At 45.0% G+C, this 284617-nt stretch overlaps 17 protein-coding genes and 2 long non-coding RNA genes across 38 annotated transcripts in view; 8 read left to right on the forward strand and 11 right to left on the reverse strand.

Moving 5' to 3' along the window:
* Positions 1-20277: 20277 nt before the first annotated feature.
* srsf7b (serine and arginine rich splicing factor 7b) lies at positions 20278-26895 on the reverse strand. Of its 2 annotated transcripts, XM_077023478.1 has the most exons (9): positions 26755-26892; positions 24310-24490; positions 23700-23876; positions 22381-22461; positions 21895-21972; positions 21662-21703; positions 21522-21566; positions 20821-20856; positions 20278-20655 (listed from the first exon to the last, which is right to left on the reverse strand). In XM_077023478.1, exons 1-9 carry the CDS (start codon positions 26780-26782, stop codon positions 20601-20603), a joined length of 723 nt encoding a protein of 240 aa, XP_076879593.1. In that variant the 5' UTR covers positions 26783-26892; the 3' UTR covers positions 20278-20600. The 2 variants fall into 2 exon arrangements, with proteins under 2 accessions (XP_076879593.1, XP_076879594.1); XM_077023479.1 differs by lacking the exon at positions 20821-20856 and having other exon boundaries at positions 26755-26895.
* A 16-nt stretch (positions 26896-26911) lies between these two features.
* gemin6 (gem (nuclear organelle) associated protein 6) lies at positions 26912-28571 on the forward strand. The gene is made up of 2 exons (XM_077023480.1): positions 26912-27292; positions 27917-28571. Exons 1-2 carry the CDS (start codon positions 27165-27167, stop codon positions 28287-28289), a joined length of 501 nt encoding a protein of 166 aa, XP_076879595.1. The 5' UTR covers positions 26912-27164; the 3' UTR covers positions 28290-28571.
* Positions 28572-30610: 2039 nt separating this feature from the next.
* On the reverse strand, positions 30611-54851 carry sos1 (son of sevenless homolog 1 (Drosophila)). Of its 2 annotated transcripts, XM_077023473.1 has the most exons (24): positions 54687-54851; positions 49568-49693; positions 48790-48921; positions 47949-48113; positions 47596-47805; positions 46951-47094; positions 46691-46801; positions 46208-46306; positions 45357-45484; positions 43053-43341; positions 42370-42736; positions 38294-38375; positions 37838-37960; positions 37191-37294; positions 36794-37016; positions 35691-35810; positions 35413-35575; positions 34793-34910; positions 34485-34657; positions 34153-34269; positions 33800-34073; positions 32500-32544; positions 31753-31874; positions 30611-31624 (listed from the first exon to the last, which is right to left on the reverse strand). In XM_077023473.1, exons 1-24 carry the CDS (start codon positions 54771-54773, stop codon positions 31148-31150), a joined length of 3999 nt encoding a protein of 1332 aa, XP_076879588.1. In that variant the 5' UTR covers positions 54774-54851; the 3' UTR covers positions 30611-31147. The 2 variants fall into 2 exon arrangements, with proteins under 2 accessions (XP_076879588.1, XP_076879589.1); XM_077023474.1 differs by lacking the exon at positions 32500-32544.
* A 59-nt stretch (positions 54852-54910) lies between these two features.
* Positions 54911-60373, forward strand: rfc4 (replication factor C (activator 1) 4). 2 transcript variants are annotated; one of them, XM_077023476.1, is made up of 11 exons: positions 54911-56483; positions 56562-56697; positions 57195-57273; positions 58320-58399; positions 58626-58745; positions 58859-59002; positions 59105-59225; positions 59315-59440; positions 59530-59610; positions 59862-59975; positions 60191-60373. In XM_077023476.1, the coding sequence occupies exons 2-11, from the start codon at positions 56585-56587 to the stop codon at positions 60284-60286; spliced, it is 1074 nt and encodes a 357-aa protein (XP_076879591.1). In that variant the 5' UTR covers positions 54911-56483; positions 56562-56584; the 3' UTR covers positions 60287-60373. The 2 variants fall into 2 exon arrangements, with proteins under 2 accessions (XP_076879591.1, XP_076879592.1); XM_077023477.1 differs by lacking the exons at positions 54911-56483; positions 56562-56697; positions 57195-57273 and adding an exon at positions 57318-58153.
* Positions 60374-60796: 423 nt separating this feature from the next.
* Positions 60797-65174, reverse strand: LOC143528016 (eukaryotic initiation factor 4A-II-like). Its single transcript, XM_077023475.1, has 11 exons — positions 65066-65174; positions 64477-64534; positions 64229-64361; positions 63893-64032; positions 63571-63739; positions 63252-63361; positions 62413-62556; positions 62104-62241; positions 61927-62016; positions 61619-61698; positions 60797-61528 (listed from the first exon to the last, which is right to left on the reverse strand). The coding sequence occupies exons 1-11, from the start codon at positions 65092-65094 to the stop codon at positions 61384-61386; spliced, it is 1236 nt and encodes a 411-aa protein (XP_076879590.1). The 5' UTR covers positions 65095-65174; the 3' UTR covers positions 60797-61383.
* Positions 65175-65603: 429 nt separating this feature from the next.
* On the reverse strand, positions 65604-67257 carry plaat1 (phospholipase A and acyltransferase 1). The gene is made up of 4 exons (XM_077023481.1): positions 67141-67257; positions 66572-66701; positions 66213-66481; positions 65604-66040 (listed from the first exon to the last, which is right to left on the reverse strand). Exons 1-4 carry the CDS (start codon positions 67171-67173, stop codon positions 65939-65941), a joined length of 534 nt encoding a protein of 177 aa, XP_076879596.1. The 5' UTR covers positions 67174-67257; the 3' UTR covers positions 65604-65938.
* Positions 67258-69259: 2002 nt separating this feature from the next.
* On the forward strand, positions 69260-88314 carry ankrd13c (ankyrin repeat domain 13C). The gene is made up of 13 exons (XM_077023482.1): positions 69260-69941; positions 70902-70943; positions 74070-74174; positions 79777-79862; positions 80997-81042; positions 81715-81781; positions 83411-83555; positions 83680-83811; positions 83969-84130; positions 86398-86477; positions 86873-86971; positions 87259-87359; positions 87477-88314. The coding sequence occupies exons 1-13, from the start codon at positions 69560-69562 to the stop codon at positions 87605-87607; spliced, it is 1578 nt and encodes a 525-aa protein (XP_076879597.1). The 5' UTR covers positions 69260-69559; the 3' UTR covers positions 87608-88314.
* A 1543-nt stretch (positions 88315-89857) lies between these two features.
* Positions 89858-96662, reverse strand: srsf11 (serine and arginine rich splicing factor 11). Of its 3 annotated transcripts, none has more exons than XM_077023484.1 (12): positions 96257-96662; positions 94506-94639; positions 92452-92561; positions 92230-92319; positions 92087-92136; positions 91799-91932; positions 91571-91652; positions 91340-91453; positions 91153-91242; positions 90975-91064; positions 90751-90904; positions 89858-90675 (listed from the first exon to the last, which is right to left on the reverse strand). In XM_077023484.1, exons 1-12 carry the CDS (start codon positions 96376-96378, stop codon positions 90490-90492), a joined length of 1356 nt encoding a protein of 451 aa, XP_076879599.1. In that variant the 5' UTR covers positions 96379-96662; the 3' UTR covers positions 89858-90489. The 3 variants fall into 3 exon arrangements, with proteins under 3 accessions (XP_076879599.1, XP_076879598.1, XP_076879600.1); XM_077023483.1 differs by having other exon boundaries at positions 90975-91067; positions 96257-96661; XM_077023485.1 differs by lacking the exons at positions 94506-94639; positions 96257-96662 and adding an exon at positions 92834-94449 and having other exon boundaries at positions 90975-91067.
* Positions 96663-96861: 199 nt separating this feature from the next.
* Positions 96862-101585, forward strand: sirt7 (sirtuin 7). Its single transcript, XM_077023486.1, has 10 exons — positions 96862-97018; positions 97844-97981; positions 98266-98370; positions 98454-98524; positions 98615-98687; positions 98875-98973; positions 99153-99389; positions 99476-99556; positions 99683-99789; positions 99895-101585. Exons 1-10 carry the CDS (start codon positions 96905-96907, stop codon positions 100094-100096), a joined length of 1227 nt encoding a protein of 408 aa, XP_076879601.1. The 5' UTR covers positions 96862-96904; the 3' UTR covers positions 100097-101585.
* Positions 101586-101664: 79 nt separating this feature from the next.
* rbbp9 (retinoblastoma binding protein 9) lies at positions 101665-103606 on the reverse strand. Its single transcript, XM_077023487.1, has 5 exons — positions 103364-103606; positions 103122-103164; positions 102915-103020; positions 102485-102570; positions 101665-102306 (listed from the first exon to the last, which is right to left on the reverse strand). The coding sequence occupies exons 1-5, from the start codon at positions 103457-103459 to the stop codon at positions 102086-102088; spliced, it is 552 nt and encodes a 183-aa protein (XP_076879602.1). The 5' UTR covers positions 103460-103606; the 3' UTR covers positions 101665-102085.
* Positions 103607-107058: 3452 nt separating this feature from the next.
* tdrd3 (tudor domain containing 3) lies at positions 107059-120972 on the forward strand. 2 transcript variants are annotated; one of them, XM_077023488.1, is made up of 14 exons: positions 107059-107267; positions 108871-108961; positions 109280-109345; positions 109974-110134; positions 112666-112807; positions 113413-113484; positions 113884-114033; positions 114876-115025; positions 115630-115801; positions 117326-117448; positions 118261-119225; positions 119678-119803; positions 120100-120222; positions 120657-120972. In XM_077023488.1, the coding sequence occupies exons 1-13, from the start codon at positions 107230-107232 to the stop codon at positions 120214-120216; spliced, it is 2373 nt and encodes a 790-aa protein (XP_076879603.1). In that variant the 5' UTR covers positions 107059-107229; the 3' UTR covers positions 120217-120222; positions 120657-120972. The 2 variants fall into 2 exon arrangements, with proteins under 2 accessions (XP_076879603.1, XP_076879604.1); XM_077023489.1 differs by lacking the exon at positions 120100-120222.
* A 21114-nt stretch (positions 120973-142086) lies between these two features.
* On the reverse strand, positions 142087-146561 carry pcdh20 (protocadherin 20). Its single transcript, XM_077023490.1, has 2 exons — positions 145802-146561; positions 142087-145389 (listed from the first exon to the last, which is right to left on the reverse strand). Exons 1-2 carry the CDS (start codon positions 145856-145858, stop codon positions 142783-142785), a joined length of 2664 nt encoding a protein of 887 aa, XP_076879605.1. The 5' UTR covers positions 145859-146561; the 3' UTR covers positions 142087-142782.
* A 4027-nt stretch (positions 146562-150588) lies between these two features.
* On the reverse strand, positions 150589-177417 carry eml6 (EMAP like 6). 4 transcript variants are annotated; one of them, XM_077023491.1, is made up of 42 exons: positions 176295-177417; positions 171883-172042; positions 171691-171789; positions 170451-170519; positions 169822-170007; positions 169187-169322; positions 168467-168668; positions 168223-168360; positions 167872-168128; positions 167494-167703; positions 167185-167352; positions 166917-167023; positions 166532-166632; positions 165973-166159; positions 165625-165730; positions 165416-165509; positions 165236-165336; positions 164448-164650; positions 164148-164259; positions 163917-164044; positions 163639-163780; positions 163179-163340; positions 162823-162954; positions 162547-162635; positions 162187-162354; positions 161800-162001; positions 160928-161054; positions 159451-159529; positions 159209-159338; positions 158665-158763; positions 158364-158384; positions 157559-157732; positions 156260-156468; positions 155911-156068; positions 155477-155591; positions 155131-155319; positions 154418-154590; positions 153090-153252; positions 152590-152693; positions 152345-152498; positions 152086-152186; positions 150589-151935 (listed from the first exon to the last, which is right to left on the reverse strand). In XM_077023491.1, exons 1-42 carry the CDS (start codon positions 176495-176497, stop codon positions 151911-151913), a joined length of 5883 nt encoding a protein of 1960 aa, XP_076879606.1. In that variant the 5' UTR covers positions 176498-177417; the 3' UTR covers positions 150589-151910. The 4 variants fall into 4 exon arrangements, with proteins under 4 accessions (XP_076879606.1, XP_076879607.1, XP_076879608.1 ...); XM_077023492.1 differs by having other exon boundaries at positions 150590-151935; positions 163188-163340; XM_077023493.1 differs by lacking the exon at positions 158364-158384 and having other exon boundaries at positions 150590-151935.
* Positions 177418-179640: 2223 nt separating this feature from the next.
* Positions 179641-233284, reverse strand: sptbn1 (spectrin, beta, non-erythrocytic 1). 4 transcript variants are annotated; one of them, XM_077023501.1, is made up of 36 exons: positions 233121-233281; positions 216807-217013; positions 204567-204718; positions 199918-200091; positions 199715-199806; positions 199539-199619; positions 199306-199421; positions 199118-199230; positions 198779-198966; positions 198190-198307; positions 197768-197926; positions 195667-195969; positions 195198-195351; positions 194081-194951; positions 193362-193499; positions 192293-193049; positions 191967-192169; positions 191659-191749; positions 191311-191457; positions 190850-191113; positions 190413-190637; positions 190229-190318; positions 189820-190098; positions 189494-189624; positions 189074-189278; positions 188083-188457; positions 187708-187952; positions 187485-187623; positions 187132-187216; positions 185278-185474; positions 184778-184875; positions 184427-184481; positions 182540-182751; positions 181882-182055; positions 181712-181754; positions 179641-181133 (listed from the first exon to the last, which is right to left on the reverse strand). In XM_077023501.1, the coding sequence occupies exons 2-36, from the start codon at positions 216946-216948 to the stop codon at positions 180906-180908; spliced, it is 7044 nt and encodes a 2347-aa protein (XP_076879616.1). In that variant the 5' UTR covers positions 216949-217013; positions 233121-233281; the 3' UTR covers positions 179641-180905. The 4 variants fall into 4 exon arrangements, with proteins under 4 accessions (XP_076879616.1, XP_076879614.1, XP_076879617.1 ...); XM_077023499.1 differs by having other exon boundaries at positions 187485-187952; positions 233121-233284; XM_077023502.1 differs by lacking the exons at positions 216807-217013; positions 233121-233281 and adding an exon at positions 211268-211744.
* Positions 207112-235929, forward strand: LOC143528039 (uncharacterized). Of its 2 annotated transcripts, none has more exons than XR_013134345.1 (4): positions 207112-207289; positions 213016-213093; positions 216210-216276; positions 235207-235929. It is a non-coding gene; the product is annotated as an uncharacterized LOC143528039 (long non-coding RNA). The 2 variants fall into 2 exon arrangements; XR_013134344.1 differs by lacking the exon at positions 235207-235929 and adding an exon at positions 219531-225278.
* LOC143528037 (ciliary microtubule inner protein 6-like) lies at positions 234160-243934 on the reverse strand. Of its 3 annotated transcripts, XR_013134342.1 has the most exons (9): positions 243796-243934; positions 243511-243527; positions 243148-243257; positions 237439-239354; positions 237026-237178; positions 236689-236911; positions 236409-236562; positions 236092-236198; positions 234160-234635 (listed from the first exon to the last, which is right to left on the reverse strand). XR_013134342.1 is itself a non-coding variant. In XM_077023513.1 (6 exons), exons 2-6 carry the CDS (start codon positions 237082-237084, stop codon positions 234315-234317), a joined length of 864 nt encoding a protein of 287 aa, XP_076879628.1. In that variant the 5' UTR covers positions 237085-237178; positions 237439-239244; the 3' UTR covers positions 234160-234314. The 3 variants fall into 3 exon arrangements, 2 of the variants coding, with proteins under 2 accessions (XP_076879628.1, XP_076879629.1); XM_077023513.1 differs by lacking the exons at positions 243148-243257; positions 243511-243527; positions 243796-243934 and having other exon boundaries at positions 237439-239244; XM_077023514.1 differs by lacking the exons at positions 243148-243257; positions 243511-243527; positions 243796-243934 and having other exon boundaries at positions 236078-236198; positions 237439-239244.
* A 3378-nt stretch (positions 243935-247312) lies between these two features.
* foxg1b (forkhead box G1b) lies at positions 247313-248688 on the forward strand. The gene has a single exon (XM_077024153.1). It carries the CDS (start codon positions 247470-247472, stop codon positions 248526-248528), a length of 1059 nt encoding a protein of 352 aa, XP_076880268.1. The 5' UTR covers positions 247313-247469; the 3' UTR covers positions 248529-248688.
* Positions 248689-253234: 4546 nt separating this feature from the next.
* Positions 253235-284617, reverse strand: part of LOC143528040 (uncharacterized) — an 80697-nt gene continuing 49314 nt past the window's right edge. The window contains exons 3-4 of one of the 2 annotated variants that reach the window (XR_013134346.1): positions 262157-262265; positions 253235-253797 (exon numbers count right to left, since the gene is read on the reverse strand). This is a non-coding gene — a long non-coding RNA (uncharacterized LOC143528040). The remainder of the gene's footprint in view (positions 253798-262156; positions 262266-284617) is intronic. The other variant, XR_013134347.1, reaches the window with a different exon arrangement.
* Positions 279816-284617, forward strand: part of sult6b1 (sulfotransferase family, cytosolic, 6b, member 1) — a 5679-nt gene continuing 877 nt past the window's right edge. The window contains exons 1-5 of one of the 4 annotated variants that reach the window (XM_077023497.1): positions 279816-279963; positions 282634-282874; positions 283375-283484; positions 283677-283766; positions 284440-284566. In XM_077023497.1, the coding sequence (XP_076879612.1) occupies positions 282676-282874; positions 283375-283484; positions 283677-283766; positions 284440-284566 (526 nt within the window). In that variant the 5' untranslated portion in view covers positions 279816-279963; positions 282634-282675. Of the gene's footprint in view, positions 279964-281070; positions 281263-282630; positions 282875-283374; positions 283485-283676; positions 283767-284439; positions 284567-284617 lie in introns of those variants that run through there. The other 3 variants (XM_077023498.1, XM_077023495.1, XM_077023496.1) reach the window with 3 other exon arrangements.

Here is a 284617-nt window from a genome sequence, read left to right on the forward strand (position 1 = left end):
ACCAGCTGCAGAGATTTATTTGCTACAGATGAAGCACACCTTTTTACTTTTTGAAAGGAACATGGTGAACACTGATCCTCTTTGTTGAAACACATAGTGGCAGACATCTGTGAAGGCCACTGCATTAAACTTGTTTTCACGTTAGTATATTTAGAATTCTGTCTTCAATACGCTTAAGATGGTCCATCACATCTACCAAATTCACTTGGAATTTCCCTCTGGGATCAATAAAGTATATATCTATCAATCATCTGTACCACTTAATCCCACTGGTTGGGGTCACATGGGCTGGAGCCAATCCCAGCATCATTGGGCAAAGGCAAGGCGGACAGGTCGCCAGTTTGCCACATGGCCAACACACACAAGCAATTTAGAGAGACCAATCAACCTAACATGCATGTATTTGGACTATGGGAGAAAACCCAGCGAAAACCCACACAGCCTCCACACAGAATGGCCTGGAGAATCAAACCCAGACCGCTTTGATGTGAGGCGACAGCGCTAACCACCACACCACACCATCATGTCACCCTATGGCAGTACCATAGATAGGAATATCAAGCTGATAGAGGTTTATCTCACTAACACCCACTAATGTTGTCATGGTTTCACATGTCAGAGTCGTCGCCTGATTAAGAGTGATCTGCCAATCCAAATATCCAACAATGGCCATGTAGTCCACATCACTAATGAAGGGTTAGAGTGTTGCTAATATAGACTGTGTGTGGCACCACACAGACTGTAAACTCACAGTTTGATCTCATACCAGAGGACAGGAGGTTCAAAGGTGTGGTGCAGTAGTATTTTTACAATTATTAAGGCTCCAGTCCTCCAGTGTAGAGATCACAGCTCTAAGTGCCTCTGTCACCACTGACACCACTTTATCTGAGACTTCCATATTCTCCCTGTTTTTTCTCTCAGTTCCTGGTATGGCCACATCAATGACCATTATTCTGTTCTGCATCTCACATGCTACCACTGGTTGGTTCACCATTACTTGCTTGTTTGATGGATCTGAAGGATTTCGGCTTTGCTGGGGTTCTTTATGCCTCCTGCCATTTGGACTTTGCCTGTGTTCCTTGAATGATCTCATGGGCTTCTTTGCAAAATCGGCACTGTGGGTCTTCTGTGGCATGATACACTCTTGCTCCACTTGACCGGGTCCCCTGTTCATGTTTTTCCATGATTAGTGCCACTTTGCTGTCTTTCAGCCCTGCCATTTCAAATCATTTAGAGGACGGTCATATGTCAGCCACCTCTATCTGTGGCACATTCCACACAGGGCACTATGTTTCCATGACACCTGATCTGTTTCCATGGTATCTATGGCATTTTCTCAATAGCTCATCCTTGTGGACTTGAGCTTGGATGTATTTGTGGATGTTTCGGGTCTCAACCTGGACTGCGTAATTCATACCATTAGGGCTCTTCCCATCTCCTTCTGGCTGGCGTTCACGCTTTGGATGTTGGACTTTAGGTGAGACCCTTAAAGACGTCTCAGCAGATATACTGTGGTATGGCATGACAAGATCTTATATGTAATTCAGGAAGTCCTTCTTGACTGATGAGATGTGACCAGACAAGGTCCTCCCAAGGGAACCCAGCTGGTGGGAGGTGTAGAGATGATGCCTCCAGACCCTTTCCTCATCCTTTATCTAGGAGGAAGGAGATCTTCTAAGCTTTAGCTGCAGCAAATCCCCGTTCTGTGTTGTATGTTCACACTTGCATCATAAAATTCTTGCAGGGGGTTAAATCTCGGTCACTGAATGTCATGAATATTACTAACTGTTAACATAGCTAAAAAAATATATGTTTGTCTGATGTGTCAGACGGTTCAGGTACCTATCAGGTAGTTCATATACCTGTTCACTTATGTAGTGATTAGTAATTATCTACAGGTGAGATTCTACACTTCCTGGTGCATTATTTATTGTTTTTGGTCTGCCACTTATATGTTTTAGGATATATATATACACATTGTAATAAATCACTGCAGATCTTATGTGTGATAAATATCAGGTGTACTATATTGGGTAGAAGCATAAAAAATGGACATTTATGATAAGGTATCTAATATGAATTCTCATGGCACACAAAAAGTCCATGTAGTAGCAGAATTATTTATTTATTTTTCACCTGAGTGGAATGTCAGGAGTGTTTAAAATTCAGCAACCTGATGTGCTAATGCCTCTAAAGTTGCACAGTGCTGACATCCCGGCAGGGCACGCTGGCAAAGTGTCAGTCAAACTCGCACGGGGGTTAGACAGCGTTCGACACGGCAGCTGCGCTTCAGAAACAATTCATTATAAATGGCCGCCGTTGACCCAGTTTCTATAGGAACACATTTGCTCTTGCAGCCCTGGAGAGGTTTCTCCCCGTCCCACGACTCCCGCCATCCCACACGCTGCTCTGAATTCTAAATCTCTGGAAAAGAAAAAGGGGAGGGACACGGGCCCACTAAGATGTGCCTCTGTCTGCAGCCATTTTGAATCTCTCACCTCAGTTGCCAAGGTTACGCAAAGATTTAGGGCAATTGCACTGCCGAATAGTCCTTAACTTGTTTGTGTGTCTTTGTGAATGAACAGAATCGTGAGTCATTAAAGTTCTTCTAAGCTATTTTGTCTGGTTGTGTATTTGTTGGTATGGACGCAGTGTTTGTATTATCTGATCTATTAGGTATTGTTCATATATACGGCTGAAGGCCTAGCAGGAAGTGAAACCGTGTGCTTTGTCATAGCTGGCTGCTGTATTAGATTAAAGATCATAGCTGAGACGTTTACACTTCTGTTTTCTGTAGCAATGCCAAAACTCCCTCAGGTTTCAAGTGTAAAGTAACTATTGGTTTAAGAGTCCAGAGTCAAGAGACTTTATTGTCCAACTGCAGTTGGAAACAGGTTTTCATGTACAATGAAATTCTTTCTTTGTTCCTTCCCAGGAATGCCAGACAGAGGAGAATACGGTAAGCAAAGAATAATTAACTAAATAAATTTTAAAGTTACTGAAGTAAAATGCTCTTAAGGTTTCCAGTGTAATTTACAATAATACATGCAAAAAAAAAAAACAAATATACAGTAGTGAAAATTATGGGTAAGGGTATAATTTACAGGGGGGGGGAGATGTGCCATTGTGCAACAGTGCTGCAGTAAAGTGACATGGTACAGTTTGGTCACAGTGGCATATAGTTATAAATAAGATACTTATTTATGCTGTAGGTTCAAGAGTCTAATGTGGTGGAGATGAAACAGTTCTTTGCCTGAAGGAAGAAGTGTGGTCAGTTGGTGTTGAGGGTGGATGTGATCTTTGGATGTGAACAGAGACAGCTCTCCTGTGGTCTCTGTGGTGGTAGATGTTCTACTGAGAGGGCAGTGGAGTCCTGCTGCTCTTCGCAGCAGTATTCACCACTTTCTGCAGGTGTTTGAGGTCCATCACAGTCATGCTGCCATACCACACGGTGATGCAACTGGTCAGGAGGACCACGCGGTGACGCAACTTTCGAAGTTCATGAGGATTTTGGGAAACGTCCAAAACTTCCTCAGTTTCTTCATGATGTACGGCCACCGTTGAGCCTTTTTGACCAGCTGCGTGGAGTTCAATATCCATGTAAAGTCCTTTCCACCCTGGATGAACAGTGGCTGGTCAGATCTCCCATCCTTCCTCAGACTGCTACATCACCTATCACTGCGGTGTCATCGGCAAACTTCACAATGATGTTGTCCTTGCGAGAGGCGACAAGGGTGGGTGAAAAAGGTGTAGAGGCCACAAACAAACAAACAAACAAACAGGTTGTAATAAGTCTTTTCTTCATGTAGCCTTGACATCTAGTCCAGCCTCTTCCTCCTTATCTCTTATCGTATAACTAAGATAGGACAGCTCATATTTTTTTCTTTTTCTTTTGATAAAATAGAGTTTATAACTTTTGATGGATTTAAAAGGCTATTAAAGCATATGAAGGGATGGTGTATGTAGGATGGGCAATGAGAACAAGTGATTCACAGTTGGTCAAGGAAGGAGACAAGGTGTTCTCTCACATGCAAAACCAACTAGTTTCCTGTAAGGCAGGGAAACGCCTATGGATATACTCAAGCTCTTTTTCAGTTTACCTTTACAATTTAGTTTCCCGTGGATGAGGAATAAAAAATATTCATGACCAATTTTAATGCATCTCTGGTTAAGCCTTTTCTTTCTTCAGGATGGAGAGAGTATTTAACCCTACAGCCACTGTAATGTGGACAGTGAGTATGTAGATTTGTTGGTAGGGTTTATTGGAAAACAACTCTCACAACAGGATTATACCCTGCAAAGCACCTCCGGCGAGGAACAAGCTCGAGACCAAACTACACCCAGTGGGCATCATCCAATCGGTTGGCTCCTAGAGGGTGTAGTGTGGATGAGAGCTTGTTCCATCCACTGATCAGCTCCAGTGCTGTCAGGAGCAATGCAGCAATTTCCTGGATGAATGCAAACAGGGACGTTCTTAATTGGATGCTACCTGCAAGTCCTGCAGCCATGCAAGTCCTGCAGCTCTGCAAATACACCTATTCCAATTTAGAAATTTTACTCCAGACATAACTCATGTTGTACCAACACAGACCTCTGTTATCTCTACAGTGTTCAGATTAGGTTTTGAAATTTGCATTTAGTCAGAATGTTTTCATTACAGTAAACACCATTCAATAGCATTCGTATCACTTGCATCATGGATCTTCCATCTGGAGGCAGCGACTGAGTGAGATTTGCCTTTCCCTGAATGTATTCCTGTGATTCACCTAATTTCACACATTAAAACCTGAGTGTTCCCCTGGTCAAGTCCACTCAAGCAGGTTCTTTATCGAGAACGCATCATTGAGAAGCTCATGATGGCTGAATTTAAGGCGACGATCATCGCTACTGCAACTTAAACATCAGCTGTACAGTTTATCTGAGAAGTGCTGTGCATTATGAAGAGATTTATCTTCTTTTATTGAGACCTGAAGAGCTGCCGTGCAGCCTAACCCACCTCAACAAGGTTAATTGATCGATTTATGTCTTAAGAATCTAGCATAGCTCCAGGATGAAAAGGTTGATCCCCCACAAATCGAGCATCCTGTTCGCTATGACCGAATATTTATTCGGCCACAGGCCTGTGCATTTGTTGCCATTTCTCGCATACATTTGAATATTTATGAACCAACTTCAGATTCTTTTGTCCTTCCCAGCTGCACAGCCACTGATGTTTAATTGGAGTCGTTTGGAAGACATTTAGCTGCATTGCTGGGAGGAGACGGATAAATGAGTACCGGCCTTGGCTTGCAACAGACAGCAGAGATGCATGGATGCCTCGTAGCAAGAGCATAATGGGAGTGTCAGGGAGCAGTGGGGGAGAGGGGGAGGGGGAGCATGGGGGGAGTGGGGGAGGGGGAGTTTAGGGCGTCTCTCTGTCATTTAATGGCCCCCAGCTCTCCTTTCGCTTCTCCCTCTGGCAGTTGCACACACACACACACACACACACACACACACACACACACACACACACACACACACACACACACAATGTATGTGGATTAGCTGTCTGTGCACTATCTGGAGCTGTGGAGGTGCACCCACACCTACCCTCGGGCTGAAACAGATCAGTGGGTTTATCTGAGGTCCCTGAATGGAGTCTCCCACCATCATAAAGAGCACTGGACAGTGTTCAGGCAGCAGTGAGTGCTGTTTAAAAATCTCCCAGCATCCTCCCGGAGTGCAGGTGGGCTCCCTAATAACCCTCCTCTTCCTCGCTCTCCCAGACACAGGCACCATGCACTTCAAACCTTGACATATGTACAGGGACATAAAAGCCCTTTACCAGGACTCAGAAACATACACACACATCCCCATTGTTTACATGTCAGATCACACTGTGCATACACACACACACACACACACACACACACACACACACACACTCCTTTCTTTCTCTCTTGCTCCTCTTCCCACCGTGCAGTGGATGGCATACATAACACACAAATGAGCTTGCTCATTACCACACACGTGAGCTTGGAGAATCAGACCCGGACATTACCATGTAGAGCCAGGGAAAGAGATCAGACTCTCCCCACACGTTTCACTGCGAACACGTCTGATCACCCTCTAAATCTGACGCTTCGTCCTCTGTCGGCCCCCTTGTTCTTTGTCCCCTTCTCAGACGCCACCCCCCACCATCACTCGCTAGGACACCGCACACGCCAGCACACCTCACACACCAGGACACCACACACGCCAGCACACCGCACACACCAGGACACCACACACGCCAGCACACCGCACACACCAGGACACCACACACGCCAGCACACCGCACACACCAGGACACCGCACACGCCAGCACACCTCACACACCAGGACACCACACACGCCAGCACACCGCACACGCCAGGACACCACACACGCCAGCACACCTCACACACCAGGACACCACACACGCCAGCACACCGCACACACCATGACACTGCACACACCAGCACACCGCACACACCAGGACACCACACACGCCAGCACACCGCACACACCAGCACACCTCACACACCAGGACACCACACACGCCAGCACACCGCACACACCATGACACTGCACACACCAGGACACCGCACACGCCAGGACACCGCACACGCCAGCACACCGCACACACCAGGACACTGCACACACCAGCACACCTCACACACCAGGACAGCACACACGCCAGCACACCGCACACACCATGACACTGCACACACCAGGACACCGCACACGCCAGGACACCGCACACGCCAGCACACCGCACACGCCAGCACACCGCATACACCAGGACACCACACACACCAGCACACCGCACACACCATGACACTGCACACACCAGCACACCTCACACACCAGGACACCACACACGCCAGCACACCGCACACACCATGACACTGCACACACCAGGACACCGCACACACCAGGACACCACACACGCCAGCACACCGCACACACCAGGACACCACACACGCCAGCACACCGCACATGCCATGACACTGCACACACCAGCACACCGCACACACCAGGACACCACACACGCCAGCACACCGCAAACACCATGACACTGCACACACCAGCACACCTCACACACCAGGACACCGCACACGCCAGCACACCGCACACACCAGGACACCGCACACGACACCACACACGCCAGCACACTGCACACACCAGGACACCGCACACACCAGGACACCACACACACCAGCACACCTCACACACCAGGACACCACACACGCCAGCACACCGCACACACCATGACACTGCACACACCAGCACACCTCACACACCAGGACACCACACACGCCAGCACACCGCACACACCATGACACTGCACACACCAGGACACCGCACACGCCAGCACACCGCACACACCAGCACACCGCATACACCAGGACACCACACACACCAGCACACTGCACACACCATGACACTGCACACACCAGCACACCGCACACACCAGGACACCACACACGCCAGCACACCGCACACACCATGACACCACACACGCCAGCACACTGCACATGCCATGACACTGCACACACCAGCACACCGCACACACCAGGACACCGCACACGCCAGCACACCGCACACGCCAGCACACCGCACACACCAGGACACCGCACACGACACCACACACGCCAGCACACCGCACACGCCAGGACACCGCACACGACACCACACACGCCAGCACACCGCACACGCCAGGACACCACACAAGCCAGCACACCGCACACGCCATGACACTGCACACACGCCAGCACACCGCACACACCAGGACACTGCACACACGCCAGCACACCGCACACGCCAACACACCACACTCGCCAGGACAGCGCCACACTGCAGCCTGTTTGGACCTTTTCACTCATCCTTTGTCTGCTACTGCATAATCGGGCAAGAGAGTGAGAAAAGTAGGAAGGAGGGGTGAAAGAGGTAGACTGAGGGGCAGAAGCAGAGAGAGAGAGAGAGAGAGAGATGTAGAGGAAGAAAATCAGCTGTGTGCATCGATCTACTGTCTTGGGCATAATGGCTGTTAACGTGAGTGTGTGTGACGGGGCATAGGGCACAGTGTGTGTGTGTGTGTGTGTGTGTGTGTGTGTGTGTTACAGTAACACACTAAGTGCATGCGCTAAATGATACCATGTGTTCCATGTGTCCCTATCAGGGCCAGTGAAGCTCTCACACACTTTACTTTCGACAAAACTCTATGGCCTTTTTAACCAGTGGTGTGTTTACAGTAGCGTGTGTTAAGTTAAACTGCAGTTATGTGCAGGTAGCCAGTAATAATGTTGTGGTTTTTCAACCAAGCACCAATTTTCCCTCTGGTAAAATAACTAAATAAATCTACACAAACTTAAGTTTATTTTTTTTATTTTTAGTGAGTTTTCATGTTGAAGAAAGCAGGCAAAGAAATGTGAAAAAAGACAAAAAGGTATTGAAAGAATGAAAAGGTGTTCAGTATGCGCTGGTGATGCTGGTGCCTCTGAGGTGACAATAACAGCCCTCAAGCTTTCATTCAGCTCATTTCTTTTTTTCATTCATCCCATGAGCTCTCTGAGTGGCTGAGCAAATGTACCAGTGGCACTTCAGAGAAGTCGCAACAAAGAAGGTGATTAAAATGGGACACTGAGGCCGAACGGGGACAGGACGCGGCCACAGGGGCGTGGATGCTTCTGCAGAGGGTGTCATCTCACCGGTCCTGTCAGCTGCCCACTGCCCTGAGCTGAGGCTATGGCTGGCTGAGAGCGTGGCACAGTGGTGAAGCACTGAAATCCAGAAGAGCAGGAAGAGCTGGAACTGACAATACCTGCTCTCTGTCAGCTCGGGGAAGAGGACAGTGACCCTGTGTTTGAGAAGGTGTGTTGGAGGAAGTGTTAGACAAACAAAAAACAAAAAACGGAAATGAATGACATTACAAATGAGCCTTTATTGCCACATGCCGCTCACGTGGTGGGTTTGTACTGCCGTCAGTGTTGGTGTTTTCATTGGTTTAGCTTCCTGCCTGACAAACCAACCCTGAGACCCCCCTTCCTCTCTCTGACCATACAGACATAACACTTAATGTCAAAGGGCTTGTTTGCTAAGAGGTGATATGACGTGTCCGCCTCATATGAAACTGCCTATAGGAATTACACCTATATAATTTTAAAGGTATATAAATATATTATAAATATAATAAAAACATTTATATGTTGATTTTTTCTCCCATGCTCTGTTCATGAATGCATGTATAATGTGTGTGTGTTTGTGCGTTTGTACTCGAAATATCAGTAAGCAAAATGTGTCAGAGGCAGATCAAAAAGGATGCACTGGTATGTGGTGCCTTCTAAAATTAACTTGACATAACCAAACATAAGCTATAGACTTCCTATTCACTACTTGCAGCTCTGAAAGGTTTCCAGCCGACCTAATGCAGCTATAGGTACTGCTGTGTCAAATAGCTTCTGAGTCAAGGACGTTTAGCAGCAGGCGTTGCAAGACCATTTCGTTTCGGCGGGACCCTTGTTACACACAAGAAAACGTTTCCAACACAGCGAGCCGCTTCGCACCGAAGTCGCCGTGCGGCTTGCGGAGAACGGGGCAGTTTTTCATTGTGCGTGTTGGTGCTTGTTAGTGTAATTTTAGTGGGTTGAGCTGGCACGATGCCAGAGCGGGTGAGTGCAGGAGGGTTGGTGGGGGGGACCCGTGCTGGAGGGCATAGACGCCAGTGTGAATAAGGTCCTTTTACTGCTTGACCATCTCTCTGAGCCAGCTCTTGGAGACTGTTGCCCTCAAATGCCCGACAGTGCACTCTGTGATGGCAACACACTGATCTGGCACCAGCCTTTTCCACCCCAAATCTCAGCTGCTGCTATTGCTACAGAAAGGCACAGCTGAGCTCAGATCAGCCCAAAGGGCATAACCTTCCCACATGCCGAACAAACAGCAGGACCTTCCTCTGGCTAAAAGGAAACGACTATGAGGCACGTCAGGAGGCAAGATCTTTCCGGAAAAGCTCTTCAACTTTCCACCATGCATCGTTGATGAACATTGTAATGAAATTGATAGGATGACAAGTGAGATATAAACTAGCATTTACAGCATATTTCAGATTTGGAGAGTTCACTTTTCTCCTCTTTTTTAACATCAATAGGCCCTTTCAGTATTTTTTCTTAGATATGAACAAAGATAAATTGGCATACTGTAGTTTTTATAAAGTCTTGGTTTGATGTGCCATCGTAGTTCTAAAGAGGCTAATTTCCATCATCCTGCCGGAAGAGAAACTAAGTTGTTACAAGTTTGTGTGAAATCAAAAGGCAGAATGCACCTGAGATTTCCGGTAGAAAAATGACTGTGCAAGAAATGACTGGAGCAGTGACGGATGAGGAAATGCAGTCATCTGTCCGCTCAGAGTTTAATTGCCGTGCCATGGCTTCCATATATCCACGAAGAGGTGAAGAGCCTTTGCTCCGGACAACATCAGACGGAAAACAAACGAGTTCCCTGCCTTGCACCCGAGAGGCATCATTACTGAACCATTTAGACAAATGAACTCACCATCATTTCCTGTTTGGGAACTTTATAATTCAATTAGACTCATTTATCGATCACAGACAATCATTTAATGCCTCTCAGAGAGAGCATAGAGAAATATTTATATACAGGCGTTAAGGAGGGGCATTAATCTTAGAGGAAAATAGTTGATGATGTGCGCTGAGGTAAATGATTGGGAAGAAGAACATAGGAACCTCCTGGAGTAGTGCAGAGCCGATGGGCAAACGGATAAATGCCATTAGCTGATGAGGCCCATTTAAGGCCCCAGACCTTTTGATGGAAACGTGAGCGCTGGGGCCATTATTTTGGGCAGAAATCACAGTTCTGTTGTCTGCTAGAGCAGTAGTGGGTGTCTAGAGCAGAAAAATAAATCAATCCCTTTCTGGTCCCTATAGAAAGTGCTCTAAAGAAAGTAGTCTCTCTCTCTCTCTCATGCAGAGGAGACAGCAGGAGATAGAGGGAGGAGAGTTTGGTTCACTGTATGTGGAGGGCACATTGTTTCATTATTTCATTTTCAAGACATTTCAAGCACATTTTATTCCAGTGAATGGGAATGACAAACAGGATGCAATGTGTTGTTCAACTTCTGAGCAATTACAGCTTAGCCCATGAAAAAAAGGTTGTTTGCATAATGGGAGGCAGGACAACCAACCAGGGCACCATTTTAAAGGTCATCTCTTGTTATGAACCGTTCTGAGTCAGTGAAGCTATTAATAGTGCATCTTGCTAAATGAGGGCTGGACTGACACAAAATAATGTAATTCACCTCAAATACACAGATGTAATAAAATCAGCCTAAAATGACAAACGCTTCTGGCAATCTGTATTTTGTGTTTGTAAGTATATTGGAAACATACAGGGATTCTATACTGGCACATTTCAATTGAGTTGCATTACAGTAATAACCTGTAGATCTTTCACATGAAATACAGCTTGAACTGTTGTTTATGTACTCCTCACTTGTATCATGAGAACAGAAAAGGAATAGAATGTTTTATTAATCTATTCCAGGATAAAACCTAGTTAATATTGCTCAGTTTGAGTCAATTCTCTAAAAGCCATCATCAGATATGAAATCGGTGGTACGGTGGACAACTGGTAATAATTCTGATTCTCTCTCTCTCTCTCTCTCTCTCACACACACACACACACACGCACTTGTTCTTGTCCCTTTTCCCCCCTCAAACTCACTCTTTTTTAAGACATCACACACATGGGAAGCCACACACATCACAACATTCCCCTGATATGAAACACAACTAGATCAATTCTAGGCTCCTGACAGAGTCTGGCACTCCTTTTCATTTGTCAGGATTTAAAATGCCGTCGCTGCATACATTTGAATAATACATTCATCATTACCAAGGCACCTTGGACCTGTGCTATTTTCTCTGCGATGTAGGTCTGGGTGATAGCCCGGACAGACCCTCCACGCCATTAGGCACTGTGAAAGGGTGAATCCAGTCCACACAAATCCCAAGATGTCTGTTCAAGGTTAGAGTGAACAAAATAAGCCAAAAATGAATGAAAGAAAGAATTAATTAATTAAAAACCCAAACACACCAAGGCCTGCTTTGCTGGTTAAATAAATGAAAACAGAGGTTTGGGCAAATTATCAGAACTAGGAGGATTAATTTGAAAATCCACTACTCACAAAAAGTTTGGGATATTTGGCTTTCGGGTGAAATTGAAAGAAAAATGTAAAAGTTCACGCTACAGTGATATTATATCATGAAAGTGGGACATGCAAGTAGAAGCATGCAATGGTGATTTCCTCATCTCAAATAATTTATTGAGACAATGGCCAACAACAGTGGTGGGTGTACCCCAAGAAAACATGTCAATGTCTCAGTAACTTCTCTTGAGCATCAATTACTGCTTGAGAATGACGTTTCATATTGTTCAAAAGTCAAATTCTTCTTCTTGAAGGGCCTCAGGTCTTTGAGGTTCTGGGGTACAGAGTCTACTGCTATTCATGCAGAGGCTCAATGACTGGATTAATGATGTTATTCAATATGGGCATGTCACAAAGTGTAGGGCATTTGTGTATTGACTTGACACACCTGCCCACACTGTAACACCACCACCACCACCCCCAACCCCACCACCAATGGCTCGTCTGGTGACAACCAGTCTGATGCATTTCCTTGACATCTCCGACAACATTGGAGTTGAGAGGCATTCATCCAGAGATCAAAAGTTACAAAATACAAGTACAAATCAAGTCTCAAGTCAATACTACAATAAGCTTAGGGACGATAAGTTTTTGTATATTAGGTGTAGTGTCTAGCACTAACTAAACAAACCTATTCAAGTGTGTTTTTAAGTGCCTTATGAAGTTTAATATGGTTATTTCAGTCTCTTTAATTTGATTCCCACAAGCTGTACATGTTTCCTGTCCTTTCTTTATGTCCAAGCATTTTAAACTCCTTGTAGCCAAAGGCTCCACGCACGGTACTCCAGCCAAAGCCATGGCAACCTCGTTTGTTTACATTTGACAGTTCCTGCTCGTTTGATTTCCCGCTCGTGCCAAGTGGATGTTGTGATATGGCGCAAGAAAAGGGGCTACATCTCACATCACCGAAACAAAAGTAAGGAATAATGACAACATAAACAAACAAAGAAAATGGTTTTTTTTGTATAACTTTCGCACGCAGCGCCTGGATAACGGACTGACACTTATTGTTCCCGAGTTAACTTGGACGAGTCCGAGTTGAGTCGAGTTATTAGGGACGAGTTTCAAGTCAAGTCTTTAACTCTAGGTGACTTAAGTGCAACTTGAGTGTCCATCAAGTGCCTGTCTCTGCATTCTTCATTCGGTTTCACAGGGTACTTGTTCACAACAAAGCAATCATCATTGTGGGGTGTGGCCAAAGGATGTCCACTTCTGTTTTTGTGTGTCTCTTCCAGTTTTTCTGTATCTCTGTTGCAACCTGCTGATGAAACTCAGAAGCCATTTCCATCTGAGAACATCCTATTATTAGACTAAAGCATTTTTTAAGAGAGCCAAATACTGTGGGATAAAAACAGCAAGTGGTTAAATTAAGTGAAACTTAAGTTACCAGTTTATACTTCAAAGAATAAATTTATTTCAATTTAATCATATTAAATCATATATGAAGTATATCATATTTTTATTTTGTGTTCCGAGTTAATTTGTCAGAGACATTGTCTGAATACACTAAATCCAGACGAGAACCACCATGGCCAGAAACTACAAAAGGAAAACTGACTGGCTGGAAATCCATAAGACCTGTGGCAAAAGATCGAAAAACCAACAGGTCAAACCTTCTGAGGTACATAAAAAAGAGGCAGGTAAAGACAGTAAAAACAGTGGAACAGCTGAAGCAAAGATGGTTTTCACAGAGGTGATGGAGAAGGAGCTTACATCACATCATTAGGGCAAGATTGCCTGAAGCAACAAAAGATGTTGAGATGAAAATCTTTCAATAAATCTAAAGTCTGGGATTTCTTTGACAATCTAGCTAAAACAATGCACAGGTAACATAATTAACATACTTTTAAACTTTAAGTATTATGACAACTAGTTACAGATTTGTACAAACACCTATCAGCTTTAACAGGATAGCTATATAAAATGTGTTGTTTTTTCTATAAACTGAAAGTTTGCACTATTCAGATTATTGTCACAACTCTTTGATGTATTTTGTATAAGCTTAAATTCCCTGTAAACATGATCTAGTGTTGAAGAAACAGGTGTCACATCAGTGCAGACAACAAAGCAGATACTGGCAGAAAAAGAACAGAAGTAGATGGGCTATCACATCTGCTGAAAGAAGAGAGCTTGTGACTGTGATCTCTTCCCAAGAGTTAATAGGACCATTTCATTACAGGAGCACCACCAAGGTCAACTGGTACTGGATCATTGAAGACACCTTCAAGGAGTTACTTGAACATCTGGTTCAGCACACCAACTGCTCCTCTGACCATCACATTCTGCTAATCGTGGACAATCACAAAGCTTACATTTCCTGGAATCATCAAAAACATACAGAATTATCATGCTCACAATTCCGCCCCATGCCCCCCTTTCGCCTGCAGCCTATAGATAAGAGCATTTTGGTCCTTTTAAGACCTTTTACAACTGAGCTCTTGGTAGCTGAATGAGATCTAACCCAGGAAAAAGTCCCAGCATGTACCAAATCCCTGGATTTGTGAATTAGGCTTTCATGTGATAATTGGCACCATGCAATATCTCATCTGGATCCATCTGTTATGGACCCATCTCTTCTGCATACATCTGTTCTGGTCCACAACGATTTCCCCTTAGAACAGCAAGGTTTTCTCTAATGATGAGTTTGAGCCATCCATGGTGTCTGACAGGCCAAACCCCGAGCTGCAGTCTGCTGTTGCAAATGATCCCCATGCCTTCAACCTCTATGTAGGGACTTGGATATTTCCGCTTGACAATGATTGAGCCGCAGCCATTTTTCTCCAGTCGCGATGTCTAAGTGAAATCAGTCATCGCAAGCGCGTGGTAAAAAAAAATCGCTGTTTTCATTGGTTTGTAGGAGGTTCTTCCCAGAGTTTTCGTAATATGACATAACTGAATGTTCACTTTCTCTCATCCCGTTAGAAGAATTTGCCAAAAAAACCGCACCCCGCCACCCACGGATGTAGTTGGGGGGGGACATGTCCCCCCCCCCCACTTATTCAAAAGCCGGTTTTGGTCCCCCCCAGTTTTTACAGTTAAAACCAAATATTTAAATAGCGACGAAGTCATGTCCCCCCTACTTTTTAACGGTTGAAAAACAAATATCTAAATAGCGACGAATCTAGCACTAGGACCATGCAGAAAACGACCGCTCCGAGCTCCGCTCCGGTAACACCCCCCCCCCCCCCCCCCCCCCCCCGCTTTGTGTCCCCCCACTTATTTTTTTTAGTTATATTGTGCTGCCACTAATAAAACTATTTTAAATGTGATTAAATAATTTTGAAAAAAAATGTCCAAGTCCCTACTCTATGTCTGCTGAGCTGCCTTCCCATACATGTACATCAACAAGTGGTAAGGAGTTACACCCCAGGACACATGGACATGTGTCTCCAACTGAAATCCTATCCAAAAGTCAGCAAAGGTACAAACAAACTGAAAAGCTTGAGGACATGAACCCTTTCAGATACACCTGAAATGGAATGGAATGGAAATGGCACATGGAAACAGAAAAAAAATAAATTGGGGAAATGGAAATTTACATCAAAGAGCAAAGAAAGCTGAAAAAGAAACAACCCAAGAGGAAACTCACAGTGTACAGCACCTCTGAACCAGAATAAGTTCCTCTGAACTTGAGAATGAGATAAGTGAACCAGATGTGTCAAGCTACAAAAAACAAGCGTTACCATTACATTGGCATGGTTGAGATCCTTGAGGACAACGACATGAGTGCGAAGTTCCTCAGGAGAATCCTGGGGATCACTGGAATCTCACTTTTGAATTCAAGGCAAATTATCAGGGCTTTGTTCCTATGGAGTAATGTGCAAAAGATGCTACCTCGACCTCCAAAGCATATTTTAGCTTTTAGTCTGTCTTTGATGTCACAACTTTGGTGTTCAACAAATTATTTCAGAAATGCATATATTTAAAATGAAACTTCATTTGGTTGATTTTATGTTAAGTTAGCTTTGAGAAAATAAACACGCTCACCGGCCACGTTATTAGGTTCACCTTGCTAATACCGGGCTGGACCCCCTTTTGCCATCAGAACTGCCTTAATCTTTTGTGGCATAGATTCAATAAGGTACTGAAAACATTTCTCAGAGAGTCTGGTCCATATTGACGTGATAGCATCGCGCAGTTGCTGCAGATTTGTCCGCTGCACATCCATGATGCAAATCTCCCTTTCCACCACATCCCAAAGGTGCGTATTTCCAATCTTCTATTGTCCAATTTTGGTGAGCCTGTGTGAACTGTATAGCCTCAGTTTCCTGATCTTAGCTGACAGGAGTGGCAACCGGTGTGGTGTTCTGCTGCTGTAGCCCATCCACATCAATGTTCGATGTGTTGTGCGTTCAGAGATGCTCTTCTGCATGCCTCGTTTGTAACGACTGTTTATTTGAGTTATTGTTGCTGTTCTATCAGCTCGAACCAATCTCGCCATTCTCCTCTGACCTCTGGCATCAACAAGGCATTTGCGCCCACAGAATTGCCGCTGACTGGATATTTTCTCTTTTTTGGACCATTCTCTGTAAACCCTAGAGATGGTTTTACATGAAAATCCCAGATGATCAGCAGTTTCTGAAATACTCAGACGAGCCCGGTTGGCACCAATAACCATGCCACATTCAAAGTCACTTAAATCACCTTTCTTCCGCATTCTGATGCTCGGTTTGAACTGCAGCAGATAATCTGGGCCGTGTCTACATACCTAAATGCATTGAGTTGTTGCCATGTAATTGGCAGATTCGACATTTGCGTTAATGAGCAGCTGGACAGGTGTACCTAATAAAGTGGCCAGTGAGTGTATTTACAGAAGAGAAATTGATTGAAGTTTTTTTTAAAGAGGTAATTTATCACATTGGTTTAAGATTCATTTAGATGGTCAGTTTACCCTCAGGAAGGTTCAACTTACCCAGTGACTTGGATCAACTTGCACTGTACCTGGAGCAAAATGAGCCACAGGAACACATTTTAAGAAGGTATATTTTTAGAACCCTTGGTCAGACGTGTTCTGATTATTTTAATAGGCAGGAAACATCCTGAAATTGGGCTAGATACTTTCATCGAACTTCTGTCTCATATTCCCTTATCCTGAGGAACAGTAAAAACTGCCTCATTGTACTTCACTCTCCCCTATAGACCCATGAACAATTTAGCTGATGTGTAAAGGTTAATCCATAAACATCCCGATTTCCTCAGTAATCCATCTTGGAAAATCGAATCCTAATCCTGTTTTTTTCACTACCACTCATTATAACTAGAGTGTAAACAGGAGATTCAAGTCGTAATTCGGATTACATAACATAACAAGAAAACATGAATCAATGAATAGACGGAACTCTAGAATAAATACCATTATTGAATATGAAACAAACGGGGCCTACCGTATCTATAAAATATAAATAAATAAATAAACTCGCGTTAGCACAGAAAATTGCCTAGACGATAAACAAATCTCGCACCCACATGAAACAAATCCCCTCTTCACTCCTTATACTGTTTTGAAATTGTGTTGTGTGAATTAATGAAATAAAATGGAAGTATGAAGAACACTACAGCAATTCACTCAAAAACACGTCTGATTCTAGCCTCAAGCAAGGTAATGATGTAAAAGCCCAAAACGTACCTAGAGTAGGAACACAAAACATGGCACATTTTAAACCTTAACACCTGTTCACACGAACCGGTTTTTAAGTATAATACTTACCCATTACACCAACGCGGTCAGTAACTTGTGTAAACAAAATGGAGAAATAGGATTAGATAAGAGCTATGTAACACTTCATGGTCTTTTCCCCACCATGAAAGATTAGTGATCTTGCGGGAGCGAGTAAGCCCACCGACACAAACGGGTCTGTGTTGGGTCAGTGCCTGGCGTCCCGCGCGCTTTGGGGAAGACGCTATAAATAGATGCAGCCCGGTCCAGCTTTCCACATTAATGGCAATAATATACATTTTAAACACTTTAGGTGCAGAAAAGCAAGATCACACGTTAATGTACATCGGACAAAACGAGTTTACTGAAAAGCGTTGCTTGCTTTCGCTTATATTTACTTGAACAGAATGAATGTTGCTTGCATGATTATTTCTCTACAAAAAAGGCATACCTTGTCGACATGAACATGCTTTAGAACGCACAGGACGCATTAGCCTTACCAAGATAATCTTTTTGCGTGACCTTGTAATCTCTACAGCCTCACATAAAACATCTGCTCCGACATATTCACCTCCCTGCTGACCTCCGGTATTCATCATTAGGAGCTGTAGCTCTGAGTTATAGCACCTCTGTAAGAGCTCTCACTCTGGGCTCTAGTTCACGGCCCTCCTCGCTCCTGACCTACACACTCCACCGTCCCAAAGAACCGTGCTTTGTTGCTGACCCGTCATGTCTCAGAGGCTGTGTTCGAAATAGTCTACTACATACTACTGGCATACTGATCGAGCCCCAAATCAGTATGTCGTATGCAGTATGTGACCAAAATGAAATTATCCAGTACGCGAAACATACCCGGATGACCTACTACTTCCGCAAAATATTCCAGTACACGAACAGAGGCTGTGTTCGAAATAGACTACTACATACTGGATACTGCATACTGGACTCAGTATATACTGGATACTGCATACTGGTCCTCGTAGTAGTATGCAGTACAGTTTCCAGTATGCGACAAAAGCAAAGCACACTACGGGGTCACGTGAACGTAGCGTTGCATGATGGGATGCAGTACACCACGAAGATAGCTCTGTTCGCGTACTGGAATATTTTGCGGAAGTAGTAAGTCATCCGGGTATGTTTCGCGCACTGGAAATTTTCATTTTGGTCACATACTGCATACGACATACTGATTTGGGGCTCGATCAGTACGCCAGTAGTATGTAGTAGACTATTTCGAACACAGCCAGAGCTATCTTCGTGGTGTACTGCATCATGCAACGCTATGTTCACGTGACCCCGTAGTGTGCTTTGCTTTTGTCGCATACTGGAAACTGTACTGCATATTACTACGAGGACCAGTATGCAGTATCTAGTATGTAGTAATCTTTTTCGAACACAGCCAGTCTAAAGTTTTATCTCGGCAGGTGAAAGGTCAAACGTTCTACGCCCCTGTACCCGCTTTTGTTCATGCAAAACCAAAAGCGCCGCGCGCGCGCTTCGGGTCACCACATCGAACGGCGAGGTCCCGTCACGAGCGACCCGATATTGACCACACTCCCGTTAGCTCCGTGAACGGACCGTGCCAAAGACCCGCCCCATCGGTTTGATACCCAGGGGTGGAGAAAAAAAAACCCAGTTGGTGGAATTAGTGAAGCGACTGAATGAACGAATGGTCCCTGCGATGCGTTTACAGGCCACCAGATACACATCATTCACGGCACAACCATCTCCAAGCTTCACAAGACCATTTCCGCTTTGCTGCTGCTCAGTTCCTCACAGACCACAGCGAAGGTTGATCACATTAGGTGGCTGACATTTTGCCTTGAGCTAATGCGGCTATTAAAAGAACACAGACAGTCTCCCCGGCTTACTATCAAACCGCAAAACGAGGACAACCGACACACAGGGGCATAAACCGCTGCACCGACACCCCCCACCTCCACCCGAGATGAGGCGGTTTCTCCACCTCTGAGCAGATGTTTTGAAACAGTCTGTCAGGTTCCTCTACTGCAGTTCATACCGCAACCAGTAACTCAGATCTACATCCACATCTACATGTTCTTCGCTTGCACGTTGCAGCACCTTCTGCTGAATTTTAGGAGAAAGAAATTCACCTTTTCTACCCATTGCTCAGTTTGTACCGATTTTAACCCGTCGTTCTCAAAATTGTGGAAAACGATCAAGGACATCGACAAAACGTATCGATTTTAAAGGAGCATGAAAATGTTTATTTATCCATGTTAAACGATCACCGCCGTCAACCCCTGTCTCCTAAAAGCAATCGTAGAACATTTTATACTTTTTAGTGTAATTTTACACCACAGCTCCACCTTTGGGCAGGATTTCAGATTGATCAAAGATGAAAGATCAAGACGAGACAATCAAAAGTGCAACGTTTCGTTTTGTTTAAACTTAATTTAATTTGCACATTTAAAAAAAGTCAAAATAAATCCCAGAATAATCGTACTGTACACAGCATCTACCATATTCAGTGAGAAAATGATAAAACTATCTCTGAAGCTCACATACAAGGCTGTTTCTGAAAATCCTTTTTTTGAAAGTCAACCAATTTCTAAAAATCTTTATCCTCTTCTTTGCTGAAGTAAACATTGTAGGTATGTAAACAAGAAAAAAAAATCACAAAAAAAAAGAAACCTTCATTTTCAAACTGAAGTGTGAAAAAAAAGACAGGAGAAATATTTAAAAGAAATCGGAGGCTCAGTCATCTTTTTCTGGGCTCTTGCTTCTGCCAGGACTTCGAGAGTAGGAGCGACTAAAACAAAATCCATAGAACAAATATAACTACTTTCCTGTCAGTTTTGCTCTGAACAGTCCTCAGCATTTACAATTAAACAATCATACGAATGAATTTCCATTTCAAAAGGAACACAATCTGTCCCAGTCTCAATGCAACCTGCGGAGCGGTGCAGAAGCCTACCTTTGTTTCTGAGGAGAAGCTCTAGATTTGGAACGGCTAAGATTAAAACAAAAACCTTCAGTTTACTGAGAAATTACTCAAGTAGCTTGCAGTGTTTTTCTGTGCTCACAGAACAAAATCTCTTCACAACACAGGCTCATGCTAAAATGCAAACTGTGGCATGCATTACTGACCAACTTTGGCTTAGCTTACAATTTGATGTTTCTAGGATGGTGATCACTAGGATGGTGATACTGCCTTTAATTAGCATCATTTTGATCAAATCTCGTCAATGTAAGACATTCAAATGCCATAGGGACATTGAATACATTAGATCAGTTTATTCAATTTTTTTTTTTGCATATTCCGGAGGCAGAACTAACCGCTTTCCTTAATGCACTGGTGTAAACACCTTCACACTTTTTATACTGTATGGGATTTGAGAATTTTTTTTTTTGCCAAAGAGGGAAAAGCTTTCAGCAGCTCCACTTAGTCAACAAATCATCCCTGGAGTGTAATTATATACAAGTATGCATTTTTTATTTTTTCCCCTGTCACTCCCAAAGTGAAGGACAGCTGTACTTTGTGAGCGTGGTAGTTTACAGTGGTGGAAGCTGTGTTGTTTCAGATTCACACCATGATTACGAGCCCAGCTAGAGAAGAGCGTATCTGCATGCACACAAAATTAATGGTATGGAGAGAAAGCGTCTGTGTATATTTACCTTCTGGCTGCGGAAGCAGACCTAGATCTCCCAACTGAGCCCGATCTGCATTAAACAAACAAAATAAACTAAGTACACCATGCAAATAAAATGTAAGCTGCAGGATTTAATGTATGATATAAAACAACAGCCCATTGTACCTGCTCCTGGCACGAGACGCAGAGCGGGACCTTGAGCGGGACCTGAATGTTCACAGAAACAAAATGGAGTCATTTTGAAATGCAGCAGGTTGCTTCAGAGACCCTGAAACGTCCAGCCCAGATTCTCCTGTTACTGCTACGCTTTGGGCTGGAGGTTTGAGATGCGCTTGGGTTCCTTCATACAGCGAAAGGAGAGAGAGACATTGGCTTGTGCTGAAAGCTCCGAGACCCACCTGGACCTCCGGGGCGTGCCGGTCCTAGACCGACGGGCTGAACCAGAGTGTGAACGGCGAGGGGAGAAGGATCTAGACCTGCAAGAGTACCATTAACCGCTGGATGAAAATGCACAAACACAACTACAAAAACACAAGAGACACGCATCTTTACATAAAGGAGGATATCTAAACTGACTAACAACAGAAACCAACAAAGGTAACCAGTGATTCATTTACTAAACAAATATTGCCAAGACATGACAATGTAACGTCTGTGTAGCAGCTTTTACATTATTCAAAGACACCAGCGACACTGATGATGATCGTGCGTGCCACAGACAGAAAGAAGTACAGTACACAAGTTCAAAGAGAAATGTTCAGTATATCCTGTGAAGAAGGCCCACTGCTGGAGCAAAGTGGATTTGCCTAAGGACAGAGCTGTCAAGAGAACAAATCTTTTTTGGAAAAAAACACTTAAACGCACAAACGCTCGCGCTCACTCACCTCCTGCCCCTGCTCCGGCTGCGAGAGTGGGAACGCGAATACCTCCTCCCGCGAGAACGCGAGCGAGAGCGTGAACGAGACCTGCCCCGGTCCGGATGGAAGTGTGGAGGCATAGAAGCGTGAATGGGGGGGAGGAAAGAAAAAAAGCCCTTAAGATTCTTTTGGCAGAGAGCCGCAGACCAAGATAAAGCCATCTATTACTTCTGATTCTGAACCTGTCCCTCTTACTATATCAGCTACAATATAGCATTTCTGCACCTGTGACACTGGCCTCACCTAACATGAACAAAACAAAAGAAACCAAAACAAAAACAGCATTTCACTTTAGCATTACTTTAGTTACAGCAGTCAATTCTATAGGATCTCTGCATAAAGCAGATCTTTCTCAAGCTTAACAAAAACAAAAAGAAACAAAAAAAAAAAACCAAAGAAAAGAAAAAAGAAAAAGAGGAAAGGTTACATTACTTATTTACATTTGACTGCGATTTCAGGCAAAGGAAAATAAATTAAGAGAGACACATTAATTTGTACTTAAAATAAACCTTGCAAGTTTGCAGGTCGACCCTCTTTGGAACCGAGGTCTAGCAGATCTAGGCGATCTAGAAGTATCTATCATCGGCCGACCTCTGCATCTAGTCGGGTTCTTCGCTTTCTAACGTTGATCGCACTGACAGCCAAATCGCTTGATTGAGACTTGATAGAAGTGTGCAAGGTGCTTTTTCTAGACGGGACCGTGGTTCAGGCGAGGTCTCGATGCTCTCGTTAGCAAAAGCGTGGGCTCAAATTGATAGCCAAATTAACTGAGATTGGCGATCACCTGGGGTTTGGGGTGGGGGAGGTGGGCCCATGCTTATATGCCCTGTATGAAACGATAAGTTGCTGGTAGAAGTGACAGGAGCCTTAGAGGGGTCTGGCTGTTCCCGCCCTGGTCAAAGCAGGTGACCGTTAGGGTGGAATTTGCTAGATGCTTCATGAAATCGTAAAGGGTCGTGACACTCTGAATCAAACGATGAAACCTGAAAGGTTTTGACCAGGTGAATCGTTAAATAAAATCGCAAACAACATTTTTAGCAATATAGAAATATTGAAAATAAAATAAAAGTATATGTGAGTCAAACAGGGAGAGAGAAAGAGAGAGCAGTAGAATTTGCAGCAATATACATGTAGACTCTCCAGTGTCAATGTTCTTTTAACAGAAATACAGTACTGACAGGTTTTTGAACAATACGAGTTTAGTGTTTGAGGCCACAGAAGTGTCTATCAGTAACGGCATACTGGTACAATAAGATACTGGTGTCTCCTGGTCTGGCTGTTCTTACCTGCTTCGCCGGCGACGACTGTAGCGGTGACAGTCGTAGGCATAGTGCCCCTTCTCACCGCATTCGTAGCAGCGGTCGTTGGGGTCAAAGGGGCGACGGGTGGGCGGGCGGTCGTAACGTGAGCGGCGCGGCATTCCGGTCGATAACTCCACTCGCACACGAGTACCACAGATCACTCTGGGGAGCAGGGGACAAGAAAACACAACAGGGGGGGATCATGCAAACTGATCACGTCAAAAGCTGTAATTGGATCAGCGTGTGCTCAGGAGAGAGAGAAGCCTTTCATCAGCCCCAATCTAGTACCTCTTCAAGCAAGCGCGATGGTGAACCCTTGGTTTGGATGTGCACCGGGCTACCAGTTCGTTAATTTAGGGAAATGGCTTCAGTCTAATTAGCATCGAGTCTCTGCGCCATAGTCAGCCAACGTTCGCACGGTTTTTTTTCTTTTCTTTTCTTTTATATTTCCAAAGAGCAAATTACCAACACCGATCACTTAAGCGACCGCTGGATGAGCCTTCTAACAACTTAAGGCTTGATGTGCCGAAGAGTCCTCTGCTGTCCTGATGAAATGGGGGGTGGGGGCTGGGTGGTGGCGTCTCCGCCCACTTACTTGCCATCGAGGCCACGGACGGCGTCCTCTGCATCTCTGGGATCTTCAAACTCCACAAAGGCAAACCCAGGCGGGTTCCTAGCGATCCACACAGTTCTCAACGGCCCGTAATACCCGAACGCTCTCTCAAGCTCTCCCTTCCCTGCACCAGTGCCCAGGTTACCCACGTAAACTTTAGTCTCTGCAAAAACGAGAGGAACAAATAGGACACTGTGGTTCAGCTGCTTCTGGCCTCTAGACCTGATGTCCTGGACAGAGATTAGGGCCAAATCGTCTATTAAACCCTCACTTACAAACATCTCATTTCTATCATCACCAGCAGTGCAGGCTAAATTCAGTCTGGTCCAGGACCTTAAACCACCACAGCAAATGTCCTCTTGTGTGTCCTGAACTCCTGACCTGGAAATCTCGTGCGCTCTCTAGCTGCAAAGACTGCAAGACCAGATAGCTGTATTGAAAGGTCAAGCTGTGCCTACCGCGAGTGTACTACTGAATGCCACTGATTATTCGGGGGGATTCGTTGCGGTCGCTATAGTCACGGCCTAATGAGAGTCACGTGTTATAGTTGCTGAATACCCATCCAGGGATTCTTCCGGGGCAGATAAAGCTGGCCACAGCTGTTCTCAACGACTACAAGCCACGTGGTTTCAAGTCACTATATACTGAAAGTACTGACACAGTAAATAAAAAAATAATAATTTTTAAGTTCCATAAAAAAAATAAATAAATAACAATGCTCCTCAAACACAAAAAGGTAAAATGTTCTAAATAATCGTCAATAATGGCAGACTTCATTATTTTAAGACACACTGAAACAATTATGTTCAAGAATTGAGTGTCACAAAATATTTCACAAATCAAATTACATCAAACGAACCATGATTACCCTAATACAGTTTAATTCAGCTGCCAATAGACACCAATCAATCATATGTGCCAACTGAGAATCGAAATGTCAAAAACAATAATTCAGTAGGCTATCTATTTTAGTACTTTGAACAAAATTGAGCTTTTTCATAAGATGTACATAATCAAATCATTATCAAGCATAATCACAAATCGGTGGTTCAGTGCAAATAACAAGAAAACGTTACCTTTGTGTATTAACTATGCTATTAATTCTCAAAGTAAAAATAGCTAATTTTCATATGTAACCTATATAAAGTAGGCTAGTTCATGTTGTACTGGGCAGATTCATTAAATATTACAAGCATTAAATTTAATTTATAGTTTAATTTTCCTACAAAGTGAAACTCCCCAGCAAATATTTTGTTCAAGGTCTGTTCTACCTTGTGATCTAAGGAATATAGAAATCATTTTCTTTTTTAAACTTCGTTCTTTTAGAAATACTCGAAATTATTTCAGTTCCCTTTGAAGAGCCTACTTTCTTTTTACTGTTACAATGTGCAATTTCATCTTGCGCCTCTGTGATGATTAATGATCATTAAAGAAAAACAACGGGGTCATTAATTTTTGCAAAATTATTTAAGTGTATTTAATAAAATATACAGAACATCACAATGCGCAGTACACTTAAGAACAATATTCAGTGGTCATAATTACAAGTTAATTGAATATGTCAGTTGTGCACTCAAAAATATAAACAAATATGAATGTTATCTTATCAAAGAAAATATCAACAGGACTTTTAATCAGCATTAATTTAACGTAGAGGCTGCCGCTATTGTAACACCCAGTGCAATTTTTAAGTCTGACTAAAGTCACACACACACACACACACACACACACACACACACACACACACACACACAGTCCAGGGTCTGTATGACCTTTGGCAAAGGAGCTTTAACGTGAAGCACAACGTAGAATACATAAAAAGTTACACACGATGGTTAACTGTGGGTCTTTCAGTTCCACCACCATTCTGAACACAGACATTGACAGGGGCGTGTTCATTCATAGCAGGTGTAATGTTAATGCAATCACACCAGTAATTTGCTCTTTGAATCATCCACCAAAACGAGTATCCACCCAAACTCAGCAGCTGGCCAGCAGGTTTAGCGGACTCGCAGACGAGTCCTACCACTTCGGCTGGTTAGCTAGCGAACGTTAGCCAGCCGACTAGCTGCCTGACGGGACGGTGTTTACAGAGAAACACGGTGCGGGATTCGCCGCTTTTAGAGTAACGGAGCTGTTCACCGTTACCATTAACGTAATGTAAAGGTTTAAATAAATAACGGGCTCTCCATCAAAGAATAATCGGCGTGTTTTTTTCCCTGACGTTGTCCAATACAAATACATGAAGCTAAACAGCTAGCTTCGCGCTCAAATTGACCCGTGCGCGTGCGCGCGCAACAGCCGCCGCCATTACACGCGCTTGAGCCGCACAGCGCGCGCGGCACGACCGCGCCGTTCGAACGCGATTATTCGCGCCCGCGTACACAATCGATCCGAACGTCCTTTGCTCGTTTACAACTGACTTACCTCCTCCGTGCCGACTGTATCTTGACATCGCACGACCAACTTTAACCGACAGACGCGTTGGCTACGCGAAAAAGAAACGTCGCAGACGTCGCCTCGTCCAGCGGAAGCGCGACGATGTGTGTCCGGTTTAAAAGTCCGGAAGTGTCCGCTCGTGGTTCCTGTGCGAGGCCACGTGCCGAAACAAAACAGCGGCGCGTCGCAGCGTTTACCAACATGCTTTTCATAAGCGTGTTACATATCCTGGATAAGTAGAGCGTGGAAAAGCAGTGTTAACTTTGGTGTCTAGCTAACGTGATTTGAAATGCAATATTCTTGGCATTCTCAATAGCCGTTTACAGTACAGTTTATGTACTTGCCTGTAAGATCTGTCTCTACGTGTGTTGCTAACTTCGATCTCAAAAATCAAAACAATGAGTGAATGGTGTGATATGATACCGCAGGAATGGCACAAGTATGTAAATCAAGAGGTAAAGATTACAGCGCGTGATAAACAGCAGCATGAAGGGTGGGTCTTCACCGTGGACCCCGTCTCTGCAAGGTATGAACACTGAAATGCAGTAACATTAAACAGAGGTGTCAATTCCAGGTTCAGAAATTCAATGTCCTCACCAGGATTTTGCTCGGGCTTCCTGGATTGTGTTGATTCCACTAATTTTAACCTGGATTGCACTAATTAGAAAATCTAGCAAGCTTGAGCAAAATCCTGGTGAGGACTTTTACTTTCTGAACCTGGAATTGACACCTCTGACAAACAGTAAAAACATTAAGCAGCATCCAATTGCTATGCATTTTGTGTTAGCATAGGGGAAAAAAACTCCACACATTACCAACTGGTTGCAAGTTTAAAGCTTTATTTTGTTCTTGGGGCTGTGCTTCCATCGATGTTGCTAGCCTCAAAGCCCGTTCCACATTACTTTCCTATTTTTCATGGAAGCAGTAAAAATTAATCTGTGAGAAGCATAGGGGGGGGATTATAGCTTGCAAAATTAACTAAGTAACTTTGTTCTGTGAATTGTGGGATTACATTGACGAACCCTGTTGAAAGTCCACAGAATGACTTCTGCAGTTTTTCATCTTTGGCCATGTTTGCTTTTTCCACTTTGTGCGTTTATATCTCTGTGTTTAATAACTCGCCCGTTCCCACGGCTGTCTTTTCTGCAAGTGTGGTCCTTGTGACCTTTCCGGAGGCGGGGGGTGCGTGTGTGACGGTGGTGCTGGGCCACGCCGTGAAAGAGGTGCAGGTCATCAGGGGCGGAGACGATGAGATCGCCAGGCGTCTGACGTCTCTCTTCATGCCTTCTGGGTGCCAGACCTTCACCTCACAGAAGCTCAAGGAGCGTAAGGACAACCTGCGTGCGTGGCTGGAGAAGAACCTTGTTCCCGTTACAGACGATGGAGAAGTTCTGCGAGTGGCCAACGTTCTCACCATCAGCGCCCCCTATGGTGTGGAACAGTGCATTAGCAGCAATGAAATAATCCTGGCGAGAGTGCAGAGTCTTGTTCAGAGCAACCCAGAAGCGGAGAGCGTGCAGTGAGATGTGCGTGCTGAGCTTGAAGTCCAGACGTTTCAAGTTGTGCCCTCTCTGTGAGAGCAGCTCATATGTAATCCTCTCTTGAGGGAATCCATCAGACTGTTTAGCAAAGTTCCGGGCGCTTACTGCAGTCAGACACGTACATTTTACACATTGCCTTTGGTGTAAGCCTCAGAGTACCAGCAAAAATACTGTCTAACTACACTTAATTTAAAACATTGATGAGGTTAAAACAGTGTGTTTATGTACATTTGTTTTGCAATCTAATAAATATGTAGAACAGTTCTGGGGTTCTGAGTTTAGTAGTTGAACACTACCTGTTCCTCCTCTGTGGTACGTATTGGGTGACTGGTTTCTGCATAAGTAGGTCTGTAGGCCATGTTGCTGTAATAGAAACCTTTCTTCTCGCCATGTGCTCTTTCAGGTTGTATCCACTGACTCATCTGCATTCTGTGTGTAGCTGTTACAGTTGGCACAAAAAGGAAAGCAGGATGAGGGAATATGTGCAGTCTGCCTCTCAAAAACATTTTTGAAAGAATGGGTTGTTCTATACCACCTGAACCATTGCAACGTCATTGTGACATTTCTTCCCTCCTCGATATTCCATGATGAATTGTGTGTGGGATTATTGAAAAGTGGAAGCGTTTAGGAACCACAGCCACTCAGCCACTCGGCAAGAACCTGAGGCGAATAGTACATCAAAGTTGGCAGTAGTTTGCTGACTAAATTATTGCAGAGTTGCAAACGTCCTCTGGCATTAACGTCAGCACAAAAACCGGGAGCTGTGTGCAGGGATCTTCATGATATGACTCTCCATGGCCGAGCAGCTGACTGCAAGCTTCGCATCTTCAAGCTCAATGGAAAGGGTTACGTGGAGTGGTACAATGCAATCGGGTTGGCCTACAGTTTAGTTCCACTGAAGGAACATCTCAATGCTCCAGCATACCAGACATTTTGGACGATTTTACCCTTTCAACTTTGTGGGGACAGATTGGAGAATGCTCTTTTCTGCTCCAGCATAACTGCACCAGTATAGAAAGCAAAGCCCATCAAGGCATGGTGGGGTGAGGTTTGTGTGGAAGAATGTTGACTGGCCCATAAAGAGCTCCACTCCACTGAACACCTTTAGAATGAATTAGAATGGAGATGAAGAGCCAGACTGCAGTGGCGCAAAAAGGGGGTATGCAGCGTATGCAACGCATAGGGGCGCTGCACTAGAGGGGGCGCCAAATCGATGCCAGAAAATTATTTGCCGAGTTGATCGGGGGTGGGGGGTGAAGTGCGGGGGGTGCCGATAGTATGTTTGCATACACCTCAGAAAGTATGTAGTTGCAACCCTGCCAGACTGTCTCATCCAACATCAATGTCTGACCGATAAGTGCCCTTCTAGATTAATGGGCAAAGAATTCCCACTAGAATGAGACATCATGAGACCCCTTGTAAAAATAAAAACCAATGTGTAGTTGTCTCAATACGTTTGTCCACACAGTGTACATTACTCATTCATAAATAACACTATTACACTTAAAATATATATAACAACTTACTTTTAAAATGTAGTGTAAGATTCTTGCCTATATGAAGCTTCCGGAACATCCCTCTTCAAAATGGACAAAATAAATTTTTAGTGCGTCTGGAGCTACCAGATGTTTGTGTTCACGTATTTCTGCATTTTTATATTCTCACACCAGTTTTTAATAAACATCCATTTTTCTTCTACAAACTTTTGGTCGTATATGAGACATTATATTTAGACACTACGCTATATTTGACTGAAACTTTGGTAAACAATGCATTTTCATGACTTACAGAGCATAAGGTGGTAGAAACACTTTTATTCCCTTGTTTTAAGAAGACCATTATTTTTTTTTTTTACATACTTATTGGCAAAACAGAAATGATTCAGAAAATAAAAGTTCTAACACAATGGACAACGATCACTTTTTTGTGTTTCTTGAATGCTTGGAAGTACCTCTTTGGTGTGGGAGGGTACCTGTTTACGTATTTATATATTTATTAATTTTTTACTTGTGGTACTCGATACTACTGGCACACAAACCACTCCCCTTCGGTTTAGCAGGTGTATCAGAGCCTAGAACACAGCTTTCGTCTGCAGGACTCCCCGCCCTCTTTTCTTGAGAGGATGACGTAGGAGGGAAAAAAAAAAAAGGTCCCCCCGATTGGTCGAGCAGCACTGCGCTGGCCTCCAAAGTCCCCTCCCATTGGCAGACATTGGCATCCAGTCTTTACACAGTCGATTTTAGGGCCAAATCCCCTCTCCTTTAAGAGAACTGATCAGAAAGTCATTTCAGAGCTGGTTCTAACTGGTCAACAGTCTTTTGTGATCCAGCATTTATTTTTTGTGTTTTACATGATTTGTGTACGTGTTTTTTTCTTTTTTTTTTATTAGGTCCTGGCTTTATCTGTGCAGGGAGAGGGAATCTCATCTCATGGACAAGTACTGCTGAAGATAAGCAACATACAAAAATAAACAAACAACAAAATCAAAATAAACAAACAGTGGACAGTGACAACACATCAACAGCTACATGAAAGACGCACACACAAAGAAAAATGTATACACTGTGACAACCCTCAAGAGGGCCTGGTAATCCCAACAGTTTGCACTTTATGGGGGAAAAAAAAAACAATAAAAAAAAAAACAATTTCTGAATGGTTTAAGGGCACATTTTTTCCCCTTCAACTTCTTTTTTTGTCACTTTCTCCCCCTCCCCCCAAAAATAGTCCAACACTGGCATTTATTTCCAACAGTTTTTGTGTTTGTTTGTATTTTTTTTGCTATCCGTCACCTCGCCACTCTCCGCCTCAAGTCTGTAGTGTCGGCCGAGCCACGCGGCGTTTTACGACGGGTTGGCGTTCTCCAGGAGCGGCGGGCCGTCTCGGTGCACAGACGCCGGCTCTCGTTTGTAGGTCTTGGGGGGCAGTTTGGGGATGGTGGCCTGCGAGGCGCTGAGACGGGGGGGCAACGGGGGGCCGGCCGAGCTCTGCGGCGTCTCGCCGTCCGGGGGCGGGGACGGCAGGTGCTTGCGCGGCCCCAGGGGCGAAGGCGTCTGCGGGGGCAGGGGGGGGAAGGTGGACGCCGGGAAGAAATGGCTCTGTTCGCTGCGCCGGCCCTGTGGCGGTGGCTGCAGGAGCAGCGGCGAGCTGGAGAACACGTCTGGCGTGCGCACGGGCTCCCGGGGCGGCAGCGTGGGCGGGCTGTCGGGCGGCTCCGACACGGAGGTGCGCTCTGTGACGGAGTAGCGGGGCGAGTAGACCTTCCCGGTTGGCTGTCTCGGGGGGATGGCCGGAGGACTGTCCAAGTGCTTCGACACCATCTGGAAGAAGAGCGAGAGGAACGGTGAGGCGGGGAACATGAAAGGAGCCCAGGAGGGAGACCGACCACGGACAAACGTACGTACGGTACCGGCTACAGTCAACGCAGCGATTGTGCAGCTGGTTTTACCTTCGAGGGTGAGGACTCGGCAGGGGCGGAGTCAGGGCGGCGTCGGGGCGGGACGGGGGGAGGGATGGGGGTGTCGTCTGTGCTCCTGTGGAAACTCACCATGGAGGACACTGATGACGACCCTGCGTGTGTGCGTGAGAGAGAGAGAGAGAGAGAGAGAGAAAAGGAACGCTATGAGTTACACCAGCAAACCTGACTCATGTTCTGTTATGGCTGGTTAGACACCAGAGCATGGAATAGATGGTAGGTCCCCAACGCCCTCTGCCATTTCTTACAGAGTGGCACGATGGCTCAGCCTGGCAAATGTGCTCACAATCCAGATGGCTCTGGGACCAGGACTGTGGAGAGGGTGTCGGAATGGCATGAGTGGGGGACGTGAACACACACGCAGACACTGACTTGAGCATGCATTATAGACAGAAGTCAAGGTCATGGACCTCCAGAAGTAAGCAGCTGGCAAACCAAAGCGAGCCCAGAGTGACTACATTTCCTGCGGGCTCTTCACTGCGTGCGCCAAGGCGTTTGCTGCGTTCAGAAGACGAGAAGGGAGGTGAAGTTCCCAAACGTCGGGGCTCCGCTCTGCTGTTTAAATGCACAGGAACGCAGCGGGCCGCAGAGGGGAGCCGGGCCGACGCCCCCAGTGCATGAGGACTGGACGGGACACAAGCATGACGACGGCGTGTGAGAACCAACAGGACAGAGTGGGACAGCGATGGGACAGGCAAGAGAAAGAGGACTTATACTAACGTGGACCATGAGGCAGAGAAACAGGGGCAAAAATGCTGTCGCTGTCTGGGAGCAGAAAGACAAGGAGAGAGAGAGAGAGAGAGACACTGAGTGTGGGCTGAGGGGAAACGGGCCTCAGACACAGCAGGGGGCGTACACACACACACACACACACACACACACACACACACACACACACACACACACACACACACACACACACACACACACACACACACACACACACACACACACACACACACACACACACACAGCACTGGTAGTATTGTGCAGGTTAAATGTTGGATTAAATGCTAAATGGGTTAGTTGGTGTTAGTATAATCCAGCTATCAGGCGCTGGGTGTGTGTCACAGGTGCAGCAGATCACGCACACACCACAGACACGCTTCATATCTCCACATCACAACAGACAGCATCAAACGCCCTGCAGGTGTTGTGTGTGTGTGTGTGTGTGTGTGTGTGTGTGTGTGTGTGTGTGTGTGTGTGTGTGTGTGTGTGTGTGTGTGTGTTTCACTGTGTACGCCTCTGGTTCCCCTCGGCCCACACTCAGCTCACATGAGAACAGTTTTTTATTACGTAATTTCCTGCATTTGACACTGCATGAAAGCCTAAATTTAAAACTCTTTGAAAACCCAGTGGACAAGAAAAAAAACCCTTGACTCAGGAACTGGTTCCACCTTCTAAAGCCATTACTGATTGGACCAGAACATCCGAGACCTGCAGTCCGGCTGTTCTAGACCAGTCCCACGTGATCCAATTCAGATAGCAGTTCAAAAGTAAAGTTTTGACTCACCTATCTGTGGTGTAATTAGCAACCACATTCTCCTCAGCAACTTTGCCATGAAATCTACACAGCAGTAGCACTTTCTGAGAGTGGACTACAGAGCTGTAGAGAGCTGCCAACACCCAGAGTACAGTGACGTTAGCTGAGATGAGTGAGCCTCTCTTTTTGTTACTCTACAGATCACTGTGATTTCTTGTAGACTCTGTATCAGTCACTTCTGCAAAGTTTCTTCTAAAAAATTCTTCTATTATATTTACAAAAGGTAAAAAAACATGCATAAGGACATCTTCAGACCAACAGGGAGAGCCAGAAATCAAGGCGATTTGCTACTTGTTTGAATTTTTTTTTGAAACATTCCAGCATTTCCCACTTGTTCACATGAGCATCTGAACTTCATCCCTTCAAAGGTGCTTTTTAAAAGCGACCTCTGTTTCACAGCTGAAACTCCCCCGCGCGCCACCCAGCAGCCCCAGACCCGGGGCGCCCGAGAGGACCCGTGGACGGCGGGGAACGTACTGGAGTGGAAGGGGCTGGACGGGCAGTGTGGCGAGTCGAAGACGTTGCAGTTGTCCGTGGAGCTGGAGGCGGCGGAGGCGGGGGGGGGCGTGAGGGGCGTGCGGGGGGAGTTGGGCGCCGACGCCGCGCTGCTCTCCGTCTCGCTGTCGGGGATGCGGCTGTAGCTGATCTTGCGCGGCTCGTTCTGCAGGGGCGTCGGGTGGCGCATGGGACCCGGGCGGCTGGACGACGGCCTCACGCCCGGCGACTTCAGCGGGCAGCTGTACTTCTTGTGCTGCAGAGGGGACAGGAGGGGATGAGAGGGGGGCGTCGGCTTCAGCGGGGAGCCAGAATCGATCGGGCGCGACACTTACGAATCGCGGCAGGGAGCGCGCGTTGCGGGGCTCGATCTCCAGCGACTTGTTGAAGAGATGGTCGGCAAACTCCTTCTCCATCATGTCCTCCATGGGGTTCAGGTTCTCGAAGAACTTCTGCATTGGCACAGACGCGGCGATGCAGGGGGGGGGACAAGAACAAAAGCACCAGCAGGAGCGGCTAATCAATCGCAGATAATCGATAACAATGGGAGGAACAGCAGTCGCAGTGGGACAGGCCCGGGGACCAGTGTGTGTGTAGTGATGGGACAAGCCCGGGACCCAGTGTGTGTGTGTGTGTGTGTGTGTGCAGCGTGGCCCCCACGTCTCACCCGAATGTCTCCCTCCACTCGCAGACAGTACGGCTGGTTCTGGTACTGCTGGATCTCGCCGGTGATCTCCGCCACTTTCCGCCTCTTGCTGAAGTTGATGAGCTCTTTGCCATGGCGCTTCAGGAAGTCGGGGTTGCCCTCTTCCGTTTTCAGAATATTCGTCAAGTAGATCCCTGAAGACACGCAGATCACGGAAAGGAAATTCAAGCAAAATTGCAAATTCGTACATACATATATTGTTTTGTTACACCAATATGACACATTTATAAGCTCAAAGATTAGTGAATGTATGGACATGTGATACATACCAAAGAAGGGCACACATGGGGGGTTAATAGACCTGAGTTTGGCCAGATACTTCTTATAATGGTCCTCACTGAGTTCATGGGCCTCTTCTAAGATCTTTCGCTGTCTGCTTGGTATTTGCTGGAATAGGATTTAAAAAACCATTTAAACATCTGGATTCACTACGGGTCTGAACAATGATTGGGTCTAATCTGAAAAAGGCTGCAATTGCAGTTGTGATTGTGATTTTGATTACGATTATGATGAACTCCAGGTCCACATAGTATCAAACGTTTATCAAGTCGAATTACAAGCGACTCTTAAGACATGAAAAGAATAAATCACTCTATTAAAAATAAATTATAGCGCATCTTAAAAATGTTACCCAAGACGCTTCAATCAGTCAGAACAACAAAAACCAACTCTAAGAAATAAGGAATCTTGCAAATATTAAAAACCTTAAGAATCTTCACCATATTGTTAATACTATAAAATTTAAGTCACAGCTTTTATGATTTGAAAGGTTTCTTCCTCTGTCATTTTGATATAAAATCACTTCACACATTGCTGAAGTTGATTTATTAACGCACACCAAGCACAGTTGAAGACACATGATTCCCAGCCATCTGGCGTGTAAATTCACCTCAAACGTGTGGTCAAGACGGTAGACCGGGGACGAGTTCATGGCACTGACCACCTCCAGCACACCGTTGAAGTTGTTGAGTTCCTGAAAGACCTGCAGGATCTCGATAACGCGGGACACCACGGCTACGCGCTCCTCCAGGTTCTCCGTCTCCACAATGCACCTGGGGACGGGGGACGGCTCGCCGTTACAGCTTTCACACAGCCTCAGATAATAAGGTAAATAACCTTGGCTAAGGTCCACAGTTAGCAGTGCACGGTGAGCAGCGAGAGTCTTACTTCTCGAACCAAAGCGTGAGGTTGGTGGTGTGTCGGATCATGCGCAGCAGGTTGGGCGAGTTCAGCTCCTTGTCCTCCTTCGTCCAAACACTGCCCACCAGCTCCGATGGCTGCACAGCCCTGGGGAGCAAAGGTCAAAAGGTCAAAGTCCACGTCAGCATTTCCACTTCGGGAGCGGGTAAAGGGGCCCGTGCGTCACGACGGCGAGGTCCTGCACTAACCGTTCTGGACCCTGCCAGTATGAAACAGGTTCCAAAGATAGATGAGGATCACATTATGCCAATAAAGTGTGTGTTAAAATTTACATTTTGCAACAAATTAATTATATAAGAAACATGACTAAGGAAAACAAATCAAATCATGAAACAATAAATAGTCAAATACAGGCAGACAGCTTAATGCCAAAACCCATGGCACATTAAATAGAGGCAGCTATCAGAAGTTAAGACACAATCCATTCTCAACTTAATACCGAAACCCACTGTAAATTACATGTAGACATCAAAGGTTTCAGTACAATAACAGCTTAATAGTGAAGCCCATGTCATATTGTGTCATTCCTAGTCTAAACACCATGGCTTTGACCCAGACAACCTTTGAAGACCTGGACCCCGAACGACCCTCGGTCGCCGACCCCTGCAAACCCACGGCAGCACCCGCCCAAATCCCTGGAGGTGATATGATAGGAGGGGGCTCCTGTGGGGGGGAGGAGCTTCAGCCGGCAGAGAAAGGGAGCAGGAGCTTGGGTACGAGGACCATCCACTGTTCCCACAGGCCACCCAGAGGTGAAGGAAGTGTGTCCCCACATTCCCTTTTGTTGAGTGTGTGAGCGTGTGTGTGTGTGTGTGCAAGGGGGGGTACACAATGTGGATACAATAAGCTGGACTCCCATATTCTCTATTGTGTTAAAGTGCCCCATTTTCTTGGCTCGTGGTTGGCAGGTGATCAGAAAACAAAACTGGGAAACAAACAGGAAGCCATTCCCTCTTGTTTAGCGCAGCAGACAAAACTTTACGTACGAAATTGCGCCACCGTAGCCAAACCTAAAATAAACTTTGGCTTTTTTTCGAAGGATCCATTTGTGTTGTGCAATGCGCGTCTACCTGTAGAAGTCCGACTCCAGGAGCGTGAGCTGGCGTGCGATTTCGATGGGGTGCAGGGTCATGAGGTCAAACTGGTCAGTCTGGCCTGGTTTGCTGAGGTGCCACTCGATGGGGGGCGGCGAACTCTCGAAGGTGATGTTGTGGCTCGGACCGTTGGCTTGCGCCTGCTTCTTCCGCTGGATGATCTTGGTGATGGACTCCACCCACTTTCTCATGGCCTTGCCTGGGTGTCGGTGGAGTCAGGGGTGGGCGGGATCGGGGACAGAGATAGGCGGGGCAAGCAGTTGGTCAAAGCCGGTCTGATACTTGCTCTGCTAAGCTTCTCAATTCAAGGGAATGGCACAGGACACCGAGCGGACCTAGCAGGAATCTCTTCTGGACAGACGGGGGAGCCTACCTCGGACCATGCTGATGAACTCCTCCAGCCGACGGAGCAGCTGGGCGTCCCTCTCAAAGTCGTAGAAGTGGTGCTCCACCCAGTGGCGACAGACGTTTAACACCCTGCAGGGCGACAGGGGGGCGACGTTAGTCCTGCGTGTAATGTTTGGGGCGGTTGTGAACTCCTTCAGCATCAACCCAACTCGGAACGTTTATGTGCTTCTTTAAATCTGCCTTTTTATATGCAGACATTTGTATGGACTAACACTCTATTAACACTCCTCTATCCAGTAACGTCTTTAGCAATATTGGGAAGGTTACTTTAAAAATACATTCTGTTGATGCATTCTATTTTCAGATACTGCTTACCTTTTAAAAACGTTTCTGTAACCTAATCCAAAAGAGTACTACAGTAAAAATAATCTGATTACACTCTAATATTATGGATTACCTTTAAAAACCTTTAACTGCCAAAGAGATTCACAATACTGACCCCCTATAGTCCCTACGCCCCCCCTCAGATCGGCCCCTACGCCCCCCCTCAGATCGGTCCCTATACTCCTGTCCTAATGGCCTGGATGGGAAGAGAACAGGAAGTGCACCAGACGGGCCTGCCAAACACTGCAAGGTGATGGTGTGTGTGTGTGTGTGTGTGTGTGTGTGTACCTGAGTTGCACGGGCTGGACAAACTCTTTGCGGAAGCGTTTGAGCTCTGCACTGAGGGGCTGGTCTCCATTCTCCATGGCCATCTGATCAGCCTCTGTGGGTTTGGGCTCTGGAATTTCAAATCTGCACAACACACACACACACACACACACACACACACACACAGTTCCAAGTTGGCTACAATTAATCAGAACTGCACAACGGGTTCCACAGACAGATGCACAAGATACATAAATACTAATACATTTGAATCTATGAATGATTTGTTCCGTTCAAACAGCTGAAATTTGCACGTGTGTAAATTTGTGGCAAAAACATAGTACTGAAATTCTTTAGGATGCTTGTGGTGTTTATTCGATATTAAATTCCTGTATCCATCCACTTCAGATCAGAAGCTTTCACCCAGGGTGTTTATGTAAAAAATAACCCCCCCCCCCAAAACACACACACCCTCACCTCTCCATGAGCAGATCCAGGAGCTCCTGGGGTTTGCAGAACGACCTGTAGGTGGTGAGGAATGTTCGCACAAAATTGGGATCTGCAAGGAGGAACCATAAGAGCATTAAGGTTGGTTTCTCTCCGTATTTCCCTTCTATTATTCTCATTTGAATGTGGAGACCGTGCTCCTTTATTTTCTCCCATTTGGTTTCACATTGTTTGGGTTTGTGGCTCGTGTGGTGACCTTGAGCTGCACCTGTTAACCCATGAATAAACTAATTAACAAGTTACTCTTCAACTTCCGTCCATTTCTTCTACTTATCCAAACTGTCAAAATGACGAGCTGAATCGAAGGAAGAGAAAGATCGCCTGTTTGCGGTGGTTTTCTAGACAGCCAAAGTCATTCGACTTCCCCTATTTGCAAGATAACGGTTCAAATGTTTTGAAGCCATTGCACAGAAGGGCCCAGCTGCAGGGAGACAGCGGACCACCGAGCCAAACGGTGGCCAGAACCTGCAGCACCAGCAAACACCTGCAGCAGGACCAGCCAGGATCATCTCAGCACCCGTCTGTGCTGTCCCGCATCAAACACCTGAAGATCTGTTCCATGGACCAGATGTTTGTCCCGGCTGGAAAAATTTGTGTGCACAAGGTTGTGTATAAAGGACACAAGGGATACAGGAGGGCCCCTACAATATAAGTACACTACACACTCTCCAGGGGCCTCTAGGCGCCCGACACACTCCGAACTGTGTGTGTTAAGCTGGCTTTTACATTCTTCGATTACGGCGTGCGTGTTGGCGACATGTCAGACTGCACGAGATGCCCCAGAAAATTCACGACACACTCACATTTGTTTCGAGTCACAGAATATGATGAATGTTTTTCTGGTGATAATCCCACAATGGCAGAAAATTATAATCTTCTGCTTCTGCTTGTCATCCATATGCAACATTTTTGCCAAAAGGAAATCGTCTCTAGGGTTAGGGTGCCACAAAGCATTCTTTGAGTTTTTTGTTTAGTTATAGCTCTATAACATTTTACTTGTAGCTGTAGTTTACGTGTGTGATCCCGCGCCACTACCCATCAGTTGTTTTTAAACAGCGTGCATTATAGCAGCCGTCAGCTCGTAAGAGAGCACCGACGTTTCTGGCCCTGCTAGAAGAGAACCTTCTGATCTTCTCACCGTCTTTGGTCACAGAGACGCCAAATCAGATGCATTACAGGCTGAAAGACCTCAGATTTAACGGGTGATCAAAGACAGGATCTACGTGATCTGCATTTGTCGTCGGTGCCGGGATAATTGTCACGATAATCGCAGTCAGGGTATCTGCACATTTTTAAATCTCAAATTCAATGACTTTTAAGACCTTTTTAATACCTCTCACAAGAAAAAATAATACTATTACCGGGGATGCAGGTGTGTTCCACATCGTTGACGGGGGGGGGGGGGGGGGGGGGGGGGGGGGGGGGGGGTGGCGAACGAGAATTGTTGGGGGGGGGGGGGGGGTTGTTGGCGAACGAAAATTGTTGACGTTGTTGAGGCTGTATACTCCAACGCTAGGAATCTAGCACTAGGACCCTGGAGCGGTTATTTTCTGCATTAGCGCTAGATTCGGCAAAGTTCACATCGCGCCAGAACAACACACACTTATAATAATTTAATGCCTCCCCTCATAAAATTCCAGACATTTTAAGACATTTTTAGGCCTTGAATATGGAAAACTAAATTTAAGACATTTTAAGACTTTTTAAGGACCCGCGGGTACCCTGGCAGTGTAAACGCAGCTTTCTAAATATTAAAGGTTTAAATGGACAAGTCGTGATGCACATTTATGAAAGCTGAATAAACGGTTCTGAAGGCTGAAGGAATCGTGGTTTATCGACGTTTACACAGTGTCAATTATCACAATTGGTGGGCTAAACAGGAAAAAAAAATTTGCGACATAATCAGGTCAAATGTAAACAGGCAACTGTTGAGGTAAACCATAACATTTCTGAAGAGACTACAACCTGAGCACATGCAGCTCACGACGCCTCCATGAGCGGGAACTCCTACTCACACTGTCCTCACGACGTAGGAAACCCCAGTCCTAGAGAAGGACTAGAGACTCCACTACTGTCCCAGTTAAATATTTACACTCGGGAGTTTACATTTACCATGGGAGTTTTTAACCACTTCCATTGTGTGTGCGTGTGTGTGTGTGTACACATATATGCAGGCAGTATGGGGAGCTGTTTGTTCATGTGATGGATCTACAGAATGCCGGGCTGCTTGTTGAGGGCAGGCGGGAACAATGGCCGCCTCGGTGAACGTTTACAAACAATCGGCCTGGAGCGATCCTGGCCAGGAAACAGACGTTGCTCTGACGCACACGGCCGCACAGCCGCACTGACCAACACACACACACACACGCGCGCGCGCGCACTCTCACACACTGGTAAACAAACATGGTGCGCAGGCGCACACACACACACACACACACACACACACACTTAAAATAGATATGCTCTCCACACAAAGGCATGTCCAATCAGATCATAGTCACATGCTGATTGTAGAAACAATCCCAGAAATACACACACACACACACACACACACACACACACACACAAGTAACAATGTTTGAGAAAATGTATATGGGTGGGGGGAGAATAGGTGGGTGTTAATGTGTGTGTGTGTGTGTGTGTGTGAATACATGTGTATATGTGGGGTGTGTGCGCACAGTTATATCTGCTGGAGGGGTCTGGGTGGAGATGTACAGTAGCTGATGGGTGTCAGGCAAATAGCATCCATCAAGCCTCCACCCAACTATGTGCTAGAGTGGGGTCTAGGCATGAGGTGAGTTTCACAGGAAGCACCTTTTTCCCCTAGTTAATGCTGAAAGACAGAGCACATGCACCCCCACCTACTCTCACACACCCCCACCAACACACACACACACACACACACACACTACTTTCCTCAAAAGGCTTGTTTCCCTTGGCTTATTAGAAATCAGTGAGGTGCCGACCGCTGGGATCTCTAGAGGAAAACGGAGACCTACACTCACCACACGCACTTTCAGAGAGGAAGTTTACTTAGGGGTGTGAACAGCCCGGACCACCCATGATAGGCATTCTCACTTCAACAGACCGCAGCTCCCAGAGTCACGAGGGTCCCGAAGCAACTGCCACAGCACAGCTGACCCCTGATCAGACCAAACACACCACAGCAGGGCAGCCGCACACTGTGGAGGTTTTACTTATTTTACCAGAGCGGTTTTACCCTTAAAACTTCTCGCAAGAAGGCTGCGTTTGGGTGTTTCGTGATGTGTGCCAGATGGGGGCGAGCTGTGCTCTGTCCCTCCGAGTCCTTGAAGCGCGGGGACTATTTTCTGGGGCGTAATGGCGTGGCTGTGATTAGGGGAGACCACCTGCACCAGCTTGCTTTGCTCAGGGGACTGGGCCAGACTGTGTGGAGCTCAGCTTAGACTGTTGATTCTCAGCCACACACACACACACACACACACACACACACACACACACACACACTTTTCATGGTTTCAAAAAGCTATTTACGCAAAGGAAAGGCCTATTAACCTACGATTTGAACCTACAGTAAAAAAACGTCCATCAATCTCATGTTCTCTTTCCCCTTCTCATCTGTTATCAGAAACTCGTTTCTTATCGGAGGGCAGCGGGGAAGTGCTATCTTATCAAAACACCATCGTCGCCCGTGGCAGCTCTAGAACAAAGCGGGTCGTCACGCGGCGCTCCGTGTCATACAGTGTGTGCAAATATTTAGCAAGCGTGAGAAAACTGTCTGCAGGGGACAAGAGGAGAACAGGAGGACGTCTTTTGGTCACCCGTGTCTCCACGTGCTTCTCATTGGGAGTCGACAGGCCTTGAGGCTGTGAGTTGAGGGGGAGGGGCAGTGGAGGGGGGGCGGGGCTTTAGTGCAGGACTAAACTGGGGTTGTTGCACAACAGGCACATAATGGCAGAGGGGAGGTCTAGCCACCACAGGTTAGAACATCTTAGCAGTACGTCACACACAACCCCCCCCCCCCCCCCCCCCCAGTCCCGTTGATTCAGCATGGCGTCTGCTCTCACCTGCATACATGTGGAAGGTGAGCCTCTCGATCAGCTTCAGGACCGTGCCGGCCTTGATGACGGGGATGCCCGACCTGGACTGCACGTTCTCCTCAAACACCACGTTCTCCTCCGAGTCGGGCTGGGCAAAGCGGTAGGTCTCGGCGCCGGGCAAGCGCATCTGCTCCTCCTTCTCCTCCTGGAACATGGCGGTGTCCAGCATGCGCTCCAGCGTGGAGCGGTACTGCAGCGAGATGAGCGCCGCCATCCAGCCATTCTTCTCCTCCGCCGACTTGGCGGAGAACACCACGCTGTTGCCGTCCTTCAGGATGATCTCGAAGGCGTGCCGGTACTCGCCCTCCTTATCGTCCTTGTCGTTGATCTGGACCTGGTGATCGGGGGGGAGTCGACGGACGCCGGTGAGGGTCTGGGTCCGACTGGAATAAGCACTTACCAGAATATCAAACTTCGCTTACAACGGCTTAGCTTCACTACAACAGAACTTGGTATGTTGGTCCTTAAAGCAGTCAACAACTTATTCACCTCCGTCTCTCAAACCTCTGATCTGTCATTGACCTTCTAACCATCCATCTCTGCCCATCCAGATAATTCCACACTCATCCACCTCTCGCTCTCATAGCTCACGCGTTCATCCACTGAACCATCATCAAACCCCCCCCCCCCCCCCCCCCAGGGCAGCACACCTTGCGCATGAAGAACTTCTCCTTCAGCCTGTACTCCGCTGCGCTGGCTCCGGGCAGGCGCGGCTGGCCGTGGTTGGACTTGCAGCAGATCATGAGGCCGTCGAAGAGGAAGATGTGGCGCTCGTGCTTGGCCCCCACGCGCGTGAGCGTGCCCTCCATGATGAACTCGTTGCAGCACTGCCCGATGTCCTTGCCCTCCCAGCCATCGATGTTCCTCTGGATCTCGTTCATCTTCTTGATGGCCAGGTGCTTGCCCTTCTGCTGACTGTAGAATCGGCAGGCTGACTCGCTGTGGGGGGGGTGGGGGGGGGGGGGGGGGTGTTGGAGAGCCAAGAGCACAGAGGGCAGGAGGAGGGGGGAGGAGGGGGGAGAGCGTGGGTCCGCGGTTCACACAATACTGCCACACACTACCATTGTTTTCGAAACACTGAAAATAGCAGCCTTCTGAGATTGAGAGGAAGACTGCCTTTGTCTACAGTCCCAGTGATTAAGCCCAAGTCCTGGCCGTTTCTCAGCGAGCCCAGACTGAGCCGCGGTGACCAATCCGGACCGGAGCTGAAACCAGAGAGCCGCGGCACCTGAGCGAGGCCCCCCGGGTCAGCGAGGCCCCCGGGTCAGCGCCACACCCGATCCAGCGGGCCCATTCGGATTAACGAATGGGGACAGGGAGATCACAGATTCGTCGCCCAGACCTTCTCGTTCCTTTCACCTTCTGGCGGTTAACATTTCTCTGATTTGATTAAATCAGAATCACGGCTAGACAGTCGGGGGACGGGGTGGATTACAGTAGTGAGAAAGGCGGTGCTTAGCCACAGCCAATCAGGGGGAGAGGAGCGTACTGTGGGGCGATGTGGGGCGGGCGAGCGTGGGCGTCAGTGGTGCAGTGGGGTGACTGCCACTTCCCTCCTGATACCAGCACCTCACAGTGGAGCACACTGGGCTTACTGGACCTGCCAGCTGCATACTGCACTATACATACTACACACTACACATACTACACACTACACTACAACCTGCCTGAATACAAAAGCAAGCCACACACACGCACGCACCTGTTCACCAATGCCTACGTGTTTCTACTGATCAACTACTGGTTTACATCTACTGATCACTTCTGGGTTGCTTTGACAGCATTTAACATGATATTTCATAAAAATATCAAAATCTAAAAACGTAAACTTGAAAAAGACTCCAGTTTCACAAGCTTACAATTCTTCTGTAGTTGAACATCATCATAGACACCATTAATGAATTCTTTCATCTTCAACATTAATTACGTTACGTCTTGAATGCTACGGTGGTGTCACGGTCGGCAAGAGAGAAGGGGAGAAGTTTGCTTCTTTGTTTTACGTCACACAAAGCAGCCATGGGAAAACTACTGACCAAGACGCAAACTAACGACTGCAGACAGAACGAGGTTCAGCAAAACTCCACATACCGTAGAGGTAGCCATCCTTTCCCCATAAAAGACACTAGAAGCAGGCGATAATTCAGTTCACCAGAAACAAGAAGAAAATCGGTTTCAGCTTTAAGTCCTCATGGTTACCGCCATTCATTTGCATCGCAGACGTAAGGAAAAATGCCGAGGAATTTGGAAAAGAAAAAGAAAAAAATTAAGTAATTCTGGCAATATCAAGTCAAACGAGTCTCCAGAGTTGCTGAACACCACTTCACAAAGGTAGTGTGAATAGCACTCTCACTCTCACACTCTCTCGCTCTCTCTCTCTCTTTTCCCCTAACCCGAGAACAATAATAACCAGGCTGGACAACCCAAACCCTGACGCAACATCCCTGGGACAACACGGAGCAGGCCAACCCCCCCCACCCTCCTCCAGTACACGGAGGCTATTTCAGGGGCAGGGGGGAAACTCGGGACTGAGTCTGGGTGGAGTGGCGAGGATGGGAGGGGTGCAGGAAAAGCCGTGTGTGTGTGTGTGTGTGTGTGTGTGTGTGTGATTAGGAGTGTATGTTAGATATGTAAATACTTAAATACTTCACGGATTTAACTTGAGGATGGAAATAAGATAAAGGCAAGTTTGGGCACATGTGAATCTAAAAGAAAAAAAAGTGATATTATTCCTATAGAAAATACATTAATAAGAGATCGTTAAGTGTCAGGTTGCTTGAATGGAAAATTTTGTGTCATCTAATCAGGCTATCAATCCAGTACTGAGCGTCACTACTCCCTAGATATTGTGTGTTTGTGTTGGCCTGGGAAAGGATATTGGAATAGAATCTCTCCACGTGTGTATATACAGGACGAGTCAAAGCAGGTGAGCTCCACGCGGAGGTGCGTGCGTGTACCTGAGCCGCCTCTTCGCCAGGCTTTTGGAACAGATCCTCTCCATGCTGCTCTGCAGGTTAAGCAGGGCAGTGATGGCCTGTTTCAAACACTCTTTATCCTCCTCATCCTCACTCTTCTCCTCCAGTTGCTGGACGTCACCAAGCAGGAGCGGAAGAAAGAAGATGCAGAATGTAGTGAGTGAAGAGGTAAAAAGGGATGAGGACAGAGAGCATGTGAAGGCCTTCCTCACGACGACTCACTCCTCACACACACACACACACACACACGAGACAAAACTAGTCTTTTATTAGAGGGTCTCAAGAAAATCCATGAATAATGACGTCCAAATGAAACAAAGCCCAAACGTTGATAAATTGTAGTACGTAATGACGTGCGGTGACCGGACCGTCCTGTTCAGAGAGCAGTTTGGCCTTTTGGCTGCAGTGGTCACACATTAACTGTGAGCAAAGGGGGGGAAAAGTGATCACACATCAGCAGAGAAAAGACTCAGTTCAGCGGCAAAAGGCTTCAAGGTCTTTCGGAGAGGAATGCGGGAAAGAGGCTTAGGGCCACGGGACTCCAGCGGGACGCGCCACCAGATTAAGGCTCTTTAGGCCACGTGGTTTGGCCCTCGTGACTACTGACCCCCCACAGGAAAAATGGCACCAGACGGCAGGAAGTGGGCGTGGCTTAAGCCAAGCCCCGCTCACTGCAACAACCACGTTCGGCTGGGACGCCAAAGACCAGCAGCAACTCTGAGTGTAGGCACTCTGTTTTGTTTTTGTTTCAGGTTGCCATGGGGCGGCTAAAATCCGGTGCAAGGCACGAGCTGAGCCTGCAGGTGGCGCCATTGATGAGAGGAGATGCTCACCTTGAGGATCTCAAAGTGGTGGAGACAGTGGTAGACCGGGGTGAGGATCAGGCGTGGTAGAACATACTGCACAGCCTCTTTGAAGCCTTCACATATCGACTAGAGGTGTGAGAGAGAGGGAAGAGAGAGAGAGAGGGGGAGAGAGAGGGGGGGGGAGAGGGAGGGAGAGGGAGGGAGAAGGAGAGAGAAAGAGGAGGAGAAAGAGGGAGAGGTACTGTGAGACAGAGAACACCCTACTTATGATAAGATACTTTAGTCACTTTCAGTTTGAACCATTTTTCCAATATATTCATCTATTTGCTTCACTCCTGTCCTGTCCTGGATCATTTATTGTTAAACACGAGTCTAACGCACCGTCTCTGCTTTGAAAGGGACAAACATGTCAGCAAGGACCTTATTAAAGTCACTTCTGTACAGTCCAGCAGGTGCACGTGTGCATACATGACCGCGTCTACATGTCCAAGGTGAACTGCGACCTCTGACCTGGAGGTAGAAAGCTGCACCGGGCTTGGACAGCTGACTGAGGAAGTGGTCATGGAAGCCGGGCCGCAGGATGTCCTGAGCGTACGTCTCGTAAGGGTCAAAGGCCAGCTCCTGAAAAGAGACCACGCCCCCACCCAGGCTGAGAGTTAACAATGCACCTGCATCACACCCCAGGCCCCGCCAATAGCAGAGCCCTGAAAGAAAAGCAGCGATTGGCTGAAAACACAGCGTGTGGTCTTAAGACGGAACGGGAGTCAGACCTCCGCCAGGTCCTCGAAGCAGCTGCCGACCAGCGGGTGAGGGCTCCCCTCGTCCGTCATCTCCACCGTGTCCTCGATCAGGCCCAGCAACTTCAGGGTCACCTCGTGGATGTCCACTATACGGCTGAAGATGCTCTCCACATCCTGCAGGGGGCAGCAGACCCACGCGAAAGAGAAATATTTCATTACGGAACTCTGTATTTTCAGTGTTCTCGTATCTCGTAAACCATTCACTTTAACTTCATGGCTGATGCTGAGCTGAGCAGTAGCAGAGGACAACAGCGCCACGCTGGGGCGCTTTGCCGAGTGTGTGGTGAAGCGCGGGGGGCGGAGGTGAAGCGCGGGGGGGCGGAGGTGAAGCGCGGGGGGGCGGAGGTGAAGCGCGGGGGGTCGGAGGTGAAGCGCGGGGGGGCGGAGGTGAAGCGCGGGGGGGCGGAGGTGAAGCGCGGGGGGGCGGAGGTGAAGCGCGGGGGGTCGGAGGTGAAGCGCGGGGGGTCGGAGGTGAAGCGCGGGGGGGGCGGAGGTGAAGCGCGGGGGGTCGGAGGTGAAGCGCGGGGGGTCGGAGGTGAAGCGCGGGGGGTCGGAGGTGAAGCGCGGGGGGTCGGAGGTGAAGCGCGGGGGGGCGGAGGTGACGTGGCGACTCACGTGGTGAGAGAAGAGCATGACGTTGGTGGCAAAAGGCTCCCGGAACACCTTGATGATGAGGTTGAGGTCCCTCAGGTACTGGCGCACCTCGGCCATGAAGGCCTTCACCAGGTCGTAGTAGGTCTGCTCCTCGGACGCACAGGGCTCCTCGTCCATTAGGGGAAATCTGCTAATGTCCTCCTCGTCCTGATGGAACATGTCCATCAGCACCTACAACCAGGGCACAGGGGGCGGGGCATAGATGAAAAAAAGGCGGGGCAATTGTGGCATTAACTGCACGGCGGTTATACAACAGCAAACGCAGTGCGAGTAAGATGTTTATTTCTATTTAAACATTTTTTATAACTCATTACCTTATCGGCGCACATGGCCACACTGATGTCCTGCTGCGAGATCTCATAGTGCCGTATGTTTCGTACGTAGTTTCCAGCTAGCTTTAAGATGTCTGCGGAGATGTACTCCAACACCGCCACAATGTACACAGAGACCTGGTGATCAATCTTATAGCCTAGTACCTCCTGCCATACAGAGAGAGGAAAGTGGGACACAGTGTGTGAGTGGGGGAAGGTACAGGGGCAAAGGGGGCGGGGCACCGTCCTACCTGAACAGGTGACGGCATGACCGCGCACAAAACTTTGCACGCAGTGTTATCAATGTTGTATTGTGCGAAAACAGCATGATCCCAAACAACCCCTCCCCCTCCACCCAACCCCCTCCACCCAGCCCTATTCTTTGTCTGACGTGTACTTGGCAGCAGTTGGAGAGAAATGTTTCAAAATAACGGCTTGGCGGATTTATGCTTAGTCACCAGCGCGAATAACAGCTCAGCCAGGGCTCCCTCTAGTGGCCGACTTTGGCAGTGTTGGGAAATTCCCAAAGCAACAGTGAAAGGTCAGTATTGTGAATGGAGCTGGAACGAGGAGCATGACGACATATCTGCCGTTCAGATGATAAAGTTAAATGGTTAAAAAAAAACGAATGAAAAATGATATATGCTTCTATAATAAAGCATCAGAGAATTTTCTGCAAAATACTGGCTTAGCAGCCCTGCATCATACAATGTTTTACAGGATGACCCACAGGCAGAAAACGTGCAAGGTCTCCACTCGGCTGGTTACTGACTGACTGCAGTAGATGGTGAATGTCTAATGTCCTCAGACAGCACTGAACAGAAAGCCATGGGAGGTTTGGCACCTTCAGAAGTGGATGGATCTTATCCACAGGCAAAGCTAAAGGGTTCCTCCTCTTCCTCTTCTCAATGGCTGCCTGGGCATCGGCGATGGCCCACTTATCGATGGGGTGAGGGAAACTCTTCTGGACTCGCTCCTGGGAAGACCAGAGAGAGACAGAGGCAGAGAAGAGGGAGAGACAGAAGGGCTGAAATTATTCATTTCTTCTTGCATCCTCCAGCTGAAGAATCATGTGGTGTAACTGCACTCTCAGCCAGAGATTCACCTGGACCATCACACACACACACACACACACACACACACACAATTCCCTGAGTTCGAACGATTGGGTTGTGCATTCAAGGTACAGGCCATGGCCAAAGATGCACGATAATATGCACTCCAACTCAGGAGTGCAAAAAATGGTTGTGGAAGACTTGTGGGTAAATGTTGTGCGGGGTAAACGGTTTCGTGATGGACCACCACACAGACCAGTCAGAGAGCTGCAGGTTTGGTCTGGATTTCATGCTCATATTTAACAAAGTCCTACAAAAGTTAACAAGTCACAGAATAACTCATTTTACAAGGGATTCTAAAAAATGACTTAAAAAACACAGAAAGGAAAAGCAGGCGGTCCGATTGAGCAGAACTGCAATGCCATCAGCTTTTAGCCCGACGGCGGCCAAGCTGAAGGTCTGCACGTGCGCTGGCTGGGAGTGTACGGTTGCCATAGTTACTGCGTGCACAGCTGCGAAAACGTTATGGAAACGGAGCCATGCAGCCTCGACGACGGCGGCGCTTACCGCCACGTCCTGGACGGTGCGAGGCTGGGCCTGACAGAGCATGCTCAGTAGCAGCAGAATCAGCTCCTCAATGTACTGCAGAGCCTCCTCCTGAGACGACAGCTTAGGGTGTACCTGGTTTAGCACCTGCAACACACACACACACACACACACACACACACACACACACACACACACACACACACACACACACACACACACATTACATTTACATTTATGGCATTTGGCAGACGCCCTTATCCAGAGCGACTTACATTTTTATACAAGTGAGCAATTGAGGGTTAAGGGCCTTGCTCAGGGGCACCTCAGTCATGACCTCAGGTCTGGGGATCGAACCCACGACCCTCCGGTCACAAGACCAGTTCCCTAACCAGTTCCCTAACCACCAGGCCATGACTGTTAACATCTTTCTTTTTTTAAGTGAACTCCATCATCACTGACGTTCTGAAACTCTCGTCCTCACTGATATGCACAAGCGGAGGAGCACAGATGCCCTCCACTCTGGGTTCTCACGCTGCTGGGGAGTACGGTCAGCCCAGCCCACCCTCCACAGCTAACCAAGCCTTTCATCACTCCCAGCGGCCCCTCCCCTCGCGAGGCCTCCTGCCCCACCATGACTCAGCTCCCTCTCAACGTCACTCTCTCCTCCTCCTCTCGGCTCACTGCTCTATTCCTGCTGACCTCAGCATGGCTGCAGGCGGCATTCAGACGCGGTGTGCACAAAAGGCAGAGGACGCCACACGCAAGAAACACACACACATGAGATAAAAGGGACCCACCCCTGGTCTCGGGTCGTCAACGCACTTTCTGCCCGACACAAATAATGCGTGTCTGTTAATAGGCCTGGAGCCAATAAAAACATATGATCTCACTTCTGCTTTAACCCACATGTCACCAAAATGTTCAGTCTCAGTTATTTTGAAGGCAATCGCTTCCTCTTCAGGTCCCAGTGCTGCAGGCCTCGTCAGCATGTTCACCTCGCCGTCTGCGCCGGTGCGGTTTATGGAGCACGTTCCGCTAAGGGCTGCGTCTCTAGCGGCTCTTACGCACAATTCCCGCTCAGCAGACCTGGTCGTTGGGCGACCCCCATTGGGAAAGTCCCTCAAGCAGGACCGGCTGACCAAAAGGAAATCAGGACCGTTTAAACCGACCGTTCGTGCACGTCCATCAAACCACCTCTGCCGGCGAAACCGATTAGACGGTCAAACAGCTTGACTTCTGCGATCCGTTAACCGCCAAAGAATCCGCAGCTGAGCAGGCAGCGCGCATGACCACTGGAAACGCAGCACGGGCCTGTAGCGCTCGCGTGCGTGCGGTCCGACGAAGGTCCGGTCTTCCTCGCACCGGCCGTGGTTCAACAGCAGTACGGAGCCCCGTCACACTTTCCTGCCGTGTTGTGCGAACTCCGGCTGCACGTTTCAGTTCCCGAGGCCATCAGGCACTACGGTTTGGCCTTCACACAAAACACAGCAGACCAGCGGTCACATCAGACCAAAAAAACCAAACATCCCCATCACAAGTTATTAACACAAGCACGGCATGTAGCTTATGAACAGGAAATGGATGAAGAATTGTAAATCAGCAACTGTGCTTGGGCATGCATCTGAATGCTTCCAATCTGAAGATTTTTGAAAGCACTCCCAATATAAAAACCATGATTTTGACAGAACGGTCTATTCCCCCTCTACTATACACAAGAATAAATATGAGAAAAAAACTAAGCAAAATTTTAAAAAATAAAATTAAACACACATTAATGGCATTAATGGTGATGTACTTAGTTATCGTGCTAATTTCAGCTTATGCACAAATAAAAATGCTTATTATTACAGATGGGCTGACTATTAGACGTTCAGGGAAAAAGAATGTTGTTTTACAACGGGCACTGGTAAACAAAGACGTAAAAATGGCCGCTTTGCTTTTTACATAAACCATGACAGCTCCAATCTCGCATGCCTGTTCACTGAGGCAGTCTGTGAAGTTCTGCCCCTCCGTCTCTCGCGGCCGGACCCTTCTCCTGGGCCAGAGGCGTCAGCCTCAGTAACCGCTGCCAGGAGGCGTGGGAGTGAGGCACCGGGTCCCTGCATGCTAAGCCAACCTCAAAACTATGCCAAATATTCCACTCTCAGGCACCAGAGCCAGCGTGTAACCGCACGCTAACGCGGCATGGACGCTAGCTTGGCGTAGCGCCTCCGAGGCCACGCCCATCGGGGGGGTCATCTGTGGTGGAGTGAGCGAGCTCGGTCTGGGTTAGTGGGACAAACAGCGTTCAGAGCAGGAGAAGCGCTGGAGATTTTGTGGAGGACACACGAAGCCCGTTAGCGTACAACCGTCAAACGACCTGACGTCAAACCTCGGCCCCGTCGCGTACCCACAAACTTTTAAACACCGGGACGAAATTAAGAACATTCCTAGACATTCACCACAATGGTGACCTCACAGTTACTACGAGCTCATCAAGAATTTCAACAGAAAAACAACTTCCAAATAAACATCTTGCAGAAAAAAGAAGAAGAAAATACAATTAACCAATCACGGCCAAGTAAAACGGTGGCATTGTTCGCAGTGCCACTTTTAAAAAAAGGAGAACTGTGTAAAAAGTACAGTTGAAACCCTCCCGCGGTTGCACTGCACGGCGGGAGTGAAGGACGGCCTGCCAACGCGGGTGTTGCAATCCAGGAGGCGTGGAGCTCCTCGGGGCACGTGGCCCCGTTCAGTGGGGCCCCACGCAGCGCATGTACAGACGGAGGGGACATGCTACAAGAACACAAGAGAACGCCATCAGTAAGGGGTCGGGGTGTCTCCTGCATCCCAAATGGCCCACTTTAGAAGCATGAGCTCGTTTGGAAGAGGAGCTCGCTGTGGAACATTGAAAGTGGGAGGTGTACCACAAGCTCAGGAGTGAGAAAGAGAAAATCTTAATCATGACTTTAAAAAAACTATTATATTCAAAGCATGACAAAGCCTGACTTGCTCTTTCTACTGGGCCAAACATCTACCCACCTCCATGCCCCCCCAAATATGCCCCACCCCCCCATTTCCTCCACACACCACCATCTCTGGTCTGGTAGCCTTTATGCCCACCACTCCATTCCTGGAATTCCTGTGGGCCACGATGGCACCTCGGTACTTGCAGGACTCCACGCACTAACGTGGAGCAACACTCCTCCCAGAGCAGACGCCTGTCCGTGCCTGACTACACCCGTCTCCACCCGTCTCCACCACACTGCCCTTCCTCTTCCCCAAGAGACTCTCTGCTCCTACGAGTCTGCAACTAATGGATTAATGGAGCCGACTGAAGTGAAGCACTCTGGGATGGCACGTGCTAGCACTTCTGTGTGTCCTGTGCATAACGAGTCCATTTCTTGCACTAATAAAGGGGTTTTGTTGGGGGGGGGGGGGGGGGGGGGTGTTCCTGGACATTGAACAGGAATGCAGAGAAACTTCAGAAAGTGTCTAAGAGCCTTGTTACTGCTTATTAACCTCTAACATTCAGATTAACTCTAACAATCATTCAGAGCAATTCCGAGAGTGGAGTTTTTGTTTCAGCACAGAGCAGTAGACGGTATCGTTTTAAGGTTTCTCAGAATCGTGCCTGGTTTCTCTGGTGCCGCGCGCTCGCATTGTAGACAAGGGCTGCGACTTCCGAGCAGTTTGCTGCCTCTTGCCTGAAAGGGCCCGGACCGCACGCCAACATGCAGGCCTCTCGTGGCTAGCGGTGTGACCACAAGCAGCTAGAGCCTTGGAGGCTGCCGAAACAACGAGGGAGCCAGCGCCTTTCGGCTGGGCAGGACAGAGTGATGCCTGCACCCACTGCTGCAGTCGTCATGTCCTGCCTCCAGGATGACTGATCAGGGGAGGTAACCGCTGTCCCAACCCAGGGGGGAGGGGGGGGTGTTGGCGGTGATACTGTACACACCGGGAGGCAGGACACGATTCCGCTAACAGCGAGGTGTCTGCTCATCGCATGCAGACACAGCCATGCCCTGGCCATGGCAGAAACACATCCGTCTGCAGAGGGTTGTGGAGCTTGCTGGAGTGCCATCTCACTCTGCAGCATTCTCAGCACATCCATTACTCCTATGGTTAGGGCCGCGGGACGACGGCACAGTCACATATTCTAGCTTCTGACTCCTATATGGCAGCACAACTTCCAAAAGAAAAGAAAGGGGCATGAGTTTGCAATAGCGTCGAAGAGACTGCAGCATATCTGAACACTCACTGACTGGCTTGTTCTTCGCATCAGCTGACACGAGCGCTCTTTGCATAATACGATATCATACTGCAGAGACCAACAAAATGATATCAGTTCGAAGGCAGGAGGCTACGGACCCCTAGCTTCAATACCGCAGACCAAACCAGCACCAAAAACCTTAACTTGAGTCTTTACGTTACGGCCATCCCATATTATAAGAGGCCAGAGCCGTCAGCTGGGTTATTTACAGGGGCCTAATTTCATCATTGCAGCAACTACAGGGTTGAATCTGCAAAAGGCAGCCGAGGGCCAAGTTAATCATGCGATGGAAACCATTATTTGCAACCCGTTCAACACTATGACATTCGCCAATCCCAGCCTGTGTCCAACAACGGAGGAGGAAATCTTGATAGTCTACAACAAATAATTATGTAAGAAACAGCTCCTCAAGTTATAAATCCACGTACAAGAGAGGTATGAATATACCAGTCAAATCGAGCAGTTTAAAGTTGCTTCAAGCTAGCCCTTCTGAAGTGACTAGTCCTGCCAGTTGCTATGGATTCAAAGTGAGAAAAGATTGAGCAGAAAGAGCCCGAGTTTGGCCAAGAAAGTGTGACCGTGTCCTCCTCCACAGAGGAACAGAAGATAACACCACAACGTCCCATGGTGCAACTGCATCCACTGCCATTTTGGATGAACTAGAAGGAACAACAAAAACTACATAAAAAGAAACAACAACCACAGTAATAAAGCCAACGGGGCTTCTTGACCATGTTTTCAACAGGTAAACGTTTGTCTGAGTCACTGTGGCGAATTGTGCAAGGGCAAAGCCTTTTTTTCAACATTGCACATCATCATGTAACATTAAAGGTGAAAAGACGTTTGTGCATCAGTGTCTCCACAAACACGAGCAGGTTTTCTCACCTTGTTGAGCGACGGGACCAGCAGCCCCCTCCATTTCGGCGCGTTCTCCTCGCTGAAGAAATCGTACTGGAATTGTGCCGCTTGCATGACTCCGGCCGAGCTCGGGGGCAGCTTGCAGAACCGAACCGAACCGAGTGCTGTCTGTGACCCCCCTACCCACCCCACCCCACCCCCCTGGTCGGTGAGCGATGCCCTCCCCCGCCTCTCACATCAACGCAGGGGTCGGGCCGTGGGCCCCGGCCGTGTGAACCGGACGCGTGAGCTCAGAACCGCCTCCCGAACAGCCCCAAAAGCGCCGCTCTACTGGCACCATCGCATCGCCGGCACCGGGGCCGAGCGGGGCGGGTTACGCTCGCTGACCACGTCCGCCACGTTTGCTCCGGCTGCTTGAGGCTGTTGTTCCTATGGGTGGGGGAGAAATGTGACTTCTGTGGGGTCCGGTAATGTCAAAGTGTTCGCCAGGACGTGCGGGTCGAGACCTTTCGAAGTAATTACGGCAAAATAAACCCACAACAACAACAAAAACAACAACCACCCCCGGGCGACTCACGGTGACCGCGACCCGGGCTCGCTCGAGCATTCCCCGGCTAGCTAGCGAACAACAACCTAGCCGGGCTAGCGGGCTAGGATACCGATAAAGACGGTCGTTGAGGCCAAAACGGGACGGCGGGTGGCGCCGCTCCGGTTCCGCGGCCGAACCGTCCTCTCGTTCGGGACAAAAAAAGAGCCCGTCCGGCCGTGCGCCCCGTCCGTCTCAGCCGCGTCTCCGGGAGCGGGGAGGAGGGGGGGGAGCAGCCTGGTTGTCCTCCCGCGACTTTAACTAGCACTCGGAGCCTCTCACATCGTCCTGCTGGTGAGGAGAGAGTTACCGGACGGTCCGTTTAAACTCCCGAACCCCCCGGGTCCGTTTCTGAAGGGGGGGGGAGATTGTTGTGACTTGGGTGCAGTTGTGTTGGTGGAGAAGACCGGAGCATGCGCAGTGGAGACTCGGCGTTCCCCGGGACTTGCTTAGACGGCCGTAAAAAAAGAGAGAAGCGCTTTCCGCGTCCGCCGTTAGTCCTGATAAAGTGGAGGGGGGACCGCAAACACCAGAAGCGTTTCAGAACTCGCCCCAGACGTTAAAAAGGGGGGTCTGTGTGCTCTTCGCGCTGGCGAACGACGTTCACCAGCAATAAACCCGAAGCGTTTGCTACGCAAGGAGGTCGCAGACGTAACTAATGGATGACGGAAAAGGGAAGAGCGCTTCAGCGGCGATTGCCGAGTGACAATCGTCCCCGTCTTCCGCGAGCACAAGTGCCGGTGGGGAGGTTTATGGGTGGCTCGTTTCTTTTGGGTTATATATATCAGCTATACATAAAAAAAATGAAAGTTGTATTGATTGGGTATTGAGTCACGTGTAATTAGAACGTGTTTCTAAATGTTGACTTTGTTGTCAAAGTCGACATCACTAAACAACACATGAAAAACTTGATATCTGCATCTTGTAATAGGCGTGCGTCTTGAGTAACAGTTTAAAATGCATTTCGGGAGATTGTGTTTTAATTCCAATATCAGCGCATTTGTTAAGATCTTTGTAACCTGAGAAGGGGAAAATTGCACTAGAGGCCCTTGCGTAAAACATGCATTACACCAATGTATCCTAATCAATTGTAATAGATACGCGTCCTAGAGCAGCAGCCGCGTCACGTCCGGTGTGACGTGGCTCATGTCGTCATTTGTGCGCCTGGCGGGAATCCGGACCCGCCACCTGATTTACGAATAGTTGTTTTTTAACCTTTTGGAAATCTCGGTTTACAGGTAACGATGTTCTATCGCTTGTTTTCGCACATTTTCGCTACGTCTTGGTTGACTCGTGGTGTCCGTTGTTGTTTTAAGTTGTTCTGTCCAGGTCGACAGACATGCAGGCTTTTCTGAAAGGATCCACTCAAAGCGTCAAAGCCCAGAGGGACAAGGCAGCTGCTTCCACGAGTGGCGACAAGAGACCCAAACCGGTACCGTGGGTTGAGAAATAGTAAGTGAACGTTAGCTAAATGTATGATTTGTTTGGATGTGCGTGTGTGCTGTGGCATTTTAAACAGGTTCAGAGTCACTACTGTGTTAATGCCACCCAAATAATATCCGGTCAACCGTGAGGGAGGACAGACACATAATCTGGCTACTCTCAATTTGACCACATATAAAGAGCAATAAAGACTTATGTAGCCAATAAAAGTCTCCATTGACTAACTTTCTGATCGTGAAGACAATACGCTTCAAATGCAGAATTATTGTCCTAACAGACGTGAGCATGAAGGGGAATGAAAGGACATCACCTTTTGATAACAAGTTGGTATTTTGTTAGAGCAGTGGTGGCTGTGGTTTGGTCTAACCAAACCTTTTCAGGCCAAGACAAAGTTTATGGTCTTGGATATGGTCATTTAGGCATTTCATGTCAAGTATTTCAGAACTGTCAGAACTCTTGTATTTGCTGCATGAGGTGACTTGTGTTTCTTGTCCGTTTCATAACAGCAGACCTAAGTGTGTCAATGAAGTTGCGTTTCAAGAGGAGGTAGTTGCTGTATTGAAGAAGTCACTAGAGGGCGCTGATGTGAGTGTTTTTAAACGTAACGCCTGATTCCCAACATGTTCTGTTATGTTGACGTCCTCATGGCATGAAAGCTCATTACAGCTTTCTTCCTTTGTGTAGGCTGTACACCAGAAAACATTTTTGCATGAAAATGTACAGTGTACTAACATGTCCTGCCATGAAACATTGGTTCTCAAGTTGAAAATGGCTTCTCCTAGTGTCTGGCAGCAGGGCACAAGCTCAGCCTATATGTGATAGAGCAGTAATAATAACTAACGCCTAAGTAAGCACCTAGTGTGGGTGGCGCGGACTCCAGCTGTTCTGCTGGTTGTTCATGGTAATACTGCTGGATTGTGCTCACCTCTCTTTGCTATTGGGGTTCTGTTGGACCATAAATGGGGCTTGTTCACTGCTGTGCTACATACGCTTTGTGTTCTGTGCTTCTTGTGCAAATGTGAAAATATGTTCAGTTTTTTGGGGGTTAGATTTCAGAAAGGTTTGATAATAGAAATGCGTAAAGTTGGCACTGTACTGCGAGATGCTGGTTTATTGCATACACTTCGGGGCGTCCAATATTAATGGGCAAAGGTCTGGTGTGCTGGCTGTTAACTACAGGCAAGCAGGAGACAAGCTGATGAATCGTCTGAACACTCAGACCTGCTCGTTTGGTGCACAAACGCGTGGTCACGCCAGGCCTTCACAGATAAGACCAGACCCACCAGTCTGCAGCTCCGATAGCCCTTGTTTATATCCTCGTGTGAATTCTTGCTGTTCTACTTTCATCCGCAAGCTTTTTTTATTTGTCGGAGTTCTTTTCATATTACTATTCTATTTCACTCTATTCTTGTTAAAACTTTGAAACATTAGTACATGTACTTAATAAACGGAAACTCATCGTATGGTGAGGATCATTACAGCCTTCCGCACAAACCTACATTCTTAAACACGTAGGTTATAGGAAAGACAAATTGCCGAATTATTATAAATTATAAAAAAAACTTTTTTATGTTTTTAAAAGTAATTATTGATAATTGCATTTTATGTTTTTCCCTCTTCTCTGCTTATAGCTACCTAACTTGCTATTCTATGGCCCACCTGGAACAGGCAAGACCTCCACCATTCTTGCTGCAGCAAGAGAGCTTTATGGGTAATGTAGTCTGGATTAGTCTGGATTCTTTCAAGCATCGAGTTCTTTTTGTCGAAAGCGACGACAATGCCTTGAACAGCTTAACTGACAGTTTCTCACGTATAGTGAGTTCACCCATAAGCTTACTTTAAATTCAGCGGTGTCCACTTTAGGAAGGAGAAGGAATTATGAATTCTGGTAAGCGCGTGGTGGTGTTGGTAGTGAGTAGAGTCAACTTTGCTTGCAGGCCGCAGCTCTACAGGCAGAGGGTGTTGGAGCTGAATGCTTCTGATGAGAGAGGGATACAGGTGGTCCGGGAGAAGGTGAAGAATTTCGCTCAGCTGACAGTGGCCGGTACCCGACCAGAGTGAGTTAGATGTTTGAAGCACGATAAAAGATTACAGTATACAGATTACAGTGCAGGCTACTCTGGTTTGTACGGCGTGTCCGTGTGTGAGTGTTCTGCTGTACGTCCTACAGCGGCAAAGCTTGTCCTCCATTTAAAATTATAATACTGGATGAGGCGGATTCAATGACCGGCCCTGCCCAGGCAGCCCTGAGACGCACCATGGAGAAGGAATCGCGCACCACCCGCTTCTGCCTTATATGCAACTACGTCAGCAGGTCAGGCAGCACCCACACCTCAAACTGCAGATTAACTGTGGAATGCCCTTTTGGAAAAAAACAAAACACTGTTTTCTGTAATATGGGTGTTGCTCATTCCAGAATCATCGAGCCTCTGACATCCCGGTGCTCGAAGTTCCGCTTCAAACCTCTCGCCGATGAGGTCCAGCGGGAGCGGCTGCTGGAAATCTGTGAGAAGGAGAGCCTCAAATACACCAAAGAGGTAAATGGTGAATGCTCCTGGCATCATCGAGTAAACAAATAAACAAACATGCCAGCAAACAAACGCTTGCGCCATGTGCTCTGTGATAGGCAATAGAAGCGCTGGTGAGGGTGTCTGAGGGGGATCTCCGGAAAGCCATTACGCTTCTCCAGAGCGCGGCGAGACTGAGCGCAGAGAAGGAGATTACGGAGAGCGTAGTCACAGAAATGGCGGCGGTCAGTTTTCTCGCAGCGGCTCGGCTAGTTACGCTCGTCGCTGTGCCCTCCCGAGCTTGTCTGACAACAGCAATATGTTCCCGTTATAGGTGGTTCCACCGAAAGTGATTGAAAACCTGCTCCAAACCTGTTACAAAGGCACCTTTGAAAAGCTCGAGATAGCTGTGAAGGTAAATACGGGAGTCCTGTTAACCATGTGATAACCATATTAACCGTCTGGTCCAGGTTCTCTTGACCAGACATGGTAGTACTTGGGTCACAGTTAACTGCTGACTACTATGTCTTTACAGCTAGTTAGTCCCCTTGTGTTGGACTGAGATTTGATTGAGATCTCACTCCGTGTGCCATCGATTCACCTCAGCTCAGTTAACTTCAGTTACTGCCTGGAAAACGTGTGACTCACTGTTGCCTTCCCTCACAGGACATGATAGATGAAGGCTATGCTGCCACGCAAGTCCTCAACCAACTCCATGACATCATCATCGAGGAGAGCCTCGGTGACAAACAGAAGTCCGTCATCACGGAGAAGATGGCGGTAAGCGGCAACAAATTAAACGACTGAAAATCCAGGGCTTGTTTGAACTGCATATTCCATGTGCTACACCTTAAGGGACCATTAAAAAAGTATTGACTTGCGGCTCAGACGATTCTGGTCAAATTCTAGTGTCTCTTGTGAAACGGTTCCTGAGCTGTGGCTCGTCATCTGCGTTGTGGGGAAGCTGAGTGATGAGTTCTTTACCTTGTCTTCAGGTAGTTGATAAGTGCTTGGTGGACGGCGCTGATGAATACCTGCAGCTCCTGGGTCTCTGCTCCGTTATCATGCAGCAGGCTGCACAGAGCAGCTGAGCTCACCACATGCTCCTGGGGCCGTGCTAGAGTTCCCTAAATATTTTTGTACTTTAAAACGAGTTGTAATTAAAACTTTTTTTTCTACACAGCTTTAGTGTCTGGTCTGTGTCGGAGAACCTAAATGTTGGATGTATCGGTTACCGTCAGGAGAAAATGCACGTATCTTGATCTGAGCGGATCTTAAAATTATGCCTTTAAAGTAACAAGACGGCCAAGACTGAAATGCGTCACTGGAGAACAACATGATGTTGCAGACATGCACTTTGTCTCTTCTATTATGGGATGTACTGCCCCGATGTGAATCATCATCTGCACGGTTGCATACACAGTGCCTCACACCCTGCTAGTTCCACATTTGTGATGGATAGCAGTCTGCTTAGTGGGGGTAAAAGCCACGGTAAAATGTTTCCTAGCCAAAGAAAATGTCCATTAGCCAGTGGTGCTCTCCATTATCACAGACATAAAGATACAAGTACTGCCTCAGTTACTGTTTTCAGAGTCAGGGGGGAATCACAAAAAAATTATTTATTTTTTAAATCAGTCAAATACATTTTAATGTTCAAAGAATTGCTATATTTTTCAACTATAGTGTACAATGGACCAGAAAAACTTCTGTGTCATGTTAGTTATACATGATTAAAGAGCTTAAATACATTCATTATATCATATAATTTGGAACGCCCATTCAGTCTAACCTGTGATCTACAATAACTGTAGGTATGCAAGTTTCACATAGCTGGCAGACTTGATACAGCACTTATACCTTTTAGTCCACAAGTAAATTATCAAACGATAAAGAACATCTAATACACACACTTTTATTTGTCTAGGGAAAAAAAACCTATGAAAGAATAAATGAGAAGACTCCATGACAACAGCCTAATCCAGCAGTCCACGAGTAGAGGACTACACCTACAACAACCCTTGCAAGAGCTTGCGACCAAAATTGCTTCAGTTTGCAATAACTGGACTTTATGATCTGCTTTTAGCATTGAGGCCAGAAGATTCAAATATCGTTTCCAATACAATAATGACAATGCAGCAGTTTACGGAGCAACAGTGAGCCTCGCATTAAAAGCAAAGAGCCCAGGGATTTAAATCAGGTCAGCGACATTCATGGGCATCTCCTCAACGGTAGTGTTGTAAAAAGTCTCAATGTCTCGAAGGATCCTCTTGTCCTCCTCAGTGACAAAGTTAATAGCGACTCCCTTCCTGCCAAAACGGCCTCCTCGTCCAATTCTGTGCAGGTGGAAGGAGGAAAAGGTGCAGTTAAAAACCAACCAATTGACTACTTTGGAGATTAGGGCGGAGGATGTTTGCAGCACAAACCTGTGGATGTAGTTCTCCCGGTTGGTGGGCAAGTCATAGTTAATGACTAGAGACACTTGCTGCACGTCAATGCCACGAGCCTGCATTAGAAACGTTTCAGGGGACTCGAGTTACAAAGGTAATGACACAACACTAGGCTATGTTTGCAGATTAGCATTCAAACTGATCAGGGCCAAGTATCCCCAAAGCACAACAGTGACGCATCAAGAATCACTTCAGATATGGCGCCTGTAGCATTTATCTTAACGTGATGCTTTTGGGAAACGAAGCTTTGAATCACTAAGGGCAAAAGAACAAAGAAACTTTACCAGCAAATCTGTGGTGATGAGCACCCTGCTGGATCCAGATCTAAACTCCCTCATGATCACATCACGTTCCTTCTGGTCCATGTCTCCATGCTGGAAGAATCCGAGCGTTTCATCAGTACAACTGACCCAAACAGTGTTTTGCAGTTACAATGTCTCCAGCCCGTGCGTGTTTCTTACCAAGGCAGAGACGGTGAAGTCTCTACCATGCATCTTCTCTGTCAGCCAGTCCACCTTTCTCCTTGTATTCAGGAATATCACAGCCTGGGTGATTGTCAGTGTCTCATAAAGGTCACACAGTGTGTCCAACTTCCACTCCTGTTAAAACAAAACAAACAAAAAAAAGTTTTTGGACTGCACTGAGTCTTGCTCCTATTTATTATGATTTTTCCCTGATTCAAAAGATGTGGTCAGACATTCTTAACTTGGAATTTTTATGTATGTATGCGTGTGTGTGTGTGTGTGTGTGAGATTATACCCTAAACTCACCTCACGTTCCACGTTGATGTAGAACTGTTTTATCCCCTCCAGGGTAAGCTCTTCTTTTTTCACTAGGATCCGAATAGGTTCTCGCATAAATTTTTTGGTCACCTCCAAGACTTCACTGGGCATTGTAGCAGAGAGAAGCACAACCTGGAAGAAAATATATCGTGTTAGAGAAAATACCCCTCCCACCCCTCGGGGGAGGAAGAAAGGAAAAATATTCACATTATTAGGCTTTATCCTGTCATGCCTCACTTAATACCATTTTATAAAAATCAGGCCTATCCTAGCCTTAAAAGCCTTTATTGGGTATGGATAAATAAACGTGATGGAAAGTGGGAAAACCACTAGCACCCACATTCCTCCCATAGTGATCAATAAAGGATAAAATACATTATATTACATCATTTATTGTCAGCTGTTCACCTTACTGAAGTCATTACTGCTACATTGAATACTTAAAACTTGGAATGTTGACTATTACTATTACTACTGAAAGATAGACATAGCAGTTTGATAAGGTAAAATAATAAATTACTAATGTTAAGCATAGTAACTTTAATCATGACACAAAGTTCTTGGAACTCTGTAGAAAATAATAAAAATGTTAAAAGATGCAGAGAATTGGGACTGAAATGGTTTTGATGAGGTTAAAGATATTATAAGAATGAATATCGTGTCCAGGCCAGGTCTGTTGATTAAGCCAGTAGAACTGCTTAGTCATCCCAGATCTAATAATTATAATCTAAACAGAGAAGTGCATGCCAGTTTACAGCATGACCAGTGACCATGCTTTGAAACCACGTGGCAGGCTTCAAAAATCATTGAAAAATCACAACACTCACTTGAATGTTGGTGCTTAACTTTTGAAAAATCTCATAGATCTGATCCTTGAATCCTCTGCTCAGCATTTCATCAGCTTCATCCAAGACAAACATCTTGATCCACTTAGGAGCTGGGCAAAATGAGAGGAGATGGTTTACCTCCCATGCTACACTAGCATGCCGAACCATGTAAACCACTGCAAGTGGATCTCTTCAAAAACACTCTCTAACCATTGCAATGGTCCTTGCACTACATTCACTTTGTGTAGGGCAGTACATTATCATAGAACGGAAAAAAGTACCGTGCTTCGACGGGGTGGGGTGGGGGATTGCTACTTACACAGAAACCGCCTGTTCAGCATGTCGAAAACGCGTCCTGGGGTGCCGACCACTATGTGGTAGGCCTCCGCCTGGAGTTTTTGCATCTCGTTTCGCACGTTTGTTCCACCAATGCAAGCATGGCACGTGGCTCCCATGTAATCCCCAAGAGCCAAGATGACTTTCTGAATCTGATTAAAAGCACATGTGTAACTACAGTTTCTAGAACCTGATGGACGGTTAAAAAATAATAACAGACCAATTTCAGGTGTTAGAAAGTGCAAATATGGAGTGTGTAGTGTTCCGCATTAGCGTCTTACTGCATAGCCTCAGAGAGAGCGCACCTGTTGAGCCAACTCTCTGGTAGGAGCCAGCACCAGTGCCTGAGTTTCTTTCTGCTCAAGATCCAACTGCTGTAAGATGGAAATGGCAAATGTAGCTGTCTTTCCAGTGCCTGACTGGGCCTGAGCAATAACATCATAACCTTTTGAAAGAGCAAAAGAGACATAGGAGTGAGTTATCGTTTATTTAATTATTTTTTTAAATAGAAATTTAATAGAAATTGATTCTCAAAACATGCTCAAATCCTAAAGTAATGATTAGGGGGAAAAAACCCTCTTGTGGCAGCTTGATCTAAGTGGGCTCGTTAAAGAAAGGTGTTTGTGATGGATAGTGCCTACCTTTAATGCAGGGAATGATTGCCCTCTGTTGAATGGCTGATGGCTTTTCAAAACCATAAGCATAGATGCCTCGAAGGAGGGTTTCCTTTAAGTTCATGTCATCAAAATTGTCTGTAATCTCATTCCAATTGCTCTGCAGGTGGCAAATGTTATGTTAGCACAACACTATTATACATTTATTACTATATTATACATTTATTACTATATTATACATTTATTACTATACTATGATGCATCTACCAACTCACCTCAATGATGCCATCGGGCTCCATTCCTTCAGGGCCCCCATGGTCTCTGTCTCTAGAGCTGAAGTCAGTACAAACTAACAATCAATACAAACAACTACACAAAAACGTTAACCTTTAGTTGTATTAATAATGACGTTAGTTAACGTTACCACTTGTGAAATACACAACTTTAGTTGTAATGCGAGGGGTGTGGCATTGAAAGCACACTTGGCATTTGACAGGTGTTAAATGGCTGGCTATATCTGTGTATTAAGTTCCCCTAACTGGCTAGCTGTCCAACTGACAGCGACGAAATACAAAACAGCTGTGAAGTAACGTTATGTAACGTTATGTATGGCTGAAGGTAACACACGGTCTAGTTACCACAGATAACAAATTAGCCAGTTGACGTTAGCCTGTTAGCCAGCTTTAATGCTTCTAGCCCAGACATTGCTAGCACACTTGGATAACAGATTGGCGTTCACGGTTGAACCGATAATGGACATCACGGCTCCTGTTTCGGGATGATGATGTACATAATGACAAGCTCATCCGAGAGGCGACGTGTCCTTGCGCTAATGCCTGGATTATAATACCTGGATTATAATACCTGTTATAATCCGCAGAGCCGCTTGACATGATCCGACCGATACTTCCGAGCTCGATTGAAGAGGAAGTACACGGCACGCGCAGTACGTTTCAGTCAGCCCGTACTCTAGCTTCCGGCTAAATAATTAGGAAAAAATCCACCGTGTAAAACTTTTCATTAGCCTTTATTGACAAATTTTAAAAACCGTTTGAACACGACGTGGGGGAACTTTTTGAACCCTCTTTACGAGTGTTTAATGAGTAATACATTATTTTATGAACTATAGAAAGTGGCGGAGGGATATTGCAGTAAAACACATTAATGGTTCCAGCTACTACAGGGTCTCCCACGGATGATTGGGCGACCGGAAACTTCAATCTAATGCTTCCAGGGAATTGTAGTGTAAAGTGGTAGTCGGTATCGGCAATACAATAGATGATAGATTAGTTAAACCGTTCAAAGAATAACAAGCAACTTGAACTACGATGTATACTAGCTAATTATGCATTCTAAAACCCATAATTTATTTTTATTAGCCTACATATTCAACCTCATTAATAATAAGCCTTGCATGTTGAAAAACATGTTATGTAATTAGAAGAATAGAGAATGACCTTGGCTCATCTTAAACTATAGGCTTCATTAGCCTACATTTGAATCAAGTATGTATAAAATCAGCCTCTATTACTGTGTCAGAATAAACATTAAATTTCAGATTTGTGAGGTAGAAAAGTGGAATCTAAGCAACACGTAGCCTACTGCAAATGTACACAAATTGTGAAATATCCACTTAAAAAAATAAATGTGCTTTATGCACAGAGGATGTAAGAACTGATAATGCTTGCATCCTTTATGTTGTCATAGGTTTGAAATGTCAGGGCTTAATTGTTGACATCAAAAAGGCCTGTTCCTGGAGCGAGTGTTGATTAATCCGAGAAATGAGAAGGCACTTGCTGCTGCTGTCACCAAACTTATGGCCCCAATAGCACGTGTTGCCTGACAAAAACAACACAGTACATATAGTTTATAATAAACATGTTTTCATTTGTACATGTACAAAAGAATACAGTAGTGACACTTTCCTCTCTTGAAAAAGCATTTGTTACATAATATTCTAGACATCAAAGTTGTTCTCTAAGTGGTGAATAGGCAAAAGAAATAGACAGACCTGCTCAGATACGCCCTCGCCGTAACGCAGAAGGGTGACAAAGTGCTCGCAGTTACTACCCAGGAGGTCATACGACACCTCCTGACCAATCAGGACTTCAGCTTGCTGAATGATGTCACAGACAGGTAAGGGGGTATGACCATCATCATATTTATTGTTGACACGGAAAGAATCCGCCCCCACAACGTCCTTCAGGAGCTGCATACGGACTACCGCCTTTCGAGTGAACACTGATTTTACACTGGACATAGCAGCTGCTTGATTCTCATCTGTCAAAAATATGTATATCAGAAGATTGCATACACTACATTGTTTTTGATTTGCGAGAAAATATACACAAAAATGCTTTGAGCACTGACCCACTGGTGTAAGGTTGATGATGTATCCATTTCCCACATACAGTGCCCAGTGCTGATAAGCTGGTCGAAAGATCTCAATAAGATCACCAGGCTGCGGTTCATTGTAAGGGTCCGGTTCACTACTGGCCATCTGAAGCATAAATATACACATTAAAACACTAATAAATACTAAGGGTAATTATGAACACCTGGAGAAGAATACAAATATGAACAGTACAAGCCAGAATGATTTGCTGAACATTCTTCATGAAAAAGTCTGCACTGATTCCATGACGTAAAAGCTTGTTACTAATAAATATTAGATTCATTAGTAACAAACCCTCAATGAACACTGGGTGGGAGTGTGTGTCACTGGTTAGCAAAAATGGTATTTAAGTGCTATATGTGAATACCTCAGTCTGCTGAAGTTTATATTTAAGGAAATAACATTTATATTTAACATATTCTTAAAACACAAATCTGTTATCACTGATGAAAAAAATTCAAGAAATTGAAAGTCACTATTGTTGTGTACATTGGGTACATATACATTTATCTTTGCATTATTTCTTTTAAGCTTTATTTCTTACTGTATAGGTCGCTCTTAGTTGTTTATCCATCATCCCACTGCATAACTCTACACATTCTGTGAGGAAAAGCAGTCCATTATTTTAAATGACATATTGTACGTTATAACATACTTTGTGACACTGTATATCAAGCTTTTTAAAAACTGATTAGTTAACAATTATCTATTATAATTTTTGTAATAGTCATCTGTTTATATAACATTCATGCATTAAATAAAATGTGTTGGTTGATCTGTGTTGTGAATTTTATGTGAATTGATGAAAATGTGAACTGATACCCAGTGTGAAAAGGCCCAGAGAGTGCTGGAGTATTGCAAAACAATGAGAATAGACGATGTCACAAATACACATGCACAAACACAATATGCAATAGTCACAATAGAAAATCTAGTGTTTGTCTAGTTTAAACAAAATGACTATGGTCCTGCAAACAACCTAAAAAGTAGTATTGCCTGTGAAATATCCTACATGTTTAATTCATTTTCCTTGAATGTTATGGCTGTGATGACAAATTTCCCTTCCTATTTGGAACAAGAAACTAAACGATAAGCATCAAAATCATTCTACTGTACACATAACAGATTTTCCCACTTCAAACATGCATCTTTACACATATGTAACTTCTCTGTTTTTATTATGCTCTATTCTTTTCTCTGTACTTAGACCCTGGGTTTTTTTGTGCTCAGTAAATGAATTGTTGGAAACTTTGAGGTTTCTGAATTCTATCTGTAGCCGTAACAACAATTGTGCTGTAAGAAAAATCATTTAAAATAATATAACCTTATTTAAAGAGAATACCAGACAGAATTTTCCAGAGATTAATCAATACTCACTTGACAGGCAGGTTCATTTTCAACCAAAGCAGTATTAAACCTCCATTAGAGTCATGTTGGATTGCAGAGAAATAAGAGAATATTCGAAGAGTTCACAAAATTATTGATTATCAGACAGCATAAAATTCCACCAGCTGATTTCCACTCGCTGACATACAGAGGCACCATAAAGGTTCCAGTAGGGCTACTGATGCTCTGGTTGAGCTGTCTGTGATTTGACGTTTGCTCTGGTGGTCAACATAGTGGCACAACACTGTCATTCATAGGTCATTGCTTTCATTGTGCTGATAACACACCATCACCCTCTGCTTTGGGAGGGAGACAAACTGGATTCCTGGCTATAGTCTGACCAACAACGTATTTCACTTGTACATTGGACTCCAAGAGTCAACCAGAATAGATGGCAGTGTTTCATTTCTGTACGGCATATTAATTATTTGCACATATTTCTATAGTTCAATACAGAAATATGTTGCATAGAGGATAAACATACAGATAGGTAACATGGTATTAAAGTTAATTTTATTCGTTTATTTTTTTATTGCTTTATTAGGCTGTTAAGCTACAGACAGTGGTGCCCTAATAAATAGCAATGTGTTAGTCCAATAATATGATTGGCTTATTCATAACTCAGGCTACCGGTCGTCTAATGTTACGTCATCATTTGACGCTGACAACGTTAATGCGCGGGGTGTGCAGATGTGCCTGACTCACACAAAATCATATTTAAAAAGAGGGGCGATTATTTTTTTTATCACGACACCGACTGGCAACGCAGCATTTCTTTATTTATTCATTAACAAAGAATGCGTGAGAAAGCAGGTTTGGTTTGGGGTGAGGCAGTTCATTCTGTACTGTGCACTTGGGTGCCCGCCCCTAATTTACGCCTACAGTAAAATAGGAAGAATAACAAGCACATAGGCCTACTTCATATTTACCGCAGATCACACTGGGGGGCAGCAGTTCATGCCTTCTCAAAAGTTTAATACTGTTTGGCAAATTTACATTTGCACGTTTGGTTCTAGTTATAAACAAAATGCAGTTTATACCATTTCATTCTTTAATTGTATACCACTGAAATTAAGTTTTGTCCCTATTATTTAAATGTCTGGCTTACGAGGCCATATCTGTGACCGTTCTTAATTGACATCGCGACAAAATCCCAATATTCCACAGTAAATAAAGGCAGTGATTAAATAAAAAAACTAAATCCCACAGTAAACAAGTAGACAAACAGCGGGATTACATCCTCACGCGAAAGGCCGAAGCTCGTCGTGCTCTCGCGAGAGTACAGGCGGAAGAAGCAGATGGGGCTTCCTCGTTGGATGGTATGCACCGTTTTAGCTAGCATGACAGTATCGTGGGTGGAACATGAAAGTAATCGTTTGTTTATTTTTTAAGTATGTCGTGAAGGTCTGTATATGATGCCCGGCGTTACAGTTGATTAATTAGAAGTTTTCATGTGGTGCGACTTATTTTTATTAAGTGACCATCAACTGGCGTTGTTGCCAGCGACGACTTCTACTCATTTTTCCAGGGGTCATCGACAACTACACCCATTTCTCGTTTAGTGATAGTTTGAAAAAATGACAGGAGAAAAGATCCGCTCCCTCCGCAAGGACCATAAACCGGGCAAGGATGAGGATTTATTGGAGCCGGACGAAGAGGCTGCAACCGGGACGTTCACTTCGTCCACCAGGACTAATGGCAAAGGAAAAGCAACCAAGATCTTCAGCAACCATAAGATAATCAAGTCCACGTCCCAGCACAATAACCAACAGCATCAGTCCCAGATAAACGCCAACACTAACAGCATCAGCAATTCGGAAACTGTCGACGACAAAAATAAAAACCCGATTATTCGAACCGTCGACGATTTCCCGGTGCACGAGTGCGTGTTCGAAGGAGACGTGCGCCGACTATCATCCCTCATCCGCACTCAGAACATCGCCCAGAAAGATGTTCACGGTGAGTCGGCTGAGAGATGTGCATTAAACCCGCGATATCACCTCCCTTATGCTCTTATTTTCATCGGCTCTTATTTTACCCAACACTTGGGGGTCGGAAATCGTAGCCCAGCTGACCATTGAGTAACTTGACTTTGGCCTAGCCAGTTAAATGTTTCAGCGCCACTGTGCATCGAAACAGATCGATCATGTCTGTGAATGTTTGTGTATTTGCATTCATGTGTTCTTTACATGCATGAGTTGTTTTGTGAATAAGCACCCTAGAATGTCCCTACATGGGGAACCACACATGGACCTCGCCTTAGGGATTGGTGGGCAACAATGTTTACAATGCCTATAAAAAAGCTACTAAGGAGTGTGGGTGTGGGGGTGCGAGTGTGTGTGTGTGAGTGTGTGTGTGTTTGTGTGTGTATAAAAGCCAGATATTTACAGATAACGAGTGAAAAATGCACCTGTTCTTCAGTTTAAGAACTGTCAGTCATAATTGACATAAGCTCCTTAAATGTGTTGACATTCTCCAGGGATGGTACAGGTTCACTTTTTGACGTCTGCTCTGTTGTCATTTTGCTCTTTCCAAAGTGGCAGTGAACGAGGCTGCAGAGGCCATGCTAACACGCTCATGGCTTTTTGTGCTCTGTAGTCCTTAATTGTTTTCTTATATTTCTTTAATATTTAATGCAACAGTTCATTAGCTACCATGCTACTATACTAAATGTATCACGGTACATGAAGCAACGAGGCTTGTCTGATAGGCCAATTGGATACTCTAATTTTCTATTGTCCTCTTGACATTTTCAAAATTCATTGCCGTCTGTTTACGTGATAAAATGTTGATTGCTGAAACACAGCCTTCCTTTCCATGCTGGTGTTTGGCACTGTGTGATTAATGGTGTGGTTGTAAGTAGGAGATGGTGGTGTTCGGGTTCTTGGAGTAGTCATTCCTGCATCTTCTCTTCCTCAGGTAACACTCCTCTTCATCTGGCTGTCATGATGGGGCATAAAGGTAAGACTGAAGTTCCATGTGAATTTGGGACAGTTGACAGTTTCATGTGAATGTGGGACAGTTGACAGTTTCATGTGAATGTGGGACAGATGTTTGTACACTTTGCACTCTCTACTTTTGAGTAGCTAAAATAAATGCAAATAGACCAGCCGATCACTGTCAATGGGGCAAAATGAGTTTATCATGAAGATGTCCAACCCCGAATGAAATTAGTCAAGCTGTGGCGACATTGTGTTGAACTGGCACCTGAAGCTCAGAGGGCATTTTAAAGATGGAAATCAAACCAAGAAAATTAATGTCTAACTTTTCATGATTTTTCCATCTGTTGCTACTCTGGTTCATAAGTATGCAAACTGCTTTTGAAGCTCAAATGCAAAAGAAGTCATTGTTAAAACAGATGTTATAACTTCATTAGTTAAGAACAACTCTAATATCTATAAAGAATGTAGTGGCTTATTCCTGAAGCTTCCAAATAGTTTGGAAGTGGTGCACTTGTGTACTCTGAGAGCTCTTGCGTTTCCCTGAATGTATTATCCAGACAGGACTTCTGAATAAATAATGTACAGGTGCCTTATGAGTACATATCATCTTTTTAATTGAAGTAATAGATTGCAAGCTTTTAATGATTCATTAAAAAAACTTTTTAAATAATTGATTTGGTTAAAAAAGTGATGACAATAAAATAGATATTATTTAAATAACTCTAGTACATATTTAGCCATGAAAGATCTATTAAATTTCTTTTCAGTGACCTTCACATCAGATATATCCATTACTTAAAATATATGAGCGCCTTTTAATAATCCATTTCTCCAATTTACATATGTATGATTTACATTTTAGGCTAAAGGCAGACAGATAAGCAGTGCACTGCCGCCTCTGTTTGAATAGATTGAAAGTGTAATTCATCATTCTCACAAAAGGGGAGGAGGGCAGATGTTGCTGCTGAAACACACCCTCGTGCCCCATTCCACACACACACGCGGGGTTGGAGCTCCTGGTTGACTAGGCGAGACCTACCGTGACGCGGGTGGCCAGGTACTGGTCTGGTCATCCTGCTTGTGTCCTCTTTGCTGATGAGGCTTGAGCCGAGTGGGGCCCAGTTTCAGCCTGCGTGACCTGACGGGCAGGGCGAGCCTTTTGCTGAGGCAGTCTCTTTGTTACATAAAGTATTCCTGCTCATGTCATTAATACACAACTGAGGGTTAGGGGGGCGGGGTAACGGGTCAGGGTAGGGAAACGGGAGAGGACATGCTTACATCGCACTGCCGGATTGGCTGTCTCTGGTGGCTGTGTGGCAGTAGGATGCTTTGGCTTCAGTTGGTCAGTGGCCTTTCCAAATGCAGGATCTGATGTTTATACCCCACACTCACTTCACTGGGGCAAACGGGCATCTGTCGTACTACTGGGAAAATAAACTAATAATAATATAATAATAACAACAATAATATAATGTAATATAAATAATATTTCAGTTTTTAATCTTTACGAATCATTCTTAAGCAATTAATTAATCAGAAAACTAGAACTGAATTTAAAATAAACAAGGATCATTAAGGTTTTCTATGTGTGAAAGAAGCAAGTGTTTAATTTTCTTAGGATTGTAACCTGGTAACTTGTTAGTTACGATTTGGAAATGTAGTTATAGTTGACTTTTTTAAATACTAAGTAGTCACCTGAGGGATCTTTAGGAAGTTTTCACAGAAAGCTGTGGCATGAACATTGAATAATGGGGTTCATTTTCCATAAAAAATGTATATTGACATATCAGAAAGATACAATTCATGGACAAAAACAAACAAACCAAAGAACATTTTTGTATTGCATAGTTAACTACATAATATTACAGTTATCCTACCAAGCAGGTTTTTTTTATTACGCTATAGACATAAGTCTACATTAAAGACAACAGAAAGGGAACATACGTTTCAATATGTTTAATTAATTTATTTAATTCATTCTGTTCTTATTAAATACTAGTTCAGTTTGCTCACCAGTTATGCATAAAAATGGGGTAAACCATTATGTAGATAACCGAATGTAGATCAGGGTAAGTAGCAGTAGTTTCTTCGCACATGACGTCATTTCTCCTGGGAGAAGACTTTCTCCATCTGTAACGTAACAGACATTTCTAGGGTTCCACTCGGAGAGAGATAATATACATCAGGTCTCTATCAACTCATGAACTTTGGCTAAAATTAGAAGGGGCCTTTTCTGCATGTAATGTGTTGATTTTAAATAGGCCAAGCGTAGCCTGACAGACTTGAGTGGGAGTAATAAAGTCTGGATTGTTCAGAACCGCTAGAGTAATGATGTTCCTTTTGTTAAACAATTAACTAGTACAGCACAGTCAATTGTAGTGGGCTATGAGACATTCCTTGCTAACATCTACCCCTCCTTCTAATTTGTTACAGCCTGATCCCTCATGCTTGTCTTTCGAAGCAGTGTCTTAACTACCATTTTTTTGGGGTAGTTTAGTGTTTACTCTTTTGCTAATGAGCTGGGTTGATGGACCAGTGAAGAAGAAAGGAACCATCACTTCACCATTTTTTTTTCCAGAGGAAAGGACACAGTCTTGTGCAGGTTTAAAGAGGAACAAGTTTAAAAGATGACGAGGATATTTTTATTGCTTCCGAGGGAAGATTAAGCATTGTCATTGCCATAACCATCTCCCCTCCCCCGCTGAAATCACGGGTGTCGTGTTGTAGTTTGGTTACTGGGCGAGGGCTTCATTAGCTTCTTTGAGGCTGCGAAGTTGGACGTGTTCTCTGGGGAGGTGGAGACTTTAATACAAAATTAGAGCTGTTCCTTTGTGCCCATGGCATCAGAGTGATGTTAAATTAAGCTTCCTGGGCCTCTTTTTTTGTGTTTGAAACAGGGGAGTGTGCGTTCTGAACAAGACATTGATACCCTAGCAACGCGTGCAGTGGTTTAGAGTTTAAGGGTTGGTAAGGGCTTGGTGTGTGTAATAAAAGACTTTTGGAAATTTTTTCACAATTTTGGCATTGCGTGTGAATGGACTCACGTTGCCTAGCAGTTCAGGGGAGTTTAATCCTTTGATGAAGCACCACTTCCATCTTTCTGTGTTGTTTCCTAACGCAGCTTCTTTCTCCTTGTGACCCTCAGAATGCGCCCACCTTCTGCTAGCCCACAATGCACCAGTGAAAGTCAAAAACGCTCAGGGATGGAGTCCACTGGCAGAGGCCATCAGCTATGGAGACCGACAGATGAGTAAGTCAACCTCACTGTGCCGTGAGTGCAGAAGGACGGTTTTCTCAAACGTCCTCCATTTTGTTTAGAATCGTCTCTCCAGACGGCCACCAAGTGTTCGAACTCAATGAAGACGTGACCTTAACTCCGGTGACACTGCTGCAAATGATCTGTGTGTTCACTGATCTTAACATTTTGGCTAATTGCTTGTGGGGAGAGGAATTCCTTTTTGCCTTAAGATGAAAAGGAATTTTTTATTTTGTGTGTGTGTGTGTGTGTGTGTGTGTGTGTGTGTGTGTGTGTGTGTGTGTGTGTGTGTGTGTGTGTGTGTGTGTGTAAAATTACTTTGATCATACATCTTAGGCAAGCTTTATGGGCTTCTGTTTGCCACCCTGCGGTTTGCAGCAATAAAGGTTGAAGTGACACAATGATTTGAGCAGCCATCATTATTTTTTAGTCTCCAAAGTACTAAAAATGAGCGACTGGCATCCTGTCTGAATTGAAAGACTTTCAGCAGGTTTCCTTGTGCACAACGGCTGGACTGCTTTCCATATATACTGCCTGGTAAAACAATTTGTAACTGGCAGCTGAGTTGTTTTGTTTTCTAATGTATTGAGTTAAAACCAAAGCGCTAAAAACATGTAGCAGTACAAATAGCTTTTTCACTTTTTGTCACCAGTGGTCTGGATGCCAGATTCGGGAGACGGCCACTGGTTTCATGTCAGCATCCCCAGTGAAGTCACTGAACTGTGGTGGCTTTTCTTGGTAAAGTTCAGTGAAGGATCTGCCCTCCCTCGCCTCCAGCACGCTCCTGTAGTGCGCTGAGCTGCGAGAACATCGGGGGCCTTCACTTACATCTTGTGTGCATGGGCATGAATGAGTTCTTTCCTCCATGCTCCAGTGAAGATGGCAGTCTAGACCTGAGAGGTAGTGGGAGGACTTGTCACCTCTGTTTCTTTCTTTCTTGGCTCAGACTTGTGCGTCTTGGCCATGGTTTACCCGAAGCGAAAGCGTAAATGTGAATGCTAGCGTTAACGCCTCCCACGTTCCCTTCCAGCCAGGACCAGTGGAGATCACCCGCCTGTCCCCACCCCCATGCCCCTCTGTGACCCTCCTTTAATGTCTTGCTTGACTGCAGGTGTTTGGTTTTTTTCTCCTTCCCACGTGTCACCCCCAAAGCTGTCTGAGCTGTGGGTGGCGGCTATGCGGTCGGGGCGGACTTGGATTGGTTCGTGAGGTTTTCACCCAGCATCCCTGCACACTGCGGTTCAGGTTTTACTGCCTCTCCATTTTTTCTCTTTGCTTCTCTTATGCCATCCTTCTTTCTCCTCCATTCTCTACTCTGCCCATCCTAGCCGTTTCCCTTCACTTAAAGTCTTTGGAAACGCATTACAAAATTCCCCCCGATCAATAGAAGCACGTCTCAGACTACGGACTCTGATGGCAGTGCGGTTCTTTTAGGGTTCTTTACTTGTGGAATAGATTATTTCTTGTACCCCTGCACCTTAGTTTCTACAATGTCAACCTGTTCACACTGTCAGAGAAACAGCAGGGTGTGGGTATGGGATCATTTTAGGTGGTGAACTGCATTGGCATTAGAAATCTCAGCTTTACCGTTACTGTCTGTTAGTCATTATGATGGCATTAGAAGTGCAGGCCCATCTGAAGGGTCCACGCTGTTGTCTCCACACCGCTGCCTTCCCTTTATTTGCAGGGTGATTTTTGTGCTCAGTAATCCAAAGCATTAAGCAGCATTGCACCATGTATTCAAATAATCCTCGAGTTGACTGATTTAAGTGTTACAACCCGGTAAATGTTCAGTATCTCGCAAGAAAAGAGAGACACGAGGCATGGCAGCACACACACACACACACACACACACACACACACACACACACAAGCTCATTGTTACTGTGCTCTTTTAAATAAATGTAAATCTGTTTACATGCTTTCTGTAATTGTGTAAAATGTTTATAGATAGTTGGTCAGCGTTTGTCCAAAAGTTCAAATATGCCTGAGAACTTTATTGACCTTGTTTTTTGAACTAATAACAACATGTGGTCACACTGCTAATCCCTGTGCTCACTGGCTGCTTCTGCGTGGGTGTGAACATGCAGCTCTAGGGCCCTGAGACACGCGTAGTTGGACTGTGGTGATTCTCGTATGCAAGAGACACATCAGTGTGACGACCCACTGAAGACCCTAGTGCGTAAAGATAGTAAGTTCCCTGGGCAGGCCAGTTACAGTTTCCTGTTTCAGGTCCCTCTTGTGGGTAAGTGTAGAGACAGAGAGACAGCTGAGAGACAGGGGAGACAACACAGGTTCTAAAAAGGTTCACGATAAGAAATAACAACCCTTACGGTCAATATTGGCTGGGTAACGAGGAAACCGTGCATGCTGGGTAATCCCCATGTGCATCTTGCTTACCCCTGAGACAAATCTCTCCCTAGCTGCTGCGTTAAGCTTAATACAAATCTTGCTTTGAGCAAAAGGCAATTAGTGGTTTTCTGAGCTTTTCTTAACTCGCAGAGAAATCAACACGTGGCTCCGTTCTGGGACGGAAAGCCGGCTTTGATTGGACGCTGTTTGCTTGGCTGACCAGAAGTGTTTGTGGCAAACGCCGCTGAACTTTGGCTCGTCACCGGGCTTGAGTCATGTGAGGACACGCATGCCTGCAGTCATGCTTAGCTGCTCCACCAGCAGACGAGTGCGTGTCAGTGGTAGAAAGCTGGTCTGGAGGTGGAGTTTGTGTGAGACAATGAAGGCTGCCATTTCTGCAATGTCTGATTCCGCACAAGCCGCCGTCTTGGGCGGCTTTGCTATCATGATCTAGGCTGGTTCGTTGGAGGACGGCCCGTGTGGTCGTCTGACCTCCAAGCCAGGCTGAACCGGGCTGTCCCGTGAGCCCAGCTCGCATTCATACGGGGCCACCGTGCCATTTGCATCCCTGAGGTGGCGTTGGCTTCGGGCCTCTGGAAATGCAGGCCATGCAGAGTGATGGTTTTGATTGGCTAATCCTAATCACCAGGCAGAGTATTGCAGATGAGAATCAGCATGAAAACAGTTTTTTTCCCCTACCTCTTCTTTTGATTGCAACACAATGCAAGTAAGAGGAGCCCAAAACATGTTATGTAATATTGTTTGGGCTGACATGAAGACTCGTGTTGTAGTGTGCACCATTGGAGCGGACCGTGCCGCTGCATTCCCCAAGTTCCCAGCACAGCCTGCTGTTGCCTTGGTCCACGAGTTGTGATGCAATCAAAACGCCCGTCTTCCGCGTGAGCCACAGGGTGCAATTTCTCTGTCTACTGGTGCGGTGCACTGGCTGCAGCCAGTTTATTTATACACATATTTATTTAAAGACAGCATGCCGGCATTTCCGCTGGTCTCTCTCTCTCTCACTGGTCTCTCCCTCTCTTGCTGGTCTCTTTCTCGCTGGCTTCCCTCTCTTACGGGTCTCGCTCTCTTGCTAGTCTCTCGCTCGTATCTCTCTCTCTCTCTCTCGCTGGTCTTCCTCTTGCTGGTCTCCCTCTCTTGCTGGTGTCTCTCGCTGGTCTCCCTCTCTCTCTGGTCTCTTTCTCGCTGGTCTTTCTGTCTTGCTGGTCTCTCTCTCTTTCTGGTCTTCCTCTCTCGCTGGTCTCTCTCTCTCTCTTGCTGGTCTCCCTCACACTGCTCTCTGTCTCTCTCACTGCGGTGCTGAAAATGGCCAGTGCTTCCACAGCAGCTGCTGCTCTTCTGTCTCTCCATGGTCGTACGCTTTTTCAGACACCCACTCAAAATATCTGGACTTGCAGTAACGCACGCTATCTGCTGGATTTCCCTGAACACGCATGTGACTACAAACAAACGAGATAGGATTTTAGATAGGAATAATAATAAAAATAAAATCCTCAGCCACCAACTGTCAGCAGCAGTTATTAAATACACAATAATCTAAATGAGCTGTAGTGATTGCTATGTGCATCTTGCTTCTGGTACCATGTTTGGCATAGATGTCAACCGTCAAAACGAGTCTGACTGAAGTCTGACCAGAATCCATGCAACCACAGTCAGGAGATTTTAGCCAGAGTTCTGTTAAGGAAGTCCTGCAAATGTCATCATTATATTGTCATCATGTTGTTGCTGACAGGTAAAGGATTCGATAACTGGTAGAGATTCCTGTCCAGTGTCTGTAAAATTCAAGACTGAGAAACTTGTTCTGATCAGTCTGGACTCTCAGTGGGCTCATTCCCATCCTGGCACTGTTGATGAAGGGCAGAGCCTCTTTATGGGGATCGATGAAGCTCCTCACTGTACCAGCTTGCAAACAGATGCACAGGCATTGATCCACCTGTAGCTATAAACCACAGACCTTTGGCTTCCCAAGCTACTTTCCCTTGAAGTAAAATGTTTCTTCTTGGACGCACACATGGGCCCATATAGATTCAGCTGGTCGACTCCATGCTTTCTTCTGCCCTGCGTTTCAGTCCCACTTGCTTGCTTGTGGTGATGTTCCTGTCGATTCCTCCTCTACTGTTTGCCGCCTCTGTGTTGTGTGTATGATCTATATTTGTAATTTGAGCCGCACATTAATTTGCTGGTTAAGCCTGCATTATTTCCATTCCTGTAACATTAGCAGCCTTCGCCTAGTGCTAACTCTGGTTCATGTGTTCATTACCTCTAGATTAGATTACACTAATCCTCTGTTATTCGGTTTATCATATAAAACTTTCCTCTCCCTCCAGCGCTCGCTGCAGCTAGCCGTCCCTGCTAGGGAATCTGTACATGTCACTCCTCTCAACATCTGCACTGGTTGCCTGTAGTCAAATGTAACCAATTCAAAATCTTCTTAACTTTTACACCACTTCACGGCCTTGCGTCCTCATGTATTGCAGACCTCCTCCATCCATATCCTCCATCTCCACCCATATCCTCCATCTCGGCTCCATCTCCACCTTTACAGCTCAAAACATCTCTCTCTTCACAGCACCATCATTCCTGATTATCTTTACATATTTACCCTGTAAATCATCTTTAAGCTCTGTGAAAGGCACCATATACATCCAAAATAATATTATCATTATTACTATTGTTATTATTATTACTTGTATGCATACATCTTGGTCGTATCTTTCTTTAGTTCTGGATTATGATGTTTTAAACACTAGAATTCCACAGAATTAGGGCAGAATATATAACACTAAGAAACATAAAGGCTAATGAACGTCCATGTTGTCTAGCTTGCTGATGTAATTATCGTAACCGTTTGACTCTGGAGTATCTGGCCCGCACATAAATCACATTTGCTTGTAACTGTTGGCTCAGTTTTGAATATGTCAGCAGGAGCACTAAGTGACCAAAAACGAAAGTGCGACTGCCGGTTGCTTTCTGCTTTGGGTCAGATCAAGGGAGCTGAACTGGAGGGGAGACCTCACTCTTGAACTATAATCACCACTAACTCCCCAGCCTTGATGGGTATGTGGGAGGGCCTGCTGAGCTCGGTGCTAGGGTCCTGTCTCACTTGAGCACATGTGTCTCACTCGAGTCTTTTTTTCCTCTCACGTCAGGCCATTTCTTTCCCCCTCACTTGAGCCTGTCCCTTTGTCTCACGTGAACACGTGCCTTCGCCTTTGTGTGTCTACAGTCACAGCACTGCTACGGAAGCTGAAACAGCAGTCCAGAGAGAGCGTGGAGGACAAGAGGCCCCGTCTACTCAAAGCCCTTAAAGAGGTAACCACCCGTCACTCAAATCACTCAAACCACTCAAACCCAGTGTCTGCTCAAAGCCCTTAAAGAGGTAACCACCCATCACTCAAATCACTCAACCCCAGTGTCTGCTCAAGCCCTTAAAGAGGTAACCACCCATCACTCAAATCACTCAACCCCAGTGTCTGCTCAAAGCCCTTAAAGAGGTAACCACCAATCACTCAAATCACTCAACCCTGCAGGTTGACTCTAGGTGCTAGTCAGGTTGGCCACCCTTAAAGGGTGTGGGCTTGCTTGTCTACAGGCATGCAGCTTCAGCAGGTTTGTCTTGACCAACCTGTGATCGAAGATCATGCACACACACACACACACACACACACACACACACACACACACACACACACACACACACACACACACACACACACACATGCATACACTGTTTTTCTTTCTCTCTAGCACTGTCACCCTCTCTCAGCCCCTTTCTATCCTGCCCACTCACGGACACAAACACTCAAACACACACGGATGAGTCTGTGCTCCCTAGGCGCTCTTGGCCCAAAACCCACTCGGCATGCGGGCAGAAAGGCCACGCCCCCTGGGAGAGTCCTCGCAGAACGAACAGCCCAGAGGCAGGAAGTGACCAGTGTTTGTTAGGTGTGCGGGCTACGTTTAGTATGCTGGACGCCTGGTGTGCATTTGGCCCGATTTGAGCCGCAGGACAATGTTGACCTTCCCTGAGCCGGTCTGAGCACTAGCACACACAGGACAGACGGCAGCCTTGTCAGTTAGCATCTGCTGTCTGCATGCCATGGTGACTGGGACCTTGTGAAGGTCAACCATGTTTATTCCATCAGCAAGAGAAGCGGCTGGGGTTAATTTGATGACAAAATTGCGACTTCTCTCCCTTTCAGGATTATCCATATAGCATTTTAGCAATGCATTATATCTTCTAGGTTAAATCCTGGTTCTTTATTTCTACCTAATCACCAGGTCATTTGAACCAGGGTATAATCACCAGGGTTTTTTTGGGTTGGGGGTCCAAATATTAAATGAACAAAACAAAAACACACTGCCTATATGCAGGGCCGACACACTGTTTTTAAATGCGTTCATTTCGTGTAGCTCTTCACAGTAAAACCCTGTTTTACTTTTCAGCTTGGAGACTTCTACCTGGAACTTCACTGGGATTTTCAAAGCTGGGGTAAGTTCCTCTTTATTTATGGGCTCCCGCATCTTAGACGGTGTCCCTGTTTAAAGAAACCCACATAATAACAGCATTCCATATATAGCTGTGTGGCATCCTGGAGTATGAAGGGTGGCTATGGCCCAGAAGATGGTGGTCTGGTGGAACAGCAGCTAGCTGTTATTAGTTGATGAAAGTACAGTGTCACAGAGGGGGATTACATCTGCTGGAAAGAGGCAGAATAGATAGAAGGGTTTCTGGGAAAGAGAAGATGCACTGATGAGCCAGCTGCTATGGGGGAGTGGCCTCGCTCAGGGGGAGTGGTTAGCAGAGCCTCGTTCTGGGGGAGTGACCTCACCCAGGGGGAGTGGTTAGTAGAGCCTCACTGGGGGGAGTGGCCTCGCTCAGGAGTGTTTAGAGGGGTTAGCAGAGCCTCGCTCTAGGGGAGTGGCCTTGCTCAGAGGGAGTGGTTAGCAGAGCCTCACTCTAGTGGTCAACCACAGTTTTTCATATAGCCTACTCTCATATTTCTGTCATGTTTTTATACATTGCCTTTTTTTATCAATCTATGCATGTTCTGATGTGTAACAGTTGTAGTGAAACTAATCTTTCTGTCCTCCATGTATTATTGAAAGGAGAAATGGTGTCTGCTCTTTGACTAAAGGGGTTCTTTATCTCTCCTCCCATTAGTGCCTTTACTGTCTAGAATTTTGCCCTCCGATGCCTGCAAGATCTACAAGCAGGGGATAAATATCAGGTATGTTTCATTTGGCAGAAGAGTGGTGTTTGGCTCTGTGACTAAGAGGAACTGCTTTGCATGTAAGTGAAATGGTGTTTGGCTTTGCAAGAAAGAGATTGATGTTTTTGTTTCTTTGCTGATCGTTTTGAAGACATCGAAGCTCATTTCTTCCTTCTGCTGTCAGACTATACAACCAGCACTGCCCCAAATTATAAACAGAGGACTGTAATTTGTAAATAATGTACACAATTTTCTTTTTTCGTAACCCATTATAATTTATCGGAACTTGTGCAATATTCTTTAAACTGCGAAGTTTAACTCCTTTTTGCATGCTCTCTAAGCTGCTGTAACACCACAATTTCCCCATGTGGGATAATAAAAGGCTATCTTATCTTATCTTAAAAGTGGACCTTTTTGTGTATTATAAAATTCCTTCAGGGTATCTTAACGCTTATGAGGAGACATCTAGATTTGGATAGATCGGGAGGGCCTCTTTTGGCCTGTTATGGTCGACACAGTTAATGGGCATAGGCAGCTCTGCCAGTAGTGACCAGAGTTATGAGCTTCTCTACGGCAGGTGCTTCCTGAGTGAATCATGAGGGCAGTCTGATGTTATAAAAGCCTCAGTGATGGCATTCGTCAGCATTAGTGAAGATGGGACCAGGAGGATGCCAGCGGCTGGAGCCAGCGGCCTCACACACACACTCCAGCTGTCCGGGTCCCACCACCGTCTGACCAATCAGCAGCAGGGGTCGCTGGAGTGTCACGCCGCAGCATATGCGGGAGTGGGCAGGGCTAGGAAATTGCTGGTCCTGATGTTCCTCTTCAAATGGCGGCGTGGGCATGTGCCCTGCTTGGGTGGGATGGTTCTGTGGGCCTCGCCCCTCCTTGGCCTGCTAACGGCAGCAAGCAGTAAATGAAGCGCAAAGAGCGTCCCGTTCCATCCGATCCATCCGGATCGCTAGCAACACATTTTTGCAAGTCCCGCATGTCTGTACCTAGCAGAACAATCAAGCCTCAAAGTTTCCTTGACGCACTGACTGGCGTTTCCTCTGTGCCATTTTGTCTGCTTCTGAGAGTCTCAGAGGGAATGTGAGAGTTCTGTGCATAATGTGACACAAAATATATTCCAGGCTTCTAGGGTATCGGATGCACTCCTACCCACTCCACGTAGCCATCAGATCTCCCTGGAATGTATTCGTGCGCGGCGTTTTTGAGACGCAGAGAGAGCAGACGGGATGTTGGGGGAAGGTGTTTTGATTTTGTATGGGAGATTGGGCGACGCTTCTGAACACGTCGTGCTTTTTCTCGCCCAGTTTCTTTATTGTTGTTCAGTACGTTCTCTCTTTTGTCTCGATTTACGGCAGAGGTGGAGGTCACACAAAACATTCTGATTGTCTTTCCTTCCGTGTTCCTTTGTGAGACGCCATATTCCTAACTTATTCCCAACTAGCTGTTGTAATTTGGTGTTTAACAGGTTTTCTCACTTTCTTTCATGTCCTGCTTCTCCCTCTCCTGCTGTCTCCGTCTGTGTGTCTGTCTCTCTCTCCTGCTGTCTCCTGTGTGTCTGTCTCCCTCTCCTGCTGTATCCGTCTGTGTGTCTGTCTCCCTCTCCTGCTGTCTCCTTCTGTGTCGTGTCTGTATCAGGTTGGACACTACACTCATCGACTTCACCGATATGAAATGTCAGAGAGGAGACTTGAGCTTCATCTTCAACGGAGATGCCATCCCCTCCGAATCCTTCGTGGTGCTGGACAACGAACAGAAGGTGTACCAGCGAATACACCATGAGGTGATCACGGCGCCCCCTGTCCTCAGCACTGCGCCCTTTGACCCCAGCACAGTTCCTCCTGTCTCCAACCCTCCAGCGGACACTGGCACTATGGCCCTAACACCGATGCTTTTCGATGCTTTAGGAGTCGGAGATGGAGACAGAGGAGGAGGTGGACATCCTGATGAGCAGCGATATCTACTCGGCCACCCTCTCCACAAAGTCCATCACCTTCTCCCGAGCACAGACAGGGTGGCTCTTTCGTGAGGACAAAACCGTGAGTCTCCCTCAGGCTGGTTTAACACAGAGACAGACCTCTGTCTCGAGGCTTGATTTCGGGACGGTGGTTTTCGTGTTTGTTTTGGATGCGTTCGTAGTGTGTGACGAAGGAAGTCGACCACCGCAGCTCACCACTCACCACCGTTTCCCTACAGGAGCGTGTTGGCAATTTCCTGGCCGATTTCTACCTGGTCAACGGCCTGGTCCTGGAGTCCAGGAAGCGGAGGGAGCACCTGAGTGAGGAGGACATTCTGAGGAACAAGGCCATCATGGAGAGCCTCAGCAAAGGCGGGAACATCATCGAGCAGAACTTCGAAGTGAGTCAGCGCTCCTCCGTGCCGTTACCGTGGTTTCACAGCGTGAGCCGATGCCACGGAACCCGCACGTGGTTTCCGCCTCCTTGTCTTATGGCCCGATGGAGCCGACTCTTACGAAGTGTCAGGGTGAAAACGGTGGGGGGACAAACAATGGCCAGACTGCTTCTTGCCGAGTAATTTGAAGATCAGCGCGTCTGTGGAGACTTAGCTAGGCACCTCTTCAAAGTGAAATCTGAGGAGACGGGGAGGAGGTGGTGCTAGGAGACGGGGAGGGAGTGGTGCTAGGAGACGGGGAGGAGGTGGTGCTAGGAGACGGGGAGGAGGTGGTGCTAGGAGACGGGGAGGAGGTGGAGCTAGGAGACGGGGAGGAGGTGGAGCTAGGAGACGGGGAGAAGGTGGTGCTAGGAGACGGGGAGAAGGTGGTGCTAGGAGACGGAGAAGGTGGTGCTAGGAGACGGGGAGGAGGTGGAGCTAGGAGACGGGGAGGAGGTGGTGCTAGGAGACGGGGAGGAGGTGGTGCTAGGAGACTGGGAGGAGGTGGTGCTAGGAGACGGGGAGAAGGTGGTGCTAGGAGACGGGGAGGAGGTGGTGCTAGGAGACGGGGAGGAGGTGGTGCTAGGAGACGGGGAGGAGGTGGTGCTAGGAAGCTCGGCTGCTCTGTCAGGATCAGGAAGCCGTGGTCTTCATTCTCGAACCCTCGGGTTGCTGATAAAGGCTTCAACCAAGCCACGCTTTCTTCTGCACCTGTGGGTGTCGTCGTCCTAAGCATCACGCCTCCTTTGGGCAGAGGGTACCTGAAGGCACAATGTTGATTTCCTGTGGTTGGTATTGAAGCTTGTATAATACAATGGCATCAACTGACACGTTAATGAAGGGATGAATGGTGTGCAGTGTCTGAAGCTCCCGACTGTAAAGGTCGAACATGCGTGCGTGTCGAACACACCAGTGTCAAATACAAGAAGGGGAAAGAAAGGATGTAGACTGGTGACATAATTGTTGCATTTTTCCATGAGATTGGTGCTTTGTGTTTAAGAAGGGAAAGACGAGCTGAACGTTCAACACTGGGATCTGGGTTAATAGCGGCGGTGCAGATCAGAGCAGCCTCGTCACCGATCTTCAGACTGATCCCTATTTTTGGAGCTTGGAGTGACAGAGATGTGGAGGTGGTGGGATGGGCTCCCTGGTGATCCTGAGATCTTACACAGCTCTTGCTCATCATTAAAATAGAAGACCTGCGTCCACACTTGAATCAGGCCCCGCCTCTTCCTGCTCCGCCTGGGGGTTTATTGTGAATTGTACTGTAATACTGTAAGAGTCATGTTGTTGTTATTTAAATTAGATTTTATTGTAATGCTGTTACTTTTTAATGTTTTATCATACCACTTGAAATAAAGTTTTTAAAGTTTTTAAAGGTTTTTGGAAGCATTTTGGAATGGAATTCTAAAATCAGATAATCAGAAGTTTATGCTAGAAGATGTACTATTCAACATTAAATTTAAGTCAGCTTCCTAATCAATTTATAAAAAGCAATTCAGTCTCTGTTCATTTCCAGTATTATTCCAGTATATTGGCTTTCAAAATAACATTTGGGTAACTGACAGGAGTGGTAGTAGAGCACAGAACCTGATACAATCAGCTAAGAGCAACCAGCTACCACTTTAATTTAGACATTTCCATCTCGCTTTGCTAACATGAGCTAGCTAGGTTCAGCATCACAGAGTTACACTGTTTCTAATGCCTCCCTGGACACAATCTGCTTAAAGTGAATGTAAAAACCTGAATGAACTGAGAGATCAAGGCCTTTTTGCTTCATATAATGTATCCTCAATTATGAAATTCGTTTTTGTGTTTTGCACTGCTCCTTGACGACCCTTCAAGTGTATTTTTGTGTTTCATTTATTTTTATTCATGTTTATTAATGTGAAGGTCTGAGTTTTGATTTGACGTCTCGCATGGCACTGGAGTGGCGTGGGTCTAATTGATTTTAACTGATATTGTTTATATATGGTTTATATATGGTTTATATATGGTTTCGGCTAGTGATGGTGGTGTGAAGCTGAGAATGTGACTACTGTAACGTAAACACCTTTGGCAAATGTAAACACACCTTCTGAGTCATATACTCAACATATGATTTACTAACTTCAATAGTATTATTTTGTCTTGTGCGCGCACACACACACACACACACACACACACACACACACATACACACACCCTCTCCTTATCTTTGTCCCTCTCACTGTTTTTCTGTTCATCCACTGTAGCCGGCGAGACGACAGTCCTTGACCGCGCCCGTTCCCAGCTCCATTTCCTGGGAGGAGTACATCACAGCTGAGGCTGGGAAGTGAGTAGAGACACCCGTCCTTAAACTGGGAAGTGAGTAGAGACACCTGTCCTTAAACTGGGAAGTGAGTAGAGACACCTGTCCTTAAACTGGGAAGTGAGTAGAGACACCCGTCCTTATATGTTGGCGAAGCTGTTACTATCACGCCAACACACAGCTCAGCCATGAGATCGCGGTTCCTGGTTCGTGGACGTGAAGGAGCTGCTGGGTGTTCTGATGATCTCGAGAACTTTCCTAGGCACCACACTCTGCGTTTTCACTTCGTTTGTCGCTCCCCATTTGTTCCTTCGCATGTCAGAAACGAGAATTACTTTTTTTAACAGCCACCCATGACCTGTGGATCCAGTGGATATTTTTCTGTTGCTCACAGGTTTTTTGGTTTTTCTGTTGATCAGGGCACCCCACCTCGGAAGGGAGCTCGTTTGCAAAGAGAATAAGAAGAATTTCAAAGCGACTGTAGCCATGAGTCAAGACTTCCCTCTGGGCATTGAGTCGTAAGTAGCCCTGTCCTTTCAATTAAAAAAACAACTGATGAAAAGAAGCTCTCGAAAATAAATAAATAAATACACAAATAAACGATTATCCAGCAGTTCTAATAAGCGTTGGTGGTAGTCACACTCACCCTGTCCCACTGTAGCCACCAGCACGGCCCACATTTACCCAAATGTATCACATGTAAAGAAGTGGAGTTTTTTGATGTTTTGCTGTTTGCTGGTAAGGTTTCAGCAGATACACGAGTTCAACAGCAGACAATGTCAATCTCTGATCTCTCTGTTCCCAGATTATTAAATGTTCTGGAAGTGATTGCTCCCTTCAAGCACTTCAATAAACTCAGAGAATTCGTTCAGATGAAACTGCCGCCAGGCTTTCCAGTGAAATTGGGTAAGACGAGGCCGAGTTCCTGTACTCATACTTTTTGGTTTGGTTAAGGAGTTCTTTGTTTGCAGTTTTGTTGATTTCTAAACCACCTGAAAGGCCCTTTCTGCTGGACTTTTTCAGACATCCCTGTGTTTCCCACCATCACGGCAACTGTGACTTTTCAGGAGTTCCGCTATGATGAATTTGAGGAGTCCATTTTTACCATCCCCAACGACTACAAAGAGGATCCCAGCCGCTTCCCAGACCTCTGACCTCTCTCTCTCTCCCTCTCTACATCTCTCCCTCTTTCTCTCCCTGTCTGTCTCCTTACCAAACCCCCCCCCCCCCTCATTTCTGTGTCCTTTCCGTGTCGTCCTCTAACAAGCCAGATCAATATTCTCCAAGGGGAACAACGAATATCCAACTTAAATGAGCTCTGCTATGAGCCTCATCTCTATGGATCAAAGTGTCACGCTGGGCTTTATAAACGCAGACACAATGAATTTCCTGCCGAAAAAGACTGCGATTATTGGCCTAAAGGGATCGCGGCAGGCAGCCGTGTGGTACCACTCTGAGGGAACGCCGTGTCTGAAACTTACGTGTGTGTGGACGAGAGCCTACCACCGCTCCACCCGTGTAGCCAGGAGCGTGAACTGGCGGGTGGAGCCCCGTCATAATGCACTACACCGCAAAGCACTGGGTGGCGTTCCACACGCTCCGAACACCAGACACTCCAGTGTGGCTCAACACACACGATCCATAACGCATTGGAAACACAACAATCGTGAAGATGGGTATCAGCCCGGTCTGCTTTTTAACTCCTCACATGGCAGGAAACGTGGCATTATAAGTTGTGTATTTATGTAAGCCTTGTTTTCATATACCTTTGTAAAAAACAAAAAACACACACAAACAAAAAAAAAAAACCCTGTTACAAAATTGTACTCTTCACTAAATGAAAATAGGTGTGTCCTTACAAGGGTGGAGGATAAAATTACCTGTGTATGTTTTGCTTTGTATGAAAACTGTCAAACAATATAACCGGTCTGTTCTTTCTACAAATGTACATACCTCTGTTTGGAGTTTGTTAGTAAGAGCCCGGAAAAGCGTTCGTACGAGGGCTTCGGAGGCACTGACGGCTTCCCCGTTTACGCTAAGCTTCACACGGAATTATTCCATCATACCCTGTGGTCAATTCTTCTGTTTCATGCTTGACTGCATGGGACCACCCCATCTCCCAGACGGGCACACGCCTCTTTACGACCCCTACGCCCGGCTCGGGGATGTGGGGGTGCACGTGGGAGTGCCCTCTTGTTGCATTTGCTCCAGGAGCAGACCCTCATTTGTAAATGCAGTGTATGATTTCAGATCAACTTATATAGTTTTGTTTAGACCTCTTAGTAGCTGGACTTCAATCTCTGGGTGCAAGTGCATTGTTTATTTCGGACATAAACACTTTCAAGTTTAGAGTTTTGACGCCTGTACTGACAGATATTTGTTAAGGTCGTAGCTGTTTTTAAAAAAAGAAAAAGAAATGTTGGAGGACGTTTGGTTGGAAGACATGAACAGCCCCTGACGTGTGATTTCCTTAACTGGAGATTTTGGCTAGATGATTTTGCTGTTGCAGAAGAAAACAGGAGAATGGTCAAATTTGCACCAGCAAGCATAATGTTTGAATGGTTAATGAATAGAAATATTTTATTTATATAACCAGTGCATTTCTTTTTTTTAATGTACACTGGATTTTGGCCTTCAGGTGGCCACGTTTTCATATGCTTCCGAGTCTCACTGCTGGTTAGTGTGGCCAGTTACTGACGGCTTTTTTTTCTTCTACCAGCTTCAGGTCTTTGTTTTTGTGTATTTCTCTAGATTTTAGTTTGCACCTTGAATTCTGAACCTGGTTTTGACAAACTATGGATAAACCAGTTGTACAATGAAAACCTTGTATGCCACTTTTTCATAAAGGATTATACTTAATAAAATGTCTGCGTACCAAAACGCTTTTGAATAGACGTTTTTTAAACAAGGCATCATGTAAATACTTTTTTTTAATGAACTGGCATATATTGTAGTGAAGTACAGATTTCAGAGTGCAGATGTTTCTCTGCAAACTTTGTACCACACTACAAATGTTTAATATATATATATATATATATATATAATATGGATTTTGAGCTGATTAGGCCTTGGATCTTGGATACTGTGAATATTTAATGACTGTAGCTCCAGAAATGGCTTCAAAGAAAGCAGATGTCATAGAGCTGCCCTGCTGATGGAGAGTTCAGCTTTAAGAGGACCTGAATATTTAAAGCGGAGATCCGAGTTCTGGGTGAGATCTGCACCGTGCAGATGTGAACTCAGCCAGCAGGGTACAACCGGTGATAATTTTCTGAACATTTTAACAGGCCAGCGTAGCTTAGTGGCTGTTTACCAAATGTAAAACTCTTTCATTAAATTTCTAATCGTGGTATCTTGCATTAAACCTTATGTCATTATCATTGAATAAATTCATATGATACACACAGAGTTAAAGTTTTATTTTCAACTTTCATTTTTGCAAACAATACAAGTAACCATTCTCTTAAGTCATCTACAATATAACGACAGAAAATACATGAGTTAAGTGTATTAAACAATTTTGAACATTTTTGCAATGCTATTAGCAGTGATGACTTTAAAAATCACAAATAAAAAGCCACGTTAATGTCATGATGGCCCTCTACCTTCCACTACCCCAAGACTTAAAATGACAAAGTATCAGAGTAGGCATGACATTTATTTAAAAAATGGGATTTTAAATGCCACTTGATTGTGAGCATTTTTAAATGGAAACTAGGTCGATGTCTTCTGTGATGCAATATTTTACAAATGATCCAATCTCTTCAGTCTAGTAGTTTAATCTAACATTATTCCAAGTCTCAACAAGATATTTGGAAGAAGGCTCGAAAATGTTAACAAAGACTTAAGACGGAGTACAGTCATTTAGAGGACACGTGTTGGTAAAGAGAGGAATATTCCTCAGATTCTGGCTCAAGAGGCGCTTGGACTTCCCCACTGATCTAAGAACTGCCAGCCCAGCTCCAATTCTAACCAAAACCGCAGTGGGAGGAAAAGTGGGGCTGATTTCTGATCAGTGAACAGGACCACCACCGCGTCATTCGCTCATGTCCATGTCCTCATCCTGCGGCTCATCTGTGTGGCCGTCCGACTCGCCCCTGCCGGCGCTGTCGGCCCTCGTGCCGCCCGCCGTTGGGGACGGCGCTGCCTCCAAGCTCCTCTCCTGCCCTTCCTCTCTCTCGCTGTCATAGCCCTGTTCCTCTTCATCATAATCCCTGGTCACCTGTGGTGGGAGGGAGGTTGTGTCAGCAGAGTCCATGTTTGGGGCTCGGGAGCTGAGAGAGGACAGGCACGGTACCTTCACGTCGCCCTTCTCGCCGTCCGACTTCCTGTCTCGCTCCTTCTCCTTGTCTTTGCTCCGCTTGCTGGTGGAGCGCTCCCGCTTTTCTCGGTTGCGGTCGTCTTTCCGCTCGCGCTCCCTCTCACGCTCCTTCTTCTTTTCCTTCTTATGCCTAAAAGACAGTCCGGGTCAAAGGGGTCAAAGCGCTAGATTCTGCGTGGCTGATGGGACTTTTGCCATACCTCCTGGGAGAAGGAGATCTAGACAGCCTCCTTTTGGGAGATTTGGACTTCTTCGGTGAGCGGGAGGCGCTGCGGCTCCTCCTGTGGTGTCTGCTGAAGAAGGGGGATAAAAATCACAGCTAAAAGACCCTCGGCTGTTTCATGTCACCACGAGCTGGGGCAGCTTCTGGGTACCTACCGGTTGGCACTGCGCGAACGCCTGGCACTGCTGTAGCTCTTCGGGGGGGTTTTCGAGCGCTTCCTCGCCTTGTCCTCCTTCCTCCGGTCCCTACATGAGGAAAAATGTCAAAAGCAAACTTCTCATTCCGGAGACTGTCAAAACCATGCTTTTTTAGAACAACTAACACTCTTTTCGCTCTGCTCACCTTGATCTGGACCGTCTGGTCCTGTCTTTGGAGTGAGATCTCCTTCTCCTCGGACTCTTCGACCTCCTCCTGCTTCTGGAATGAGACCTCCTCCGTGAGCGGCTCTTCGAACGCCTGCAACGCAGCATGTTTGAACAAATCTAAATCTCCAGCTGTAAGCACAGTTCTGGGTCACACTTGCGTTGCAACCATCTATTTTTTTATTTTTATTTTTAAGGGTTTTCCCCCGACCTGTACTTGGAGCGGGACCTCGATCTCCTCCTCCGGGACCTCGACCTGGACCTCGAATGCTTCCTTTTGTCATCCTTCTTATCTGAAAGAGACAGAAATCATAAAACCCGAATGCAATACATCTATACAAAGTGCACCCGACCTGTAGAAAGACACGCTTGGCCACTCTGCAGTCACAGAGGCCATCCACGATGACGTCATCGTGGACGTAGTGAGGTCAGCACTCACTTCCTGGCTCGATGGCGGCGGAGATCAGAGATTGGGCTTCCCTCACACGCTTCATCGCCTCCTCAATCTCCTTGTTTGACGCGTCTGCCTTAAGTCCAGGGTTCAGGTTTAACCCAGCAGCCAGAGGGTTCAACCTGCAAGCAGAGTGAGCAATGAGCTGCCAAGCACCTGTGCCCTGAACGCACTGATCAGGGCTTAATGATAACCCATTACACGCATCAAATTACCCATTACACGCACATGAATTAATCACAAGTCTGCATTGCATGGAGAGCTTCTAAAACTTACTTGGGATCCATTGATGCCATAAGCTTCATTAGCTGCTCGGCTGACAAAGACTGAAGAGAAAATGCAGACAATCATTGAGTAAATAAGGTGACTATAAAGGGCAGTGTTGGTCAGCAGCTTTGAGGCAGATCTCTGTGTATAACCTGAGGGTTCATATTAGGTCCAGGCATGCCCAACGCTGCCATAGCGTCCATAGCAGGGCCTCCCAGACCACCCAGTGCCACGCCACCAATCTATAGGGAAAGGACATTGAAATGGTGAAGATAAACTAGTTACATGGTCTTTGTTTTCTATATTCATTTTTTGTATTTCTACAGTAGGTGGAAAGCAAAGATTGTGCTGAGCCAAGTAGGACCGGTACTTACAGATGGCATTGGATTGGGTGTGGGGAGAAGCCCGCCTCCTGGCAACAGTCCTGCAACGGCATTGGCTGGAGCTAGCAGTGAGAGAGCTTTAGATTCGTCTGGTATCACTCCTACAGTACGGCAGGCAAAGAAAAAGAAACAAATAAAAAAGGAAAAAAAAAAAAAACAACATGAGTTAGAGAGAGACTTTTATGCATCCACCACAAACAGAACCACAAACTCAAGACAAGACAGTATCTCCAAGTCTACAATTGACTGACATCAATACTCGATTTTCTGAGGTATGTAAGAGATGAGGTCCCTTTACGAAAGCATATTTGCATGATACTATAATAAGTAGGAAAAAAAAAAGTCACTAGACACACTGCCAAGATGGTATCACCTGAACTCGATTTTTTAAGTCATGAACCAAATGTAAGCAAGCACAGGCGGCTGTCCACTGGGGTGTGCTCTCAAGTTTCATTAGATGTTTTATGAACAAGCGACTCACGTCGACGGCTTCGCTATAAAGCACACAAAGACATCAAGATAGACAAAACAGAGTTTATGATTCGGGGGTCAACATCATATGACATTTCATTTCTAATGGGTTGACTTACCCTGAATACAGAAAATAAAAAGTAGCAAATTTTTTTTCATTGGAGTTTTGCTGGTGTCCAAAGTTGGACGATCTGAGCCTACGTATTTATAAAAACTTTGGAGTGTTGTGTTCTAACAGACACACATGTGCAAAAGGTCACGACACCAGGAAAGGTCAGGTGTGCCCTGCCAGCAAAAGCCCACTTAAACGGAAATACAGTTTCCCAAATGCTGGAGAAAAAGCGTGAAATAGCGCAGGTCTCGTGACAAGCACGGAATCCACGGCACGTTGCGGCAAAACTGTAATCAATATTTTACTCCACATAAATCATTTGTCTTCAACGAAGCACATGACAGACAGAGGGAGAGGGAGGGGGAGGGAGACAGAGAGAGAGAGCGAGAGAGAGAGAGACTTGAACAGGACAAGCTGCAGAGGACAAAACTGTTGAGTGGGTTTTTTCTGCTGGTCTGGTTTATAGGACTGGCAGAACCAGGGAAAAGAACTGGAAAACACAACAACAAAAGAACAGAAAACCACTGTTAAAAAAGGCTTTCAGGCTATATTTGAGTCAAGTGGAGAGGATCAACAGAACATTCTAGACTATCACAAACAGTACATTGACCAAGTTGTATCACATCTCATTTTGACGAGGCCACTAAGGGAAGAACTGTGAGGTATACAGATTTTTAAACATGAAAAAGCCCACGGTGACAGTAGATGGAAAGAGTGTCAAACTTAACTGAACAGCACAACTGACTGCGTGTTTGTACACACACATTGCACCCAGGGCTTACAACACTTGCAAGTACAAAATCCATTTATATTAAAATTATACTAAAAACACTGATCCTACCATGCCTTCCTGTTAGCATGCTTTTAAAACAGTAATTTTGTAAAAAAAATAATAAATTAATTAAAATACAAAAACAATTTGTAAAAATGTAAAATTAGTATTTTGAAACTTAAGCGTGCAGCATGTGTAGTATTAATTGATGCACCCAGAGGAGATAGAGTCTCTGGGAGGCATCAATGCACACAGCCACACAGAGGGAATCATTCACGCCAGTCAGCGCATGGGCCGAGTTCTTGGTGCCCTTTACTTTGTCTACAGTCCCCTGATGGTGGCAGAGGAGTACTGTCAGTCACCAGCCGGCTCTGTAATTGCCTTGTCCACTACAAAAGTGAGACACACACATATACACATATGACAAAAAACAAAACAAAAAACTGAACAAAAAAGCCATGAGTAAACCAGGTTTACAGGTACAAGCCCTGTTCATTTGATTGCAATCTTCAGGCCATTTCAGCTCAGGCCCAACCAAATATTTGGTTGTGTACTCACAGTATCAATTAATCCGTTCGGAGAATAGTGGCAATATCCTCACATCCAAGACTGCAAATAGGCTGGTTTGGACTGAATGTCAAAATACCACATACAAATGAATATCCTGTCGTTTTAAAGTTAGGCACAAACCTTCAGCAAAGGGGACGACAATCAAGGCTCTGTCCACGAAGACCGTATTCGTCAGATGCTGGGAAACTCCAACTGATTCAGATTCGAGGAACTTTACAAAACAGACACGTGAAGTCACAGGCAAGGGAGAATCACTGAAAGAAAATATAAAGGCTTTTGCAAGGTGTACATGTTACGTTCGGACACACCTTCTCCAATCAAGCAAGTTTAAATATAGCCTGGATGAAATGTTCCCATGTGTTTGCTTTCCCAAATCCCTGAGGCAGTGTTACAGATACTCTCTGTCTGAGCTCTCTAGATCTGCCGTCAAATGAACGTCAGGATACAAGCTCTGTACATCCTACCTTAACTTCAGTTATGACGTGAAGCCAGATGTTTTTGGACAGGTGAAAAACATCAAAAGAGCAAAACACAAGTTAGCTTTTTTTAGTGTATATAAAATAATTAATCTGTTATACCTCTTAGGTGTGCAGAGGTATACAGGAGTTAAAATATCCAATGTAGAAAAATTTGTAATGTGTATCTAAAAATTGGTGGCTGACAAAACGCTGCATACAGGATTCAGTCAGAAGAAGTTTTGTTAAAAGCCAACATAGAGGCATATACTTTATAACACTATGTAAATGTAAACAGAATTAAAGCTTAAAAAAAACCCTACAGGCCCTATGACTGGAAGGTAAGGAAATGGATGTGTTGTGCCGAATTCAGCAGCCACCCCGTCAGATGCATCCCCTTCAATATAGTTGGGATCAATTCATGTTGACTCCATGGGTTTCATGACCGTAACACCAGTGTTGCCAGAATTAAGAGGGGTGGGTTTTTTGGCAGGTGGTCTGCCAAAAAAAAACATCTCTGTGCAACTTTTTGTCCAAATTTTTGTTGATTGTACTTCATAATAACTTTAGCCATATATACACAAACAGCCGGTTTTACAGATGCAACACCATACAATTAAATATAAAATGTATATGCATGTCAGTTAGAAAATACTGAATTATAATACTCATAATATAACAGACTGAAACAGGTACAGCGTTCACATACAACACAGTATGTGTGGGACAGAACTCCATCCATACAGCCGTACAGCACACGTTCCCCAGATGGAGGTGCATCTCACGGGGGGGGGGGGGGGGTGATGAACTCGGCACAACACCCCGCACATGGACTAAAACAACAAACTCTATACCTCATTATACATGTTCCACTGGCTGAACACCAGTTATAACACTAGTGTGTCAGAGTAAAATCCACATCATTCGCATTGGTGGGTGTTAGTGGGGCATAATAAAAGGTTAAAGCGCCCACCAGGATTCACATTTTGGTGTTTTACCAATGTAATGCAGTAGTAATTGAGATAACCACATACACTCTCCTATGAGTAATGCATCTGATATCTATAATTAACAAATCTAAAGTCGCTTCAGAGTACCTACAGTAAAGACCCCTGCAATAGACAAAGATGATACGGCCGCAACCCCGTCGTCTAATGAACCATTTCGCTTCTTCTAATAAGATGTGAAACGCTATGAACACAAGTTTCCACAAGCTTATCTGTTCTTCTTGCAGTGCAGTAAATAAAAACTATAAAAACTATTTATATTATATAAAAAAACTAAACAAAACACGACGGTTAACGGCAGCTAGCTAGCTTAGCTGAGAGGCCGCTAGCCAGTTAGCTAGCCACAGACGTTAGGAGCACCGTGGGTCCGCTAGCCGGCCAGCTGCGGGTGCGCGCCGCGGTTACTCACTCGGGCGGGAACAGTTTCAGCTCCTCGATGTGGCCCAGGAAGCCGAAGAGCGTCCTCATCTGCTCCGACGTGGTGCCGGGGGACACGTTCGTCACCTGGACCACGTTCGTGCTCGAGTTCATTATCGGGCCCGCTCGTTAGCCAAACCTGCTAGCTAGCTAATTAGCGTTAGCTCGAGGGGGGGGCGGATTATTATTTTTTTCCAAGTAATAAATCGCGCTGCCGACAGGTCAGGTCGTACGCGTTTATTTAAAATGTGCGTCGTGCGCACATTTAGTTCGTTAAACTCAGATTCAGGCAGATTTATGGTCTTGTTTCGAGTACAGGCGATGGTTTAACTGGTTCGCAAATCTCCCCGTTTTCATTACGACCGTTGCAGAAGAACCCAGAGACTCTTAATAAATGTATTTCAAAATAAAATGCTCTTATTGTAAAATATTTAACGTAAAGAGCCGTTTTTGACTATTGGCTTAACGTGTCAATAATATTTGTTTTGTGTTATATTGTATATAACTACATTATGTAACTAGTAATAAACATTGTATATAATCATTAGCTTCAAGTGGACTTTTTTTTTACTTATGTCACTATTCGCTTAGGACTTTTCTTTTGAAATGTAAAAAGTATAACGATATTACCAGGAAGAACATGATAAGAATGGAGTCACAAACAGAGAAGAATGTCCTTTCTCGTGCAGAAAGAAAAGCGCTTGAAAAGGCTAAACTTATTCAAAAAGAGACTCAGAGGAATACGTTTAAACTCGTGAGTGCACGAATTGGTTTTCTTAGCGAAAAAGGGTAAAAAATCCATTGATTAAGGCCAATGTTATAGCCGGCAGAACCCCAGCTATTTATGCTATATACAAGTTGTGTGTTTATAGCACTGGTGTGAGAGCTGCTCACACATTTAAGTAGCTGCTTTAGTTTCTTACTCTATGTGGCTTTTACAATGTAGCTAGCTGTATTCATTCGCTATAGAATTTGACAGAGGTAAAGTGGGTTTTTGAGAGGATGCCTACAACCTTATTTTAAAGAGAGCTTGTCTTGTTTGAATTCATAGCACCGGAGACACGCTTTCAAACCAGATTAAGCATGAAATTAACTTTAAAAGGACACTTCTCAGTAATTACTTACCTCTACCATTGCAATCCAAATCTTGGTGCCGTCCTTGTCATGGGAAACTGGTCCTATTTGGTATTCACGTGCAGAGAAATGTTCATAAACCATTTACGTTACATTATCAACAGGGTTATGCATTCTATTAGATGATAGTTTGTAGCTGACGTGTAGATATAGACCACAGGTGACCACATAAGGTAAGCAGCCTCCCAGGTCTATTTGGTACAAGGCTAAATTAATGACTTAGCCCATACATTTAGACCCCATGGAAATTGTATACATGTCTCTAAATGTAAAAGATATTTTCACCCACTCCTGGGCTACCACTGTCATTGATTTAAGAAAATATATTTTAATAAAGAATGCAATACAACAGTCATCAGTTCACATTACATGCGGAGCTGGTTTAATTAAACCAGACTGTAATTCATTCTAGAACTAGACTTTAACTTTAATGTTTTTAATACAGGTGGACAGAGTCCTAAAAAAATCTGAGTGTGAACGAACGGAGGAGGACTTTGCTCTGCTTCAGAGTCATCAAGACACTGTCCAAGAACTAAATAAACGTGAAATCCGAAGAAATGTACTGAAAAGGAAGCAAGAAGAGGTGGGTCTGGCCACCAACTCTTTAAACCTCCACAGTAGGTGCACATTCAAGATAGCCGACAGGCAGGGTGGACCATCCCCTTCTAGACACATTTCCTGATTGGCTCATAGTGCTGGACTGCATTGAAATGTTTCGCTGTTGATTGTAAAAGCTCAGGGATGTCACCCAGACATTTTATTACAGGCACCATTTCAGTGAAAACCACTTTTGCATGTTCAGAAGGTTTTGTGCCAGCCCAGTCTTCCTAAGGCCCCTGCTTTGACTTCGTCCTGTGCTGCTTTCAGCTCTTCGACGATGCTGAGGATCTGAGGAGCAAAGTCAAACAGCTGGCCGACGCAATGGGCCGAGCACAGCATGCTATCATCTACACTGGGGCCGGCATCAGCACGGTATCGGTGACCTCCGACCTCTTGCGTCTGCTTTCCCATATTCCTACCAGTGAACGTTTGTAACACCTCTTTATGTCTGACAGGCTGCCTCCATCCCAGATTATCGTGGGCCAAACGGTGTGTGGACCCAGTTGCAGAAAGGACGGACTGTCAGGTGAGCCATCCAGCTTACAGTTGTCATCTTCCTATATTCTGTGGACTGAAGACCTTTAACATCACCCACTAATTGTTTCCTGTTTCCCAGGGCATCAGACCTCAGTGACGCAGAGCCAACTCTGACTCACATATGTGTCCGCATGTTGCACAAAATGAAAATGGTCTGTACCATCGTTAATGCTTGAAATGAGTCAAAATAGCCTCAATAGGCCTTGAGAATAAAAACCATAATTGTTCATTTTGCATAGTTATTCATTAGAACTTTCAGAGATTTTTCACTGATCTCTGTCTTGCCTCCATATGTTTCTCTGTAATGTGCATGTAACTCTGTGCCATTTTTATGGGTAGATTCAACATGTCGTGTCCCAGAACTGTGATGGTCTTCACCTGCGTAGTAACCTGCCAAGACACGCCCTCTCTGAGTTGCATGGGAATATGTTCATAGAGGTGATCCTCACTCCCTTACAGTTGTCTGTCACTGATGGAATCATTTGACATTGCACAAAAAACACTTCATGGTGTGTTGCATCCAACACGTCACCATTAAATAATGCGTGGGCGTGTGTAAAATGCCTCTTATCAGTCCGAGGATTTACAGCAACCTGTACCCCACACCATACACACAGGTGTGCACGTCATGCTCTCCAGCGCGGGAGGTTATCCGCCTGTTCGACGTGACGGAGCGCACGGCACTGCACCGGCACGGGACGGGCCGGCGGTGCGCGCACTGCGGGGCCGAGCTGCGGGACACCATCGTGCACTTCGGCGAGCGGGGCACCCTGGAACAGCCTCTCAACTGGAAAGGGGCGGCGGAGGCAGCCCAGAAGGCTGACCTCATCCTGTGCCTCGGATCCAGCCTGAAGGTGGGCAGGCCAGGGTCCACGCCTCCAGACGTTCCTGTTCTCACCTTTTTGCGGGTTTGCTGATTACACGTGTCCTGCTACTGCAGGTCCTGAAGAAGTATGCCTGTCTGTGGTGTATGAAGAAGCCTGTGGCAAAAAGGCCCAAGCTATATATTGTCAACCTACAGGTAAGGACAAACGATTTGCTTTTACAGTAATTGCTGTCTTCTGTAAATGTATGAGGACAAACTAACCTTAGTAGCTCCAAATGGGCACAAATAAAATGTTGATTAAGTTATTTCTTATTTTCCAAGTGGACACCAAAAGATGATTTAGCTACTCTTAAAATCCATGGAAAATGTGATGATGTAATGCGCCTACTGATGGAAGAGTTGGGTGTTGAAATACCAACCTATAACAGGCAAGAAATCAATTTAGATTAGCCTTAAATATTTTTAAATAATGTATATACATACACACACAGCATTTTAAAGTTTATTTACTAACCAATATGTTTTCTAAACAGAATGGATGACCCCATCTTTAGCTTGGCAACACCCCTGAAGCCAGATGAAGTGGACAGTCACAGCCGTAAAACACTAGTGCCCCCTGCTGGATTGGAGGGCTCTGCACCCAATTCTAGGGGTAAAGCTGAAGATAATATGATAGAGGGTGGGTGGTTTGGAAGAGGCTATTCCAAAGCAAAGAAAAAAAGGAAAGCAACATAGTTAATGGTTTCACCTCAGAAATGACCAGTGTTAGGGAGTATTAGAAAAGAGAAAAACAAAGGTTAGCACAAACAAACCTGAGTTTATGTTGCTTTACACCTGAAATTCACAGCTTGCAAATGAAGGTGACTGGACTTACTACTACAATGCAATGAAATGACCTAGATGACCCACAACTAGAAACATAACTTCTCTACGTTGTAAGTAAGCTTTCTGCAGCTGAAAAATAAGCTACTGATGGTTTGGTTAGGTGAATCTATGGTTTAGGATAGTCAAAGATGCACTGAAACTGAGCAAGCAAGACTAAACTTGGTCTTCACTGTAAGGAATCACATTCAGTCATGAATTATAAAGTGGAATAAGCCTTTAAGGGAACAATTGTGCATTAACAGTGGCAGTGGTGTCAGTATTAGCTGTTTGCACCTTATTCTTCTCTCAGGTATTCAACCCAAACAATATGTGCCATTTTTGCAAAGTTGTATAAAACGCATGTAGACTTGGTCATGCTGAAAATATATCTTAACAACAGAATTATAGAATAGATAACTACCAGTTTGTGGTAAACTGACTTATGGAAATTGTTTTGCAGTCATTATAATCAGTGTTGGGGGAGCTAAAGCTGGTCAGTGGTTTACAGATGATTGTTCTTTATATGTATTGTCAAGCTCCAACACACACACACTCATTCAGAAAGCTTTGTGGCTAGCAAATGGGTGTTGAAGAGTATTGTGCGGTGGTCATAACTACCAGCTACTTTCCATTGGATAAAAATAGTTGGCTATGTTAAAACTAGTTTTTACAGACTACTTAGTGACTATCTAAATATGGAAGAAAAAATGTGGACGTGCAGTTAAATGTTAAGTTAAATGAGCTGGCTCCTTGAAACTAAAGAGCCATACATGTTAAAACTATGTTCATGTATTAGTTTTAACAAACTCCAACACTGCTTATAATATTGGTGTTTACATGAGGGATGTTAATGAAAATTAAAATGTTTGAAGTTACTGATTGTTCCACCTCATCTGTGAAAGGATTTTGGTGATCCTCAAAAAATGGAAATTGCATTTAAAAATAATACATGTTAAGCTTACTATGTGTACTTTTACATATCTAAGAGTAATATTTGGTCAGTGAAAGTTTAATCCAGTGATGGTTGGATGGAGGCTACTTCCTAGCGTTTATGCAGATTGAAACAATGCAAATAAATAATGGAGGGTTTAATCACAAGTTTAACTAGACTGAGTAACTGACCAGTACCAGATGGATCCGTCACTGTGGACATTGAAATGAGATGGACGTTTCTGTAGCATGGGAGATTCTTATAGCTCCTTCTGTTGCATCTCTGACTCATTGTGGTCATTTTTCTTTTAGATTAATGTGAGTTAATATAAGTATTTTATAGGTCTTGTATTTCCACAAGCAAAACCTCTTTGATGCTTAAATGTTTACCTTTTTTTTGTGGCCTGAATAAAAATAAATATATTTTACAGAAAGTTTTACTTTAATAAATGCAAGTTACCTCACATACATGAATCAATGTAGTAATAATGCATGTTTTAATAATTCTGTAGACAGTTAACATTTCACATTATTGGTCACCAGTATACGCCATTGTTATGTGGTTATGAATTCAATGACCAGTTAGTACGTTTTAGGAATTTGAGCCCACTCACATCTGCAAGACAGAATTTAAATTAAGTTTGAATTTCAATAGAATTTCTAGAAAGCTACAGTTTTTCACTCCGACTACAAAATGCTTTCATCCAGTCTCCATTCTATTAAGGCATAACGAGGATGTAAAAATGTATATAACAACAATAGCCACTATAATGTCCTGTGATTTGAAACTTTCTTGTTTGGACTTGCTGTCAGTGAAATGTCATAAGTAAAATTTAAATGTAGTGGACAAATCAAACTCTGGAGAGGTGGGTGGGGTTATGCTTGTATCATAACAATTACTATTCTACAAAGTGTTGACTGGAGGGAATCTCATCCAGTTAGGATTTTCTGGACAGCACTGATGACTTCTGGGAAATGTGTGTTTTGAAAATGTCCACGATCTGAATATTTGTGCAGGTCTGCGTTGAGTCCATCAGCTACTTCCTGCTGCTCCTGCCATGGTAGGAAAGGGTCATCTGTTGATCCAAACTGGACTATGTGGTTTGCATTTGCAATAATCTTCTCCCATTCCCATGGCCTGCTGAAATATCCTAAGATAGGCGACAATGACAGAAACTTTAGAATGGGCACCTTAATTTAGAAACAACAAACAAAATGAAGTCTGGTAGATGATACAAAAAGATAAAAGGTCACATGGTCAAAAAAGGCAGCTTAAGTTTGGACCGAAGTGCAGAGTTAAGCTTGTGAGGATATTTGAGTAAGACTTACCACTCGAACGCTCATTCTCATCTCCCAGGTCTGAGGTGTAGGCACTCACAAGCACAATTGCAAGAACCTTGTGTGTCTCAGCATATCTGATGCCCAGGTGTAAGCAAAAGAATCCCATGCTGTTATAACTTGGGGAAACAGCCTAGCTTATTTAGCTTATATAGCTAAATTATTTGCATCAGCCATTTGACCCAGAAGTAGAGCAGAAGCTGTCCTATAACCTTATATATAAAACTATATACACCCTATTAGTTCCTTAAGATGAGCTCATTAAGCCAACATAACGTCAAACAAATGTCCCCCCCCCCCGTTATATTTTTTGCAGGCCAAGTTGTGTTAGACAGTGGGTCTGGAGTCTGTGAGCTCACGTTTTTACTGACCACTGGGTGACCATAATCTATGCAGCTGTGTAAAAACTCCGGTTCCGTACCGCATAGCAGCAGCCGCGCCTGAGCTGTGACCAATGATGACGGTCTCCTCGTCGCATTGAAGGTCTTTCTCCATGAAAGGTAGCCATATGTTTTCCCTGGCGACGACTAAACCATTGCAAAGAAAAGCAAAAACATGCTGTCAACAAATTATAAGTTAGGATGAATATATAAACTAGTAAAACGAAAACAGAAGTGTGTTCACTTGCCCGGGTCTGGCATGTTTTTCAACTGACAGGACACACCAGGAATCTGCAAAGAGGAGCTAGTTTACTACCTGTATGGTTAGAACTGGGTGATTAAATAGTTTCGAGAAATTATTTCACGGTGTTGCGAAAATAACTAAATCACTGTGCATGAAATTGTGTGGGTCTTACAACGTATAATTAGTAGAAACTAGAGGTTTCAGCACTATTGCCGCATGTATTATTCGCATCCACTACTTTCATACCTTATTTATCTGTTTGTTAACCCATCCATACCAGTTGCAGTGTTCAACGTCCCCTGCGCCATTTCCAGGAACAATCACAACTTTCTTGGGGGACATAATTGGATAATTCCTACTGTTGGGGGCTCGAAAATGAAGCAACTCCCACTTACTACAACCTGGACAGCAGCAGAGCCGTTTCACACGAGCATCAGTCAAAACCGAGGCAGACGCCCATACCTCCCCCTGCTGGTGTGGCTGTTTCGAACCTCGTTCGCATATTGTGCAACTTGCATATGCAAAGTTCTCATTATCGCTGGTTTACTTTCACACGTCATTCCATTCGAACCGCGAGTCGATTGCGCAATTTCATACGTCACTTTACGCAGTCGCCGAACCAGCCAGCCAATCAAGCAGCCGCAGCCGCAACGCGTCTACACCTGCAGCGGATGCAGCGGAGGTCCATTAGATGCTGATCCCTGATTTCAGAAGGACCAGCGATTGGTCCTCTGGACTTCCACCGGGCTCGAAAACAGACTTCACACTTGACCAAACGTGCCGAACTCGCGGAGCAAGCGGACCTAGGTCCGGAAAAAGCTCTAATGTAAAAACGTCCTAATATTGGCGTTGAAGCAACCAAACCTAATTTAGGGAAGGAATGTGGACAATGTAGTCCTTACAGAGAACACGCACCGCCTTTAATGCTATTGTATTTGGACATTCCTATACAACCAACGAAGGACAGCCGTTTACATTTGATTTGTCTGGATTAATCTCCCAACATTTATTTCAGGTAGGCTGACTTGCACTTGCGTAGCAGGTTCCTTATGTTTACTGGGCGCGCCAGGCTGTTGATGAAAGCACGTTTAGGTCATACAAGATGATGTATTGGCATGTGTGCAATTCAATCATTATTACCCTGCTTGTAAACCATGTGGGCAAACTGTGTGTTGCTGAAACATGGTAACTACTCGACACTATTCGTGCGTGCGAGTCCCCCGTCAGCAGAATGCTGCAACACTAAACGCGTATAATGAACGAGCGTCGCTGACACTAAATGAAAAGGTAGGCTAAACGGATCGATCAGATACATAAGAAGCCGTTTTCGTGTGGTTGGATCAGTGCTATACCGAACTACTACTTGATTTTAATCACTACTTGCGGTAGCCTACTAGCGGTGATCTAGTATATATGAGGTACCATTTAAAATTATATACATATGCAATAATAATTGCGTTATTCTTACAGGATAAAAAACTATCACGTTGGTGTATTGAACATTTCATCCTGAGTCTTCGACTTTTTGCTTATTCCCACAGGCCTGTACAGCTGAAAGATGACTTGTGTCTTAAGGCTCCTCGGGGTTGTTTACATTGCCCATGTGATGTCTGGGAGCAGCTCAGCCAAAAACGTCAATCCAGATGTGCTCGTGGCAGCCAACTTTGCCATCCACATTCACAATCGCATGAGCAACTACCCCTATGCTTATAAAGTTGTGGACATCTTGTCTGACACTGCTAAGGTGAGAAATGTGAGCTCCCAGATTCTGCGATAAATGTCTGTACTTGTTGGTTTCACAGATTAATTACATTTTATTAGGTTGTAGTACTTAATATGTAATATGTATTACTTATTTGTACTTGTATACTGAATAAGAAAGTGTGTGGTGACAAAGAGGAACACTGCTTAATATATTACTGTATTGTACACACTACTCTTGTGTCAAATGTAGCAGGTAACAACATCTGGTATAAAGTGCACAAAGCAAAAATATATAAATGAATAAAAACCTTTAAAATTCATTTGAAAGTAAAGTCTTATATGATAGCATGTAGCAAATGAATAAATTATGTATTTAAGATTGTTCATTTCTAATAAATGGTAAGCTGTAAACATTTTGGGTGTATACCACTTTCAGCCTTTTCCTCCGGCGCGAATTGAATATGCTATAGAAGCAAAAGTGGCTCAGACAGCTTGCAGAAACAATGGCACAATAAAACCTGAGGACTGCAGTCTGAGGATTAATGCACAGGCAAGAAACGTTTTCCACCATATTGTCTCTTCTCTTATGGAATTACATTATAAAATCATTACATTAAGTATTCATGTTAGCTTAATGTACTGTATTTCAATATTTTCAACCTATGTGCATAAGTTGTGACAGAACAGTGAAATATGGGGTATCTTACAAAAATTATCCTGTACTTGATTTTGTGTTGGCTATGACACAGTTGTAATTAATATTGTGATTTTGTGTTGGCTATGACACAGTTGTAATTAATATTGTGATTTTGTGTTGGCTATGACACAGTTGTAATTAATATTGTGATTTTGTGTTGGCTATGACACAGTTGTAATTAATATTGTGATTTTGTGTTGGCTATGACACAGTTGTAATTAATATTGTGATTTTGTGTTGGCTATGACACAGTTGTAATTAATATTGTGATTTTGTGTTGGCTATGACACAGTTGTAATTAATATTGTGATTTTGTGTTGGCTATGACACAGTTGTAATTAATATTGTGATTTTGTGTTGGCTATGACACAGTTGTAATTAATATTGTGATTTTGTGTTGGCTATGACACAGTTGTAATTAATATTGTGATTTTGTTTTTTTTTTTTTCTTCCTCAGACGATGATCTGCAACTTCGTGGTTTTGGCAGTTCCAGGTAGGAATACGGTACCGAACCGTCTTCTGTCAGCCTACTGTGCCTGACTGTTCGTGCCGTTGCAGCGTATCAATTTCATCAGTAATATCTGTCAAACATATGCATCTGGAATGTTTTCATCAATGTTTGAAAACACTGCACACCCTGTTATGCCTGCAAACACAGTTTTAGGAGTCAGACATTAAACTATGGAAATAGAAAATCGAAAAGCTGTAAAAGTCTTAGTAGGCCTGCCTGACTCCTGGCATCTTAAGGACCAATGCTACAATAAACAGAAAACAAAACAATTGCCTTTTCTTTTTTAATGATTTCAACGTGTAGACAACAAAACAAAATTACCAAATAGTTGGACGGCAGAGAGAAATGCCTTTTTTTGCCATGCTTAAATCATGTAGTTATTTTGATCTTGAATGTGGCAAAGATGGAGTTGGTTGCTGTCATCTCACCCCCTCTACACATATCATAAATACATATTGGCTTCAAATGTCTCCAGACTCTTCAGAAATGTCTTTCTACTCAATTATACAATACAAAATAAAAGTCTTCAACTCTGAATTTTTGGCTCATCGTCATCATCTGTTCTCAGACAGACTCTCTTTTTGACCTTCAATTGTCTTGTGGTCTCGCCCACAATTTATTCAGGTTTACTTCTACTTTGTAAACCTTATATATACAATACACCATATATGTAAAAAAAAAGCTCTAAAATGTTAAGGATTTCCACAATGATAGCGGTGATTTTTATTATATTTTATTTATTATTAAAAGTTCTCGTATGTCGAGGTGAATTTTATAGGTCCACTTTTCCTGATTTCCCTATTTTTTCTGATAACTCACGTTTGGGTTTTTAAACATTAGCCTAGTTTACAATTCGTAGCATGCACATTACTGGCTCCACTATCTTATAGGCTGCAAAACGATATAGCCAGGTAGTTATTTTATATATTGATTTATGGTGCATGGTTATATACTGTAGTGTACTGAATTGCCGCAGTACCCTACTTTCGGCTCTGATACGTAATCAGACGGAGGTCGGAACACTTCAACTTTGACCTCTGACGTTTTAGAAGTTTGGGACTCGCATCTGTTTTTGTACCGTTGCACCGAGCAGACGAAGGTGTCACGCACAACGCGGCGGTGAAGCATGGGGAAAACAGCAGCAGTTTAGATAAATATACCCGCTACCTTCCGAGGAATACGATATACCGTATTCGAAGATGACGGAACTGGGCTCAGCTCTCACCAAAGAAGGCTGGTGGGTAGCTAGCTGGCTACAGCGAGCTAGCATGTGTCGTCACTAGTGGGGCTCGCGGTGTTAGCACGATAGCATGTGTGATACAGGCGGACGGAGCTAGCTAGCTAGCGCTGGCTAGTTATCTGTTCTGTCGTGTTGTATGTGTGTTTAATTGAACTTGGTCGGTGAGCTAGCTAGCTAACGTTAGCTATGTCTGCATTGTCTTGGCTAGCGCCGCTAACGTTAGCTACCCAGCTCCCTTAAAACGGTTAAGGGACTTGATTAGGCTGAATGGTTTATGTCTTGTTTGTTTGTTTGTTTGTTTGTCTTGGTGGATTATTATAGTATCAGTCTACAGAGTTAGCCCACATTTTCGTCAGGTAGCCTAAATTGTTGTTGGCAGTTGTGTTGTGTATAGGAAAGTGATCATCAGATGTATAGTTGATGTTTGTAGACATGCGGAGTCATATAGAGTGATGAGATGTAAACGTCGACACACTGTACTCCGCACTACTGTACACCACGCGTGGAAGTGTGTGTCTTAAATAGCACAACACACGTCTTTGGGAGACTCTTTTGTGGGAATTGGTGTCACCATGACTCGGATATTTTGGACTTCCATGTCGTTCCTGTACAAATAAATCTAAATTAGAAACCACTAAAAAAGTTCCCCTGTCACACCAGACCTAGCAGTGAGTTTACTAACTGAGAAGTACTGCGAACATATTACATATGGATTCAGTTTCATTTTGCCAAATTCTGGCCTGCAAGTTCCAGTAATTCCTCATTGAGGCTTTAAAGACACAAGATAGATGGCAATGTAGTAGATAGCTAGGCACTTCATCTGCTAAATCCAAGCTGCAGTCTCAAATTTCCAGGCAGTACACTGGCACCATAGGTTAGAAACTCATCTTTTTTTGTGGGGGGTTATCTCCTGTCAGTGTGTGTATGTATATATCAGTATCTCTGTATTGCTCTCCATGATGCCTAGACTAGACATAAGATGCTGCAGACCTTTCTTGTGTATACACCTTTTGTTCATAATGTTCATAAGTGGAAAATACCACATGCTCATTTTCAAAGTGTGTGAAGCCAGCCACTACACTTTGAAACTACTTTTGAAACAGCCTTACAGAGCAGCTTACCTCTGTGTGAGCGTTCTCGTGAGACGGGTGCTGTCTGTTGCACCACGGTACGTGCGGCTGCGTCACTGGGCTTTGGTTATCACTGCATTGCTGCCTTAATATTTGAGGTTTAAAAAATTTCTTTAACCCACAGTTTAAGCTATCATTTGAGCTAATGTAAAAGCTCAAATGATCTGAGCAGGCCTTGTTTCCAGCTAAAACTATAACCCTCCATTATTTTTTTCTCTGCATTGATTGGAATTTGCATTTGGAAAATAGTGTACTGGCTTATCTTTCAGAATAAATTGGATATTGTAATGCAGACTGAAGCAGCTTCTTAAATCTCTGATAAAGATGAGGAGGCAGGACTAGATTCAAGTGAAAAAACGCTGGAGACAAAATCAGTTAATGGAGTGGGACTAATATACCCTCACAGGGCAGAAGGTTAGCACATTCTGAAGTCAGTGCACAGCATGAACATTTGTGTTTTTTCCTGTCAGGTATCTCACAGATGAAGGAATAGAGGAGTGCAAAAGCTCTTCAGACAAAGAGAAGGCGACGCACAATGATGTCATCAATGTAGCATTAAATGTAAGTTTATACATTTGCAGGAAGTCCCTGCTACGTTATAATCTATGGCTTTAACATGACACTTGTAGAGAGTAACTCGGTAGTCCTTTGAAATGGTCAAAGATGGTAAAGATCTCAATTTCTCAGCATGATTTTAACATGACTAGCCAACAGGTCACTGATAGACATGCCGGTGTGTGAAAATTAGCATTCTGATTTTTGAGTCAGTTGAACTGAGTTGAACTGAGTCAGTTTTTTTTCACTGCTGTGATTTTAAAAGTCTGAACAGATTAACAGTAAAAACAAATAAATGTAACACTTTTTTATTACGCCCCACAGAGTGATCTGAGACCAATCGGAAAGGGTTTCCTTCCCGCTGACATCAACAGTGGCAGAGTGGAGAAGGTAGTTTTGTTTGAATGACAGTGTTCACATGCCAAGCAGTGCATTTATTGCTATGTTTCTGAATAGTGAATATAAGGAAACGTTTTTGCAGTGCCACGTTGTGACCACTGGAGGTCCTTATAAGTAAATATAAAGCAGGCTTTGTGTGGAAGCAGAAAGTATGCGTGGTATGTATTCTAGATAAATTGTGTTTTAAACCTCCATCTTTCCTTTTTCATTGTGAGAGTGAAGTTAAACCATCTGTGTGAGATCTGTCAACATGGTTGACCCATGTTTCTCTAAGATATATTGGTAATAGAGTCTGTTCAAAATCATGTGAAGGTGTTTTACTGATGATTTCCTAAAGGTGATCATATTTTACGACCTCACATTTCTGAGCACTGCTTAACACCATCACCTATAACCTCTTCATCGTGCATAATTTAAAACAGAGCAAGCAAAGGAAAAAAAATGCAATCAGATTACATTAATGAGATAAGCGCAACTACAACGTCTTTGTTATTTAGCTTGTAAATTCAGTTTGTATTGATAAATTATGGTTATTCCCATGTGTGGGAATAATACTTTATATACTAAAAATAAAAAATTGTAATATCCCTTTTAAAACACTCACTGTGTTTCTTCGTAGTTGGAGGGTCCGTGTGTGCTTCAGGTGCAGAAGATACGCAATGTTGCCGCCCCAAAGGAGCACGAGGAGTCCCAGGCCGCCCCCCGAATGCTGCGGCTTCAAATGACTGACGGCCAGACCATGTGCACAGGGCTGGAATTTAAACACCTGCCAAAAATCAGGTAGTGCTCTTCTGCCTGGATCACTTCAAAGCATCCTTTCAACACCCCTATGGTTTTGATGTGGGGGGGGGTGTGGATGCGTCACATCAACACATATTTTATGAAGGCTGTCACAAGTCAGTTACCTCGTAATGATTGTGCTGACCACATGCAAACAAGCTTAAACAGACTCATCTCTTGCATTTAATTAATGCATTTTTGAGCATTAGTGTAGTTAATCAAACATGAAATTAAAAATCCAGCCAGTCCTCCTAAGCTCATATATAAATGTCTTCTCGATTAAATTAGAATTTCTTGTGTAGTCGTGACTTTGAGACTTGCTATGCAATTAGGGAGTAATTAGCTCAATTTTACCTTCAGTCAAAAATCATTGACTGAGAAACGGGAGAGCTTAAATATATTAAAGGTACGACTGATAATGATGCCTAATTGCTTTAATCACACCCTCAAAGCACTGAACATTGCAGTAGGAGGGTTCAGATTAAATCTTGCCACTTGTGGGAGTGCAAGGCTGCTTGAACTAAGGGTCTTTGTGGTTGCTTCAGGCCCGCCATGGGGCATGTTGCAACAATCAGGCTGTCATCTTTATTTTTCTTCCTTGAATAGCTCCAACTGCCTTTTCAGGTCTTTGAAAGACACTCAGCAGTAAGTCCAGACCTCTCGCGAGGATTGGCATGTGGATTTTCTCTACTTGTATTCAGGAGTTGTCTTACACAAGCTTGTCGGTGTCCATTTTATCATTATTGTTTTCATTTTATTATATATATATATATATATATATATATATATATATATATATATATATATATATATATATATTTTTTTTTTCTTTTTCACAGTGTGTGTTACATACATACGTGTGTTTGATTAGTTAGTTTTAAAAAACACTGCAGGTAAGATTGTTAAATTATGTGGTTGCTACAGAAATGGTTGTGTCTAAGATTCCTGGACTTGTTTGGAAAATGGTGTATTTCAATATCCACACAGTATCTGCTGCCTCCATCTTTGATATTTGGCTTAGTCAGCAAAGATTGTCCTGTTCTGGGATCAGCCATGTTGACAAAATCGCAGATGATGCGAGTCCAATTTCACAAGGGGAAATCTGATCCTAGATCAGTATATAAGTCCCTTTCCTTTTCAGAAGCTGCCAAATTCAAACCACAATGACTGGTGAGCTCTACTTGCTTCCCCTTCCTTTATCCTGAGTTTTACCCATTTCCATTGGGCCGTCATCCACCAATCGGCTGCCTCGATGACTGCTCTGGCTGGGCAGCAGTCGTCGTCATGGCAATGTGCCAGCCTCTACAGGTGGAGACTGTAGCATTTCTCTGCCATGCTGTCTAAGGAACAGACTTCTCTTTATCCATGTAGACCTCCTTCTTCCCTCCATCTCTCTCTCTCTCTTACACTCTCTCCTTCATCCAACTCTTGCTTACCCCACCCCTTCAGGAGATAATGCTAACAACTGTTTCCTTCACAAGACGAGGTCAAATGGAAGGATCGTTTTAGCCCTGCACAATAATTGAAACGATCCTCTTGGCATTTGTGTTGTTAGCCTAATGTCTTGATAGAGAATGCCCTTTGTATTGCAATTAAAAAAAATTCCAGGTTCAAAAGCACTCCTGATGAAAGGAGTGAATTCGTAGAATTTTCTGTATATTTAGAGGGAGAGTCTTTCTGTTCTCCAACTGGATGAATCACAGGTGGTGTTGCGACGTCACAACAAAAACCTGTTTCTGTAAGGGTGGCGAAACAAAACAAACAAACAGAAAAACGCGTTACGGCGGCGCTGGAGATCCGGCCGACCTCTCTTGCTTGGGCTTGCGTGGCTGTTCCATCACGGCGCCGTCCTATGGCGTGCGAGCTGAAGGGAGCAGCCAGACGCCGTCTGCTGGCTTTCGTCTCCTCGTCTCGCGGTGCTGGGTCTCTAGGCTTGGCACCTCGGCTGGCCCGGGAGAGGGGGAGGGCTGCTTTAATAGGGCCGGCGGCGACACACGTCGGCGAGTCGGTTCGCCGAAACTTCTGAGCGTTTCTAATGAGACCCCAGAAGTTCCATGTCGGGGGTGGAACGGGCTGTCCAATCGTTGTCTGTGTGAAGTGTGCTTAAACAGAGGGCAGACATTCGGGGGGCGTGGGGGATCGGCCGGTGTTCTTAATGGTGTTCTTCAACACCTTATCGTGTTGTGTTGAATTTTGGTCAGGGCAGAAAGACCCTTCAGAGGCAATAAGCTGACGTTTTGGCACGTGGGGTGCTCTGTCTCCTCTGGCTTGGGCCTTATTGGAATGTTTGTGAGATAGAAATTGAGTTGCCAGTCCTGCTTCCCCTCGGTTTGTCTCCCTCCTCTTTCTCTTAACTTTCTCTCTGTTTCTTGCTCTTTAGTAACTTCACTTTAATTAAAAGCAGACTGCTGGTTGGTAATCCAAATTTGCACAGCTGATGCGAAAAAGAGGGGTATGTCAAACACTCGCTTATACCGAGGGGATTTGTGAATGTAGGTTCTCCCTCTGAAAGGTTTGTGCTCTGCTTGCAGTCTGAACACTCCACCTGGAACCAAAGTGAAGCTGGTGGGCTCTGTGCCGCTGAAGAACGGCTTTCTGCTCCTGGATGACTCGAACATCGCAGTCCTCGGTGGAGAGGTGGACCACATGATGGAGAAATGGGAGTTACAGAGGGTGAGCAGCAAACCCTGGAGGCAGAAGTGTGCAGCACCAGTCGAAGCCTTGGACACTCCCACTGTGTCTTTATTTGGCCATGTTCCCCGTCTTTGAGAATGACCTCAAAACAATGAAATGATGCATATGGAATCATGCCATTGGCGCAAAAAAAAAAAAAAAGTGTTGAACGCATAAAATATCTCCTACATTTCATATTGTGGATGGTAGATTGGATTCAAGACGCCAGACATTGCACCGACGGCAGCTTTACACGCTCTTGCTGTTCCCGCAGCTTCATGAGGGTGAAAGGCTGGCCGGTCTCGCGTATCCTGAATGCCTGTTGGCTCAGGGCCTAAAGTGGTTTTAAAAAAATGGGTGAGGAGCATTTTGAAAATGCAGTTTTTAAAATAAATTCATACATGGGAATTAACTTTGAGACACATTTTGGCATGTCCAGTCTTTTGACTTTGTACTGTCTGAGATATTATTTTAAAGTAGTTGCTGCTCTTTTTTGCCTTACTGTTTGTTGTGTGCACAGAGAGGATAATAGCGGTGCACTGTTAGATGTGTTCTCCACCGTGTGCTGCTTTATGGGAGTAAGTCCTGAAACCTCTTACCCACAGAGTCTGGCCAGGCACAGCAGGAGCAACGTGGGGGCGGAGGGCGGGCCTCCTCCGTTCGTGCCCTTTGGACAGGTAAGTTGAGCATGAGTGACATTTCAAGTGAGGTGTGTTCTTCAAATAATAAATACTCAAAACATTTTTAATTACAGACAGGATGGCATATTAACACCAGACAACAGCCAAATGTGGGTGAATATTTATTTATGCTTCAGATTGGCAGAAGATTGGCTTCATCCCCCGGGAAGTGTAGTGTAACAGTCGGATTAGTGTTCAGGTGCCCACAGTTTATCATGTACTTATAGGGAGACAGCGTGGGTCTTCAAGGTTTGTAGTAAAACAGTGGCTGGGAAATTTTGGACCTGCACTGTGACAGGTGGTCGCAAGTGTGACGGGTGTTAACTTGCCAGCCTGCTTGGAGAGTACCTAATTCTCTGTATAGACAGATGGAAAAAGAGTCCGTTCTGTCCTCAGAAATGCATGCGCAAGGAAGAGGTGGACAGCAAGGTGCTGGACCAGAGGAAGACATTACAGAGCAGCGGCACGGGCAAAACCGCCAACGAAAATGATGAATTTGAGAAGCAGAGGATCGCCGCCATCGCTGAAGTGGCCAAAAGCAAAGAGGTGAGCCCTGCCCTCCTGTCCCTACTGCGTCCTGTCCCTACTGCGTCCTGTCCCTACTGCGTCCTGTCCCTACTGCCTCCTGTCCCTACTGCGTCCTGTCCCTGCCCTCCTGTCCCTACTGCGTCCTGTCCCTGCCCTCCTGTCCCTACTGCGTCCTGTCCCTGCCGCGTCCTGTCCCTGCCGCGTCCTGTCCCTGCCGCGTCCTGTCCCTGCCGCGTCCTGTCCCTGCCGCGTCCTGTCCCTGCCGCGTCCTGTCCCTACTGCGTCCTGTCCCTGCCCTCCTGTCCCTACTGCGTCCTGTCCCTACAAAAACACGGGCAGATCCAGTAGTGGCAGGACTGGTTTGACTCCGACATGCTTATTCTGTGATTAAAACATATATGATTCAATGTTTATCTGACAGTGTAATTACAGTTATTAACAGCTGTAAATGGAGGAATTTTCTTAATATCTGTGTGTGGGGGTGTAGTCCACAGGACATTCTGTGCTTTATCAGAATCCTTGCAGAACACTTGCAAAATAACAGTTTACTCTATAATAACTCTGAGCACTTTAACTTGAATAACATAATATATAATTGTTTTATTTTTATTTATTTATTTATTTATTGCCATTCGTAGAATTTAATCCTTAGGCTATGAATAATTATTCCCAATTATTCCCAAAAAAAAAAAAAGATTTCTCAAGTGAGTAATAAAAATGTAATTTAATATGTTGGGTCAAAATAATAATTTCTGCCAATCACTCATTCCCAGTATTACAGTGTTCATTCTCTGTCCAGCTGTCAGCTGTATGCACAAAGATCGTTGTGATCACCTGCAGCTGCTTGTATCTGTGTGCAGATGCGCACGTTTGGGGGCGGGGGCAGCGCCGGGGGCAACCTCTCCACCCCAATGGTGGCTTCCAAGAGCCGCGACACATACCAGAGGAGACGGGAGGAGCGAGATAAGACCGGCACAGACAGCAAAGCGGAGGGACTTTATCGAGAGCTGGTGAGGGTCCAGACAGCTTGAACTCATGGAGAGCCCATATGTACCTACCCGCATCTGACTGGTAGTATATGAGATTACACTGCCTCAGTTCAGATGGTCAGATTACATGGCCTAAATCTAGATGAAGAGAGTTGCGTAAAAACGGAAGTGCCATAAAAGTAAAGACTTTAGCAAGAGCTTGTGATTGCTCTTCAGTGTTGGATGGATACACATTAATTTAATGTTTACAAAAAAGAAGAAAACAGAAAAACTCTAATCTCTGGTAAAAATAGGATGATGCATCTACAATCTGTCAATCAGACGTATTACTGCACATCTTACATTTGATAGGGTGACGCCAAATATCGCTGTTTACAGTCACTTTCTCATTTAAGTATTTTAGATATACTAAGAAAATGCATATATCTTATGTATAGTTTTATTTAAATAATTATTAGGATTTAAACCTGAGTGGCCTCATAAAACAGAGGCCACTCACACCTACCAAAATGAACATGTACACACACTCGTCGTCATGTAAAGAGCTGCTGAGAGCATTCTGCCCTCTCTCTTCACTCTGGTGCTCCACCTGATGCTCCCCGGTCTCTCCCCGACTGTATTCTAGGTGGACGAACGGGCACTAAGGGACATTATGGAGATGGGATTCAATAAGGAGGCCGCCAGACAGGCACTGCTGGACAACAACAACGACGTAGAGGTGGCCCTCAACTCTCTCCTCACGGGAGCCAACCAGGCCAGAGGAGCCCTGGTGGAGCCAGGACGCCCTCCGCCCCGAGGTAGCACCTCCTGGCACCTAGCCACCATGTGTTTTCTTCCCTGTTAAGGGTCCCAACAGAGCTGCGTTTACTCATGAATAAACAAAATATCAAAATACTGCAAGCTAATGGGTGACCACAAGCCCAAAAGTATATGGACAACTTTTGGCAATAGAATGGGTCATAAGAGCTTGGTGTCTTTAAATGGGGCACTGGTATTGCCATAAGTCAGTTTGTGAAATTGCTGCCCTGCTTGATCTACTTGAAGTGCTATTACTGTGACCTGGAAGTGCTATTACTGTGACCTGGGAGTGCTATTACTGTGACCTGGGAGTGCTATTACTGTGACCTGGGAGTGCTATTACTGTAAACTGGAAGCATGTTGGAGCAGCAATAGCTCGGCCACAAATCGGCAGACCATGCAAATTTGCGCAGCAGGGCTGCTGAGTGTGGGGGAAATTGGCAAGATTCTGTTGCTTCACTTGAGTTCCAAGCTCTAGCCCCAGCATGAGCCTGAGAACTGTCTGTGAGGAACTTAATTTAATGGGTTTCTATGGACATTCACACACAAGCCTAAGATGTAAATATATTTGCTATGCCAAGCATCGGTTGGAGTGGTGCGTGTGGCCACTGGACTCTGGAGAATGTGTTCTCTGGAGTGATGAACACTTAACTGGTACCCTGATGGATGAATCTCGGCTTGATGGGTGAAATGAGAATCTTGCCTACTGTAACATATAGTGCCAACAATAAAATTGATGGAGGAGGGATAATGGCTTTGGGGCCCTTTAACAGAGTTTGGCTTCCCTCTGTTCCAGTGAAGGATAATGTTAATGCTGTAGCGTTCGGAATCACTTCAGGCAGTTGTCTGATTCTGAGTTTGTGGCAACAGTTTTGGGGAAGGAACTTTTGTCCTCCAGCATGAAGACATGGTTTGATGAGTTTGGAGTGGAGGAACTTCAGCTGCCAAAACGGACTTCTCAAATCAACCCCACTGAGCGCCTTTGGGATGAATCGCCACACTGATCACGAGCCAGGCCTTTTTCTTCAACATCAGTGCCTAACCTCACGAATGCCCTTTGAACACATTCTCACAGACGCTGCAAAATATTTTGCACAAGTCACTCCCAGAAGGGAGGTGGCAATTCCATATTAATGCCCGTGCTGTCAGAATGGGATGTCCAAACAGCTCCCATTCTAACTCCAACGAGATGGCATGTATGTCATGAGGCCAAACCCCACCCGTGGGATGTGTGGCTATCGCCGTGTAGAAAGTTACACTTTAAAGGTGCAAGGCAGTTAATTTGATTTGGCCTCGGCAATATGGTACAATTCTTGATACTGTGTTTCTAAACACGAAACCTTTTTATGTGCTTGCCCATCGCACCATTTTGGAAGACTGAACACTAGTCACTGCGTGATCATAATTATGCACTGTTTTCTTTGCAGCTTGACTTGCAGAGTTCTCCAGTGCTCGATGCTTGTGGTTATATTTTGTTGTTGAAATTCTCTTATGTTGATGCAGTGTGTCTGGTTTTTTAACAGGTAAAGGTAGAGGGCGAGGAAGATCCAGGCAAGATGAGGATGAGGAGGGAGGTGGAAGGCCCTCTGGGCCTAGTACGCTGTTTGACTTCCTGGAGTCCAAAATGGGAGCTTTCTCTATTGCTGGTAAATGGAATGTGCTCTTCTTTTTTTTTTTTTTTCTCCCCCCTCTAAGACATCTGGACCAATCAGATTTTTAACATACTGCCACTTCAGTACTGCTGATAACACAATGAACATCAGTATTATTGCTGATAACAATCTGAACATCAGTACTACTGATAACACACATTCGTGAAATGCCTTCTGCAGTAGCTTCCTTTCACATAAGCCACGTTATCTCTTAGCAAAGACACGTGGGAGATCGAAACAGATGGTATGTGTCAAATTAAGCGAGTGAGGGTTTTTTTTTAGCCAGCTTTTCTTAAGTCTTGGACACTTGGGTTTGATGAGCTCAGGTTGACATGTGGTCTGCTGAGAAATTGAAGGGGGCTCATATAGTGAAACACTAATTGTCAGAGAGAAAAGTTCAGGCTTCTGATTTATGTGGTTATATTACCACTAATGCAGTAATGCTCTATTTCTCAAAGCCTTTATTAACTCTGAAATAGCATCTAAATTGATTGCATATTTTGTTTATATGTATACGTTGGTGCTTCATGGTTACCAATTGATTTAAATCCATAGTGGATATTCCTAAAATAATTGCCAGTACAGGCATAAATTACTTTTCTGCTGCCTATATCTCTTCCATTATTTTGCATTCATTGATGTAAGATTTTGCTTTCCTTAACAAAAGCAAGATTGCGCTTAGCATAGAAGCCACAGCATATAGCCGAGACTGCCAAGTTAAGCTGCAATATTTGACACTTCTGTGTGTTTCAAATGTACCCTGCACCTCCCCATATGAACTTTTCCTCATTAAATTGCCGCTGTAGAGTCGAAGAGGCAGCCGGGGCAGAAGGCGCAAGACCCTCCAGGCAGGATGAGCTTCCCAGTTCCCGAGCACGTCCCCCGTGACGGCCTGCATCCCAAGCAGGGCGGCCGCGGCGAGGGCAGGGCGCAGAGGAGCGACAGACCCCCCCGCTTCCAGCGCGAGGGGGACTTCCCCCGGGCCAGCCCTGCGGAGCCCCCCCCCACAGACCCCTCACGGCCCCCGCCCCCGAGATGGAGGGACGAAGAGAGAGTGGGCAGAGGCGGGCCCGACCGATGGAAGGAGGAGAGGTGGGACGCCAAGGGCGGACATTTGAATTCCACATATTCGGGGAACCCAAGGTCAAAGGAGCAACAGGGTCCCTCCGGCAACTTCTACCAGGGGTCAAAAGACCAGGGGGGGCCGAAGGGATCTCAGCAGTGGTCGCAAGATGGAGGTTCGAGGGAGCAAGGGCAGATGGGAGGGTTTGGATCGCATCCGTTTAGAAAGAGCCAGACGAATGGACCGCTAGGACCCAGAACGCTGGATTCTGCTCTGTTGGCCTCTGACCCTAAAGGGAGACCTGAACCACACAGCAGAAGGAAAGGCAAGTCAGAGAGACCCAATTCAGCCCACGTTGATCGCAGCCAGGAGGCGGCGGGCAACCTGAACCCTGTCCACTTTATAGGGGGGAAGGACTCTACCATTATGCAGGACGGGGGGAAGGGTCATCTAGCTAAAGCAGGAGGAAATCCAAACATGAATCTCCAGAACGGTGATTCAGATCACAGACGGACTGGTCCCATCAAACCTCAGTCTTTGGGTCCACCAAACAAGAACAGCAGCTCGGTCAGCTCTGCTCCCAAGAAGAGGACAGGACCAGTCAAAGGCCACAGAGGGTCAGACACAGGTCACGCAACGGAGAATAGTAGCCACGGAAACTGGAAACCTGGTGATCAGTGCCTTGCACTCTACTGGGAAGACAACAAGGTTAGTCCAATATCAAATTTACAAATTTAGAGTCATCCAGCCAGTCAAGGGTTTGTAAACTGAAAACCTGTTTTGCTGAGATTCTGTTGGAAAGATCTGTCCATTCGAAGGATGCCTGAGCATTTATTTCACGTCCAACCAGTGAAACAGGGTTAATTGCCAAAGGGAACTTGAAGCCTTTTCTTCACTGCTGCTTCTTTGTGCTGAAGGAGACTAATGTTGGGCTGTTCCTCAGTATTTCATAGGTGGTTCTCTGAAGTGTAGATAGCTGTCTGTTAATGGCATAAAGACCTGTGTTTTACGATCCCTCAATGGATTGTTTATATGTGTATTGCTTTTAAGCCGGAACCTTAAATGGCTATTACAGAGCAATTTTTTTTAAGTGCTATGACCAGTTTTGCTAACTTTCTGAATAACGTTTTTTTTTTACCGTTGTCTTCTCTGGTGTGCAGTTCTACCGGGCCAGGATAGACGCCATGCATCCCTCCGGCTCCACGGCTGTTGTAGTGTTCAGTGACTATGGGAACTGTGAGGAAGTCCTGCTTCATAACATCAAACCTGTTCACATGGACGTGTGGGTCAGTACATCCGCCAGCATGGTCACGTATCGCCACCGTCCTGGTACCGAGTTCTCTCCCACGGGCCACTTCCCATCAGACAGTTAGGACGTGTCAGGTCGCATTTTGTCACTTGGCCTAGTGAGCTTCTTTTTTTTTTTCCCCTGCATTCGTACCTGCAGTGAAGGACAGGTGTTGTTATAGTCATTAGCGTCTAAGAAACTTTCACGCTGAATCGACAGATCAGGTTTTGTTTGCGTTTGCAGCATTGAGTTAACCTGCAGTTAATCCGCTGTAACCTGATGCCTTTTCAATAGGACGAGGACGATGGTTACTATGAGAATTCTCTAGAATTTCGGCGGGGAGGAGACGGCCAGCCAAGACGCACTCGACCAACACAACAGTATTACCAACCACCCAGAGCAAGAGACTGACACTCGGTATAAACACACACACACACAGAGACACACACACACTAAAGCTAAGAGAAAAACCTGAGTGCGTCTTTTTTAACGCCGCTCTGCTGGTCTTATACAGTTTGCATTGAAGTTGCTGTGAATATGATAGATGGGATGCAGCAGGAGGCGTCGGCCTGGCCCACAGGTCCCGCCCCCTGATTGCGCAAGGCTGCAGCTCTTATTGGCCGGCCTGCATCACTCTTGCCAGGCTTTTACATCATTTAAGGCTCTCTGGAGATGTTCTGTGAAACCACCTGCCAGTTCATATAGTCTTGTGTCGGCATGTTACGTGTAGGCTTTTCATCTTCGTATATCCAATACGGCGCGATCGTGCTGGATACATTAGACAGTTGTGGAGTAGCACACATGCGTGAGGCTGAACTAGAAGCGCTGTGTGTGTTTTTGTGTCTCCTCAGGCCAGTCCTGGGACGGGATACTGAAGGCAATCGATCACATCTGACTCAAAGCTAAAGCTCCTGGGAAATGTCAACCCACACACAAGAAGATCAACTCTGAATATCTCTCTCTCTCTCTCCCGCTCCTTAACTCCCTCCCTCCTCTCTTTGTTTCTCTCTAAAACGGGGAATGTACCAGGAGAGAACCTAAAGGGCTTGCTGCACAAGATGCATCCATCATATCTGAACAACGTGTTAATGTGATAATTATGAATGCCTGGTGTACATGCTGATGATTTGTACCATACTTTGCTCTAATATCATAAAAATGGCCTCACCCGTGTGGTTTTTTTTTTTCTCTACGGCATCTGTGTGCTTTATTTGACGTCACGTCGATCTGGGCAGTACAGAATGTCTGAAGTGTCTGTTTGTGTAATGGTAAACACCTGATGCTTAATCACTGGTGAGGTTGGATATGGTGGTGTTCTACAAACTCGACCCCTGAGCAGTGAGCACAGGATAATATTCAATAGGGTTTAAATTTGCCCTGCGGTGTGCTGTCAGCCATCTGTTGCACATGTCCCAGTTTTTAAGGCACAAGGCTGCCTTGATCGCCCATGGTCCAGCCGGTCCGCCCTTGGGCTTGTGTGACAAACTGGTGCTTATATGAATAAGAAACTAGGCTCACCTTTGCCGATTCATGGTTCAATGAATACGGTTAATGAACAGACAGTTGCTCGTCTTAGATGAGCAAGTCCATCCCGAGCTGTTGCGTTGTACTGTTCGAGGGAGACGGACACCGCTCACGGCACCAGGTTATTGCAGTTAATAATGTTGATGAGGGGGGGCTCGTGTTGTGTGTCTTTTGTTATCGCTGAACAACATCGCAGCAGGCGAAGCACGCGTTCAGTAAGCCGATCGCGTCCTCCTGAAACGGAGAACTTGGTGCGGAGGAGATATCATTTTTCACGGTACAAAAGACATTATGGCCACCTTCAGTCAGAGGTGGCACATGGTCGTTGCTGATTGCTTGATGCATTAACGACAGTCCAGCATTTAGAGCACCCAGACACGATCTGAGATCCTTCTCAGGAAAGAGGTCAACGATCAGAGGTTATCTGTGGAAAAGTTTGGTTTATGTTCAGTTGTAACGTGCATATATAAATTATTGATGTGCTGTAATATGGACACCATTCCTGATCAGATGAAAGTTGAGTGGGCTGAATTCAGGATTGACAGGAGAGTATCCCTACACCACCATTGATCAGCCAAGACAAATTAGGTTAGAACCATGTTGTCTTATCCCATACTAATAAGCAAAACAACAACAGCCCACCTACTGTGGAAAGTAACTAAGGCTTTAGTGCATATACACACAAACTCTATGAAGTATATAAAACAGTAACATAAGACCCATTATTTCCAGTATAATTAAACTAGTGCATTTGGGACTAAAACATCCAATCACTGATTCTTACTTGAACTTTTCGTATTTATGACTGGTGAATTGAAACAGTGGTCCTGAGTTATTACAGCACTGGCTAAAAATGACAATGAAGACCCTCAAAGCGAAATACTTTTGCGCTCATGCTATCGCTGACAAAATCCCATTAGATGCAGTGTGTGCGTATGTTGGGCCTGATCACCTCTCATTAACTTCCCTGTTAGGACCCAGCGTGTTGGCAGCCGATGCGCCCCAATTATATTACCCCATCTGAGAAAGCCGTAAGCAATCCACTACAGGCTTTAAGTAGCAAGCGTGCGGTTTATGAATCCCTCTGAAAGTAAAAGTGATGCTAATATGCTAATATGGCGACACAAATCCTTTTTATTATGCACGTTTCCCCCTCGCCAGAATCTTCAGTGTAGAGTATGCAGAGGTGGTTAGTTTTTGAAAAGGGCAGCGAAACAAGTGAGGACACAGCTCCTTTTTAAAATAATGTAGCCATAAATCTGGCATACTTAGGCTATACGTTACAGGTGAGCTTCTTGTAATTAAAATGACCGGGCAACCTTTGCTGGATTGACCACGACTGGTAACTGATGGAACACTCAAGCCAAGAAGACCTGAAAAGACTGAAGCCTTGTTCACACGGATCAGTAAAAACTGCAGGGGTTCTTGTATCCCCTCTACCTGATCCGACTGGATTTTGTAACACTTGAACTTATTTGTATGCTGTGATTGTTCTTTGTGTCTTCTGTCTTCTGAGGAAAGGTGAGAGCCTGTTTTAGTCTCTCTTTTTTTTGGTGTGGACTCAAGAACACAATTCCTGCCATGATTGCGGAGAAGTCTCAGAAAGGTCATTATGTAATACAATATCCCATTTGATCACGTCAACTTGTTGGCCAGGTAGTCAGAAGCCTTCTGTGGGCTTATTGTGTTTTCGTTTTTGCTCATCTCTCTTGCCCTGTGTATGTTGTCAAAAATGTTTTGCTGACTGGCAGGACCTGTCTAAATCCAGTTCTCAAGTTCCCAGTGTTTTTTAGTCACCGTATTTACCTGTTATTACTCTCTCTCTCTCTCTCTCTCTCCCTCCCTCTCACTCCTTCCCACCCCCAGGCATTCACACACACACACATACACACACACAGAGGCCCTTAGTCTCTGCATTCCCTCCCATGCAGCTTCCTCTTACAGTGCCCACTGGCACCCGAGAGGCGGAGGTAACAGGAGAAGAAATGCCTTCCTGCCTCTGCTCAGGAAACCCTCCGCCCCCTTCATGCTCCTCTCTTGCTGCCCCCTGTCCTGCCCCTGTCTGGGGCCGGCGGCCGCAGTGACACACGAACCCTGTGGTCTACCCTCCGTTGTCCCTTTTCCCATCTTCTCTAGGGACCCGCAGTGAAAGGCAAAACAGAGACCAGGTGGGCATATGCCACGCAGAATGAATTACACAGCCAGCAATGGATGTGTAAGAGTCTGGTGAGGCTTTCAGAGAGGGGACAGGGTCAGTCAGAGGGAGGGGGGACGTTTCGGACGTATCAGTTCCTGATTTCACCCTGGATACATGGCCCCCTACAGAGCTTGTTAATCTCACAGACATAAATGGGTTAATTTTGTAAGAAATAACACGTGGCCAAAATAGAACAGAAAATTGGAAGCACATCCAAAATCCACTTAGAAGAATATCATTATTCATTATTACTACTATTTATATTAAGTTGTCTGTATTTATAATGCATTTGTAATATTATATGAGTCTGGGGGCGATTCTAGCAAAAGGATTTTCCTAATGCTTCAGATTCGAAGAGGTGCTTTGATCTTTTGCGCTGAGCTCTTGAACCAATGACACCGCGTGATTGTGAGGGAAGTCGTTTCTTGCAGGCACTCTGTAGCATCCTATTTCTCACTGACCGAGGGCTTATCTGTCCATTTCACCTGCCCTGGGGGCTTGTTGCAGCACTCCTCGAAGATCCGTCTGCATGCCACATCACGGCTGCGGATCGGGAAAGCTGCGTGGCACGCGTGGGGCAGAAGAACCGGAGAGGGATCCGGTCTCCTGCTAGAGGCTCCGCTCGTGAGAGGCGAGGAGCAATTCTGCTCGCCGAAGATAAATGTGTTTACTGTGTGAGGACGGGCAGGCGCGTTGGGTTGGCGGAGAAGCCCTTGGGCCTTCGTTGTCCCGGTCTGTGTGTGGTGTGTGTGTGTGTGTGTGTGAGTGTGTGTGTGTGTGTGTGTGTGTGTGTGTGTGAGAGAGAGGAAGAGACAGGGTGCGCTACCACTGCCAAGGAGGGAGGACACAGCTGAATCGCTGAATGAAATGTTCATTGGCTTGCTTTGGGAAAACCTGCTAGACTGGTGGGTCAGAACCTAGTGCTACCTGGTAATATAAAGAAAATATGTGTATGTTGGTTCTCCTTATTTAGAACCAGAATGGAGCAGAACATGAGGAATTTTACAGAGTGATAAATGAGTCTCTCTCTCTTTCTCTCTCTCACTCACTCACATCCTGGGAGCATCGGCATTGGGTATTCAATTCATGCAGCAAGGCCTGTTTGTGTGAAAAGGCTGTGGAGAGATGAGAGGGGCCTTCTGGGGGCTCCGCATCGCACTGATGATGTGGGTAGTAGAAACCAGCTCTGTGCTCTGAGGCGAAAAATGCTCTGGTGCCTATGGGACACGGCGTGCTGAAAACAAACTTATGAAAAAGGCCCCAGTGTTGCTGGGGCCCTTTCCACTTCCTGGGTTATTAAGCTCCACATCTGAGCCACTGGGCGTCTTTGATCCCTGGTGGAGCCGGTCTGTTTGGGAGGCTACTGCTGCACTATTCTCCTATCTCTTCAATCGATATTCCCAACTCATCTCCACACCCCGCTTGTGTATTTAGTAATTAGGTGCAGATCGTTGCTTGGATTCGCCTTTTTGAATTCCTGATTAAAACTATGACAGAGTAATTTTGCGAAACTTCTTAGAGCACAACATGTTTTCATTGCAGGGTTATTGTCTGCTGCGCAGTGTTGGATATATATAGCAGGTATGAATAGGAGAGTGGACAATCAATTACGTTTACAGCATTTAGCAGGACCCTCCTGTCCTGCAGTACCACTTTGTTGCCTCCCCCGGGAAAAATCCTTATATGAGTACATTAAGCCAGTCTCCTACTCTCTCTCTCTCACCCTCATATATGTGTATGTGTGTGTGTGTGTGTAGAGAGAGGAGAAGCAAGTGAAGATTTGGGGAAGATTGATCACGTACCTTGAAGTCGGTCTCCACTCTGTCTTCAAGACAGCTAGACCACTGAACACGGGGAGTCTGGGAATTCATTCTGCTGTCTGGGTGCTAGTTCATCAAGCCGTCTGGCGGCATGGTTCAACATGTGCCGTACGTACGGCATGAAGAGGGGTGAGATACGGTGCGGCGTGAGACGAAGACTTTTAGGTAGGAGGGAGCAGGTCTACGTTTGGCTTCGTAGGCAAGAGTCGGGGTTTTCAGCCTGGCGGGGGGCAGTGAGGGTAACCCGGGAATTCTGTGGTGGAGTGATGTGTGTGAACTCAGAAACGTCGACTATGAGTCACGCAGCTCCATTCTGGGTCAGCTACGGGGGTCTAGTGGCGTGTGCAGGGAGGCCAGTAGAAAATAAGTTCAGTACTCCAGACCTGAAAGCGACTGTCCCAACAAGATAGTGGCGTCTCTCCTCCTGATGTTATATAAGACACCTGCATGTGTGGGTCACATTAGTAATATAGGCTCTTGGCATTTGCATTTGTCGTTCCATGAGCAGTCCTGGCTCTGTGGGACTAGCTTTTCGAACAGCCTCTTCTCTGCTCTTTCCTCTGTGTTGACCCTGGCGGAGGCTGCCTGACAGGATTAGCTGAGACGACAGCTCCATTCCGCTGCAGGTCGGGCCATGCAAGGTGAGGCGAGTTTATTTGTGTTGCGTTTTTCATACACAATTGAAATTCAAAGTGCTTCATATAAAAGAGTTGTTACATAGATAAAACGATTGATTTAAATGGAAAGGATAAAATGAAACGCAATCAATTTATGCAACAAATTTCAAGCTGCATACATTTGGAGTGCTAAAAGAATTCTAATGAAACATATTGAGATAAAAGACAGAATTGGTAAATAAAACAGAATAGAAAAAGAATCATATAAATATGTTTTGTAGGGCTGAAAACGAAAGGTTTGAAGTTCTGTGCTATAGGATCCAAGGGAGCGTGTGTAAACAGCTCCAGATGCTATGTAACGTGTGACTAATCATAGCCCTGTTTTGATTTCCTCCTCACACATTTAAAAGCAGGGGGCCTGCACGCTGCTACCGTGCGGGAATAAGTGGGAAAACTGTGTCTTTCCTGAAGTTGGAAGCTGTACACACACTGTGTTTATGGGTGGTTGCAACACATGATCCATACAAAGATCCAAACACAGGCCCATGACCCAAAGCATTAACGACGGCTCTTAATTAAATGAAAGTGGACCAGCACACCCTGCTGTGGCACGGAAAGCAGCTTCTGGCTTTAAACAGATCTGCACGTTTTTGTTTTTGGTGATGGGATGCCAATGTAAATGCCAGTAGAAAACTGTTTGTTTGCAGAGTTGGCCTGAATAGTGCTCCTCTTTGTACTCGCGGTTGCTTTCTCTAAGGATCTCATTAAGATCGCCAGAAACATGCTTTCTTATGACCAGTCAAGAGTGAAATACAGAATAATTACAGAATAAATAGTCTCTCTCCTTATTTCCCTGGTATAAATATCAGTTCCTTTCCTTTCAATAATATAATATCTTGCTGTGACATTAAGCTTTTAATCAAAGAGTAAACCAATCTTATTATGCACGCACATTTCCGAGGCTAATTTTGTTATGTTTCCTTTTTTAGACAGGTGTGATTTGCAGTGCAAAGACAGCCTGTTTGGATAGTAATTTATCAACTTCATGTGGTTAAATAATGGGAAATAGAAACCAATCTTTGTGCCTCAGCTGCTTTCTGGCACCTTCCTTGACCACATTTACGCATGAAAGGAGTACAACCGGTTTACCTCAGCAATGCAACAGCCTTCATATCTTTCAACATCTTTCAAGTTCAGGAGACGTCCAGCAGATGTTCTTTTGAAATGTCATCAGCTCCTGAACGTCAAGCATGACAGATCATTCACATCAAAGCATCTGAGGAGACCTTAATTAATGGTGTGGGTTGAAATTATACATACAGAGCCAGCAGGTGAAAGTGTACTGTGATCTGATTTTCATTTTTCATGGATAAACACACTCCACATTGAATCTGAAACTCTCAACCTTTCAAACTCTTACTTTTTATATATATATAAGATAGAGGTGTCAATTCCAGGTTCATAGATTAAAAGTCCTCACCAGGATTTTGCTCAAGCTTGCTAGATTTTCTAATTAGCAATCCAGGTAAAATTAGTGGAATCAACACAATCCAGGAAGCCTGAGCAAAATCCTGGTGAGGACTTTTAATCTATGAACCTGGAATTGACACCTCTAATATAAGAACACTGTGGAAATACAAACATTCTCAAAAAACTAAGATGGCGACTGTAAGACTAATAACTGTAAGACAAATGGCGTTATTCTCATTAACTGAACTGAGGACTTCAAAAGACTTCAAAAAAACAAACTTCAATGATTATGTAACTATTGGATTATGATTCGATTATGATCAACGTTTTGCTAGTTTATAATAAAAGTACAATTGCTAGTTTATAATAAAAGTAGCCCTAGTGTCTACATATGGCCTGCAAGAGACATGATTTTAAGGCTCTGTTTACAGGAAACAGCAGAACGAGCCTTGAGAGGTCAGAGGAGGTCCTGTGGTGTTTAAACCATAGAATTGAGAGGTCAGAGGAGGTCCTGTGGTGTTTAAGTCATAGAATTGAGAGGTCAGAGGAGGTCCTGTGGTGTTTAAATCATAGAATTGTGAGGTCAGAGGAGGTCCTGTTGTGTTTAAATCATAGAATTGAGAGGTCAGAAGAGGTCCTGTGGTGTTTAAGTCATAGAATTGAGAGGTCAGAGGAGGTCCTGTGGTGTTTAAATCATAGAATTGAGAGGTCAGAGGAGGTCCTGTGGTGTTTAAATCATAGAATTGAGAGGTCAGAGGAGGTCCTGTGGTGTTTAAACCATAGAATTGCCATTCACGACTAAATATTTGCACAAGCCCCTAGAGCAAGTGGCTGTTACTCAGTGCGGCAAACTGGTTGGGACGAGGCCGGTATTTCTGCAGTGCGCTTTAAAAGCCTGTTCGTCACTATCTGTCACTCAGAGGATATGTGCCGTGCTAATGATCCAAAAGAGGACCTTATTAATGGTCTCCAGAGGTCACATGTCCATGGAGGAGCTGATCTGGGATCTGGTTCACGCCGACCTTTCACCCGGTCAGCACACACACTCCGCTGTGCAAACACGGCACCGTAACTTCTCATGTATGGATTGTTATCGGCAAAAGGAGGCCAATATCGAAAAAATGTTTAATACGTTTAATCTACATAATTATGTAGATGTTTATAGTATGTCATTTGGATTCTCTTTTTAAATAAGAACGCGAAGTTAATCTATTTTAATGATGACGGTTAGTAATTGATCGGCCTACCATTGACGGAGCAGGGCAGTGCTGTTTGTGGCGGCACGATTGAAGTGACTAACCCAAGGGCAGAATAGTAGATGGGCAGCTTAGTCACCAACCTGGAATACCAAATCACTGCCGGCATTCAAACCGCTGAGCTGTGGTGACTTGCTTCAAGTGCGGAAAACAATGCAGAGCTCACGTAGATTCAGGGGTTCAAAGGAGAGGCTTCCTACGCAGACACGCACGTCTCGACCTCCTTTCTTGTAGCTGGTCGTAAGACTCTTAGGTGCTGTAATTACATTTACCCGTTCGCCGTGTGCATGGGACTGCATTAAGGAGGTGATTGTCGCTGATGAAACGCTTTCAGGGAAACGGAAGCGGATGTGGTTGGAAGACTGCCAGGCTCATTAAAGCCATCAGAACACCGAGGCGTCTGCTCTCGTCCAAGGCATCTTCATTGCAGAACTAAACTCGACAGATGAACCGGTGATATTGGACGTGTGTTGGATTGGGGGGGGGGGGAAGAACAGACTGTTCAGTGCTGTGGTCATGCTGTGTTACAGCTGTGAGTAGCTTCGTTCGCTCTGTGATGCATGAGTTACGCTGCTGACAGTGGAACAGAGCACACAACCTTTAGACTCGCCGACACCCTGCAGGAATGCATACCATTAGCTGAATCACACAACCTTACAAGGAAAAAACATACCGCAAACCTTTGGCTAATTATGAATCTGAAATAACCTGCTACTCCATTGTTGCGTTGCCCTTTGAAGATGGTGATGCATAACAGACTCTGGCCAGTGGAGGAATTTTTGTTGTTTGTTTCAGCCTTGACAACTCACAACAACAGCAACATACCTGATGTAAAAGGCACAGCATGGACAGGTTTATACATATACATACATACATACATACACTGCTCAAAAAATAAAGAGAACACTAAAATAACATGAGGCGCCAGATGTTCTCTTGAAGAATCTCTTCCCAGACCTGGATTAAAGCGTCAGTGAACTCCTGGACAGTCTGTGGTGCAACGTGGCGTTGGTGGATGGAACAAGACATGATGTCCCAGATGTGCTCGATTGGATTCAGGTCTGGGGAAAGTGCAGGCCGGTCCATAGCATCAATGCCTTCATCATGCAGGAACTGCTGACACACTTCAGCCACATGAGGCCTAGCATTGTCGTGCATCAGAAGGAACCCAGGGCCCACTGCACCAGCATATGGTCTCACAATGGGTTTGAGGATCTCATCCCAGTACCTAATGGCAGTCAGGGTACCACTGACTAGCACATGGAGGTCTGTGTGGCCCTCCAAAGAAATGCCTCCCCACACCATTACTGACCCACTGCCAAACTTGTCATGCTGGAGGATGTTGCAGGCAGCAGAACGTTCTCCACGGCATCTCCAGACTGTCACGTCTGACACATGCTCAGTATGAACCTGTTCTCATCTGTGAAGAGCACAGGGCGCCAATGGCGAATCTGCCAATCTTTCTGCAAATGTCAATCGCCCTTCACGGTGTTGCTCTGTAAGCACAAGTCCCACTTGTGGACGTAGGGTCCTCATATCACCCTCATAGAGTCTGTTTTTGACAGTTTGAGCAGAAACATGGATATTAGTGGCCTGCTGGAGGTCATTTTACAGAGCTCTGGCACTGCTCCTCCTGTTCCTCCTTGCACAAAGGAGGAGGTAGCAGTCCTGCTGCTGGGTTGTTGCCCTCCTACGGTCCCATTCATGTCTCCTGGTGTACTGGTCTGCCTCCTGGTATCTGCTCCATGCTCTGGACACTGTGCTGACAGATAACACGCTGTTGCTGATGGCAAACGGTGGCTTGGTGGGATCGGTCCCTATCTGAGTGGAGTTTCCATATTCTCCCCATGTCTGCGTGGGTTTCCTCCAGGGTCTCCAGTTTCCTCCCACAGTCCAAAGACATGGCGGTTAGGTAAAATTGGCCCTCCCTGATTCCCTGACAAATTCTCCCTGAATGTGTGTCTGTGTTTCTCTGTTAAAAAAAAAACAGTTGTCTGAGTGTGTGTGCATGAATGTGTGTGTGTTTGTATGCCCAGTGGTGGACGGTGCTCTGCCACTAGGGTCTGTCCTCTCTCCCCTTCCTGCACCCCATTCAGTCCCCCAGGGGGCTGTGGATCCCAGTAGAGAGTACGCTGTGCGCAATTGGCTGCTGCTTCTCACCCATGTGTGATTGTGTAAGACTTGTGCCTGTGTGTAAAAGCGACCTTGGGTTTCTTGAAAGGCGCTATATAAATTGAACATTCATTCATTCAGACACAGCAAACCTTCTTGCCACAGCTTCCATTGATGTTCCGCTTCACACACACACACACACACACACACACACACACACACACTGACTTAGATTCTTTGAAGTCACTATCCTATATTTTGGTGTCAGATCTTGGTGCACCATTAAACAGCTGAAGCAGCACGTATGATGCTTTTCCTTCAGCCCTGAAAACATTCTTACACATGCAGAGCACTTGTAGAGTGAGGAACTGAAGTTCTGAAATAAAATATTTGCTGAGGGTGCATTTAAAATTGTGTGTGTGTGTGTGTGTGTGTGTCTGTGTTGAGAATGAATTCATATGTTACACCTTTCCCAATATATATTTGCGTCACCAGGTTCTTTTTCACAGTATTAGTTTTTCACATGCATCATATACTGAATGTACAGTCAGTTGCTAAGAGTTTGCTTATCTGATTGCATATTTTACTTATCTATCTGAATCCTCTACATTCCAGGTGTCAGTTACCTATCTGAATCTTCTAGATTCCTGCTGTCATTTACCCATGGAGCTGAATCTACCCATGGTTCCCGTCTACACCTGTGCTGAAACATTAATGTCATGTACTGCAATGTAGTGAAGTCGATGACTAATTTTCTGGTGACCACATCTTGGACACAGTAGTCAGTCTCTGTCGTACTGTCCTCTGCTCCAGGAGACGATGGTCTCCACCATACTGTCCTCTCCTCCAGGGGAGTACCCCCATGTGCTTCCCAAATCCTGTGTGTTCCTGCACACACCTTTCAGTGCCCCCCATCTTTCCCTCACAGTGGGGGTGGGGGGTGGGGGGGTCCTTTAACCATGTGCACACAATATGATCCTGATGGCCTCTCCATATCATCGCACTTCTAACACAGAATGTAGTGACTACATCTGGCCTCAAATGCAGATACATAAAGAAGAGGAGAACCGCCATGCCTGCGGCCTCAATCCCAGATCTTCCAGGTGGTAAACATCTGCTCTGATTATCAGACAGCAGTCCAGACATACATTTACCTTCTCAGTCCTTCACAGCACCACCATCTCCTTCAGGGAACAACCACACACGTAACCATACACCTCTACCCATCAGCTGGTGATTCATAGTGACTGTCACACCATCACCTAACAGGGAGTGAAGATCCTCCAGCCATGACCACACTCTTGATGGACCCATGACGATACCATCCCACTCCTCACATTTGTAGGAAATGCAGGCTGTGGTGACCGAGCCCAGCCTCAAACGGCTGATCTGCACTAAGACGTATGCGAGGACTTTATCTTCTTGTTGACTCCTGATTCCATTGAATCTATCGGCAGTCCTGTGAATGATAGTTGAGCTGGACTCTTTTCTTCTCTGCTGAGCTTTGAAAAGGATTTCAGGATTTGCTGTAGCTGTTCCGTGTGTGTGTGAGAGAGAGCGAGAGAGAGAGAGAGAGAGAGAGAGAGAGAGAGGACACAACACAATGGTTAAACATTTAGAGGTAGTAAGAAGTAAAACTTGCAGTGTAGTACGCAAGGTTTCCAGATTTCCAGAGAAACAGGACATTTTGTTCAGAGGTCCTTCATTAGCGATGCAAGCGGACTACTATGCTGCAATTTTTACTACCTCTATAAAAAACTCCCAGCCAGCCTCTCCCTTCCAATGGGTGGTCATTATCTAGCTGGGGGGGGGGGGGGGGGTGGTTGAGGGCATATTGCTTGATGTATTTCTGCTGTTCCTAGAACTACGCTGTTCTTGACTGAGAGTGATGATGTCATTCCCAAGGTCTTCTGAAGCCAGTGCCCCTTCAACGGCTTTCAACAGAAGCTCTTTTAAGGGTTGCTGCTACATTTCAAGGCATTTTAGCATCATTGTGGGTGTGGAGACTACTTACTGCTGTGGATGAACACAGGGCTCGTTGACCTGAGCCTTGGCACACAGGGCTTCATCACCCTGTGCCCTAAAAAAGGCTTATAGATGGTTCCAACCCTGGAGTCATCATACATGTCCACACACCTTGTCTTTGTGGAACTTGATGCATTTGACATGGGGGTTCACAAAGTACTTTTAGGCAGACTTGACATACGGGTTGGACTGCTCGATAATATTCTCACGTTGTTCTATACATGTATAATTCATATAACATATTTTGTTACCCTTGGTGAACTTGTATGCACTGCGATAAAGCTCCAAAAAAAAAACCTGCGATTCCAATCAGCAACATTATCAGTGATTCGACAGTCAACGTTCATACAGATGTAGAAGACACGCAGCTTTATATCTTGCACTCGATTATTTGAATGATTAATTGGTTAATTGATTAATTGAATGCCTTATTCAACTGATTAACTGCATATCCAGTATCAGGAATTCTATGAATAGCAATTTTCTTTAAATGAATGGAAAGATTTCTTGTCGGATCTTGGGCAACGCAGGAGAGCTGGTGAGCAGTTAAGTCATTTATGATCAAAGCAAAGTGCTGGACCTGAGTGTTACTCCAAACACAGTTTCATCTTCAGTGTTACTAAAACAGCATTCCCCCCACAGAAACATCGCCAAAGGCAGAGCTTACATAACTCGGCACCACACTGCTAAGTTGACTCATTCTTTTGTTTCCTCTTACAGTTGGACTACTGTAAATGCACCATGCACTCTCTTACCCAAACATGCACTCTCATAACCCAAATGCCTGATAGCTTCACTTAGTGGTGCTAAGACCAGCATTCCTAAGCCCAGCCCTGTCCGTTCCTTGTTTAACTTGTTCACTGTTTTTTTATTCCTATGGTTTCCTTATGGCTGCTGTTTCCTTTTGTTTTTGGTTTTTTTTTTCTATTCATGTTTTAGTGCATAAATACGGGTATATAAATAAAGTTAACATAATGTCTCCGGAGTGTGTGGTCACGATGCAGTCATCATCAGAGACGAGAGGAAATAAAACTTTTTAATCTCCTACAGAAGGTTATGCAATATCAAATAACCCTCACTGTCTTATATTTAAACAGACTACCTTCTGTTGTGTGCACGGAGATGAAAACCAGCCCGTCCTTATGTGGGACCAGCTTTGCATAGCCGACGGCCCTCTTTGAATTTTTATGCATAACTGAGATTCATTCCGCTCCTAGTCACAATCAATCCAGTATTAACCCATGCATTAGTTGCATGGGTGAACACAGTTGGCGGAGATAGAGTCAAACTGCAGTCGTTAACTGGGTGAAAGGTGAATCTGGTGTGGTTCTTTTGAAAGTGACCTTAAGACGCGGTCCGTCTGTCCCTGGGTTGTTACCACTCACCATGCATGGACAAGGACTTTCCTCAGGTGGACGTGTGTCAATTGCATCTGGGTGGCATGTACCCCTTCGTCAGTGGGTCAATGGGGGGCAATGCAAACCCTTGCATTCATCTGAGGCCTCCCCATCTTGGGTATTGTGTAATGTCCACCCTGGGTGGTGGAAAAGCTTCAGATCCTTTGCAGATACTCAATCAGCCACATCCTTAAGAGAATTGTAAGCATCTTCCACACACATACACACACACACACACACACACACACATACACACACACACACACACACACATACACACACACACACACACACACACGCACACACACTGACATCCCAGACAGGTTGAAATGCATCAGTGGCTGGAATTAACAAGGAGCCAGGTCAATGAACTGGTCACTAATTCAATCTGAAGTCACAGTTTTCTCTGTGACCATATAAGGCCATTCTCATTTAATGTGTGCGTGTGAGAATGAGAGAGAGAGAATGAGAAAGAGTCAGTCTGAGTTTGAATCACCTGGTTAACGACTCCAATTGGAATAGACGGTCAGACCGAAGTGGTGCCAACCACTAAACCGAAGAACTTATAAGATCAGACTGAGATACTGCTGTATATTGAGCAAATGGCACCGGTGAATGAATGTGAGCCGCCCGCATAAGTGTTGCTAAAAGGACTGGGAAAAGAGTTAAAAACACTGGTAATTCCAAATTAGCTTCGATCATATGGTATAAAAGCAGGTTTGTATGCTAAAGCTCCTTGTTGCACTAGCAGTGCCTGGGCTACCCCTCTTCCCCCTAAAGTTCAATTTTCAGTGTGATTTCCTCCACCAAAGCACTTGAGCACCGGCGGCCTGTCACGTCCCACGTCACGCCCTATATAAAGAGAGTGCCGTATGGGACCTAATGGCTCTAAGCTCTCTCAATCAGCCGTCCCGATAATGGACCTTTCAGTGGAGACCACCAGCTAGCTGGGCCTGCAGTTGCCATGGATACCAACAGCTTAATGACAACAGTGAACACCTGGCCATTCTTGCCTGAAATTTGATAATTGACACGAGGTTTAGTGTTACTGGTCACGTCGACCTTCATGGGATTTTTTTTCATATTTAGTGGTGAACAGACCCATGCAACCCAGTTGCACTTGATTTACTGCGTTACCATGATATAAAGTGCAAAATGGTTTGATGTGATCAAAATGAACTTTATATGAGTTTAATCCCTTAAGCTACTGGAACCCAAACATTTTCACTTAGATGTGCCGGGTGAGCTCCTTATCCTGCCCTGCTGTTGAATACAACTCCAAATGTGACCATACATGTTTAATTTGGCTTCATATATCATGCTATTTGTTCTCATGATCCCTATTGAAAGGACCACATAACAAGTTGGCAGTGCCTGAACTGAATTTGTATTCAATGGGAAAATCAACAGAGTGCCTAAGTTTCCTGCCGACAGACTCACAATACAAAACCCTCCGCACAGCTAACATGACTGTTTTACATTCCAGTTTTGCACCACTTCAGTGCAGCAGATGCAAAATTAAATTGTGCTGTAAGATGTGAGATTTGTTCTTTCTCTCCCCCCGTATCGAGACGTGTACAGTAAGGATTCCGTCTTCTGTGCAAGCGGCCACAAATGCTACAACTGGAATCCTGCTGAGTGCAGACAGGCAGTGACTGTGTGGGTGATTATGAAGAAGCGGCTCTTCAAAACCCAAAGAAAATAATGAAATGCCCTTATGAGAACATGAAAGAAAATGAGACCTGTTATGTGGGAAACAGAGGACAGCTCTAGTAGCAATATTAGCATGACCTTAATTACTGATTACACAACCAGAATGATTACATATTTCTTTAATGCTGAGCCAATTAATTTTCAGCCTTTGAAATAGGAACCCATAAAAGCATTTTTTTGTACACAGTTATTAAATTTTTTTAGTGTGGTTTGACACACCTTGGATTATGAGCCAGGTAGAGAAGGGGCGGGGCAGGGGCGGGGCAGGGGCGGGGCAAGGGTGGAGGGAAGGTAGAACTACATAGGTTTGTGTGTGTGTTTGATGAAGAGTATTAATTAATGGCTTGTATAGTTTGTGCCTTTTGGCTTCCTGAGGGACAGATATACAGAGATGTATATTTATATATATATATAGAGAGAGAGAAAGAGAGAGACAGAGACAGAGAGGGAGAGAGAGAGAGAGAGACTGAGAGAATATGCATGTTTAGGAATTGTTGGCTTGTGTGTCAGAAAGGGGAAAGAAAAGTGTTCTGTTTTGATGTGTTTTGAGGATTCACTGTCAGTGAACCAGTTGAGAGCCACTTAATTAAAAACAGAGACAAGACACTTTAAAGGGTCTCTCTCTCTCTCTCTCTCTCTCTCTCTCCCTCGCTCACTCTTTCTCTCTTAAATTATGTACGCCTCATATCTCAGATATGCATAATAAAATGCTACTGTGCAAGCATTTGGAGCAGAACACCATGGCACTCTGTGCAGGAACTGCATGGCCTGCACTCAGTAAACACCACCAAAAGTAAATGGCGTGTAGCGTCTGTTTTATCCTGTTTGCATCCTGACCGTCAAATATCATCAGAACACCTGCTGCCAAAAGAAGAAGCACATTAATAGTTTGCATTTGTTTCATTACCTTGAAAAGCTCTGGGTTTGAAAATAGAAAGAGTGTTGTACTGTATAACCTGTATCTGCTGAAGACACTGTAGTTGTCCTTGACAGCAGTCCTGAATGCCATGGTAACACCAATGGCCACGATGCTCAATGATTTACACATTGATAAATTAGCCATTTACTAGTTCGTGGAGGTAATACTGACAGTCGCTGTCCAGTCAAACATCTTCCACTGTAACATTAGCTACCTGTTGTCACACCTGTTCTATCATCATCTTTCTTTTAACCCCTTCCCTTTTAAATCCTGTTCCTACCTTGCTTTCGCTAGACTGTTTTTTTAATCAAATTTTGTCAAAGTTTTTTTTTGTTGCCTTTTTACCATTGCCTTTTTATAAATGGCATTTCCTGTCAAATATAGAAGGGTCCTTAACATTTTATATATGCCCCACTCTCTTTAACACAACTATTTGTGTGGTGAGTTTACAAGCGTTTGGTGAAGCTATAATTGCTCCGTCATATGAACTAAATTACTATTAAAAGTGCACAACACAATTAAAATAAAGTGGTATGCACGAGACCCATGACCACCCTGCCTCTACTCAAGGTCAAGTTCAAGATGGTCGCGTGCGCCACTGCGGCGTTTCTGATCTTTGGCCCCACGCGGTGTTTGCACCTCTTGAGTTTTCTAACTTAGCGTTAATGAAAATGCACGAATCTGAATGGAGACCGGCTGAGCCACTGCCATTCCCACGGCTGTGTGTGTGTGTGTGTGTGTGTGTGTGTGTGTGTGCATAATATATTTTCGCCGTATGAGAAGCTCTGTGAGCATCTGTGCCGCAAAAGTATGACTCATGCCTAAAGGCGAGCACATATGCATTTGTACGAGCAATTTCGTTTTCGGAGAAAACTGCATGAATGAAAGCACCAGTATAAATGCATATAAGTGCTAGGTTGGCGCGACGTCCGCGCAGCCCTTGTAACTTCATCTTCACAGCCATGAGCGCAGTTGGAAGAAGTGGGTCAAGACTGGAGCACGCTGCTTCATGGATTCGCTGTTTGAGTCGTCGCCCGCAGGGGTTACTTTGCTTGAAACGAGTTTATAAAGTGCCGCATGTGGTCTGCGTGAAATGATCGTAATAAACAGGGAGCAACGGAAATAACGCTAGTACCTGACCAGAAAATAATTCCCACGAGTTGACGTTATCCCGCTGAACGAATGAGACGTTACATCAGGTGGCCTAATCACAGTAAGAATCGAACGCGCGCGCTCTTGCTCTCTCCCTCGCCATTTTATGCGCATTTAATATTTTATTTATGGATTTCGCACAATTATAAAAAGTGAGTCAAACCAAAGGAGAATGATGTAAAGTTAAAAGCACTCAAGCATAATAACATGTCATAGAGGCCAACCTTTTAACTAAATTGTAGATTAGTACAGAAATAGATTTTTTATGCTTGATGCTTGAAGAAATGTTTTAGGGTAGTACATGCCGTTCAAACTTTGATCTACTTGTATTGATCTTGTATTGTATTCGCGAGAGCGCCACCTAAGCAATTTACTTGTCTGACCTGTAACACATGGTTTTCTAACGGTACAGTTATATATTGTTGAAATGGGGTGACAGCATCTTTTGAAGGTTTGAGGGTCTGCGAGGTTTCTGGAATCTTTGCACTGGCGTCGGTAAAAAAACAAAACCTCGACTCCTCGCACTGAATTAACCTGATTAAGTTAATCCGTTTGTAAAAAAGCTCACTGTCTTGACTCATTCGAGTTCCTAAATAGGTATGAACTCAGTCTTGCAGTTCAGAAATTATTTAACTAATCAGCAGTGTGTGTTCTCTTTACTTTCAGAGAGCTCGGGCTAATTCCACGGCGCGTATTTGTTAGTAAGATAAAAGGATGCATCTTCACAACGGCCTGACTGTACAGAGCGGGCTCAGCAAAGCGCGCTCAACACTCAACGCTCTCCTAAACCCGCGGCATCTTAGCCCGCTTTTCCATTTAGGACCAGGGGACGAGGCACAATGGGGGGTTAAAGAGAGCGCGCGAGCGCTAGGAAAGAAATAAGTAACATAATCCGCGAGCGGATCAAAGGGGTTGGATTAGATTATTTTCTATTGCATCACGAGCCTGAAAGACCTATTAGATCAAAGGCTGAGATTTTGGGGAGGCGAATAATATCTGAATGCATTATTGAACAGCTGCGATGAGTAAGAGGGATGGATACGGATTTTTTTTGTCATAACAGCATGGCAGGGCACTCTGGCATAGTCCACGATACCGTAACCCAAGCCACGACGCTATTGTGGCTTCATTTGTTTGAATTCACGGCATAGGGAGAACAATAAGAGCAATCTGGAAATGGGATCAGGCCATGACTGATAGTAATTACTTGCTGTCTACACGATTAATAATTTAACGTAATTTCAGATCCAGCACTTTCCAGAGGGAGATAATGGCCCTGGCCCAAACACGCACGAACACATACGTGTACTCACTGTAGAACGCGCTTCTGAACAATGTGCTTAGATGGACACGGATCTTTCACATTAGCAGTTATAGGAACACAAGGCATCAGTGGTTAAAAATGGTTAAAGTTTTTGAAATGCAAATTATATAGTAACGAACATGCAAATGATGCGGTAACGAACATGTATTCCCCGCCCCAAGGGCATTACAAGCAATTTCCCGTCTCTACATCTCTAGTAAACCAGGTAAACAAAAGGTCAACTGTTAAGAGACAGCTGCCATTGACCCGGATCTAGAAGCGCCACATATTTAAATGGGTAAAACGTGTAAAACTTTATCAAGGCAATGTTTTATTACTTATTCGTGCAACAACTATACTGTAAAACCAAAACACACAGTGAGGCCATAAGCGACATTGACGTTGCTCCAAAAAACGGAAGATTACTTAGGATTCGCACGGCCGGGTGTTGTTCCTTTGCTTAGATTTCACGCACCACACCATTTGATTAGAAAATCTGCAGTATGGACAGAAGCGCCACAGCTGTATTCATCGGCAAAGCTGATGATAATCACGTGGCCAAAAAGCAAAACTGGTGCTGACGGATTTGTACCGAACGTAATCTATCATGCGTTACAAATGTATCGTGTTTATGGGAACAGGGAACAAAAATTTTTGAAACGGGCTTAAACTCCACATAGCAACAAATGATGCTTGGACAGAAAACAGACAGGCCGGCACGATTACTTAAAGAGAAGTAAAACAGCGATACTAACTCAAACACGAGCATGTCAACAGAGAAAAGAAAGTTAATTGAATTTGAGGGTCCATTTATGGTTCACACTATCCCTGCTCGGTTCTGCCAGAGGTGGAGGAAAGCCCCCATCTGTTTTATTAATCAGCGAGTGAGTTTGTTGTTGCTCACACAGCGGGTCCTTCGTAACAGGCGCGTGAGTAATCAGGCAGCTACACTGCAGGCTGTTTGTGTTGGTCTGGTCTGAATAGAAGGGAGGGCTGTGTGTGTGTGTGTGTGTGTGTGTGTGTGTGTGTGTGTGTGTGTGTGTGTGTGTGTGTGCTGGGGAGTGGGGGTGGGGGGGGCAAGTGTGTGGTCAGGTGAGTGAATGAACTGGAAAACCAATAGGATGCTGCAGGGAGGGGGTAACAGTTCAGATGTGCACACACACACACACACACACACACACACACACACACACACACACACGCATACCTGACTGATTACTGGAGTGGAAAACCCAGCACCCAAACTGAAATGAACGATGGCCTTATCCTGCACAGAATGGGACTGGAGATTTAGAAAAATCTGCACAACACTGAATTTCCCTTATGACGTAGTTTAAAGCATAGCGTGAGAAAATGCACCTTTTGCTTATTTTTGGCCTGTTTTGTTGTTTCTTATTTCTTTCACTTTAGACAGGACCAACAAATCTTATCAGGACTGTAGGGCGATGCACATGCAGGCATCCGTCAGCAGGATGCAGCTGGCAGAAGGCACCGGAAAGAGCCGAAATTTCATTAGCATGTCTGCATTCACATGCTTTGAGTGCTTTAACGTTGCTTGGTCATGATAAGATGGATGACTGCAAACATGAGGAGGAACCTGTTTGCTGTAATAGTTTGTTTCAGAGCAAATGTGGGCTGTTAACATGTAATCTGGGAAATTCTAACCACACGTTGCTGGTGCGTGTATTAAGCAGCTACGCCATGCAACCTGACTCCAGCTACCAGGCGGTATTCATAACCTGCACTCTCTGCAACCACAGATGCATTATGTGTCTTGCAGCTTTCCAGAGCTTAAAATGTCTGTCTGCCAGTATGAGTGAATGAGTAAGTTGGAAAAAGAACGAGAAAAACGATCCCCTGCTGGTTTGGGAGAGAATGGAAATGTCGAAAGGCCGGCTGAGGTCAAGAATGGCGTGGCCAGGTTGACGAGATGTTAACGATGTGCTCCTGCATTCATGTCTGTAGCTGAAATACACTCAGGAGATGATGCAAAGCAAAGCTTCTCCCGCACACACAAAGAGTCAGATCATCAAATAAAGAACAGAGAAGAATGCCATCCAAACAGCAATCCAGGTACAACAGCACTCAAAAAACCAGAGGGGGGTTGGGGTGCAGAAACATTAAATTAAGATTTGAATCCTAAATGCATGTATTTTAAACTAGTTTTTCAGGTACATTTTCTGGTTTTCAGCAGATGTTATTGTTTAAAAAGCTTGCACCAGGGCAACTGAAATTGCCACGGTTGTAAATCTTGTTGGAAGCCCGTACCTCATCACTCAAAGGTAGAGATTTGTGTGATGACCTGATTTGGGACGACCCAACTATGACTCTCCAGGAGGAGATCGGAATACAAATGTTTTTTCTTTGCTATTGCATGTCAGAAATCTTGTGACTGACTTTAGATATGAGCATGTAAACATGAACAAAACGAAGATAAGATGTTCTCAACTAGTTGGACTTTGCAAACATTCTGATTTAAAATAGGGTCATTCTTATCAGCCAGGGGTTTTGTTGCAAGAAGAGATCATTGCGATGATAAAATTTGCAACATCTGACAAGACAGTGACTGCAATTGCCTTCAATATTTCAGTTGTTTCATTGAAAATCTTTTGGGGTTTTGGGTCTAGTGGCTACTATCTAGTGAGCAATAAATTTTTAATATCAAACATAGTGGTCGATGAAGCTCTTTGTTTACTAAGGATGAGAATAAAAAATACCACATAGCATAAAGTCAATAATGGATAATGGAATAATAAAGAGAGGTGTGGTAGGAAAATAAAATACTTTATTATTCATGTGCTCTTTGTTTTCACACCACAGGCTTAAGAGGTCTGAGAATGAATCACTGTTTTAGTAGGAGAGGGTGCAGAGGGTAGCAAATCTGTAGACAAATATTAAATTCCCACCACAGATTCCAGTGCAGACTGATGAGAGTGGTGTGGCTGAACAGCAGACAATCATGGAAAACACATCGAACAACAGTCTGGAATGACAAACACGGAAAGGATGGAATACGACCACTAATGAGTTAGGTGTGGTAATGACCTACAGACTTCCACTTGTCACTGTACAGCAATTCTTTTGCACCTCATATTCAACCATAATAGCACATGCAGAATATTGTGCTTGACGGGGCATCTACTGCTCGCTCCTCTGAAACAGATCAGAGAAGTATTTGGCACCTTTATAAGGGCACCACTTATGTTGTTGTAATAAATTACAGTATCATGTAGTTGGGCAACAACTGATTTGATAAAGTTTGGGTTTGCAAAACTAGACAAGGTTTTGATGCAATCTTATTTTTTTTGTAACTTTTTCTTTTTGTCATAAAATTATAAAACATACATACAATATATACAATATGTTTACCATTTTACACTCCGTTTGTTTCTTTGTGAATTAGAAGCTGCACAAGTCGCATTTGTAAACAGTTTGATTTGGGCTGTAAGCTCAGTCTTATAGAGGCTCATTGTCACATGTTGGAAAGCTCCATAAGTTTCCGGTCCAGAGCCTGCATCTCACTGTTCATTTTTAAAGGAAGCTCCACTTCCAGCCTCTTCTTTTTATGTTTTTTCTGTCTCGTACAACATATGTATGCAATCAGCAGCACCACTACAAGAAACAGTCCTAGACAAGTGGCGCTGAGTGCAATAAGAACTGGCTGGCACGGGAACATTTCATTATACTCCGGCCCCCGGGCCAACCTGTTGGGTGGCCTAATCTCCTCAATGCCGATTTCCGCTTCTCTGGTCAACAGGCTCTGGACGTAGGTCTCATTGCTGATGGTCTCGTTGACAAACAGGTTGACCAGGATGGTGGAGTACAGGGGCTCAGGCTGGCCGTGGTCAGTGACTTTGACCAGCAGACTGTAGAGGCCCCGGTTGCTCAAGGACTTTTTGAGAGTGATGTTTCCTGTGTTGGGGTCGATGTCAAATGAGCCTGTCTCGCCACCCCTACGTTTGATGATGCTGTAAGCGATTACTGCGTTCATGCCGGTGTCCCTGTCCACGGCGTACACTTCTGTGATGGATGTCCCTGGGAGCGTAGAGGGAAGAACCAGCATGTAGGACTGGTTGGACTGAGGAAACAGCACAGTGGGTGGGTTGTCATTGACGTCCAGAAGTAGAATAGTAACCATGGCGATGCAGGAGAGGGCAGGCTCTCCCCCATCTACAGCCTCAATCCAGAGGTAGTAGGTTCCCTGCTGTTCCCTGTCCAGAGAGGTTTTTGCCCTCAAGGTCCCCCTTCCTGTGTCAATCATAAAGATGTCACTTCCGTTGAGAATCGACAGCGCCACCCAGCCGTTTTCTCCCGCATCTGCATCCATGACGGACAACACGCCAATCTCCCCAAATCCTGGAAAGTTCTCCGGCACAAAGAAGGTGAAGTCTTTGTTGATGAATCGAGGGCTGTTGTCGTTGCGGTCCAGTACTGTAACAACTACCGTGGCGATAGACTCCTTCCTCGGTGTGCCACAGTCGACTGCTCGCACCATGAACCGGTAGGTCTCTTTCTCCTCACGGTCGAGGGAGGTGCTCACAGTCAAAACTCCTGTCAGCCGGTCCAGATGAAAGATGGAGGGTGCGTCTGACCCAAGGAGATAAAGCACAACGCCCCTGATATCGCTGTCCTCATCGGTGGCCTGCAGTTTAGTGAGAAACATGTCTGGAGTGTTGTTCTCCTCAACCGTGATGTCAATCATCGATTGCTTAAAGACAGGTGCATTATCGTTGACGTCTAGCACCTGCACCTTCAGCGATGTCCTAGCAATTAATCCATTAGTGCTTTGGACCACTACAGTCAATTCATAATCCTTCTGCTGCTCATAATCCAACAGATCAGTGGTCTCCAGCAAGAACTCATTTTTAAAGTGCTTGTATGGCAAGAGCCTGAATGGTCCGGTCCCTTCTAGAAGGCACACCTCACCTTGGCTTGGCTCGGTGTTCTTTATGGTGAAAAACGCAACTGGGGAAAATGGTGGCTCAGATTCGCTTAGGGAAACCACACCATTGTGTTCTGAAGCGATATAGCGTGGTATGATCACAGGTGGACCTGAAACCACACTGACAACGTTGAGAGTAACCGTAGCAACATCAGGGATGCAAGCCGGCCCGTTTGCCAGCACAGCCAACCTGTAGATCTTTACAGTGTCTGTGTCAATTTTTCCAGCTAGCTTAATGACCCCTGTAGACGAATCCAAATGAAACCGGCTCCTGGTTTCTTGGGTGACCCGCTCACTGAAAGTGTAGGTGATTTGGGCATTGGAGCCCTGATCGGGATCAAAGGCGTGCACGCGTGTCAGCTGTGCACCCTTAGTGGCGTTTCCGAAGAGTGTCACATTCACCTGCGACTCGGTGAACTTCGGGCAGTTGTCGTTCACGTCTGTGATGACGATTCTAAAAGTGGCAGTGCCCAAAAGAGGCGGAGAGCCTCCGTCCTCTGCTATGATTTCAGTGACATATTCCGCCTGTGTCTCCCTGTCGAGCGACTCAGTAATGATCAGCATAGGTGTCAGCTCTCCCCCCTCGTTCTCCTCCACGTCCAGTGTGAAAACACCATAGTTGTCAACCAGCCAGTAGGTCTGCACGCTGTAGATTCCTACGTCAGGATCTACAGCAGATTGCTCTACTGCAAAGCGACTGTTCACTGGTGCATTTTCAGGAACCGACACCCTGATCTCATCCACAGGGAAATGTGGCCTGTTGTCATTAACATCTTCAATTATGATTTTGATCTTAACCAGCTGGAAGAACTGCTGTGGCAGAATGATCACATCCAGAAAGAGGGCGCAACCCTGGCCCTCGTGGGAGTCTGCACACAGAGCCTCTCTGTCGATCTCCAGGGCAGATGTGTACAGCTCCCCGGTGGTATTATTCAGGTGCACATACTGAGAGCCTATCTGCTTTAGCTCCAGATTGAACAAGCGAGGAGGATCAACCGAGAAATCCAACTTTAAGTCTGAACCGATAGCCCCAATGAGAATTCCCTTGGATAAACCTTCATTTATCTTATAGACGAGATGACTGAAATTTGAAGAGCAGGAGAGAGGGCTGGTATAAAGCAGAAGAATGCACAAAGCCTGAAAACAAACATAAACAAAAGAAAAGGTTAAAGACACAGAAAGGCTTACAAGCAACACAATGATGAAGTATATGTCATTTATCTTTAGTGTCATTTATCTTTAGTTTTTTGTTCTCAGTAACAAAAAAAAAGTCAAGGTAGGTACATTTAAGCACAAACAGCTACATAAGCCAGTGATTTAGAAAAGACATAGCCTACAATGCAACATTATTAAATCGTAGTTGTTTTTTTTTTTTACCAGAACAAACTTCCATAATACAACTACAAACTGCACTAAACGTGCCAGTGAGCTTACAATCCTCTCGTATTAAGTCTTGGTCAAGACATGTCGTTGTTTCAGCCAGTAAATTATTATATAGCCATTATATAGCACAAGTTAAAAAAAACAAATTTTTGTCATAGAAACTTACCCAGAACTTTCCTTTACTTCCTTTTAAAAAACAGACACGTCCATTTATGTTTGACATGTTTCCCTTTCAATGTTAGCACCACAGGGAACGCGGAAAAAAATCACTAGTGCCGCGGACGCATGATAAGCGCCGGTGCGGGTGAGATCCGTCAGTTCCAATGCCTCATCTGCGTCTGAGCTGAACTAGTCATTCATCTCCTTCTCAGACTGCAGACACGCCCACAGCATGCTAATTATATTTGGACCCGGCCAATGAGTATTGTCGCATACGAGTTTGGGTCGCTCCGGACCTCGCAATTCACGCATTCGAACAATTTTTTTTCCTCTGCGTTTTTTTTTGTGTGCGTGGTGCATGAGTGGTCGGCAGGCGTACATGCAGTCCATGAAAAAAAACAACTTAGTGTTCTTACAGTATTGTAATATGCATGGGTTATAGGAGCGAGCAAACCAGTGCTACTGTCGGTGAGGGACGTCAACTGAATCTCTTTAAAACCTGCAGCACTAAGCAACGGGATCTTGTTTCAGACAATCAGTCAGTTGTTTTGTTTTACTTAAAAGTGTGTTCCTGGTTGAGCTCAGACAGCAGAATACGAGAGAGAGAGAGAGAGAGAGAGAGAGGGGGGGGGGTGGAGACTGAAGTACTAAATTAGTATTTCATTTACATAGTTAAAATCTGTTAGGAAACATTTCCATATGAATTAAGTGCTCTGCGGCGACAGATAGGTCTTCGTTGGTTTTTCTATTAGTACACGCTCTTCGCAATAAGTCTTGACATTAAACGCACTCGTACAGAAACTTACACTTACGGATATTTCCAGCAGCGCTCAGATCATCGCTGTGCGCAGGACGACGCGTGACACGAGACTGCACGCGAGAGGGAATCAGCGGCAGCGCGCGAGGGCTGAGGACAGGAGCGAGGCGCGAGAGGTCGACTTCCTCGTGCGAACTTAAACATCAAGTCAAATCAAATCTTAATTCCCGCGTGTTTTAACTCCCACAGCGGCTGCTACTTGAGATCTAAACATATTGCCTATGGGTTGTACAGACGTCCGAGAGCACCTGATCGTATCTGTGAGATAGCCTGAGAGACTCAGCTTGACTGAAGTAGAAACAGAAACTTTCAAGACTGATATCTCCCACTACAAAGATAATCACACTCGTTGTAACATTGCGTGCCACTGTGCTTGCAATGTGTCCATGCAATGTGTCATCTCTCATTTTCTGTCCCATTTCATATGTTTACATGAATGAACGATTTGTTGATGCTCAGTAACCAATGACCTAGTCCAGTACCTTCCACGTTATTCGTAATCAAAAAGCTGATCTCACTGTTCCCAGTTTCTCTATCTTGAGATATAACCGGGAATTTTGTTTGTAAATTTACACGACATAAATGTTTTTTAATTGTTAGAACTGTTTTTGTCCCTGTGGAACTACCGTGCCATTCATTTACCTTTCACTAGCTTGCACATCTTTTGTGGGAAAATATTAATTTCCTTGTATTCAAAATTGTTGATTCACACCAAGAACAGTGGCATCAATCTTCGTAGGAGGTAGCAGTGCATTCTGCAATGATCATGTTAATGCGTATTACCAACAAGAATAAGCATGTAGGTGCACGATTTGACCTTGGTGTTTCTGGATCTGGGTTTTTCCTGACATGTCACCCCCCAACCTACAGCTAGGGTTCATAAGCTTGCTGTTGATTAGCGAGGATGCCTATAGGACATGTCTTCACAGGTATTGTTCCGCTGGAGTCAACACCAACGTGTGGAACGTAAACATGCGGAGACAGGCACGGCAGAAATCACTTCACAGGAGTTCTGCCTGGTCTCGTTGGTGCCGCAATCTTTCGGTGGCCTCGTATCAGACGTGTCATTCCAGGTATACGATAGCCCGAACCCCTGACACACTTACACACCCTGCAGCTGGGAGGAGGCACTGCTGCCCAAAATATAACTCCTCCGCGACAGGATTTTGTCATTTGCATGAATAAATGATTCAGAGTTCTTTTGTCCTGCGCTGTTTTTAACCGGATGAGCTACCTGTATCACATTCTGATTGGATTATAACAATGAGCTGATGACACAAAATCTGCACTGTCACGGCTTCCGTTAAGTGCCACACCCGCTTCTCGGCGGTGAAGCTCTCCTTAGAGTGCTCAGAGGCCCAGCAATGAGAATGAAAATTGCTCTGACTCAGGAATGGCCAGAAATGGACCAGCTGGTTCTGGCAATCCTGCGAGACACCTCTGGCTTCAGGCCCCCTTTGCCGCATGTTAGGTCTTGGCTTCCTGTCTGCCGCAGTGCTGCAAAGACATGGATCTCCTGTATTGTGTAAGTTCCAGTGTCATGGGTCGACCCTCCGACACAGACTTAGGTAAGACTCAAGGTGCTGAGAGAGGCGGGAAGGTTTCAGACTCGTACATCGCCTTTGGCCAGGGCTGTGAAGTGAAGTGATGTGCCCCCCCTCCCCCCCTCCTCCCTTAGCAGAGAATCGGTTTGTTACTGGGATCTGACCAAAACGTTTGGACAGGGGGATGAAACAGTGGCAGGGTTTCACTCTCCCTCACTGCTATGTAACTGCAGCAACACACCTGACCTTTATAGGCGAACAGCTGGTTAGTTCTCCTCAGAACGCGTGAATGTGCCTCAACTGCTCTCTGCAGCTCTGGGAGCAGAAGACCTGTCCTGGATAAGAAGAGACTACAACGGGCAGAACCGCTACAAACGGCAATTACACAGCTGGCTAAGAAAGCAGGTGGCAAATGAATGGGCAGAGAATTAGACTGTTTAAAAAGTATTTTAAAAAGCAAAACAATATAAACCCACTTCACAGACATGTTGGACAATTTCCCTCCCTGGGTTGTACTGACGGCCAAGCAACACGCCATCAGTCTAATTGGAGAATTGGCTTCAGGTAACAGTGGTCAGCTACGAGAACGCAGGGGTGAAAGCTTTTTCATCTCACTGGCTGCCTGTAACGGGAACAGCGCCTCATCTGTTCCTGGATCAGTTCTGTGTCTCACCTACTTACAGAGGGCTAACAGGGATGGATACTGTGCAGGTTTCCAGATCAGTGTCAATACTGGAACTTTCACTGATATACAACAGCTCATCTTCATTAAGCCACCGCAATGTGATGGGTCTGTCCTAATGGTGTCTAAAATCTAAGATGAATGTGCATGCATTATCAGTGTTTGAATATTCGTTATTAGATCCGCCCCCCATTATATCTAGCCTGTGGCTTTGCACTAAACTCATTCTCTTTGCTGCGAGTGTGTAGCCATTAGACAGCTCACATTAAGATCACATTTGCGCGAGGGTGTAATTCTTATTCTGCCCAATATGTCTGCAACACCATGGGCCACTGTCCATAAAATGCTGCATAAAACCAAGCTTGCATCGGACGATAAAACCACTGTGATCAAATGCAAGATCTGCAGGGCAGAACGAGGAGTTGGTTCGAATGCCTGTGGTTGCTCATTACGATGTGAACAGGTGCTGCACGGGCACATATTTATTCGGGAAATGAGACCGTCGTCCACGAGAGAGTGTCTGGCAGCTTTTGGGCTTTTATCAGTTCTGGAGAGAGATCGCGCGTGTACCGCGAGTCGTTTAAAGGTGCTTCGAGGACGAGAAGAGAAACACATTATGGAAATGGTATTGCATCAGTTGCCTGTTAAAACGTTGGAGGCTGCAGTAATCTCGTTGCGGATCGCCCGCCATATGTCCGATCACTCAGGGTAGAGGTTTTAATTAAAATGCCACTAAGCAGTGGTAATAGGGAGACGGAAGCGTGGAGAAGATCTAAAGGTAGGTCTACTATGTGACGGGCATAAGTAATGAGAGAAAAGGAGCCATCAAAGACAATAAAGCTTAAAGTTTTATTAAAGGAAACAGGCGGTGGTGTAACATTCAAAGGCCCTGGCCCTTCTAATAAAACAAAAACATCTGTTAAATCACCAACAGAAATTATTTTATTGTCTCTTGATATATAGCACAGACTTGGCAGATTTAAGACTTATTCTAGTTCTTACCAGTGCGTAGTTTTCAAAAGTGCCTAAAATAAAAAAAAGTTCTCACCATCTCCCTCCTTCTCTCCTGCATTTCAATATATATCCAAGTGTTTGTACAATGACAAACCTTACAGCAGAGGAGTGGATTTCAGGTGCCTGAATAAACATCTTAGAAGATGTACGGGAATACCACAAAATTATGCCCCCCCTGACAGGTAGCAGACAGGCCTCAGGCTTCCAGATACAGCTTCCTTCCTTATTTATTTGATTGCTTGATTCACTCAGTATTGACGGAGAAAAAAAGCTCCAGTGCAGTTTAGACATTTGCACGTTTGAATAATTCATTAAATTAATGAAAAAAGTAAACTTAGGGAAATGCACCAGTGTGGTAAAGGAATAAAAACCTCCAGAACTAATTTTCATATTGGAGAATGTGGACGTGCTGCTGATGATTCTAAGTGTTCATAATCTGTAATTTGTTTCTCTAATAACAATATCAAGAAGGAGTGAATGCCATTATTGTGATACATACACACACACACCTCCACACACAGCGTTGTGTGCAGCGTCTGTGGGCGAGAGGAGGAATGAGGAGTGTGTGGTGCCCTGAGGCCTTTGTGGAATGATGAGTCTCATATGTCATGAAAACAGGATATGTAACATTTCATGTTCTTACTGTCACTGACAGGGAAAACAAGAGGTGCATTGGGAGGTCAGGCAGGGCTATCTGCTCGCCTCGGTGGCTTTTAGCACAGGCCTGCAGAACCCCTCTTCACGACCCGCTCAGTTCTCTCCCACAGCCTACATATGTACGTCACGTCACAAGGTGGAAAAAAACAGTTAAGGATTTACAGAAATCTATAGAGCATCAATAATAATAATAATAATACTGCTGCTTGCAAAACCAGTTGTAAATTCTGATGAAAACGACAAAGCTTGCTGGACCTGTGAACAGTTTGGTATTCATGTCCACTGCTGCTGGCACACTGAAGCACGTCTATTTACTTTGTCTCAAATGAAACGAACATGGGTGAGATGGCATTACAGAGCATCACAACAGTTCTTCATTTCATTGTAAAATAAATATATTTTAATGTCTACATTAACACTATTCATTCACCTTTTGAAATATATTAATACATCAGACTTGAACTGTCAACATCATGCACTAATTTGATCTTTTAATTACATATCTATATTTTGACATACATTGCAAAAACCAACATATAAACTACAGATATTATTTTTGATATCTGTACACAAGAGACACTTTTGACATTACACCACTGGCTACCAACAGCTATTACTTGATAATACGGACCTATTCCATACGACATCATTACACAGGCTTTTTACTACGTTTTGAGAGATTTGATAGTTTTTGCAGTTTTCATTGTCTGTAAGACTGTATGATTAACCAACCAAGGTGCATACTCCATACATAAATGCATACGTACATTAAAAAATAAGTGTGATTTTTTAACAAAAATAGCACACATTGAAAATAACATCTACATATATTGACTTACAGTACTTATGCCTTAACAGGCTCCTGAGTAACAAATTTTTGGATAAACATTATGTGAGAGGAAGAGTTATAGTAACAGGATGTATCTGACATTAATGTACGAAATATATATATATAAAAAAAGTTTTAAAGTTGCATAACACATGATGAAGTTTTCCAGACCTTTCAAAGCCCTAAATCACGATGATCCATATAGCACCAGATATGCATCATAATCACTTGATGGACAAAATTCAGCAGACTGCATTTAAGGCACTTGATGTCAAAACCAAATACTAATGCATTTATGTATTTGAAATATTGGCATGATTGTTACTTTTTTTTAAATTATTTTTTTACTCAACATTTGTGAAAATGCATAAGAACACAGATATCACACTTGATGGCACGGTGACGACCACGCGGCTCCTGCCACAGGATGACAGCGTGGTCCGCTCGAGTCTTGTCCGGTCCACATGCAGCATTGGGGGTGTGTGCAGCATTCAGCTACTGGAGGTACTGGGGAGGAATCCCTCTTGAATGTGGTTTGGTGTTGAGCTATCCAGCGTAATGGGCGAGCTCTCATCACAGGCATCTCCATACAAATATACTGAGACAGGGAGAGAGAGGGTAATGTTAGTTTAAAAGATGATAACTGCCATGCCAGACTGCGAAAGATGAGAGGGAAAGAGAGATAAGGAGAGAGGATGACTGTTTAAGACGGAGGCAAAACAACCAGGATGTTATTATGCCCGCTGACCTGCAGTCGTTGCCTCCAACGCTTATCACGTATTTGTCATCGTAAGAGAAGCGGATGTTGGTCACATGAGCAGAGTGGCCAAAGTAACGCTTGTGTTTGGCCTGCGTGTATAAAATGAGACATATATTTAAAGCTCACATATACACACATATATATATATATATATATATATATATATATATATATATATATATATATATATATATATATATATATGGCTATGATGTGCAAAGTTCATTCGATGCAAACCATCACTTACAAACTTCTCAGAGCAGGGGAAGTCGAAGAGTTTGACGAGGCCAAAGTCGTCACCGGTGACCGTGTTGAGCCCCGCGTGAGACACGCAGGCACAAGTCACGTCGGCCCTGTCAGCGTTGCGAGGCCACACGCCAAGCACCTCCTCACCCAGGACACTGTGGGTTAGTGACAGAGCCACTGACCTATTGCACACGTGAACGTACTTGTTGCTTAAGAGCGGCTCGGGATAAGGCGCACGTGCCTTACCTGGTCCACGTGGCCCACGTGATCCTCTCCGTAACTGCGTGCTCTGCCACTGTCTTCCCGCTAGGCACCTCGTGCACCTGCCGCTTATAGCATCCCGTAGCAACCTGGAGAGGGATAGTGGGATACGTTCAGATTGGCTTCAGCACTGGGCACTCAAAGAGTTCAAAAGCAAATGCAATCTACACAAACAAAACAGACACAGATAAAGCGTTCTGCATGGGTTCGTGCCAAATGTCTGGAACATTGCTAAGTAGAACGCCCTTGTAATCTTGATGGGAGCAAATATCCTGGACGACCACACGAGTAGGTGACAAAGCTGAATGCAGAAGCATCAACAGAACAAAGCCAGAGCATACTGTCTGCAGTGTTTGTACACTTGCTGCGAGACAAATTCCTTGTGTGCCCAGTTCTAATGGGATAACTGCCTGAATTAGCATAAAGAAGATTGATATAAGCGATTATTAAATGGGTAGTAGATGAGCCAGCACACTGCTACAGACCGCGATGAACTTGCTGTCGGCGGAGAAGTCGAGCTGGATGACGAAACCCGGGATGTCTTTGCAGTAGCCGATGCGGTTGAGAGAGGACCCCAGTGTCAAGTCGTAGAAATCCACAGCGCCCTCTACTGATCCAACCGCCAAAAGACGGCTATCAGGACTGAACCTGCAATAAAATAAGACGTGGGGTTGCCACCCAGAGAGACTGCACCCAAACGCACCCATAAACATTTGTTCATTACATTTTTTTAATAACCTATAGCTTCACTCAATTTCTAGTGAAGGAAATGTTTTGTTGTGTTTGTGTAACACTGATTCATAATGTTTGATGTATGTGTGATCAGGGTTGTAACCAGAACCAAATTTTTTGTGGAGTTCATAAAATAGAAAAATACACCCCCCCCCCCCCACCCCACAGACACAGATTCTAACCCGATTAAAGAATGTTTTTATTTGTAACCCATGTACTTGAATGAGGTAAAATATTGATTCACACAATTAAATGTATAAAGTATTCAAACTTTTATGATTAATGAAATAAGTAAAACGTCCCCCTGTTCGTGTACGTCAACACCCAGTATAGCTTCTAGTAAACGAGTTTAAGCGCCAGTGATTTTGCGTCTCCAGCTTAACACTGCCACCTATCGACCGCATCGTAAAAGACGTGTGCTTTTATAGCTTGCCGCTCACGTCACACAAGGAATGAAACGTCACAGCGTCAGTAATACTACCTTGAACGCTGCATGCCGGGGGATAAAGGACCTTCCTGCTCTGCAAGGTCTTTAATACAGCTGGCGTGAATCGATCGTGTTTCAACACCGCTTTCATTTTTACTCTGCACTTTGTTCCCATTAAGGGTGCTTTTATTATATTTATTTAATTCTTAACTTTAACTTTAATTCTTCTCCTGTGCACGTGACAGTTTTAAAGTGGCCCAGTTGGGCAAACATTAATGATTAAACTATAATTAAGCTGTAATATTGAAACCTAAGGCATTCTTTAAGCTTGTTCTTTAATAGGAGTATCAACACCATTTATGTTCAAGGGTAATTACACTATGTGACACTTCTGAGTTCAGCATCTGACTGAGCAGAGTACTTGGACGTAAAAGTGTCACGTACCATTAGGAAGACGCCAGAAGCCAGGCTAGCGGACAAATTCATGACATTTAACAGCTGCTCCGAGGTCAGTTGAGAACCAGTCGAGCAGTGTTGCTATGAACGTTTTACACAAATGCACACTGCATTCCACCATGCAATTATCATAATGTGGTGTGTGTGTGTGTGTGTGTGTGGGGGGGGGGGGGGGTTTCTTGCGCGTGTGTGTCTGACCGTATATCCTGTATGGCTACACTGCGATCCCTTTTCTTGCCCCACACGGTGAGTGAGTTGACCAGCAGAGCGATGAACTCGCCATTCTCCATCCCAATGGCCACCATTTCGCCACTGGGGCTGAACGCCGTGCACTTGGCTGGGTGGCCCAGGCTCACTTTGTTCAGAAGTTTCTGGAAGGAAACTTGTGGTTAGGTGCACATATGAGTCTGGGATCTCATGACAGAAGACAGGGATCCAAAAGTGAGGTGTCCAGAGCGGGCAGCGGAAGACAGTATAGCCCAAAAGCAGAGTCAAAAACCAGACAGCAGAGATTCAAAAACTGCAGACAGAGGATGGTAAAACAGATACAAATAAAGAATCAAAGCCCACCAGAGATGAAACACCAGGGTCATGCTCACCATGTTTAGCCTAGCAGAGAAGATGGGAGAGAGGGATCAAACGGGGAAGCTAATGGACAATGACAGATGTAGGACATTAGTCTTCTGGAGTTGATGAACAAGGTGGGCGTGGCTTGCTAATCAATGAGTTTTGTTTCGCTGTTCCTGGGGTGGAGCGGCTTGTTGGCATGACATCAAATAATTTCCATAGAATTATAGCATTTGAAATCTAATAAATAGTTAACGTAACTTTTAACCTATAACTATTAACCTAAATTGCTCAACCACACTTGTTGCCGTTGTTTTTGCAAAAAATATCCCAGAATGCCTTACTTTATCCACTAAGTCCCAGATGCGGATGGTGCCATCGTCACTGGCTGAGATGAAGACGTCTTTGGAGGGGTGTGTGGCCAGGCCCCAGATGCGGCCCTGAGTGTGTCCGTTTATCAGGGTGTTAGAGGCGCCATTCTTCTCTCCCACTTCAATGATCTCTCCATCCTTCGTCCCCACTAAGATCTTACCCTGCAAGTTAACCATACACTTACCCTTTCATGCAGAATCAAGACCAGTATATTCATTTGGCCCTTTTAAACACATGCCCAAATGCACGCGCATGCACACACACACACGCATGCACAAACGCACAAACACACACACCTTTCCTCACAAACACACACACCTTTCCCCTGCACACAGATCTGACACTCTCGACAGGGAGGCCAGTCTCCAGCTGAAACGCACGACACCTCTTCATCTCCTGATCCCACAACTTCACTGCTCCCCCCTCTTTAGTCCTGAGCGGGGTACACATCAAACACACACACACACACACGCACGCACACGCACACACACACACACACACACACACACACACACACACACACACACACACACACACACACACACACACACACAATCACACACACACACACACACACACAATTACACACACACAATCACACATACACAGACACGCACAGAGTTATTAGATTTATATTAACCTCCTATACATCCACCCAATTGGATACGTATAAACCCTCATTCTCTCTCCCTCACACACACACACACACACACACACACACACACACACACACACACGGCTGATGCACTCACGGTCTCTCTTTGCCCCCAGTGACGATGAGGCCATCTCGTAGGGTGGTGTACATGGATAAAACGGGACCCGTGTGAGCTTTGGCTACCACCCGCACCAGGAAATAATCCCTCCACACGTACACGTCGCCATCGATGGCCCCCGTGAAGGTCAGGTTATTCTACAGCACACGGGGATCAGACACCACCGTACGCATCACAGCAGTGATGTAGCAATGCAGGCGTACATGTTTGCACCCAACACCAAAACGAACCGGAGAAGTGCTCAGTGTGTTTCTCCGGCGGTTACACTATGCAGATATAACCTGGCGTTTGTGTGGCAGGTGTGTGGTGCGTATCTGTGCTGACTCACAGCGCCGAAGGCCACCGACAGCATGGTCTGCATGTGCCCCTCCTCCACGGAGCCCAGCACGCCCTTCTTACAGAGCAGGGAGCCCCCCACCAGCGTCCAGAACTTGATGTGCTTGATCCCCACTGACACGAACTGGGTGTCAGAGTCGGGTCGGAACTCCACCACGAAGATCCGGTCGGAGTGGCCCGCCTTGCTACTCACTTTAGCTCCTGCGGAGTGGGTGAAGTCAGCCTTAAAACATGCCTGGAATGTTACACTACTACTAGTATTCTGCTATTATTACTATTCTGCTATGCTACTACAACTACTACTATTACTACTACCACTACTACTACAACTACTATTTACTACTATTTTACTAATACTAAAATTATTACTATTATTCTACTACTACTAATGCTATTACTACTATTCTACAACTATGACAATTACTACTACTACTATTTACTGCTATTCTACTACTACTACTACTATAACTACTATTTACTACTATTTTACTAATACTAAAATTATTACTATTATTCTACTACTACTAATGCTATTACTACTATTCTACTACTATGACAATTACTACTACTACTATTTACTGCTATTCTACTACTATTACTACTACAACAACTACTATTTACTACTATTTTACTAATACTAAAATTATTACTATTATTCTACTACTACTAATGCTATTACTACTATTCTACTACTATGACAATTACTACTACTACTATTTACTGCTATTCTACTACTACTACTACTACAACTACTATTTACTACTATTTTACTAATACTAAAATTATTACTATTATTCTACTACTAATAATGCTATTACTACTATTCTACTACTATGACAATTACTACTACTACTATTTACTGCTATTCTACTACTACTACTACTACTACAACTATTTACTACTATTTTACTAATACTAAAATTATTACTATTATTCTACTACTACTAATGCTATTACTACTATTCTACTACTATGACAATTACTACTACTACTATTTACTGCTATTCTACTACTACTACTACTACAACTACTATTTACTACTACAATAACTACTACTATTCTACTACTACTACTACACTATTACTACTAGTACTACTATTCTACTACTACAATTACTACGACTACTATTCTACTACTACTACTACTACTATTACTACTCCTATCGCTAATTCTATACTTTTACTACCACTACTACTACTTTTACTACCACTACTACCACACACACACACACACACACACACACACACACACACACACACACACACACACACACACACACACACACACACACCTTCTTGCCAGCGCCACACGGTTATGGTGTGTTCGGGGTCCACTCCCACAGACAGCAGCAATTTCCCAGTGGCGCTGAAGTTGACGTAAGTGACACCTTTAGTGTGGGAGCAACGTAACACAGACAGCGTCTGTTTGCTCATCGCATCCCACACATGGATGGAGGGAGCCAGGCCTACACACATCCATCCACCCCACACACACACACACACACACACACACACACACACACACACACACACACACACACACACACACACACACACACACACACACACACACACACAGGAGCGGAGTCAGCATCTATCCGCACAGTGTAGTTTGGATTCCCCAAACTCCGTCTTCCTTTCTTAATACTGATCTCTAGTTACCTGAATCAGGACAGCAAGGCATAAAAAACGACAAATCTCAGATCAGTTTGGGATCATTGCAACACAACAGGCACGGACAGTCTAATGGAGTCTAAAAGACACAGATGTAGCAAACACATGCCAATGCAATACAACATGGCTTTAAACCTTGTTGTTAATCTGTCCCATAGCACCATGCTAAAAGACACAAAAGGAAAACACTTCTGAATCCTGGATGACTCATGCAAGTCGATGGCCAGTTTTTGGCTTTTGTTGTTTTGGGATGCTAAACGTTTACATACGTAGGAAGGTTCCATAACTTCAAGATCCACACACTTAATGCACAGGGAATGAATAGAAATACAGAGGGACCACTGGACTATGGTAGTCCTTTGTTTGCCTTAGGTGAGGGAGACCATACTGCAGTGCACTATGGGGGATGTAGTTCCAGCTTACCTGGCAGATCAGTGATCTCGCCTGAGTGGTGAGGTGTAGGTGAGGGAATGAGAGCGTGGCCAAAGGAAAAAAAAGAAGCCATGAGAAGGTGCTTCAGGTCCAGAAATGCCAGATAAAAAAAATAAAATTGGCAAAATCATAAACAAATTTGATATCACGACCATGATAAGAAAGCAGAACACGTTTGAAAGAAGGAAAAGTGTGCTAAAGCAAATGATAATGACTACAACGGGGATGGACGCTGCCTCACACACAGCAGTGACACGTCCTGCAGGAAGCCCGCAGGGAAAAGGCAACCCACCTATCTGTCCTGTGGCAATGATGTTTAGATATTTGGGGTGTTGGTTGACAGTGAGGCAGAGGATGTCATCTGTGTGTTCCAGGTAAAAGCTCTGTGTACCTGTGGCAGGTCAAGAAGAAATTTACATTTACGGCATTTAGTAGATGCTCTTATCCAGAGCGACTTACAAAGTGCTTTGCATCTGATCACAGAAAGAAATGATATTGGAACCATGAAATGATTGGTATTAGTGCATAAACTATTATAGTGTAATAATAATACTAAAGTGGCCAAGTGGCAGTTAATATATGTGATGTTACTGAGAATCTTTCCTTAATCATCTTTCCTTAATCATGTGATGAGTGCTGTAATTTATTAGACGACCTGCAGTTCCCTGCACATCCTCAAGGAGTCAGCACAACCAATGCTTTAGCACGCCTACTGTATGGACAGCACAGATCTAAGGACAGGTTTGTGTTCAATCTCAGGAAGCTCAAATCAGTCACTGATCGAAATCAGGCTGATCCTGAATCAGCGCTGTGTGAGACTGAAGTGCCTTAAGTACCAGCAGAGAGGTTCTGGATGACAGCTGTAGCAGCTGTGTGAAAGATGATGTCAGCTCCGTCGTTGAGGTAGTGCAGATTATTACGGCAATCGAAGCCTCTGTATCCAAAGACATGATCAAGTGCCAGTTCCTAAACACACACACACACACACACACACACCCACACAGTCAAACAGTCACACAGTCACACACTAGATTCATTTGTCCAGCTGTATGTGTAATGCCCATAAAGTGTCACAAACCTCCACTAGTTTCTTCTTCTTGGTGATGTTATTTTTTAGCAGTTTCTCTGGTAACGGGGCAGCTCTGCTTACTGGGGGCCTACAGGATCCAAACCAACACAGAGAGAGGGTGTGGGATGGTGTGAAAGGGTGTAAGAGGGTGTGAGAGGGTGTGAAAGTGTGTAAGAGGGTGTGAGAGGGTGTGAAAGGATGTGAGAGGGTGTGAGAGGTTTTAAGATGGTGTGAGAGGGTGTAAAAGGGTGTGAGAGGGTGTGAGATGGTGTGAGAGAGTGTGAGAGAGTATGAGAGAGTGTGAGAGAGTGTGAGATGGTGTGAGATGGTGCACAGCAAATTCAGAAGTGTTAAATTTCCAGTGTTGGTGTTGCCTGTTAAAAATACAACACCAACAAGTGTTAATTCAACACTTGTTTACTCTAGATAGTGTTTTTTCCCAAAAGAGTTGGTGTTATTCCGGGGAGTTAAATTTGTTTAACTCTGTATGGTGTTGAGTTTAAAATCAACACCTGACAGAGTTTCTCCCAGAATTCCTACGTATCCTATGTAGCTCACGCCCACCAAATTTTTTTATGTTTTAAAGCGATTTAAAGAGTATATAAACTTCAACTTTTAACACTATAGTTTTTTTCACATCAGAATATTTTGACGGCACCCCTGAGGAAGACAGACGGCACCCCAGGGTGCCGCGGCACCCTGGTTGAGAAACGCTGGTCTACAGCACAAGCAGTTTCAAGTGTGATTGTGCACTGTCGTCAGATTTTTGCTGCAAGTTTTAATGAGGTGTTTTAATAAAAATTGTTTTTGAACAAGAAAATGTTTTGTTGCATGTTTTAATTGTAAGTGACTTTAAATAATAATAGTAGAAACAATGAAATAAGTTTAACACTGGAAAGAATAGTTTTAGTTACACTTACCAAGTGGAGTAAAAATAACACTTTAAGTGTTAAATGACCCCGAGTGTTAAATGTAAACAACACTAGCCAGAGTAACATTGTACACTGCAAGAGTTATTTATTAACACTATTTATTGTAAAATTAACACTGAAAATGTAACACTTCTATCAGAGTAAATTTTACTCTCTGTAGAGTGGGACCATATAAGCTCCCGAATAGTGTTAAAATCAACACTTTAAGTGTTAATATAACACTGCCAGTTTTACTGTGTGTGAGTGGGTGTGAGTGGGTGTGAGAGGGAGTGAGAGGGAGTGAGAGGGTGTGAGAGGGAGTGAAAATGTGTGAGAAGGTGTGAGAAGGTGTGAGAGGGTATGAGAGGTTGTAAGAGGGTGTGAAAGGTATAAGAGGGTGTGAGATGGTGTGAGAGGGTGTGAAAGGATGTGAGAGAGTGTGAGATGGTGTCAGAGTGTGTGGGAAGGTGTTTGGTCGCACTGGAGCCATATCCATCCAGCTACTCCAGAGGTTTAGTAAATGCTCTAATGGAGGTTGCTGGCTAAAGGAGGTGCAGCAGGTCTGTAGTGATTACCGTTCATCCACTAGAATCTCCTTCTGCTGTTGGTGAGGTTTAATGCCTGTCATCTCTCTAATGCTGGCAGCGTAGATTTTAGTGGGGTAATCCATGGTTTTCTCTCTGGCCACATCGCTGTCATATCCTACTCACACACCCACACACACACACACGCACGCACGCACACAGAGAGAGAAAGACCTTAGTTTATTTGATGGCTGTATCATTACTGCCAAGTGATTTCATTTGTCCACCTTGACATGCTTAACCTGACCACTCCCACCTGCCTTACCTAAACCTGGACTTTCTGGTCTTACCTTACCTGATCCTGGACTACCTGGTCTCACTTTACCTGGTCTTGAACTATCTGGCCAACTGGACACACCGTAGTTGTCACTTTATTTTAATTTACAGTTGGTTTCATTTATTCATTTTGTATATCCAGTTGGTCTAATGGAGAACAGCTTCAAGCTTTGAGTTTAATCCTTCTAAGTTTTCTTCCTTTAATCAAAGGAGTCTCTCACTGCCACTGTAACATCTGGCTTCCACATTACAGGTCTAGACCTGGTTCTAGACCCGGTTCTATGTGAAGTTTGCATGTTCTCCCTGTTTTCCTCGGGTACTCTGGTTATCTCCCACAGTTCAAAGACAGAGGTTGCACTCTAAATTGCCCCTTGGTGTGAGTGTGTGTGTTGGCCATGTGGCGGACTGGTGAACTGTTCATGGTGTACTCCGACTTTGACCGATGATGCTGTGATTGGCTCCAGCCCCCCTGTGACCCCGACAAGTGGGATAAAGCGGTAAAGATAATGGATGGATGGGATTTAACTGTTTGGAACTGTCAAGTAAAATGTGTGGATCACAGCACAGACAGACACACACGCACACACCTCCATCTTCCTCCGCGTCATCATCGGACTCCTCACTGTCGACAGCTTTGCTCTCACGTGGACCAATCCCCTCTCTCGTCCAGATCATGAGCGCGGTGTCTGCCCCGCCCACGGACAGCAGCATGGTGTCGTCATTGGACCATCGCACGTTCGTCACGTTGGCACTGTGGCCCACATACTTTTTACATTTGGCAAACTGACCCTGCAGGGAACAGAGGCAGTAGCAGCTTTTGGCCCTCACGGACGCTCGCCCCATTCAGACCCCGTTCACGCCCCGCACACTGCACACTCCCATAATCCCTCCCTAGACATCATGCAGCCTTGCCCCACACAACCAGTGACCCTGCCACGCCGGCGTGGTATGAAACGTGCCGCCACGTCAGCTACCTTGCAGGGGAAGCCGAAGAGTTTGATGAAGCCAAAGTCGTCGCCGGTAGCCAGCAGGTTCCTGTCTTTGGTAAGTGATGAGGCATTGACGAAACTAAGTGTGGGCCAGATCCCCTCGCACGTGGGGCCCAGGACGGACGTCCATGAAGCCCACTCCATCTTCTCAAACTGAACACACACACACACACACACACACACACACACACACACACACACACACACACACACACACACACACACACACACACACACACACACACACACACACACACACACACACACGCACACATACACAGATTGTACACTGCGGTCCCTTCAAGATGAACATCTTTCTCCTGATCCGTACGGATTGCCCTTTACCTCAGCAGCTGAGATGTTCTGCCTCCTCCCACGAGGAGCTTCAAAGAAGAACTGCTCTTTGGCACCAGTGTTCACCTGCAGCAATTTGCCTGAAATCGAACGTGAGAAGGTAACAGGTGCCGTATTTTTCGCTGGAGGACACGGATTAACTGATATGTATATTCATACACTACTCATACATTATTCATTGCACATGCTGGTTTACTGACATATAGCATTTTAATATATATTGGAAAATTTTTGGATCTGGCATGGTCTCCTGCACACTGGCCTCACCGCGGGTGTCCCAGTCGATGTGGGTGATGTAGCTGGTGGAGCCCTTACAGATTCCCACTCTCTTACTCGTCAGAACATTGTAGATGTCCACATAGCAGTCGTGGGAGGCCACGGCCAGATACTTTCCAGCATCTTCACGAAGGACACAAAATGCCGCAGGTCAGATCACAGTCAACGTGAGCTCTGTGGATTCTCTACCTCGTTTCAAGTTAGGCAGTGTGGGTGGAGAATGATCAGATCTCTCACGAAGTAGAGGTCTCCAGATTTACATACATTTACTATACATTTGCATATTTACCTACATGTAAATTCATCTAAGGTGTGAGGTGGGCCAGAATGCTCTCTCACATACTCACTGATGTTACCTTGAGAGAATTTGAGGTCAGAGATGATTTCTTTCCTGTGGTGAAAGGTCACCATGTCCTCCAGCGTGTCTGCGTTCACCACCAGGAAGCTCCCGTCATTCAGACCCACAGCTAAGGCTTTCCCATCTGGGGAGAAGGCACAGCATCTACCACCTACACACACACACACACACACACACACACACACACACACACACACACACACACACACACACACACACACACACACACACACACACACACACACACACACACACACACACACACACACACACACACACACACACACACACACACACACACACACACACACACACACACACACACAAGCTATCTGCATTTAAAAATAATTTAATACAATGCTTGCATAGTTTAGACATGCTTTATTATTTGAATATTTTTTATTTCATGTAGATACATGTTGTCAGGCTACTGCGGAGGACTAACACACCTTTCTTGAGTTTGCGAACAGCCACCATACGATGGTTGGCAGACAGTTCCCAGATGCGGAGGGTTTTGTCATCACTCACAGTGGCACATATAGGCAGCAGAGGGTGAGCAGCAAGACCCCATACCTCGCCCTCCATATGACCCTACACAACACACACACACACACACACCCAAAAACACACCCAAACACACACACACACACACACACACACACAAATATTAATTTCCCTCACTGGCGTATTCATCTCAGCTCCACACAGCGTGGCACGGCGCTCCTACCTGCACCAGGAGGGTCATGGGGCCACTCTTGTCGATCTGCAGGATCTCCCCGTTCTTGGTGCCCACCAGGATGTGTCCGTGGCCCAGGGTGATGGCTCTGATGGAGGGGTTATCTTCCAGCAGCAGCCCTGCACACACAGCCACACGCCCACGCTCACCTCCCCACTGCTTCAGGCTACACACCTGTCAACCGCAGGGACTACACCAACGGCCCATGGACGCGAGCTGTACCTTTAGAGGATGGAGAGAGGGCAGCCCTCTTGATGGCGTACGTCTTCAAGCGCCTCTCAAACATCTCGTCCCACAGCTCCACGATCCCGTCCTTCCCGCCGGTCACGAAGCCCTGCGGGATGCGCAGTTCACAGTAGCGGCACTAGATTAGCCGGCGCCATATACAAAAGCAGGAGGTCTGATTGGTGTCTCCTCCAGAGCAGTGCGTATGCACACCATGACAGATAGTGAGGAGAGGTGCCACGTTTCTACATTTGCTGAAGGTTGTTCTCTTGGCTAAGCAGCCTTGTTCAGTTGTACCTTGTCCAGAGAGCACATAGCGAACACGGGTCCGTCGTGAGCCTTGATGGTCTTCATCAGCGAGGTGTCCTTCCAGATGTAAACATCGCCCGTCATGGCGCCGGAGAACACCAGGTCCTCCGAGCGCCCGTAGCACGCTGACATCATGGTCTCCTGCTTGCCCAGGTTGCCAAATATTCCCCTCTTACACGTCAAACCTCCACCTGCAGCAAGAAGGAGTGGGTGTATACAGAGATACAACATCCATAACCATATATTTATTAAATGTTCCTACTAAGCACACTGTCTTACACTGTAAGTCTTTAATATTGACAAATAAAACAAATATTAAAAATAAGAATAAAAAATATTGTATTGTGTATTGTGTAATGTATTGCGTATCTATTGTATATGTATTGTGTATGTATTGTGTATGTACTCCTGTTACAAGGCTCTTCTGTAAGGGCCCATGTAAAACTCAAAGGATCTTCAAATAAACTCACAACTTCTCAAACAAACCCACAACCTCTCATACAAACCCACCTTTCATGCAAACCCATAACCTCTCATACAAACCCACAACCTCTCAAACAAACCCACAACCTTTTATGCAAACCCACAACCTCTCAAACAAACCCACAATCTTTTATGCAAACCCACAACCTCTCATACAAACCCACAACCTTTTATGCAAACCCACAACCTCTCAATAAACCCACAACCTTTTATGCAAACCCACAACCTCCATAACTAGATCACACAAAACAGTCCCGTGTGTAAACTACAGTGTACAGCCTGCATTATATTACCTGTGTGCTGCCAGAACCTGATGTGCTTCAGGCCCACCGTCAGCAGCTTGTCCATGCGAAATGGGTTGCTCTTCACCACGAAGATCTTCTCCTTGTGTCCTCTGCAGAGACACGTTGGCTCGTTTCATGCGCTTGCCATCTCAGAAGCGAGGGCGGAGTTCACACGCGCTCATTTCTCACCTGGCTCTGGCTAGCTTCTCTCCTTTCTTCCAGTCCCAGACCACAATGGAGTGTCCGTCATCGATGCCCACGGACACCAGGCTCTTCCCGTCGGCTACAAGAGCCATGGCAAAAAAAAAAAAAAAAGCGAACAAGCTTAGTCCTGCCAAGACCGTGTTTTGTGTGGCCCGAGTTTCTGGGGCGTTGTGAACACAGACAAACACACGCACCTGTGAACTCGAGCGCGCACACTCCTCTCTGGTGCTGACCTCTCAGTACAGACAGACACTTCAGGGTTTGAATGTCCCAGACATGGATGGCTGGGTCTCGCCCTACCTGTACAGGGACACCAACACACACACACACACACACACACACACACACACACACACACACACACACACACACACACACACACACACACACACTTACAGAGTCAGCAATTCATCTTATCTGTGCAGCACATAAATATATGATTAACAAAGACCTGAGCGTCTGTGTGTCTCTATGCACTGGATTGGTAATTTCTGGTGAAGTACCTAGCAGTCTATTTCCGATGGGTGGCCGCGTGGACTCACCTGACCCGTAGCTACGTAGTCCTTGAGCGGATGCATGGAGAGGCTGAGGATGTCGTCGTCGTGGCCCAGGTAGAAGCGCTGGCTGTGCTGCTGTCTGTTGTAGACCACGGCCACAGCTGCCACGTGATACACCACCTCCCCAGTCTGCGTGTAGAACAGATTATTCCTGCAATCACAGCCCCTGTACCTGCACAAAAGAGAGACACACCAAACAGGGTCAAGGCAAATAGCTTTTAAAAAGCACATTTCCTAAATTCAATTACTGCTCAGAGCACTTTTTTGTGCCTCACCTCACTGATTAAACTAATATAAACTAGTGGCCTTAAATGGTCAAAATCCTTTCACATACTGAATCTTAATTTTTCAGTAAAGAACACACCAGTTCATGTACACTTACATTCCCTCATACCTAAAATGAGACTCGGGAGGTTTTTGGCCATGTGGTTTACATGTCAGGTGATTAAAAAAGAATGTCATCCAGCTTTAACATATTTCTTTATTTTTATATCGAGAGTGTAAAGAACATGAGACAGAATGATAAAGGCACGGAGAGCTTCACCCGTGGACGAACTGCAGACGCAAACCCTCGTCTGGGGCCTTCTGTCTCTTCAGAGAGCCCACCAGCTTCTTCTTCAGCTGAGGGAGATCCTCCTTATACACCTGCAGCAAAACACACACACACACACACACACACACACACACACACACACACACACACACACACACACACACACACATGCAAACACTGAAAATAGAGAAGGGGCAACTGCGGTGCGGTGAGGGCTTCTGGCCAGTCAGCTGTGAATATAATTGGAGCTACATGCTTTAGCCACTGAATCCCACTAGCACTGGGAGAAAAAAAAATATTCCATCTGGTATGCAAACTCAAGAGATGTGTGGTGTCTGAAAAAGCAGCAGTGTGGGAGAAGAGCTCTCGGACTTGCCTGGCGTTCATAGTTCATCTGAGCCTCCTGTTCGATGTCAGAGTCCAGCTCAGGAACGTCGGACAGGTCTGAATCAGACTCGCCGCTGTTGGAGTCAGCATAGCCCTCTGTGGAGAGAGGAGGCGTAGCGTGCCACAAAGTTTCACAACAGCTACTACTTTTAACAGGCCTGTCTTGTCGTTCACGGCAGTGTTGAACCATGATTTCATGGTTTGTAACTGGCATTTCAGAGATTTCAGCATTTGTTGTCTGAGTGTGAGATGGTCACCTTGTAGAAGTGGTTCGAGGACGCCATTCATGACACCCTCCGGCAGAAACCTCCACTGGAACACAGAGTGGTCGGCCCCACCCGTGCTCACGACCCACTGCAGGTCATGTGACCAGCGCACATTGGTCACATGGGCAGAATGACCTATATACTTCTTAAATTTGGCAGCTGTGAATTAATGTTAGTACAGAGAGTATCTGGGGTCAGTATGACGCATACCAAAACAGATCAAAGAACACCTGAGAACAAAAACTGCAGGAGTTTTGATTTCAAAAGCATTAGCCGCAAACAAATGGACAACCTTCTGACCTTTTTTAACACACGGGAATCTGAACAACTTGACCAGACCGAAGTCATCCCCCGTCACCAGGACGGCATTGCTGTAGTTGGCATCCACAGAGTTGATATCATTCACGTTGGAGTACTTGGGCCAGATGCCATTAACCTCGGGCCCCAAGACACTCGTCCATGTCATCCAATGGATCCCTTTGGCCTCCTCCTTAGGAAGGTGCTTCCCAGCTATGAATGCAAAGAGCTTTTTCACCAATAATAGGACATTCAGATAATTCACAACCTTTACTGTAAGACACTTTTAGACTGCCATATTCCAAAAACCACAAAGATTCCAACCAATAGCTAATGTAATGAAACAAATGCAAATCTTGCGGTGCACTGTCCCCGGTGTACCTGGCATCCGGTAGAAGAGCCTCTCCCCGGCGCCGTCGTTGGTCTGCAGGAAGCGGCTGTCCACGGACCAGTCCAGGTGGGTGATGAAGCAGGTGGACTTGTTGCACTCCCCCACCTTCTTATAGCGCTGGGCCACCGCGTAGACGTCCACCAATCCGTCATTGGAGCCCACAGCCAGGTAGGAGCCGTCCGGAGAGAACTTCAGCTCATGGATCACCTCCTTCCTGTCTTTGATGTGCACCACCTCCGTCATGTCCCTATGGACAATGCGGGGGAGGGGGGGATTCGTTGTGGTAACGGTCAGGCACGAGTAACTCGGTCTAGTACAAGCGGGTCGAGAAGCCGTGTTACCTGACACGGAGCACGGTGAAGGAGCCGTCCTTCATGCCCAGAGCGAGCTGCGAGCCGTCGCTGTTGAACGACACGCTCCGGATGGCCTCCTCCATGTTGCAGCGGGCCACCAGCGTGTGATCCGACAGACTCCAGAGCCTGGCACGGGCCCGAAAGAACATGCCGGATGTTCATGAGAAGCAAACATTCCAGAATGTTCTTCATAGTAATGATACTGCCTTAAAGCTCCAGTCTGGCCGCTTACCGGACAGAACGGTCATCGCTGCCGGTCACTGCTATTGTCTGTTTGGGGTGCAGGTCCAGAGCCCAGAGCTCTCCTTCTGAGTGACCCTGCATGACCAGCTGAGGCTTATCCCTGTCCCTCACCATCACCTCGAAGATCTCACTGTCCTGCGTCCCAGCCAGGATACGGTCGGCCTTCCAGCAGACACTGCGGATAGACAGACCTGAGGCAGAGAGAGAGAGGGAGAGAGAGAGAGAGAGAGAGAGAGAGAGAGAGAGAGAGAGAGAGAGAGAGAGAGAGAGAGAGAGAGAGAGATGCTTTGAGTCTGAGTGAATTTTGTGCTCAAAAAATAGCAAACTTCTCAGTGAATTAAGTGCTCAAAAATATGACAGTAAAAAAATTAAATCTGAGGAAACCCCAATTAAAGTTCCTTTTTGAGAAAATTCTGATTGGGGCTTTGAGACATTAACAAAATGAATGTAAAAACACAGGGGAAGAGTACAGTGGGCTTTCAAGCCATTCTTCTGTGCTCAATCACTTACGGCCTGTAAGGTATTACTCATGCTGACTAGGTTGGCTTGAGGATTCTTTATATGGACCTGTGCCCTCTTTCTTTTTCAGCTGTCTCCACCACCACTAGCCACCACATGGTGGCGCCAGCTAGATCAGCTCTGTCTAGACCCCTAGGGTAAGTGAGCAACATCTGAAAATGCAATGACTGAGACTGCGAGAAGGACTCACCCTTATATCCTTGCTCTGCCTCTCTGAGGTCGATCTTGGTGATGGGCTTGAAGTCCACGTCCCAGAGTCTCACGCAGCCGTCCCGGCCGCCCGTGGCAAAGCCCTCCTCGCACGCATACATGCTGAAGATCCCAGCCTGCGGACCCAGAACAGGCTAGATCATATGCCCAGCAAGAACTAGCCTAGAGAGAGCAGAACTGAGATAGATAGAGTGAGTAGGGGGAGAAGCAGTAATGGCCGGGCGGTTAGGGAACTGGTCTTGTGACCGGAGGGTCGAAGGTTCGATTACCAGACCTGAGGCCATGACTGAGGTGCTCCTGAGCAAGGCCCTAACCCTCAATTGCTGACTTGTATAAAAATGAGATAAAAATGTAAGTCGCTCTGGATAAGGGCGTCTGCCACATGCCGTAAATGTAAGCAGACAGAAAAGGAAAGAAAGAACAAGTGCCAGACCTGCCATCATGAGAAGGAATATTACAGAATGTATGTTTCATCTAATGCGCACACACACACACACACACACACACACACACACACACACACACCACATGAAGATCACCAGCTCACGGAAGCAGAACACGTTAGATCGGATCGGTCTGGTCAGAGGGGGATTCAGAAGAAGCATCTCCACACACCCCATGCGCAGCCTGAACCGTTCGCACCAAGTTCAGTCCCCTCCACACGTAGATGTCTCCGTTGAGGGCTCCTGAGTATGTCACCTCATCTTTGGCCGTCGCCAGACACAGGATGGTCTGCAGGTCGCCTGCCTTCCCAAAGATGCCCCTTTTGGGCGTCAGCGCGTTGCCACATAACGTCCAAAACTGAGAGAGTTAAAGAAGAAAATCATGAGGATGAAGAAAAATCTTAGTTAATGAATTCCAGTCCTCCCTGACCAATCAGTGACAGTCAGCTCGAATTGAGCGAGGACTTCACACAGCGAGACTTTTTCTTATCCGTAATGCACTTTCTGACAAACTTGCTACTGCTGTTGGGGCCTGATACTGTTTTTCCAGCTCTTATCTAAAACAGACAAGCGAAATAATAAGCAATTAGTCGTATTCAATCTCCCTCGGCTTCCGTAATTGCTTTCTTTTGAAAGATAAAGAAGAATGGGGCTGGAACAGAGAGAGGAGGTATGGGGTTCAGGGAAGGACACGTCTTCCCACAAAGAGTCCCCCGGGGGACGCTTTCGCTTGGCATTTCAGAGACCATTGGCGTCGACTGGCAGGCTGTATCGGAGGGGAAGAGTGCAGGCCTGACTCACCTTGATGTGCTTCACACCACAGCTTACAAGCCTCTGGGGCAGGAAGGCATCCCAAGAAACATCAAAGATCTGAAAGAGCAGTGGAGACAGGCAGCAACACACCATCAGTCCTAGTCTGCATGTATTCAGACTTTTCCTGGAAGTGTAAACAGCACATGTTGACCAAACAGCTGGATGTTCTCACCTGGTTGTTATATGATGGAGCAATCTTAGCTACAGACCACAAGCTCATAGATGCTCTAAAGCCATGGATATGATTTAAACTCCGTAAGCACTCTCTGCATCTGCATTATCACATGTCTAGGAGACGAAGCTTCTCCTGACAGATGTATCCCAAAGCGTAGGGTGAGATCTGTTCGTTCCCTGCTACCACTGCCTCAGGACCTGTGATGTTAGAGGAACTTACGAGACCTTCAGATCATGTGATCTGAAAGGTTCCATCCTTCAGCAGGTGCAATGCTAATCCTGAGGTTTATACATTAAAATGCAAATAGTTGTTTATCCTGTCGTGATTTCAGGATTTCAGTAGCCCAAGGGGTGTTTTACTGGGACTCAATACATGGTTGTTAAGCAGGCTATGGCTCATCACTGAAGACCAGGAAGAAGGCACCAGTCGCACAAATCCTCCATATCTAAGCTGCATGTGCCAGCCGTATTCTAAAGGATCGCTTTGTGATGGAGGAGACTTCAGTACCGCAGCAGTGGAGAATATGCATATCGCTAAGCTCAAGAAGACACCTGATATCTCTCTTTAGCAGACATTTCAGAGTCCACTCAGACATGGAGAGAGGAAGAACGAAGGAGAAATTGACAGAAAGAGAGAAAAAGAGAGAGAGAGAGACCTGACCTGCTCCTATATCTGTACGATGTATATTACAGAAACATATATATATAAAACATATATATTCAAACACATGTACACAAAACAGAAACTGAAACAACTTAAACATGTGCATACACACACACTAACACTTACATGCCAGGACATGAAGTTGCCATGTCAACAAAGCAATCCTAGATAAGCCCATGTGCAAGTGCACATATTAATATTCATGTATGCAGACTCTCCATCACAACACACATTTATCTTCAACACTATAGCACTCACGTAGTCACATGGCACTCTCACTACATTACAGTTCTCACGTCTCTTTTACAGGGGACAGGGGGGTCGTCTCTACACTCATAAGGCAACCGATTAGAAGACAAAAAACAAAAAAATGGATCATTGCAGTCTTACCCTGTCGGAGTGTCCAGTGGCAGTAGCCAGCACACGACCTTTCTTCCAATCCCACACACACACCGTGTTTTTGGCATCGAGACCGACGGACACCAGACGCTAAAGGCCAGGGGAGATAAACCGTCTGGTCAAAAACGGATGGGACGTCTTGCCGCAGGTTCGTGCGCGAACGCCCTGGGGGGAGCCGCTCACCTGGCCGTCAGCGTCGAAGGCCAGGCAGGCCACGCCGTGCGTGTGCGCGTCTCGCAGGATGGACACGGTGGTGAGCGTGTACGAGTCCCACACGCACACAAACGGGTCCTTTCCCACCTGGCCGGTGGCCACCTGGATCTTGTCGGGGTGTAGAGCAAGACTGCAGTGGAGGCAACACAGAGACACTGTATTACAATAACGTTGGCTGGCAAGACAGTGACGACTGCATAATGACAAATGTAATTAAAGGAATTCCCATTAAAACACATGGAAGTCATTAAAACCAGAATGACCCATTGAACTGACACTGGTTCATGACATTGGAATCTCAGGTATGCCACTCTATACAGTAAAGATGCATTGGGAAGCCTTTGGAATAATGAAGACATGTGTCTAAACGGTTGCCTGGCTTATCAGATGCGATCCGATCTAGTACTTAAATAAATACATTTTGCAGTGCACGACTCCAGAATGCATTTACAGCAGGTCGTGGCCACCACACTCAACACCAGGAGTGGGCCGAGGCCACGGAAAACCCTGCTAGAGGCCACGGGTGGTGAGCATGGATCTGGAGAGCCGTGGTGGTCTGATCGCCTCGGAGCAGAACTCAGAATCTGAACCAGAGCGGGGGTAGATGAACACCATGTCACATCTTCAGTTAGGCAGTGTATGCTGCATCCTGAGCGGTATAAAGATCCACTTTCACACCATCAAGTCACCAGACGAACGCACAGGACAGCTGCCGAGAGGAGCCATGAAAAACAGATCAAAGGCAGAGGAACAGAGGAAAGGGAAAGGGTGTGTGTGTGTGTGTGTGTGTGTGTGTGTGTGTGTGTGTGTGTGTGTGTGTGTGTGTGTGTGTATGTGTGCCTGTGTGTGCAGGAGGGGATGCACAACTGCGATAGTACACTTTCAGTCTCACTATGTACACCAGTGTGAAATCCAAGATTTCATCTCACATCATTACAAGAACAGTCAACCAATATAGATATGAGAAAATGTATATAAGAGCTTTAAAAATATAAATGTATATAAGAGCTTTAAAAATATAAATGTATATGAGTTTAAAAAATACAAATGTATATAAAGTTTTAAAAAATAAATGTAGGCTATATAAGAGCTTTAGTATGTAGTATATAAAAACTTTAGAAAATATGAATATACTGTATATAAGTGCTTTAAAATATAAATGTAAGTGCTTATGTTACTAATTATAATGTTAGTTTGTAAGTGCATGTGTGAGTGTGTACAGCCACAGTAAAAAAATTTATCCCGGAGTAGTTGACACTGATGATGAACAAGAAGAAGAAGAAGATGATGTTGATGACAACACTGTACATGGCAAAGTGTGACAAGAGCTCTGCTTAACATCAGAGACATCCTCAAACTCCTGCTTTTAGACCACACATGGTTTAATTGATATTGTGATAGGCACAATCTGTTGGTTGGTACATATAGTAGCTCAATGTGTGCGGTGTGCATGGATGTGTACTAAACGTGTGTGTGTGTGTGTGTGTGTGTGTGTGGACAGTTCTAGAAGCAGTTTACTCATGATAAACTGAAACAGATAGACAGAGGCTAAGAACAGGTGCACAAATTCAAACAGAAAAAGAGGGAGTGGAAGGGAGTGGAAGAGAGAGAGAGAGAAAGAGAGAGAGAGAGAGAGAGAGGCGGCTATGCCTCTGCCAGTTTCTGAGCTCGGAGGAGAGTGTGATCGGGGGTAGCTCTCTCTTTTGCATGCTCAAGGTGCTGTGCGGTGGCGTAGAAATCCCAAGCCTCGCCATGACGACACAGCCCTGGCAGTGCCTTAGTGTTCTCCAACTGTCCCCAGACAGAACTCAGCACGCGCAAAACGGCACAAAAAAAAAAGGTGGGGGTGTGTTTGAAGCAGACTGCCAGCCACTAGGCAGACTTAAAGACCGCCTGTCTTGTTAGTGTCACTCAAAGGTCTGCGATGCCTCCAGCCCAGGCATCATGTTATTTGACTGGGCTGCCTGAGCTTTCAAAGCGGGACCCCAAAAGTGGGACCCCAAAAGCCGGACGCGCCACCTGTTAGACGGCATAATGGTGGCTTTACGTTGACGTGTGTGATGTAAAATTCATGAGGATATTTCACAATTGTCATATTAACAGGGAGCAATGGGGATCGGCACCCCCAACCCCCTCCCCCGTTTGCCAGGTTGACATCTCACTGATACAGAAGCTCCGTAGTGAAGCAACTCCAGAGGACAGTAAATTGCAGGTCCAGGCGGACATTACGGAAGACGTCAGGAGCCAGGGACACTGTCCCTCCATGCATACCGTGCCATCACAGCAGTCTCAAGCTCCACCCCCAGCTTATCAAAAGACAAATAAGTGAATACATTTTCCCCTGTGTTTAGATTTATGACTAGTTTAACTTGAGAAAGATGAATGTTGCAGACTGACGGGACATGAATTATTCATTTGGGTCATTCAAATATGAATGCACTTCAATTGGGAGTTCATTAGGTTTTAGGGCTAATGAAAATCCAACAGCTATTTGTGGGAGGATCCTATATAATGACTAATTTCTGCAGCTCATTAAAGGAGTCAGTGGCCCATCTTGGACAAATATGTAGCAGTGTAATTGATGTGTCCAAGTCTTAATGAGCCGTTCACGGCTCACGTAAAGGAAAAGTCTGTATGTGTGATCATTAAGTAGTCTGTGTGCTATAGCTAGGCTAGCTTAGCTTAGGCTAGCTTAGTTATATTTTAAACAGTACCAACGTCCCCATGACCTATGGATTGAGAAAGAGGCAAAAGACCCAGACACCATGCTGTATGCCACTCCTGTATGGATCGAAAGAGAGGTATTACTGAAGGATCAAAAAGTGATGTTGCTACAAACACTTGAACACCACAAGCCAGTGAATTAAGAAGAAAACTGTATTCATACCTTAAACTCCCCTTACACTAAGCAACATGAATACAGAACCTCTTAATGGAGCCTTTAAAAAGCTGACCTCTGACCTCCCTCTGGCTACAGGATTAAGTGGGTTAATACACTCAGTCCTCAGAATGCCCTCATACGCCATGGCCAGAGATTTGGACATTTGTGCCTGTATTGGCGTATATTCCTTTGTCCCTTGGGTGCAGGTCTCACAAAGAGCAGTATGTGTGTTTGTGTGTGTGCGCGTGAGAGGGTGAAAAATAGTATTAGTTCTAGTTTTATGTAAATTCCATCCAAATAGTCTTCAGCGTGTTATTTTTAACTTTAAGCCTCAAGGTGGTATAGATTGGTAGGTTACTGTGTCCATCTGTTGCAGCCAGACCCCTGAGACAATCCACATCCCTGGAGGTTCTGTTGGAGAGTCTGTCAGGACGGCAGTCATCTTACATAACAAAGGATGACTTCTCATGGCATTCCTCACATATACAGGCAGTGAAACAGACAGTGCCAGTTGAATTCCTATACTTGAAGACACTTAAGCCAATTACAGTACCAATTACTCTAGCATAGTGAAGCCATTAATAAAGATCTCTATCTGCTCTATAACTTTATCATTCAGATGTTCATGACCTCACTGACAATAACAGCAGTGAATGAAATGATAGTTTGCCATGAGTCCATGAGAAGAACAATATGATGAAAAAAAGAGGTATAGGCGAGAGAGCCCGTGCATGGCTTGTAATACATTTGTGTTGCGTCCTCGCAGAGTGTACAAAGCCATGACTTCTAAAATCCTTCACCACGAACTAGATAACTTGGTGTCCTGCACCCTTGGTAACCCAGTTCTTAACGCATGGGATTTAATGGCTCTCTTAGCAGACCAAGTTCACCTAGAGGCGAGAGGAGGCAGAAGATGTCGTGGTCATTTACTGCTCTGTTTCCTCCTCATCTCCTCGGGCCAGCACTCACCCCAGGACAGAGAGTGTTTTTCTTCTTGAACACAAAGAGACGTTAAATACTGCGAGCACATTGTTATATCCACAGAACCCTATAGTTCAAATCGCTGGGCGTGAATCACGTTTTTGTTCCGAAATAAAGGCTGCGGTGCTCCGAAACGCTTTCCGTAACGAAAGTAACAAGGACCAATAAATGTGTATTGAAACATGGGCAGGTCTTGTTGTTTTCTACCTTTAAATAGCGATTAAATCTTATGATTGTTGATTGGTCTTTGCAAGCATTAAGCATTGATCGCCTTGTTAATACATGGAATCATCCGCTCTACTCAGCAGTTGTCACCAGGTATATATAGATATGCAGTATGAATGAATGAATACCTACGGAAGAAATCACTGCGACGTTTTGTACTAAGTTAAAAGCCATGGCCAGAAATATTAGTAACCTGCAACAAAAGACCAGCAAGTCGCACACAAATCATTATGCTTAGATTGGTATTACCGAGAGAAAAAGTAGATTTTGTTGTGATGCAGTTTCTTAGTCTTACCTAATAATGTCATCATTGTGTCCCAAAAAAAACTTCTGGGTGTGTTCCCTTGTGTTGTACACCACGCCGACTCCTGCTACAAAGTATACGATCTCCTTCCCCGCGGTGTAGAAGAGGTTGTTACGGCACTGATGGCCCCGGTACCCGTGAATCCACTCCAGTCTTAACTGGCAGCGCGGAGCTGTCTTACCGGCCATGCTCATGGTTCAGTTTTTCAGAGGCACCATCAACTTCAAGCGTGCAGCATGTGCGCATGAACTCAACTTGCTGTTCCCCCTCAAATCTAAATTCTGAGGGAAGGCGTTTGCTAGCAGCGTATTATTGGTTGGCTTGTTTTTTCCCCTAAAAAACAATTTATGGGTTTACCTGTAAAAGCGAGGGGCGTGTTCTGATAGTCAACTGGCGTCATTAAAATCTGTCAGATGTGTTATGCCCGATTTTACGAATAAATGTTGGAGCTGGGGTTAGAGCTCACAAGAAACCACAGATATAGGCTGGAGAAACACACTCTACATGCACCTAAACGTTCATGTCTGAATTGATGGCCTAGGCAGACACTAACAATAATCCGTGTTACTGTTTTCAACCCAAGATTCTAAAACTACTAGAAGAAATATTGCAAGTCTCTGACCGTTCGTCAATCGTAAGTAGGTTTGAGTTTATCAGTCATAAATCTACGCTTCTTCAACCCCGGGACCTTAGAGAATCCATTCGATCAGACGTTGTCAGGCAATGAGGCGACACAGGGCAGCTCGTATGACCGCAGTTACAACATCCAGTTCACGATGGTTCCATAGGCTAATTTCCTGCACTAATATACGGAGTCCGTATTTCCTGTCATCGAAATCCCAGCGATCGGTCAGACAGCTTTCTGTCAAGTGTCCCGTATCGCTGAGTGTTTGGCTCGTCAAAGACAAACGTCTTTTTTAAGTTTAGCTAAAAAAAAATCCGCATCTCCCGATGAAAAAAATATTCGTTTTATGAGGCGTGTCACGAAATGATCAGCAGCCAGCACTATTAACGGCGAAAAATCACAAAACCGTTATGTATGGGTAATCCCCCTGAAACGAATTCTACGCAGTAATGCTGATTCAAATACGGTTTAGGATTAAGCCTTTGCGTACTATTTTGAAGAATATGGTCTCCAGTTTGTAGTTAGCAATTCAGCTTGGTTACTACGACGCCTTGTGGCCAATTTCCGATAGCGTTGACGCCTACAAAAGCCTTTCAGATCGCACAGGATGACGGATATTGGAGTCCCAATTTTATCCGACCTTATTTATATGGCCGAAGCGATTTAGCAAACTGACTGCAAATACCGACCACGTCTAACGCTGTCCAAGGTCCTGAATGTGACTCCGTAAAGCAAATATTGTCTGTTTGTTCGTCGTAAACCCAAAGCACTTACAAGAGGCTACTACGTCTGCGCTTAAGGCTCACCTTTTCTTATGATTAGGCAACATGGAAAAAAAGTAGAAAATAAATAACGTTCGAGACAATTAACACGTGAAGCAAATGAACGACCCTATCTCCCTTGGCAATAGCAGGCTATGGAAGAAGGGCTTTCCCCAAATTACTGCGTCTGACGATTAAGACAGATTCACGTGATCTACTACGACGGTGCCGCCACACTAAAGGGGGCGACGCATTGCCCTATGTCCTTCTGATTTATTTAATTACCTCTGGAATTTAGAATTCATGAAATATCATAAGTAATGTTAAAGTGATAGCCCCAAGATCCGAGGTCCACAATTCAACCGCGTAAATGTAATGGATGTTGTATGTAATTTTAACTTAAATATTTAAGTTTGTTTTCAATTGAGTTCAGTTCAGTTTGATATATACAGTGCTTTTAACAAAAGACATTGTCTCAGCTTTAAATAATTCCATGAAGCATGTAGTAACACGACAATTATGTTTGTCAAAATATAGTAAATTATGATTGTGATATCCAGGTGGTTAGTCTGATCATTTGCATAGAAATTACATAATGACAATCTCAGGATGGAGGCAAAAGGATTGTGGATGGGTATTATGTCAGGCAGGTGCAGGACTTGGCCTAGAGACTGCAGGAATAATGGTCTTACAGTATAGTACATTTCAGCAAATAAAAATCTTTTTGACCTTGCAACAAGATTAGATTAGTTAGAGTTATATTTTTTCAAATAGTTTTCTATCAATTTAGCGTAACCTTAATCTTTTTTTTTTTGGAACTTGAAATAAAAAAATTCTTCAAAGTGTATAACTCTTCTGAACTACAAGTTATATTATTCATGCATATTGTTTGTTTTACTGTCTGCATGTTTTCATATGGCAATTTCAAACAGCAGTGTGCAGTTTTTCAAAGACATCCAGATATCATGTAGACAGATGGCAGGTTTTCCATTAGTCTTACATGTTGCGCTAGGCTAAACATTAAGGTCTAATCCCTCACACTGCATCACAATGGGGAAAATAATGGCACCCCATGAGAGGTTTTACATATTGATTGTTTTAGCACGTGTAGAATTTTAATGCTAGAAAATACCCAAACATTTTATTGCAATCAAACTATAAATCACAAGAGCAGTTGAAGAACTTGTACTCGTGTTAACTAGCCACGACACTACCTCTCGTGTTACAGCCGCTCATGACTATGAACACAAGGAGTTGCTGTGTACCTATATACTATACTGTATAACTAGAGACAAGCTTTTTTCCCTCTGAAACAAAGAGAGCAGGATGGATTAGGATGTGGAGGTTCACAGTGCTTCCTATAGGTGGGCAGGTATGTTTTCAGTTGCACTTTTCCACAGAAATCTAAGCACACTGAACCAGTTGCCCTCAAGGTGCCTATTTAAGACCTACTTAAGGAACGCTGTTCACACAAGTCATTTGTGCTTTTTCGTATGGAACACTTGGAAATAACTTGATAGTCACAGGTGAGATTGCCCAGTTTGCAGTGTGTTTGGTATGTTGTGTGCTGATACATTACATTCATATAGGGTCCACTTCCTCGCCTAATCCCAGGCATATGGTGCTTCCAGATGGTGTTTACATAGCAAAAGAGAGGGAGAGAGACACCCCCCACACACATATACATTCACATTCATGCGAAAGCACACACACTTTTCAGTGTGTAGTTTCAACAATGTACATGCAATAACATTTACACAGATGTACATTCAAATAGATTTTTGAATATTCATGCTCAAGTTATTTTTTTTTTCAATCATGTGTTTTCTTTTAAATATACTAAATGTACTGTGTGAAATCAAGGGCTGTGTTTTTTGTGGACTGCCAACCTGCTAACAGCTGCTACTACACACAACCTAAAAAACAGGACACATGAGTCAACAGACATTGCTAATGTTTAAAAGCATTTTAATGACTTCGCACATATTTAACAGAGGGGGAGGGTCTACAGGTGCAGTTTCATACATCTGAGTCAGGCATGAGGTTACTATACGCCCCCAGCAGGCCTGACATCGCAAAGGATTTCATTCCTATTAGGTTGTGTTTGATTGTGCAGTAGATGACTTTGTATTCATTACAATACATACAGTGACAGAGAAATGCTCACTATGTATCAAATAGCGGGATAATGTAGCAAAAAATAATAATTATTATAATGCGTAGTGCTATAGCCAACAAGCAAGCAACCGTTTTTTTTTTTTTTTGAGTAACTTTACCTTTTTCCAGTAAATGCTTGAAATCCACTTTCCACTTAACAATGATGCTATAGTGTTTATAATACATCTAGTTTTTTCAATACACTGTACTAGAATGATTTGAAACATATATTATGATGCAACTGAGTAGAAAAAACACAAAAAACAAAAAGGAAAATTTAAGGAAGGAAAATCTAAAGAAAACAATGAATTATGATGTTTTTGTTATGTATATAGCAACATTCTTACAGGTCCCAAAAAGTTGTAAGATCTACCATTGGTAATTTACTTTGATGTTAGCAAACATTTCTGCATCTTTCAAACCTGTGATCACTAAATGGCAAATTTGTCCCATGTGGGCACAGCGACTAACAAAGCGAATGGAACTTAGCGCAGGTTTGTTCTTCTGGAAGTTTCTAGTTCGGTCCACTTTTAGGCAGACGTGCACAGTGGAGCTGTTCTGAAGCAGCACTGCCTTGCTCCCCAACAGCAAAGAGAGGACACCCCTCCAAGACAGCCTCACAAAATTGAGGAAAGTGTTTTAAATATCCACACCCTTCGACAACACACAGTTACAAAAAAGAGTGATATTAATAATCAATAATTAAATTGTAGATTTTCAAATTCAATGATAATAAAAACAGAACAGCATAAAAAAACACATCTGGTCCTTGGAATTTCCAAACTTGACTTGAGAGTTCCTCAATACACACCCTAGCTACAAATCTCCTTTTTATTGTATCTTTATATATATTTCTTTATTTTTCATGTAATGCAACTTTGGAACCCAATCAGAGGTACTAGGCACAGAGTGTGGTGTTGGTGTTTTTTAGCTTGCATGCTGGAATATCACTGAAGATGGCTAGATATGAATGAATGGAAAAAAGGAAGATGGAAAAAAAAGGACAAATAAAAGAAAGCGAGGGAAAAGGAACGTCTCCGTTGCTATGGGAACAGGTGTCTACTGCTTCTTCTTGAAGAGACTGAAGCGCTTCTCTTTGTCTTTCTCCTTGTCTTTCTCCCGCTTGCCTGGGCTGGACTCGGTCGTCAGGGTGACGGTTGCCGGGAGCGTGTGAGCACGGCTGGAGGCGGGGGTGCTCTGGTTGCTGGGAGTGATTTCTGACTTTTCAGAGGGGGAGGAGCCGATGGTCGCGTTCTGAATGGCCTGGATCCATGTGTTCATCTCCTCCTGTGCAAAGGTCATTCACAGATGAACAAAAGCCAGAGATTGGACACTGCACAAGCTGTTCTCTACATTTTATACGCTTAACACTACAGATTCAGCTGAGCTAGGCATTAGCGTGGGTTTCAAACATTAAAAATGATGTCAAGTAACAGAATAATCTCAGCATGGAAACAGTGACACCCAGCAGAAGTGGAATCGCTTGGGTTTACTGTGATAGCACAAAACCAGACCACACTTCCCATCCAGGCTTTGTTGCCCATGGATTTACCTCACCGTGCTAAAAAACAGAGCACTTAGCAAAGACTGTTCTCTGACTGAGCTGCTACAGAGCTGAACACCCCACGTTTGTACAGCGCCTTCACACAAACACAGCCAGCAGGCTTCGTTAGCACCCATCAGGTTTAGCTAAGTGCCACAGACAGGAAGTTGCAGAAGGTCCACACACGACATGATCTCTGGCTGTGAGGTTGCGGCATGTCAAGGTTGTTAACTTCATCGTGTTGCCTTGTCTGCCACCTCAGGCAATTTGCTAAGCAGTCTGTTCGACAAAAGCACCGGGCTCGAGTTGCATGTTAACTTACGTCGTCTTTGGCTTGGAAGAGATACTCGTTTCCATCTGTCACTCTGCAAAAGAGAAAAAACAAATTCAGATAACACACTACAAGAACGAGAAGAAAAACAAAAAAAAGTTGCAATATTCTGCTATTGAATGAAGGCCACCAAGAGGCTTAGAGACCGTTTCTCCCTTTACCTCAATTTGAAAACGTGTTTCTTCTTTTTATAGTCGATGGCAACCTCGCAGATGGCCTCTTTGAGGCTGACGGGGACCTCGTTGTGATAAGGGATGCCCTGGCCGGCGTTCTTGTTGTCTTTGTAGAAGCCCATCTCCTGGTTGTTAATCACGCAGTACACGTTATGCCAGGACCTGTGTTGGGGCGTGGAAGGTGAAGGTGAGATGTGGGCGGGGACAACGCGGTGCACCAATCCTCACGCTGCAGCTCTGAGGCCATCCAATGAAAATGGCTCATTCAGTAACAAGTACAGCGATGTGCAAATGGCCCGATGATGTAAGTCTCATTACAGAGGAATTTTGCGCATTGCACAAAACAACAAGGTCATATGCTGCTGGATAAAGTCCACTGAGGTATCTGTCAGAGGAGGTGTAATAGTTTTAAAGCCTATACACCTAATGCAAGTTACTGGAATAATAATAATAATAATAATAATAATAATAATAATAATAATAATTATAATTATTATTATTATTATTATTATTATTATTTCCATTTCATGTGCCTTTTAAGAAACTCAAGGACACATTACAATACACTAGAAAGCACATAAAAAGCCTTTGTAGGCAATTTCAGAAATTAATCACAAGGGCGGCAGTACAGAGTGGGGGCCAGGACCTGTTAGAGGCCTTCTTGTTGTGGCCCTCCCATTCATGCTTGCGGTGGAGGAAGCCCTCCAGCAGGGCGGAGGGTGAGTCCGGGCCCTTGGCCGGCAGAGTGGATGACTGGCTGCCCTTGGCACGCCTGCCCGAGGATGGGGAGGGGGCGGGGCTGGACTCTTTGGAGCTCCTCTCGGGAACACCGTTCACAATCTCTCCATCCACAGCATCCTAATGGAGGTGCGGAGAGACAGAAAGAGACAGAGAGAGAAAGAATGAATTAATTCAAAAAGGAAGTTCATAAACCATCTCTATATGAGACAAAACCCCCAAAAATTACAGAAAAAAGAAATGCTTAATGAAGGTTGAACTGAACCTTATTCCTTGTGCAACCTTGTGCAACCTTACGTCAATGTAATTACTCAAAATTTGTCTGGAGCAAAGAAACTCCACCTGAAAATGAAACTGCTTTTTCACCAACTGTCTTCAACAATAACTCCAATGCAAAACAAAACACGTATTTATAACTAACATTTCCATATACATATAATATATAACTATCATTCGATATATAACTGATGAGGGCAAAACTTTTCTTTCAAAGGTTGTCTTGTGTAATAAGTTTGTTTTAAACCACTTTCAAAATGGCAATAAAGAAAAGAAGCACATGCAAGCATCCAGAATCATTCAAATCCAAATTTGAATGTGAATTGGAATGTGAATGACCAAACACTAGGAAATCCAGAAAAACCGAGGCAGATCCACCTTGAAGCCAAGCACTCTGAAGACCACAAACCCGAGAGGGGAATCAAACACATGCTATTTGTAGAATAATTGCAATTACGGTCACACACAAAAACACACATAGAAAAGCCATGCCATGTGAAGCCTCTTACTGTTACCCTCCGGTGTGCCTCCATACCCGCATGATGTAAATCGCTTTCGCAAAAAGGCATTTTCAGCAAAGCAACACTACCTTTATAAACTGAATGTCATACCTCACATTATCTCATATCACACCACACAGAATGCTTTAAGGCATTACAGGATAAGCTAAGTTTAATGCAGAAAAATGCTTGAGTGCTTGTAGTGTTTCCATTGTGTCAGTAGAACGTAGCTACTGGTGGTACAAACACAACTGAACAGTGTTAGCCACTGTTTCACAGATTTGCAGGTTATATGAGTGGTTCAATTGAACATACCATGGAGGTTGATAATGGACAAACATTGATACATATAGACTTGCACACAAAAAAAGCAGATTTATTATTAAAGCATTATTCATTATTCATGTTAGTAGCTGGCAAGGTGTTGATGTGAATTTTAATATAATATCAAAATTAGGCTACAAAAACCTAGATACCAGTAATATCAAATTACTGATGTAACATAAAATCAAACACGTTTTGGGTTTTTCACCGGCAAACCACAGATCATATCCGAACACATCTGAACTATTTTTAACACTAGAAACAAGTGACTCTTTTACTTACACCACTCTTAATTCTAATATATATATATATATATATATATATATATATATATATATATATATATATATATATATATATATATATATATTGTAGATATATGTCAGTGTTGTATTCAAGGCACGATAAACTCATGAAAAATGCCATTCAGAATATTAAACTTGCCTTTAAGAAATTAACCAAATTAAACTCTAGTACCTGACTAACATAAACAGTACAACATAGACACAGGTAACATGTCAACATGTTAAAATTTATATTCACAAAGCCACAACTATAAAAAAAAATTCTGCTTAAAATCAGAGCATTATGGGAGATGTAGTTTATTGTTCTGTTCATCAAAGAGATTCAGAGTTCAGTGTCCCTATGTCATGGAGGCCCATCTGCGTGTTTAGGGTAGGGGATGAATCACTAACCCGAGGGGACTCCTGGTCCGATGGCAGTCCGTTGTGGGCAACCTGCTCACCGTCTCTGTGAAAAGATAAAATGTATGTAGCATTTAAACTAATGTGGTTATGACAAAGCAACAGCGTACCAGTACAGCCAAACACTACCAGTACAACCAAAATGGAAAAGATGGAAAACCTCTCAATGCTTCTTGTGCAAATTCCAACCGAAAAGCACACGAATGTGTTTAAAGTGACGCACTTCATTTCAAAAGATGACCTTTTTTTCCCCTGTAGCCGTGCCTCAGTCTACCTCGATGGGTGACGGGTGTAAAGTCTTTGAAGAAGAGCACGCTACTCTTCAAAGGGCTGTTCGGTTACCTCTTCTGCTCTTCCAGGTCCTGTGAAGGCTCCGGTGTCGGGGGTTTTCTTCGTCTCTCCTCTTCCTCTTGCAATCTTCTCACTTCCAGTAACTCCAACTGAGGAAGGAAGAAAGCAAAGCTCAACCCATCTGACTCAAAGACAAACTTCACATCCTACGCGCATAAATAAAGCAAACACTGCAAATCAATATTACAAATATTTATAATATGCAGCATAATATCATGTTTATATATAAATACATCGATGTGTAATGGTCCTTTTTTTGGGAGTTAGAAGATCTACATTAGCATGTAGCTAACAAAAAAATGACAAGGTATTATTAGAGAGAATGTTGCACTTGTAACCTGCATATGACCCTGGCAGAAAAGTGGAAGTGGTTCTTAAGTGAAAGCCTCAAACCATGACGGTGTCACGCTCTTCCAAATTGTCCGGTATATACACTTCTGTCTGCTGGCAGGCAACATCCTCCATGTCTCTGGGCATGGTGGGCCCCTCACCGTGGTCAATCTCTCCAGGGCAGAGAAGCGTTCCTCCCAGGTGGCCGCTGACTTCTCGAAGGCCTCATGCCTCTTGATGAGCTTCTCCACCTCATCCACACTCTGGCCCATCTCCCTGCTGGACAGATAGGGTTCCTGACCCAGGAGCCATGCCTCAGCCACCCCTGCATCCCGGGAGAACTGGTGTACTTCTAGAACTGTGCACAGGAGCCCGAGTATGCACACACGCGCACACATACACACACAAACACACACGCACAGACACATGCACACACACAAACACACAGGAGACACATGCACACACACACACACACACACACACACACAAACACACAGGAGACAAGGGAAGTGAGTGTGAAGAGTGCTTTAAAGAGAGTCTGTGCACATCCTCTTTCACTCTGAGCAAGTTGTCTTGCTTTTCATCTCAGAAATGAGTAGAAGCTACAAAAAGTCTAAAGTGCAGGACCATAGTTGCACGCAGAATGTATGTAGTGTGGATATATGTGTGTAGATGTAGTATGTATGTAGTGTGGATGCAGTAGGCTTTGTATGTAATGTGGATGTAGTATGTATGTAGTGTGGATGTAGTGAAGACACTGGCCAAATAAAGAAGTCAACAGCCAGTGGTGAACAGTAACAAAATAAATGTAATTCGTTACTGTACTTAAGTCATTTTTGTTTGTTTCTTTTTCCAAGTATTTCCATTTTTGTAACTTTTTACTTTAACTCCACTACATTTCAAAGTCAAATATTTTATTTTTTACTCCACTACATTATGTGAATTCTGTCGTTCCTTCTGGCGCGTGTGTTCACAAAAAAATGTATCAAACAAAAGAAGCGCGAAACACGCGCACGAATCAGCGTTCAACGGCAGCGCAGCAGCGTAACGGTTAGAGAGAACAGATCCTCACATAAAAATTGTAATTGTATAAAAATAAAAACTGTAATTCGACACTAAACCCAAGGCCTTATCTGAGTGGAAATTTTGAAGTAGTCGAAAAGAAAAATGACTCCTTCGTTTTCAAGCGTCTTCTCTGCCTGCCTCAGTACCATAAAATTTGTTCTTATAAGAATTCCCCATCCAATCTAAGGAAACACGTAGAGGTGAGTTATTTTCTTAGGCCTACTGGTCATTTATCTTAATGAGAAATCTAACAATATATTGCAGCAAACGGTTTCTTTGTGTTAAAATAAGTCAGACATTAGCATTGTGGTTAGTTAGCTAGCTAGCTAAGTAGGCTACTGCTAGTACAAAACGGAAAACTGCCTTAACAATGCACTCTGAATGTAGCTAGCTAGTATTTGCTTTACCATAGTTCATAGTATTTGGACCTTCCAGCTATCTAAATACATTGACATTGTGAAATAATAAAAAATTTGAACATAGCATTTTACGTTAGAAAACAAATTCTACTTTGACAGGTTTTACATGCAGAGCATGGTGCTAAATATTAGATCCTTTACGTTGAATGTACTTAAGTACATTTCAAAGCCAATACATTTGTACTTTAACTTAAGTAGAGGACTAAAGGAAAGACTAGCCTAATACATGTAGTGGAGTAATGTTTTACCTTTGGTATCTGCACTTTAACTCAAGTATGTGGTTTGTGTACTTCGTCCACCACTGTCAACAGCTAAGACCTCTTTAGGAGACTAACAAAAATATCTAAACATTTAGGTTAGTGCTCCAGTCACTATAGGCCAGAGACAAGAAAATAAACTCCTGGCTGAGACCGTGAAACTGCAATGAAACTAACTTTGCCCCACAACTGCAGTGAAACTAACTTTGCCACACAAATTACTTTGAGTAATTGAGTGTACTTGAGTGTATGCCAATTAAATGGGTGTATTTACTCAATCTTAGCCACTCCCATCTGTCCTCCCATTTGTCAATCATGTCTTTCCTTTTGTCCGTCAACTGTAGCAACTTTTCCTTAATCTGTGGACAGAGGCAAGACAGGAGAGATGATTTATTGAGAAAATCCTGAAAATCAAGTACTAATATAATATGCATCAAATCAATGAATAACACTCCACAAAAGCTGAAACACATCTTTAGCAAAGTAAATCTAAAACCTCTAAACACTTCTTCTTTATTTGCATATTATTCACACTACATTGGTTACTTGATATGCATATTATTTGCACTACATTACTTTACACTACTCTATTTGTATATTAAGGGCATGTGTGGTTTTAGTGCTCACCTCTTCTGATGCGTAGTGTTTCCGTGCCAGGAGCGACTTGCCCAGCTCGATGCAGGCAGTGAAGCTGTCATTGCGGGCGTCGATCTCAGCCTTGATGCCCTGGTGGTTGTTCATAAGAAGCTCCACAGATGACACGTCCCTGCAGTGACCAGGTGGGTTTGGGGTAAAGCCACAGTCCAGTGAACAAAGCAGAACACACATATACACACACACACACACACACCTGGGCTTCTCTTGGGCCTCGATGAGACGGATGACGTCCTCCATCCACAGCATGAGGTCACGCACCATGCTGAAGAATCGGAACTTGTCGCCGGTGTCAAGCAGGCGTGACCGACGACCCTCACAAGCCTCCAAAAGGCTCCGCCAGGCGTCCAGAACCTCGCTCTCCCTGCGCTGGATATCGTCGGCCTTCTCGCCCGCATACGCCGACTGTAGACGCGCTGCGTCATCCTGCAGCTGTCTCACCTGTGTGCACCACACAGTGGTTTTTTTTATGTTAAAAATGTACAACAACACACTATTGCAGTGCAGTTGAAGCTGACAATTGTGTTTAATTTTCTGAACGTTGAAATGCATTTGTAGATTGGTCACAAACCTGAGTCCCCAGTGCTTGTATGTCGTGTTCAAAAGTGGTGTGCATCCTCTGCAGTGTCTCCACTGTGTTCTGGTCTCGACCCAGCTCTTCCGGAAGCTTCTTATGCTTGTCGAGGATGCGGCTCAGGATCTCTTTCACGTCGTGGTAGAACTTGTGCAGCTCATAGGAAGCTGCCAGGATCTGCGTGCGTGTGTCAATCAGCTCCAGAAGGTCTGCCCATGCCTCGTTGAGGCCGTCCTTCCACTCTGCGACGGTCGCTGCGTCGGCGTGGCCGGCGTTGATGAGGTCGTCGGCCATGTGGTTAACGGCATCCACACGCTCTTGGCCGATGTTGCCGGTGTCCCGGGCAAACTCGCGGAAACGCTCCTGTAGCATCTGAACGTGGAAAAGTGGGACAGTCTCAATTGAACAGATACAACGCTTTGTTAAGTAATCCTTAGAATGGAAACAGCATTGTTAACATAAACACAGCGTATATTTACATTTATATTTAAGGAATTTAGCAGACGCCCTAATCCAAAGTGACTTACAGAAGTGTTGTGTCATGTAATCATAGAACGCATCTTAGCCAGTACAGCAAGTTAGAATCCAAGATGCCATTGGACACAAGAGTCAGTGCTTTCAACCATTTGGTCATAGCTACGAGGCTACGGGGATATAAGATGGTTTGTCACCCTGCTTATTTTGGCCTGATTCTTCTCATCAGCCTTTAATGAATATATATCCTGAGATCTGAACTATGTAAGGCAATGTTGAGTACAATTTCCTAAATTGCTAAAAATCGTTTTAAATATATATAGAAATATACACAATTGAGTAAACATGTGAAGTGAGTACAAATTATTAATTTTTTTTACAAAATAAGAGTTCTTGATAGTCCTTTCAGTATGTAGACTCAATGTTTACCAATGGATCAGTGAAGCATTTTGCCTGATGAGAGAGAGAGAGAACGAACAAACAGGTGTAGTCTTTCACTGCTGTCTTGTCTTACGGTAACATGCTCGTAGTCTTGGCCCAGCTCATGTGATCCTGCCACCACCTCCCTCTCTGCGATCCACTGTTCAAGGTCATCCACCTCCCGGTTCAGCTGGAAGAGGCGGAACCTCTCATCCAATTTGCCCCGCCTCTCCTCTGATAGGTCCTTCAGCCCAGCGTACAGCTTATCCACCTGGGACTGACGCATTCCTATCCTCTCACTGCCAAGCAAAGACACATCAGTACAGTGAACTATGTGAACCATCAGAACTCAAGTCAGTTCAGAAGAGAGATTTGTTAAATGAGAGTTTCAAATCAGAGAATGTGTGTCCAGTTTTAATTTCTATATTAATTTGAATTGGTTCCTTGACCAAAAGTCATGATTTTCTAGCTAAAGTGGGGGCAACTATGGGGAGGGAGAGGGCGAGGCCTGTACCTCTCCGGGTGATTGTCGGCCACTAGGCCGCGGCTGGTCTTGGAGAGCTGGTGGACGGTCTCAGCGTAGTCCTCCACCGCTTGCTCTAAGATCTGGTGTTTCTTCAGCATGGCTACAGAGCTCTGCTCATCCTGAAAGAGAAATGCAAGGAACGTTGTCACTCAGAGCAGCCATACAAAATCACCCACCAACCAAAGCCAAAAACGCCAATCAACCAATCCTGTATTAATTACGCTAGCATCAGCAGTATTCATGACTACAAACCATTCAGCTCAGTGATGCCACGCCCCCCACCCCACACCTGACCACGCCCAGTGGTTTCCCACCTTGGCTTTCTCCTCGGACATCATGTACAATTCCTGCTCGCTCATCCAGGCCTCGGCCTCAGCTGCATCGAAATAGTACTGCTGCGCCGTGTGCGCCTCCTCCAGACGCACGTGGCGCTTTTCTGTCTCCTGCTTGAGGAGGTCCCACAGGGCCTGCAGGTCGGCCAGACGAGCCAGGATGGCTTCGGCGCTCAGGCTGTCGTCTGCCAGGATGCTCTGGCTACGCTCAAAGATGTCATCACAGCGTGGCTGGTGGCCTTGAATCTCTTTCTGCAGTGTCTGTGGAATAGGCAGCAGGGGGCGCTCAAGTTTACTACATGTTATTATGTAGGAGCAGTGGGTGTGGACCATGCAGTCTGATGTGTGTGAAAGGATGTATTTGGGCAATGAAAAAAAGGTTCTAGGTTACCTGGTTCTTCTTGATTAGAAGCTGAACAGTCTGTAAGTTGTGGCCATGGTCTGTTGAAGTAGCAATAGGCATCCTCTCCTCAACCCATAGCTGCAGTAAAAAAGGAGAAAAAAAAATTTCAATTAATATGTAAAACCACAGACACGTTTCTCACAGGAGGCAAACACACCCTCACTCAACTCACAATCTCATCCTCCATGTCGCGGTTGAATTGGTGAATCTCCCTGGAGGCCATGAGGAAGTTCTTCCTCTTCACCAGTGGCTCCAGAAGTTCTTGGAACTTCTTCTCCACCACCTCACGCCGCCCGTCCACCTCGTCCGTGTCCTTCCCTTCCTGACGCAGCACGTGTGCTTGCGACTGCAACTCCTCCACCTCCCTCTTACGAACCTCCACCTGTTTCTCCAGCATCTGGAGGCAGATGGAGCTCACTTATTACACTCTGGGTAGACTGCAGTGGCATTATATGATTACTCATTTCACATTTTTACACACCAAATGAGACAAAGAGGAAGCTGACTCAAAACCCATAGTCGAATTTTGCTGTGATGTTTTTTTCTTTGGGTCATATGACCTACAGCTGCATCACAAAGGAACCTGAGTCCGGCGCTATACCATCCTACCTGTTGCTTCTTTAGCAGGATGTTGACACTGGTCAGGTCCTTGCCGTAGTCGTCTGACTGGATCTGTCCCTCCAGACCGCCGAGCCACTTGTCGAGGTCGGCGCAACTCTGGGTGAAAAGCTCGGCCTTGTTGGCATCGAACAGACACTGGGCCTTGGTCTGCGTGGTGGTCTCAAGCTCCTCCCACTGCCCCTGGAGTGACTCCAGCTTCTCCTTCACCATGGCCTCCATCTCAGGCTTCTCCGACACCAAAAGCTTCCCATCCTATGGAGCGTGGGGGGAGAGGGAGAGGGAGAAAAGGAGATAAAACAGAGAGGGTGGGAGAGAGCAATCAGAATAGTTGCATGGATGCACATGTACACAGCGTTACATTTTGTTATGTTAAAATTTCATGAAATGGCTTCACAAATCAGCAACACTTGAACACTCATATTACATAATTCTAAAATATTATGACTGACCTTCTCGATTTTGTCCAGCCACTCCTTGTTGGACTGCATTTCCGCCATAAATGCCTGGTGCTTGAGCCATTTGCTGTGTAGGTTCCTGGCTTCGTCGTACGACATGTCCTGAGCTGTCAGCATCTTCTCATTTATCCACAGAGACAGCTTCGAGGAAGACAACAGGACTCTTAATTATCTCACTCATCATAAGTGCAGTTGATGTTTGCATGAAAAATTGTTCACTGTCATCAGTCAGCATGCAGTTTACATGCAGACGGTGTGTAAGTATGTGAAACCGACTGGTTTCCCACAGTGTTAACATGTGCTAATGTGGGGTGGCAGCAGGTGAGCTGGCGGTTCTGGTACCTCTTGGCACTCCTGCAGGAACTTCTGCAGGTCTCGGTTGTCCTTCAGCCTCATCAGCAGCTCGACGGCCGCTTCACGGTTCTTCTTATGCCTTTAGGGCACAGGTCAAAGGTTGTAAATATGGCTAATCACAACTTAATCATCATCACAATCCTTGGGGACAGCAGGCTATGTGTATAAATGCAGGATATTTGATGGATGGATTCAAATAAATAAAGGTTAATAATTTAAAATGTGATTTGATTTGTGTGTTTCAACAGTTAAAAGACTGTACTTTATGGGTGTGTATGTGCATGTGTGGTCATTACCTGTCATCAATGGAAGTCGCTCGCTCCTGAATTCGCTCAGCGTTGATGTTTCCGTCACTGGCCAGTCTGCGGCCAGCCTCCACCACACTGTTGATCTTCTCCTCGTTGGCATCCATAGTTGTCATGAAGTCCTCCTGCTTCTTAATGGCAGCTTCCGCACCCTCAAGAGTGGTGGGCATCTCAGTGTGGGCCAGCACATACTCCTGATTAGATGAGAGAAGATATGAAGTTGTGATCAAAAACTAGAAACGTATTACTAGACATGTTCAACAATGAATGATGAGAATTCAACCACCCAAGGGAAGTTAATTGTTTAATTTATGTACTTGATTGTTGAGGAAGGCCTCGGCTTGCTTGGTGTCTCTGAGGAACAGCTGGTAGGCGTGTGACTGTGACAAGAGGTTCTGCCGGTTCTCCCACATCTTATGCAGCTCGTTCCAGCCGGTGTCGAGAGCTTGCAGCCGCTGCCTCAGGAACATGTACTGGGCGTCTGTCTGGCCCTGGGTCACCATCTCGCCCATGTCCCTCATCTTCTGGTAGTCCTCCTCGTAGTTGTTGATCTCGTTCTTGATGCCCTCGTGCTGGCCGAGCAGCTTCTCAGCCTCGGCCAGTGTGTTGGGCATGTCCTCGGAGGCGATGGCTGTTTGCGTGCGCGACAGCCACGATTGGAAGTCATCGAGCTCGCGCAGGAACTGCTGCAGCTTGCTGGCCTCACCCAGGGAGGCTTCGCGGTTGTGCAGTGTGGCCTTCATTTCCTCCCACACACCGTCGATCTCGGCCAGCCTCCCCGTGATGGCCTTGGCCTGCTCTGGGTGCTCGCCCGCCAACCGCTCCGCCTCGCCCCGCAGGTCGGCCAGCTTGGCCTCGATGGCGGCCAGGTCACGTTCCATGCCTGTCAGCTTGCGCTGCAGGGCCATCACGCCTGTCAGGTCGTTGCCCAGCTCCTGTGTGGACTCGATCACTTTGGTCTTCTCACGGATCCACGACTTGGTCTCGTTGCACTCCAGGTGGTAGTTCTGCACACCCAGAGCTGAGTTCAAAGACTCCTTCTTCTGATCCACAAGGTCCCGGAACTGGCTCCATCTACGGAGACAGACACGACAGATTAATGCTATTACTCAACATTTCTAAATGTTGTATTATATATTTGAAGGTTCTTGTGCACAGCATTAAAATAACCATTTTGTTCAGCAGTTATTGACTAAAACTGCATTTGGACTAAAAATGCATTTGGTCATGGCTTCTGCAGCTTGCAGGCCGGTTTCCTGTATATGGGTGAAGCACAGACCTTCCCTTCCCCTTAGGAAGTTGGCTCTAAAGCCGCCCCATAAAATCATTTGGAGCTTGGGTCTTAATTATGCCTGATAAAGCCCAGGGCTGAAGTCTTGAACATGCCTTGTGTTGAGTTTGTCCTGCTGGGCTTTGATGTCCTTTTCGCCGGGATGTTCACTGTGCATGAGTTGCCTGGCGATCTGGTTGACCACGGCAACACGGGATGCTTGGTTGTTCATCTCAGGCTCCAGACTCTCAAACCTAGGACACAAGAAGCCATGATTGTTTAGTCATGTGGCGCACTTACATTTCTCAAAGTCAAAAAGGTGCCCATGTGTAAAGGTTTTCGAATCTGAGAGAAAAGGAGGGAAATTCAAAAGCCCTGAAGGAGCTTGACAGGTTTGTGCTCCCTGGCCTCATTATAAGACCATCCAAATGCATCTAATGAATCTGACTGCATAAATCATTTTGGGGCAGCACATGTGAGAATGTGCATATGACGTGTCTTGGTCCTGACCAAAGCAGAGCAGTGGAGTCTTGTTTCGGTTCTCCTGCTAGGTCTGTGTGACTCAGCAGGAACATCTGGTGTCCTAAATGCTCCTAACGTGCCATTTCTGTTTCCCTTCAGTCCTCCCACACAGACCTCTCACATCACCAAACAATGCTTTTTCTAACTACAATTCTTTCTAATGGTCCTGGCAGTCTTACATTTGCAGGGGTCTTAAGAGGTCACTGGAAAATTGATTGTGATTTTAAGAATGACCCCAAGATCACAGAAGGTTAATTTCTCCAACTAAAATGCAGCCGTCTTCCAAATCAAGTGGCCAGTTGCGACCCCTCACCTGTGCTGAATCACTTCCAGGTCTTCCAGTTTCTCTGGGATCTCCATGCTATTGAGCCACTGCTCCTTCTCGTCGATCCACACCTCGCAGGCGGCTGCCTCGCTCAACATCTTGTAGAGGGCCAGCGCGTCCTGTAGAGCCTGCTTGCGAAGCCGGGTCAGCTCCGTCACCTCCTTGTAGCGCTCCTCAATGCCCGCCAAGCGCCCGCTCACATCCGCCGACTCGGCAACGTCGGATGGCAGCGTCTGGGCCTGCTCGTGCAGCATGTCGATCACAGGCCGGTAGCTCGCCACCTCGGTGGCCGCATCCTTGTGCTTCTTGACCAGGGCCTGAGTGGAGAACTCATCGTGTCCCACGTCCGTGCTCGACACGATACGCAGCGCGTCCAGCGTCCAGGCATCGGTGTCGTCTGCATCGGCCTGGAACTGGTGCAGGTTGCACGCCTCCTCCAGGCGCCGCTTTCGCACGGCGGCCTGCTGTTCCAGCGCCGCCCACTGGCCCTGCACTTCGGCGATGCGCTCGCGGATCTTGGCCTGGCCGAAGTGTCCGGCGTCGGCCATGGCCTGGCCCTCACGCACCGTGTGCTGCAGGTGCCCGGCACGTCCGCTCATCTCATCCTCCAGGGCGCGATGCTGGCTCAGCAGACGAACCGCGCCGGTCAGGTCCTTGCCACAGTCGTCCGACGACAGGATCTGCTCCTTCTCGCGGATCCAGCCCTCCTCCTCCGCCATCTCCCAGAAGAACTTCCAGAGGCGGCGTGACTCCTCCAGGCGGGCGCGTCGCTCCGCCGCCAACTGGGTCAGCTCCTGGTAGCAGAACTCCAAGTGGGCCACGCGGTCGCAGATCACCTGTGGGTCGCATGGCTTGTAGCCTGCAACAAACATCAGACCCATAAGGAGAAGGAGGGAGAATGAGAAAGAATTGAGGGAGATTGAGAGAGATATGAGAATGCAAATGCAGAGTAGAGAAAACCAGATGAATGATAGCATGGTAACGACCCCGTTCTCTATACCTCTACTGGATTAAAGCTCATAAGTCAGTTTAAGCTCGTTCTCCAGACTACCAAGAGCACAGCTCCTGCTTGGATCTAGAAGCAGCCCAAAGGATCTGTCCTCACCCTCATCATTGACGGCAAACCTCTGTGCGCTGGCATTGACGGCCCGCACGCGGTCGGCCTGGATGGCGATGTCAGCCTCCACAAGAGCGTGCTTCTGCAGCAGATCCTCCACGCCCAGCAGGTGCTTCCCATAGTCCTGAGACAGCAGGAGCATCTGTAGGGGGACAGCGAGAGTGCTTACCGTGCCACACTCCACCCACCCGAACAACTCCAGCACACCACAACTCACATTCAAGGCTTGAAACGTGCGGTCTGCTTAACGTGACAAAATCAGCAGAGGCTTTTAATGGTGATGTCCACCTCTCTAGAGCTCAAGATCGTTCTGATCTCCACTCTTCTTCTGTTCTCTTTCACTCTACTGCGGCATTTCTCCACACATCCCGTTTCATGTAATCTCCCACTCATCTCTCACCCACCCACAGTTTATTTCTCTCTCTTTCTCTCTCTCTCTCTCTCTCAGCTCTTTCACCTTCATCTCGTCCATCCAGTCCATTACGTAGAGCATCTCCTGGAAGACCCTCTGCAGGCCAAGGTTCATCTCCAGCCGTTGCCTTCGAGCCTTCAGCAGCTCTAGCAGGTAGTCCCACAGGCGTAGTACATTGTCCTTGCGGGCAGTGATGCGCTTGATGTCGTGGTAACTCTCCGCCTCCAGCTCTCGCGCCACGGCGACCACGGCCTGCACACGCTCCTCATACGCCGCAATGTCGGTCTCGATGGCTTCGTGCTTCTTGGTGGCAGCCTCTACCGCCTGGAGATCAAAGCCAAAGTTGTCCTGTGGAAGAACGAGAGTCCGTGCTGAGGTTGTGAAAGAGAAAAGCCCCCTTGGCACCACACAACCCTCACGTTTCTTTCACTTAGCACAACATTTGTGGCTGGATGTCATTCACATCCACTGGAAAACTATGCTAACTTGCAAGAGCAAGTTTTGTTTTGTAACATTTGTGCTAAAGTGACATTTCCTCACTATGGCCACCAGGAGGCACAATCGACCACCTGAAACCTCTTTTGTGATTGGATGTGGAGTAGCACACAGTCACACTGCAGCTCACTTGTGGATGAGTAAACTGTGTGTAGGAGGCAGCCTGTTCAGCAGTGCCCTCAAGGACCCAACTGTCGGTTTGATGGGGTTTAGTACAACTGCACCATGTAGCCAAGAGCTGCTTTCATGACAAATATTGTATTGCAATTGTAGTGCAAAATATTCTCACTGCAATGTGCTTTGTAATATGTGGTAAGCACATTGGAGAGTCAATAACAGAAAAGTAAAAAATAGCCTGTATTTTAACTACAATTATGTTTGTTGGATCATTTCAATGTTTTGATTCACCAGAACACTAACAAAACACTCACCAACCTCTGAGCTCAGCAAATAATTAAAACATGTGATTTCTTAGAGGCCTTATTTACATATTGCTGTCTTCTGTGTTATTGTCACTGCAAAAGACCGTGGCAACAATTATCACATTGTGTGCATAAATAATTTTTATATTAAACTTGAAAATCATAGAAATGACAGCTTTTGAATTATTATTAACTTGTTAATTGTAGAAGAAAAACCTGGTAGTCACAGATATATAGCTCAAAGGATCATATCCTCCCATTTTGGTTTCACATCTAGTTGGATTTTGATTGGCTAACAACTTGGCACTTGGTGAGGCCCTTGATTACAAGGTGCTCGATTATTTTAAAACATTTTTTACGATAATAAATAACAATGTGATGAGGAGTGATGTGAGTTAGAAGATATGCTGAGCTGAGCTTTGTTTATAAAGGGCAATTCAATAATCGATGTCATTAAAACAACCCGTAGACGAAGAGTCCAGACTTAACGAAAGGAAACCGTACAACACAAAGACACAAACAGACTGAACAACAGGGAAGATCAGGGAACAAAATACAGGTCATCAAACCAAGAGGGAAACCGCATCACGACAATGCCCAGAGAAGGCAGGACAATCAAGGCAGAAAGTACAGAGGAAAATAGGAGCACAAGGAAGGACTAAAGGAAGAGTGGAGATACCCAAATCACCAGACAGGGCGGAGCCTAAAGGAAGGGTGGAGATACCCAAATCACCAGACAGGGCCGAGCCTAAAGGAAGGGTGGAGATACCCAAATCACCAGACAGGGCCGAGCCTAAAGGAAGGGTGGAGATACCCAAATCACCAGACAGGGCCGAGCCTAAAGGAAGGGTGGAGATACCCAAATCACCAGACAGGGCCGAGCCTAAAGGAAGGGTGGAGATACCCAAATCACCAGACAGGGCAGAGCCTAAAGGAAGGGTGGAGATACCCAAATCACCAGACAGGGCCGAGCCTAAAGGAAGGGTGGAGATACCCAAATCACCAGACAGGGCAGAGCCTAAAGGAAGGGTGGAGATACCCAAATCACCAGACAGGGCCGAGCCTAAAGGAAGGGTGGAGATACCCAAATCACCAGACAGGGCAGAGCCTAAAGGAAAATGGCAGAAATACTCGGATGCAGTATGCACAGATGTTTGAAGAATGCACATAATTAATGAGAAAGAGTGAGGAAGCTTTGTACCGCACTCCTTCCCACCTCTGCTGCTCACCTGTGAGACCAGCCGCTGGTTCTCACTCAGCCAGGTCTCTCTCATGGCCGCCTTGCGGTCGAAGCGTCGTGCCAGCTGCTCCAGCTTCTCCTGGCGAATCAGCTCGTTCCTCAGGGCCAGCTCTCGCTCATGCTCCGCCTTCTCTAGACGCTCCCAAGCCTACACACACACATACACACACACACGCACACACACACACACTCATGAGCCCTGTGACTCTGCCACAGTCATTTTAATTGTCACACAATTCAATCAGATCAGGTAAACCCCAGCTAACCATGTTGTCACAAAATACAAAAAAGTGTATTTTGGTGTTTTTTGGTATATCAAGTGCTGCATATTAACTAAAGCATTGAACTAAAACCTAATTCAACAGCAAGCATGAAGCTGTCTGAGGTGGGAGTTTTGCTTCCATGTCTCACCTTGTTGATGTCTGAGATGAGTTTGCCTTCTCTGGGCATGTATACTTTCTGATTGTTGGCTCTCATCTTACTCTGAATTGTGAACAGAAGGACTTCCAAGTTACCCTTCTCGGTGAATCTAGACAAAGGTGTGAGGGGGTAAACAGAACTCAGTTTGAATCATTTTGATTCAGATTGAGATAATTCAGTTTGAATCAACTCAATCCATTAACTTCACCTACTCTTTAAAGGAGCAAAGTCATTTTTAACACCAAAAGGAAGCATTATTAATGAAAGTGGTCATTCACTATTTTTTACTTTCTACAAAATGCAGCTCACATGAGACAAAGAATCACATTTCTTTTTAATCCTCAGATAACATAGTTTGTGATCCACAGATCGGGTTTCCCACATGGCCGAGGCCATGTCTAAAATAGCTTTAATATAAACTCCCTGAAACGTCCGCTGCCACTAGGTGTCAGTACAACAGCTGTTTAATAATTTGAAGAAGAAGAAGAAACTACTTATTGCTGCCTTAGCAACTAATATCAAAATGCTTGTTTGAAAGACTGATTTCACAGGAGAGGCTGTGAAAAGCTGGCCAGCTCACTTGGGGGGTTTCTCCACCGTGCGGTAGGTGTTGAAAGCCTGAAGCTGCTGTTGTACTCCCACCAGAGAGTTGGCGAACTTCCGGTTGTTCAGGATGATGATGGTCTGCTCTATCCATTCCAGGAGGTCAGACGCCAGAGACTCATATTTCTCAATCATCTTTTCCGTTTCAATAGCATTGTCAAGCACCTGGGTAAACATCAGTAAAGTCATATCTACAAGTGCATCTCAATGGCCTTTTATTTCCTCTTTGGCATGATGCATCACCATCTGAAAAGACAGAGTAATAAACAGAGTACGTAGTAAAGGAATCTTGTCAGGAGAGTGCAGAAAAACTCACTTTCCCAATACGTTTGCCCTCGACCTTCAAGGCCTTCATCTTGGAGAAGTAGTGGTAGTACGTGACGACATAGGTGATGACCGACTTCTCGTCTGGATGATCCACACTGATATCTACAAAGTAATCCGAGGATTAGCATCACATCTGCTATGCGGTGTTTCACTTGTAAGCCAGGAGAAGGTTCTCACCCTCAGGGTCCAGCAGTTTAGTGAGACCCAGGTGCTGCTCGGCCATGTTGAAGGCGTTCTGCAGGTTGTAGTGAACATTGGATTTCTTCAGCTTATCAAAGTCAATGAGATCTGGCCTGTGATTTGGACGATGAATAGGGAAGGGAATGAGTTTGTGGGAGGGTCCTGAAACTGCAGAAAACAAAAACTGGACAGTTCAGAGTCCTGGCTAGCGTGGGCTGCTAAATTCATACCTGTGTTTGTGAATGAGGGCATTGAAAGCCATCCCGTCACGCCAGCAGGTGGTGAAGTTGTGGATGTTGACATTTGGATAGCTGTAAAACAGAATCCAAAAGCACATTACAGAGGACCAGTCATGCATGCGAAGCTGCCTTTAGATCACATGACTGCAGGCCGACAGACCACTCACCCTGCTGTCTTCATCTGACACCACAGAAGGAGAGCGTCCTTAGCCGAGCGCTTCTCTTTATTGTCTTCGGTTACAACACTGATGTCTTGGATCTGCCCCACAGATACACACACGATTATTTAGTCGACGGTGCATCTAAAATACCAAATCCCTCAGTGTTACAGGTAAAAGCTGTGGAGCCAAGGGGAATTATGGGGTGTGACCTGGAAGCGGAGGATGATGGTCCAGATGAGGCCGAGTGTGAGGCGGTGGTTGCCGTCAACGATGTCGTGCGAGCCCATGTTCTCCAGGTGGACCCTCTGCTCTTTCAGGAACTGCAGAGCCTTGTCTACGTTCTCCAGACAGTGGATGCGCATGCGTCCCTTCGTGGGCTTGGGCTGGGGGGGGGGCGGCAGACGGACAGACAGACACGCAGTGCTGATGTCATCACACTGCGACATCTGCAGGTTTTTTTTTTTGGCTCGCAAAAAGCGAGACCAGCTTGCTAAGTGTCTGCACGGACAAACAGCGCAGACGCCTTGTGTATAAAATCAGCTTTTCCCCAAAGCAAAAGCTCCAGTGTGAATAGTGTGGGTGCATGCAGGTGTGTAGAGGCGTGCTAGTTTAACAGAGGCGAGCGTCCCGAACACTCAGCAGGCCCCAGCAGGGACCTGGACCTGGGATGACAAGCCCTGCTTGGCTCAGGACAATGATACACGACAGCCTTGGGGAAGCACGGGGCCTGCAGACAGCTCACACTGTTGTGTGTCGTTTTTTTTGACACATGGAGGAACTTGGCCCTCACAGGAAAAGCATGCTGTCAAAACGCAAGACTGAGTTGCCTGAGTTGCCTCCGGGGAAATGTCCTGTTCCACACTAGAGCTATGTGTGTCCTGTGTAATGAATTCTGTCCAACCTTTGTGCTTATAAAACTCCTGTACCAAATGTCTGGTGGTAAATGAGGCTCTGTAAGATTTGATATTGAAGATTTTCAGCAATCACACAACGCTCAATCACACAACGCTCAATCACACAGCGCTCAATCACACAATGCTCAAACATACAATGTGTGGTTTCTTGGGACAAGCAAAGTGGCAGAGTTTCTAATGATTTGTTTCTGTGTTTGAGTGAATGTGTAACTTGGAGACATTGCAGCTGTGTGTTCAGGGGGTTGACGTGTGAGGAGACTTTGCTCTGAGGTGTGGTAACTGACTCCGAGATAGATGCAATAAAACCATGGAAGACAGTGGGGGGGCACTACAAGTTCCTTGAGGTCTAGACGCTATAAAGCTTTCAGAGGCAACACAGACACCAACTGTTCCGCGAGGACATGTAGTAACAGCACTATGCTAAAGAGATAGACAGCTAGACCATGGGTTAAAGCAAGAAATTTTCATTTGACTGAAAAATTTTTCCTGGCAAAAGACAATGCCAGCAATTACTGAAAATGTGGTGTAGTTGGGACACGGCCTCTTTTGCCTAATTCTACACAATAAACACATTATCTGGGGGTCCTCTTCCAGAAAATTATTTAAAGATCAAGTCAAATTTAGTGAATCCTGGTGAGAGGTATGAAGCTCTTGTTTTTATCAGATTCACCAATCGCAAAAACATAAGCTGTAAGGTTACCTGCTTTAAGTAGGTATGTTACAAAATAATTAACACCACTGGATAGAGCTTTTAAATACAAACAGAACAACACCATCCATGTTAAGCCTGGTTTAAGCCTTTATACTTGACGCAGCACGAGTGGCGTGAGCAGCGCGAGGGTCCGCACGCCGAAAATGACGTAATCGCGGTGGCTCCACCCGTGCGCGAGAGCCTCGCAGTCGTGCACCTCTCGAATTTTGTAACTTCGCACGCACAGCGCTTCAGCGCAGTGAACCAAGTCATGTTTGCCGGGTTCATACACATTTATAAGGTGAAATTAAAGCACTTGTACGTCACTTTTAAGGTCCATTTCAACGCGTTCTCAACGTTAAATTTAATTAAGTTAAATATTTATACATATACTCGAAATGATTAGAAATAATTCGCTTTTTATCACATTATTTAATGGTGGTTTATTTTCAAAACGCCCAATCTTAACGACTTCACGTTCTCTCATGTTTCGTCCTGGAATTACAAGAGGCTTGTATTTGTTAACGTAATAACTGTTCAGTCAGACAGATATTTGTTGTGAAACGAAGTAGTTACATTTTCAAGCATTTTAAAGTACTTTAGCCTAAATTCCAGCACTTTGAGCGGTGTTTCTTTATACTACCACATATTACTTCGGACTACACTGCAAAAAGAATGTGACGCAGCAAGTAGCCTCCGCCGTTCGCGCAGGTGTACAGAGTCGCGCGCTACGATCACGCCAGGCAGGAGGGGGGTAAAAACTTTTCTACGTAACATCCGCAAATCTGAAGGCGGAATGAACCGCAAGTCGATCAAATGACACCGCCGTCATCCATCCAGCGCTGATGAACGCCAGTGAGAATCATATTCGGCCACAAAACAGATAGCACGCGCGTGTGTTGTTTATTATGATTTGACGGATTTTTTTCCCCAAAAAAATCAAATGACGGAAATCCGTCGTAGTGACGGAGAACTTTAACCCATGAGCTAGACAGAGCAAATTAGGAAGGGAGTTTATGTCTGTATCCCGCGAGATGTGGGTGGCATGGTCCTGACTGTGTCAGAAGGCCCCCTGCAGACACTCACTCATGCACGCCCCCCATCCCACCCTCCACACACACACGACCACACTCTCTCTCTCTCTCTCTCTCTCTCTCACACACACACACACACACACACACGCACAAACTGCAGTGGCATTGCAGCTCTTTGAGATGCAGATCACACACACTCACACACACACACACACACACACACACACACACACAGCATGTGGAGAGCAGAATGGAACACCACAATGACATCAGCACTTTTCGGTAGAACCATTGCACTGCTTCACTTGCAAGACTGTGAGGGAAATCACTACAATCTGCTATCTGATAATTAGACTAACTAAAGAAGGAAGGTTGTAAAAATGATGACAAAATACAAAACTCAAAATAAGGAACCTGGAAGTGGAGAAAGAGGCAGGCAGCGACGTGAGGGGGAACCATGACCCAGCTATACGCTTCCTTCAAGGGTCAAAATACTGGCTGTGTTTCATCTGACACCACCCTCGTATCTCCAGCGAGCCACTGCGCTCATTTAATGCGGACCTCCCTTGACAACAAAACTGCAGCCTACGAGAGACTTCATGTGCTTCAGAAAGAGAAACAGTCCTGAGTGTGTAAAGCCAAGAGGCCCAGGTCTGGGCGTAGTGCTCACGCACCGGTGAAATCCTCAAACTTTAGAGGCGGAACGCGAGTGCAGAGAGAGGGCTAGGCTATAAAAGGAACTGTCACATTCGAAAAGAGAGAAAAGAAAAGAAAAAAAAAGCCTTGTAACCTGGTCCGTGTCAGGTGAATTAGAGATTAGGTGTGTTCGAGCTGCAATCACCCTTGTCTTAAGCTGCACCACATACCGCTGCGTAAGTTGACCCTGCCCTCACAGGTGAGCCGACAAAGGTGATTGGCTGTCTCAGGCTACACATTTATCGTGGGCCAAACCGAGACAAAGCACTGGGCTTGTCCGGCCTCCACCCCCTGCTCCACACACACATAGCTCCAGGCTATCTGCTTACTGTCAACAGCCATTCTCCACACACGACAAGCCTTTTGTTCTCTGAAAAGGCAAAATGTTGGACTGCTAGGAAGCTCCAAACAAAAGAAAAAAAATACATGTTTATTTCTATTTTACAGCCAGCTGTGAGCCTTTTTGAAGTGATGAGAGAGACTGCGGAGAGCTGCTCTGAGGGGCGTTCCTGGACACTGTTTCCGTTAGTGCGGGATGTGCTTGCAAGATAGGAGGATATCTTATCAGGAGCCATGGGACCTATAGGGAAATTCCGTGTGAGCAGGGTGCTCTACAGTGTTACACGTGGCAGTATGTCCACTCTTATGGGGTTACTGTACCTTATAACATATTGGGAGGGGGGGGGGGGGGGGGGGTCAGCTGTGAAACCAGTAAGAGTTGAGTTTCGTCGTGATGCATCCAAGTTATGGCTTAAACTGTGATGGGTGGCCAACATTTAATTGTGAAAACCATGATCTGTAGAATACGTTTGTTGAAAGAAATCATTGCTAAGCTAAGCTGTATTAAGCGGCCTGTCACGGAGAGGCGGTGTACATGGGCAAGGTTTCACATCAGAAGGTCACGACCATTTGGCATAGAAGTAACAGGTATATTGTATGTATATGTATGTATTTGTTGAGAAGCTGGGTCGTGCTAGGTAAGAAGAACATGGCGTCTTAGTGACCAACTTCTAGTTACGTTTGAGACAGACTGACGTGGACATGAACACATGCTGATTAATAGTCTCAGACGGAGTCTACCCAGAATGCTCCCTGTTATCAGCAGCCGGGACAGTCCCACCCCCTGTCCACTGTCATGGAGATCTCCTCGCCCTCTGGCTATCTCATGGCAGGAAGGCATGGATTGGGTAATTAGATGACGTGTGTGGTAAATTATCTGGGTGAAAGTGAAGGCACTAGCAGTTCCCTCAGGAGAACTGCTAATGATGGCTTTGCTTCATGAAAACAGTGTTTGGCACATCCCTGTATACTTTCAGAAGAGTGTACGTCAGTGAGGTGTCACTAGATGCTGTGTATGAGAAGATTGCAGGTAGCAAAACAACAAAAGGACCTCAAAAACAACTAGATCAAAGTTTGCGAGGGCTTCACCCACCCGGCACTAAAACCACTGGGATTTAGCAAGCCCATGGTGCTGTGGAGGAGCAGGAGAAGCCAATCGGTGGCGTTAAGGAAGAGCCACTCACCAGCCTCTCTCCGGACAGGACCTCCAGGAGTTTGATGAGCATGCGTCCATCCCGCAGGTCCATGTAAAGGTCTGTTATGCGGCAGGAGACACGGGACAGGTGGGAGTTCACCCACTTGGTGAAGGTCTTCTTCTGCACCGCCTCACGCTCATCTACAAGACAAGAGAGGAGATCTTCAGAGGAGGTCGTGGCACAGCCTGACAGACCAGGAGCTGGAGTCTACAATCTCCTCATTCAGACATGCATCCATACACCACCAACAGCAGCATACAGTGACCCATTTACTGTATTACATAAAACATATATTTTCCATAAAATAAAATAAAAATGGAGCAAATGTTAAAAAAATAATTTTAGCCTTGAGGTAGATGCTTAACCAATCAGTGACACCACTTTCTGTGGATACCACCATCATTCTCCATTAATTCCTGAAGCAGCTTGCCAATGATCAGGTTTATTTATTTATTTATTTTAATAAAATGTGTCATATTTGTGTCATATTTATCAATTGTCGTCTAAATCAGGTAAACTGCTGGTGTGTCTCCTCTGCACCAGATCTGGCCTCGAGGTTCACATGCATGCAGAGAAGAGTTTATTTATAATCTCTCAATTTTCCTGTTATTGCATTCTTTATCCGCGCACAGATGCAAGTGTCCCGTTCAATTGTTTGCCCTTGGCTAGCGTCTTTCCTGGATGACCCATGCACGAGAAAGACGACAGGATGTCTAACACTGTCCTTCACCCGCTGGCCGAACGAATCGATCGACTCTCCAGGCAGGACAGTGACACAAAGGTGGTGGTGGGTGGGGGGGAAGAGGTTGGGGGTGGAACAGGCACAATAGAGGTCACCGTAACCGCCAGCCCTGCCCAAAACACAAGAAAGACAAAGCAACCAGCGGAATGTGGTAACGCGGTAGTGAGAGTGATCAGGAGGCACAAGACCAAACGGATGACGGCTGAGGCACAATGCGTACATCAGCACTCCTCTCCTCTAGCAAGCCAGGCAGCTACACTGCCTAGCAGTTGCCCTCATGCTTAATAACAGTGAAGAGAAGTGAATCTCATACTCCACTATGAGATTATAGGCCATCTCCATATGGGAGTTCACATCAACGACGTCGTTTGTTTCATGCAGAACGCAGTTAAACGGTAAAATCTGGGAGCCTTCCCTGATTTACAAGCAATTGTTCCGCATGTAGTAGGATTTCCTAAGAGAGGTCTCCAGCGAGGGTGATGGAAGTGTGCAGGCATGACGAGTCATACGTCACCGTCAGCCCCGGCTGCCAGGAAAATAAACCAGGGACTGGGGCACAATGTCATGACATCATTCTTCATCTCAATCTGACAGACAGACACACACACACACACGCACACAAGCCTGAAAAGTGCTGACCTTGCATCTCTTTCTGCACACCTATCCGTTCCACATGTTCCAACACCTCTGGGGTATCAGCAAACCATACAGTGTGTGAACCACTCTGCTCAAACCCCACCCCCCGGGTCCCCCTCCCTCTCTGACTCATTCCCTTTGCCCTACTAAATGACTAAGCACAATAACAGGCCTTCATCAGCATGCACCAGACTAAAATCACCATGTGCTGATGCAAGACCATGTGCTGATGTGTGGTATGAGAAAGTGGACCTCACAAGTTTGACCCCTATGTGTTGCTGTTGGAATGTGAATGCTTCCTGTATGCCCTGTATTACATGACACTTAGAATACACTGTTTGCTATAGAGACACCAGGTCCCTCGTCTCTCTGTTGCCAACCTAAACAGGAGTCATATGGCATGAGGGCACACAAATCTAATTCAGCGCCTTCGCCCGAAGCCTGATCGACTCTTCTGCAAAATGAAACTGTCCCCATTCACGTCTCTCGCTCCGCGGTCCCCGGTATGAACATGTTCATTGTAAGATGATAACGTCCCTCGCCAGTGCCAGTGAATGCTACATATTAGCAGGGCCTTGTGGTCTGCCCCGCAGAACTGTGGGTACAGGAACAATGACGGCAGTGTTCCACCCCCACACACACACTCGGCCTCCGTGCCGCAGGAATGTGGTAGCATCTGGCATCATCCTTAGGTAAACACATCCCTTACTCTGGTTCTCCCTCTCTCTGACCCTCCGCATTTACAACTACATTGCCGGGTGGTTAAGACACTTTTACAATAAACACGTCTCATGCGGTTATAAACTCTTCCCACACTATAAATACTGGTTTATTATAGTTATGCTGACTTACAAACCTGTCAGATAGAATACAAGGAGAAGCAGGGATGATAGAATTATGAACTATGCGTACTACTCAGATGTAGTGGAATGAGAGGTGTTTCAAAACCCAACATAGCAGTGACACGGAGAGATTTAATGGTTAAACACTGTTGCCCTCTGACCAAACCACACCCTGTTCAGCAACACTGATAATGACTTTTTCTTTTCACTTTCAGTATTTTAAAGAATGCCTAATGTAAAAAAAGACCATGGCAAATTTTAAAGGCTAGGAACCATGTTAGAGACCCTAGAGTAAACTGTGGTCAGTGGACATGCTGTGCTTGTGTGTATTACGTGTGGCAGGAAAGGGAAGTCTCGACTAGGCAGGACAGTCTCGCGCAGGAAGCTGAATGCAGGAAGCCGGCGACGTCCTAAATCACAGCACAATCCCCTGATCCCGCTGACGGGACAGTTCCTCCTCACATCCAGGACTCCATCCTGAGGAGGACAGTGTAAGTACAGACCACTCCCTTAGCACGCCCTAGGAGCCCGGCATGGAAAAGAAGTAGAGGGACTGCATTGTACACCAGAACCATTATCTTGTCTCTGTAATGACATGGAAATCGAAGTAATGGTAGAAAACACAGGGCAGAACTGGGCAGAAGTCCATATTTTCAGAGGAGTTTTGGGGGTCGGGCTGGGCAGTTCCCAGGGGACTTCCTTTCTCTCGCCTGCTCTCTGATGTAGCTGCTTCCCAGGGTGTGAGGCTCAGTGGAATGAAATTCCTCAGACTTCCTGGACTTTGCAGAAATGCACAAGCCAACGAGTTCACAGCACCATGACTGGGCCCTGCATGTGGGCCCACATTTTTCCGTAATTTACTTAGGAAACACATGAGGAAGATTGGAATTGTCTTCCCAAATAGAAAATAAACAGACGAAACCTTCAGGCCCAGTAGTGTTTTTTGGTTTTTCGGTTTGTACGTGTCAACACTTGCACGTAAACTAGACGGACTGAGTTAACCAACACATTCGCCACAGGTTTTCTGTGTTCCTGCCATTCAAGCCATTCGACTATGTGACCACACGTCTGCCACTCCGAGCTGCACGTGGGGAGTATCAGCCAATCAGGAGCAGTGGCCCGCCCCTCTGCAAGCATGGCAACGAGGCGCAGATGACCTGCCTCAGCATGGACGATGCATCTCACGGGGAGAACAATGAAGAAGCTCTGGAACCATGACGCACCTCTGCTTAGAATTACTCCCGTTGATCAAATTTGCATGAAGAGGTTATCCACTATTGTGGCCTGACATTTAGCAACATTTAGCACCGAACCACAAGAGACCATGAGATCATAAAACAAGCAGTGTGGAGAACTGACTATGAACCAGACATCGAAACTGCCAGGTATTTTAGACCAAGCCCAGGCCAGTCATGAAAGGCCTGACCTGGCTAAAAACCGCTGCTACTTAAAGAGGCTGGCTGATCCCTCGTCAGATCCTGAAAGGTGCATGGCCAACCCAACATAGAACTGATACAGCATAATGCAAAAAGCAGCCAGTTTTTCGGAGGGCTGTTTTGCTACTCAGAAGATATCGGAGGCAAAAGCTCTCTCCCTCTCTCCGTTCACTCCAGACTCCGTGCCCTCTGCACCGTGCCACAGCGCTGGTTCAGAGACTTTCCCACTCATCGTTAAGATGGCAACTTTGTCGTGTCTGTCTCTTTCCCTCTTGTCTCACCCCTCTGTCTTGCTGTGATGTCTGGCTTGTCCTCTCATACACAAAGCAGACTCTCCTGGGCTTCCCTGGTGCTGTCTCACAGCTTTGGCCCATACAGTTTCCTCCATGTCGCTTTGAGTCCACTGGCCAGGAATTATGTAGCAAGTAGCAGCAATGGCACAAGGGTCAAACTCTCCGAAGGGTCAAACTCTCCAAAGGGTCAAACTCCACATGGGGTCAGACTTCATAGACATGTCAGGACACCCCACAGAGAAAATCAAACTGGTTAAAAAGGATTTCACAAATACACACGCACACACACACACACACAGTCATGCTTCAACGCTTCAGCTAACCCAGATCTCTTGGCTTGAAGAAGCCCACTATGGCTACCCTTGCCAGCAGTCCCGACAGAAGGTCACCGAGGTTCTGACAGAGCTCCAGGCAGTGGACATAAGCAACCCCAACCCTCACCACCACCACCACCGCCTCTTCTGACTCCGCCTCAATCTGGCCCCCCTGCCACTGGGAGGTACCATGGGGACATGCACAGTGGTGTCTGGTCAGGTTAACAGCAGGTCAGCACTGCAGGAAAGGGGAGACTAACGCAGGCGTCACACGAACAGCACACAGCTGCATCACGCACATCACGTGCCACACATACACACACCTCCACACGCACAAACGTGTCACATAGCACAACACAACACACCACACAGTATATGATTATCAGGCCATACATGCTGTTTTATCCAGTGCACATTCAGACAAAAGTTAAAAACGTGTTTTTTTAAAAAAAGAAGCTTAATGTTTTTTTTTTTTTTTTTTAATTGGTGCAGCTGCATATTCCATTCCACAGGTTTTATGAAGCTGTAGATAAGGACTACAGAATAATTTGTCTGGACTGCACTGGTTAGTGTCTGGCTCTTGACAATTCAGCTAGAGTCCAAATCCAGCCATTATTCTCACTTGATTTATACTGTCCAGAAAGCCTGGTGACCGGGTCAGCATGTGCAGTATCACGTACACGGACTTTTTAACTCTGTAGTAACACACAGAACCTGCTGCATGTAGGTCTGAACGAACTGTCTAACCTAAATGCTGCTTCCTAGACACCACTATCGTTGTCACAGTCGTGGAACTATTCCCTGGGTTCGCGCCGTGTCGAATATCAATGTGCAAATACACTGCACAATTCATCAGGCCATGGTCAGATTGCAGGAAGTTTAATGACTAAATGACTAGACACAGTTTCAAGTAGCTGGTATGTTACTCCACAGTGCTTAGATTACAGTCTAATCTGAGTTTTTTTTCTGACTCATGGGTAGTGACGCGTCCCAAGCAGGCCCTTTGTACAGGAAAGGTTCAGCCCTTCACTTTGAAACACTCTCTGTTTACTGCTTTATGATGAAGGGTGGCGTTTGGACACAGTTTACTGATTACCCAGGAAGAAGTGTCTGTCTAGCACTTTCCATTAATGAGGTTTACTGAACATGAATGCACAAGCAGCCATCTTTTTTTAGCCATTCACAACTCTCATCCTCTTTCTCTGTAAAATATAGGAGCTCCAAGTGCAAGTTGTAAATAATGGCCCAGTTTGTGTCACATCTGACGGGAGCAAAATCACTCCTCTGACATGAGGGATATTCTTCACACTGGTGCCCGTACTTCCCTGAGCGTATAACCTTACGTTAATATACTACACACAGCCAGCAGTGTTTGTCAAGTCTAGGTTTATAGGACAACTACTAGTAGTCCAGCCAGTTTCAAAGAAGTCCTTGGCACAAGCAGAAGACGCACAACATCAAGGACAAAGCTTTCTATGAGCACCAAGGCATGAAACTGCTGAGTGAGTATGATTGGCTGAAGCTCCCACGCTTATCAGTCCAGCCTTGGCTGCTGGGTGCCAGATCATCTGAGATAGTTGTGCGTTTACACCAATATTAGAACATGATGCTGTTTTTCATTTAAAACAGAAAGCATTTTGAACCGCACTAATTAAAGCAAGCACTTCATTTTCTTGACGGTTAGCACATGGACCATGACCGTGTGCCTTCTCCGTTGGCACGGTTACACTGCTCAGTGACAACAAAAGGGAAGAACGCAGGCGTCTCCTTTGTCTGCGGCCCGCGGAGAACGGGGACGCCGTCCAGCTCTAAAGTCCTAAGCAGCACTTTGCTCAATTACACCCGCATGTGCCCGAGTACCCCAGCACCAATAACCCAGCAGAAGAACCGTGAGGGCAGGCTAAACAAAACAGCCACTCCCACCTTCCGCGGCTCACCATTGTGTGTGATGGTCCATTCAGGCAAAGCAGTCCTATTATTGACTTAGACCATCGGTTTTGGGATCTGCTGGTACAATGGGGATGGGACAGCCAAACATAGTAGCGGAATGTTTGCAATGAAAAGCACCCTTACACACAAAGAGAATAGTCATTCACCGCTATTTCTCTAGTCCAAATCCTAACTAATCTGGTCTGAAACGTATCCTCTTCTGGACAGTTCCAGCTAAGAGAGAAGGCACATTCTCTCTCGTAGGGGACAGAAAGGTGCAGAAAAACAGCAAACAAAGAGTGAGAGATGCCCTTCTCACACCCTGATCAACCCCTCCGTATATACACACACACCCTGATCAACCCCTCCGTAATGCCTATCAGGGTACAGCCAGATCTGATGCTAGGCCATGGTCACCTACATGGCTTCAGAATTAGCTGTAGTCTCGCATGGCATCGGCTATAAACAATGGAGATCCACCTGCAGAGCTGTCTCACCTTGTAGCTGCTTGAAACGGCCCTCTAGCTGGTTGTAGTTGAAGGACATCTGAGTGGGGTAGCCTGGCCCCTGGTACAGCTGCTCAGACGCCCCCGAGTCCCAGTCAGCATCCATGTTCCCCTTTCTTAGAGGGACACAAGACCCGAACGGCTCCTTTACCTCCCGGGAAACCAAGGAAAGTGAGATTGCCACAAACCGGAGAAAAGGGAAAGATAAATCCGCTGGGCTATCTTATCCAGATCTCTCCCTCTTTCCCCGAGTACTCCGCCACGAGCCGGGAGAAAAGCGGGAGGAGGGTGCGCGGAGAAAAGCAGGAGGGCTGTTTTAGGGTTTAGCCCCGCGCAGCACTCGAGGAACAGACGGTGTGACGGGATCCGTCCCGGGCGAGGGGAACATGCCGCTTCTCCTCTGATTGTTCTCCTTCTGTCTTCCCTCGCTGGACATTCGAAAGCAGCCTCCCCCACGGCTAAATGCACACACCCCCCCACCCCTCCCAGCCTACAAGCTCCAGAGAGGGGAGTGCCCTCACCCGAGAGACCTCCCTCACTCGAACGGCAGTTATAGGAACCGGGTGAGGGGGGTCAGCAAAGGCCACAGGAATCGTTTCAACACAGTGGCCCACACGAGCCAGCTGGAGAGATACTTGTGAAGGAGGGAGAGATATAACGGGCAATGAAAGGGTTTCTCTGCTCTCGTAACACACCTTTCTCCTGCCAGTGGAGGAGGGGGCGGGAGGCTGAAATTTCATCAGAGGCCCAGCCATTCCCTGTGTGTTTAGTGGTGATGTCATCACCTCATCACCATAAAGGCAGGCGGTAAGCAGGGAGGAGGAGGAGATGGAACATACCAAGAGTCCAGAGAAGACGGGGGTGGAAACCAAGCAGGATGCTGTACAGTTTCCCTGCATTGTTGTTTGGAGTTAAGACAGACAGAAATACGTTGCCATGCGAAATGTTAAATGTGGCCTACCTTGAGAAATCAGAGTAACTAACATCCTGTCTAAAAGCTCGTTTGAGAACATCCTGCTAAAGCCGTTTCCACCCCCTATCCTTTCCTGCTGCATATCCGTTACAAATACAAGGAGAGAAACAACCCCTCCCCTCCTTCAACTGGAATTGGGTGTATGGATTTTCAGAGGACTCCTGGTAAGTAAATGCCTAAGTCTACTCACTTCTCCAGATTCCTCAGAGAACCCAAGCTGTTCAGTTCCTCCTAGACCTACAGTGATGGGTGCCTCCTGCATTCTACACCTCGGGAGGATATCATGGAGGGAAATGTTCCCTGTGATTAACGAGCTGATGATTAATGCGTCCATAAGGCCTCTGTCTGCACCCCATCCCCCACCAGGGCCAAAACACAGAGCCAAACCAGGACATTGTCCTCACTTGTGGACAGAGAAAGAGGGTTTATGGAAAGAAAAATGATGAGATATTTGTAGAGATCTATTCTGGGGCTTATTTTAGGAGGACATTATACTAAAAAAGAATGGTGGAACATGAAACAGAGTTAATCTCATGGTGAACTGTGACAGGATTTGGCAGTGTTGTGCTTAATATGCGAAGTATGAGTTTGAGGTAAAAAGGTAAGCAGAGGTATTCTTTTACAATATAATGACTTTATTTAAAGGAGGGACGTTTCAGTCTTTTTGTCTCTGCTCTATGATAATATATCAGGGTTTCAGAGCTCAGAGCTCCTTCTCATATGAAGTTACCTCATAAGTACAGCAATATGTTATTGTGGTTTTCAGAGAAGCCAGAGCTGAGCTCATCCTTCCCTTCATAGGAACGCGTGGCGGAAAGCTACAAACAAAAGACAGCACAGGCGAGTAAGTCCCGAGACCATTCACGCTGCCATAACACAACCTTCAACTGTGCACCAGGGTTTAATGAGCAAGGGCTTTCAGCCACAGGGCTGGTGTGGGGCCCGGCCCCGGCTGGGCGTCTGTGAGAGGGGCATTGTGGAGGACCTCTCACGGCTGTGTCACTGGGCAGTCACAAGGCCCACACGTGGTCTCCACAGCCCTACAGACAGCGGCGCCTTGACCTCCTTATGCACTTCTGCTTTTCATCATAAGCCTATGTGACTCTGGGATGCTTTTCTCCTCCAGCGGAGAGAAGGAGTTCGGTCTTCCCGCTCTCCATTTGCCTGGAGGTGCGTGGGGCGTACGAGGTGGGGGAGGGGAGGGGTCAGTTCCTGGCACATGAGTGGCTCACCGCAGCGGGGAGAGAACTTAAAGTAAGAAGGCCGAATTGGGAGTGCAGGGAGTGGTGTTGAGTGTGACTGAAAAAACCCGAAACACAGCGGTATCACAGGATGAGTAATCCAGGATTTCACTGAAGCATAAATAAAGACACTCAGGTTTTCTTGTGAAAAAATAACATATGGTATACAAGCCACATTCAAACTATGCATTTAACATATATAAGTAAATAAATTCCAGGGATGCTTGTATGTCCCATGTGTGCTCAAATTGCTAACAACCGTCTCCTCTGGCCAATAGTCCAACTGAACAATGAAAGTCATATTTAAAAGCAACATGAAGAATCAAAAATGATAGAAACAGACATCCGGATATGTAGCCTCTTCTCTGTGAGATGAGTGTGTGCACCCAGAGGACATCTGGGGTTGGACCGAGTCAACATCCCCTTCAGTGAGGACATCAAGCACTGTCCCGTGGAATGTTCCATGTGATGTTCTGATGTGATCCTGAGCGGTCCTGCAATTTCAGCCGATGCTGTGTCTCGGACAGCGGACGTTGTGCAGATTTAGCCGGAGCGAATCGGAGCTGCCGCAGCTGTCCGGACGAGGTGCAAGTGCGAGACGAGGCCACGTGAGAGGCACGGACATGACGTTACAAGACCGGCACGTCGCCACCCTGCCGGGATTTCGCTGGCGTTTGGCCGAGAAACGCAAGGAAAGGAAACGTGAAGAAAAGCTCACAGGCTGTTTGACAAGGGAGGTTCTACAAGTGAGATTCTTCGAATGCAGACTCTGGAGGTCACTGATGCTTTTTTAGGGGTTGACTGGCCTGAGATTAGGCCAAGGTCCACGTCAGAGAAGCTGGAGCGGTCTGTCCTCACTGCAGAACTGCAAGTGTGAACGAAGCTGTGTTCAATTGGCCCCACCTTCCGTCTTGTTCTTTTAACTGGATTCGCCAGTCATTTTGTCACTTGCTTTTTATTGGCTAAGTACTCACTAACTGCACCATGGCCATATACTGTATGTCCCTATAGCTCAAATGGAGCAAGGTGCTAGCAGCTCCAGCATTGTGAGTTCAGTTAATATAGAGCTTGCGTACTGGTAAATATGCATAGACCTTCCCACTACTGTAAGTGACTCTGGATACAGGCACCAGAAAGACAGAGAGAGGAATCCCAGTGGTGGTAGAGCATGATGGTGCCGAACACAACACGGAGCCGATGTTGCACTACCACTGCCTTTCTGAAACCTTGTGTCCAATGAAGCCAGGCTGATAAATGTAACACATGCTCATGTTTTAGAGTTCTGGTTAGGGGAATTTTTGCTTTTGCAATGTTTTATGTTTCTTCTCCCCTCAATCTGGCAATCCTTACAGGGGCCGCTCTGAGGAGAGAGGCACTGGGGTGTGTATGTCATAGTATTGGCTCTTCTCGTCACAGGCCACATGGTCTGCATTAGTGGGGTATGCTGACTTACCAGTGGGGGCTGGGGGGATTCTTATCGGCCCATTAGAACAAGAATTTGTGCAAGCGTTGCATCGGAGTTCCTGTCCAAATGGTCAGATCAGATACTTAAGAGAAAGGAACTGCTGGACATTCTCTCTGGATGCAAATGTCCTGATTATAAAGTTGCAGTGATATGTTGGCGCTGCACTGCAGGATGAGGAGTCCCGTGATCTGAGCTGTGAAAAGGCCGACCTGATTCTGCCAGGCTATTGGGTTAATGCAGGATGATTGAAGTGAATACTGCAGACGCTGCAGGAAAGTATATGTAAACAACAGAAACTTGTAAACAAGCCAAAGTTGTTTGGTCCATATAGCTTTATAAAAAAACTCCATGAACCAAACTGGGTAAAAATGACAAACTAAACACTGGGTAAAAACTGCATGGGTATCAGAGCAGTGTGTTTTGTGATCAACTCATTTTCATTCAATCCTTCCTACTTCAAACTCAGATACACAATTAGTGTCTGTGTGTGTGTATGTGTTTGCGTGCGTGTGTGTGTGTGTGTATGCGCAAGACAGCAAGGCACAGAGAGAGAGAGAGAGAGAGAGAGAGAGAGAGAGAGAGAGAGAGAGAGAGAGAGAGAGAGAGATGGATGTATGTTCTAACTCTCTGGAATGCAGGCAAATGGAATCATGGGAATAGCAGGATGCATGCTGGAATTCTGGGGGCTTTTTTCCACACTCCCAAAACAGACTGTGGTCTTGGGCAAAAAAAGGGACACAGAGAAACGCTTTCCACATTCTATTTTGTGCCCAACCATTTTTTTAAACGGAAACATTTTAAATACTTCCTAGGCTTGAGTCGTGTTGAGAGCAAAAGAGAGGCTTAAAGCCAGGCCTGGTTAAGCTCTGATGCACATTGGGAATAACAAGCCTCACTGTTCCAGAGCACTTAGAACACTCTATCTCTCCTGCCCTCTACCATCTTACAGACCTTCAGTGGGAAACAATCGTAAACAACATGGCACCTCTGTAAACAGTGAACTTGCAGCACTCTGGAACGTCTGCTAAAAGGTGAAAGTGGCCAAGAGAGGCAAGTTCACCACTCACGTGGTATCCCTGCTGTTCTCGAATCCGCCTGAGGGAAACAGCTGGGACGTTCGGATATGTGCGAACATTCTCAAATGTGACTACCAGTGTACAATAATTCTCATTAACCTTTTGGGCCTGGACACAAAACAATTGTTTGAGTGTGATCATCCAGTGTAATTATATCCTCTCTCTACCATCTCCAAAGGAAGACACCTGAGGGGTTAGCTGGACCTACAGAAGCTGGACCTCAATGCCATATTTCTCACCTTTGCGTGAGTAACGCTTTTACACATTCACTGCATTAAGAATTCAACTGAGATATAATTCATTAGACCAAGTCTGAACATTGATTTTCTGTGCCTTGAGCCAATTACGCCACATGACACACTAGCTCATGTATCTTATGACCGCCTGGGCTGAGCTCCCTTACAGGAATCTGAGCGATTTTTTTTGGCTTGTTTTTTTTTTTTTTCAAACAATCTTGAGAAAACAAGAACATATGGAAAAGTGTGAGAAAGTATTAAATTACTCACTTGTGACGACCTCCATATTAACTACCCACTAGGTGGTGATTTTCTGTGTATTTGTTATTCAAATTCCACATATAAAATGATCTATGTTATTTAAATGACCTACTACAAACCGAATTGTCTACCCAACCAAATGTTATTTTCCTGTAGAGAATTATATGTTGTTATTCTAAACAGTAGTGAAATTCATTTCTTTATTGTAAACACATTTTATCATGTAATAAGGAGCTCCTCAGGGTTCCAGTCTATGCCCTCCAGAGATCCCGTCTCACCTGCCAAGGCCTTGATGCGTGAGCGCTCAAAGAGGCGGGCAGAGCTGGTCTCGTTGTCCCACTCCTCATCCCAGCGGTTGTTTACAGTATCCTGGTACTGCTGTTGGATATCCATGTGGTCATATTCTGCTACTGTCGTCATCCTGACCTCTCACCTTTGGCCTTTTCACCGAGCGTACTTCCTCATGGGCAGCTTCTTACGAAGCCCTGTAGATAGGGAGGACAGTAAATGTTACACAGAACAGAATATACCATAGACTCATAATTTCTACATTTCACAAACATTTCCGTTTTTTTCTTTCTTTCTTTTTAGCAAGAATGGATGTCAAGTGGGGAAATACAGTGTAAAGAGGGGTGTGGGGGGATGGGTGGGGATTCAGGAGTGTGTCTGAGTATTTTGTTTTTCTTGTCTGAGTGTACATTCAACTGGACCCTTTATTGTTTCTCCATGAATATGATTGTGTGAAGATACCAACATAAGAGACACCCTCCCTCTCTCAAGCCTCTCCACCACATGAGAATTAGCAATATGATTGTGGAGACTGAGCTGCATCTTCAAAATTTTTTTATGCTCAGTGCTTAGGAAACATACCGCCCTCCTCTGGACAACGTTAAGAACTACTACAATCTGCAATAGCAAGTGACCTGTATCTAGAAAGCGTGGATCAGTTATTGGTGTGTCAAAGGAAAGCTGACTTACTATAATCATTATTATTATTATTACTATTTTTATTACTATTATTACCACCATCATTTCTGGCAAGACTTTTTGTCTGATGGCTGTATGTGCCCCTTAATGGACATCAACATGCCTCTCAACTACCCTCAAACACTTTTAGTGCATGTCGGCTTGACAAGGTCAGCAAATATCTCTTGTGTGTATGGAGAGGGATAAACTCTTGTTGTCAGCACTATGGCTAGATGCCTACAGAGAGTCAGAAACCTATAGAGCAGGAATGTGCCACACACCGACACACAGCCAGCCACCCATCCACAAAACAAACAACACTGGAGTCAAACCGTCAGACCAGTGGGGGTATGAGGCTTTTCTCCGTCTTGTGGCACATTTGGGTTCAAACTCCATTTAAAATAGCATTAATTTTTGTAATTGCTACCATAAGTCTTGAGTTCAACCATATAAAGAATGTGTCTCAGTCCTGTGGGCTTACCCCAAGTTTCTTTCTGTGCGTACCTCCCACACACCATAGTGGGGTTTTGGTTTAACATGCCAAAAAGCAAATTTTAGAGAAATCTGACTCTATGATGTGAGGTGAAATGCCAGAATCACAAAACTAAAACAAAACGACATTTGGAACTGAGTCTGGATACTGCCGTGCTGTCAATAAGCCTCGAAGCCAGAGAAATCAGCCCAGCATCCACAAAAGCATCATCTGATTGATTTTCTGTCCCAGATCCCGCAAGTCGTGCAGACGCCCGTCGGACAAATGCGCTGCTCTTTGACCGATTAAGTGTTACTGCGTCCTCCACTAGCAAGCCCTTGCCGCATCGCAAAACAAACAAACTCACATGTAGGCCAGAGCAATTATCTGAACAAAAGGCATTCTGAACAACGAGAACCATATGAGTTTTCCAGCTGCAGACATGGGCGTGTCATCCGACTTCTCAGCATGCAGGGATCCACATTTTGGAAACATCTACAGTACAGGTGTGGTGTGGAAGAACTTGAGGCTCATGACTCATCAGCACTTTATCAGTGCAGCGCTACCTCACTGAATGTCTGCACTCAGACTGGCCTCGCCATCATCGTTTAAGCGCGCCACGCCCCTCGTCTCTCTGTCTCCCTCTCCCACTCTTAAATGCCATTATGAGCTCTTCCTCTGTCCATTTCTCATCCAGTGATTCCATTAGCTGGTAAACAAGAAAAGATACGAGGATCTTTTACCGGATCATTGTGCTGATTGGTCATTATGCTACCGGACAGCAACTATGCATCCGTGTGCCTTATCAGAATCTGTTTTCTGTTCATTTTGTGAATGATGGCTGCGTGTAAATCAGCTGGTTTTAATCCTTCCTCGCTAACCTCATGCCTAGCTAACACGTTGATACAGGTGTCAGACATAGATGTCTGGGCAGTGCATGCAGGGAACGGATCGCTACTGATCATATTAAGGAGGCACGGCAACATTATTATTTCTAATGTGCTCATTCTGTTAGGATGGTTCCACCTTAAAAAAGCATGAAGTCTTTTAAAGAAAAAAAATGCTGAATTGTATATAATTCTGGAAAGGAGAGCAATAATAATTGACTTCATTTATGAGTTTCAGATTAGAGAAACTGCTCAGCCTGTGCTCTCTGCTGCCCAGTGGGTCCTGTGTCAGACATCGTGATCGATTAGTTTTTCTGTGGACACATTATCATCGCTGTTTTGTAAAAGCTCCTGTAATCAGGACCAAGTAGACAGAACATTAGCCTTCAACTTGCTGTTATGACTGATCGATTTATGGAGAAAAGAGGTGACCATTCAGTGGGGATATACCAGATCAGCACACACACACACACACACACACACACACACACACACACACACACACACACACACTCACTCATTAGAGAGACCATCCCTGCTCTCACCATATATGAGCTGATGGGTAGTAAGTGAACTGGAGCAAAGCAAAAGTCACGCCCTCTCTCTCTCTCTCTCTCTCTCTCTCTCTCTCTCCCCCACCCCCCCAATCTGTCTGCCTGGTCCCTCTCCCTCTCCAGGAAATGAAAGCTGGATAACACTATGGCCTTGGCAAATGGCCTCTCCTACTTTCTCTGTTTTTTTTCTCCCTATGAAGAAAAACAACCCCTAAGCCATTGGGTGAGTCCATTATGAAACAGGAACCCTGCGCCAGTACGGGGGAAGCTAACCGTTCCTTAGCAGAGTCAGAGAGAGCAGGATCATAGACCCCCTGCTCACGCTGACGTTCCCAACCAGTCATGACTGATCAGGTGTGAGGCAAATACTGACATTATATTATTTCAATCTTAGTGTGGTCAGATAAATAAAATAACGCTGTTTAAAATCCTAAACACGACTATATTTTCTGGCATTTTTGAGTAATACATTCAATTCCCAGAAGGGGGAGCTGTTGTGTGACTTTACTTCACACTATAATACAATAATGTAGGGACAGACAGCTGTAGTTAAAATATTATATGAATATTATTCTCAGAGTTTACTTGACGAGTGTCAACACAAAACTTTTCCCAAGTACTGTTAGGATGAATGCACTTTTCAAAATCCAAACTATTACAGCTGCCGATGATAGAACAAAACATCTCTCATGGTCCAGCTAACAACAGCAGAACAGCTGCTGGTTACACCCTGCTGTCTTCTTCCCACACACACACACACACACACAGGGAACAAACAAAACCCAACATGGTTAAACCCCTTTGCAGCCCCAGGCTAATAAAATCTGGGGGCCCCTTAAAATTAAGATTTTTATACGCAATCTAAAAATAATAAGACCATAATGAATTGTTCAGTGTGAAGTATTAAATCTGTAGCCTATACGAATTCTGATGCAACAGGAAAACAAACAAAGAAAAAGAACAGGTCTATAATCTGAGCAGGTCTGTAATCTGAACAGGACTATAGACTTTCAAATGGGGTACCGTAGTTGAATATATAATACTTATGAGTCTCCATAATTTCAAATACAATGTGTTTTTAAAACTATCCCATTAAAGATAAAGGCAAAGGCAGAATACAAAAAAACAAACAAACCAGTATGTTTCAAAGTCTAGTGACAGGCTTTTTGGAAGCTGTGTTAAATTGGTTTGTCCAATAAGACACAATATAATGTGAGCACTGTGTCTTCAATCTGAAGTGACTTTCTGTTTACACAGAAAACAAGGGCCAGTGACAATAACGCCAGAGATTTTATTTGTGATATCACCATGGTGCTCAGCATCCATGGCAACCTATTTTCTAACAGAAGGGCAGGCACTAGCAGGCCATGTAAGCTTTGCGTCCTGACCTGCACTGTCACTCTCTGGTGGACATGAGCTACGGAGATACTGGTATATGGACCCACAAGCTCGAACCCATTTCTCTGTAACAGGCTGCGTTGTGGCAGTGCTTTCCTAATGCAGTAGCAACACGTTTTAAGCACGGTTCATCAGGTAGAATAATGGATAACTACAATACACATGACTGCCAAGATATACATTATTTATAGTGTGAGAGTGGAGGTCCTTTTAAAGCAAATTTTGCCAGGCTGTGGTAGTCATTTGAGGATCATGCTGTCCTTTACTCTGCCAGCACATATTTTGTGTTTGTTTACATGTGTGTGTGTGTGTGTGTGTGTGTGTGTGTGTGAGAGAGAGAGAGAGAGAGAGAGAGAGTGTGTGGGAATAGGCTGGTGGTCTGGTCACAGTGATCTATGAGGCTTGGATCAACACTACCCTGCCCAAGTGGAGGAGTTTGTTGGAGGCTTGTCTGGGATATATCCGTCAACTAGACACCTCCACCTCCTGTTACAACCCAGCCGCCCACCCACACACACACACACACACACACACACACACACACACACACACACACACACACACACACACACACACACACTACCAATCTCAGCCCTGTCTGTGCACACCAACACACTAATGCTATGTAGAACCTCTCATCATGGAATGCACCATAACAGAAACCAACTGCCCCAAAACCCCAAAGCAGCCCACACTCTATATAGTCACGTCTTGCCCATGCGATATCTCCCTTCATGTTCTTACTCAGCCGTGCCTGCTATCGCTGGTATGCAGCCTTGCATTCTCGAACCTAAAATACCGCTCCCCTCAACTGCAACAGCATCATGCAAAAAACAGGAGTAGCAGTGGAATTCGGGCCGTGGCTGACGCGGACCCGCCCTGTGCTGCGGAACATGCTGAACCAAATACACTTTTCCACAACGCGCGCCGGCGGCGACGACGTGGCCGGCCCGCCCCTGACGCACGCGTGCTGTCTGCTGTCTGGAAGGCGGAGACGAGGCTGGGGTTGCTAAGTAACAGACGTGTTGGGCCGGTGGCAGACAGGGGGCCCTGGCTGACACCGCTGCCCGATGCATGTGGCTTGCGGGCCTCCACAATCTCGGGGGCTGGCCTGGCTAACACATGGGGCTGACGCATGTTTTCAGTGCACTTGAGCGATCCTCTTCTCAAAGCAAGTGCACTTGCAGGAAAGTACCGCGAGCCGCTTGAGTATGATTGGGTTAGGATGTGAGCAGGCCAGAGAAGCACTCAAGACCCCTTCTAGAAATCTAATGGAAGAAGGACACCGAGAGCCAAAACAGACAGATCACACCAAGTATATCGAATGATATTAAACCCGCCAAGCCTGAGGAGCCATTGTTAGGGGGAGATGTGTGCATTTTAGATGTTTCAACCAGTTTCAAAACACTGGTTGACAGTTGCAGGGCCTGCACCAGCCATGCAAGAGATGATTGATTACTGGTTTGGTTTTGTACTGTGCTTATCATTTGGGTAGATTGTGGGGCACGTGATAACAGCTTATCCAAGAGCTTAGGCCATGAGGCTTGTGCAAACTCCGCTTGGCATCCGAACCTCATTTCACTGAAGCTCTGCGCAGTAAAACACAAACGACTATGTCAGCGTGTTGCAACGACACGGAGCGCTGTGCTCTGCTCAAGCCCTGCAGTGAGACGCTAGCATGTCCATGGTGTCTCGAGAGAGCTGCGGAACACACGGGCCCAAGAGGACACGGGGACACATCCCTCCCCCACCCCCACCCGCAGGGAGGCAGGGCACGTTGACTGCTTCAGCCCCGGATGGAGGTTACCGGGTTCCCACAGTCTGTCTGCCTGGGTTCACTCGGCCACGGCGGCCCTTGAGAACGGAGCAATCAGGCTGATTGTGGGATGGGATGTTCCCCCGTCCTGACTCTGAGCCAGACGAGAGAGAGAGTAAAGGGCTGCAGGGTCAGTGAGGTCCTGTGACGTCCCGCAATCCTCGGCTGAGTCTTGCTTCCTTTTCTCTTTTGCCTGTTTGATGGGGCGGAAGTTTGACACACGACAACACTCCACGGCCGCTACAGTAAATCTCCCATAATCCCCGTGTAAACATTTACTGTACTAGGAAATGAAATAGAAACAAAAACACTATTGTGCAACAAAACTATGTCTCAGGGCTTAGTGTGCGCAAAGACAAATGTTCTCCAACCAAACATTAAGACAACGCTCCATCAAGAAGCAACAGCACAAAGGCAGTGGACAACCATTCTGTCATTGTAAATGAACACTAAATGACCTTACGATAATATTGCCCTTATTACTGGGTTTATGAATCTCCGTTTGGAGTTGTCCCCACACTGTTATCTTTTCCACCTACAAATATAACTCCTTTGGGCAGCTTGTGGAATGAATGAATGAATCACATGAAAGATTTCCATTGTTAAAATGCTAGTAGGAGTTTGTGCTAGTTTGGTTATACCAGCTGTTGGTGTCTCTTTGACAAATTGATAACAGCTAGCCATTGCGGTGTTTACAGTGGCACAAGTCCAAATATTTCCTATTAAATACTGCGTGGTCCTTGGCAAGAAAAAAAAACTCAACAAACAGGATGCTAGCGTGATCCATGGACACCAGATGTGTAAGATCCATGATGGATAACGTGAAGAAAGCTCAGAGATGTAGCTTTGTAGCACAAATGCAAAATACAAACACACCAAGATACACGGCAAGATCCAAACATTCTTATGCTTATTATTTGATTTTCCCATTTAGTAATCTTAGTTAACTTATCTCAGTTATCTGATTTAGCAATTTTGAAGCATACTATTTAGTAATTATTGTGAATTATTCACCAACTACATTGAAACTAATATGAAAGGTATTTAGATGCACAACGGATGAATGAACGTGTGCTGTATGGGGATAAAGTCACCTGTATTTCTCTCCATTAAAATTATACGCAAACTGTGCTATAATCTCATTTCAGTCCATTTACAGGATGTAGATTTAGCATCACTTTTTATTTAAAGAGTTTTATTTAAAGACCAAAGCTTTCCTCTGAGGCTGCATTGTTGTGAATACAGAGATGAAGGGTCAGACCAGTCGTCTGCCTTTTGTTTGCGGGACGATGGAGACGTCATGTGCCATGAATGTCCCTCTCTCTAGAGAATGAGCTTCATTATGACCTCACTTCCTGACTCTCTGGAAAATGCTGGGCGTTCTCCCTTTTCCACGGACCCCTTTAGAAAGATTCACTGGATACTGTGTTCATCCAAAAGGGTGAGATTAATCTGAGACCCATCCATCACAGAAAACAGCAACATAAAGAGTTTCTCATGTGTGTGTATCTTCCTGAAAGTCTCTTTATTTGGATAAACAAGGTCCCTTTCTATACTTGGATAAACAATAAAAAAAAATCCAGGATATAACCCATTTTGTAGAACTTAAACAGTCAAAATGTGGAAAGCAGGAAAATTAGACTTAAAGTGAGACTGGTGCCAGTAGGCCTTGTGTAGTAAAGTCAGCATTCAGCAGTACTGACAGCCAGCAGGCCTTATGTGGGAAACTCAGCACTCAGCAGTACTGAACGTCTCAGCATTTAGGCAGTGAAAGAAGGTGCTGAAGTCCATTCCATTGACATGGCCACAATACACAACTCTAAACAAGCAATAAAGCCATTACCTATTGCATAACTGAGTGTAATACGACATGATCTCCAATTAGAGACAGCTAAGGGAATGCCAGTTTTGTGCTGTTTGGTCTCCATTCAGATAACCCAGCAAGAGCCAAAGAAAAACACCAGACTATAATAAGACCAGAACGCATCTCAAACATACCCCATTATCCTCTTAAAAGGATCAAACTTGGCCAATTTATTTGCCTTCACACTCTCCTAAAATGTACCAGTTCTTTCAAACCAAATTTGGTCAAAACATTATGGGATCTCTAAGGCGCCTGTGTTTGATGTCATCTAGAGGGGACCAGATTAATCCAACCATTTGCACTGCCAGAGCCATACTAATGTGCCTTCTGATTTACATTTACCTAATGTGGTTTCACGCACACTATTAAGGCCCTCCCCCTATGTCAGCATGCATATGTGCTCACTCGCGCGCGCATGCGCATACACACACACACACACACACACACACACACACACACACACACACACACACACATCAGGGAAAAACAAAACAAAAACTGAGTTTTAATAAGGGCGCATGCATTTTATTAGACATTTTCAAAGTAGGAAACACTCTTGCAGCTTTGTCTGACCTACTCCTGCCTCGGAGAGCTCCTCCCTTGTCCCGCCACACCCTGATCTTTGGCTGAGAGATGGAGCTGCAATTGAATATATCCCATCTGGACCTGGCCACCATACACTGAAGAACACATAGGGCTCTGTGGCGAGGTCTGGATATCATTATACTCCTACTCAAACACTCGCACTCCTCCCTTTTCTCCCTGAGCAACTCACTTTCTCTCCCTCTCTTTCGCTCCCCCCCTTTCTCTCTCTCTCTCTCTCTCTCTATATATATATATATATATATATATATATATATATCACACACATGCACACACACACTCAAGCTCCCTCACCCACTTTTCCATTTTGCTCCCCTTTCTCATTCATCTTTTCCACACATTTTTCTGATGATAAAGTTGGTCCTCCCCACCCATCGCACGGGCCCAGTCTCGGAGCCTCTGAGCGGGGGGGTGTTGTGGTCCTGGGGAGGGTGGTCAGGGCTACACACTCAGGCGGGAAACAGAGCCGCTTCACTCCAGCACATGATGAACGAGCACCTGCAGCGGCCTGCTGCTGAGACGAGGGGTGAGGAGAGCTCACACACACACACCTCCCGTGTACATGCATACACGTACATGCACACACACACACACGCACGCATGCACACACCACAAACACCTAGATGAAGTTGAAGAGAACACACATATCAGAAACCCTGAGCTACAGCAAGGGAAAGACAGCTAAAGATACATTGATGGACTCCACATAAATTGACTTGAATGAGCAATTTTCTTGAAAAATATAGATATGTATCATTTACTTTGTCTGTATTTCCAGTCTGACTGAGGTTTACAGTGTAGCTGGATAGAGAGAGAGAAATAAAGACAGACGAAAGCGAGAAAGAGGAAGAGAGAAGAACAGTGACAGCTCACTGGAGAGCAGATCACTGCCCCACACCATCCCCAACTGTATGACCAAGCAGAGAGATTATGCATTTACATGTTATGCTTGGAGGCCTAAGGAGCTGTCAAAACAACACTGACTGGGAGCTTTTAGTCATGCTCTGTCCTCCCCATCTAATGGGGATAATCATTGGCCACTGTGGCAGGTTATTTAATCACATGGCCCTAAATCATTTTCAGAGGATACTAACACTGTCGTGGCTGACGGGGATACATGGCACAGCACTGACATCTCATCGCACAGAGCTCCAAACAAACTCCACCGGCAAACCAGTTTGGTAGTAAACCAGCACGGAAACACTGCTTTCCACAATGGGTTATGAAATAAGACAACAGCTGTCCAAATAGTTTTTGTCAGGAGTTGACTTGAATATCAGCCACAGAACACTAGCGTTTCAGGGCTTGAATTAGATATTTCACAGAGAAACGGTGCATGACCGGAGCCACGGTTGGCACTTCCTTTGTCACACGTACAGAAGCATTATGGGAAAATGAGGAGATAAGTGGAGTGGGGCCAGTGACCTGGGAAGTGTAGTGTTTTTGGGATGACATCATCATTTCCAAAGCCTTTTCAATGACTTCCATGCCATGTCAGGTAGAATCGAGAGAATAAATGTGAGAACGGCCATTGTTTTGCAGCAATTACACCACATCCATTGTACCTTGTCCATGTTTGTTATCCCAACTGGAGAACAGAACCTTACCCTTAGCACCACAGCTAACATAGTAAATATGATGCAACTGTAAAGAGAGAGAGAGAGAGAGAGCTTTCTCAAATCTGGATTACAAGCCTGAACCTGAAAGCATCAAAGGCTGCTTGGAACACGTTATTCCTCATTGTGGTATCAGCATCTTTAACTCAATTAACTCAAACTAAAATCAGCCGGAGGATACTAGCGCGCTCTTAACTACCTGAATCTATGTTCCATTATGACTCCTACAGATGATCCAAAGTACTTGTAACGCAGAAAGTGTAAAATTATTTGCAGTGTGTAATGAGTATTTTTACAGACTTGATAAAGACCACCACCCTGCTCTGGTTCCGAGGGTCCGATTATGTAATGGATAGGAAAACAGACCAAGAAACCAGTTTGCTAATACAGCAGGCAAACACAGACTTTTAAATTAATGTCCTCATAGGCCTTTGAAGATGAGATCACTACCAACTGAGATGTCAAGCAGCCAGAGTGCATCCTATCCAAGACAAAGACAGAAAGACAGAGAGCAAGATAGGCAGACAGAGAGAGAGAGAGACAAAGACAGAGAGACACTGAGAGAGACGGCGAAAATTCATGGAAAACAGATCGATCATAAAATCAATAATGTGTCTCAAATGTCTTTCTCATCATGAGGAAGCTGGATGGGCTACACAGTGTTTCACTCTGCATATCACAAGCAAACACTGACATGAAAAGAATTGCATTTTACATCTAACTACATTGTAACAAATTGTTTATTATATATTATGTAAATATGTTAATATTATACATTATTCTGTGGGCATTAAATATTTTCATTGTATACTTCAATCTTTGATTTAATGTAATAGTGGTAATATAATCATGAATATCAATTTATTAAGTGTATAGTGACAGATAACAGGCTGCTACAGGCTGACGAGCTCCCAGTTGAAGAACGTAGCAATGTAAAGGCACTTCACATCATGAAAAATAATTGAGATATGGATACAGCTAAAAATATGAATATAAAATTGTTTCTCACATTGCTTAAACACTATAAATACTTCTAAATACTTTTAAAAAATTTGTTGTACTGCATCTGTTAAGGATGTTTCAAATTCACAATTCCACTACCTGAGTACTATAGATTATTATTTCACATCCAAAGTCCATAATAATAAAATGCATTTTTAAAATTCAAACTGCATGTTGTAATCATGAGTTGAGAAAGAAAAAAAATGATGATGACATTTTTATTTGCAGTATTGTCCAGCATAAGTGTCTTGAAAAATAAACTGTGGAATATGTCATATAACAAGAGCCCAGGTTCATCTAACACCTCTCCTCTAAAGTGTGGAAACCAACCACTGAACTTTCCAACTGCCTGGAGGTCTACGTGCTAAGGTACAGAGATACAGGAAGTGTGTGTTTAAGCCACACCATTGAACTGAAGTTTCCCTAAACAATGAGCCTAAATCACAGCAGTGGGATAGCCGCACCTTTCCTTTGAACTGTCAGAAAGTTTAAAGCTGTTGTAATCATTATAACATCATGACACCACACTGGTACTGTGAACTACCCATTTTTAATCGTTTGCCTCCTTCTGTAATCACCAACTTTTACGTTTTTCAGGAAAATACACTTTTCCACTAGCGTAGCATTGCTAATTAGCCCGGGGGGGGGGGGGGGGTCGTACTGGCACTTCCGTGGCTAACAGCTAGCTGATCCAGATGACACTTCCCGGCCTTAAGGATTACAGCAGAGGACACGGTCAGCGTCTGAGTGAGCCATCCAGCTGGTGGAGTGGGTGGAATAGATGGTGGAAAGGAATAGATAGACGTCGGGTGGATAACTCTTTAAACAGATCTGTGGAATACAGCTAAGGGATCTGGTGAGGGTGCATGAGAGATCCTGCCAATCGTCACAGGTCATTTCAGTGACGGGACAGAGCACGGGACATCCATGTGTAAAAACCAGACCCATCAGAATGACGATGGTTAACTTAGGACCGTAAATAAATAAAGAGCTACTAGGTGAGCAGAAGTAACTGATCATCTAAAATGGATAGAGTCTTACAGATTAAAAAAAACAGCTTACAGTAAGTCCAGCTTAATGTAAGCTTAATGTACTAGCCTGTACATGCACTAGTCATGTGAAAGGGAAGAGGAGTGGAGAAGAGAGAGGGGAGGAAAGGAGAGGGGAGAGTAGAGCATAGAGGAGAGGAGAGGAGAGAGGAGAGGAGAGAGGGGAGGAAAGGAGAGGGGAGAGTAGAGCGTAGAGGGGAGGAGAGGGGAGAGTAGAGAGGAGAGGAGAGGAGTGGGTCGAGTAGAACGTAGAGGAGAAGAGAGGAGAGGAGAGGAGAGAGGGGAGGAAAGGAGAGGGGAGAGTAGAGCATAGAGGGGAGGAGAGGGGAGAGTAGAGAGGAGAGGAGAGGAGTGGGTCGAGTAGAACGTAGAGGAGTAGAGAGGAGAGGAGAGAGGGGAGGAAAGGAGAGGGGAGAGTAGAGCATAGAGGAGAGGAGAGGGGAGGAAAGGAGAGGGGACAGTACAGCAGAGAGGAGAGGAGTGGGTCGAGTAGAACGTAGAGGAGTAGAGAGGAGAGGAGAGAGGGGAGGAAAGGAGAGGGGAGAGTAGAGCATAGAGGAGAGGAGAGGAGTGGGTCGAGTAGAACGTAGAGGAGAAGAGAGAGGAGAGGAGAGCAGAGAGAGGTTCATGCTGGGGGACCCGCCCAGTCCCTCAGGGTCTCTCTCATTTCCTCTAATCCACTTTGGGCTCCGACAGCCCTGAGCATGTCAGCTGTGGAGTTGCTCCTACAGACACAATCAGCACAGAAATATATCTGCTGTTCTAGCCTTGTCGCACTTTGGTAGCTTCATTTTGTAAATCTGGTGTCTTTGTAAGGCTACAGAAAAATGAAATTTTATTATCCTACACTGAGCAAAAATAGCTATTTGGACTCTGAAACTATCCAAATACATAGGTTTTTTAAAGCACGGGGGAAAAGTGAATTTTGTAAGTGAAATAATACAATAAATAACTTTGCACCATCACTCCTCATCAGCGTACAACACTTACAGCAAAGCACTGATGATGAATAGATCAGAATCAGAAACAGGGTTTATGTGATTAGATCACATTGTGAACTGTGAGATCATATTTGCCTCTCCCTCCGTCCACACACACGGCTCCAGGCCCTGAGAGAAAAACATCATTCGTTTTATTCCCTTTGAGGTCACAGGCAGACGCGGCCAGCTAGCATCTGAACAACAGGAACACAACAGCAACACAGAAATGGTGCTCATTCCTTATAGCTACACTGTTCTTTGGAGTGCTGTAAGATTTTCAGACTCCAAGACCCAAAATAAAAGCCTAAAATTCCAGGCAGTCCCTTGGGAGGCAGCTGGAGAAACATGCTAAAGACAGCCAGCATGCTTGCCTTGTGTGGCAAAGGGAGTCAGAGTATAGATCGTGACTTAAATGTGGCCTAAGCATGCCCTCCCCCAACCTCCCGGGGGGTGGGGTGGCGACGGCGGTTGGTGGGGGGTGGGGGCTTTTGCCTCCCAGGGGGAGCATGTGTCCCTCACCTGTCGTTACCCTCTTGTGACAGCTGGTCCCTGATCACTCCACACCCTCCGAAGCTCCTCCCCTCCCGCTTCTACTTAAGGGCCAGCCATCTCGGACAGTAAACAGGCCCCTCTCCCCCCACACTCCCTGCCACCTGGCTGATTCTAACACTGTCTGTGCTGTGAAACTAATTAAGTTGCATCCTCTTCAGGAGGTAGCTAGTAATAACAGGATGAAACCACAGGTCTCTTAGAGCGGGTATGAAAAAGTTGCTCTTAAACATCGGCAGTAGCATTGAACAACCAATGTCTCTCCTCCGATGTCTCTCAGCCAGTGCCTCTTAGAGTTTGAAGCGGAAGGAGGTTTGACAAGTGTAGCTAACTAAGTCAAGCAGTACATGGTACCACACATCAGCTGCCTCATCTCTACCGTCACTGGCACTCTTGTATTCTCAGGCACTCGGGCACAAAGCACATTGCTTTCGAAACTGCGAGTTGTCTGCAGGGTCAGTATTATTCTTAACAAACACACACACGCACCCCAAATCCCCAGGCACGCTCTCTTGTGAACAAGCGTACAAGGGGTCCCCTGGGCCCTGGAGAAGTGAACAGGCATTACCTACACAAACAACGCACTGTGTTCCACCACTACAAGGTGACCCTGCCCTTGAAGATAGAGATACTGCACGTCTGTGACAAAGGCAAAAAAAAATCTAAATGGTAAGCACACTTAAGAGCTGCAATGGTAGAACCAAGGTTGGAAAACGCTTAGCAAGCTGGCAAAACGGCACTATTTTTAACTTCAAGTTGTATCATTATTATTACATGATTTGTTTCCATATTACACATATTAGTAATTGTTTTTCTATGTCACTGAGCTGTATATTATATGGTATGTCACTGTCTTGTTGAGATGTAAAACTACTAAGAGGGTATGTGTTGTTTATCTTATATCTAAACTCTTCATTTATATATTTAATAGTTTATAGATGATTGTAGTATAGTTAACTTATGAGAACTCAAAACCTGCAGAAAAAACTGCAGAAAAACTGTATTCACTATTATGAATACAACACAGGCCTCAGTCATATATATATATATATATATATATATATATATATATATATATATATATATATATATATATATATATATATATATATATAACATTACAAAGCATAGTGAACATATTTGTATATTTGTATGATATGATGTTATATGAAGTACCTAAGGATCACCTGTACCCAATCAACACGCAGCGTAATGCTTTAACATCCGGTCAAAACACCCAGTATGAACTTTTGATGAAATTTGCTTAGGATATTCACCAAACATATCTAAGGTTCTTTCAGGTTGCAAAAATGTAGGAGGTGGACTGTCACAGACAAATCTCTGGTCAATATAAAATCACCAAAGTTGATTAATGTAATAACGTAGTTCATGAGTCTTCAGGGTTAAACAGCCTGTTCTCAGTCGTTATGCAACAGATCTAACCTTTAACTGTAAGGTGTGGTTCAGATGTAAAAACACATGTACTGTTGCTGCAATCAACCATCTGTACGTGCTTTAAATGTCAGTCCTTCGCGCATCTGAACCATCCCCTTTAGACACAGGGCAAAATGATCCGCGGCCATAATACAGTTCTTATCTTGTCGGTTTCCTGTTGCGCGGAGATAAATGAATCACTGTGGGGATTAGCCGACAGCGTTGCTTAGCAAGCCAACAGGCCTAAACCTGGAGGCTTGCGAGGGATGTGCGTGGCAGAATTACATCATCACCTAATGTTTTGCTTGATTCAATGACTCCGGTAATAAAAAAAATGATATGCGTGTAAAACCTTCCGCTCAGAAAACGATATCATTGCTGTCAGAGGACCAAGCGGCTGTCCTCGGAAAAGGCCGCACCAGTGGCGCATCAGCACCGAATGTTTTAGTGCGAAACTCCCCGACTCGACTGCAGTAAAGTGAGTTACAAAAATCACCAACGTTTCAGTCCCTGCTGTGTTTATGACCCTTTATTTACCCAAAAGTGGTTCGAAACAAATGTTTAAGCATTCACCAACAGCTTCTAAGACCATCTGGATGTCGAGCTGCTAGTGGTGTGATGCGCGCGTGTGTGGCAGCTATTTGACAACCAGCCTAATGCGCGCGGACGCACGAGCGTGCTAAACTGTAACTGGTAAACAAGAAATCGCCTTTGATGTCAACCTTCCCATGTAGTCAGCACAACATCGTGCATCTGCAGCACACCGAGATCACGCTTTTGCCTGTTGTTAGCCTTACCCGTTAGATCAGTGCAAGTACCAACTGAATATTTTCCAGAATACGCACGTAATCGTAGGCTATAATGCGGTCAAATAAAAGAAATACTGCAACCCCGAAAGCCCCCGATAGCGTTTATTGTGGCGAAAGACAGCGCGTCCTCTCAATAACAAACTCCAGCCGCGGTACAGCCCAGGATCCGACCACGCCTGTTTGCATCGTACCGTTATTTCATCGCTCTTAGGCAGCCGTCGGACTACCACTGTCGCTGATCACTACAACAGACCACGAATAGGAATCATACCTACGAAACTGACCAATTACTCTACGCTGCTACAAAATTGTTGCACGATAAGCATGCAATTAGCGCCTTAAACAGGTACTCTACAACTCTGCTCGGGGGCACCGTATAAACACAGTCGGATTTCATTGACGCAAACCAGAAGATAAAGTGTCTACTTTGGCCCTTGCAACGTCTCTATCATCGACCACAAGCCTTCATTTAAAATATCCGTTTTTTTCCATGAAATGGAAACGCTCATGCAATAATTCTATGAATCTCCAACAATCTGCGTCCGTCTAATTAGTCTAACATTTTTAAAAAATCAATATCTGTTTGCACTTACCTAGAAAAGAATGAGCAATGAAGTTCACCACCTTACGAGTCCGCAACGAGCAAACGAGAGGGGCTGTGGAAGCGACGCGGGGAGTGACCAGCGGAATCCGCACTGCCTGCTCGTCCTCTCGCTCTCGGCACTGGCGACTGCTGCACTGAGCTAAGAGGGCGGGGATAGGCTTGCGTGTTCCGAGCTCAAGTGGTTTCTCTCTCACATAATGTAGGTCCGATCCAAGCGAAAGATTTGCGGCCTGCAAGTGGTGTGGAGCGTCTTGACATAGCATCTTCTGATTTGCATCTTATTAGGGAACGTCTTGGAGGGTTTTCGGCACAGCCAAATTAATGGAAAATATTTAACATAACGGTTAGGTTCAGGGTCATGTGAATCTCGAACAAGTGCACATAAATGATTTATAATTTCTAATTTCTGCATAAGTAGAGCGGTTATAAAAGTGTGTGTGGGTATACACTCGTCCTCTCTTTCTTTATTTCATGTGCCCGATCTTTGGACTGGTTTTCAGCGTGTTCTTGCGCAGTGCAACTATAACACATTCATATTTCATGAGACGCTACTTTATGGAGCAGCAGTGGGCTTCTAACATGGTGGGTCATGGTGACACTATAGGCCTACAAGCCCGTCTGACATTACTACCACTGACTTATGGCTCTGAAATGCTTTTGTTTTGTAGTCTAGAAAAAATCTGGTAATTACTGCAATCATAAAGAAAAAAATATTCAGGTCAGTGTGTTGTTTAAATAGAAAATATGTGAGTTAAAGGCATTTTGATCAGTACGAAAATATTATTTTAAATTATTAGTTATGTACATTCACAGTATTTTGTAGACACTTCTGGAGTCCCTTCTCCAGAGACCTCCATATGCCACTATCTCACACTACCTGCACCGCCACGCAAACTACAGCAGAACATCATTTATTACTTGATCGAGCTTGAGACCGCTGTAGACAATTTATAACTTGATATTGGTGCAGACTGAATGCATATCTCTACATACAGGACTGTGAGGTTAAACACTGCTAAAACGTTCATGTGCAAAATCATTTAATTTAAAGGATCGCAAGTATACTGATCAGATCCAAGCTGCAGCTGCTTGGCTAGGAGAACAGACAGACATGTGACTGTGAAATGGTGCAATTTCACACAAGGCCTTTCCAGTTCATATCACCAAAAGTGGCCACACCAGTTCACTCTGTGGTAGTCAAACTCAAAATGGGGATATATGCCGTCTGAGGCTCCGGGCCCTGCGGGACTCCTTTCACTTTAGGAGTGATGTCGTCCACCCTCTCCGCCTTCTGAGTCATTTTCTGATGGCTCCTAGGAGCAGGGCCCGGCCGGCATGTGAGGGCCCCCGTGGACATGCACATCTGCTGAGAACCGAGAGGCGCCTGCTGGGATGGGGTCAGCCCGTTCGCTCTCCCCTCAGAGGGCGAACAAGGCCCCGCCGCGCTCTGGAATGCGATGGGCCCCCTTGCCCCCCTCTCACTCCACACAAAGGCTCCATGACGCTGGAAAGAGGGAGAGACAGAGAGGAACAGGGAGAGAGAGAGGGGTGCAAACATAAAACAGACGAAAAGCGGACTGAGGACATACAGTACTGAAGGGGTGGGGGTTGTAGCAGGAGATACAGCTGTAGTAAACAGTTCATCTCAGAGTTTGCAAGCCGCCAAGAACCTTTCCAGATCACGTCACTTTTCCTCATACAAGAAAATACATTTAAAGTATGTGTGTGCACATGTATTTGTGTATGTTTATACTTCAATTATACTTCACGGCAATTCCACTGATTTAAGCATAAGGCCATAACACAAGCATTTTATATAAAATAATGGTCACTAATCCATGAACCTCTGGTTTCCTTTTCAGTATGAAAGGGTTAGCTTAGTGGATATTTTAAAACACGAATCCTTTTAACTCTGATAAGAATGCAACTGTAAGGCTGAATAAGTTCAATGCTGAGGTCCTCATTTGAGAAGGCATGTTTGATACCTTGATATTTTTGAGTTTCTGACACTGAATCATATTCTTGTTAAAAGATTTTTACTGTGGGTAAAACAGGTGCTTCTTGCTCGCACACAGGATTCCGTATGCTGCATAGATGGCGTGATGTTAACCGGGATGGAATCCAAATGCCCATGAAGAGGCAACCGCTGATAACATTGGCAACTTCCTGCAAGCAAGCTGATGAGTGGGTGGAAGAAGTGTTTTTATCTTCAGGAACCTCAGGAACAATGAAATGGATAGAAGAAACCGAGAATAAACTAATGGATAGAATAAACTGAGAATAAACTGAGAATAAACTGGGCTCACAAGGCAGAATAGCCTTGTAGCTTCTGGTGGGAAAAGAAATGCTTTACGTCATCCTCTTCAGGAAAACGCTTGAATATCCTGCCTATATTATCACTATGATAATTGTTCAGCAACAAAAATCTACTTAAGATAAGTGATTAAACCATAAAAGTATTAAAAGGTGAAGTCACCTATGTCAAAATGTGACTCAGATTGGAGGATTCCTTTGCTGCTGACATTTGAATCAATATAAGTGAGTTCTGTGGCAAAAAATGTTCTCTTTACCAAATGACCAAACGTAAGGGGTAGATCCATTCCTTTAGAGTTGATTCAAACTATGTACTGAGATTAGCAACTCATCCATGTAACAAATAACAGGGTGAATGTGATGGAGCCAAAAGTATGCCTTGATTTTAGGTAGAGTGAAAGGTATTTAAAGCCATAAATGAGTAAGTAGATATACTTTTAATATGTACTTAAGAATGCAACTGAATTATTATCTACGAGTGAGGTAGCCTACTGACTATAAGTTTTTGAAACCCTTCATTTAAAAGTTGTTAACTCTGATGAAAGCACTACGGCTGCCATCGCACACAAATGTGTATTAGAATGTCTTCCGGCTGTGTGCATACAAATTAGGGCATTAGAGAGTATGTCATACAAGCATGCTCTTACTCTTCCTTGGTAGGGCTGGTCGTGCACTCTCCTGGAGTCATACTGGTGAATGAAGGACATGTGCTCCTCCAGATCTACAGGCTGTCCAGGTAGGTTCAGAGTTGGAACTGCAAACATGAAGAAACCGTAGTTCCATACTGACAAGCAGTATATGTCCGAGCATGCATTTCACACTAACATAAAAAATCCATTATAAAAGGAAGTTTAATGAATAAATAATTGCAGACCATATTCACAACCATGCCTAACACACACACACACACACACACACACACACACACACACACACACACACCAACACCAATAAGAGAGCGTACCGATTCCTGTAGCTGGAGGCCTGTCTCTTCCCTCTAGGACCCTGGTTACTGTGGTGTTTGTGATGGGCTGGTAGTCTCTCCTCTGAGTGCTGTCTTTACTGTATACTGTTTTCCTATGCAGCTCCTTGACTGGAACAGCTGACCACCATTTAAACTAATGGGAAGTTGTATCATGGCATATGACACAGAAAACAAAGAAGGTATCAATGTATGACCGGAGGCTAGTGACACCTCTGAAAAGTTTCTCATGTTAAGGAAATCTATAAACACGTATAGCAACCTGTTCAGCCATTGTGTCCTCGGTTTCCATATAAGCGACAGGCTCATTAAGGAATCTGACATTGGTTCGAATGAATCTTGCATTGTAAGGCTGCGGTATGTTGTGCGTTTTCAGTAACTCCGTTTCTCTCCGATCCCTGGTTTCATATTTGTGGTCCCTGTAGAATTGGTCCGGATTTAATCGATCCGGCACTTTTTCATCAAATATCCTGTATGTGTTTGAACTGGGTCACAAAAAGCAGACGCGAAATAGGGAAATGTATTGACATCTGCTGCACTTCCAATGATCAAAGAGAACATCAAGGAAAAGCTGGATATTACAGTTTAATGTCACGTACCGGTAGGATTCTCGTACCCTCTTCTTCCGAGGAAGACTTATCTCCGCACGCGGATACATGTCTAGTAGAGTTCGTTCTTCTCATTCTGAAGTCGACCCAATGTTGCTAGGTAACCAGGGAAGCCGAAACCTGACACTTAACATGTCGTACGCCCTATAGACCACAGATTAACAGAAAATTGACCTTTCCTAAACATCGCAAGAATTCTATAGGCCTATTGAATTGATATTTTGTGACGCCTAAAAAAATTATTTAGGCTAGCTATAAGTCAGTCCATACCATAGCATAACCACTGTTAAATTTTAGTAAAACGACACGTTTGCTCCCATGAACAAATCATACCTGCGTGTCTAAAACAAACAAAAGATGAATACATCAAGTTCTAGTTAAATAAGTAAATAAAGTTTAATTACCATGGTACTTGTTTTGCTTGTAGCCTATGTCAAGGGATAGAGACTACCAAAGTATTTACAGGTCAGACTGTTTTATAAAATTGGTAATGGCTTAAACGAAATATTGTACGAGTATGCGTCAGTATTGTTTATTTTTGTTTGTTTTACAAAGTGCTCTGAACCTGATGTGCCAGTCAATGGTCATACAATTTCTTAGTCATATTAAAAAAGAAAGAAAAAAAAGTAGAAAACCTTTTGCATTGCAAACACACTGGAAGCGAATTTCAGGGTCGCTCAGGGAATTTGAAAACAAACAAACGTCCTGTGTTCGTTCACAGCTTCCTGCCTGTTCCGCTGTGATTTGTGTTCGTTTTCCTGCAACTTGACAATTAATGTGATTAGAGCTCGTTACCCGGATGTGAGCGGATACCGGGAACGTATCGTTTTGCTATAAGATAGCCTCATTTGGCCAAGTGTATTTTTATGTAATCAAATACGTACTACACGATTGTTTAAATTGTGTTAAATTGGAATATTTTTTTTACTTGCTGGTGTTGGGATTAATGTAAAACATTCTGAAGAAATCAGCCCTGGGTAACACCTGTTCCCATTACAGTAGCTATGACAAGATGACCGCTTTTACTGCGACAGATCAGTAGCATATTATGACACTGAGTGAATGGTGGCACTGTGTCTTAACCAGTTCTTATGTCTCTAAATTTGTCAGCTGTCTTATTGAAAATGAGTTATTACCTCCTGAACTAACCCCTCCCCCCCAAAATATAACAGTCACAGAAAGGGAACACATACGGGAACGTCAAGTGCACTTTGCAGCTAATAGACTCAATGATGTCATAGTGTATTTGACCAGCACAAAGCACATTTCAGTGTGGCCTCCTTGAGTTTCTATCACATGCAACTGGCAGATCTGTATTGCATACGTACAGTACAAGCATTTTTACACTGATACGAAAGCAGAGTTCTGTATTTTTGCAAGATTCTGTCCCTAGGTCAGTAAAAAGTGTCACTTTTATCCAGATTGCATCTCTAGGCCGACCATGAGCCCCTGATCTAATCTTGCTGCTGTCAGCTAAGAGGGTTGCAGTGGGTATGCAGATCTGTGGTAGCCAAGCATGCTGGGAGAAAAAGGAGGTCCTCAATAAATCATATTATATCTGTAGCCACAGTTACAGTGCATGAGGTGAAAAAAGGCCCTGTGAGTGCTGTTCAAAAGGTGGATATCTTGTAAAAGAAGAGAACAACACGTTTCATTATGTTGTTGATATTCCTGCATGAAAACTGAACAATTGTGACTGCTTCAAGCCAACCACCTTAAGGGAATTCCTCAAAAGTGAGCAACATTCACCATGGCAACAATGTAAGGGAACATTGTGATTGGTGGATTTTCCATAAACTGAGCATCTGAAATAATGCACTAAAGAGCAAATATCTGTTGAGGTATTGTTGTAAAGGTTGTAAAAAATGCAGGGTTCAAAATATGAGATTCACTATAGATTTATTCCAAGGTGGCTGCTGAGTACAAAATACTGACAGGGCCTTTTTGTTAATGGTTTTAGTTTGGAAAAGTAAGCTTACATTTAGAATCACAAACTCTACACAATATATATATATATGTACACACACACACACACACATATACACCTATGCTGTAATCACCAGTATATGGACTTGTGATAAATGTAAAGAGGATATCAATATAATTAAAGTTTATATTTGAAAATGAGTCAGCAGGGAGGGAGATATTAATGAATACTTTATAGCAATTGGCTGAAAGGTTAATGAACTATTGAGGAGGAGGAGCTCAGTAACGAGTACCAAATCCACGCATCTCCAGCTTGGAAATGTCTCTCTCATTAGTGAACTCGGCCCGGTCAATACGAGAGCTGGGACTGCCTTCATATCTCAGCCAGTGCTTCCTACAGAGAGAGAGAGAGAGAGAGAGAGAGAGAGAGAGAGAGAGAGAGAGAGAGAGAGAGAGAGAGAGAGAGAGAGAGAGAGAGAGAGAGAGAGAGAGAGAGAGAGAGAGAGAGAGAGAGAGAGGAGAGAGAGAGAGAGAGAGAGAGAGAGAGAGAGAGAGAGAGAGAGAGAGAGAGAGAGAGAGAGAGAGAGAGAGAATATGATTACTCAAAGCAAATTGAATATACCATTGTAAATTTCATACAGACAAGAGGCAATGGAAATGACAGGACAGGCAGGTTATTTAGTTAATATCCTAATCTGAACAAGTGCTTGATATTCAACAATGCTTGTACACAAAAAGCACCATGGGAGTCACAAGATTATGCACAGAAGCCTTTCTCTCTGCCCCTCCCTGTCCCTCCTGGGGTAAGCACGGGCAGGCATGGCTGCTCATGCAGCTATTCCTCAGAGGACCTGCAAATGCATTATGGGCCACAGACGCAAGCTCTTCCTGGCTGATCTTGTGGTACAATAGTGTTTATGTCTGCCTGTGATCCACCCAGAGGATGGCGCTAGTGGACAGAAGAGAAAACCCACTCATTACAGGTCAGCAACTGCATGCTGAGCACAAGGCAAACAGATCTGCTGAAGCAATTGTCAATAAAGAATCCAATGTCCCTGCCATCTCTCTTGATGAAAATGTTCCAGCGTTCATCAATCAGGTATCATAGAGTCATTGTGTGCTGGTCACACTTGCCAGCAGGGAGATGCAGATTAAATCACAATGGAATATTACTAAGAAGAGGGAAATATCCCACATTCATTACAAATAAGTAATCAGGCGCTATGGGAGCGCAGAGCTTAAGGGAGGCCAAGAGGGTGTGTAGGGTCATCTGAAATAAGGCCCAAGCCCACAGGCCAAAACCCAGAGCTAAGCTTTCGATCTGAGCTTTGAGTATTGCATCAGCAATATAAATCACTTGCTGGGCAGGGCTCACGCAAAACAGGAAACCCAGCCCCGAGACGGGAAAACATGAGAAGGAGTTTATGTTTCACAGATGGATGGGCGGTTGTGTTCTTTCGTCTTTTTTCGGGGACACAGACGAGTGAGTGGTGAAAACAGAGGACCAGGCAGCTTTTGGTATTTGCTCTGTGTTTTCAAGGAGCTGAAAAGCTGTGCTTCAAATAAAAAAAACCCACTACAAACTTTCCACACAACTCTTCCTCTTTTCTTAGTAGTCTCTCAATTTTTCTTGTCCACAATCGTACCACCGAGTCCACAAAACAGTGTGCTACTGCATGTATGTGCCACTCTCTGTGTGTGGAGGACTCATTGTGATCTAGAGGAAAGGGGTCTCACCCTTGCCTTGTTATTGAGGAAGTCTGATAACATTGAAGTGCAGTGATAGAAAGGAATTTCCTCCAGCTGGGAGACTATCCAGTGATCCACTAAGTACACAGGCCAGCAGTCAGTGAGGGCTTACCACTGGTCCTAGAACAGCTCTTCGGTGTTGTGCTTGGATGGTTGTGCATTGAAAACTTGAGTGGATACTGATCATGTTAATGTTTATTATAAAACAAACAATGAAGTCTAAGAAGTCCAACTTGTCCTGTCACTGAGTAATAAACCATTTTACGTGAAATGTTATGTGGCTGTGTGACACAAGGGATCATGGGATTGGTGAAGTACATGCATGCACAACTTCTACAGTCAAAGAATCTCCACCCTCATGTCTCCGGAAAAGGGTGTACAGAACGCTAATGAGGGTCTCCTGGGACTTCTGCTCTCATCACACACACACACACACACACACACACACACACACACACACACACACACACACACACAGAGTCAGATACTCCACAGCATGTAATGGAGGACTCGGCACAGTAAATGAACACGGACATGCAGGCAAGAACCGACCAGGGGCTATGGATAGCAGACAGAACACGGTTAGAGACGGGGGTGAGAGAGAACACGAGCAATACAGAGAGCAGAAAGAGAAAGAGACGAGACGAGTGGAAGGAATACAGGAGAGGGCGGGGAACTCCCATCCTGCTCTCTCCGGGTGTTTAAATATTTAATGTGCAAATACATTTCTGTCTCCTCACATCCCGACTTCATGAGCTGGAATGAAGAAGGGGAGGAGAGTGGAAGATCAGTGAGGAACAGCTTTTATCTCTGCGACAGTAAACGATACAGTCTGGCTCCACACCCAGCCAAACTCACACTCTCCAGGCATCACACATCACACACTCTCCAGCCATCACACACTCTCCAGCCATCACACATCACACACTCTCCAGCCATCACACACTCTCCAGCCATCACACATCACACACTCTCCAGCCATCACACACTCTCCAGCCATCACACACTCTCCAGCCATCACACATCACACACTCTCCAGCCATCACACACTCTCCAGCCATCACACACTCTCCAGCCATCACACACTCTCTCTCTCTTATGCCTTCCTGGAGGATGCTCACACATTCACTGCATTATTGGGGTCGTGAGGTTGTATGCAGACAGCTGGGCTCAGCACTGGCGATGAAAAATAACTTAAATTAAACCAACACGTTTTAAAAAAGGTTCAAACCTGTCAAAAACAAACAAAAACAAACAAACAAAAAAATTACGGATGCTACATGATCAAATTCATTAAGGTAAGCAGGCTCCAACCAAGGCAACAAATGCATGCTCTTGCAGGGCAGAGCTGTCAGCCAGCAGGCTGAGCACAAGTGCAATCAGGATTAGCTTGAGTGTAATATTGAACAATTTCTAAAATGAAAAGATTATGTATTAAAGATATTCTATTAAAAATATGTTTAAATAGATAGCAAGCTGGCTAAGCTGTAAAAGAGCAATAACCAGCACATCAACCATGTTGCATATTTGTGGCATATTGGATTATTTATTTACAGCACATGTGCTCACACAAGAACATGCTTTAAAGTGACATGAACTCTAGTGAGAGACAATCCCATATGATGGACAACAGGGTGAGTCTCTCAGTTCCTTCACTCCTGAAAGTCTGCTTCACATTCGAGCTGTGATGTCATAAGCCCCTCAGCCCTGTGTGTTGTGCCAGCCCGCCTTCCCATTATGACATCACCTTTCCTCACCCGCCCTGCATCTGGGACTGCAGAATGGGACACACCCTCACAAACTAAGCTACGCAGGCCGGAGATCACATCACTCTCTGGGCAGAAGTCTGACTTTGGCTGCAAACAGCACGGACCTCAAGAGACAGAACACAGGAATTCTGTTTAACTCACGCTGAGCCTAACTGTGTCAGAACAAATTATATCCATCTGCCTGTGATTACAGCTGAGCCAATTATGTTTGTGTGGTTCAATTGATGCTCTCGGATCATGTTAGATAGTAAAATGTGATTTCTGAATATATGTCTTTCTATATGGTACACGCAGAGCACGAAGAAGGCCATGAAAAACGACTGGATTCTAGAGTGTTCCGTGCAACAAAGACTTAGTGAGTGGCACCTTCTACTGGTAAAAAATGGTATTGCAGGAAAATGCAACTATAAATACGTCACAGTCATACGTATAAAAGCTCTTATTGTTTGCGTCGTCAAATTAGTCTAATTAATCTATTTTATTATTAACTTCACAAAACTCATAAAATAACAGCTTAATTTAACTGAAAAAATATACACTATAAAAATGTGAAGAAAAAAATCACTCAAAACCTCCAGCATGCAATTATACATTTTGAAGCTATGCAGCTTCTTCTTAACAATGTTACGGGACAGTGAGCCTTCATCGCGAGAGCATTCGCATACTCACATCTCGTCGACCTTCTCACGAGGCCCCTGCACCTGGCCGATCACGGTGCCTTGTCTGGTGTTCTTTACCCAGCCATTAACTCCCAGCTTCTTTCCCTGATCCTCCGTGTACTGGACACAGTGCAGTCACATGAACTCTGAGATGCCGGTGCAATAATATTATAGTATACAATATGCAATATACAGTATACAGAAACAATATTTCTTAATAAGGTGTTTTCAAAGGAAAATGGCATTTTGAGATCTGACATATTCAGATATGTCCTGTATTAAATGAGAAACCTTATGTTCATACACTATTCTTTGTTCCTCAATTTTGCTAGAATATTGGTATGATGACTCATTTAATTTTGAGAAGTCTTACCATTCTGAAGCAAACACCTAAAATGAAAAATTAAAAAATGTTTTAGTTTTTAATAAAAAACGTTTTGGTAAACTGTTTTCCTTGTAAACATTATTTTGGTATTGGGGATTTGAACACAGATGATATACAGATATACAGATGAATCTGAATTAACGCCTATTTACTTGAATATACACATGACAATACTTTGCAACTATTTTTGGAGGCGGGGCTGTCCTTCTGTGCAAGCTATTATAGGCCACTCTACACGCGACGGAAGTCTCGAGCTGGAGCTGGTATACCTACCCTGAACATTTCCGAATATTTCGAAATCTACGGATGTCAATTTTGTGCCGGAAGACATGGCAAACAGTGTCGTCAGGCCAAAGATTAAGAACACAAAGCCAAACACGTTGAAGCCGCAACTACACATAAATGGTATTATGTCGCCACCACCCGGCTAGTACCACTTCACATCGCGAGATTTTCTAGTCGAATGATATTTTTGCAAGCCCGTTACATAATTTATCTTTATTATATTTGACCTGTAACGTGGTCTCCTCATACAAAATTCATATGTGCATACTTGTTAATTAAAAACAAGAACATTATACCGAGAAAAAACATTTACACATTGCGTACGTCGAACTCTCCATATATACTCATTGTAGTCTCTCTCCGAGACGATTGACGAATGAACTGTACCCTGCACACCCACGAGGTGTCACCACACTCGTAGACTCCAGACATTTTGTTAAGGTAGACACACACACGCTCCATAATAATAATTACAATAGGTTTCCCGCAAAACGTGCGTGAACTCTAATAATAGTGTGACGATCAAAATGACTGCGTCACATAACAAGCAAACAGTAACAAACAGTCTTTCTGTAGAGGAGATACAGAACACCTTCTGTATTAACCTTCCACATAAAAATCCATTAATATTCACAGAGAACTAAAGACTAATGCAGTAATGTGAACTTCACACTTTGCGAAGAGAAAGGCACAACACCTCAGTTAAACATGGAGAAACATGAGTTTGGATTCATAGCTGCAGTGATTACTGAACATTTATTGTGATTGCCCATCTGCAGTTTATTGTGGAGCGTCATGCTTGGCACGTTTTCAGCAGGGGGACTTGCAGTGGGATGTACTGCCTTTTGACTTGTCCCTGAGATAAAGCCCTGGTACTATCAGCCAGTCTCAGGTATACACACACCAGAGCTGGAGAACACAATGAGCCCAGCTTAGAAACAGTTGTGTAGATGTCTGATCTAAGAAACCTACATACACACACACACACACACACACACACGCATGCATGCATGCATATTTGTTGATCTGTTCAGATGAGTCATTAATGCCCCAGAGGCATGGTTTGCTCATTTCTAAGCACTGTCCAAACACAGAAATCTCAGACTCACAAACACATGTCCACATTCATGTACATAACTACATGTATAAACAAGATTTATACACACACATAATCATAATCCACCTTACTGAACAGAGAAAGCTTATAATCACATGCGGAACTCAGAAACCAGATTAATGAATGACATTAAAAGGAATACATTTTATTGGTCAATAGTACTAAAACATTTAAATAACTTGTACTAAACAGCCCTACAGCCCTATAAAATATTTCCTTCTCCCTTTCTCTATCACTTTTCTCTCTCTCATTCCATTTTATTAAAGATAACTCTCTGTGGTGTGGACTAGATGAGGGATTTTTAATACCTAGATTATTGTTATTATAATTATTGTAATTATTGGTCCCTTAAAGCTACTCAATGACAACTCCGAATCAATCCAGATAACACAATAATGGTCCATAAAATCACCAGAAACTTTTGTGAATTTGCTTTTTTTAAACATTCATTAAAACATTTCAAACTCTCATTTAAACTTTTCATATGACAGCTGAATATTGGTAAAGACCTACATATCTATATTTATATAGCAGGTAACTGTTGTAGTATCATCAACACACACCAATCTTACAGCTTTCCATCTATTTATGCTTTGTCATTGTCATTTACAAGACAGATGATTGATACCAGAACAGAACCCTTTCTTTTCCAGAACCAGGACTGATATGCCCTTTACATCAATGATCAGTGCTGCAAGCGCATGCAACATGACTGACAGCTCAGTCGGACTGCCTCTTTGTAGAGGAGCTTTTAATATAGATGTACTGTGTTGAACACTGACCCCCGGGCTCTGACATTAACAACATTTCTCTTAGCTGTTACCAGGTAATCCTGGACATACGTCTAATCCTGAACAGGGATGGTAAAACATGGGGTTTGTTCTCGGGGTGCATGGGAGGTGCTTTAAATCAGTTCAAGTACTTTAACAAATGATTCTAGTCAAATGCTGGAATTAGTATGTTTTGTCATATAGTGACAGGGTGATAAATGGTGAAGGCACCATGTGATCTCTCTCTCTCTCTCTATCTCTCTCTCTCTCTCTCTCACACACACACACACACACACACACACACACACACACACACACACACACACACACACACACACACACACACACACACACACACACATACACAAACGGTCTCCTTTTGCATGATGCATGGGACACAGGAATACACAGACGTGACAGAAGAAGTTTGAAAATGTTTGCAAAGCAGGAGGAGCTTCAGCAAACTTTTTTTTCAAAACGCTTTTGTTTGTATTCAGATGAAAAACCTGTTGGTATTCAAACTGATGTTTTGGGCACATGTTTGTCATTATAACAACGTATTTTATTATTAGTTTATTAAATTAGTTTATTAAATGCTACAATAATTTTTAGTAATAATAATATTTGTATTTTAATTATTTATATTTTAATATGTCAGAAGAACTACTCAATTTTTTTTATTTGATTTTAAATTCAGACATTTTCAAATTTTGCTTATACATATAAAATACATATGAAAATGTATAGAGCCATATATGGTGTTTCATTATTTATGTGCTCAACCAAGATGAAGTAACATGTGGATATTTTCAGTGTACATAGCTTCATGGCATGAATATCCATGGCTAGACAGCTGCATACAAGCTTTACATCACCAATCACAATGGCAGGTGTTGAATGGAGTTTTATAAAACACACTGCTTACTGATTGCTTTGCCGTTTTGTCTGGTTGCGCATCCTGTATTATGATGAAATTGTTGATTGGTTGAAGGCGTTATTCTTTGAGGGTTAACTCCTACTGGGCTGCTATATGTAGTACAGTTTCAGTGATGCCAGTATTTTTGAGAGATGGAAATTCTTGAAAGATTGTCTAGCATTGCCTGCTTCCTAGGAATGATTGTGCGCGTGAGACGACCCACCGGAGGCGCCGTAGATCTCGTTCAATCGCTGGCTCTGTGTGCTGGCGCGAAACTAATGATTGCACATACAGAAAATATATAAGTATTTCAGTACTAATGTTTTTTTTCGTTTTATTTGTGCTCTTTTGACATTTCTAAACTATTAACATTATTGGTAAATAATTCTAGACTTCAATAAAACACAACCAGGAAATTCTATTAACACTTCATTCCAGTTTATATTTGTATTTACATTTCAGGATCCCTTATTATTGTGGTTGACAGGTAAGGACTGAATTTCCCTCCTGTTGAGTCTACAGCAGGCGCACAGGAGACGCTCTTGCAGGCTGCAGTGTCACTCTTCAGAGATCTGAGGATGTCTCGCGCAGTTACGCAGTGCTGGGCGATAAAGCGCGAGCTCGCCGCACGAGCGCAGATTGGCATCGCACAATTTTCAGCGAGTTCAAAGCTCCTCCCTCCACAACTAGGAGAACGCCGGTCAAACGAAGTCTGCTAAATTACTAATTACTCGGGTCCCAACACGGCGCCGCGTCCTTCGTCCTAGAAGTCCTGTCATGCATGCGATGCCTCGATCTAAGCACGTCTGACCTTTTCTTTTTCAAGTAGGAAAGCGAAGCTCTTTTGTTACTACCCGGCATGGGAGATCAGAGAGACCCGGCAATGGTGCACAAGTCCACTTCGTTTAGTATCAAGAGTCTCCTGCTCCCGTCCAAAATTGACAGCCAGGGCACCGGGATCACGGAGAAAAGCGCCCCAGTCTTGGGGTCAGACTCAGAAAAATCAACGGAACCATCGGAAATGGACTCTACACCTTTCGAAGAACCGAAAGACGAGGACGAGTCTTCACCAGAAGAGGAGCGGCCTAAACACGGGGCAAATGCGAAGTACGACAAACCGCCGTTCAGTTACAACGCGCTCATCATGATGGCGATTCGACAGAGTCCGGAAAAGCGACTTACTTTGAATGGCATTTATGAATTCATTATGAAGAATTTCCCTTACTACCGAGACCATAAGCAAGGATGGCAGAACTCAATTAGGCATAACCTGAGCCTCAATAAGTGTTTTGTAAAAGTACCGCGACACTACGACGATCCAGGAAAGGGAAATTACTGGATGCTGGACCCGTCCAGCGATGATGTGTTTATCGGTGGGACCACGGGCAAGCTTCGACGGCGCTCGGCGACTTCGAGGGGCAAGTTGGTTATGAAAAGGGGTCTCCGCTTTGCGCCCCTCGGACTCGGACTGGGCGAACGCGCAAGCAATCCCCTTTGCTGGCAGTTGTCTCCTTTTATACCTCTACACCACCCACATTATAGTGGATCCTCGCATGGTTTTCTGAACCATGGGCACGCGTATGGATCACTTCTTCCAAGCATGGAGCCTATCAACGGGGACGTTCCTCGTCCGATGCTTGGTGCCTCCACGGGCAGCGTCAGTTTGTCTAACGGTTACAGCGTGAGCTCACCGGCCGCTGGTATACTGTCAGGGCACAGTGGGTATTTTGTACCTGGAACACAACAATCTCAGGTGCTTCAAAGCGGACCTGGGTATGGATTATCAAGCTCTTCGCCCACGTTACTGTCGGATTCTCTAAGAACTCCCGGACCCTCTTTTCCCTCAACACTTTCGAGTGGATTTGCAGGAGTTTTGTCGCACCCTAAAAGGCTCGCGCCAAATTCTTTCATAAGTTGAGTGTCGGACGGTAACAGCTGAACGGCCACACAACTGCCCTCCTCAAACGCAACACACAACATCCAAGCCATTATTTTGTGGTCTAAGTGAACTAAGTGACAATTTGTTGCTGGTTTGTTATTTAAAGTAATTTTGTAACAATATATAATGTCATACCAAAGGGGATACATAGTCGTATATGTGTTTTTTATAAGTATTTATTTAAAGTCCGGCTATTTCTTTGTGAATTACGTAATCCGTGTTTTATATTTATTAAAAATATGAATAACATGCTTATGTCGTGGTCTCATGAAATAGAATCCTTTAATTATTCCTCACCTTTGTGACATTTAACGTAGATTTAATGTCCCAAACTGTGAATGAGCCTTAACACGTTTATTCAAGGCACGGACGTAATTTTGGGGGGGGACGGGGGGGACATGTCCCCCCCACTTTTTCAAAAGCCGGCTTTGGTCCCCCCCAGTTTTTACGGGTAAAACCAAATATTTAAATAGCAACGAATCCATGTCCCCCCCACTTTTGAAATCAAAATTACGTCCATGATTCAAGGGTTGACATCAGAGAAGATTTAAGCGAACTCATCTCTTTACTCGTCCTGACAATAATACAGTGGAAAGACATCAAACCGATATGCAGCGATTGTTAACTGATTTACCTCTCTTTGGCCAGGCGAACACGTTTGGCTTGTCGGTTGTCTAAATAGCTATGGGTGTTGATATTTGTCTCATGGATTAATTAAATTAAAAAACAAAGCATTAGCATTAAGAACAAACAAAGAAACGAATAAATAATAACGGTCTGATATTATCACGCTGACATGTAGATGGTATGCAGCTATTCCACAGGAAACCCCCAAAATGACGAGTAAATATTTCCTAATAATATACTAAATGGTTTACCGTCGAAAATGGATAACTAAATGTTTATCTTCGCTTTTCTTTCTGTTCCCTAATATGACAATTACTGTGACCGTTATAATTTGGTCACCTCACCCGCTACTGCATATTTAACTTTCCGTTTGAATATCTCGTGTGTTTCCTCGCAGGCTTTCGACAAGCTCTGTTTGTAGAAATGTAACTTAAATTTTGCACCTTTAATTAGCCATCCAATATGCATTTGTTGTACTTTGTTGTTTTTCTTTGTTTATTTCTGTACATACAAACTGATTCTGACTCAGAACAAAGAAATAAACGTATTATTTTCGTATTAACGGAAGAGTGTGTTTATGGACGCTGCACGTACAAACCCTGTTGCTTTGTTTTTACCTAGAATTGTCTATACGTATTTGACGAAAGCTGTTCATTAAGGACTCAGTGTGGATCAGTCAATAATATGTTTAATGAATGGAAAGGAATTGAATTTGCTCAGGAAAATATCCACATCATCAACACAAGTTTAGCTTAATCAAAGACGTTTATATTGGACAAGTAACGGGCACTCGGACCTGTGCTGTTGATTGGATCTCCATTGGAATGCATTAGAACGCAATTACTGATACCTTTACCATCCGACTCCGTTGACTGTATGTTTACAATCTGTTCGTGGGCGTTCTGTGCAGCCGTTCGCTTTCTGGAGGATCTGAGATTCAGCTCGTCATTCAGAGACTCGAGAAGCCTCCGCGATAGAAGGACCGGGGCAGGTGTCGTGAAGACGCGTCCGAGCTCCCGAGGAGCCTCTTATGGAGACGAAGACGTCCACGTGCCGTTGTTGCCTTCAATGAAAGCCTTCGTAACAGCAACTTTAAAGTTTAAAAATGTTTTTAAAGGTAAAATATTTAACGTTTAAACCGCACATCAGATGCTCATGACTTTATATAAAATACGTTATCTACATATAAAAATAAAATATAGTAGGTAGGCCTAAGTCCTTCTTGCATTTATTTGATTTTTAAAATCCTCTTGCCCTGCCTCTGATGTTAAATGAAATTAGATCTTCGATTCGATTTGTAGCCTACAATTGCATAAATATACGTAGTATAAAATATAACTAAGCGTTATTTCCATTAGTAAATTTCAAAGGTGTATGACATGTGGAGTGTGTGATATCACACACTCCACACCTGTCTGTTAAGCGCAACACAACGAATAGCCGATGTAAGCAATTAAATTAATTAAATAGAAGCTGCGTCATCTTGCTTGTTAAATAACATCATAGACTAGATAATGAATAACAGATAGGCCTATGTAAGAGATTTCAGAAAATATTTTGCAGTACGTTATAATAAAATGTTAAGATACTTTTAGAGTTGTGTTACTTTTTGGGAAACACCCCCGAAAATGATATATGAAGGCCGATGAGACCGCAGGGACTCAGATCACAACGAACGAATGAAGTTAGATTTAGCGACATTCAAGATTACCTAGTCGCTTTACAATTAACACAGAAAAAATTCAGTCACATTGTTTGGGCCAAATGCCTACATTGTACCCTCACCGGAATAATGAAAAACCCAACTAAACAATTTTTTTAAATGTGTTTGAAGTACATCAAAATACAGGTCAAATAGTCAATAATTTTAACAAAAAAACTCCCTCAAAATACAAGACTCTGTATCGCATCGACAACCAGTAGGCTGCACATAAATATTGTAGGATGCAATGTATGTTACGATTGAACGCTGACACTGAACTGTTCATGTCAAGTTTTTTGTTTAACTCAAGGAAGCAAACTCTCTGCTTTAATTACAGATACCAAAAATTATTGCGTGCGGTTCCATCTCTGAATTAGCGAATTAATTTATCTTACAAAATTGCAAATACAAAAATGATACAAAATACAAAAAAGAATATTCTACAAATTGCGTTTCACATCTCAGTTTTAAAAAGTTCGAAAAAAATCTTTTTAAGTAAGCTATAAAGAGGCATAGGTTTTTGTCTTTGCTGAAATAATTCAGTGCATCTGCAGTAGTCAGAGATTAAGTTAGCCAGTATCCACCCTACGTTCAAACATGCTGAGCAACTTTAAAACACACCTTCATTAGTAGGCTACATAAGCATATATAACAAAAGTAGAAACATACACACAACTCGAAAATAATGGAGACATTTTAAATGTTTTCTAGGATCTTTTAAAGGAAAGGTATCACAAACAATTATGCATTTGTTCAAAAGTTTATATTTATAAAGTTCCTCCACAGCTTTACAATTGCCCCATGGGCCATCACAGATATTGGGCTCTAGTGTCCTCGAACTTAATCTTAAAACACCAGTACCATCCAGCACCTGTTTAAATGGCTATTTTGTAGACATTTCGCTGTGTGTATACAATATGTTTCTCATATACAGATTAGATTACCACATTGCAACCAAAAAGACAAAAACCAACCAACCAAACAAACAAAGCCAGTGGAAAACACCATGTCCATGTCTGTCTAAGTGGATATTACACTGAGCTCGGTCAAAGCTCTTGCAGGAATTATTCAAAAACCGTAATAGTACAAGACAAAGGTAAAAGAAAGACTCCTCACTAACAACAGACTGAGGGTCTGGAGCCATAGCAAGTGATATTATTTATTGATACACATCATCATATTTTTGTGTGAAGAATGAGCCATCCTCTTTTTCTGGAAATGATTCTGTGACTGTAATGCGTGTGTTGATAACTGATGTTATAAACCTTACACATTTACCAGGTTTCATCTTAATAACAAGCAGGGGGTGATGTTAGACTTTTCATGTTAGAGGTCAGACACGTTCTTTATACGGCCCAGTTCTGTCCTCCCCTTACAGTCCGTAGTGGACCTGCTTGCTCAGGAGTGTTGCTAATGCTGAAATGTAGTATCTATTCTCTGTTTATTTTTATGCTCTTTATAAATCAAACTGAGAAATAAATCACATCATAATTATTGTGTCTGAATCTCATTTTGATTTGCTTTGAAATTACAAAAGAAAAGCATGTAATGTAAAAAAAACTATATTACTAGATGGAATTATAGAATCTCATCACGCATGTTTTACATCTTTATCAAATTACAGGAAAAATGCACAGTTAATAAACAGTTAATAACACCCAGTTAATAATACACATTTATTAACAATCCTATAAATACAGTTCACTCTGCAATAAATATGGCAATATTAACATTTGATTGGAGGATGGTCATTTAAGATAAAAAAATTAATTAGTTTTTTTTTTTTAGCTACATGTGTTTACTGTTTAAACTGTTGTTCAAGTGGAGCTACTCTGCTATCTTGCTTTGTTCTCAGATAAAGTCTTGCATGATCACAGTGAAACATAAGCCCCAAAGAAATAGAGCCATCAGACTCTTGGGCACCTTGGGCTTGTAAAAACCATGGAAGCTACTTTGACAGAGACAAAGGGCAAAAAATTTATTTTGGGATCTAACAGAAGTGTCCTTGTGTGTGAGTGTGAGTGTGTGTGTGTGTGTGTATTTGTCGGTGCGTGTGCACACATGCACATGTAATGTTATGAGTCTAATCTATCTGTGTATTTAGGGATTAGCTTTAAGCCTTTTGGACATTAATGTCTTAATGTGTGTGTGTGTAGACTATGTAAGAAATTCTAAAAGCTTTGTTATAATACATTTTGTAAATACTGCAAATATTTAGACCACCAGGCACGCAAATACATTTAGTGTGAAAAAAAAAAAAAAAATATATATATATATATATATATATATATATATATATATATATATATATATATATATATATATATATATATATATATATATATGGTGACGTGATAGCAATAAAATATTACATTTGAATTAAACATGAATTGAATGCATGGTAATTATGCTATTATTTGAATAATTTTCAAATTAATTATTTAAAAGTCATGGTGTTTTGTAATTTCATAAAATAGACATAAACATAAGCAGATTTTTGGAGCTGTGAACCCATTATAGTCATAAACCGCCTGAAAAAACCACAGATTTTTAAATTAACCACACAAGCTACAAATGCCAGACTGAACTGAATTCGAGCAATTCTCTTTCCACATTACACCTATGTATTAATAAGTACACAAATGACAACTTAGCTCATCACTTATGTCACTGTACTGACATATGAACTAAATGATAAAGCTTGCTTAAGTCCTTATACTGTGTTGCTCTCATAGCTCAAGGCTTTGGCCTCTATGAAGTTGATAAAGGTACGTTTCTTTTCCTCTGTGGTCCCTCCTGGTGTGTGTGATGACTCGTAAACTAATCGCCATAACAACGAAAGCTGCTGGTGCCTCTTCCAAGTAAAAGATCTGGAAATGTTGGCGCGGTTGAACAGACTTCGTATGTTTGTGAAGCGACCTGTAGAGACCATTTAAAAGAATCTTGGTTAACTTATTCCGCAAATTAAATCCGATGAAATTCTGTCTCCACTGTCTCTGAACACTTTACTGACTGAACACTATTAGGCAATATGTTCATCCGTCAGAAAGTGGACATCCGTTTATGTTGCCTTTATAATAACCTATACTGTAACAGTCCCACAATGATTTTTTTACTTTTATAGAAAGAGACTTATATTTTATGAAATAATATCGCTGTCAAGTCATTTACATTAGGGATTAGGGAACGGACAGAAAAGCACTTCTGTCCAGATCCATCCATCCATAATGAATAGGACATCAATTGTGCTGCCAGAGTCAACATCAAAGTAAACATCCAAAAATAAATCAGAAGAGAAATAGTATGTGGGCATCAACGAACAGGCCTAGTGTTGCGTAGCAGTGACATGCTAGTAGTGCTTCTCATTGAGCTCATAGCATAATGCTCACGATTGTCATCATGTAACACTCTCAGCATCAGTTTGCTCTAGCTTTCAAATTGGATGTTGTCATTAACCTCAGCAGTGCTGTCAAAGCAAGTCTGGCTGGCTGAATCACTGACCATCACTGACCAATCTCTATTGTTAACCGCTGCTTACGAGACCCAGCAGGGTCAGTATGCCGAAGCAGTTCATAATGAATAAACAAACTGGAGAACTGAGAAGCTTCGTGCCAAGACGTCTGCTGATGGCTGTGTGTGGGGTGCAGGCGTGGAGGAAGCAGGTTAGCCCGGGGAAGGTCAGAGCTGCTGTGCTACGCTCAGCTACACCCGTGAGCTCCTCAGTGGCTGAGCACTACGGGTCAGGTGGTGCGGGACAGGGTGGTGCAGGGCGGTGCGGGGCAGGGCGGAGCGGTGCAGGGCGGAGCGGGGCAGGGTGGAGCGGGACAGGGCGGGACAGGGTGGTGCAGGGCGGTGCGGTGAAGGGCGGAGCGGGGCAGGGTGGAGCGGGGCAGGGTGGTGCGGGACAGGGTGGTGCAGGGCGGTGCGGTGAAGGGCGGAGCGGGGCAGGGTGGAGCGGGGCAGGGTGGAGCGGGACAGGGCGGGGCAGGGCGGGGCAGGGTGGAGCGGGGCAGGGTGGTGCGGGACAGGGTGGTGCAGGGCGGTGCGGTGCAGGGCGGAGCGGGGCAGGGTGGAGCGGTGCAGGGTGGAGCGGGACAGGGCGGGGCAGGGCGGTGCGGTGCAGGGTGGAGCGGGGCAGGGTGGAGCGGGACAGGGCGGGACAGGGCGGGGCAGGGCGGTGCGGTGCGGGGCAGAATGTCATCTGCCTATTTGGGATCATCCCGACCTACATCCTCCACCCCCACCCCACCGCTGTTAATCCTGCTTACCGTTAGCCAGTGAGCTCTGAGGTGTCGCGTCTCTTTGTCTGATGGGTCTGCTCTGAGGTGTTTAGGTCAGAGAAGAGTGAGGAACAGGCCCCTTGGAGATAGTTAGCTCTGTTAGCAATCGGCTCTGTTAGTTAGCTCTGTTAGAATTACATGGCTAACAGGATGCTGTTGAAATCAGTGTTGTAAATATCAGAGATTTTGGGCCATGAACTTAACTTGGCCAAGAGTAGATTAGAGAACCACTTATGGGAAGGTATAGAGAGAGTGGTTTGCCATACAATAAAGATCAAGAAAAAGTCTTTATTTTATACAATCACTATGTGAACAGTAGACTCTGCTTCTTGCGCTGAAATGGTATTAATAAACTTGCATCCACCCTGTTACGAAGAGCCCATCCTATTCCTAGAGAAATCTTTCTGTGGTCCCCACCACCAAGGTTCATGAATGTTGATACTATTTCTGTTTGATGGGAGTGTCCAGATCACTAACCAATCAAAGCTCCAGGATCTCAGAGCTGTTTGTAGGTACTTGGAGACCAGTTTGAATGAAAAGAAAACCTCTTCAGGCACTTCCTTCACTTCCTTTAGAGAAGCTTGACTGTAAACAACCCTGCCAGTGATGACACTCTGCACCTTGAGGCTTGGTGGTGGGGGGGGGGGGGGGGGGGGGGCGTCCAGTCAGTAAAGAGAATCCTAGCCAGTGGCATTCTCCACACACACACACACACACACACACACACACACACACACACACACACACACACACACACACACACACACACACACACACACACACACACAGGCAGGTGACAGATTCACCTGATCTGACAGCTGTGTACACAAACCATTACAGCCAACATGGGGTAAAGTTGGACTCAGGTGAGGATATCAACTGAGCATGTCACCATCTGAGTATCCACACACTAAGAAACCATTATGTAAGTATCAAGAGGACTGTGATGAGGCACTGTGTGGGCTGTCATGTTTATAGACAAGGCACAAGTGTGTGCCTGTGTGTGTTTATGTGTGTGTGCGTTTGTGTTAGTATTACTGTGCCAATATCCTACTGAGAAGCATGTGTAAGATTACACTGAGCTGGATACATTGCTTGCAGGGAAATTTGGGCCTCACAAAAAGACATTGGGCCCCATCTAATTATCATCTGATCTAATTATATGTTTGGGTCCCTGTGAGCCAGAGGTCCTTAGAATGGTCCTCACTGCTCGTCCTTGTGTACCTGCAAGTGTGTAAAAAACAACACCAAATCCATCACAAGACAGACAAGATTTTCTGCAAAGTCTCACAAATGATTTTCCAAGGCCCTTGTCAAAAGCAGGATTGCATAACAGGTGTGTCACAAACAATTGTCATAGTACTTCTACAACTGGAATCATGTGTCTGTGGTGGGCTGGATGGATAAGACTAGCTCTATCCTGCTGTGAGCTTTGCTTCACTCTGCTTCCCCCTGTCAGACTGTGCTGAGTCCTGATAGCATCACCCTACGTCGGCTGTTTTACGCCGGTAGCCCACACAGAGCATCGGGCAGCGAGAGGAGGTTGTATTAGATATCGTCCTTTCTCCTGAAAAGGGTTAAGAAGACTAAACCTCACTACCGTCACTACACATGTTGTTCCACAGTGTTGGTACATGGTACACAGTTGCTATTAGAGCTTGCCAACCAGGCTAATCCTCGTTATGCAATATTTACGGCATCGAGACAGCCACCTCTGGTAGAGATGGGCCCTAGCTCTCGAGGACCCTGGTCTCTCCTCTTGGGCTGTGCCTGCAGGGTAATTTGACTCACAAGCTCCAGTAGAGCAAGAAATGCCCGTAAACACTGACAGCCACAACCTATCGTGGGAGTACCTTCCCCGAGGTCTTGAATGCATCCGATGTCCTAAAACAACACTGCAGCACTCCAGCAAAAGCGGGCTGTGCGTTTAAAAACATACATGTGCCTGATAATGACATCAGGGGGTCTGAGGCACACGAACAAGGGCAAATTTGGAGTCATTAAACAAATGTACGAAAAATAATAGAAAGAAACAGAGTACAAAGGATCTGGATTTAGCTGATTTCACACCTCGTTTCTTTCACTCTTAGGGCTGTGTTTCATGAACACAGATTAAGCTTGAACCTGCACTAAAAATAAAGTGCTTATGCAAAAAAAAGTAAATAAAACAAACAAAGCAAAATGGTTTAAAAGCAACATGCAGTGTGTCTCAGCGTTGATGCACTGCTACTGGGGCACTGTTCCTCAACTCTGTTCAGGCTGCGTGTCAGAAATGACCCTAGCGGCCCTCTGAGGTCTTCTAGACCAATGCACCTTCTAACAGACAATCTCAACCATGAAGAACGGAACATAAAGGATGAGATTAATCGGGGTGTGTTCTAAAGAGGACACCTCAAACTCCATGAGCGTAGCTGCATTGAGGGCTCTTAGCGCCCTAGGAAGGTTCGGGATCAGGTAAAACCGCCGTGTGGAACGGCAAACAGAAAAGACTTTTCTAGCTCCCCCCACGATCTAGGCGTTCGGCTCACGCTCTCGGCGATGGCGGAGGAAAGAGCCGGGAGGCATGTGGCCGCACGCTCGGGAGGAAGAGGCACGGTGTCGTGCCAACTGTAAAGGGATGATGACAGCACAGCCCATGAGAAAGCCTGTGGGTCATTCCTGCCGCATGGGGGATTAGTGGGGGATTTGTGGGATATCAGGTTCAGACCGGTGCTGTAAACTCCACCGCTCCCCTCCTGCGGATTTCACGCTTGATTTGTCCGAATCTAAGTAGGAACAAGCACAGGCAACTGGCATTGAGACCTGAGAGGATGTTGCCAGTATAATGGTGCTCTTTAAAAATGTACAGCAGATTCTTCAGGGTTTTTACTTAGATGTCAAACACCTGTTTTGACTAGTCTGGTCTGGGAGCACACACGGGGGCGTGGCTTGCTGCTACTTGCTGCCTGGGCCACTTGGCTCCCGGTGATTTTGTCTTTTTGCTGTAGGTGTGTTTGGGAGAATTGTGGGTTTGTTGACAGAAATTTCGCAGCGGTTGAAACAGTCAGCAATCTAAGCTCTCACCTTGTGAGAAATAACCTACTTCTACTGGTATTACTTGACATCACAATGCAATTACGTACTTTTTAAAGTGAACTAAAATTGAACACAGTACAATAGTCAACACTGGGAATGTGTTGTTTTGTTTGTTTGCAGTTGGCCCCAAGCAAGTTAGCAGCTCTCTGTGTGCAAACAAGAAAATGTGCTGTTAACTAAATATCTTGTGACAGGACGCCAAGATGAGCTAGCAGCAAAATAAAGATTCTGATGTGCTGAAAATGTTATGAGAGCCAAGTGTATGAAAAAGCTTGAACATGTTCACATTTACCTCGAAAAAAAAAACCATAGATGGAGAAATACATGCGCACCAAGAGGCAGTACTACTGAGAGCGTGCCTGTCTCATATCGAACATTCGGCCAGAGGAGGATGGGCTCCCCCCCTGAGTCTTGGTTCCTCTCAAGGTTTCTTCCTCATGCAAAAAACTAGGGAGTTTTTCCTTGCCACTGTCGCCTTTGGCTTGCTCACTGGGGGCTAGGACTCGGCACTTGTAAAGCTGCTTTGTGACAACAACTGTTGTAAAAAGCGCTATATAAATAAAATTTGATTGATTGATTGATTGATTTGAGAGGGCAGAGGTGCTAAGCATGAGTTTAAGGAGTTGTCCATTGCTAAAGAATACAGTGTAATGTTAACCCACAGGTCCTTGTCAGCACACACAACCAGCAAGAGATCAAAACAAAAACCTGGGGCCCAAGCACCAACTTCGCTGCAGAGCTCACATCTCAGAAACAAGTCGTGAGCAGACTTCGTGGTGCTACTGAGTTACTTAAGTAATGTTTTATGGCTCCTTCCTCGCTCCCGCCATCTCTTGCTGTTTCTCTCTCTCTATCCATCCCTCTCTCCCTTTCTCTACTGAGAGGCATGTTTTTATGTTTGCTCACTCAACCCTGAGCACCTTTCGAGCAGCCTCTCTGCCCCCCCCACCCCACCCCCCCGCCCACCGGCAACCCCCCCACCCACATCCCATCAGTACTGCTTGTCCTCCCCATCCGCTGCTGCATGTTGCCGTTCAGGCATCAAAGTGCACTTATGGTCATGCAAACAAACAGGCCAGCTCGCTCATACCGCTGGTCTGGGGGCCGTGGGTTTAGCCCTTCCTCTTGCTTCTCTCTCTCTCTCTCTCTCTCTCTCTCCCCTCTTCCCCCACAACATTCCCCACAGAGCATACCGTTCTCTGAGTCAGACCGTAGGTCCTAGCCTGCTAGGGGGACAAACTCTTCCCTCTGGCAGAGGCATGAGGTGAGCAGAAAAGGCCCGGCTCCATTGACCTGCTCTGACCGAGTCACATCACTCCGAGCGTAAACACTGCTCTCAGTCCCTAGCGTCTAAGCAGCCAGAACCACCGGTCCCTAACCAGCCTCCACCGTGCGATCCGAGCGCCCCAAGCCTCAACAGGGGAGGCGGAGCTCCACTGGTCCTTGCTGACCAGACGAGGGTGCGGGAAGGCTCTCCAGCAGACCCTGACAGATCAAGATAAACACTATTTTTGCACAAATTAAAGACTAAGATTTTTCAGTAGTTTTAAGAATAACAAGTGAAAATAAAAGTTTTTTTTAAGTGAAATATAGCACCAGTAAACTAGCTGCCTCTAAATTTTTCAAGAAAGTGTCTCTAGCAACAATAGAACTGGCATTCCCCGGCATTCTGTAAAAACCAAAAGGAACCCATATTTTTGCCTTAAACGAAGACGGGACAGGTTGAATACCTCTTTCCTCCATTTGTGTCCCAGAACCTGCTGCATGAAGTCTCGCGTAATTTTTTAATTACGTAACGCGAGACTTCACCACGACTTAGAATTGATTTTGGGACATTTAAAATCGATTCTGAATCATAATAATCGATTTTCGATATGTGAATCGATTTTTTGGCACACCTCTACTATCCACTCAACACTCCACTCTCTGATGTGTCTCCAATTAACACATCCACTCTACGTGACGTTTTCAGCGTCTTTTCCTGTGTTCCTGAAAACAACGCGAGGTGCATGCTATGCGCCGTTACCGTGGGATTGGTCATAAGATCTGTCAATCAGGCAACACCCCACAGTACTGGCTGATAAGAAGGTGATAAACGAGGGAGATGGGCCTCCAACTTCAGTCACGTTCCGACACAGCCAGGTGTGTGTGTGTGGTAATGTCATAAACGCCCTCAGCTATATCTCTGCAGGTGCACTCATTACATACATTAGGGCTAACTGAACACACACAGTGACAACCAACCACAATGTTGTATGTGCACAAACTATTCTGAGGTTAGCCAGTATTCAGCACAGATAGTAATCACCATTATATAGTTATTATATATTCATTATATATATAAGCATTATATAGCTATTCTATTGGTATTATAAAGTTATTAGGTAGTCCAGTATACAGCAGTTGTCCAGCATTTCAATCCTCAGTAAACATTTGAACTGAAATAATATGCAATTCATATCAAATACATCATAGATTATGTATATTTATTGCTATCCTTTGTATTGGTAATCTTTAACTCCATCTTTGGTTTCCAAAATACATGCTGAGAAACTAACTAAACTATCTAACCTTAAATTGTGTACCATATAGTAATCTGTACTAGACACAAGGCCCATACGCACCATACCCACCATACCCAGCTAAGGCTAATGCTGGTTTACACTACATCAGTGACATGAATGAAGGACTACAGGTGTCTTAAGTGGACTAACTCCTACTCTTGTTAAAAAAACGTTCCATGGATATGTGGATATTTATGCAACAAACACAGACATTACTGTGTTATGCAGCATAACCCAGTTAAGACTACGGGACTCAGAACAACTGTGCAAAACTATAAAAATACAGGCAGCACGGAGCGATTTTAAAGGACAAGTTGTCCTTTTTTGACCCAGGATTCTTTTCTAGAAAGCCATTATGTACATATTATTAACACCTATAATTTTTTTTTCCTTTTAAACTATTAGCACAGGGCAGTTATAGTTAACCAGAGTGCAGTTAGAGTTAACAAGAGTACATTTAGAATGAACCTGAGTGCAGTGGTTAACCAGAATGCAGGTAGAGTTAACCAGAGTGCAGTTAGAGTTAACCAGACTACAGTTATAGTTAACCAGAGTGCAGTTAGAGTTAACCTGAGTGCAGCTAGAGTTAACCTGAGTGCAGTTATGGTTAACCCGAATGCAGTTAGAGTTAACCAGAGTGCAGTTAGAGTTAATCAGAGTACAGTTAGACTTAACCCGAGTGCAGATAGAGTTAACCAGACTACAGTTATAGTTAACCAGAGTACAGTTATGGTTAACCAGAATGCAGTTATAGTTATCCAGAGTACAGTTAGAGTTAACCAGAGTGCAGTTATAGTTAACCAGAGTACAGTTAGAGTTAACCAGAGTGCAGTTATAGTTATCCAGAGTACAGGTAGCATTAATCAGATTTGATGACTTGGCTCCCTACTAAAAAGTAGAACCAAACCCATCAAATTCATTTGAACTCAAATACTTGATTATCAGCTTCGTCTCTGAATGCCGCCAAATTCTCTTGCCTGATCCTTAGTTAAAAGGAGAAACAGACAGTGCCCACTGTTACTGATACAACAACACATCCCACGCAGCGTCCCTTTGAGATGAAGGGAACGCCTGTACCCTGAATGTCAAAATTAAGCAGCAGTCAGGTAGTATCATAACATCACAACTTTCATTGAATTCTGTGACTATATTTGAGTTCGGCAGCCCCTGCACATGTGTAGTCATCCTTACCCAAACCCAGCTGTTGGCACACCACTGGGCTGGGTGGAGGGAGTGGGTGGGGTGGGAGGGGGCAGTAGAAGGTCACATGGCTTCACACCAGCTGCCTCACAGAACGAGGACAGAGTCACCAGCGGACAGCGAGAGGACGAGGAATGGTGAGGTAATGAGCTCGCTTACATAATGGATTCTCTGCATGTAGACGGCAGAGCTGGGAGCAGCTTTACTGGGAAAACAGCCTTCTGGTCGAGCTACGCAGTCCCATCCTTTCCCCCATGTTTTGTGGATTCTTAATTTGGAAAGAAATAGCAGGTTGTCTAAAAACAATATTCTCTAGTACTATGATCAGATTTACTCTTCATGACCTGAGTGTGGAGACATCAGTACTTAAGTTCAGTATGAATATAAACACCATGCTTATGCAAGCAAAACATTGACACTTCATATAACTTTCAGCAAAGTTTTGAAAGGAGACATATTTCTGTGCAATTCATTTGGAAAGGATCTAGTAAGCAAATGGCCTTTAATTAAAATAGCAGAAAGATCAAAGCCTGCCCTCTATAGACAGGATGAACCAGCACAGCCATATGTTGGTAGATAAATTATACATAACCATGGTCTGCCTACCCAGATATAAAAAATGTATTTTAAAGGTGCATGTTTCATTATATAAGATGTTTGGATGTTGGGCCTTGTTTTGAGTGGAGGTTGTGGGGTTGTGGGTGGTGGTTGAGGTTGTGGTGGTGGGGATGAGGGTGGAGGTGGTGGGGGTGTTTAGGTATTTTAAAGAGAAAAACATCAAAATGGACAAAAATAACCTTTTCGTTTAAAGCACAAAACACAGAAAACAGACGTATCTCCATGATGTGAAAGCCCGAAGATGCTACGTGGAACATCCATATGTGCACATGGGTCTTAGAGAGGAAACAGCATTCAGGAAGTGCAATACATTCTGCTCAGATCTTCCAGCATTTACAAAAAGGCTGCCAAGTCATTGCAAATCCCAGACAACAGCAACAGTCTTACATGTAACCTCAACCTAAAAAACACTACAAAATGTTCCAAACATCTTCACACATTACATGTGTAATATACAGAGTGAATTGTCAAAAATACTCCTGTCATATACAGTTCATATGACATGAAGGCACAGGCTTAAGGAATTTGTTTTTTCATATTCATCTCCACAGGGCAGAGATCTCATTTCATCTCACACAGACGCATACACACATGTATGTGCGCACACACACACACACACACACACACACACACACACACACACACACACACACACACACAGATTACTCGATGGACAAACAAATATGGGATTATGACTAGTTATAATATATGAGATATGGGGTAGAGTGTGCAGGTCCAGTAAAAAAATGGGTCATTAGCAAATGACATCACGTGGTTTGGGAGTGTATGTTCCCCTTTAGCTTTGGAAAACATCGAAGTCAGTACTCAGATTCCAAAAACATGAAAATTTATCTTAAATATTTATTAATTATAGATTATACCAGGATACATTGTTTTTGGGTGAGTGGTCATAATGTCCATATATGCTATAGTTTTGGTAAGGTGCTAGCAATTGTCCACACCCAGTGAAGCTTGCTCTGACCCTTAAACATCAGCTTTTGCACCTAGTCAAGCTCTAGTCTTAGTTAAACATGAAGGTAAAACCTACCACTCACAGGGTATTGAATGACACCAGTGACCGCTCACTGCCTCTGTGTGTTTGTGTGTGTGTGTGTGTGTGTGTGTGTGTGTGTGTGCTGTTCTGCATTAGACAGCTCTCTCCTCCACTCAGACATCCTCATATCTCAGCGCCACCCACTCCAAACCATGTTTGACAGCTCGTCCTCGGACACAACCTCCCTGCGGCAAGAGGGAATCTCGAGCTTCAACAATTTATTAGCACTGAGATTTTGTTGGCAACACAGTGGCAAGCCGAGGCGACCTGTGCGCACGGCTGGACACATCAAGCTGGCATGCCTCGCAACCTTATTTACGCAACAGTGCCAATGCCAAATATTTACGCCATGTCAATACCAAAAGCCTAAGGAGTCCAGAATGCCCATCAGCAGTGTGGGGACATTGACGGACGCTCAAGCCCGCTGATGCGCTCAAGCCCCTCCCACATCCCCCACCCTCAAGCCTCCAATGTCAAGGTACTACTGGGTATGGATTTAGCCTCAAATCCGCTTAGATGACCCACACTCCTCTGTTGCGCCAACCGCCCGAGACCTGTTTTTAAGCAAAGCTGACTGCACTGGCCAAACTCAAATCATCGTGCTCAAACGTATCACACCGAACCTCGCTGATCTCCAGATTAGAGCATTCATTTGTGGCCACAGCCGACAATGTCAGCATGTAGGAGCATCAGGCCTGGCTCTAAATCACCGTTAAGTACATAAGAGCTGTATGGAGATATAGGGGAGACAAAATCCGAGATGCGTTCCATAATCACTTATGAGTAGCAGGTGCCCTCTTGAAACAATAAGGCTCAACTGATGTGTGCAAATGTCACAAGGATCTTTATGAATTAGGCCTCACTGCATCCCATGGTTAAATAGGGTCTATAATGCAGTGGCGAACTGTCAGGGCCTTAAGGCCTTCTCTGAAGGTCCATTGATCTTGAAAAATATGCTTTATATATGTAATATATATGTTAATATATGTGTGTAATATATGTTAACACTTCACCAATAATTTGTATTTTTCCTCTAAATTGGCTTTCAAATCCACTTTTCGTTCTTGTGCTGGAAGACAAAAATCAACCAATCAGAACATTTCACACTGTTGTTTCTAGGTAAAACAGAGAAAGGACCTCCCCCAGGACCTTCTGTTTATCTGCCACATACCCTTGGTTTAATCAACCAATCATATCATCAAAACTACCTCAATAACACTACACCTCAAATAACCTTATCTCAATAACACTAACTCAATATCTTAATAACATGACCTCAATAACCATATCTCAATATCTTAATAACACTACCTTAATAACAGTTTATTCAAATGTAATCACTAATCAGAGAAACCTAAGCTGTCTTCTTAATAAAGTTACCAGTTTGAAAGATGACAAACTCTGTAAAGCATAAACTAATACTCTGTGCATGCATTAAAGAAGTCAGAAAATTACTGTTTAGAGTAAGTACTGAATAAGTGCATCATTGTTACTCAATATAGTATACTGTAATTACTAGTATTAATTGCATTATTACTAGCATTACACACTTTTTATAAATGAGTCCAAAATCATCGCTTAACGGGGCATTAAAATATCAGTGTAGGAGCCTTCTGGTTATCAAAGTTCATTCCCCCATGGCAGGAAGCCAACACATTCTCTCCTAATCCTGCCTGCCATTCTAGAGCAGTTAACAGCGCAAATGACCACGGCCAATTAGTGACACAGGCCTAATGACGCTGTTTACTCACGCTGCAGATTAGTGGAGACTGAAAAAGTTCCAATAACACCGAACAGGAATTAAATCAGTGGTTTAACCCGAGTTTCCTTCAATTTAGTAAAGTGTAAAAAGTGTAAAGCTGTAGTGGCTGAACTGCTGCAAATGTAAATACTGTATTTTATTGGACGCTGACATGTGGATCAAAGTTCTCGATATTTGGTCACTTTATTTGCGTTGAATGCCTTAATCTGGGATTAATGTATGTTTTTATATATATAAATCTGTTAATGGATTTCCTAGTGTGTCTATGTACATAATCCACTTTCATCTGTGTATGCACGGGCACGTGAGTCTGGTTGTTTGTGTGTGTGTGTGTGTGTGACCTCAATGGCTGATGACAAATATTTAATCGGCAACACAGTGCAGTGTGTGGCAACAACAGTGCTATGCCAGAAGCAAGGGAAGGAGAGAGAGAGATGTGGGGGGGAGAGAGGAGAGAGAGAGGAGAGATGGAGAGAGTGGGAGAGGAGAAGGGGAGAGAGGGAGGGGAGAGATGGAAAGAGAGGGAGAGTGTGTGTGTGTGTGTTTGTGTTTGTGTGTGTGTGTGCAAACAGAATTCAGCTAGCAGCTGTGAATCTGTCACATGTGTGTTTGGTGATGTATTGGGGATAGTGTGCATAAAAAAGATGTGTGTATTTGTTTGTGTGTGTGTGCGTGTGTCTTTCTATGCGTTTCTGTATTGTGGAAAGTAAGGCCATGTGTCAAGGCACATTACTGAACATTACTGTTTAAGAATAATAATATGATTACAAACCCAAAACCTTTTACCCAACACTGATAAATAACTTCATATCCATATTCAAGACTATGTGAAAATGTGGTTAGTATAGGTCAAACACATTTCAAACACACATCACTAATCCAAAATTCAGTTATGTCACTGTATTTTAGAGATTAAATCTTTAGAGGTTTAATCTGCAGAGAGCACATTTTTGTTTATCTGCATTGACAATACTTACGAGCCACAGTTCTGAGGACACCTAGTGGTAAACCCTCGTACTACAACAACCCAAATTGGTCAAGCTTTGTGGTCTGCGCACCAGAGCGTAACAAGCAGGCACATATAGGCCCATTAGAAGTCGTTTAATTGCCAACTGTTCCAGATAATGAATAGACTTTAAATAATGAGTAAAAAAATGGTTGGTTTACACCTGTCAATTTCACTTGTCTCCTATTCCAGTTTTCGCCAAAAACATTATTCAAAATGATTTGCAGCTACTTGTTTGACTTTCATTTATTAAGACTAGAACAACAAGGAGAGCCATAATGTATATTATTATATTATAATATATTTGAGCAATCTGTGACATTTCCACTATTAAAGTGGGGCACTGTTTAGGTGGTCAGAATGCTAGACACATAGGGACCATTAAGACACACTGCAAGCACACATGCACACAAACGTTCATAACTCTTAATGCACTCTTAATTTATAGAATCAAATATTTATAGTTTCTCTGTCTCTAATGTCAGTCCTACATCAGAGACAGAGTTGAATGAAGGCCAGAGTAGTGAGTGTGTGTGGTCGTGTGTGTACTTGTGTCACTGCTAACTTGTGTCTGCTAGCGTCCCGGTCATAGTCTCCTAGGTTACCCAACTCACCTCCTTGTTTTGCCGTATGCCTGGAAGGTTCTGTGTGTTCTGCCTATTTGACTGGATCAGTTCTGCTTGCTGTGTCGACCGTGGGCTGTAATACTGACCCTGTCTCTGGGTATTGTTATTCTCATGGTTTATGTCCGCCCCCATTTTGCTCCACATTACAGTGTGTGTGTGTGTGTGTGTGTGTGTGTGTGTGTGTGAGAAATATTCTTAGTTTCTGTATTTTCCTGTTTCTGTCATTCCAGGCTGCACAGTCGTGTATAAGTGGACAAATGGGGGGATGGGGAGGGTTTCAAAATGCACTGAGGAAACTCCTTTTACAGAGTACACCCCTGTCCCCTGCCAGACAGTGGTATGGTCCACCTGAGGCCAAACACTTCAGAGCAAATCCCTCCTAAAGGTGCTCGGGTCAAAGAGTGGTATGGTCCGCCTGAGGCCAGACACTTCAGAGCAAATACCTCCTAAAGGTGCTCGGGTCAGAGTGTGGTGTGGTCCACCTGAGGCAAAGCACTTCAAAACAAATCCCTCCTAAAAGTGTTTGGGTCATATCGTGTTTATGCTTTGCACCACAGTGCTCTTGAGATGTTCACAAACACGCCGTGGAAACAAAGACCTAAAGGAGCAGTGATATGGCAACCCTTCCCGCCTTTTGGCTCCCTCAGGGTTTCTCACTTCACACACTCAACTCAATAATGTCAGTTAAAGTGTACATGCATTGTTTCAGATGTTGGTAAATCTAATCTTATTGGAATTAGTACATTTAGTGTTTCTGTCCAATCTGTGGCTAATGGTAATTAATATACTGATGGCAGAGTTTCCTCTTAAAAATATTTCTAACACTATAGATTATAATAACCTAAAGGCCATTCCATTATGTGTGAATGTTTGTGTGTGTTTTCCGCTGGGCATGTTCACAAACTAATTCAATGTATAGAAACACACACACACACACACACACACACACAGAAATTACCCACATGTAAAAAGTTGCTTTAATTTCTTTTCAGTATTTTCCTGACTCACCACGGGTTAGATTACTGAAAAAACCTTTCCTTTCCTTCAACACAAACAACATTTTGCTGATGCCCTCCAACACCTCACACCCAGAATCACGTGTTCCTGAACCACCATACACTTTTAGGACAAGGAAGAGGAATGAAAATGACACAGGACATCACACATGCACACAGAAGCAGCACGCCATCCAGCTAACTGTGCCAGAGAAGATGTGTTCATGTGGGTACTTGTGTATGTGTGTGTGTGTAAGGCTGCAAAGGGGCTATGGATTTTTCTGTCATTAATGTTTCATTATTCTAACTCATTTCTCTCTCTCTCTCTCTCTCTCTCTCTCTCTCTCACACACACACACACACACACACACACACACACACACACACACACACACACACACACACACACACACACCCCCACAGGTTATATAGAGTTCACATTGTGGTGGACTGAGCTCCACACAGGTCAATTAAAGTTCACAGCATGTACTGAGTGAGCGTTCCTAAAAGGTGAAATGCAGTGATCACTGATCAGCGATTTGAGTAGTCAGTGATCAGCAATTTGAGTAGTCAGTGATCAGCAATTTGAGTAGTCAGTGATCAGCTATTTGAATGCAGTGATGGCTCTCTTCTGCTTTATCCATCAGCTAAGTTCAGAACCAGGGTTGCAATTACTTACTTTCTGAGGTGTATGCAAACATACTATCGGCGCCCCCTGAACGAAAGTTGTTGAGCCGGGGGGGGGGGGGGGGGGGGGGGGGGGTGGCGAACGTAAGATGGACACAAATTCAGTATTATATCTCATCGATTTGGTGCCCCCTCTAGTGCAGCGCCCCTATGCGTCGCATACGCTGCATGCCCCCTTTTTGCGCCACTGTTCAGAACTCATGGACCAACTCAGATTTGCCTTGAACATACATATTATCATTTATAGAACCTATGGTAATTTAACTTGGGTTTAACCTAGGTTTCTCTATAGTATAGTATTTAAACATATTTCATTTAAATAGCCAGAACCAGTACAACTGGTCCATGGCAGGTCATAAAAAGTCAAAGATAAAAGACCAATATTTTGGAAAAAATCGTGTACACGTGCATTGTCTCTGGGTGGATAGCTCCATGGTACAGATCTGTACTGAGACTGGACACCAGCTCTGCGAACATCTCCACCATTGGAGCTGTGTAGATGGAGAAGATGGAGGCTTGGGCTGACTGGGGTGCTCTACGTCAGGAGTGGGGTCCCAGAGACCCGCAGGAGTGATGTGTGGGACAGATCAGGACATCTGTCCCCTTTTCTCCTTGTCAACGGTGGAGTACTTTTGTTTCCAAACGCCACAATGACATGTTTAGCCAACTTGGGCAATAATCCATACAATAATCCAGTAATCCATACAATAATCCATAATCCATACACATTGAAGCTGGCCTACTTCTCTCAGATCTAGGACTCAGGGATTTCTCGCATGATTTGCTTAATGTGCACCCAGACACACACCCACACATACACACACACACTTTGAGGGTCTGAAATGAAGATCACGTGTTGCCCCAGTTTCGGTCCACAGTGGATAATACCCTGTAAAATGAGATACAGGATGCCTCAAATGTCATGATGACGCTTTCAAGAGCTTTTTCCCAAAAAATTAGAAATGCAGAAATACACATGCAGCTTAAGCCAAAACATTTAGAAACGTTGACTTTGACAGAACCGCCTCAACTTTGCACAGCACTCCTCAGTATTTAAGTGTCGGAGATCACGTTCCGTAGAAACGTGGTAAAACCCGGCTACCCGGCGCTTCCTCTCTCCCCACTGAGTCACATTCAATTTAGACGCTACATGTCCAGAAAAGGCCAGCCAAGCACAAAAGGCCCTCCGACAGCGCGGTGGGGATAGGGACGGCCATCTGCAGAGACCCTGTTCAGACCTAACGTCGCAAAATGAAAAACGGAAAACATGAACTGCCATATTATGTCAATTCAGTTTTGAAATGACACACGTACACAGACATACATATATTTATACACAGACACTATGACCCAAGAACATACTAATGGGACTCACACGAATGCACGCATGTGTCCATGTGCACATATGTCCGTACACACACGCGTGCTGATGTAGTCATATGTGGGTGGGGTTTGGTGGGGGTGGATGAACAGGCTCTCCAGGCAAGGCGTTTGACCTGCTTTTGCATGGCTGCACCCAGCTGTACAAACTCTACAGACACTGGGACACAGAGGAACTGAGACCTGGACCACCCCCCAACTCCCCACCCTGAACACACACACACACACACACACACACACACACACACAAAAGACTCCTTGTGTTTGTTTCTAAATAGAGCATGTTTATTGCATGGGCCCCAAATAAACAGAAGAAACATGGGGCTGGGAGGAACGAGGCATGAATAACCGAATGCAGCTCTTCATGCAGCTGCAAAGTCACCGGGGAAAACGCTCTGTTTCGCTTCGTCAGGTCTGAGTTCAGCTGCAGTGATCTGACACACACCTTAAACATGAGGCCTCGTTCATGTAAGGGGCAACCACAAGGTGGCGCATTGTAAATAACACTTGACTTTATTTCTCTGTATAATCCAGGAGACAGGAGCTTGTAGAAAGAGACTAGATGCACAGTCAAACAGACAGAAGGGTGAGAGAACCCAATACAATGGAACAAAAATGGAACATAAAAAAGTGTGATGAGGGGAGGTGGAGTGTGAGACAGTGATGAGGGGAGGTGGAGTGTGAGACAGTGATGAGGGGGGTGGAGTGTGAGACAGTGATGAGGGGGGTGGAGTGTGAGACAGTGATGAGGGGAGGTGGAGTGTGAGACAGTGATGAGGGGAGGTGGAGTGTGAAACAGTGATGAGGGGGGTGGAGTGTGAGACAGTGATGAGGGGAGGTGGAGTGTGAGACAGTGATGAGGGGAGGTGGAGTGTGAGACAGTGATGAGGGGAGGTGGAGTGTGAGACAGTGATGAGGGGAGGTGGAGTGTGAGACAGTGATGAGGGGAGGTGGAGTGTGAGACAGTGATGAGGGGAGGTGGAGTGTGAGACAGTGATGAGGGGAGGTGGAGTGCGAGACGGTGATGAGGGGAGGTGGAGTGCGAGACGGTGATGGGGGGGGTGGAGTGTGAGACAGTGATGAGGGGGTGGAGTGTGAGACAGTGATGAGGGGGGTGGAGTGTGAGACGGTGATGAGGGGAGGTGGAGTGTGAGACGGTGATGAGGGGGTGGAGTGTGAGACAGTGATGAGGGGAGGTGGAGTGTGAGACAGTGATGAGGGGGGCGGAGTGTGAGACAGTGATGAGGGGAGGTGGAGTGTGAGACAGTGATGAGGGGGGCGGAGTGTGAGACGGTGATGAGGGGGGCGGAGTGTGAGACAGTGATGAGGGGAGGTGGAGTGTGAGACAGTGATGAGGGGAGGTGGAGTGTGAGACAGTGATGAGGGGAGGTGGAGTGCGAGACAGTGATGAGGGGGGGTGGAGTGTGAGACGGTGATGAGGGGGTGGAGTGTGAGACAGTGATGAGGGGAGGTGGAGTGTGAGACAGTGATGAGGGGAGGTGGAGTGTGAGACAGTGATGAGGGGGGCGGAGTGTGAGACGGTGATGAGGGGGGCGGAGTGTGAGACGGTGATGAGGGGAGGTGGAGTGTGAGACGGTGATGAGGGGGGGTGGAGTGTGAGACGGTGATGAGGGGGGGCGGAGTGTGAGACGGTGATGAGGGGAGGTGGAGTGTGAGACAGTGATGAGGGGGTGGAGTGTGAGACAGTGATGAGGGGAGGTGGAGTGTGAGACAGTGATGAGGGGAGGTGGAGTGTGAGACAGTGATGAGGGGAGGTGGAGTGTGAGACAGTGATGAGGGGGGCGGAGTGTGAGACAGTGATGAGGGGGGTGGAGTGTGAGACAGTGATGAGGGGGGGTGGAGTGTGAGACGGTGATGAGGGGGGGGCGGAGTGTGAGACAGTGATGAGGGGAGGTGGAGTGTGAGACAGTGATGAGGGGAGGTGGAGTGTGAGACAGTGATGAGGGGGGGTGGAGTGTGAGACAGTGATGAGGGGGGTGGAGTGTGAGACAGTGATGAGGGGAGGTGGAGTGTGAGACAGTGATGAGGGGAGGTGGAGTGTGAGACAGTGATGAGGGGGGGTGGAGTGTGAGACAGTGATGAGGGGGGGTGGAGTGTGAGACGGTGATGAGGGGGGGGCGGAGTGTGAGACAGTGATGAGGGGAGGTGGAGTGTGAGACAGTGATGAGGGGAGGTGGAGTGTGAGACAGTGATGAGGGGAGGTGGAGTGTGAGACAGTGATGAGGGGGGGTGGAGTGTGAGACAGTGATGAGGGGGGTGGAGTGTGAGACGGTGATGAGGGGGTGGAGTGTGAGACAGTGATGAGGGGAGGTGGAGTGTGAGACAGTGATGAGGGGGGGCAGAGTGTGAGACAGTGATGAGGGGGGGGTGGAGTGTGAGACAGTGATGAGGGGAGGTGGAGTGTGAGACAGTGATGAGGGGAGGTGGAGTGTGAGACAGTGATGAGGGGGGGTGGAGTGTGAGACAGTGATGAGGGGGGTGGAGTGTGAGACGGTGATGAGGGGGTGGAGTGTGAGACAGTGATGAGGGGAGGTGGAGTGTGAGACAGTGATGAGGGGGGGCAGAGTGTGAGACAGTGATGAGGGGGGGGTGGAGTGTGAGACAGTGATGAGGGGAGGTGGAGTGTGAGACGGTGATGAGGGGAGGTGGAGTGTGAGACAGTGATGAGGGGGGTGGAGTGTGAGACAGTGATGAGGGGGGGTGGAGTGTGAGACAGTGATGAGGGGAGGTGGAGTGTGAGACGGTGATGAGGGGAGGTGGAGTGTGAGACAGTGATGAGGGGGGCGGAGTGTGAGACAGTGATGAGGGGAGGTGGAGTGTGAGACGGTGATGAGGGGAGGTGGAGTGTGAGACAGTGATGAGGGGGGTGGAGTGTGAGACAGTGATGAGGGGAGGTGGAGTGTGAGACAGTGATGAGGGGAGGTGGAGTGTGAGACAGTGATGAGGGGGGTGGAGTGTGAGACAGTGATGAGGGGGGGTGGAGTGTGAGACAGTGATGAGGGGAGGTGGAGTGTGAGACGGTGATGAGGGGAGGTGGAGTGTGAGACAGTGATGAGGGGGGCGGAGTGTGAGACAGTGATGAGGGGAGGTGGAGTGTGAGACGGTGATGAGGGGAGGTGGAGTGTGAGACAGTGATGAGGGGGGTGGAGTGTGAGACAGTGATGAGGGGGGTGGAGTGTGAGACAGTGATGAGGGGGGGTGGAGTGTGAGACAGTGATGAGGGGAGGCGGAGTGTGAGACAGTGATGAGGGGAGGTGGAGTGTGAGACGGTGATGAGGGGAGGTGGAGTGTGAGACAGTGATGAGGGGGGCGGAGTGTGAGACAGTGATGAGGGGGGTGGAGTGTGAGACAGTGATGAGGGGGGTGGAGTGTGAGACAGTGATGAGGGGGGGTGGAGTGTGAGACAGTGATGAGGGGAGGCAGAGTGTGAGACAGTGATGAGGGGAGGTGGAGTGTGAGACAGTGATGAGGGGGGCGGAGTGTGAGACAGTGATGAGGGGAGGTGGAGTGTGAGACAGTGATGAGGGGGTGGAGTGTGAGACAGTGATGAGGGGGTGGAGTGTGAGACAGTGATGAGGGGGGTGGAGTGTGAGACAGTGATGAGGGGAGGTGGAGTGTGAGACAGTGATGAGGGGGTGGAGTGTGAGACAGTGATGAGGGGAGGTGGAGTGTGAGACAGTGATGAGGGGGTGGAGTGTGAGACAGTGATGAGGGGGGTGGCGTTTGAGACAGTGATGAGGGGAGGTGGAGTGTGAGACAGTGATGAGGGGAGGTGGAGTGTGAGACAGTGATGAGGGGAGGTGGAGTATGAGACAGTGATGAGGGGAGGTGGAGTGTGAGACAGTGATGAGGGGAGGTGGAGTGTGAAACAGTGATGAGGGGGTGGAGTGTGAGACAGTGATGAGGGGGAGTGGAGTGTGAAACAGTGATGAGGGGGGGCAGAGTGGTGGTGGGGGTTAGTAGTCAAAGGAAGGGCTGACCCTTCCATTAGGCAATATAAGCAAATGCTAGGGGCGTCGTCTGTCCAGGGGGGCGCTCGCGTGCATGCGTTCTTTTTTTTTTTTTTTTACAAATGAACAATTAATAAATGTGAAAACAAGCAAAGTCCACATAACCTTCATTTCAATGTTTAATAATATTAGTCAAATTAATAGTTATAATAGCAACACACGACACCTATCACCTTCTATCATCTCTTTTGTATTTTTGTATTTGACAAAAGCTACAATTAAAGTGGTAACTGAGTCGGGACTTCTATAGCACATGCTGAATTGTAATTGAAGGGTGCTTAGTTTTAATATAAGAATGCATGTTTGATGTGTTTCCATCTTTGGCGGATAATTTTTGTAAGCAGATCTTACAAAGTATAGATTTGGCACATTGTGTCATGTCACTTGGTTAATATACTGCCACAATTTTACAATACTGTCATCATACTGCCCAATCCTGCCCCAGGGCATTAGCAGAAATTGCACTACTGTTGGGACAAGGAGGAGGAGGAGAGGGGCGAAGAGGGTTCTGAAGCTGAAGGAGAGGAGGCAGAGCAGGAAGGTGGAGGTTAGAGTTGATACGTTGAATGTGGGCTCTATGACAGGTAAAGGGAGAGAGCTAGCTGATGCGATGGAGAGGAGGAAGATAGATATACTGTGTGTACAGGAGACCAAGTGGAAGGGGAGGAAGGCCAGGAGCATTCATGGTGGCTTCAAATTCTTCTATCATGGTGTAGACAGGAAGAGAAATGGAGTAGGGGTAATCCTGAAGGATGAGTTTAGTAAGAGTGTAGTGGAGGTAAAGTGAGTAAGTGACAGGGTGATCTGTGCAAAGTTAGAGATTGATGGGGTGATGATGAATGTCATCAGTGCTTATGCTCCTCAGTGCTTATGCTTATGTGGAGGAGAAAGAAGAATTCTGGAGAGAGTTAGATAATGAAGTTGTTTTGCAGGTTCCTTAAGAAAAGAGAGTGGTTATTGGAGCAGATTTAAATGGATATGTTGGTGGAGGGAACAGTGGTGATGAGGAGGTGTTGAGTAGATATGGTGTTAATGAAAGGAATACAGAAGGACAAATGGTGGTAGATTTTGCTAAAAGGATAAAGATGGCTGTAGTTAACACTTACTTTAAGAAAAAGGAAGAGCACAGGGTAACATAAGAGTGGGGGAGGATGCACACAGGTCGACTATATCCTCTGTAGGAGACGAAACCTGAAAGAGGCTAATGATTGCAAGGTGTTACCAGGGGAGAGTGTAGCTAAACAGCATAGGATGGTGATATGTAGGATGGTTTTGGAGGTGAAGAAGAGGAAGAGAGTGAGAGCGGAACCTAAGATCAGGTGGTGGAAGTTAAAGGATGAGGACTGTGGTGTAAAATTCAGGGATGAGGTGAGGCAGGTACTGAGTATCGGTGGTGGTGTTCTGGATACCTGGGATGAGACTTCAAATGCAGTGAGGGATGTGGCTAGGAAGGTACTTGGTGTGACCTCAGGACAGAGGAAGATAGATAAGGAGTCATGGTGGTGGAATGAGGAAGTTCAGGAAAGTTTGAGAGGAAAGCGGTTGGCTAAAAAGAATTGGGATTTTCAGCGAGATGAAGAAAGTAGACAGAGGTACAAGGAGATGTGTCTTAAGGCAAAGAGAGCAGTGGCAGAAACTAAAGAGAAGGCATATAGCAAGCTGTATGAGAAGTTGGACACTAAGGAAGAAGAAAAGGGTCTGTATAGATTGGGCAGACAGAGAAACCGTGATGGGCAGGATGTGCAGCAGGTTAGGATGATAAAGGATAAAGATGGAAATGTGTTGTTTGGTGAGGAGAGTGTCTTGAGAAGGTGGAAGGAGTATTTTGAGGAACTGATGAATCAAGAGAATGAAAGGGAAAGAAGGTTAGAAGAGGTAGAAGTTGTGAATCAGGAAGTGCCCCAGGTGAGCAAGGAGGAAGTAAGGGCTACAATTTGGAGAATGAAGTGTGGTAAGGCAGTTGGACCGGATGATATTCCAGTGTAGGCATGGAAATGTTTGAGATAAACAGTGGAGTTTAACAGTAATTACAGGGGAATAAAGTTGATCAGTCACAGCCTGATAATCTGGCAAAGAGTAGTGAAAGCTAGGCTTAGAGGAGAGGTAGAGATCTGTGAGCAGCAGTATGGTTTCATGTCAGCTATACAGTGGGTTGCAAAAGTATTCATACCCCTTGAACTTTTCCATATTTTGTCACATTACAACCACAAACATAAATATATTTCACTGGAATTTAATGTGAAAGACCAACACAAAGTGGTATACAATTGTGAAGTGGAAGGAAAATTATACATGAATCAAAACATTTTTTACAAATAAAAAACTAATAAGTGCGACGTGCAAAAGTATTCAGCCCCATTTTCCCTGAGTGCAACCAATTGCATTCAGAAGTTGCCTGATGACTGCTAATGACTCAAAAGGGTCCACCTGTGTGTAATCTAATCTCAGTACAGCTGCTCCGTGACGGCCTCAGATGTTGGTTAAGAGAATATTGGGGAGCAAACAGCATCATGAAGTCCAAAGAACACACCAGACAGGTTAGGAATATGGTTTTGGTGAAGTTTAAAGCAGGCTTAGGTTATAAAAAGATTTCCCAAGCTTTGAACATCTCACGGAGCACTGTTCAATCCATCATCCGGAAATGGAAAGAGTATGGCACCACAGTAAACCTGCCAAGACAAGGCCGTCCACCTAAACTTACAGGCCGAACAAGGAGATCACTGATCAGAGAGGCAGCCAAGAGGCCCATGGTGACTCTGGATGAAATGCAGAGAGCCACAGCTCAGGTGAGGGAAACTGTCCACAGGACAACAATTAGTCGTGCACTACACAAATGTGGTCTTTATGGAAGAGTGGCAAGGAGAAAGCCATTGTTAAAAGAAAACCATAAGAAGTCCCGTTTGCAGTTTGCCAGAAGCCATGTTGAGGACACAGCAAACATGTGGAAGAAGGTGCTTTGGTCAGACGAGACCAAAATTGAACTTTTTGGCCACAATGCAAAACGCTATGTGTGGCGGAGAAATAACACTGCACATCACTCTGAAAACACCATCCCCACTGTCAAATATGGTGGTGGCAGCATCATGCTCTGGGGGTGCTTCTCTTCAGCAGGGACCGGGAAGTTGGTCAAAGTTGATGGGAAGATGGATGGAGCCAAATACAGGGCAATCTTGGAAGAAAACCTGTTGGAGTCAGCAAAAGATTTGAGACTGGGGCGGAGGTTCACCTTCCAGCAGGACAACGACCCTAAACATAAAGCCTGAGCTACAATGGAGTGGTTTTAAAAAAAGAATATTCATGTGTTAGAATGGCCCAATCAAAGTCCAGACCTAAACCCAATTGAGAATTTGTGGCAAGATCTCAAAACTGCTGTTCACAAACGCTCTCCATCCAATCTGACTGAGCTTGAGCTGTTTTGCAAGGAGGAATGGGCAAGAATTTCAGTCACTAGATGTGCAAAGCTGGTGGAGACATACCCTAAAAGACTTGCAGCTGTAATTGCAGCAAAAGGTGGCTCCACAAAGTATTGACTCAGGGGGGCTGAATAATTTTGCACATCACACTTTTCAGTTTTTTATTTGTAAAAAAAATGTTGATTCATGTATAATTTTCCTTCCACTTCACAATTGTATACCACTTTGTGTTGGTCTTTCACATTAAATTCCAGTGAAATATATTTATGTTTGTGGTTGTAATGTGACAAAATATGGAAAAGTTCAAGGGGTATGAATACTTTTGCAACCCACTGTAAGTACACCACAGATGCTATGTTTGCTTTGAGAGTGTTAATGGAGAAGTATAGGGAAGGACAGAAGGAGTTACATTGTGTGTTTGTTGACTTAGAGAAAGCTTATGATAGAGTACCGAGACAGGAGCTGTGGTATTGTATGAGGAAGTCAGGAGTAGCAGAAAAGTATGTGAGGGTAGTGCAGGATATGTATGAGAACAGTGTGACAGCAGTGAGATGTGTGGTAGGAATGACAGACGGGTTAAAAGTTGGGGTAGGACTACATCAGGGATCAGCCGAGTCCCTCCCTGTTCGCAATTGTCATGGACAGACTGACGGACGAGGTTAGGCAGGAGTCCCCTTGGACTATGATGTTTGCTGATTACTACAATGTGACCTGTAGTGAGAGTAGATAGCAGGTGGAGGTGAACTTGGAACGATGGAGATATGCTTTGGAGAGCAGGGGAATGAAAGTGAGCAGGAGTAAAACAGAGTACATGTGTGTGAATGAGAGGGCAGACGGTGGACAGGTCCAGCTACAAGGAGTTGATTTGGTGAAGGTTGACGAGTTTAGCTACTTAGGGTCGAGGGTACAGAGTAATGGAGGAAGTGAAAGAGAGGTAAAGAAGACAGTGCAGGCAGGGTGGTGTGGATGGCATAAAGTGTCTGGGGTGATCTGTGATAGAAGGGTGTCAGCTAGAATGAAAGGAAAGATCTATAGGACAGTGGTGAGAGCTGCTATGTTGTATGGACTGGAGACAGTGGCACTGACAAAGAGACAGGTGAGGGAGATGGAGGTGTCTGAGATGAAGATGTTGCAATTCTCATTTGGAGTGACGAGGAAGGATAGGATCAGAAATGAGTTTATTAGAGGATCAGCACATGTAGCATGTTTTGGAGATAAAGTTAGAGAAGCAAGATTGAGATGGTTTGGACATGTACAGAGGAGGGAGGAGAGGTATAGGAGGGTCTTGAGGATGGAACTTCCAGGCAAGAGGAGGAGAGGTAGACCTATGAGGAGGTTTATGGATGCAGTGGTAGAGGACATGAGAGTGGCTGGTGTGTCAGTGGGGGATACTCAGAACAGGGCCAGATGGAGGAGTTTGATCTGCTGTGGTGACCCCTAAATGGGAATTGCTGAAAGAAGAAGAAGAAGAAGGCAGGCATATTTTATTTAAAATATTTTTGACATTTTGCACAGTGCCTGTCTGATAGTTCGATATGCGCACTGTGCACTTTTGGTGACTTTTTTTGTTAATGTTCTCTAATGTTTCATTAAAAAATAAATAAGTAAATAAATAAAAGCTGAATAAAGCCAACCTACCATGTTTATTCATTTATCTGAGTGTTTTAGGTGTTTACTTTGAAGTGGAAAAAATCCTGAATGATAACGGGATCCTGTTTAAGGTACTCTAGATAAGAAAAAAACCCAATTCAACTACTAGTTGACTAAAGGGAAAATCTGACGAATCAGATTAGACTATGAAAATCCTTAGTTGAAGACACCTCTAATGTTTATAATTCATTTGCTTTTTATTTGTTTCTTTAATTAATACTGATACAATCAACCTGATGATTGATGATGCAGGGGGCACCAACCAAAATCTTGCCTAGGGCACCACATTGGTTAGGGCCTGATCTGGTCAGAGAACATGCTGTTTCCTCCGACTGGCACGCACCCTGGGAAAGTGTGCATTCGGGACCTTTTGATTTCACCTCCGACACACTCATATGGAGGTGTGCATGGAGGAGCTTGTGTATGCAAACTGCAGCTTTGAATTATCTGACCTGTGCAGTAATTTGATTCCTGTTGTCACGAATAACCTTAAGTTGGTAATTGCTTAGGCCTATGACACACACACACACGGACATATGCACGCACGCATGTCAACGCAAGCACACACACGCACGCATGTCAACGCAAGCACGCACACACACACACCATTTTCAGTGAGCCAAAGGCAGTTTTTCTCGAAGGACCGGTGTTCTGTCGAGTTGTGCTTTGCATCGACGTGTGCTAGTTTGCGGTTTTGCGCAGACCCACAGGCTTGTCATTTGTTTCTGTCGAGTTTACGTTCAGGTGAGTAATTTCTTATGTTTATTATTATGTTTTTGTCAGCAAACACGTGCATGGAAGCATTGATGTATGATATCAGCTTATCGAGATATGCTACCCATGCATGTAAAATATCAATAAGGAAGCTATAATGGATTTAAATCCATGATTCCCTTGTCCATACATACAGTGTGCACGTACTTGATTTTATAATTGCAATGCGTCATAATACTGAGTTAGGGTATATTTTATGGGAAACACACAACTGGAAACATTTTTCACCAAAGTAGCACAACTCGACAGAACACCGGCTAACGTCTGGATATGGATCTGATTTAGGCTGCCGCCATCCTAAAATCGTCACAGACATGCAACCCTCTGCTTGTATCATCAGGGGCGGTTTGTAAATTAGGGCGATTGGGCGACGCACCACGAAAGGATGAAAAGGAAGTTTCTTTTTCTCTCACATTCTATCACGGCATTTAACTTGCTATGCTTGTTCTGGACAGTTTCTCTTGCCTCTGAATGCCATTGTCCAATCAGCGTTGAGGTGCATTCCTTGTAGATTTTAGTCTGACTGAAAATCGCCCCGACTGCTCTCGTAGACTCTCATATTAAAGTTTTTTAAGTGTAGGCGCTGCAATGCAATGTCTATGGGTTCCGGGAGGGCGGGAAGGCTCGCACAAACCTTTACATCTACATCTACACAGCCTGCTTTTGGGTTTGCAAAAGTTGCCATTGCTTTGTAAGCACGCATTTTGCATGAAACCACAGATTAAGTCAACATCCCAGCAAACATCCGACGCCAGAAAGACGTTAAAATCAAGTCTGTATCACGTCGGTCAGTCCAGGCCCATTTTTGCACGTCCGGTGCATGTTCAAAACTGGTTCAAAATCTGAGTCTGACTAGGACCTCAACTAGACGTCTATGGACGTGCATGACGAGTTTTCTATCTGAACGTCTGACTAGGACCTTTATTGGATGTCAGTGGATGTGCAAAAACTGCAACTGAACGGCAGTAATAGACGTTCAAAAGACGTTTAAAAAAGACGTCGCAAAAACTTTCATTCTGGCTTTTCGGTGGACGTCTTCTGAACGTCTAACGAAGTGTCTTTGCTCAGTGGGATAGTCACAAATCTACGAGCATGCCGTCACGTCGAATGCGCAGGGCGGTCTGCAAGCTCATTCGCGTGCAAACCAGCACTGTGTGTTGTGCGCGGCCTAATGCGAGAACGTACTCGCTAACCCTGCAGTGTTACGGCAGATGGGTCTCTCACTCCCTGCCTCTCCATAACGGAAATCTGCTTATCAACAACGCGCTGGTAAGCTGGGAACTCCCTTCAGCAGTGACAGATGGGACACTCAGATTATTCCAAAATGTCAACACTATTCTTTTGGCACACTGCTTCAGAACTATGAACTATGCTGTGTAATCTTGTTTTTTTTGTGTATATATTATATATATAATTATTATAATTAATTGTTTCTCTGGAAACCTTGTGTATTTTACTACAATTTTTAATTTCTCTCACACACAAATTATGTGCATAGTAATGATTAAACTGGACTAAACACTCCCATTTAGACCTAATGTTGTAGGTCGTTTATTTTTATCTGTTGGTCGGCAGCTGTTACAGCGGTCAATGTGTACATAATATAAAACAAAAGTTAAAAATCCGGTTTAACAAACTATGACTATTGTCCTATCACAATAGTGACCTCTAGTGGCTGTTATCTTCTCTCAGGAATTAAACTTTAAAAAAAAGCTCCAGAAATAATATTTTCCAAACATAAAAGCCCGACTGAATAAGGTCTGTGTTCAATCCCATAAATCTTCAAAACACAAACACTGGAAATTTGTGATTTGTTCAAGGCTGCAAAGGTACTTTTGATGCGTAGAACAGTCTATGGGAAAGACTGTGTCAGGATTTAACACAGACCGCCTCCTTCCTCCTTTGGATTCCTAAATGTTATGGGTCGAACTTTAGACACACTCACACGCCCACAGTGTCGCTTACACAGCAAACAGTGATAACAGCACAGTCACGGTAACAGAGCAAATGGTGCTGACAGCTACGTGTTCGCGTGAGCCGAACGAGCCGGGCGGGCGGGAAGACAAAAAGCACTGTGGAGGATCGCGTGAGAGCGGCGGTCTCAAGTGAGATCATTAACTAAACCCGCCAGGCAGGACCGGGGGGGGGTCATACATGCCAGGGGAGCGTTGAATATGCGGAATATGAGAAATGCGACACGAGTTTGTGACTAAAGGGACATAAAACATGATATCAGTGCCAGTTGTAATTTATTAATGATAATGAATTTATTAAATTCTATGTAAGCTCTAGTAAAATAAGATCCTGGACGTTTGTGATATTCCGCCTGGACAAAAGAGGACATCTGGTCACCATATCTTATATAACTACTACCAACAACAACAACAACAATCATCATCATCATTTTAAAAGTTTTGTTCTGTGTATAAAATGTGTAAAGATGTGACTATTAGACCTTCATAATTTTGCCATAGCTAATTGTAGTGTGCTGAATCATCCTAACCGATGTTTCTCATACATGCCACTACATTGTGGGAGGGGACTGGCTTCATACACACACTCACACACACACACACACACACACACACACACCATCTAGCCCACTCCCTCTTTCCTGTGTGCACAACACTCCACTAGCAGCACGAGAAGTGGGGCCACAGTGTTCTCCGCAGTCGTGCTGAGATGACTTCTTGTGCGGCGCAAATCGAGCAGCTGGAGAACAGAATGGAGCGCGGCCTGCGCATGAAGGACGAGGAGAAGCTGTACAAACGGAACGGGATTCTCTACTCCACCATCATGAGCCCGCCGGAAAACCTCGACGCCGCGAAGCACATGGAGGCGAGGGAGGAGGACGTCATGATGATAGCGTACCCCAAGTGTGGTAAGTTTGGTGCGCTCTCCGAGAGAACGGGAGACTGGGCCTCCTTTGTGCGTAAAGGCACGGGGACTCTCGGTCTGTGCAGGAATGTGGGGAAAAGGGCGAAACAGGATCGGGTTACGCGTTGCATAACAACCAGCACCAATCAGCTACTGACGGTCCTGCCAACACCACTCCATTGCTGTCCTATTCTTCTGAACTTCCCACAATCTCTAAACCCTAATATGAAGCAAGATGATCACTGCACTATTCATTTGGCTTTTAATGGGGTTTACAGTGTGTTCTGCAACGCCGACAGCAGCATTGCCTACAGCACTAATCAGTGTTTAGAGCACAGACAATTACAGGAATTGTGGAAGCAACAATCTGAGCACAAACACATCTGCTCTCAGGCTAAACTCTGAGCTCCGAGGATCATTCAAAAGCACCTTTGAGCGTCGCTGTGGTTAAGAGCGTCTGCCATAATGCCATAAATGTAATAAATGTAAATGTCTTTATCTCAGGGTTCAACTGGATTGTGGCAGTGATGCGGAAAATCATGAGCGTGTCTGCTGGCTTGACTGTGCCCAACAGACCTCCTCTGATCGAGTTCTGGTCTCCAGATGTGCACCAGGTGGGAAACATCACCGGAATACCGCAACAAATTTGCAGAAACATCAGTATGATGTGTAAGATTACAATAGCTCCTGCCTAGCCCAGGGCCAAGATGATGACACAAAGTTAGCATTCATGCACCTCAGCTCTCAGGATGGAGGCGGTGCTATTTTGTATGACCTTTCTCACTACTTGAATGTTTGTCTTGCAGACAGTAGCACAATCCCCATCTCGGAGGCTCATAGGATCCCACTTGCACTATGACAACATTCCTGCGTCTTTTAAGACCAAGAAAACGAAGGTCGGTGATAGTGAGGGTGCCGCTGGTTTCTACATTTTAAAGTTTTTTTCCATTTTTAATCTTTGACCTTTCACCTACACTCACTGGCCACTTTAGGGTATACACCCACCTCACTTATAGATATACAATTAGAACCTTCCCGTAAACGGTTTGCCAGCAATGCTATATTCAGCTGACGGCATTTTCTCCCCCAGATATTAACTGACTAGCAGACCATCAGTGACATCTACACAGTAGAAGCACGACAGTGGATGTTGTGCTGGTATTAGTGTATGAGGCCAGACAGAGTTTGTAAGTGTCTGTGTCTCTGCTTGGTTGAGAATGTGTGTGCATATCAACAGACAGGCTATGGTCTGTAATCCTACACCTAGGATTATGTGGCCAGTGGATGTGTATTTTTCTTATAAAATGTGGTGAGTGTATTGCTATTATGACTCTGAGACAGCTGCTGGTAAAGTGAACACCTATGAGCAATTTCTACTGAATAAGTGTTTATGGGATGCAAGTTGGATGCAAGGTGAGTCCAGTCAAGTTAAGAACCGAAAACATTTAAGCAAACACCTCAAGAGTATTTATAATTGTGTTTTTTTCTTCTTCAAAAGCCATCTGCAGACATGTTGTGACACCGATGTAATATATTCATCATTGCATGGGATGTGTGTTTTGTTCTCAGATGCTGGTGGTGTTTCGAAACCCCAAAGACACCGCTGTATCTTATTACCATTTCATGAACAAAAACCCAGTTCTGCCCAAGGCTGAGTCCTGGGACACATTCTTCTCAGACTACATAAACGGTGAAGGTGGGTACAGCACTATGGAGAAGATTCTCACAAGATTCTGTACACTGATGA

This window comes from Brachyhypopomus gauderio, chromosome 12 (assembly GCF_052324685.1).
Source record: "Brachyhypopomus gauderio isolate BG-103 chromosome 12, BGAUD_0.2, whole genome shotgun sequence".
NCBI classification, from domain to species: Eukaryota; Metazoa; Chordata; class Actinopteri; order Gymnotiformes; family Hypopomidae; genus Brachyhypopomus; species Brachyhypopomus gauderio.

What these genes read in the sequence shown, in the direction of transcription:
- rbbp9 (XM_077023487.1), bottom strand. Translation starts at nt 103,459, where the DNA reads ATGTCCCCCAAGAAAGTTGTGATTGTTCCTGGAAATGGCGCAGGGGAC. An exon ending in TTAACAAACAGATAAATAAG is followed by an intron (nt 103,165 to 103,363) that starts GTATGAAAGTAG and finishes TCCTCTTTGCAG; the next exon opens with ATTCCTGGTGTGTCCTGTCA. An exon ending in GGCGCGGCTGCTGCTATGCG is followed by an intron (nt 102,571 to 102,914) that starts GTACGGAACCGG and finishes CCTGGGCATCAG; the next exon opens with ATATGCTGAGACACACAAGG.
- gemin6 (XM_077023480.1), top strand. Translation starts at nt 27,165, where the DNA reads ATGAGTGAATGGTGTGATATGATACCGCAGGAATGGCACAAGTATGTA. An exon ending in GTGGACCCCGTCTCTGCAAG is followed by an intron (nt 27,293 to 27,916) that starts GTATGAACACTG and finishes CTTTTCTGCAAG; the next exon opens with TGTGGTCCTTGTGACCTTTC.
- srsf7b (XM_077023478.1), bottom strand. Translation starts at nt 26,782, where the DNA reads ATGTCAAGATACAGTCGGCACGGAGGAG. An exon ending in ATACAGTCGGCACGGAGGAG is followed by an intron (nt 24,491 to 26,754) that starts GTAAGTCAGTTG and finishes TCGTTTTTGCAG; the next exon opens with AGACTAAAGTTTACGTGGGT. An exon ending in GTCCGTGGCCTCGATGGCAA is followed by an intron (nt 23,877 to 24,309) that starts GTAAGTGGGCGG and finishes CCTGCTCCCCAG; the next exon opens with AGTGATCTGTGGTACTCGTG.
- LOC143528016 (XM_077023475.1), bottom strand. Translation starts at nt 65,094, where the DNA reads ATGTCAAGCGGCTCTGCGGATTATAACAG. An exon ending in ACATCAACGTGGAACGTGAG is followed by an intron (nt 62,242 to 62,412) that starts GTGAGTTTAGGG and finishes TTGTTTTAACAG; the next exon opens with GAGTGGAAGTTGGACACACT. An exon ending in TCATCACCACAGATTTGCTG is followed by an intron (nt 61,699 to 61,926) that starts GTAAAGTTTCTT and finishes TTTCTAATGCAG; the next exon opens with GCTCGTGGCATTGACGTGCA.
- plaat1 (XM_077023481.1), bottom strand. Translation starts at nt 67,173, where the DNA reads ATGATGGATAAACAACTAAGAGCGACCTATACA. An exon ending in AACTAAGAGCGACCTATACA is followed by an intron (nt 66,702 to 67,140) that starts GTAAGAAATAAA and finishes TTTATGCTTCAG; the next exon opens with ATGGCCAGTAGTGAACCGGA. An exon ending in CATCAACCTTACACCAGTGG is followed by an intron (nt 66,482 to 66,571) that starts GTCAGTGCTCAA and finishes TATTTTTGACAG; the next exon opens with ATGAGAATCAAGCAGCTGCT.
- sos1 (XM_077023473.1), bottom strand. Translation starts at nt 54,773, where the DNA reads ATGCAAGCGGCACAATTCCAGTACGATTTCTTCAGCGAGGAGAACGCG. An exon ending in ACCACTTTGAGATCCTCAAG is followed by an intron (nt 45,485 to 46,207) that starts GTGAGCATCTCC and finishes GGTGACGTCCAG; the next exon opens with CAACTGGAGGAGAAGAGTGA. An exon ending in GTCTTGACCACACGTTTGAG is followed by an intron (nt 34,911 to 35,412) that starts GTGAATTTACAC and finishes ATCCTATTCCAG; the next exon opens with CAAATACCAAGCAGACAGCG.
- eml6 (XM_077023491.1), bottom strand. Translation starts at nt 176,497, where the DNA reads ATGAGCATGGCCGGTAAGACAGCTCCGCGCTGCCAGTTAAGACTGGAG. An exon ending in GGCAGAGCAAGGATATAAGG is followed by an intron (nt 168,669 to 169,186) that starts GTGAGTCCTTCT and finishes TCTCTGCCTCAG; the next exon opens with GTCTGTCTATCCGCAGTGTC. An exon ending in CGTCTGCAGTTCGTCCACGG is followed by an intron (nt 166,160 to 166,531) that starts GTGAAGCTCTCC and finishes TCTTTTGTGCAG; the next exon opens with GTACAGGGGCTGTGATTGCA.
- tdrd3 (XM_077023488.1), top strand. Translation starts at nt 107,230, where the DNA reads ATGACGGAACTGGGCTCAGCTCTCACCAAAGAAGGCTG. An exon ending in AAACACCTGCCAAAAATCAG is followed by an intron (nt 110,135 to 112,665) that starts GTAGTGCTCTTC and finishes CTCTGCTTGCAG; the next exon opens with TCTGAACACTCCACCTGGAA. An exon ending in GGGAGCTTTCTCTATTGCTG is followed by an intron (nt 117,449 to 118,260) that starts GTAAATGGAATG and finishes TTGCCGCTGTAG; the next exon opens with AGTCGAAGAGGCAGCCGGGG.
- sptbn1 (XM_077023499.1), bottom strand. Translation starts at nt 216,948, where the DNA reads ATGACGACAGTAGCAGAATATGACCACATGGATATCCAACAGCAGTAC. An exon ending in AACACTACGCATCAGAAGAG is followed by an intron (nt 187,217 to 187,484) that starts GTGAGCACTAAA and finishes CTCTGTCCACAG; the next exon opens with ATTAAGGAAAAGTTGCTACA. An exon ending in AAACACGTTTTCAAATTGAG is followed by an intron (nt 181,755 to 181,881) that starts GTAAAGGGAGAA and finishes TCTCTTTTGCAG; the next exon opens with AGTGACAGATGGAAACGAGT.
- LOC143528037 (XM_077023513.1), bottom strand. Translation starts at nt 237,084, where the DNA reads ATGTATCCGCGTGCGGAGATAAGTCTTCCTCGGAAGAAGAGGGTACGA. An exon ending in AGGGTACGAGAATCCTACCG is followed by an intron (nt 236,912 to 237,025) that starts GTACGTGACATT and finishes TTTGTGACCCAG; the next exon opens with TTCAAACACATACAGGATAT. An exon ending in GCCTCCAGCTACAGGAATCG is followed by an intron (nt 236,199 to 236,408) that starts GTACGCTCTCTT and finishes TCATGTTTGCAG; the next exon opens with TTCCAACTCTGAACCTACCT.
- foxg1b (XM_077024153.1), top strand. Translation starts at nt 247,470, where the DNA reads ATGGGAGATCAGAGAGACCCGGCAATGGTGCACAAGTCCACTTCGTTT.
- ankrd13c (XM_077023482.1), top strand. Translation starts at nt 69,560, where the DNA reads ATGACAGGAGAAAAGATCCGCTCCCTCCGCAAGGACCATAAACCGGGC. An exon ending in TTCCCTCTGGGCATTGAGTC is followed by an intron (nt 86,972 to 87,258) that starts GTAAGTAGCCCT and finishes CTCTGTTCCCAG; the next exon opens with ATTATTAAATGTTCTGGAAG. An exon ending in AGGCTTTCCAGTGAAATTGG is followed by an intron (nt 87,360 to 87,476) that starts GTAAGACGAGGC and finishes GGACTTTTTCAG; the next exon opens with ACATCCCTGTGTTTCCCACC.
- srsf11 (XM_077023483.1), bottom strand. Translation starts at nt 96,378, where the DNA reads ATGAACTCGAGCACGAACGTGGTCCAGGTGACGAACGTGTCCCCCGGC. An exon ending in TGTCGTCCCCTTTGCTGAAG is followed by an intron (nt 92,562 to 94,505) that starts GTTTGTGCCTAA and finishes GCCGTACTGTAG; the next exon opens with GAGTGATACCAGACGAATCT. An exon ending in AGATCTCCTTCTCCCAGGAG is followed by an intron (nt 90,905 to 90,974) that starts GTATGGCAAAAG and finishes ACTGTCTTTTAG; the next exon opens with GCATAAGAAGGAAAAGAAGA.
- sirt7 (XM_077023486.1), top strand. Translation starts at nt 96,905, where the DNA reads ATGATAAGAATGGAGTCACAAACAGAGAAGAATGTCCTTTCTCGTGCA. An exon ending in TGAAAAGGAAGCAAGAAGAG is followed by an intron (nt 97,982 to 98,265) that starts GTGGGTCTGGCC and finishes TGCTGCTTTCAG; the next exon opens with CTCTTCGACGATGCTGAGGA. An exon ending in GAAATACCAACCTATAACAG is followed by an intron (nt 99,790 to 99,894) that starts GCAAGAAATCAA and finishes TTTTCTAAACAG; the next exon opens with AATGGATGACCCCATCTTTA.
- rfc4 (XM_077023476.1), top strand. Translation starts at nt 56,585, where the DNA reads ATGCAGGCTTTTCTGAAAGGATCCACTCAAAGCGTCAAAGCCCAGAGG. An exon ending in GTACCGTGGGTTGAGAAATA is followed by an intron (nt 56,698 to 57,194) that starts GTAAGTGAACGT and finishes GTTTCATAACAG; the next exon opens with CAGACCTAAGTGTGTCAATG. An exon ending in GCCTCAAATACACCAAAGAG is followed by an intron (nt 59,226 to 59,314) that starts GTAAATGGTGAA and finishes GCTCTGTGATAG; the next exon opens with GCAATAGAAGCGCTGGTGAG.
- pcdh20 (XM_077023490.1), bottom strand. Translation starts at nt 145,858, where the DNA reads ATGTCAAACATAAATGGACGTGTCTGTTTTTTAAAAGGAAGTAAAGGA. An exon ending in GAAGTAAAGGAAAGTTCTGG is followed by an intron (nt 145,390 to 145,801) that starts GTAAGTTTCTAT and finishes GTTTGTTTTCAG; the next exon opens with GCTTTGTGCATTCTTCTGCT.